The 288,358-nt window shown below is 44.3% G+C and overlaps 4 protein-coding genes across 6 annotated transcripts; 1 reads left to right on the forward strand and 3 right to left on the reverse strand.

Annotated features, from left to right (window-relative positions):
* Window positions 1-680: 680 nt before the first annotated feature.
* On the reverse strand, window positions 681-15,593 carry PARL (presenilin associated rhomboid like). The gene is made up of 10 exons (XM_071566256.1): window positions 15,439-15,593; window positions 15,153-15,357; window positions 13,473-13,613; window positions 10,975-11,023; window positions 8,957-9,052; window positions 7,215-7,364; window positions 6,814-6,884; window positions 5,336-5,437; window positions 3,191-3,288; window positions 681-1,010 (listed from the first exon to the last, which is right to left on the reverse strand). The coding sequence occupies exons 1-10, from the start codon at window positions 15,564-15,566 to the stop codon at window positions 893-895; spliced, it is 1,158 nt and encodes a 385-aa protein (XP_071422357.1). The 5' UTR covers window positions 15,567-15,593; the 3' UTR covers window positions 681-892.
* A 4,540-nt stretch (window positions 15,594-20,133) lies between these two features.
* Window positions 20,134-34,367, forward strand: LOC139677044 (claudin-15-like). Of its 2 annotated transcripts, XM_071566601.1 has the most exons (6): window positions 20,134-20,222; window positions 20,578-20,853; window positions 29,795-29,959; window positions 30,109-30,190; window positions 32,757-32,867; window positions 34,199-34,367. In XM_071566601.1, exons 2-6 carry the CDS (start codon window positions 20,634-20,636, stop codon window positions 34,296-34,298), a joined length of 678 nt encoding a protein of 225 aa, XP_071422702.1. In that variant the 5' UTR covers window positions 20,134-20,222; window positions 20,578-20,633; the 3' UTR covers window positions 34,299-34,367. The 2 variants fall into 2 exon arrangements, with proteins under 2 accessions (XP_071422702.1, XP_071422703.1); XM_071566602.1 differs by lacking the exons at window positions 20,134-20,222; window positions 20,578-20,853 and adding an exon at window positions 25,054-25,374.
* Window positions 34,368-35,234: 867 nt separating this feature from the next.
* On the reverse strand, window positions 35,235-38,019 carry DUSP28 (dual specificity phosphatase 28). The gene is made up of 2 exons (XM_071566603.1): window positions 37,641-38,019; window positions 35,235-36,454 (listed from the first exon to the last, which is right to left on the reverse strand). The coding sequence occupies exons 1-2, from the start codon at window positions 37,986-37,988 to the stop codon at window positions 36,320-36,322; spliced, it is 483 nt and encodes a 160-aa protein (XP_071422704.1). The 5' UTR covers window positions 37,989-38,019; the 3' UTR covers window positions 35,235-36,319.
* A 3,533-nt stretch (window positions 38,020-41,552) lies between these two features.
* Window positions 41,553-242,275, reverse strand: GPC1 (glypican 1). 2 transcript variants are annotated; one of them, XM_071566418.1, is made up of 9 exons: window positions 241,648-242,275; window positions 143,583-143,741; window positions 68,550-68,941; window positions 53,015-53,180; window positions 50,885-51,015; window positions 47,756-47,875; window positions 46,905-47,038; window positions 45,613-45,788; window positions 41,553-45,151 (listed from the first exon to the last, which is right to left on the reverse strand). In XM_071566418.1, exons 1-9 carry the CDS (start codon window positions 241,802-241,804, stop codon window positions 44,931-44,933), a joined length of 1,656 nt encoding a protein of 551 aa, XP_071422519.1. In that variant the 5' UTR covers window positions 241,805-242,275; the 3' UTR covers window positions 41,553-44,930. The 2 variants fall into 2 exon arrangements, with proteins under 2 accessions (XP_071422519.1, XP_071422520.1); XM_071566419.1 differs by lacking the exon at window positions 241,648-242,275 and adding an exon at window positions 205,144-205,177.
* Window positions 242,276-288,358: the final 46,083 nt, after the last annotated feature.

Here is a 288,358-nt window from a genome sequence, read left to right on the forward strand (position 1 = left end):
TTTTGCTGAAGCTGCTTGTTTTCTAGGACTCCCAGATTCTGAGCCAAATGTTACAGTTTTAAAATTTTGAGAAAAACCTTAAAGGAAATTAACAATACAGCACAACTTAAAGAACATGCCCTCACCCCACCCCCAAATTAACTTAGTGAAAGAATACAGAAAGCAGTAAAACTCATGGTAGAATATAAAAACCCCACAGTATATCATTCTTCCCCTGCACATGGTTATGAGAAAGATACTGCTATAGTAAAATCCAGGAAGATGTGAAAGCATCTTGGAAGGGGATAGAAATGAAAACACAAGTTGAATAAGCCACAGCTAACAAATAAAGCTGGACCACTGAGCAGTATGTAAACCTTGGCAGACAACCCAGTATTGCTTTGAGTATTTCAAGTTTAAGATCAAAAGAGACTGTTGGCTCATCTCATCCAATCTTTTCAACACTAAAGTCTACTGAACTTCACCACAATTTGTCTAACACTTGCCTTCTAGGAAAGCACCTTGTGTTGTCTGGCAGACATTAGGGAAGTGTGTGATCCAATAACTTCCTCAGTTTTTAAAACGTTTATTTTCCAAAGTATTAATTGGTTGAATGCCATTTTTTTGTGGACAGAGATGTAGGTCACTTAATTGAAAAACAAGTTTTATTCCACCTTTAAAAATGTAATGCAGACTGTTACTTCAGAAAGCAATAGGATAAAAACCTTTATTGTTCCACCTTTGTCAGAGTTCATTTTCTATGGATATGCATTTTTGTAACATAATTTTGTTACTTTAGAAACTTCAGCTCCTCAGAGGTCTAATGGAGTAGCAAAAAAACCTTCAAAACCTATTCAGTCCCACATCTTCAAGTAATACACCACTTGAGCCCAAGGAATCTCTAGTCTTAGAATCAGTCAGATCTTCCACCTCCTCCCTTTCCTGTGCTCTTTGTCCTCAGTTCATGCCAAGCTTTCACCAGAGGTTCTCTGTTCTTCCATATGAGCTCATGCCCGTATGTCACGTACCACCTGGGAAAGAAAACAATTGTTAAAACTAACTGCAACTTCTCTCTGCATTTGAGGAAGAACAGGTTGATCACTAAAACCAAGTACATACTTGGCATAGAAGACAAGATAAACTGAGGCACAAAGAACAAAATGCTTGGAAAGTGGCAGATAAGCCACTTGTTCTCTTGACTCCAAACAGTTAACTGAGGGAGAGGTTGAGAGAGCTGGGGTTGTTTAGCCTGGAGAAGAGGAGGCTCAGAGGTGACCTCAGCACTGTCTGGAACTCCCTGAAGGGAAGTTACAGCCAGGTGGGGGCTGGTCTCTTCTCCCAGGCACTCAGCAATAGGACAAGGGGGCACAGGCTTAAGCTCTGCCAGGGGAAATTGAAGTTGGAGAGCAGAAAAAAGTTCTTTCCAGAGAGAGTAATCAGGCATTGGAATGAGCTGCCCAGAGAAGTGGTGGATTCACCATCCCTAGAGATTTTTAAACGCAGATTGGCCGTGGCACTGAGTGCCATGATCTGGTAAAGGGACTGGAGTTGGACTAAGGGTTGGACTTGATGATCTTGGAGGTCTTTTCCAACCCAATCCATTCTATGATTCTATGAACTTTGTGTTCTTCCTATTTCAGGCCTGAGAAGGAACACTTTTTCCGTGCCTTTAGTTTTATGCTTTTGTGATTTCTTAAAAAGATACAAAAATCTACCTCCACTTATGAGACTGTTACAGTTCTGTTGCTTGCACTAACCCGTACTGACCACACCAAGTAAAAGTGTTTTTTCTTCTACATAAATACAACTGTCCCATAATGAACAGCCACATTCCACTCAAAGTGAATTTTCTTCTATAAGCATCTAAATGAAGATTTAATCTATCAAAGTGTTCTCACTTAATTTACATTCATAGAGAACTATGTATGCCCATATATAAATACCAATATAAGTGATTAATCAAGGGATATTATGGTGGAGAGGAGAGACACTGGGGAGAAGCAACCACGTGGAAATAGGCTTGTGGGAGAACCTTTAACCTAACTCCACACCTGGGTCCTGAAGCACTTTTCTGTGAGACAAACTGGCCACTTTCCAAAGTGGGCAATAGTCTGGGAGGCCTTGTATAGAAAATATATTACCATTCAACATATGTCCTAAATAAAGGTGTTATTTAAGGATGAAGTGGCCAAAATGGTCACAGAGTAGAACAAACAGGTAGAACACATGCAGGTGAGGAAGGCAAGATACTTGTCAACTCAAGACAGTTTTCACTGCTATCCTTTTCCAGTATGTGAATCTGCATTATAGTGCATATTATTCATTCCTTATAGTGAACAAACTGATACAGATTCATTATGGCAGAAAGGAGTTACATAAAATTGACCAGACAACATCAGATGCATCTGTGATGCCAGAGAAGGGGGGAAAAGGAGACTGCACCACAGAACTTACAGACACCAAAGCCAAGACATAGCAAACATCTTGGTCTACAAACTAGTTTGCATTGAAATCTGGCCCAGTGAAACCTCAGGCAGGTTTTTCAAAAGCCTACATAAAATGTTTAAAAATGCTCTTAGCAATAATGTGCAAATTAAGACAACACTGCAGTTGGGTTGAAGGGAAAAAAACTCATGGAACAATACAGAACTGTTTCCTACAAACTTGTTTCTAGTTGTTCTTACTAATTAGGAAAGCTCCACACAAAAGCAATGCCAACAACACTGAGAAAACAGCAGCAGAGGATGCCCAGAGGAATTTGGCCTGAGCGTATATTAATTCTGTAGCTCTCTCTAAATTGGCAATTAGAGGAAAAACACTGAGACAAATGCATTTTTTTAGCTGTTTAAAGTTCTTTTAATTTGTCCATGCTGTGTTTTGTGAAAATCTTTTCTGCCTTGTGACTCTCTTCAGTATTCTGGGAAGAGCTGGACAATCAGCCAGCTCAGGTTATGGTGACAGGCCAACCTGACATCTAATCTGTAATTCTAGGGCAGTTCAGCTCAATTCCTCCAGTTCTAAGCATCTGTTAACAGCATTTTCCACACAATTTTATAGCACTGCAAGAACAACAGGGAGTTGTATTCAACACTAGTTAAGAAAACTTTCCAAAAACCCCCCTACACTTCAGCAATAATAGGAGGTAAAGAGGAAAAAAATATATGATTGATTTAAATACAAACCAAATAGAAGTTAGTAAATATGGACTTACATTCCAAAGAGAGCTCCCCCAAGGTGTGCAGCATGGTCAAAAAGTCTCCAGCCTAAAGCAAGTCCTGCAGTGTCAAATGCAATTATGGCTTTTAAAGCCTAGAAAGGAAAAGAACATGCAGTGGACAGATCAGTCACAGCATAAAAGGGCCACTGGTCACAGTTTTCTATTCTGGCACACAGCAAAAATTTTGGATCAAAAAACATCCTATAAATTTTATAATAAATTAATCGCTGTAAAAAAATAAATTGTTTTAAAACAACAGACTCAGCTCTCAGCTGCAGTTGCTGTGAAAACAGACCTGAGCAGCCACAGAAGAGTGCAGGGTAGGGATGTGTCTTTTTCAAGCAAAATACATTCCACACTCAGGTCAGGACAATGACAGAAGTTACTTGAAATAGCATATGCTAAGGAAGACATCACAGAATATATAATTGAAATATTCTCATCCTCTAATTCTGATGTAACTTAGATTTATGTGCCTCTGTCCTCCCAAACTCAACCCTCTAGTGGAATGTGTGGGGCAGCATCCCTGTTATTTGATTTAAATTGATCATCACACTCTAGTTCTAAAGGATATGTATGTTGGAAGACAGAAAATCAGGATGACAGTGAACATGAGCAATGGTTTACCATCCTCAGGAGATACAAGCCACCAGAACTGCCAACACACAAAATTTTACTGGAGATTTAATGTTAGGAATAAATGTTACTTTAGGCAGCATTTCTTTCATTTTGAATATGTATTAGAATAGCAGCTCTGTTGCTACATTGGCTTGTTTATTTTTAAAAGCCCATAACAGTAGAGGTAAGATAGGCTAAAGGAATATGTAAAGTTAAATATAATTATATAGTAGGGCTAAAATTATTCCTACCTTTATACTGCAATAGCCAATATTGCTCTTGCTCTGCTGTTGCAATGAGCACTTGATCATGGCAATGCTCTCTGTGGCTCTGTCAGTATTTCTACCCTGGCCATCTTTGCTAAGAAAGATACAGTGAAAGGGTGGAAACAGAAGAAAACAGGTCCACTCAAGCAGAAGTGCAAGGAAAACACAAAGGCTACATCTAAGAACATTTGTTCAAATCTGTAAGCTTCCCTTACGAAAAGTATTAAATCTCATGATCTTGGAATGACCTGGATTAACTGCTTTAAGCAGTAAAACAAACTTTAAGTAGTGGACCAAAGATGATTAACTTATTAAAATGGTTAAGATCTACAGGAGAAGCTTTTCTGAAATGTGGAAGTGGATGTCATAAAAGAACTTAATAAAACAAAAAATGGAGTGCTAGTACTGCACATGAAGGAAAGTCTCAGTGGTCTACTTCAAATCCCAAAAGTATCAAAAGATGATATTCAAAAGAGGAGGCAAATATTCCTCCAGGGCTGGAATGTAATCTTCCATGAGAAGTGAAACTCTGTGTTTCTCATCTTGGTAAGTTTTTCTTTGAAGACGTTGTACTAGCATTAGATTAGCCTGTTAGCAGTGCTGCTATAAAAAACATCCCCTATCAGAAAGAACAGGATGTGTTTGCAGGTTTCCTCAGACAGGCAAACCTGCCTCCCTCCCAGATTCTTTCACGTCTTCAGATCAGATGTGAAACAGACCCAGGGAGAATGGAACTCAGGATAATTCTAAACTCACTACACACCAGTGTAGTGACTTCTGGGCTGCAACAATTCTGATCGGTCTCTGGGACCCAGGGAAGTTCCAGCCAGGTGGGGGTTGGTCTCTTCTCCCAGGCACTCAGCAATAGGACAAGGGGGCACGATGGGCTCAAGCTCTGCCAGGGGAAACTGAAGTTGGAGAGCAGAAAAAAATTCTTTCCAGAGAGAGTGCTCAGGCATTGGAATGGGCTGCCCAGAGAGGGGGTGGATTCCCCATCCCTGGAGGTTTTTAAACTGAGATTGGCCGTGGCACTGAGTGCCATGATCTGGTAAAGGGACTGGAGTTGGACCAAGGGTTGGACTTGATGATCTCGGAGGGCTTTTCCAACCCAATCCATTCTATGATTCTATATCCTCTTTCAAAATAAAACTAACAGCTTAGAAACACAAATGAAGAGGACACACACTCAGATATAGGACAGGCATGGGGAAAATGTTTGAAGAGCAGACTTTCTGTGCAGTTCAAAGGCACTTACACTTCCTGCTGTAAATGTGAACATCGGCAGCAGTATGATGGCGAGTTTTGCTTCTGGGACCTTCGTGCACACGGCTGCGAGGACAGTCATTATGGCTCCTGACTGCAAATACATTAAAAACATCAAAGTAAGCTGTGATGTTACATAAAGGAAAATTTACTTTTCTGCATGTGAACCTCTTTTCCTTTTGGCTTTTATTTTTAAATGCAGCCCTGTGGTAAGCATCGAAGTACAAAGCACCATAGCAAAGTTCAGAATAAAAATAAAACAAGACAGCATTATTTAATTTCAATATCATTATTTAATTTCAATATCTGAAATTATAAGTACTGGGAAAAAATATCCCTCAAATGCTCTTATATAATTAAGAAATATCCACACCCACCCACCCCCGATTTTAAGATAACAATAATTTATGTAAATGTGCTTTTCCCCAAGTAAGCCCCAGAAGTTCTAACATACATTAATCAAGCATAAACATACTCATCAAATGAAGGGAATAATTCTGAAGCTTGTACAAAACCAAGATAAATAACAGATGGACAGGGACAAAAATCTTTTGTTATTGAAACAAGTAATTCTCTGGACTGTACTAACTGACCAGGGGCCTTTGTATCCATGAAATAATCTCAATGGAAGGGCTGTGAATACAGTAAACTAATGCAATGTGTGGCAATTTCAATAAGTTCAAATCAGTAAGACTAAGGGAAAGTAACTTGCTCCAGATATAGTTTATTCCTAAGACAAAGAGATGATACACAGCACTTCCAAAAGTTCTAACTTCAGCACAGTATAAAACAGATTTTTTCATTCCAATAAAAAAATGAGAATCTGACTTTTGGCTTTTATCAAAATTATTTAGTAAAGTAAGTTAAGAAGCCTTTAAAACTTGGCAAATGTCTATGTTAATATCAAACTTGAAGCAAGTTAAGTGTTTTTAAATGTTCTACTACTAAAAACACTTGTTAAGAACAGGCAACCACAGGAGCATCTCAGCCTGACTCACACCTTTCATCTGGTGAGACTTCTGCCAGGAGAGCTGCCCTTCCTGCACAGCACGCCCTACAACTTTCACTGGGATCACATGCTGAGTTGGATTGTCTGATTACATTCTCTCTTTCCAAGTATTCTGTTTTCAATTACAGAAGGCTGATACATAATTATGAAATACCATTTCTGCAATAAGTTACGTAACTGATCTGCTCAGAAACAAGAGGTCCTGCTGTTAAGGACTCATTTACAACCCTTGGCATTAAGTGGCATTAGTTCTGGGTGGCTGCTGCAGCAGAATCAAATATGCTTGAAGAACAGGCAAGTTCTTGCAAAGGAGAACCAGTTCTTGCCTGGTTACTTCATTTTGGTAAACTTTACTGGTTTCCATTATTCCAAACATATTTCAAGCAGGTTAAAGAACAGAGCAGACTTTCAAAATGACTCCAGAGATCACCAAAAAGTCTCTCATATTCCAAGATACTTACAGCTCCAAGGGATGGTTCAAACCTTCCAGTGGCCATTTTAGCAACATAACTGACAAAAGTGGAGATAACCCCTAAAAAAGAGAAATTACCACTGGAAATGATGCCAGCAATGCAGACAAGCATCTGAAAGTACAAAGTAACTGTAATCTTTCCTCAAAAAACTTAGATGAGTCTGCATTTAAAAGCTATTTTATTCTGACAGCAATGCATGAATTAAAACCAGACACACATTTATCATGTTTTGAAGCCCACTAACCTAAATCTATCAAAACTCTGTAGAACAGCAAAGAAGTACTGCCTTTAACAGGGAGCAATGGCCACCTGTCACCAGAGATAAACCACGCACACACTCTACTTGCATGAACACATATTTCTATTTTTAAGTGTTGTAAATACATTACCAGCAGAAAGATAGACTGCAATGAACTGCTCACATCCCAGAAGAGAGACAATGCTGCTGGAAAAACTCCATAAAACATACATATTTGCTGCCATGTGGAATAGAGAGAAGTGACTAAATGTGGAGAGCAGCATGGGAGAACACAGGGCTTCTACAATAGAGAGAAACAGTGAACAGAAAGAAGTCAGTGTTTTAATTTGCTTCAACTTACATGTCTACTTAAATGCAAACTAGAAATTTAGCAAGACATACTAGGCACTAATTATGCTTAGATTCTCAAATAAAGCTACAAAATAAAGCCAGAAATTGAATAAATTTCAAATTCCATGCAATACCTTTGGAAAGGCAGAACACACACCCCAGAGACACACAAGCTGCACAGCCTCAGTTATCTACTGGGGACTGTTTCATAGTAAACATTTATCTTATGACGTGCCCTACGCTTTGGAAAAAAGATATTTTGTTTATATATATATATATATATATACAGTGAAAGATTTTTAATATATGAGCTATATAAAATTAATTTGCTATAGAGATCAACTTATAAATCAAAAATAGTTTTCTTTTTGAAAAGCTATTAGCTCTCCTCACTGAAACAACTGCTTGAAAATGCAAACAAGCCAATTAGCAGGTTTGAAGGTCAACGTTATTTAAAACACAAGTGTTTGGGGTGACATGCTCAGATCTGGATAACAGCTATCTTTAGCTTTGGAGTGTGTAGGAGAACTGGTTCAATTTCCACTTTTTCAGCTGAAATTAAGAGGACAGCAGGAAGTACTTCCAAATATGTTTGTCTCGTTCTTTTAGTTCTTTGCTGTTGAAATGAAAACCAATTGTTCTGCTATTAAATACAAGTAACTTGCTTTCCTAAGTTAGTCTATTCAATATATTTCACACAGAGTGAAGGATAAGTTTGTGCTTAGTTTCTTTGGCTTTTGTGGTGACTCAAAGCACAGCTTTGACACAAGGACCCCATTCTCAACATACAGACTAATGTTTATCTATTGACCAAAGTGTACATGCATGTGACTGATGACTGTTCTCTCTTCATCCCACTGAACATTAAAGGGGGAGGAAATAATCATGTTGAGTCTAGTTTTTGAATGGAATTATGTAGTACAATTTATTTTCCTTCCCAAAGAGTGGCTTGGTTTGCAGTCTGTGCAAAAAAGCAGCTGGGGTTGGTGTCACTGGGAGGGCCTCTTCACCTTCACACAGGTAGGGCTGCATCCCACTGACTGCAGGAAAAGGCCAGGTAGCAGGCAACAGTTTTGATGTTACAATATTTAGAAAAGCAGCAGTGGTTTTTTTGTTTTAAAAAATCAGATCCATTACTTCTAATTTCCCCCCCTTTAACCATTTCCTGCCTAGACAGAATGATGTGTTTGGGCACGGCTGAGATTGCTTGTGGGTGGCAGAGCTATAGGCGAGCCATGTTCCTGAAATTATGTTGGATATCACAAAAAACTCTTTGCAGAGAGAGTGCTCAGGCATTGGCATGGCCTGCCCAGAGAGGGGGTGGATTCCCCATCCCTGGAGGTTTTTAAACTGAGACTGGACCTGGCACTGAGTGCCATGATCTGGTAAAGGGACTGGAGTTGGACCAAAGGTTGGACTTGATGATCTCGGAGGTCTTTTCCAACCCAATCCATTCTATGATTCTATGAAGCTTCTGCACTATGACCAGAGGTTCTCTTATATCCCTATGTAGGAAAGCCACACAAATTACTGTTCACTTACTGGAGGATGGATTTGAGGTGAAATATGTAAACATAATCCGTCGCATGCCAGGCAGCCTCCACAAACAGAATACAAAGGCATTTGCAGCTATAATACCTGTCAAGAGGGGAAAAAAGTATAAAAGGAAATTATGAATGTAACACTATAGTGCTTACTGGAAATAAGTATTTAAAAGGAAGCTTACAAGAAGTATATTTTTCCTCACAATTCCATTAAAAAGCAGTATCCACTTCTTACTTTGCATGGAGTAAGCATAGCAAAAGCAAAGAAAAATACTGAAAGCTACACTTACATACTGGAAGTCTTTCAGAAAATTAAAATTGCAACTGTTTTAACACAGTATAATGAACGCATCAACCCAGAAAAATCTGTGCTGAGAACGTTCAAGCTGTGGTTTCAAAGTGCTATTCCATTGCAGAGTCAATGAAACAGGAGCCAGCTCAGAGGCCCCATTTCCTGCCCATCAAGCTGTTTATTTCCAAATGTCACTAATCTGGTGCCCAGTTGCAGTAACTGCACAAGACTGGGGGAGGCCTGCAACACACTGCACATCCTAGCCATTTTTGTGGGAGCTTTGGCTTTGAGGGAATTGTAAAGATTCTGCTTAGAGATCAAGCATAAAAAGTTGAATTGGCATTGCTAGGACATAGTCACCTTTGGGAGACAGCAAACACGACCTTTTGTTTCACAGATGTTTTGCAATCTTACTTTACTTTAAATAAGAATACAGATTATTAGGAGCATAACAAAAATTTATTATTTCCTATTTAAAGTGCATTCCCTATTTCTATCCAAGCATTTATGTATTTAAAATGTTTTACAAAAGCAAGAAATATTAAAGGAGAAAATAATTGTTCCTTTACATAACAGTAAATGCCAGATAATTCTTCTCATTTGAAGTTTGCAACAAAATGCAAGAAAAGCTATGACACAAATCCTAGAACTAAAATTTCAATAGCTCTCTTCTTTCAATACTCCATCCTGTTCAACCACACTCTTTTATTAGAGGAAATACCTTCCCTGCATGCCAAACCAAACTGTTACAGAACTGTCAGCAGATTCAGTACAGTGAGCCCAGCCTTCCTATGGCAATCAAGGGTAAGTGTGAATGGCTCAGGCTCTACCAGCTACAATTTTACTGCTTGATGTAGAGGGAGGCAGCGACTGTATCAACCCTCACTGCCCCAACGCAGTGTCTGTGTCATGACCTGGCTTTGCACGTGGAGCAATTCAAAGCATTGTACAAAACTTCCTGACAGCACTTGTTAATTGAGTGGCCTGAGCAGATTTTGACCTGAAGCATTCAGCACTTATGGGATCTATTCTTAAACTGAGAGTCAACACTTCAGAGAGTTAGTACGTCGGTTGAATTTTTTTCAAAACTGTTTCTGTAGAAAAGTTAAATGACCCAGAAACAGCATCTTAAGCAACCTTATGCCAACAACCTGCTAATACAGATTCCATAAATACTTAATGTAGAACACATAGATAGGGCTGAGCTACTTTTGGATTTGAATCAAGTTATCACCAATTTCTTCTCACATAGTACGTACATTTCTCTTGGGGATTTCAACTGGCATTAGGCAACCAATCAAAACTAAATTGTAACCAAATGAAAGCTCATGGGATAATATTGTGCTACTTTTTATACATCCTGCTGAAAGCAAGTAACTAACTAGGGAATTTTATTTTCACACGCCTGTGAAATATACACACCTATTTCTTCTAAAAGCATTTGCTGTTTTTCACAGTTACTGAGAAAAATGTTGCTGGGGGAGGATTCTAGTTAATCCTCCACACGCTCTCACACAGATCCATAGGAATTTTTTTTATGCACACAAAAAATAGTCTGTGAGAAGGAAGTGTAGCAGAAATAGTGTATGTGCAAGTGTAAATTTACACATGCTTTGTGCCCAACAACATAAATGTGGTATGAAAGCCATCTGTTTTAACATACTGTACCTGTTTGTCCTATTTCTCTTCCTGTGAATGTCTAATACTTGTAAGCTAACACAAACCTGTCACAGTCCGCTGACCCTCAGTCAGGCTATTCCACCAGCTGTTAACCTGCAACAAAATTGGTCAACATCAATGCCACTGGGAAGTATTTGCAGCTTCAAAAGCAGTCACATAAGGTTATATACCTTTCTTAAGAATGGAAAGCATTTGTTTGAAATCTGTGAAATAAATTGGTTTCAAACTTTTTTACTTCTGATTGGCTTTTCAAGTTGACATTTCCTTATTCAAGAACAGTTATCTACCCTCCTTTTCAAAAAATAGCCCAAATATGGATGAAGAGTTTCTTCCAAAAGAATGGGGTTATATCCATTGACACAACTTCATGGGTTTACCCTGCTTCTACTGAACAAGGCTCTAGCCCATAATGCTTACTTTAGCAGATGAGCCAAAGTTAGCATAAATCCTGCCTTGACTAAGCCTCACCCTAATGCTGTCTAACATCACACCACCCACCTTTGAGAGATTCCACTTTTGTGCCAGGATCACTTTTGCAGAGGTGGCTCACAAGATGTGGAATCCATTCCCCCTTGCGTCCAGCTCACCCAGCCCTCCTCCAAGTTTAAAACCCCTGAAAAAGTTTATTTTGAGTGCAGTCAGCACACAGACAAATTGCACCCCCCTTTCCATTCTCCAGCTTTCAGAATAATTTTTCACAAATATTTTGTCGATAGATCAATGACAATGTCATAAAAATTATCTGCAGGTTGGAGGCAGAAGAAATAATGCTGTATGAAACAAAGATTCACTGTTTGACATCAAAGTAACAACTTCATTGCATTTTTTGTCTAATTCTCTGATACTGGTTAGAGATATCAGTTCTCTAGTATAAGAACACTAAAAAGACATGATTTTTCAAAAATACAAGAATTAGATGCCCTCAGAAGCAACTGGGAGAATCCTGAACTCTTAAAAATAGAACTTACCCATTGAAGATGGGGATTAGCAGTTTAAGCCTATTAACAACAGGGCAGTTTTGTTTTCTTTTTTGGATAGCTAATCATCAGATCTTCCCCTTCAGGTTTTGAAGGAAAATAAAACTATAAAACCAAAGTTATTTAAACTATTAAGTGCTGATCATAATCTCACCTGCAGTTCATATACACTGACCAAGAAAGCATGGTGGGATAGAATTTTCTTTCTAGCAGCTCATACCTGGTGTTGTGGTTTAGATTTTTTACCAAAACAGTACTGGTAACACAATGATGTTCCAGGTTCTGCTGAACGGTGTTTGCACAACATGAATACCTTTTTAATTTCTCACTCTGCGCCTGCAGTGACAGGATACAGGACAGCAATAGGCTGGGAGGGGACACAAGTGAGCAGATGAGCTGAGCTAACAGAACAGATATTCCCTACATAATGTCATCCTCCAAAGAGGGGATTTTAGGAGATTTAACGTATTTTGCTCATGAACTATTGGGCACTGGTCTTTCCACAAGAGCTTGTGAGTGACGGCCTCTGCATCATTTCTTTTCTTCGCTCGTCTCCCAATTACCAAACAATTTTTTGGTAGTTGTTTTAGCTTTACCCTCAAGTTTTCTTGCTTTACATCTTCCTTTCCTCCTTCCTCAGCCCATTGTGGGTTTGTGGGTGACATAAGTGAGCATCTGTGTGGTGCTGGGCTGGCCACCAGGGTTATCCCACATGCCCATTTCCAAAGCAGTCCCAGTGTGCACAATACACACCACAAACAGCTCCTGTGTCCTACCCAGGGCCCTGAGCTTCTCCTGGAGTGCTCAGCCCTACTTCCTTGGACAAGCAGACCTGAAACAGTATCAAGACTGCTCTATGACAAGCCTTGGTAATAACGCTGAAGCAAATGTAAAACATACATGTGTGTTTGCATTAGTTCAAAGTATACTTAATTAAAAACTAAATGACTGATACTTTTGGGATGCCAGCTAAATTCATGACAAATCTTGCAGCACTCATTTTGTTCTTGCTGTCCAAACTCCAAAGCATGCAAATGTCAGCTCTCAAAGTAAAAAAGCTCTCTAAAACCTCATATTTGTGAGATTTTAGAGGCTGAAAATACAAATGCACTTCAGAAGTCACAGCACTGAAAAATATTATGCTTAACATTCAGAATCTAAGGTAGCCCTGTCCTCTTTGGGAAATCATGTTCACTTCTGAGAAGATCAGACACAACAGGAACGTTTGGTTGGTTATTTTATGGTGATAAGACATGTGGTACCTACTTTAGATAGACACTGAATTTCTGGGTAAAGGTGGTATTTTTCTCTGTTTTTCACTGTAACTTTCACAGTGATATTGTGAATTACAGTTTTCTAGAACTAACTATCAGTTTTTCTTGTAAGAAAACGCATCTGCTGTAATTTGCTGAGAACCCAGTATTTCTCCAAGTTACAAATCAGGATAACGAGGATAAATTTGTGTTGTACCAATGAATGGGTCTCGCCCTGGGGGAGGGATGTGGCTGTGCCTGGTGCTCCCGCAGGGATCCACCCACGTGTGAGCAGCCCCAGCCTCCATGTACCTGCTTTCTGAAGTCTCCTCTCTTCTGTGGCCGCATTTTATCCATCCAGTCCGCTCGAGCCTCCTCAAAGTAGGTCTGCACTCGAGACTTAAGCGACTCGTACTGCCAGATGGCGGCGGACCCGAAGGCCGAGCCTGTGAACTGGGAGACACGGGACAAAGGTTCAGTGACGGCTCCATCCCAGGCTAACACCACACGCTGGTCCAGCCACTCAGCATTGTGGCAACGGGAGCTGTGGCACCGCTGACTGTGGGACTCACAGCAACTTCAAGGGTGGTGAGAAGGAGCAAGGGCCGATACCCAACCCCCCTCCCCAAGTTTTAGGCCTGTTTGCTCAGTCTTTATCACTAAGCATGTTCTGTTCTCTTTACCAGGACTTGGTCATCACTGAGTTTGTTGTACCATAAACCAAAGGCAATCAATCAGGTAGTGGCAGACATGAATAGAGCAAAATGGTAGCCAGCCAAGGGGTTTTTTTTACTAGATTTGGCTGGGTCACCTATGAAAAGACACCAGCTGGGTCAAAGCGAGGAAGACCTACTAAGACCCTTGTTTTGGGGATGAAGAACAGAAGGACCCCTCCCTAAAATTGATGTCAGAAGAAAACACTGCCCCAACTCCGTCCAGACTCCGCATGTAATCAATATGTAATGAGATGCTGTAATCATTTGCATAATGAATGAAAGTATTGTAATCACTCATGTTCAAATGTGTAAATTAGCCTGCTTTGACACCTGTCAGGCAATCAAGCTTCTGCGGTGCTTTCACTGCCTTGCTTCCTGCGCAGAAATAAATACCTGCTTCTAATGGAATACAAAACTTTCTCTTAGCAGTTCTTTTGGCGGCGCTTTTCGCTATCAGTGGAAAAGACCTTAAGATGCCAAGTCCAGCCGTCAAACCAGCACCACCATGTTTACCATTAAACCATGACCTCAAGTGCCATATCCACGTGTTTTTGAACACTTCCAGGGACGGTGACTCAACCACTGCGCTGGAGCAGCGTGTTCCAATGCTTTACAACCCTTCCCGTGAAAAATTTTCCTATTATCTAATCTAAACCTCCCCTGGTGCAACTTGAGGCCATTTCCTCAGGTTTACTGAATGCTGAGTGTCACAGGACAATACTTTATCAAAGAAGCTCACAAACAAAATGAATAAGTGAAATTATATAAGTTCACTGAAACAAAATGAAACTGGGATGTCTTTACAATATTCCCATTGATTTAAGCTGAAGTTCCTTCGCATTACCACAGTGTATGTATGTATGGCTGGGCTTCGTGAAGGAAGATTTGGGAAGGGCTCTACCCACCGGGGTGTGTCCTTCGAAACAGGGCAGTGGATTTTTTAGATGAGGCTCAGCGTGCGTGAAACTGGCCACACTGTTTGCTCCTAAGGTTCATCTGCCACGGCCGAACAAGCTTAGACGGTGACAGTGAAGTCCTCAAGACTAGAACCTACAGCACCCGGCATTCCCGGGAGGTCTCTCATTCAAGTACTAACCGGGCCTGAGCCTGCTTAGCTTCCGAGATGTGACGGGATCGGGCGTCAGAGTGGCATTTAACTGGTACACTATATGGTCAATAAACCTGCACTAACTCTAAGGTACCAAGCGAAACCCAAGCAGGCAAAACTCCAGAGAAAGCTGGGATGCGCTCCCTGCCTCCCGCAGGAGCCACTTACCCCCACGGCGAAGAGGAAGGGCCTGACGAGGCGTCCTGGCGAGGCGGTGCCGGCGGCGCTGGCGGGCGGCGCTGGGCAGAGGCTGCGGCCGCGGCGCGGGGGCTGCGGGACGGGACGGGGCTCGGCCGCCTCTGCCGGGGGCTCCTCGGGCCGCGGACGCGCCCGCCGGAACCCCCGCCGGGGCTGCAGCAGCAGCTCCGCGAGCCTTCGGGGAAACATGCGGACCGTCAGCACCGCCCGCCCAGCCGCGCATTGCCCTCCCTGCCCTTCCCCTGCCCGGCCGTACCGGAGCGGCCGCGGGGCCGCGGTGCAGGCCCAGCAGCGCCACGCCATGTTGGCGCCTTCCCGAGCGCTTCCGGGGCGGCCCCGCGACATCTTCCTACGGATGGCGGAGGAGGTGGTCGGGCAGCGCATGGCGGGCCCGGGGCCGGGGCCGGGGCCGCCCCAAGCGGGGCGGGCCTGTGTGTGTGTGTGTGTGTGTGTGTCTGTGTCTGTGTGTCTGTGTCTGTGTCTGTGTCTGTGTCTGTGTGTGTCTGTGTGTCTGTGTGTGTTTGTGGGTCGCTGTGTGTGTTGGGGGGTGTCGGTGTGGGTGTGTGTCTGTGGGTCGCTGTGTGTGTCTGTGGGTTGTGTGTGTGTCTATTGGTCGCTGTGGGTCGCTGTGTGTCTGTCTGTGGGTCGCTGTGTGTGTCTGTGGGTCGCTGTATGGCCGCCGCAGCCCCGGCCCGGCCCCGCCGCCCTGTGGAGCAGATGGTCCCGGTCCCGGCCCCGCTGCCGTGGTGACCGTGGCAACGCCTTCGCCTTCCGCGCCGGGAACCGGGAATTCCGCGTGTCACACACCACAGAACACGCTGAGCTGGAAGGGACCCACAGGAATTATCGAGGCCCCTCCTGGCTCTGCACAGGACTATGCAAAACAGTTACACCCTCTGCCTGAGAGGATCATCCAAACGCTCCTTGAGCTCTGTCAGCCTTGGAGCAGTTCCCACTGCGCTGGGGAGCCTGTTCAGTGCCCAACCACCCTCTGTGCGAAGAATCTTTTTCTGATACTCAACCTAACCCTGCCCTGACACACCTTCAGCCCATTCCCTGGGTGCTGTCCCTGCTCCCCACAGAGCAGAGATCAGTGCCTGCCCCTCCTCTGCCCTTCCCAAGGAAACTGTGCCTGCAGTGAGGTCTCCCCTCAGTCTCCTCCAGCGGAACACACCAAGTGCCCTCAGCTGCTCCTCACACGCTTCCCCTCCAGGCCCTTCACCATCTTTGTCGCCCTCCTTTGGACAATTTCTAGTGGCTTTCTATTTTCCTTATATTGTGATACCCAAACTGCCCCAATATTCCAGGTGAGGTCGCCCAAGTGCAGAACAGAGCGGGACAATCCCCTCCCTTGCCTGGCAGATGATGCCGTGCCTGGTGCCTCCAGGACAGGGCTGGCCCTCCTGTCTCCAGGGCACCGCTGACTTGTGGCCAACTGGCCACCAACCAGGTCCCCCAGGAGTCTTCCCATGGCACTGCTTTCCAGCATCTCATTCCCCAGTATGTCTTTATATCTGGGGTTGCCCCATTGCAGGTGCAGAATCTGACACTTGCTCTTGTTGAGCTGCATATGCTTGGTGATTGCCCAGGCCTCTAATTTATCAAAGTCTCACTGCAGGGCTGATTTAATGTATACTGTTCTCTAGAAGCTTTATCATAGAATCATAGAATGGATTGGGTTGGAAAAGCCCTCCGAGATCATCAAGTCCAACCCTTGGTCCAGCTCCAGTCCCTTTACCAGATCATGGCACTCAGTGCCACGGCCAATCTCAGTTTAAAAACCTCCAGGGATGGGGAATCCACCCCCTCTCTGGGCAGCCCATTCCAATGCCAGATTACTCTCTCTGGAAAGAATTTTTTTCTGCTCTCCAACTTAAATTTCCCCTGACAGAGCTTGGTCCCATCGTGCCCCCTTGTCCTATTGCTGAGTGCCTGGGAGAAGAGACCAACCCCCACCTGGCTAGAACTTCCCTTCAGGTAGTTCTAGACAGTGCTGAGGTCACCTCTAAGCCTCCTCTTCTCCAGGCTAAACACCCCCAGCTCCCTCAGCCTCTCCCCATAGGACTTGTGCTCCAGTCCCTTCTCCAGCCTTGTTGCTCTTCTCTTATGGAATAGGCAGAGCCTGTCTCCTCCTAGCCTGGGACTCTGCAGCAGCCCAGGAGGCGGGAAGGAGGCTGGGGCTGCTGCCTCGGCCCTGCCTTGCTCCGTGTGTGGCTCCACATCACCTTACACACCTCACCACCTTCCCTCACCTGGCTCCCCCATCCTGCCTCACCTTGCCTCACCACTGGGCTGCTCCAGCCAAAGGGTTACATGTGGCTGACCAGGCACAAGTCAGCTGCTCCCACCCCACTTCCAGGCTCTTTCCTGTATCTGTATCAAAAACAGTACAGCCAGCAGGACTGGGGAAGCAAACATCCCCCAGTACTCAGCATTGGTGAGGCTGTGCCTTCAGTACTCTGTTCAGTTTTGGGCCCCTCACTTTAAAATGAGATTGAGGTGCTGGAGTGAGTCCAGTGAAGGGTAACAAGGCTCATGAAAGGGCCAGAAAACTTGTCATGTGAGGAAGGGCTGAGGGAGCTGGGTTGGATTGGTTTCAGGAAGAGGAGGCACAGGGAGACCTCATCACTCTTCACAACCACCTCAGAGGAAGTGGTGGTGAGGTGGGGACCATCTTTTCTGCTGTGCCTGTAGTGAGAGGAGGAGAGGAAATGGCCTTAAGATGAGGCAATTTTTCCCTGTTAGGCTGGTTAGACATTGGAATAGGTTGGTCAGGGAAGTGGTGGAGTCACCATTCCTGGAGGTGTTTAAGAGGAGTCTGGATCTGGCAATGGGCGATGTGGTTTTGGGGTTACTGGGTGGACAGTTGGATTGGATGATCTTAAAGGTCTCTTCCAACCCTGATGACTCTGTGATTCCCCATGCACACCTGAGCAGGTGCCCCAAGTGCCCTCTGGTGTTCTGCTGCATTCTCAGCACCATCTCCATGCCAGTGGAGCTCTGCAGGGCTGGAGAGGTGTGTTGGCAGATAGCAGTCCACTGTACACACTGCCAGTCTCCTGAAGTTAAATGGGAAAAGAAAACAGGTGTTTGCTTTGAAAATAACTTCCAGGTTTCCAGAAGTTGCACGCACCTTCCTGGTTATCTGTGTTGCCATAGAGATACTCATGGGACAGCCAAGCAGGATACACCCTGGGCTGACACGGACCAGAGTGCAGACCTGCCAAAATCAAGCTGTGAATAAACAGTGGTTTATCTCAAGGGCGCATGGGGAGGAGGAGAGGCAGCAGTCACGTATTGCAGGAGGAAAAGTTCCGCTCCATGGGAGAGCAGCTGTGCAGTTCCAGCCCTGGAGGCCACTCCATTGTGACTGGGCGAGGCTTGGGGGACCTGGTCCAGCACTGAAGCCGTGCTCTGGATGAAGATTGGCATGAGCATGAACTCTTTCAGCCCATTATTCTATAGTTCATTGTGTGAAGGGAAAGTTAATAGCAAGATGAGAGTCATCTGCATACCGTAATTGATTAGATAATTAATAAGTTATGACAACTTCAGGAACAAAGTTACAAAATCAAATTCTTTGAAAGTGGAGACGAAATGACTTAACATTGTTCTTTCTTTTTTATGTTTCCCCTAAGTAGTACTGATAGAGTTTGCCTTCTCAACTTAAGGTCAGACTCTGACCAGAGAAAACCTTTGTGAGCTGTGGTGGGAAACTGCTCTAAGTGGTTTAGTACTGTATTTAAACCTGCATTTTATCTGCTTCTGATTGTGCTGGTGGCCATGGGTCAGCCTTGGAATTTGCTTGAACTAAGGAGCAATTAGCAGGTTCAAAGCAATGTATTGTTGATGTTAGAAATGTATATATACATATGTAAATGAAACTGTTCTTTCTCTGTTTTTCAATGTAATAAAATGAAAAAGAAGTAAAAGAGTTTTTAACTTTCCAGTTTAGAAACTTTTACTACCCATTTTTTCTTCCAAAAATTACTACCTTATCAGGAGTAATTTGTTTGTTTAAGTGACTCAAATATTATTCTTTGTTAACCCTTCCTGTCTGGTGTTCATGCATGTTTGCTGTGCTGTTTTTAATGTCAAGATGATCTTTTGCTCCCCCAGGGCTTGTTTTTATCACATCACAGCTGTTAGTCAGATATAGCCCGTGAGTGCATTTTGTGAGGGATGATGCTCTGGACTTTGTGTATTTATTTAGTTTTGGTTTATGCTCATTCTCCTTTGGACAGTTGCAAAGCTTATTTGCTATCAGTTGTGCCATCACCTCAAACCTATAAACATGACAGTGCATGACAGCTGGTACTATCGAGTCCTCAGTGGTCAGGTGTCCATGGTATGGGTTGAAAGAGGATGGATGTGGTATTAGAATAAAGTATTATCTGGATAGTCCTATGGGGTTTGTGTGGTAGCAGCAGGGTCAGGAAGGGGTGAGTGAGAGTGGCTTCTTGGGGCAGAGGAAGGCAAAGAGAGGAGGAAGAACAGCAGCACAGTGGTTGCAGAGCTGCTGGAACCCTGGAGGCCTGTCCTGCCCACGGGCATAGCTGCAACCACAATTTCCTTCGTTAATGTGAGCCACTGGAGAGGTGTCTGTCTGCATATTTCTTCATGGTGTGGGTAGCCTGAAACAAATGCATAAAAAATTTCAAGTGAAACAACCACTGTGAAAGTTGTAGTAACGTATTTCTATAGTGCTTTGCCATCTGATGATGTGTGGGAAGCTCAGTGACACTGACAAAGCAAATTATATGCCAGTGGATACCAGGTTAATCTGAGCATCTTTGGTACTAATTTACATGATTTTATTGTAATTTTCCCTTCTACACTTTGCTGTAGCAAAAAGCCATGCCAGAGCTTTGTGTAAGTTGGGCTGAGCTTTAGCCCTAGGTCCTTGATTTTTAGAATGAGGACAAAGGTCCTAAAGAGTATGAAACTTTCACTTGGTTGTTTAAATTGGTTCTCACAAAGTGCTGACACCAGTACCCTCACAGGAAGGTAGATGAAACGGGTTAGAAGGAGACCATAAACGTGAGTATCAAAATTTATCATGCATTAAATTTCTATTGGTAGGTATTGTAACTGGGAGATCAAAATTGCAGCTGATTGTCTTAATTTTAACAGAATTTTGAGTTAGCAAATAAGTAAAGAGTGAATGAAACATTGCAAATTTAAAATGGGCAATTCCTTGGTCAAATCCTCTGGCTTTGCTCTGTTGGTACTTTTTTGTGATAAACATGCAGAAATAAAAGTTTTCCTAAGAAAATACCTAGTGTCATATAATTCCAATTATTTGATGGGATTTAGATTTCAGCTCTACAGTTCCCTGGTCAGTCTTATGTAAAAGTAACTCCATATACTCTGTGTGTATAAACTGTTTCAACAGGTTTCTAATATCAGGAATTTTAGGAGGCTGCTTTGAAGACAACTTCTGCCAGAAGAATGGCGTCATCTTCCCTGCAGATTTGTTCCTTGCTGCTGGCTTTAGCAGGATTCACCACTTCACTTGTTACTACCATGTCCAACAGATGGAAAATTTTGGACACTGCGACAGAGTTGGTTACTGCAGACTGGGTTTCTGAAGGTCTTTGGATGGACTGTGCAGCAACTGCTCTTGGATCAGTAGAGTGCAAGAAATTTCTGTACATGTTGAGTGCAGACAGTAAGTGTGCATGGCATATGTTTATAAAATCCAGGGATGTAGTTTTATTCCTTCTTTCTAGACATCACGTTAGCACAGCTGGGTGACACAGAGTGCAATTGTCACAGAGGGTCTGGTATGGGCAAATCCTGTAGGGGTTGCAGACAGGTTAAAGGGCCCCTGTGAAACCTGTGTCCTTCACTCTACAGTTCAGCTCAGGGACTGCTGAGGCTTTGTTGCCATCTCTAAGATTTTTTTTTTAATTGTTTTGGAAGAAATAGTGTTCTTTCACCCAGTCTAATTCTTAAATACAAGCAAATCATAGTTCAGTGAGTGCTGGTGATTGTTTGTGCTTTGATGTGAGATAGGACTTCTTAGATGTTCCAGAACTTGTTGGATACTTTGTGCTAAAGCTGTGTATTTTGTATTTGTTCTGGGATTTCTCAGAGGCCAGCTTAGATTAAAATACTCCTGTGTGACTGATGCTGATGTGTTTTCTAGGGTAGACCATGGTAGCAGGGTAGTTTACCTGCAACTAGAAAGAGAAGAAATGTCTCTATAGGGATTGAAAGGTATTCATTTGGATTGTTCTAGATTTTAAAGACATCTTTCTGTAAACACCATTTTTATGGTAAAGGACTGGGAGAGACTAACACTGAAGATCTTTCCTCAAAAAAAATGAGTGTAGAAATAGTAATGGTGCAGCCTTTGAAAACTGGTATTTTGTTAAGCTTTCTATCTTGAACAGAACCTTGTGTTTATTCTTTTATGGCTTTCAGTTTTGTGTAGTCACTTTATGAGTGATGTTAATGGCATAATTCCTTCAAGTCTTCCCTGCTTTATAGGTTCCTGATTACTGACATGGCTGCTTGTGTGGACTCTTTCCAGCTGATTTATTTTTGATGCACGGTGCTCAAAACTTCAAAATGCCATGTCTCACAGACTATGAACCTTGTTTTTCTGGACACCGACAGGGACTCCCCTGGAGTCAGAGCTGCCTGACTGTAAGACAGATCTCTAAAGTGCGAAGAGTTTAGCTTTCAAGAGTGCACTCTCAAGATTCAGCAAGTTCAGTGTTCTTCCACAGCACCTTGGCTTTGGTGGCCTCATCTGCCTTCTTAACAATGGTGACAGTTTAAGTATCAGCACCCTATAATGAGGCCAGCATTTGTAGCCTCAAAAGGAGGCTAATCATATGCTTCTAAGGATTTTAAAAACACTACTCATTGCATCAGAGGCAATGCCAGCTTTTTCATATCATTTTGGTGCCCTCTCTAAGGCTTCCTCTTTGTTCATACTGGGATGCCTAAGTTTCACCTAGAAATTTAAGTACAATTTCTGGAAATTAGAGTGAGGCAACCAACAATCCTTCAGTTTTCATAGCGAGATGGCATGGATGCTTGTGATGGTGTGCCAGCTCTGCCTTGCTTTGTGTAACAGGGAGAAGCAGATGTTACAGCCCTGTTATGGCGACAAGCAGAGGCAATATGGGACAACCTCTGTTTTGTTGGTTTGGTTTGTTTTGGTTTTGGTTTCTTTTGTTTTGGTTTTGGTTTCTTTTGTTTTGGTTTTATGCAGTTTCATTACACTCAACATGGAAAGAAAATATTCCCCAGGAACAGAAATGTTCCTGGTGAACTGAGGTGGAAATCTCCCAGGGGTTCTCTTCCCTCTCTTCCCATGGTCTCCATAATTGGAAGACTGGACCCCTGGTTGGCAGGGCAGAGTGGGTCATCTTCAACTATTTGAAGAACTGCATGTCCCCTAAAATCACCACAGGTTCCTCATGCTGACAGACAGACACATCCTATGGTGCTTGCAGAATTGTCATCTGTGGCAGGGCTGTTTCTTTTCTTGCAGTGCCAGTCAGCATTCCTGGGTCTTGAAAGTGATCAAAAAATGGCAGCACATGCTAAACAAACATTTGAGGTGTTCATATTTTCAATATTTTTTCTGCAACTGTATTGGCTAATCTGATTTTAAAAACTGCTATTTCTGCTTGTAAACCCTCTCTCAACCATATTACATACAAATATGCTCTATTGTGGCAACACCAGAGAGGCGAGGAGCAATTTCTCTCCTCAGTCATATATTATTATGATCATACATGGTCACATCTTGGCATATCTATGTAAGAATTTTACTTACCTTGGGAGTGCACTTTTATAATGGATTCTCCACTCGTTCCCATTTACTGCACGTGGTCTGCATTGTGGTCTTGGAGAAAGCAAATTGGTTTCCTTGTGGATGAGGCAAAACAGGGGAATGTGACCTCGGAGTGTGTTTCCAGAATTCCAGCCACTGACAGCATTCAGTTCACCTGACAGGATTAGAGCGAGTCCGAGCGCAAACACCCAGGCTGTGGGAGGTGTGGATGTGGAGCTGTCAGCTCTTGTACCCTGCTGATGCAGAGCCTCCTGCAGAGCAGCACTGGCTGTTCTGCCCACTGCTCACCAAACCACTGTTCATGAAATTTAGTGAAGAACAGCCCTGTGTTCTTTAGCACATTGAAGAGTGATTTCCTGAATGGAATTATTAAAATGCCTGGTGCTGTATAGGAAAAGCTCAGGCATTCCAGGTCTGCAGTTTAATATTTTCTGTTTATATGTGTGCTTTATGACTGCCTGGTGAAATTAATTTCTTAATTAGGAAGAGATTTTTTTAAAAAATTATGTTCTTCCTTTTTTTTTTTTCAACCTTGGCAACAGTATTACATCTGGGGACACTCGATTCAAGGTCCCATCTAATCTCAGCTTTGAAAGGGTTGTCAGCAGAAGTGATTGCTGAGGTCACCAGCATAGTACCAGTGTATGGATAAATGAATTTGAAACTCTTTGAAGGACTTTTAATGGGATGAAGATACTCTAAGGTACTGGTACAGTATGTTCATTTTACTCTGCCATCGTTTTTCAAATTGCAGTGACTTAACAGGAGAGAATTCTGTCACCTGAGAAGATCAAGTCTTGCCACACACTATCTGGTTTCCTTAAAGGATTGCAAGTTTAGAGCTGCACAGGATCACACTGGCTGTGCTGCCAAATATGCTTTTGTTTAAATCAATGGCAATGATCCTCTAGGCTGCCAAGGGAGCAAAAATGTCATAGTGGCACCATAAAACCATTTTGCAGCTGAACCTACAGCAGCTCGAAGTGACCAGTGGATTCTGAAAAAACCCCAATCGAATACCTCTTATGGGCATGTTGTGACTCTCCCAAAGGCTAATTCTTCTGGTGGTGTTTATGTAAATGCTGTGAATGTGTTGCCATGTTGCATCATAGCAGAATTATTTTATGAAGAAACTCTGACTCCATTTCCTGGAGATAAGAGCAGGTTATCACTGCAAGAGATGGTTAACCCCGTTTGGATACAGAGGTACCTAAACTATTAACTTAAGTGGCAGATGTGAATTGGGTCTGTGATTCTGTCTAGCTAAGAGCAGTAGAAAATAAATCAAGTTTAACATCTTTGTCTAGAATAGCTTTTTTATTTTTTAAAACTAAGATGTTCTACCAAACAAAGGCAGTTGGCTGATATGTATAATTTCTCTTACAGGTGTTTTTCTTCATCATTTTATTCCTTTAGAGATAGGTCTGTCACACCAGCTCCTTTGTTTCCTTATGTTTTGTTTCTGTGACACATCATTACAATGTAATGCATTGTACAATTGTACAGTGTAAATGGGACTATTTTTAAGACTGGAAGTGTTTAAGTGTAGATCAATAGACAGTAAAATATTAATGGAAACCACTCATCCACAAATTAACCTTTCTGAAAGAAGCTGACAGTACAGTTGTTATGGATTAATTATGAACATAACTCCAAAAAATGGGCTAAATTTTCTAGCAACAGAATAAAGCTGCTGTTCTCAACCTTTTCGATGTTTGTATCCTCAAGGAAATAACACACTACAGTTTTTTGATTTTAGATCAACAATAAAATTAGAAACAATTTTAGTCTGGTGTAAAAGCTACTTGACTTCAGAGAATAGACAGAAACAAAATATTTGCCCATATCATCACTCTTACAAGGTATTTTGTTGAAATACTGACTGGACTTTCTAGGCTGAGAAAAAGGCTAGCTCTTTTTTGACTTCCTATTAAAAAAGAATTAATATTGTATTTTTTTACATGCTAATATCTTTATCATGGACTGCTCCCACTTCTTATTGTCATACCCGGTAAGCCTTATCTCTGGGGTTGAGCAAAGAGCAAAGGTAACCTCATTTTGGAGTGAAACCCAGAGATAAAACAGCAAGGAGGCTTCTGAAAGGCTTCACTTGATTGTAATCTATTTATAAGGATACTGAACTGTTACTACTCACAAGCATGACTGCTGCGTTGGAAATCGTTGGTCTTCTTTTGTGCCTGGGTGGGTTGGCAGTTATTGGAGCTACTTTGCCGAATAACTACTGGAAAGTCTCCAGTATACATGGCAGTGTGATCACAACGTCCACGCTGTATGAAAACCTGTGGAAGAGCTGTGCAGAAGACAGCACTGGAGTATCCAACTGCAGGGAATTTGACACTATGCTTAAACTGCCTGGTATGTGACTTTGTGCAGCCTTGTTTATATTGCTTAAAAATTTATTGGCAAAAAGGAGGAAGGTTTTTGTTTTGATAATCTGGTAGTACTTGGAAATAACTGGCCAAGAAGGACTTTGTGGGTTGAAGTAGCAAAAATCTCTTAAGCAGCAGAACATGTCAAGCATGTTAGGAGGGACTATAAAACATGGCAAATGAAGTTGGTCGATCAAGCATTTATTTTAATAGGCATTTTATGTATGGTGTGATCTCTGGCATCTTTTGGGAGGAATTAGTAGGAAACATTTTTAAACTTTATTTATTTAGAATTATTGTACAGGCCTTATTTTACAATACTTCATAGATAATGTACTGTAGTTGGAGTTTTTTCATATAACAGGAAATACTTTTTACAGCTGAGAAATGGTAGTGGAGTTTGTACATTGAGACTGAAAATTGTAGATAATCCAAGAAATACAGTAAGTATGTGTTATACATATTGTAACATTAGAAGTTATACAAGGAGTACATACTATAAATTAATACACCTGTCAGGTCTTGTTAACAAGTGTCTTTTTGGATGTGGTTCTAAATATCAGGAAATTTTGTTCTGCTGAATCTTGTCCTCTGTATCAGCCTTCAGTAGAATTGCGGATTTTCCTCAAATGTCTAAGACAATATTCTGTGGATAGTAAGCATGTTTATAGATAGTAAAGCTATTTTTATCAATCTTGAATAATTCAGTATGTAATTACACAGAATAAAAATGCCTTCCTTCCAGTTGAATCTACCCTGAGAGGTGGCTAAACTGAATAGTTGGGAGGACACTCCTAATCTGAAGAATGTGTACTATAGGATTAGCGGGAATGAAGTATTAAATTCACTTTCTCTTTCTGTCTGAAATACAGGGATGTTGTTGACCAGCTCTGACACTAGTGTAGCAATTCTCTGAAGCTGTCTGTGTCCAGTATTTAGGCAATAATCTGTTCTCTTCATCTTTCTAGTCTTATCTAACAATTGCTTTCAGAGTGTGTGTGTGTATTAAGAGGAACATAACCCTATTTAAACTTCTTAGAGTCAGTAATAGCAGGATCATGTCCATTGGACATTATCCTCTGCGGAGTGTTTATTCCAGTGTGCCCAGTGCTGCTGGGTGAACAGCTGGACTTGAGGATGCCAGAGGTCTTTGCCAACAGAAATGACTCTGTGATTTTATTTGGATCTTGTAAAAAAACATCAAGGGTTGGTTTGTAACTTACTGCCACTGACTCCAGGCAGTGTCTTGTCGTAACTACCTGAAGGAAAGTAGTGTCTTCTATAACTACCTGAAGGGAAGTTCTGGCCAGGTGGGGGTTGGTCTCTTCTCCCAGGTACTCAGCAATAGGACAAGGGGGCACGATGGGCTCAAGCTCTGCCAGGGGAAACTGAAGTTGGAGAGCAGAAAAAAATTCTTTCCAGAGAGAGTGCTCAGGCATTGGAATGGTCTTCCCAGAGAGGGGGTGGATTCCCCATCCCTGGAGGTTTTTAAACTGAGCTTGGATGTGGCACTGAGTGCCATGATCTGGTAAAGGGACTGGAGTTGGACCAAGGGTTGGACTTGATGATCTTGGAGGTCTTTTCCAACCCAATCCATTCTATGATTCTATGGATATATTCACACGAGGTGTTGCCTCTGAGAGTGTGTGCAGATGTGGGTAATGGGCCTGCAGGGCAGCATCGCGGAACTGCCCAAAACAAAAGGATTTTCTAAGAAACTGGTGGGGTTCAGAAGAGAGTGTAGTGAGTAGATGTGCTAAAGCACAAAAGAAGAAAAGACGAGCAACAGGAGGGCTCCTGAAGAACTGCAGATAACAATATGGAGTCAGCAGGAAGGAAATATTGCAGCCAGGAAGGAAATATTGGAGCCATGAATAAAATAGATCACTGGGCCAAGCTTTGAAGTGAATTTGTGAACCTTAAATTTGATCTGTTGAGATCTGTTCTGCAGCTGAGAAGACAGCACTATATGTGAGGGGTGTGGGTAGGGGGAAAGGGAAGGGAAAAATTGTAGAGAAAAAACATTTTTAGAAAGGAGAACGAAAAAGAAAAGTTAGAAGATGCTGAATTGTCGTAAAAGTTGAAAGGACAGAGGGGCAAAGCAGGAAAGGGGAAGAAAATGGGCTTGGTAACAATGAGGGCTGAGCAAACAGTGGGACTTCTAAGAAATGTCTATAGTACGGACAGATGTGAGCCAAGGCAGGCTGAAAGTTATCACCGTCCGTTTAGGCGTGGTTCAAATTGCTGTTTAGAAACTTAGCTGGAACTGGTGTGAAGATGCCAGGGCTTGGTGGGAGGGGAAAAAAGAGGAAAAACAAAAGTGTCTTTGTTACCTCTCATCAGAAGGACCATAAAGATTTTCCATGAAGATTTCCTTATTGGCAGCTGAGCTATATGGAATACTTCTGGTTTTTGGTTTGTGAATGGAAAGTATCAGACTTGGTCCTTCTAAACAGATTTAACACTTTTGAGTTCAGTAAGCCATTACTTTAAATCACCAATGTTTGAAGTGAGGAGCTTTTTAAAATACAATATTACACACGATTGAAACCATGACTGGCTACTTTGTATAGCATTATCTATCCAGCCACAACCAAGTCAAACATTTCATAGAACTAGTTGCCAAATGCTTTTTAAACTACTTTCCCCCCTCCTTTCTTCTTTTTAAAGTTCCTTAGCTGTTTCTTCCAATTACAGTTTTAGGGATAATCTCTTACAATTAGTATTGACTCATAAAATGAACTGAATTTGTATCTCGTTAAACAAGTTAATTTTTAAAATAAACACAACTACAAATTGAGCTTTCTGAACTGTGAAGTAAGGTCCTCAGTTAAGGCTGTTGAGATTATGTTGTGGTACAATTGTATGAAATCTCTATTGTTAAAATAAGATATCCATTGACTTGCAAGCAGTTGGCATGAGGGTACCCTTGTGTGTCACGGAAAGATGGGGAGTCCCACATAACACTGCAGGACCTGAAATCAAAGCTGTTGCACCATGCTACAGGTGATTCTTGATGTTATGCTGTAAGAACCCAAACTAGAAAGCAGCACTGTTGCATGCCTGTCCTAACATTATCTTCTGCAGGCAAAAACCTTGAAGTATTAATTGTACTTTGAGAGGTCTTTTCACTTTTATTACTGTCCATATATTTTGCCATAAAAAATTTAAAATTAGTGCTTAACAAAGCATTAACTTCTTGAGTGATTTTATCCTTTAATACTCCTAAGCCACATTAAGTAATACAGCCCCTTGAGTCAAGAGTGTGAATATCACTTTGTCTCCTGTTTCTCTGTCTCACTTTTGTTGTTTGGAGAGTTTCGGGCTCACTCCACTACAGAACTAGCCAGCAGGTTACCATGGAGGACATGGAGGGGATCAGGGAGCAAGAACTTGAATGTTGGCATCAACAAAGCAAGTGTCCAGTTGCAGTCCTGTTCTGACCCTTCTGATGTGTGGGTAGAATTGTAGAGTCCTAGAATCATTTAGGTTGGAAAAGAACTTTAAGACCATCAAGTCCAGCAAAGTCAGCACTTGTGACCTGCCAGATCAGTGGCACTCTGCATGTTTATCTCACAACAAAGGTGCCGAAATGCCATTTGACCTGGAACCTGCCAAACGCAGGGTGCCATTTTAGAGGGGCCCAGAGTCTTCATTTGATCTTTCTTCTTAGGCTGACTATTAATCTGTCCAGGTTTTGTGCAATTGATACCTAAATGTGAAGAGTGGGAGCTTAAGCAATACAGAATTGTTAGCATAACACATTCCCTAACGTGCCCACAGGACTGTAAGCTCTCCACTGGAATATGTCTTAGGGAGGAAAGGAGTGCTGTGGCTCTTGGACCTGCTCACTTCCTGTTTGTTACACCAACTCAGAGTTTGAAGTGCACTGCCAACTCAAGCACATTCTTTCCTATCTCTCCCTGGAAGCAGCAAAGCTGCCACATTTTCCCAGTTCCTCTGTAATGCCAAGCCCCACACACCTTGGCTGGCACCTGGATTTCAGACGTGTCCTGTGAGCTCAGCTGTGCAGGTGTGAGGAACTCACCAGGACTTGTGAGTCAGAGTCCTGTGAATGACCATATCTACCACTACGTATTTTCACAGGACTCAAAGTTTTAAGGTATGAGGGGCTTGCTATATTTTTCAGGTTTTACTAAAGGCCCAAAAGGATTTACTGAGCATATAAAGTGTAGGTATAGTTCAACTCTGAAATCTGATTGGCTTGAAGGCTGAACGTGCTTGGGTTTGGAGGCTTCTCTGAACCATATGATAAAGTTGGACAATATTCACTCATTACTGTGCCTGTTAATTTTGTCAATCCCTCTAATTACTTTTATTTTTTTCAGAACAAGAGTAATGTAATTTTTGCACAGATCCTGATTTGTTTTCTTTTTCTGTCTTAGCTCACATTCAGGCATGCCGTGCCTTGATGATCACTTCCATCCTGTTGGGATTCCTTGCCACAGTAATTTCACTGCTGGGTTTGAAATGTACAAACATTGGCTTGAGCGATGAAGATGGAAAAATGAAGTTTGCTGTCACGGGAGGATTTCTTTTTATTTTAGGAGGTAATATCAAGGCTGCAATAAGAATACCATCAGTACTTTGTATTGCTTTCACAGCCAGATTAAATGAAATTAACTTGCTTTTTGTTTAAAGTTTTTACAGCCATTAAAGGAATCACTCACCTCTGTGCTTTTTAAACTTTTTCTGGTAGGTCTCTGCTCCATGGTGGCTGTTTCTTGGTATGCTGCAATGGTTACTGCTCAGTTTTTTGACCCACTGTACGCTGGAACCAAGTAAGTTAATGGCTCTGTCATACCAAAATCCGTCATGCGTTGGACACCTGCACTAACCCCAGAGTTTCAGAACCTGGGTGGATTCCCTTATCCAGTCTTACAGGAGGACAAAAAATGTCCTCAGGGAATCTTTTCTCCTCAGAGATTTTGGTGGGAAGGAAGGAGATTTCATTTCTAGAAGAGTTAGTGAATATGTGAGAAATAACAACTCCACATCTGTGCGGGTTTTGTGTTCATATTTTATTGTGAGAATTCAGTGCACGTCTCAATGTTATGAAGAAAAACAGGTAAAAGTCTTAATTTTCTTCAATGTTTAGACCAAAAGAGATACAAAATTCTAGCTATGGCTAGAATAAATTGCCTCAGATATACAAGCAAGAGAAAACCATCCAGACAGCAGCTTGAACTGTGTACCAGTGACCTACAGAGAAATCTGCTGCTTGTCTGTGTGTGAACAGCTCAACATTTGTTTGACGTATGAATTAAAATGAGGCAAAATTTTGGGGCCTATCAGCTCGTACAGTTGCATTCAAACAAGTTTCGAGGTATAAAAGCCCTTACTCTTGTCTGATATAAAAGCACTTGTCAAAACCAAATGGCAGATTATGGCACACCTTATCAAGGTGCTCTATTTAGCAATAAGGAACAAGGGTAGAGGTGACCAGGCCTGTCCTTCAGACAGAGGCAAAAGGAGAGGGAAACATACTGTCCATGGAACACGAGATCTCTATAATTTGTCAGTACCCCTACCTAGTGTGTAATTCATAGACCAATAAAACTCTAGTTGCTAGGATCATATTTGAAGTGTTTTGTAAATTTCCACCTGGGAAGCAGTTCAGAGAAGTCGGAGGTGAAGTGCTTTGTGATGAATCAAAGTACTTCAAGCAATTGCTTTAGTTGTTTGTCAGTTTTCCCTGTGCTTTCCATGAAATTGCACTTACCAAGAAATTGCACTTATGCATTTTCTTTTTGTTGTTTTATATCCCCTTAAGAGAACTATATGAAGGGTAATAAATACATCAGAGAACTGAAAAAACTGTTGATAAGGAAATTCAGTTAGTGGGATAGTTGGTGAATTTTATAGTCATCTGCTGTAGCTTTGGGGCTTCAACATCAATGGCTGTTAATCAGTTACCAGGTTGTTTGCATTCGGTAGCTGAAGAAATCTTTTTTTTTAATATTCAAACTTCATGTTTAAGCTATTGATTCTCTGAGCAGTTCTTGGTGCAGGCCAGTATTGATCTTCACTCTTAAGAGACTGGCAAATCTGGTTTTTCAGTTTGCTTTTTTTGGTATGACTACAGCAAATTAGTAAAGTTAACCTCTGCTAATTCTTAGGGGAGTTTCTCATATGGCTGTGAAGGCAACCTAAGTTCTCCTGCAGATCCCTCTTATATCCTTTCCTTTGGGATGACACCTACAGCATTCCTGTCTGTGTGTGACTGGTGAGCAGAGATGACTGCAAGTACTGGCCAAGGTTCTCTGGCTGTTCCTTAGTATTCCTCCAGCTACTTGCACTCCTCTTTTTTTGAGATAGTGACTATCCCTTCATTCCATGTCTGGAAAACACCTAAACCATGTCTGGAAAACACCTAAACCAGTGGAGACCTTGCGGCTCCAACATGCGATGAGAACACAGGCAGCAGTCTGTGTGAACCTCTGAAACCCTCCTGCCAGCAACGAATCCTGGAGTCAGAAGCTTCAGCACTTTTAAGTGATGATTTTGTGTTCACAAGTGGAAAGCAAGCACAGTTCCAGTGTACCTTCAGTGCAGTCCATAACACTCATTTGGCCCATATATTGGCTATCTCTGACTGCAGAGGTACAGGTGTATTGTGAGTGTAGTCTTTGAACATCAAACTTGTTTTCCTCTTTTTGTCAAACTCCTGCCAGACTTATCCAGACTCAGTTGTGTCTAGTCTTTGGGACAAATTTATTGTCAGCTAATTTCTTGGACTTGGTTGCACAGTGAAATGGGGAACGATTCTTTTTCCACCTGGGGCACTCATGTATGTGTTTCAGCCATACAGCCACAGAGGGTGCTGAATATTCTTTAGGATACCCAAGTCTGAAAACAAGCCTTATACTAACAGCTACTTGTAGGTCACCCAATATCATGTCCATAGAAAACTGATTTCTGTGGCTAGCCTTTTCTCAGGACACAGGCAGTAAGGTCTGACTCATTCAGTTTCACAAAATTGCTTCAGTGGCACAGCCAATAAAAGGGGAAGATAAGTGTTGTGGATGGCACAGAAGGTATGTTATTATTATTTATTATCAACAATTTGTTAAATATACACAATTATTTATTGCTACTTATCTTTATGTTGCTTAGCACTTTCTGTACTATCACTAGTTTGGCAGAGCCCTTAAACATACATGAGTTTTACTGAGCAGACCCAGAACCAGATCTGTTCTCTGTTATCTGCTGACGTAGCTTTCAGTTCGCTGATTCCTTCACAGACTAGAATTTGTTTGCATGATTTGTGAACCTTAGGGCTCAGTCTAAAGTAATGGCTTTGGGATCCTGTTATAAGCTGTTTCCATAAAATCTTTCCTGTTTCAGGTATGAACTAGGAGAAGCTCTGTACTTAGGCTGGACTGGATCTATTCTTTATATACTTGGTGGGATCTTACTGACTTGCTCATGCAAAGGGAAGGAAAAAGAGAATTACAGGTAATCTTGGATTTCTCAGTTGAAACAGTAGTTGTCAATTACATAACACTTTCTACCTGTACACTTTTCTCCCTCTCTCACCCTCTGGTATAAATATGTAGCCATGTAAAGCACAGACAGTGCCATGGCCTGTCACAGACTTGTCATCACAGGGGATGCTACACCAAACACTTGTACAGTGTATGTACTTGTTGCTTCACCATCAGCCATCCCTGTAACTTGTGTTTGGTAATTCTGGGTGCTGTTGATGTTTCTAAGTTTTACAGGGTGAAAATGTGCAATTGAAGAGTAAACTACTGGCAAAAGAAAAGTGTTTCAAAGGATAGAGTGTATTATATTCCAGTTTCTCTGCAATACTCAGAGATTAAAATATTCAAACACTGTTTAATTTGCAGAAAGTCTAATGGCATTTCCTTCCCAAAGCATATCCAACTGATCATTAAAACATGATTCTTTTACTTATTCTTTATGGAAATGTCCTGTTGCACCTCAAACCAGAGGAGCTGAGACTTCTGTCCTCAATATGTAAGCTCTCCTGGACTTTTTTCAATCTTAAATTATTGACACAAACAGAAGCTCCCTTTCTGAAGCAGAGGGATGAAATTGGCAGAAATAGCAGAGGTTCGTGTCTACCCAGAAGAACTCAAATGGCTTGGAGGTTGTACTGGCTAAGCTTGAGAGGTGGATAACAGGGAAGAAAGCATGTTCACTGTTGCTGTGTTTAACCTTAGGAAACTTATGTCAAAACATGTAGTAAGTGAGCATTTCTCTGATACTCTGCTACCTAATCTGAAACCATTATGGTAATATTTCATCAGCCACATTGGACTTTAGATCTTTGTCACCATATTTTGATACAAAGTACTGAATGTCCTGAAATGTCCTGAAAATCAGGTGAAACTGATGTATGAGATAGAAATTCAACATGATGAATGATAGCTGAAGGAATTGGCTGAAGATACTGTTTTTCTTTCTCATCATCTTGATTCCTCTATTTAAACCTGCAGCTTCCACAAGGGCATGGAGCACTAGGCTCTCTTCTGCTTTAGGGCCTTGGCTGAAATGCCTGAGGAAGAGCACATGTGAGTTAGGAATCCACAGTGTGGGTTGGTTATGAGAGAGAGGGCTGTGCTGCCTGTCAGGCAGCCCATCTCTTTCTCCTTACATACCAGACTGATGAGAACAAGAGACCACTAATTTCTGCACTTCTGTGAAGAACATGCTGTTGGTGGGTTTGATACAGATCTAAATGAGTAACTTCATAAGTATCTAAGCTATAAATGTGCGTCTAATACTTATTATTTGTGTTTGTTTTTTTTTTTAATTTACAGACCCAACAAATATGCATATTCAGCAGGCCAGGCAGCTTCTCAGCCACGCATGTACCCCAGGAACTCTGAGACGATCTTAAGCAACAAGGAGTATGTCTAAACTCACATTTTGCATCACCTGTAACGTTAATAGGTTATGAACTCAAATAAAGAAGGAACTACTCCCAGGGTTCCGGTTCCAAGTTGCAATCTTATACCTTAATTCGGAGCAGTACAAGGAGCAGGTATGTTTTCAATGTAAATAGGAATGGTTTTCAGATGTAAATAGCTTTCTACAGAAGATGCTGTGAGGTGAAATCCTGCGGCATGAAGGTTTCCTGCACGCTGAGAAGGCTGGTAAAATTTAACCAGAGCACAGTATCTGCTGACACTCAAGAGCAACAGTTTCCATTTCAGCTGACTCAAACATGTGGAACTGATAGCTGTATCTGACTGCGAGTTCATGTGCTTCACAGTTAAAAATGTATTGTGTTTTCATTAATGTTTAGCTTCCTACTTTTGTTAAGCAGCTTTAGGTTTTGCCAGGAAATAAACTTTATTGCACAGATTGACTGAAACAGGTTTTTTTGATGAGTGGTATCCTGGCAATTAATAAGGAACTGATGTATTACTGCAATTCTTATTATGTATGATGGTCAAGGTTTATAAAAGCTGCAATAAATTCTCTAGCAACAATTCACCTTCAAATCTGCAGATGTGCAACAAATTTTTTGGTTGTAATGCAGATACCAAAGATAAATGATATGGAATGAACCACACACAGCTGGGACTGGAGAAAGCATCTGGTGGGAAAATGCCTTGTGGTAACTAAGAAAACAATAGTCTGATTGTTTTATTTCTATGTTTTCAGCTTTAAAATATTCCTATTTTAACTTGAGCAGTCTTTAACTTTGGGAACTTCTACTGCGTCTGAATTGTCTAATTCATGTAATTCCCCAGTGGCTTTATTCTCTGTCATTGTTCCATCATTAGAATTTCTGCCTTAAACTACTCCACTGCTGGGAGCATATGTTTGCTTTGTGTGAGCACTCAGACGGATGGTGATGAGCTCATTTTATTTTGTATTTACGCTTTAAGCAACATGGAATGGAATTTCACCCTGCAGGTTCATAGGTTTCATAACTTGTCCCTTTTAAATTACAAAAGTATTCACACAGTTTGACAAAATACCCTGGTGTTTCTCTCTATTTTTAATGTCTTATATTAAACACATAGTAGTCTGATTTAGAAGTTTCATGCAGTTTTCTTGATATCCCAGTAGATAATTTCAGAAAGAAACCTGCAAGCAGTCTGAGCAAAAATGATTTGTTGCTTGGATGCAGGTACAGCTGACTTGTAAACTAACACATTTAGGCATATGCTGGGCTCTGATATATCTTGTTAGGCTGAGTAAGTAAAGCTAAAAAAAGTGAGGATTACTTCTAAATTGCCAGTGTCACCTTCTTCCCTCCACTACCAACTGCCTCTTTTTAAATCATTCCTCCGGTGTTTCAAAAGCTGAAAAGGCACTTAACTTGCATGGTGGGAGCTGAACTCCTCACCATCATCTGTATATTCTGTCCTCTGGATTTTTAGGTAATTTTGTGAAGGTACTTTGGTCTAGTTGAATGTAAGGGAAATCACACAGACTGAGCATCAGCCAGTGTCGGTTTCCCACCAAAGGTTGTGTCATCTCATGAACATGAATTATGAGACAGGTGAGAGAGGAATTCAGAACTTCCTTGGTCTGGCATCAGGTCTTCTAGTGGCATCACTGGGAAGTTTAATTAAAAACCAAGAGTAAAATTGCTGTGCGGCAACTCCTTCATTCGTTCAGTGCATCTTTATCATATTCAGTGTCATTCAAGGGAAGAGAACTCTTGAAGATTCCATGCCTTTCTCTGCTTTGTTTACAGTCCTTCCAAACAATTTCTGTTGTTTCTCCCTGCCTATGCTCCCCGTTTCCATGTACCTTCAACAGAAATGCTCTGAGTGAATTTAATGAACCATCAACTCAGCTATGGGGCGTATTATGTAAAGGTGATGTAAGAAGTGATTTTTTCCCCTTTTTTTCTTTTTCTTTCTTTTTTTTTTTTTCCTTTAAAGCTGTAGCAAGCCATGTGACCTCTCTCTAAAGCATCTTCACACATCACTGTTTTTAAGTCCTTTGCTCAGTGGAGCTGGCTGCTTTGGTATCTGCAAATCTTCTTCATATCTCTGCAGCTGTGACCAAAATCCTGCGTTGGGTTCAGCCACGGGTCTGGCCATCTTCACAGCCTAGGGAACAGGAGAGACGTGGGAGAAGCAAAGTGTCCTGCATTTGTGGGTATCCTGCATTTGTGGGTGTTCTGCAAATGGATTTTTTCCTTAGCCCTTTGAGAAGATTTACTTTGGTTTTGACTTGGCTACAGAAAAACAAACAGCTATTTTGGTGAGCTGACCTCACTCTGTGCTTCCTAAGACCTGGCATGTGGTCCCAGTTACAGGAGTGATTCATGGACAAGACATGGTGAGTTTGCTGGAAATGTGAGTTTCTCTCACAAAGTGTGGTGACTGCTTGTGTTTAAGATAGCGTGAAACTTGGTCACTATCTGCACACAGTCTAAACTGAGTAAAATGTTTATCTAAAGATGTCAGTGATACACCTGCCGAATGGATGAAGACTAAAAGCCCATAGAACATGAGTAGTTTGTATTGGATGGGCTCCTAGGCAAGCTGAGATACTTTTGCTCATAGCTATCTAGTCCCTGGCCATTCAGGAGGCCTACCAGGATGTTTCTTTGCTGTGTGGAGCTGCCCCATGGGTGAAGGAGCAAATCCTGCAAAACAATTCCTGCACCCACTCATTGTCTTTATGTCTCTGTCTTAAATGTCACTTATCACGACTATACAAATGACAGAGAAAATATTCACTAAATAATCCGTTTTGCATATTTGCTACCGGTGCTTAAAGCCTCTTTGCATTTGTAATTATTTCGTCCCAGAAACCTCACAATGAAAGCTCATTTGTCCAAGTTGGAGGGGAAAAATCTTATATGTGAATATCTGTGTAACTGGCAGGTGGGAGCTCCAAAATAATTCTATGAGAAATCATCACAGAATCACAGAATCATAGAATTGATTGGGTTAGAAAAGACCTCCGAGATCATCAAGTCCAACCCTTGGTCCAACTCCAGTCCCTTTACCAGATTATGGCACTCAGTGCCAGGTCCAATCTCAGTTTAAAAACCTCCAGGGATGGAGAATCCACCCCCTCTCTGGGCAGCCCATTCCAATGCCTGATTACTCTCTCTGGAAAGAATTTTTTTCTGATATTCAACTTAAATTTCCCCTGGCAGAGCTGAAGCCCGTGCCCCCTTGTCCTATTGCTGAGTGCCTGGGAGAAGAGATCATTACTCCTAACAAGCCTTGCGTTTCTTCCCCCAAAGAAGTCTAAATATAACTCTGGGTATCGGCACGTTACCTCAAACGCGTCCTTGAGCGGGAGCTGCCGGTGTCTCATGAGATAAGCCGTGCAAATGGCAGCTGATCGGCTGCGCCCGTTCTTGCAGTACACCAGGCACTTGCCCCCGGCCTGCAGAGCCTCCTCGATGGCGGCGCCGCACGGCTCGAAGTACCGGTACAGGTCCTCGGCAGGGTCGTCGAACACGGGCACGCGAATGCCGCGGACCCCCGGGAGGCTGGGGAAGGGCTGCTGCCTGGTGACATTGATGCAGAAGGTGATCCCCTCCCGCGACAGCACCTCCTCGTCGCAGGCTGCCCTGGCCGTGCCGAGCAGCAGCGAGGCAGTGACCTTGCAGAGCTGGAGCATCGGCAGCGCGGGGTTCCCGTTCCCGGCCCCGGCCCCGGCCCCGGCCCCGGCCCCGGCCCCGGCCCCGGCCCCGGCCCCGGCCCCGGCCCCGGCCCCGGCTGTGCCGCCCGCACCGCCCGGGCAGCGCTATATTTATGCGCTCGCTACAGCTGCGGCGGGGAGGCTCCAGGCGGGTCCTAGTGCCCGCTGCATCCCGACCTCCGTTTGCGAAGCAAAAAAACACTTTCGGAGCCCACAGCTCGCTTGAGAACTAGTTGGATCTGTACACTCCTGTTCCGCACGGGAAGGCTGCTGCGGTCAGTGCTGTTCGTGCAGTAATTCCACATGGATGTGATCTCTTCCTGAGCATCTCGGTGCCCCTCACATACAACAAAAGCATCTTTTGAGTGCCCAGAAAATGATTTACTGAGCTGGCCAGATGGGGTAGCACTGACTTCACTGGACTTCTGTAAAGTTGCTGGAGAGGTGCCAGGGCAGAGAATGTCTTACACTGGAATGTGCTGATATGGGTTAGAGTTGTGCAGGATGGGTGGGGATGGGGCCAGGGATGTGAAAGCCACATCAGCCAGTGCCACAGGGCTGGTAGCTGGTACCAGACATTTCCTGAAGGACTGAGCATGTGGCTGAGCTGCTTCACCCTTCTGCTTTCTAGCAAAACAGAGCACGTGACAGATACTTGTTGCTGGCACAGAAATTAAACTGGACTGTCACAGCAGCGGAGCACAGACTAGTAGACCAGCGAGAAATGCAGTGCCAGCCAGTAAGGAATTAGCAGTGAGGGACAAGGATGAGCTTTTATTCCATCACAGAGGAAGAAGTCAACCTGGCACAACACCTGCTGTCATTTGTGAGAATAGCAACCTGTTGGTGAGTTGTTGGCTCTGAGGTCAGAGCAGACAGCACAAGAGCACAGCACATGCCTCAGCTGCCTGTGCACTTGTTCATCTGCCTCCTTGCTTCCCTCACCCAGGGCTTAGAGCATGTGGCCAGAGCAAGGCCCTGCTGGCCCCAGAAGGCAAAGTTCAGGCTGGAACCCTGCAGCTGGAAAGAGCTCAGCAGGAGAGCACTGCCCTGACACTGACTGCCCCAGCAATGTGGGGAGGGCTCCTGGAATCCCCTGCAGCCCCTGTTTCCAGGATTTTCAGGCCCTCTCTGGCAGTGGCTCTCAGCTGGCTCACCATTTCCATGGTGCACCCCTTATTCCCTGGCCATTATGCTGGGGTTCAGACAAGAGGTCTTTCTGCAATCACCACTAGGGACTTTCATCCCCTGCACTGTGGAAAGGAGCCAGCTGCTGCCCTACCTTCCTCCTCTCTCTCAGGAGATGGCAGAGGCTTTTCCTTCCTCTGCCTGCCCTCACCAGTTGGTGGGCTTGCTTGGGCCTTTGCAGAGTGTCCTTGGGTGGTGCTTTATGGACATGCTCCAGTTCAAACCAAAACCATGAGCTGTTTTTCATGGCATCACCCTTGCTGTGGCGGAAACCCTCTACCAACCCATACGGGTGGCAGCGTCTAAGCAGGTAGCTCTGGGATTTGCCAGACAAATCTGGTGTGACTTACTGTTTAACCAGTTCCTGCAGCTCATCCTAGCACGGGTCCAGGTGTTCCCTGGGTGCCACCATCCCAGGGCAGCATTCCTGTTGCATCAGGACCAGCAAAAGTCACTGTGGCTGCACCTGTGCTGCCTCACTCTGTGGCTACAGATGTTTACTTGCTACCTGACTGTAGTTGACTTAAGAATGGTCATTCATGCCAGAAAGGTTGTCCCTTCCCACCAGCCCTGTATCACGTCCATATACAGAGGAGGAAATAGGGACAGGGCAGTTGTTACATGCAGAGTAATTTATAAGCTAAGCGCAAATGCCATCTCCTGGCAGCGAAGACAGTTGCCAGCTCTGCAGGATGATGATTGAAGTGCAGGGTAAAAGCCTCATCCCGTGGCTGGAAAAGGTCTGATGCCTCGGTCCAGATTTTGCTGAGGGGTTTCTGGTCTCAATGCCAGTTGGAATACAGTTGCAAACAGCCCAGGTTACACTGGCTGTCTCTCATCCTCTTCCATGCACCTGTAAAGTGTTTGATCCCACCATCCTGGTGAGATCCCTGTAGGTACCAAGGGCCCCTGGAGCCTTCCTGTCCCAGGGAAGCAGGGCTGTGTGGCTTGAGCTTCTATCACACCCCACACCTCCCTCAAGCTCTTAGCAGTGATTTGCAAACATGCAGTGTTCAGTGGCATTACAAACTGCAGGAATGTTTTCAGGCAACTTTAATACACACAGAGCTATAAGTGGATATTATTTAAGATCATCATTAGGCACAGAGGAGGCAAAGGAGGCAACTGGTGTGCAAACAACTTCTCCAAGGAGATGACCTACATTTATGCACTTGTCTGTATTCATATAAGTGTGTGCATGTGGTGCAAATAGCTGTGACTGCAGGACAGGAGCCTAAAGAAATACCTACTCACTCAAGGGTATCACTCAGTTTATTAAATTTAGGTGGTATTTGCTTCCAGGCAGAAAGATACACTTCTAGTAGTTTCCAGTTATCAAGTCTTTCTTAGACACTTCATGAACAGCTTTGGACGCACTACCTTGACAGCTGCATTCATTGGAGTGGACAGAGCTGGAGCACAAACCTTTCTGCTGCACCAGTTCAGCCTCAAGCACATGCTCAAGATCAAACATTTCCAAGGCTGCTCCTCTTGCTGTGAGCCCTGCCAACAGCTGCACCTGCTGCAAGGCCACTTCATAATGATGCATATGAAGGGCATTTCTGATTCCTTATACTGTTACACCATGACTTTCTGTGCATCTACATGAGAAAGAGAACATTTAACATCTTTGCTTTGATGACTCAAGCCAGGCTCACCTTGTTCCCACAAATATACATCCATACAACCCAGCAGCTGCTTCTCTGGAACACACAGAGTTGGATGCAGGCAAACCCCTATTGGCAACACTGGCATCCACCCACTACAAACTTGTGGCTGAAGCACCACTTCATTCCTCAGGACTCCTGATCTGCTCTTTATCTGTGCCTGAACAAGGTAAAGAGAAAGAAAAGGCCAAATTCAGCTTAAATGCAGAAGAAATGACTGCCCTGTAAATACAGATTTGTCTCCAGCCTTTTTATTTATACAAGGATTCAAAGAACATATTTCAACTTTAGATAAACAGTGCAAGAGAGTTACAAGTACCTTGGTAACAGAAAGAAATAGATAATTGTCCAGCTATGCTGATAAGTGAAATAATTCTTACTTCTGCAGGTAGAAATGCATCTGTTTAAAGCAAAGGTGGACTTTAGATACTCTGATATATCTTAGCCCCTACCAAGCCCACCAGAAAACAACAGGCAGCTTGTCATTTGAAAATGAGAAGTAGCTGTGCTCTCAAAGCCTTTTGAGACCCTCGCCCTTGGTTAAAACATACATGTTATGGCACAAAGAGCAGGCTGAAAGACAGAGACACTTGGAAGTCCACTATTTCTGGTTCTCCCCTTCCCAGGGACGTTGGTTTTGTTAATATTTTTTCCTAGAGCACTATCCCCTTCACATCCCTGTCAAGCATGAGGCCTTTTCACACCAGAACACCACAAATCACTATCTCGATAACATCAAAGCAGATGTTTCTCCTCAGACAGACCTGTTCCCCAGGACTCCTCCCATGTAGCCAACCCACAGCAGCCACCAGCCAGGGGCTGGGGAAGGTTTGTCACAGCATTTCTGAACAGGTGGTACACCAGGAAATGTCATTTATAAGCACTGAAAGGCCCCAGGTTCTGTGCCAGCCCGAGCACAGATTCAGGGCTCGTTGGGACCTGGGCTGATTTCAGCTTGTTGAACCACACTGGCAGTTGTTTATTCATGGTAACTATGGTTTACTTTAGGTTTGCTTTAGTTTAGAGTGATACAGAGTTGATATCCTGCGGGGACTTGGCTGTTTCAGCTCCCTGGGGAAGATGCCATGGCCAAGTGCAGCCCCAGGCCACTTAATGGCAGCAGGTTGAGGAAACCACATCAGGCCAACGAAGAGAAAAACTGAATAACCAGGAAGCAACAAAGAGCAGGAGCATTGGTGCACTGTGTGAAAAGGTATAAAAATAAACCCAAGGGGCCCAGGGCTGAGGAGGGAGGAAGCATCACCACCACTGCCATGTCCCTCCTGGCAAGGAGGGGGCTGAGACCCCGGCACTGCCCTCACCTTCCAGCCCAGACCTCAGACTGCTGCTGCTGGTGTCATCCCAGCTTGGCTCCCAGGGGATGGGAGTGGGTCCTGGAGGGATGTGGAAGTGGGAGCTCAACCCAGTCTGGGGGAGAAGGCTTCAGCAAGGGTTTCTTCTGCTTAACAGGTGTTACTGTTTCTTTGAGGTTTTGCCTTATTAATTTGGACTGTCAGGTTTTATTCTTGTAACAGAACCATTAGTTTGGGCTATTAAATTGTTAAAGGATTAAGAGGACAATCAGTAAGTTATTGGCTTTACACTTAAGGTGTGAAGGGGCCCATAAGAAGCTTTTGAGGGTAACAGGTGGACAGCAAACACTAACTGTACACAGAAATGGCAGTGACAGGGACTGTCGTTTCAAGCTATCATTCTGCAAAGCGTAACATTGACCTCAGCACCCACATGTTAAAACTCTAACTGAAGCGTGTTTTGAAGAGGGCACAGTGGTTTGATGTCCCCTCCCTCCTCCTTTTTCTTTTTTTTTTTTTTTTGCTTTGGATGTAAAGTTTCTGCAGGATTGGTTGTGGGGATTTCTGTAACTACAGGTTAAATTTGTATCAGCAATTCTGGTTAAAACAAACCTTCAAAAGAAGGCTAAGAACCCTTCAAAGCAGTAAAAGTCATGTGAACTTGTCATATGTCTAGAAGTAAATAACCCTATACAAATCCGTGACTTGAATTTATCCTCTCCAGGGTTCTGATGGGTAGAGTGGCATTGGCTGTCCAGCATCCTGGTGTTCATTTCTGACACCAGGTAAGCTTTTACCTTACAAGAAGGTGAGGACAAGGCAGAAAGGATGCCCAGTCAGTGACATTAGCCACAGTGACTTGCCTCCACCTGCACTGGCTTTTGGCATTACCTTCCCCATGTTCTCATCTTGCTTTAAATTGCACATAAGTGCTGATGTTAAAAAACTTTTTTTAACCTCTTCTTACAAAATGGCCAAACTCAATCACATAATGTTTCCTCAGCCCAAAGGTATCTCTCTTCTGGCAGGACAGAGGAGAAATGATCAAATGCTGTGCAGGCCACTAAAGCAGGAGGCAGACCCAGCTCTGACCTCCCTCTTGCCCCAGTACAAGCATCTCTGGAACTCAAACCCAACCCCTGGGTGTGCTCTTTACCCAGCCAGTCACAATGACTGTGTTGGATCTAACATTGGCTAACCTTACGCCTCCAGCCGACACTTGCTGTCCCTGCCAGGCACAGAAGCCTCTGGAAGCCCAAAGCACAGCCCTACAAGGACACTCCTACAGCTACGTGGGGACATTTATATTGTTCACCGAGTCTCAAAACTCGGCCTGGAGCCCATCCCACCAAGCATTTTGGGGTTAGGGCAGTCACCCATGTGACCCAGGGGCTGGCATGTGGTGGGACAGGCCAGCAAAGGGTGAGCCTGGACCTCCCCACAGTCAAAACAGAGCTGCTGGCAGGTGTCTGACCCGCTGTCTCAGCCTGTCCCTGCAGTGGTTAGAGAAGGTGCACCGGATGACGGGGAAGCAACAGGGAAATTAATTAAAAATATACAATGCAACTGGAACAAACACCAAAGGAAGACAAAAAAATCTCAACAAAACGTATCCAGTCCTCACATCCCCCCTGCTAGGTGATGCCTTGAGCCAGTCCCCTGGGTAGGCACACTGTCCAGGGCCGATTGCCACCAGCCCCTCTCTGCCCTGAGGCCCTGGGGGCCACAACCAGTCCCAAAGCTCCAGTTAGTAAAAAGTCCCTGGTCTTTCTTATTAACAAGAGAAAAATGGATTCCTGTCCATGGCTGGGGCCAGAGAAGGAGGAGGCAGCGCAACTGTCTGTCACACAGAGAATCCCACTGTGCACATTTTCATCTCTCTGTTACCTACCATGGTACTGTACTGCAGGTAGAAATTGGACCATTGTTACTTGGGTAAAAAATGGCTTTCCAACTAGCATGCAAAGAAAAAGTACCCCAAACCCCAACACCTAACACTCATTCCCAGTCACTTAGATGTAGGAGACCTACATTCCAAATTGTCGCCAGCTACAAGTTCTAGTCAAGAAACCCACTTGTGACCTTTCCAAACAAAAAGGGAGTCCTGCGTTTTGGGTCCAACAGCCACTGCCAAACGGTTTCAGTTCAACCCATCAGACCTGCTCACGCTCCCACGTACGCCGCTGGGAGTGAAGGGCCATCTCTGCCCAGCAAGGAAGCACAGAGGAAGAACCCCAGAGAGCCCCTGAATGCAGCAGGGGAGCAGCGCCGAGGATCCCAGTCTCTCCGCGGCAGGAGCCGGCGTTGCCTGCGGCACCGTCACGCTGTCGGCAGCAGCGCTCCGGCCACTGTCTGGGGAACAAGGTCAGGGCAATTGCATATTCCACTGGAGGCAGCAGGAGAGCTGCCCTCGGAGGGGCCGGCCAAGTTCCCCCAGAGCCCTCTCTGCAAAGGCTTGTTTCAGCCCTGAGAGCCAGTTTGTGGCAATAACAAAAGTAAAACAATGAGGTACAGAAAGAAGAGCCCAGCACTGGGGAAAGACCAAGAAAGAAGAAAACAGCTCGAGCACTGCCAGAAATAGCAAACAACTGAAACCTTTTGAAACCTTTTTCTCCTCCTTCTTTTTGATTTTGTTGTTGGTTTTTTTTCCCAAGGTGAATTAAATATGTCCTTTGGTTGTTGGTTGGTTGGTTGGTTGGTTTTGGCAAAGTGAAGCCCTCAGCCGCAGTCTGTTTCCTGGCTGTGCCAGTGAGTTACCGCCACAAGTGCTGCAGGGCAATGACAGCCACCGAGAGGAGGAGGAGGAGGGAGGCAGAAGGCAAAGATCTGCTGCTGGCCCCATTGACGCCGTGTCCAGACTGCTTAGGAATAGCGTGTGTTTCTGGTTGCCTGGTGCTGGGGCTCTTAGAAAGTCTTTTGCCACAGACATCGTCAGGACAGCTGTCCCCGCTCCCGGAGCCGCTCATGTCGTCACCTGCATAGAGACAAACATGGGGTGAGCACCGACTGCCTTTCTTGTGGTGGGACACCTTGCTGCAACCCTGGGACGCTCTGCCCACCAGCCCTGCTCCAGCCACCACCTCCTCTCTGCGTTCTGCATCTCTCACTGTGGGATATAAGCCTATACCTGAGCACCAGCTGACTTTGGCCACCTGTTGCTGCACCAGCTGGAAACCAGTGGGACAGACTGTTAGCAGGGCTGGGCTGGGACTGGAGAGACCAGCAAGGCACTGGGAGCAGCACAGCCTCCAGTCACCCCACAGCAAGTTGGCTGCACACAAGCAGCCCCTCAGCAGCCAAAACATAGGTCACCACAGCCCCTCTCTGCCCCTTGGGCCCAGCAGCAGGGTCTGCACAGACACCTGTGCAGGCTGCAGGACCAACTGCTCAGCCCCTCTCACCTGCTGGGAACCTCTCCCGCTCTGCTACACTCACTTGTGTCTTGGAAATCCACATCATTCCCGATGTTGGCATTGCCCAGCCGGTTTGTCATGATCTTTAGCTGCATGATTTGCTGGCGAATGGTCATATCTGGCTTGGTGATGTCCACCTCCACCTCTGGGTTGTTAATCTGGTTAGCTAAGCCGTCTCCCATCACTTCAGGCAGGTAACTGGGAAAGAAGGCGACAGGTTTAGATGTTTCCCTCCCAGCCCAGCTCACCTCTCCCTGGTACAGACACCAGTGATAACCCAACCTCAAGGAACCTGAGAGAAGCTGCAGTCAGTGGCTTGCAGAACATTCTCTGTAGGCTGCTGTTTGCTGGGAGGAAGCCAGCCCCAGGGATGGCCAAGCCATGCTGCCATGGCCAGACCCCAGCAGAGCCTTGGGCTCACCCTGAGGCCACCTCAGCTTGCAGGAGGTGGTTGATGGTCCCTGTCCCGGCGTGGGGAGGGATTTCCTGCAGGAAAGGTAGAGGGGTTGCTCTCAGGCTGGTACCAATGGACACACAGTGACACTCCTCTAAGAAAATCTCTGTGCATCTGTGAGGCTGAGGAGCACCTTCATCCTTGTCTGGTTAAACCTGTGGGGACTGACACCCTGGGACCATTGAATGCCCAGTTCAACCAGACAGGCCCTCAGGGAAGCTTCAGTTATCTGGCAGCTGTCAACCAATGCTGCAGTGCTCCCTTCAGCAGTGCCCTGGCCCTCCAGCAGATTGCTCTCAGTAATGTGGAATATGGAAAGCTGAAGGTGCTGTGTTGGCTCTGGGCTGGCAGAGCCCAGCCCAGCAACTCCATGGAGAGAAGTGAAGAAAGGTGCACATCCAGCAGCTGCCCATCTCCCCTCAGCCATCCTTTAACTTCAGCCAGGGAACTGTTTCTGCAGCTGTTTGATGACACCGGGGTGCCTCCTCTCAGTGGGAACAGCATTTCAGAGCAGGTATGAACGGAGAGACACAGCAGCTCCGAGATCTGTGAGCTAAATCGAGCCCTGCTACCTTCTGAGTACATGTGGAATTGCAAAACTGCTTCTTTAGTAGAAAATTACGCAGTTATTTTAGGGCGAATGTATTTTAGTGCTTAACCCTCTGACATACAGCAAAATGACACCAGGCTTGACATTCCTAGGTACCAGTTTTTCAGGAAATACAACAGTTCTGTGGACAGGGACAGACTTCTCACTCTGAACAAGTGGGGCTGGTTGTGATGATTTTTAAGTGACTTTTATCAAACTCTCCCTCTCACCCCAGAATGGTGCTATTCTGGCACCTTGACCCAATCCATACCTGCCCTTGGTCATCCCATTCCAACACTTGTCATCCGACACTGAGCTGGCCATTACTTTTTTGCTGCACAGGTTGCCAGGCAGGGTGATCCAGTATGTCTTGAGAGCTGTCAGATTCCCTTTGGCATCTAAAACCTGCAAGCAAAGGGGATGCTCAGGCCCAGGAGATCTCTGGGGTGCCTCAGGCCTGAGGAAAGGACAAGGATTCTACCTATTTTTTCTTCCTGGTTTTACCATCACAAAGTCTGTTTTTATGCAAACAAGGCTATGTCATCAACCTTTCCCCTGGAGACCAACTGTCAACCCAAGCATGCAAAGCTGAAGGTTACATGCCAAGGACTGTTCTGGTACCATAAGATTAACCAGGAGGGGACCATCTTCTAGGCCATGAGGGAAATGCTTAGAAGGTACTTGGTGGGAGCCAGCAGGGCTCTTCTGGATGGGACAGATGGGTGTCTCAGAGTGAGGAGCCTCTCACATGGGATCCTGGAAAATCTCACATCTCGCCATCCACAGAAGCCAAAATCTCCATGGAGAAGGTCCTCTGGCTCCAGTATCCAGGCTGGCCTGCCTGAGGCTGAATTACACGAATGGATAGGAATCTCTTCAGGCAAGTGTGGCCCCAAATTGCTGAGAAACTGGTGATCAGCAACATAGACCCCAGCCATGTGCAGAAGCAAGAAGATCAGATCTCCTCAGGTCACACCAGAAACTAATGATCTGAGCTTCAGACTCATGATGAGCAGCCCACAGGGTGGTCTGATCCAACCTGCAGGACCACTGCTACACCCAGGGGACACCAGCACTCCTGTCCTGGTCACCTCTGGGAGGGAGCTCCAGAGACAAACTCACCAGCATCTCCAGTGCTTGTGCAGAGGATTTGGCTTCCAATGTAACCTTCCCCCGTCTTTTCTTGTCCTCACTGCTGGAGCCTTTTGTGCTGATTTTGGGATTTCCACAGCCTTGGAATACCTGAAATACAAATCAAACTCTTTATCCCATGTTTTGATGCTATTTCTTTAATTATTTAACACTTCACAGTTGTGGGTGTGTTTTTCCCTGCTTAAGTATATTTATCTTTCCTACCCGCAAGATCTCAGATATTCTGGCTTAGTTTCTGGTGCCAGATGTGTTTTCAGCACATTGTAACTCCTTTTGGTTACCACTATCAAGTAAAATGTTCAGCACTAACACATGTTTTAGGATGAGTCACCGATGTTGACATTACATTATTTATAGCAATTTTATCTGTTCTTCTCACAATTGGAAAATAAAACCCTGGGAAGAACAAGTTGGGAGTTGCTCGCGCCAGTGGTGTGGGCTTCAAGACTGCAGAGCATGGGAGCTGCATTGATTTGGACAACAGAGAGAGGTGGGATTATCCCCATGACTTCTGCAATTGGCACCCATACTTGGGAAATGAATGCCCCTCTGAGCAGGGCAGTGCAAGGACGGCAGCTGTGCCACAATTCATCAGGTTGGGTGTTCCAGGGGCAAATGAGGCAGCGGGACTGATTTAGCCCCTATCTTTGGGTACCTTCTACCATCCTAACTACCTGTACAGGTGGGCTTTGCAGCCAGAGGGCAGCAGAAGCACTTTGAAGGTACAAATCCTTAGACTTGGCCTCTAGGATGAGATGAAAGGTGTCCTGGAAGCACCTGTTTTTCCCAGTCTCTGTATGACCTGTCCAGGCAGTGACACCACGGCTGCAGATCACCAGTGCCTGGGCAGCTGAGCCTCTGTGGTGGCAGGACTGCTCAGCCAACCAGGCTGAACTGAGCATCAGAGGCCAGGAGGGACTTGGAACTGTCAGTTTGAGTCAGAAAACACCAGCCTTCACAAAGAAAGCCATCTGATTTGAAAAGAGGGCTTCACACTTGCTGTGGTTACCGGGGTGCTGTCAGAAGCTATTGATAAATGTGACTTTGTCTGGTGTCCCCTTAAAGCAGAGGAGTCAGGATCACAGACAGGAGCAGTGCTGACATAGCTCATGCCACCCGCTGAATGTGTTGGTGAGTGGATTCTGACAGCCATCAGCAAAGCCCCAACCCATTCAAGAGTCCCTTCAGTGAGATTCGTTGATGTGTCTGAGAGACATTCAGCCTCAAAAGGTCCCTCTTGGGGTGCACTGTCCTGTTGACCAGACACGTCCAATGACTCTGCCAGTTCAGCACCAACCCAATTTGTTCATCTCTCTCCTCTGCTCTGTGCGAGGCTCCACCTTGAAAACTGCATGTGGAATATTTTCAAATCAGTTCTAACAAAACAGAATCCATTTGGTTTCACTGCTGTATCTTGTTGGCCAATATATTACTGCTGTTGGCAGGAGACAACTCTTCTAGGAGATAAAAGCCTGGGGACATCTCCAGGACAGTGGCTCCTGCAGCAGCTCCAGCACAGTGTGGTGTCAAGGTCATCCTCTTGCAGCCCAAGGGCTTCAGGTGAGCAACACAAGCCACTGCCGGACGAAGCACGTCTCCTGCAGACTGAGGTGATCAATAGCTCCTGCATGATGAGAGCAAATAGGCATTTGCTGCCTCTGACAGCTCCTGCTGCCTGAAATCCATGAGAGAGTCACAGGGAACAAGGGGAGTGCGAGGAGGCAGGGAGCAGGCTCTACAGGGCCGTGAACACAGAGCTCAGTACCAAAAGTTTTTCTTTGCAGTTTTAACCCAGATCCCAGGAGAACCTGTGACTGAGGGTGTCAGTGCATTCAAGGGCCACTTCTGGCTCTTCTCACAAATAGATGGTGCCCATGGCCTGGGTCCTGTTTGAAGCCCTCAGCTGCAGCTCCAGCCTGCTGCCCTTGGTCCTGACAGAGGACACTGCCAGGGCTGCTCTGGGACAGTCTCAAACTCATGTGACAACAATATCTTTCACCTGATGGCTTTGCCATGCAGTGCCACGAGGAAAGAGTGCTACATTCACCTGGTCACCAGTTCACACTGAAGAGCTTATCAAACATGTTTGGTTGTTCGAGCTGAACACCATTTAGACTATTTAGCCCTTTCCATTTTACCAGATTTACTGCATTCCCCTTGGAAACTATTTTCTTTTCAGATGATGCCATGTTTTCCCACACCATGGATTTGCTTTTATGAGGACAGCCTCAGCCTCACCTAACAAGGGAAGAAAGAATATGGCCTTTTATGTGAGAAAAGAAACCTAGACCAGTACTTGGATTCAGGCTGCTGTTAGTGCTTTGATGTGTGCCAGTGAATTCCTGCTTGCCAAGCAATACTTATGGCCCTTCCCTTTTCCAAAACCCAGTTAGGACCTGTCCCACTGTTTTCATCTGCATCTCTGTCTCAGCTGTGGGATAGCTGCAGAACCTGGGAGCGTCTGGGCAAAAGGCAGAAGCCCTTGAGGGCTGCTTTTGTTCCCAAACCTTCTCTTACCTGCAGCTACAGAGGTGATTGTGGTTAAGTGGATAAATATACTAAAAACAGAAGACCAATAGAAGAGAGCTTAGTGATATATATTTCTTGGAAGACAGGTGAGCCTCAGGAGAGTCTGTTTTGTACTCTCCAGATGGACTGACAGATTGCAACTCCGTCCCATGATACAATCCAATAGCCCAATATTTCTACTGCAGAACATCCCCCCGAGGCAGGTTAAAGCAGCTGCCTTCTGTCACTGGAGACTGTGCACTTTCTGGCTCGGTCAAAATGTCTCAGGACTTTTCAGACACAGAGGCCCCTGACAGCAAATGGCACTCTGCCTCCCCCAGTCACTGCAGATGTAGTCCCACCTGTCTGTACCCAAAGGAGGCTGGCTGAATGTGTCAGGGAGCAGTATTTTGAAACACTGGAAAAGGTTTTTGCCTAAGACGGGTGGTTTCCTATCATTAGAAGAGTGAACATTTGCTGTCTTTCATGCTTCATGTCCTTCTGTTCAGTTGAATAGTGAGTACAAAAAGCATTTGGTCCTGGCAGTTACACATGGTGTGTCCTCAGCCAGGCCCAGGCACATCCTCTTACCTTGTCTGTGATTGAATCTTTGTTTTCTTGCAAGTTGGAAATAGCTTCAGCAATCCTCATGTGAATGGTGCCTATTACAGTGTCTACGTTGTAGGGTCCGTCAATCCGATCCGCCACCACGATCAAGGAATCTGGTGAAACAAGGCAGAGACGTGTCTCATCAGCAGACTGTAAAACCTCATGCTGGGTGGGAAAAGCTGCTGGCCCCTCAGCAGGCTGGTTGGGAGACATCTCTCCATTTTCACTGCTGCACAGGTGCTCCTTTTCCTTACTTTTACTTAAATAAAGCCAACTTCTGTGGTAGAGGAACAGAGGCCACCCCCTGCAAAGGGTAAATTCAACCTGTATTCACCTGAAGTGATCAGCAATTCCTGGAGTGACACTGAAGGGAAAACCAGACAATTGGTACAGAAATATTAAGAAATGCACAGCAATACTTGACCCTCACTCTCCTAACTCAGTGCATGTCTTCAGCAAAGCCCTGCAGCCAGGAAAAGGTGGGAGAACTGGGGTCAATAAAGTGCCAGAGGTACTGGATGTGGGCAAAAGCTTCTGTAGCAGTGAAGGAGTGAGAAAAGGAGTAATTCTCACTATAACCTCTGGAAGGACCAACCAGGGAAATACCAGTAATGGCAGAGCAGCAGACCATAATGCCCACAACTAATGGGTAAACAGGACTGAGGGAGTGACTGAGGGGTCTTGCTCTCAGCTTCTCTTGGAAAGCTCTAACATCTAAGCACTCCTGACTCATCTAGAAGTTCCTGCCAGGGTGACTGCTTTGGGACTGTGCTTGGCTTACAAAAAATTACCAACCTCTGCCTACCTCCAGAGATGATTCTCAACACTCCAGCTGGGGTTGAAGCAAGGACAATGTACGTGCTTGCTATACAAGGGGGGCCTTTTTTGTATTCTGGGAAGTGACATCTCCTGAAACATTGAAGTTTAACTCTGCTGCCACTCAGGGGTTATGGTGTCATCTTTCAGACTATATTTCAAACAATTTTAGCTTGCAGAGACACTAATGTTGAGATACAGACATTTAAATCAAAGGCTGCACCCCCAAATTAGCCATAAATTATATTTGAACCACTTACTATAAAAATCTCCCTCAATTCAGCCTGCCCTAATTTGTCAAACTGAAAGAGTTTAGTGTAACAAAATCCTCTCTGGCTACACAGAAGGGCCTGCCAAGGGGTGAAGGATGGACAGCACTGGTGAACTGATGCCTTTGACTCCACGGTTTGCTTCTGTGCTTGATCAAGTTGTGACCTCTCACACTGAAACGTACAATTGCAATTTGAAAGAAGCTCCAATTTCCTCCTTGCCATCACCCCCTGACAGTGTCTCTTGGGAAGAGGAAGCCAGAGTAAAGCGCAAAATGCACATGAAGTTGCTTCCCTGTCCATCAGGGAGAACTGTATGATGACCTTTCAGGAGACGTGCAGTCATCCTGCCAGGACAGCGGTGACAGGGAACAGTTGGCTGGCTCGGGTCAGAAAGGCCAAAGCACCACTGAAGTCCTAGTTAAACCCTTGGGGGAGGAAATATTCCTCCTAGTTCTCTGCAATAGCCTCCCTGCTCCTCTCATGGGGAGCACTTCCAATTAGCCACAGTTCATTAGCCCCAGAGTGAGGTGGCAGCTGCACCTCACTGAGCAGTGTACCAGCCTCAGTGTGCTGCAGTTCCAGATCTGTTTTGCAATGTCCCTTGAGAGGCAGGCGACACTCCTTGAACTTTAGTGGGATTTTTATTGTTAATGCCAACCCTGAGCCAGCATGCAGGGCTGCAGCTGGCCAGTGAGCTCTCAGCCTTGCTGGCCAAGCAGTGGGTGCCAAGGCAAGGGAAAAGGCCAAGCCCAAAGCTCATCTCTTCTGGTGCCTGCCTTCTGTGAGCACAGACAAACATCAAGGCTCCCTCAGGTCTCAGATCACTCATAGGTAGGGCCTGAGAGAGAAAAAGGAGCTTGCTGCATGATGGTATGTGGGCACAAGGAGGAGTGAGAGCTTTACCATTGCAAACAATCTCCACTAAGCCTCCAACCCCCCTGTCTTTACTTGCCAAACACTGCCTCAGGGAGTTCAAAGGTGCCATGTGAGGCAGCTGTGCTGCAGCAGAGCAAGGCCATCTTACCCATCAGGTACTTCCACTCGGTGTTCAGGTCTGCCTGGTTGGCCAGGCAGCCCTTCACGACGTTCAGGCAGTAGTTGTTGCAGGGCCTCACGCTGGACATGCCCCGGCAGTGTGGGCAGTACATCAGCTTCATGATGGCACGAGTGCACTCGTGGCTCAGGGATACCTGGGGGAGACACAGCGGGGTCAGGCACACAGGCTGGTCAGGGGGCATGTGGGCGAGCCCCCCGCTTCCCTGGGGTGAAGGAGCTTGGTGTGCTCAGAAGGGCAGCACAGCTCCCCCAGTGCATGGCCCCGGGAAAGCCACTTCCCCTCTCACCGCCTCTCCTTCCCCCCACCCTTCCTCGGGTGTTACTCCTGTTAGAGGGACGAGACCTCCAAGCCAGTTGCCAGTTCCTCAGCGGTGTTTGAACCCAGGCTTCCAGGAAAAACTATAATGTGAGCACCAGCACTCTACTTCCAGCCAGGTGTGGTGACCACAAGGACAGTGCAGGCTGACCACCAGCTGTAACCCTAACCCCTTGAGCCTCTGCAATCAGTGCCACCACCATGTCACTTCTGCGGGAAGGGTTTATTGCCACTGCCCCATAGACACAGGTGTCCCCCCACAAACTGCATCTCCGGCTTCCTGGGGGGATGCACAGCAGGGCCCTGGACACAGAAAGCTCCCAGCTGGCATTTTTGGAAAGCAGAATGGTACTGGGGGAAGACTTGCACAGTTCCAAAAATATGGGCAATTGAGAGCACTTGACACTGGAAGTGGTTGGTCTCTGTGAGCACTTGAGGAGCCGCAGGCAGCCGGTGACACCGGCCAACACACGCTGTGCCAGCAGCTCGCAGGCACTGCACGTGCAGCTGGTGCTGTGCAGAGCCTACTCTGGAGGTGGCTTTGCCACCTTTAATTAGACAGCCCTGGTCCCCTAAGCACAGAGCCAGTGCAGGTGCAGAGCCCAGAAAGCAGGGCCACAGCCTCTGCAGCATGTCAGAGTCCCTGCAGACCATCAGCCATGGGACAGTGTCCCCCTCCAACTGCTGTGGGCAAGGGGCTGTCAGCACTCTCAGGGGTGAATAACAACCTGCCAGACCCTGCAGAGATGCTGGCAGAGCTCCACGCTCCCCTGTCTCATTGCTAAAGTGTCTTCTCCTTTGTGGTATTTTTCTATCTTTGTTCAGATCCATTTGCAATTCTCTTGTCAATCTTTTGAAACCATTTACAAAAATAAAAATGAGTGTCTGCATGCAAGCCTCCCTTGGTTCCAGGCACTTGACACTCACAAGATGCTCAGATGAGAGAAAAGTGATGAAAGGGGCAAACCTTGACATGGAAAAATCCCTGAGGCTTGAGCTGCAGCTGCAATGTTAAAAACTGCCCTGATCTCTTTATTACTTATGAAAAATACTTTGAACACCTTCAGTTCTGAGGTACCTTTGGGAGACAGTAAACATGCTGAGCCCAATATCAGAGGTTCCAAGAGAGAATCCCTAAGCTTACCCCTCCTGAAACTGCCTGCACGGTAGCACCCCTCTTCCAATAAGCCTCAGAAAACTGATCTGGATGGTGCTGAGGCTTCATCGGGCAGAAATGCATTAAAAAAAACCTCATGAGAACCTTCTTCAGGATGAGGATACACATTTTTAGGTCTCTGAGAGAGATCCCCAATAGAGGCTGCTTCCTGACTCAGCAGCCAGAAGCAGCCCTGAGGTGACTGTGGATAAACACTGTGCCCCACTGCGGCCAGAGGGGCTGAGCCTGGCAGGAACCCCTCACACACCAAGGCTTCCCTCGGCTTCCCGGAGCAGCTTTCCGGCTCCTTCTTGGGCAACTCTCGCGGGCAGATGCCGGCGTCCAGCTGCCATGCGGCTCAGTCACCAGGAGGTGGAGGCTCCGTCCCGCCGCACGGCGCGGCTGCCACACGCTCCATCCCCGGGAGAAGCCACTGCACCTCCGCCTCAGCGGTCTGAGAGGGGTGCAACAAAGCAGAGGGACAGGAAAACAAAAGCATAGTTTATTTTTCATCTCAGGGTTTAAATAACAATGGCTGAATAGTGACTGAGAAGCCAGCAGGTAAGAGCACAGACTGTAGCTGCAGACCTTCCGAACCCAGGCACTCACACAAAAAGCAATGGATATACCTGGGAGAGATACTGTGACCTCCCCTTCCTCAGACAGCACTGACCCACATGGATTTTAAGGTGAGACTCCAACACAGTCATGTAGCCTGTGCAGACCATCAGCTCTTGAACACAACTTTGTTTCACTGGCATGGCCCATCACTGCTCATTCCATGTCCAGCTGTGGCTGTGGAGTACTGTAACTTGCCAGCCCACAAACCAGCTGCACAGCCCAGCACCCATGGCACAGGTGAGCTGCTTGGGGGAGCCACCTTCCCCCAGCACTAATGGGAATGGACTGTTTGCTCGCATCCCACAAACCAGCTGCACAGCCCAGCACCCATGGCACAGGTGAGCTGCTTGGGGGAGCCACCTTCCCCCAGCACTAATGGGAATGGACTGTTTGCTCACATCCACATTCATGATCACACTGCAGCCTTTTGGAGCAGTGGGAGCTGAGATGCTCTGGTTGCAAAACGGAGCACAGCGTTGCCTGCAGGAAGGTGCCCTGAGGTAGTGCAGGCCAGTCCCCTGGGCAGAGAGGACAGTCACCAGGGGCAAGGACACAAAGCTACTGACACCTTGTCAGAGCCTGTGGGGTACACCGAGAGGTAAGAGGCAGATTTTGGCTCAGAAAAGCATCTCCAAGATGCTTGAGGTATGGTGTAAACACAGCCCTGCACCAGAGCTACCCAGGTGACCACAGCAAGCCTGTATTTCAGTGATGCATGTGACAGGCCCAGTGGGCATTTCACAAGGACTGCTGCTTGCAGAATTCATTCTGGCCTCTGCATTTACTGCATGTATGTCAGGAAGGACCTTCACACTCTGAAGCCAGCACTCCTTCACCCACTGGAGAGCGACCACGCAGGGCCCTCTGTGCCTGGCCACCATGCAGAGCTGCAGAAGGGCAGCGGCCATGAGCGCCTGCTCTTTGGTGTCCACCTACTCCATCTGCCTTCTGGCATGGCTGGCGAGCACCGGCAGCTGCCAAGGCTCCCGTGGCGCAGACAGCTGCCTTCTGTCCTGCAACCCACCTCCCCCCGACCTCTCCACGGTTGTCAGCCAGCCAAAACTGCCTGTCACCAGCCACATCACCCGCCACCATGCCAGTGACTGTGCAGCTATAGTGGGCTGCTGCCACCTGTCTTGAGGAAGTGGGTGCAGACAACAATGCTGCCCAAGGCTGAGGCTCAGCTCCTGAGGGTCTAGGGGGAAAAAAAGCTGCTTCTGCACCTCAGCAAGGAACATTTCTGGATGTCAGAGGGAGGTGTGTTTGCGTTGTCAGCCTGTCACTCTTGCAAGGTGGCTTTGTCTCCTGAAGGACAGTGGAGTGCCCCACTGCCCCGTGAGCAGGGAGCCTGTCCCCTGCCCCACAGCCTCTCCTCTGAAGACAAGCAGGTGACACATCCATCATCAGCTGCTACTCTGCTGAATCTGGCAGGTGCCAACTGTTCAACTTAACCTTTTGGCAGAAGGGTAAGTATTAATTTTTGCAGGTGCATGACACCAGTCTCCACTCCCTTTCGCCAGAGATTGACTCCAACCTCTCCTGTTGGCAGCAGCACTCCTTTGGCACAGAGAGGCTGCAGAGGTGAACTAAGAACAGAGGGATGAGAGGGCAGGAAGAGGAACTTCACGGAGTATTTTCTCCATGTTTTGCTTGGTCAGAACTCAGTTTTCCATCATTCCACCCATCCCATGGACTACTGCTCCACAGAGGGCACCAGGGAGTGTGGGCCTAGGACTTCCAGAGCCTCTCCCAGCCCTGATCCCGCACCATCCCTTTGAGGGACTTGCAGCATATTAAGGAACAGCCCCTCAAATATTTCTTAGTCCTCATGGATTAGTTTCCTGAAGTTTTTGTGATGAATGCTGCATCCACTCAGGGGCATCCCAGACCCTGTTAGGAGGAGCTGAGCTTTCCTCCCAGGGCATACAGCAACACGACCAGGAGAGTGCTACAGCTCTCCTGCCTGCTCACCTCTCGGGTACAGCCAGCTCCGGCAGCAGCACTGGGGAGAAGAGCTCCTTGTGTTGGAGATGTGGGACTACTCACCATCCTTCCATGGCAGCTTCTTCCAGAGAAATGCCCCCACAGTGGGAGTGTGGCAGTTTCTCCAGGATGGCAAAGTCAAGACTGACCTCCAACTGTACACTAAGACACCTTCACTTCCTAGTGTTTCTGCGTTCACTCTTCAGTCTTCAAAAGAGCCCAAAACGTTATGAGTTCCCCCCTGCCCCAACAGCTAAGGGGTGCCAGATGAGACCTGCTGGAGAGCCCCTCCTGCTTTCCCAGCACAGACCTGCAATAACTGATAAGCAACGTCCCCCATTCACCACAGGGGGACCAAGGGCAGGAGCACGAAAACTCCTGCAGATGGAGTGAAATCTGACATAATTGCTTCATCTTTAACTGATCTGCCACAGCATGAAGACAGTACATGACAATCATTGATTTCTTTAAGTACCATCAACCTGGCTCAGCCAGTGGCTAGTTCTTCTTTAAGGACACTTTAGTGGTACCTATAGTCTTTTCTTAGCTCAGTGACCTAGAAACTGCATTAAGATGTCAAGAGAACGTGCACAATGCATTGGAGAAGCCATTTCCAAAGAATATGAAACAAAATCATTATTGAGAGGTATGGCTTGGAGCCAGGGCACTCATTCAGTTGTCAGAGGTATAAATAAAAATGCAAAACAAAGCTAAGCTCAGCTTAAAAATACATTGATCCCATGTCATTGCTCAGCTAAAATCCACATACTCAATTCTGACCCAGTGACATCCATGGGTACATCCTTTAAAGTGCAAGCCCAGCAATGAAAAGATAAAGAAAAAACACTATCTTCTAAGATATACCCAAAATAGGGGATGAATCATATTGAGCAATAAATCTCTTTAATTAAAACTACTTTCCAGCTGGGGATACAGTAGTAGCAATGAGGTAATGCAAGGGGAACAGGTGGCTGCCCTATAAAAAGCCCTGTTCCACCATAAGCACTGACATTTCAAGGAGGTTGTCATCAGGTATTAGCCCACGACTGTGCTTTTAGCAAGAGCCGAGTGCTGTGCTTTTCCATGGCGACTCTCCAAAGCCTGATGTGTCCATGCTTTGTTGATGGAGCCACCCAACCAGATGTGAATTGCTGGAGGCAAACACTTTGCCAGAGCCAAGGAGCTTTGCAGACTCTCCTGTCTTGTGTCCTGGCTGGCACTGGAGTTTGCTCACAGGATTTTTGAGCTGGGAATTGCCGAGTGACTCCTTGGCACAGCATTCGCTCAGCAGCCAGAGGAGAATGGGCACGTGTGGAGATAGCAGGACAGAAAATTGAGAACACATAATTCTCTAGTCAGAGTGCCATTGGCTTCCTTAATTTTTCCTCCTCCTGAGCAATGTTTAAATCAATTACAGTAAAATTAATGACCTTCATAAGGCATTTGCTGAGAGGATGGGCTGAGGGATTAGTCGCTAGCTGGGTTCCTTGCCACCCCCCAGCCAATTTAGAAAACACTCAGTGTGAAAGGCTCCTAATAAAAAAAAAAGCTTCTGCCATGTACTTTATTAATATGGTTTCCAAGCAGAAAATCACAGAAACACAGGACGCTTGAAGATAACAAGCAGTCACCTACTCTCTCCTTGTGCACTTAAGGAGAGCTGTTATCCTTTATGACACCTAAACATAAGTTTAGAACAGTTACAAACTTTCTGAGGCAAAAACAAAGAGAGGAGAAACTCCTGGTAGAAGGGAAAAACACTTAGCCCAAGTTCATGAGATACCCCTGCACAGACCCTTGATGGACCAGAAACACTTGATTGCAGACAGCTCTTGGGAGGGTAAGGGCTTTACTCTCTAGTACACACAGCAGCAGGGCAGCACTCTGGTCAAAACAGGTTAGATTTTTACAGAACAGAGGAGAAAACCTTCTTTATCCTTCCTCTCTGCCTTTAAAGAGCAAATCAAACTTGTGATTTGCATGTTCAACCCAAGTTACTCATCTTTGCACACCTACACATGCTCACAGGTAACAACAGCACTTCTGAAGTGATGGAACACTTCTTCCTCAGCCCCACCATGATCTGTTCTTTCTCCCACTAAAGCTCCTACCCGGGTTACATGCTGATTTCCCAAACTGCACCCACTGATTTGTAGACTTCTTTACAGTGTAAGAGTTGGTGCCAAAGAGTGGTGCAATTCCTCCTGGCCCTGGACTTTGCTGAATATGGAACAGTGGAGGTTTCTTTACCCTTCTGAACTGGGATCTCATTTGACAGGTCACACAGAAGAACAAAGAGGGGCAAAGAGACACATCTTCTGCCATTACCCTAATGCCTACAGCTTGGAAAATATTCAAAGCCTCTGAAATGCCCTGAGCAATATCAGGGCACAGGCAGACCATGGAAGCGATGATATGAATCTTACATGTTACTGAGTTTTCACAAGGGCTCAGCTAAAAGCTGCTCCACCCTTCTCACTATAAGAAACTTTTCTTTATCCAAGTCAATTATTTCTTGGAACAGTGGCTGGAAAGACCACAGTGTGGGATGCAGAGAGGAAGGCCTCAGGGAACTGCAGCCAAAGCGGCACTAGTGCTGGGACAAGCTCCATATGTCACATCCAGGAGTTACGGGATCTTTTTGATCAAGCAATGCTACTCTTTACCCCTCCCAGCTTCCTGAGCGTTGGAGAAAGCTTGAGCTTTAGGAAGCCACAGGGCAATCATTTTAACAGGGGCCATACCAAGCTCCTACCACAGCAGCACGGTGTGTGGTTGGGCTGTGCCACTGGCTCTTGGGCACTGCCTGGCTCCAGATGACTTTGAAGATGAGACTGTTCCTGTGGCTGGTGACAGGGCTCCTCCTGCTCCCATCAGGAGGTGGCCAGTTCCTCTGGCACCCAGAACCTGCAGCCAAGCTGCAGATGCTGCTTTTGAAGTGCTGGCTTCAAACATGGGGAAGGAAAAAAAATAAAAAAAAAAATCATCTGACCCCAAATCCTTTCTCCTTTTGAAGCCTGGCTTAAAAGCAAATGAGAACCTGCAGCCTTGCTGAAATGTGATGGGACTCCTTGGCCTTCAGGGGCCTTTAAGTACATCTGAAAGGCATTTAACACCAATAAAATAAGATGAGCTCTCGCTGGTATTTTTCCTACCCCCCTTGCACATTCCCCCCAGGCTGCTGGGAGCCATCTGTGCCTTGCTTCCCAGGGGAAGTAGGGTTAGGTAGAGGGGAGAGGTTCAGGCATGGAGAGAGAGAGGCCTGGGTGAAAACCACAGGCTGCTGGAACTGCTGTCAACCCCTTTGGATTGTCATGGGGACATGGGCAAGTCAGCTGATGGAGGGAGAAGGCTGAGTTAGTGCCTAACACTGATGGTGGAAGTGCTGTTCTGTGGGCTCTATTGTCTCCAAAAATTTTGCCCAAGGGAGTATGAGGGTGGCCTGCAGGAAGCTCTCTGTGGGTTGGTATTGGTGTTTGCCACACCAGACCCCTTGTCCTGCTCTCCCAGTCCCTTCCTGGCTGTAGACCCTGAGGAGCAGGGCAGACTCAAAGTGGGCATTGGGTTCTGCAGCACCTGGCTGTGGTTTTGGCATGATATGAGGTTGGTTGGGGTGAACACAAAATACCTTCAGGCACGTCAAATATCTGTCAATATGTGCCTGCACTAACTCTCAGGTATATTTTCCCAGATGGAAGACCTTGCCGTCTGAATGGCCATTCTAACCTCCAGAAGCACCAGTGAAACCCAGGGACACCAGGCAATTCAGATTTCCAAACTAAGGGATGCTTTGAAGCCAGTAGATAGCAGGCAGCTTTCTAGAGGCAGGCATGTGTGCTGGGCAGCTGGAGAAAAAAGCACCTACAGCTGGAGAGTTCCCCAGGTTTGGGGCTGAACACAGCCCTACACGTGGCTGCAGCTGAGGTATTTGTGGTGCCCTCACTTAGCTTCTTACAAGAATTTTAAAGGCAGGTAAGAGAAGTAAAATAAGAGTTTCTGCCAGCTGTGAAAAATCCTTTCTGGGGTAGTGTTTAAGGGCAACAGGTCAGGTCTTCAAGCCACGGATCAGGCCACGTGCGCTGGGAAATGCAGGCAGGTATTCAAAGCCTCCCCAGTTACTTCAAATCCCTCTGTTGGAAAGGTACAGTTGAGATAAAGTTGCCAGTATGAAGAACAGCAGCTACGAAAAAGGCCAAGCAGAGGAGCAGATCCTGCTGGGATGGCGCTGAGGAGCACTGCTGAGTTTCCCACGGGATGAGCCCAGGAATGGGCTTGGAAAGTCAGCCTTGCTCTCTTTTAGAGCAAGAGCAGCACTTGGAGGCCAGGTTTGTGTTCCACGGGGGACCTGTGTGGCTCTGTGATTGGGGCTATCTGCAACGGGGCAATTTCAATGTTGGCAAACATTTCACTTTTACAGCTCCCTCACGGAAGGACCCTCAAATATTACTGTCAAAAACTGGAAAGGCTGTGATGTTCTTTGCATCTCCCATGTGTAAGCTGGAAATCATGGCCACGGCTGCTCCATACACTGGGCAGCCAGTGCCCAGTTTTTCCAGTTAAAGGAGCGGGAATTGCAGGTGTGCCCAGCCCTCGGCAGGGCAGGGGGAGCTGTCATGGGGAACACACCCTGCTCTCTTCACCACATGGTCAGCAGCTGCCTTGTGCATGTTTATGCCAGCCCTGATGTAATTATCACCTTGACGTGTGCTAAATGAACCAAGCTTTCCAATTTTTCAGAGTAAAACTCTAAAAGAAACAGCTGCAGGGCTGACAGAAATATGATTCTTTCAAAGTCTAATGAATTGCATAATCACTTCAGTCATTATTTTGCATCTTCCTTTCATAAATGCACAGCCATAAGTCCTTGGAGCACTGTGAGTTTTAAGCCCCACCAAGACCATCATTCAAGATCCATCAAGCATGTCCCCAAACCTTGGTCAGGGATCCAAAGTGAGTGGGGCACAGGCAGAGTGTGCTGGGGGGTGGCTGTGCTGGTTATGGGCAGAGCAAAGACAACCCCAGCACAGTTCAGAGACCCTCTTGCTTTCACCTCACTGTGTTCAGCTCAGCACAGGGGAGGAACACAGAGGATGGAGGCTGATGCCAAACCTGTGCCCTTCACGCTCCAGCACATCAGAGCTGCTGTTAAGCCTGAGGCCAGACAGACTGCCTGGGTCCAGCCTTGCCAGTCCAGCAGCCACATGGCCATTCTGCAGACTCAGGAAAATGACACAAAAATGTGAAGGCTGAGGTAGTCCAGGCAAACTAGGGCAGCAAAACAGGGAGCAGGGTTGTCCCTGCCTCCCTTCACAGCCAGCAGAGAGGGCACTTTGAGAGGGCAGTGGCAATGGCTCCAGAGGCAGCACCCACAGCTAACTGGGAAGATCTGTGTCTTTGGATTGCTCTTCAGTGCCTAACTGCCTTCAGATACTAAAATGAGGAAGATTCATGTGGATAGGGAAACCACTGTCATGTCCTCTCAATCTGAAGGAAAATACTGCAAGCCAACACCTGCCTATTGCACACACTCCCTGCTCTGTTCATCTGATGCAGTTATTTCCAGCTGGTAAGATTTTCAATCCTTTGAAAACTAGATTCAATTGACTTTTAACCACGAGGTAAATATGGGAGACATATATCTGCCTGCCTGCATTATTTCTATTCTATTCAGAACACCTATGGGTTTTTATCCCTGAAGGGTTGTGATTGAAACATAATAAAGGATAGAAATACTGGAAAGTAATATGTGAAATACATGAGGATGTGTTCAAGACTGCATGCTCCCCATCCAGCTTGATTTGAATCTGTCCAAACAAATTCCAACATTATTGCAAAATTCCCTCCCTAGCTTTACATGCAGCAGTACTGGAAAGGAGCAGTGGTGTGTGTGGAACCACAGGAGCTGCTGCAGCAGGTTGTTTAAAGCAAAAGGCAGCTGATGGCAGGCTGGTGACCCAGGGAGCACAGCCAGCTCAGGGAAAGGGACATAAGCTCCTGGGTTTGCAGAGGCAATTGGGCTGACAGGAACTTAGATCTAAAATGTTTTAAGTCATGCAATCCCACATAACAACTGCCAGAGACAGCTGGGCAAGAAAACATGAGGTACTTCAGTGGAGGTGACACTGGCCTGGGGAAGGAAGGGCAGGTCCCAGCCCACCAGTTGCCCAGTTGTGGGAAGGTCTTGGCAGCTGTGCCAGAGACTGCATTGGCAAAAGGGAGGCAGCACAGGAGTTAGTGCAGGAACCAGTCCCTGAAGGTGAAATAGCTTATTTCAGACTGTAGCCTCAGGTGGTGTTCACAGCCACGCGTGTCTGAAGGGTTCTCAACTCCAGGACTTTGGTCCTCTCTGTCCTCCTCCTGAGTACAGCCAGTCCCACAAACACTGTTTGTGGTGTTTTGCACCCTGACTTGCTGCTGGGTCTGCAGAAGCACAAACTTTTAGCACAGGCACTTATTGGCTCATTTTCAAAAAGCCTCACCAGTGGTTTCCTATGACAGAAAGGTAAAACAAGAAAAAAATCCCAGCTTGCTCCAGCAGTTCTGTTTGTACCTGCTGTGGTGAGCTGCTTCCCAGCTCCATCCCTGTTGGTGACACCAGCACCTTTGGGATCTGCTGGTTGTGTCCCACAGAGAGATCCTGCAGGACAGAGCAAACACCTCTGCCATGCTAAAACTGGACAGCTCCAAAGTGAGAGGTGGGAGAACAGCCAGTGAAAAGGAAACAAATGTAGGGATATTAGAGGATGTTTGCCACTCAACAGTGCCATGGAACAACACTGTCATAACATCTACTTATCTCTATTGCACAAATACTGTCTTCTCAGCATCAAGAGGAGGCCAATTTAGATAAATGCTTATTTTTAATACAAAAGTGAAATCCTTTATATGAAATAAAATGCTATTTATGGTTGTATGTACTGGCTGCTGATGCTCTGAAAACAGATTAGCCACTGAAAGGATGGAGATGTGCCACTGAGCACATGGGACAGGAGTTCACTGCATGTGACACGTTTCATAGCACAGTGGTTTTGTAATTGTGGGAAAAAGATTATATTCTTCATTTTATTCAGTAAGATCAATCTTACTACTTCACTGATAAAGGAACTGGAAGCTGAAAGACAGAAGACAATTATGTCCTTTCAATCTATGGAAAAAAGTGCGTGTGAAAAATGGCTGCAATCTTAAAGGACATGAGGACCAGAAAGGACCATACAGTCTTTGTTATGTTATTGACTTGTTGGAAATGCAAAGCATGTTTAGATAAACATTATTTTCCATATGTGCTCAGCACATTCACTTAACCATTAAAAACATTAATAAAAATTCTATTTTTGGGCCTTTTTAATTGGAATTCAGTTCCCATCCAAAGGCAACTTGACCCACCATGTGTTTAAAAATTATTCATATGGTAAATAGGAAAGCTGCCATTTACCTTATACTAACATAAAAGTTTGAAAAATAAGGCTGAAATGTATAGTGAGATACAGTACTGCTTAAATATAAATATACTGATAGAGGACTTCAACTTTCACTGCTAAAATGAAACACAGGATTCAGTGAAAAGGTTTACAAAGAAACTAATATTAAGTTTCAAACTCAAATAAGACTAAGACTCAAGAACATCTCCTAAGAAAAAGAAATGCAAACAACTATTAACATTAATTATTTGAGTAAGCATTTCTTCCTTGCATAGCTGGTGTTGCTTCACATCAATTCCCACTACCATAAGGAAACTTAAAATTTAGAAACAACAAACACACAGCAAGGGAAAGATTGTCATAATAAATCATTTTCTGACTGAAAAGCAAAATTCATTTAAAATTACTTCCTCCCCCTGCCTTTGGAATTGGAGCATCCTTCTTTACTCTTTCTGTACTCTGCCCCAATATTCACAGGTTGTCAGGGCTCTGAGGGGAATTTTGGGACTCTGGACATTCTTTGATGTGCACAGGGAAGCTCCTCTCCCCCTCCTGGTGCAGCACTGGCACGGCTGCAAGGTCTGTGCACAGTCCCACTGCCCTTTGAGGGTGTCCTGGAGCAGACAGGGTCCCTCTGCTCCCTGTCCCCACAGCGCTCTGCGTAGCAGTCCTGACCCCAGACGGAGCTGCCTCGGCAGTATCGCAATGCCATACAAGAAAATCAGCCAGAACATTCCTGTTTATCATGTTGCATCTCCCTGAGGATCTTCTGGTTTTGTTTTTTTAAGGAGTTATCTCCCAGCCCTTGCCATTTCTACCATCTCAATTTTCCTCCTCCCAGCCCTGCAGTGTTTCAGTTCACATCCAGCACGTGTTTCCCAGGGGCATCTCTCGCTCTTGCTGCTGAGCACGGGAACTGGTCGCACCAGCGTGGGGCTCTGAGCAGCAGCTGGCAGGCAGCAAGTCTCCCAGCACAAGGCCTTCTCCTGTTCACATGATGCTTGGAGTTGGAGCAAATGCTGGTTTTGGGCGTCTGCCAATCTCACAACCAGCGAACAGGATGCTAAGCAGAACTGGGATATTTGTTTTCTCTCGCCCTGGCAAGCAGTACAAGGTGCCATCCCTGGGGAAGCCCCTTCTCCACGTGCCCATCACTAGGGATTTTGTGGCTGCTGCTGTTTCAGTAGCTGCTACTTCATGCAGGTGATGAAAAACGCACTTGGCATTGTGCAACTTAAATGAAAACCTGCACTTTGTGCTGGAAGCACAGCTACAGAAACACAGAACCTGCATGTGAACACAGAGATGCTGCCCCAACACTCACATGGCCATGGTAACCCCCACTCTGTGCCAGGGCAGGTGCCAGCCTGCACATCCACTCCTAGCCTTGCCAGGCCTGTGACAGCCTCACCAGCCACACATCCCACGTCCCATCCCAGATGGCAGCACATCCACTGCTGTCAGCGTGGGGTCAGGTTGGTGGCAGCAACCATGGCATCAAAAGTTTTAGAACTTGGTGTCAGAGCCTGCAGCCTGTCAGGGTGACTTTGCTTTGAAAGCTTGGATGGCAGTAAAGATGAAAAACAGTTTTGCCATTTTCTCCCTGTCTGCCCTCAAACTATTTATGCCCGGCAGGACACAGAGGGCCTGCTCCCACCACATGGCTCCCATTCCTAACCCTGACTGTCCACCAGCCGCTGGCCAAGGGCTGCCTGAAGCAATGGCTTCCTCTAAGATCAGGGCAGCTGAAGGCTGAGCAAGAAACACTATTTGGGTACAGTGGAGACACAGCAGGGAAAAAAGTAATCTCCCAAAATCCACTCCTGTAGCTCAGCCAGGGCAGGGTCTTCCCTTCTTTGAGACAGCCACAAAATCTGGCAAACAGCATCAGTCCTTCTCTAGAGCACCCAGTAATGCTGACTGTGCACAAAGACCTGAAACATCAACAGGATATAGGGGATATGTTGAACTGGAAGTATCTGAAAAGCTGAAACCAGGAGGGTTTTATTAGAGATCTGTGGTTTTTCTGGGATTTGCAAATAAATAAAACCAAAGCAATCTAATTTCTTTCTGAAGTTCAAAGCTAGGTATTTTATTTTTAAGTGTCCAGGCTTTCTCAGACTTCCTGACCAAAACACTCACCAGTGGAAATCTCAGCTCAGAGAATCAGTTTTAAAAAACACTGCTACCAGCTGACAGGGAGGTTGAATCCCAGTTTCTGATCCTAATAAAAGTCTTATACACTTTCTTCTAACATTGTAAGCAGCATGTAAAATGACTAAAACCAAGGCACTGGTTGTGGTTGAGTCCAGCACTTCACATCCAGTTGACACAAGTGTAAATCCATAATTTAGTAAAGAAAATTGGGTAAACCAGGCTTTTTGTTTGAGAGACAGTTGAGGGCTACCAGGGCATCCATAAAATGGATTTCTCTCCTCAGCACTCTCATCTCTTCTTGCCTGAAGTACTAAACCCAGTCCTGAAGGGAGGGAAATGGGACAGTTTTTGTCCTCATTACAAAATTAGCTCTCAGGGAGGCTGTGCTGAGGTTTCCCACTTCAGTTCATGCAGATTGTGCTACAACAGCAACACACCAGGCTAACCACAATCCCAGGGAGGGCTCCTGTGAGAGAGGAACGGTTGGAACCCTACTGGAAGACCCTCCATCCTGAAGGAATGGGTTGGGGAAAGGCTGAGGGAAAGGAAGGATCTGTGACTCGCCATGTTCCCTACGTCCTGTTTGATGTGTAATGCCCAAGAGAAGGATTCAGAAAGGGAGGACCGGAATCAAAATCCAAAGGGTCAGAAGTCTGCAGTTGCCCTGCCAGCCTTTACCCACCAATCTCAGCTACAGGCAGGATCATGCCCATAGAGTTCAAAATCTCTGCCATTCAGAGGATTTACGAAAAGTATTTTACTTTTGTCCCCCTGAAATTACATCATTCTCCTCTTTTATCTATTTTAAGTGTCAGGAGAGTGTGATGTTAATGAGATGTACAAAGGCTTTTGGGTAGCTGAACAGTTTTATAGTCCCACATTGATAAATTAGAGCATTTGTCACTGTTACCACATTAATGTTTCTTCCTGAGATCAAAGTCTGGATTTGCTGAATTAAGTGGTACCGTCCTCTGCTACATATTAGCACACATTACCTTCTGAGAAAATGAATTGTGATTCCGTATTTTTATATGCACAGTTTCATCACGCCCTGATTCTCACACCTGCTGGTTCCCCTCTCCACATGCACCACGCAAACCACTTTTTCAGGATTGATTTTCTCTTCGATACCTGTGTGAAAAGCCTGAATATCTTGTTTCAGGACAATCACTTCCTTCTGGCTCTGAAAGGCTTCTGCAGCGAAGAGTACAGACAATTTCCTTCCTTCTGGAACCCTGGATTCAGTCATGGTAATTTACATTTATATAGCACCTTTCATCCCTGAAGATCCCAATGCACTTTACAAACTCCCTCACTCCGTACACAGAAGCTGACAAATAGACACGGCTCCATAAACAGACACATCAGTCCCATCACCAACCGCTGAAACACATCCCTCTGTGTGTATTCCCAGCACACCCGTGGCAATCCAGCCCTGCACACTCTGCAGCACAACTCCATCAAGGAGGAAAACACGCCAGAGTGATTTAGAGGCACGGCGCTTCCCTGTCGGGGAAGCATGAAGAATACAGGTAAGCAATGGAATGGCTCTGCAGCCTGGGTGACTGCCATCTCCTTGGCACTCTGCTACACAGCTTACAATGAGGTAAAGATTGATTTGTGGTGAGTTACATCTCGCTGCCTCGGTGCTGCTTTCAGTGCCTGTAGAAGTCCAGGTTTGCTGCTCCCTTTCACTGATGGGTGACCCTCAAATAGCTTGTTTTATGAAACTGAAAATACCTGTTTGCCTTGTAATGAAAACATAGGGGGAAATAACCCCCCTCCCAAACACCAGTTGTTGACCAGCTCCTGCCAAACTGAGGATGGAGGAGAAGGGAGGACCCCAACATACCTGAGACACCTTTTTGACCACGTCACTGCCCACAAGAAAGCCCTGTGCGTAGGACCGTGCTGCGATGAAGGCTCGGGTTGCCTTCACCTTCAGGTCCCTGGGAACTTCCCCGAAGGGTTTGTGCTGCTCTGCGTGTTTCACCATGCAGTCCAGGTACTCGTCTGTGATGTGGTACTGGGGATTCATCAGCTTGAAGAGCCGCTCCAGCAAGCGTGTCCAGAACTCACTGAGAGCCTCTTCCAAGTTGATGTTGGAGCTCCGGTAATAGCGGCGTAGCTCGCTGTACAAGTCCTTGAAGACCTTCACATTTTGAGTGTACAACTCTCCATACATGCTTGGAAAAGCATCATAAAGAGCCTTTTCTGACTTGTTCAACAAATCCTGGAAATAACCTGAAAGATATGAAAAAGGAAAGGTGATGTATCAGTTGGACAAGCTGAAATCCAACACGCTGTGTCATTTGTCAGCTTATAATGGAATATCCTGAGAAAACAGAAGGGCCCTAACAGAGTTTTGCCTCCAGCCAACCTTATCCCACTCTCAGACTTGAGCCTTAGCTGAGAAGATTGAAGGAGGAAACCTCCAGCACCAGAGAACCATGGTCTGGGCCTCTGGGTCTGTCAGCCTCACCTAGAACCAAAACTGAGCCTCTTCTCTGGGTGTCTAAGGTGTTACGGTGTTAATAAAAGGTTTTCTTCACAACTGCCACTGCTTACATGTACCATAACTTGCTATGTGTTATTTCCAAAGCCCTGGTGAGATGAACCAGGGCTGCCACCAGCAAGGGTGCCAACCCTTCCCAGGGACATCCCTCTCAGCCCTGGACATGGCAACCAGCCTGGCTCTGGGGCACAGCCTGTAAAGCACATGCCAGTCCCAGGTGCTGCATCAGGAACAGGCACGTCTTTCTGTGGATTTCAAGACAGGGCTGTACCCAAGTGTTTTCAAACAGAGGCCAACATTAGCACATCCGAGGTTCTCAGCCCATTTGCTTTCTTGGATGTGCATCCTGCTTTTGTTTTGGTATAAATAACTAAATGGCTTTACAGCCTAGGTTCAGCAGTCATAGATCTGACAGAAATGTGACTCTTGCTACATCCAGCACGGTAAAGATTTGACTCCTCCCTTACCAACATCTTTAGGTATTTCCATCCTCTCAACTGCCAGCTACCTACAGGCTGGGACTGCACAGTGGGGAACTCATAGCAGGACGGGCCTGATTCAATTTATTGATTTATGTTAGCAACTTTAATCATCATTTAAGTCAGTGAGAGGTAAAATAATTTAAATACTCATTTTCATTTCAATTACATTTGTATTTTTAAGGCCTTTTTGAAGCAAACCTGATTATATTATTCTTTAAATCTAAATTACTATTATTTATTTTGGTGATGCATGATAAGCTCTAGTTGGAGAGAAAGAGCTACTCAATTAAAATCAAACAGCATGTATAAATTAACTCCACTGTGCTAGGCATATAGGAAAAGAAAAAAGGCTTCTGAAAAATGCATTTTGTATGTATGTACAAAGCTTTATTAAACGAAGTATTTTTTGAGGGAATAATGCTTACTACATTTAAAGACCTCTAAAGCTGTAGAACTACTGAAGCTCATTTCCATGGGTCTTGTTTATATTCACAGACTGGAAGGGCTATACAAGATTTCCTACAGTAATAATCTTTTATTGGCTTCTCAGATTTGAGGGAAGCTAAAACTCAACAAGCAGATTGACCAAGTGAAAAGACCCTTTGCAGGTGCACCACAGGCTGCTAATACCAAAACTTCTTGTACTATTTTAATAAAGAGATACCAAGCATTAATAGCCTGGCCTCCTCCAGCCAGAATTGTCTGCTGCTTAATAATTTAAAATTTAAAATTTGATTTAAGTGCTTTTAAAAGATTTTGAGCTAAGTAGGTCTTTGCAGAAGTCTGGTTCAATCACTTGTGCAGAAAATAAAAATATGGTATCTAAAATGTTGAATAAAAACTGGTTTTAAGGGAACTTTTGGAAGAAACTAATTCTTAGTCAACCTGACTGGGGTGGAAGTTTGTATCTCCAAACACTTGAACTGGGATCCTTTCACCTCTGAGATGACTGCTCTGCATATGTTTGTACACTTTCCCTACTAAAACTGGATTTTTCCCTACAGACACCAGGCTATCAGGGCACCTAAGCCACCAATAATTAATAAAAAATAACAACAACAACAATTTCTTAATAGAAAAAATATAAAAAGCTGATCTCATCAACAAGTACTTTGCTAAAGGACTTTGGTTTAATAAGAGATGTTGCAGCACATGCCATCCTAACACAGCTCATCAAAGCCTCTCCTCTGGAATCTGAAGAAAAAGGGTGACTCCAGCCCTGCCCTATTCCCAGGTCCCAACTCCCAGTCCCCTGCTCCAACTGCCAGAGAGGAGCTCTCTTCCAAGGCAGGACAAGTGTTCCTGGCACATACACAGGACTCATCCTGGTAACCCGGACTCACCAGCCTCTGCACAGGCCTTTCTGCTGCTGCACAGTGCTCAGGTGGCCCTGAGAGCCGTGCTCTGTGCCCAGCACAGCAGCTGTGTGCACCCACTCCTGGGAGATTTTGGCTACTCCACCAGCAGGTGAGAGCTCCAGGAGGTTGATTTACTCAGGCACTGCTGTGAGCTGACTCAGGGCTCATTCTGCTGCAGCATCACAGTACCTTGTTGCACGTGCACCTTCCCCTGCAGCATCTCCCCAAGGGGCTCACAAACCAAGCAGAGGACTGCCAGGCTGATGGTTTGTCCTGGCAGGATACTTCTTCAGACCTGTCTGATCTGAGGAAGCTTCATTTTTCTGTTGCCACAGCTTTCCTACCTGTACATAAAACCTCCAACAAACACAAAATACAAAGTTTCTCTGATGCTGATGAGGTCTCTAAAAGCTGCTCTGTATCTTCACGTATCACTCCAAACACTGCTGGATGCCCATTCATAACTTAATTAAACTGAGCTCAAAGTCTCGTTCTTGTATAATCAGTGTTCTTTTCTGTGACAAGAGACACTAACTGAACAAATTGCACAGCAATCCAGGTACAACACGCAGCTTTGCACTCACCATCATGAAAACACCAACAAATACAGTCCAATTTGTCAGTTCAAGGTAAAATGACTTTCTTTATATTGCTACAGGAGAAACAAGATGTATATCTTCCTGTCAAAAAATTGGAGACTGCTTTCAAAAAAGCCCAAGTTAATTAAGGGCTGATGAACTGTTACTTCTCTCTCGAATGGGAGAACACCAATTACAGTCAACTTGTTTGTGGCTGGTTGTCAGAAAGTTCTCCTAGATTTCACACACTGAGGAAAAAAAATCTACACTAGCTAGGGAAAATTAATTAGCAATTAAGTCTAAATGTGTTTGTGATGAATGGCTGACCTGGCAGCAAATTTAAATGCCCATTTTGCAGCAATAGAAGGCACTAAGAAGTCAGGTTTCTCAGGAAGGATGCACAGAAGGTTGTGCCAACTACCCTGGTCCTTGGCACAGTGTCAGCCAAGATCTCCATCTAACACTGCATCTTCTCCTTAACACTTCCTGTCTGCTGGCATCCAAACTTTTAACATGTTTAGACATGTGTCATAGATTAAGGATATGCAGGGTCCTGGGATAAACAACTTGCTGAAGCACAGTTCAGGCATCTGCCCTTGATTTCAGGTTGAAGGAATTACTTATTTGAGGGAAGCATCCCATTATCTGTAGCCATGGTGGGTGGGGGGCCCTCAGGTAACCTGGGTGCTCAGAAGTCTCTATTAATACAGCTGTCCCACTGTTTCTATCAGAAGTTAACAACAACCACTCAGCAGGTCCATTGGGATGTATTTTGGTCCACCACTGCTGGGTCTGCCCTGGCTCCCAGACAAGGATTAGAATGCTTAGCTCATACAGGGCATGAGCACAGGGAGGCAGCTTCACCCAGCTCACATCCTGGACATCCCCAAATACCCTGAGCTCTGCTGGCACCACGTTCTCCACACCACTAGCAGCAGTTTCAACCTATGACTGTATTCGAGCACTGCAGCACATGGCTTTGTCAGTCTTGTGAATGGCAGGCATGGAGGGAAAGGGCTCACAAGCAGACAGTGCTGCAGCTACAAAGCAATCGTGGCTCCAGGAGTCCCCAGTACACTCCCATCCCTGGGAGAAGGTACACAGACAGCAGAGGAGCCTTCCCTCTGGAAGGATGCACTTGTTCCCACTCTGAATCACATGAAAGCAGTTACAGATTTTGTGCACCTGTGCTGAAAAACTACAGATGCTCTTGGCTTCTGCCAGCCTCAGGAATCTGACAGCACTAGCCAGAGATACCTTCCTGTGAGTCACCTGCTCAATCCATGACTGGGCTCCCCTGCTTTCAAAAAGTTTTCTCCAGGAGTCACTGATGAGGTGAATCCTCCCTCACTGCTGCTGGCTGAGGGATTCACAGCACCCAGAAGGTGACCTTGCAACACCAGTACTTCAGACAAATCAAACTCAATTTTCCCTGGGCCAATGCAAGGCACAGCTCCTCAGCCAAGGCTGCTCTTACATGAAACATCACCTTTCACACCCTTGCTGCAAAGTATTCAAAAGAAAAATAAAAAGAAATGGGAGTCTGTTTTTTTATTATTATTATTATTATTGCCTCTCACCACTTCCAGGCTCAGAAACAAGACAACCAGCTTTGCTCAAAGGAAATTTGCCTTTTGGAACAGACTGTGTCTGAAAAAGTCTGCCTCAAATACAAAAATGACAGAAAGTTAAGAGCAAAGAAATGAAAGGTTTTTACAACTGAGACAATTCTGCCACCTCGGCCGATGTTCCTCTTGCTGTTGTAGTGACAAAAACTTTTCAGAGAATTAAGTTTTCAACCAGAATCTATAACCTTTGCATTCAAGAGAGACTGTAAATCCCTACCCATTGCTCCGCTTCACAGCTTCCCAGTGTTCGCAGCTCATATTTTCACAGTTTCCACATTTTCACAACTCTGGATTCAAATTGGGAAGCTGTGAACAGCACGGCAGGGACCGGCAGTTTCTCTCTGAAGATGGAAAGTTTTGAGTTTCTCCTTTATCACCTCCCCTCCTCCCCCTCCCCCCCAAGTACTTTATCCAAGCTCTTTGATACCATTTGATCACTCAACATCTGGAAAACACTGGGGTTTCTTCAACTCATATAATGATGGAACGGGAATGAATGTAGAAGGGAATGAAGAGGTCACTGAGGGAAGAACACCCAAATGCTCTTTAGGCATGCAGCAGAGCAGGCTTTCTTCAAAACACATCAAATTTTAGAGGCATGCTGGAAGAAATATGAGGAATGAAGAAAGGTGACTGAATTACTTTCGATCTGAATATTATTAAAGCCTTAGGCAGAAAACTGCAGCACAGAGTCTTACACATAACTGGAAAGAGGAGATGAGGGAGGAAAACACATTGCTCAGATGATGACATTAACTCCAAAATCAGATATTAAGAATAAAGCTGTTCCTACAGGCAGGTTTAGCATGGGATGACTAGTTTTGATGAAGACTTTGGGCAACCACCTCTACCTACATTTGGAATTCAGTCATAAGAAGAAGGCTGAGGGAAATATGTTCGCTGCTGTCATGTTTTAAGAAGACTGGACTAAGAACGGGAGAGGAAAATTACCTGGTTCTGTGGAGTCCTGAATGCCATTAAAAGAAGGGAAAGAAATAGGATGGGGATGTCTGCTAGAGTAGAGCTCTCTCTCAGTGTCAACCCTGTTGGTCTAAGGCACAGTATTTTCCTGGGCTGAGTTGCCATTTAATATATTGCTGCAGTTCCCACTATCAATTTGCTTCTCTAGTTGGTTCTAATGCTGTTCTTGCAGTCGAACTACTATTAGAAGGGAACAATTCAACAATAGATTTAAGCTATTAAAATCCAAATCTAATGCATTCATGTCTATTTTATTCACTTCAGCAAGTACAATGATATTTTATTTATAAAATTGTTATTACTCATTACTAATTTAAGTACTACCCATGGCTGTGCTGAAGAGCTGATACCAATCCAACAGCAGTGACATACTCTGGTTCCTGCCTTAGCTGGTGCTGCCTCAGGAAATACCCCCAGTGAGACTGACTGAGGCTCCAGGTGCAGATAGAGCCCTGCAGGCAGAAATCCTCATGGCATTTCCCTACAGAGTCACCCCTCTCCTCACAGCTTCCCACTCCTGTGAACTGCTGCTCTGGTGTAGCTGCTTCCCCAGTCCCAGAGCACCCCTGGAGAACACAGTCCCTCCCTGCTGTATTCTGGATTGCTCCCATCTCCAACATCCCTCCCAACACCCTTCTCTGGTGGTTGTGATCTAAGACGCATCATGACTAACCAAGACTCAGATTGCAATGAAAAAGTCCAAACAAATGGAGACAAAAATAGCTTTTACCCCGAAGCCAAAGGATAAGCAGTGTGAATAAGTGTGCCAGGATGCAAGAATTATGATGCCTTTAGGTAATGCAACTTCAAAATGTTTAGGATTTGCTCCAAAGAGCCTCTTGACTGCCATCTTCTCTGCATGCTGTGTCCTGGGAGTGTGTGCTGAGAGCCGTGTGGGAACACAGGACTGAAGAGATGTTGTGGGTCAATGAGACAAGTACCAGCTCTGAAGTACAGACACTGATTTTGTACTCTCCTAAACCTGCTCAGTGCCCAGCATAAGAGCACTTAAGAGATTTTGCCCTCAGTCCTGTTGGAAGGCTGGTCCAGAGCACCTCACCTGATGGGTGGACTCCTTTTCTCAATTTCTGGTCTAAGTTCATTCATTCTTTATCCCCTTGGTCTTTGCCAATATGGTCCTATAGTTTCAGTTGTTGTTTCTGTTTCCTGGTGTTCACTCTCTGAGACATTTAGACACCAAGTCCCACACTTTCTCAGCATCCACTCTGCCTTGCTACACAAACAAAGGTACTTTCCCCTTGTTGCACATGACAGACTCTGCAGTCCCTGCATTGCTCCACTAATCTTCACTTCTTCTGCTTGACATTACCTTTTCTTAACTGTGGGTGGTCAGAACTACAAATAATACCTCTTTGTTCTTCACTGGCAATAACAATGTGAATACTGCAAGGACTGCACTTGTATCACATTAGCATTTCACAGACCTTTTACCACCAACTGGTAAATCCCCAATTCTCCCCTTTGCTATTTCCAACCAATTAATCCCTGGCTGTAGGCCTCACTCTGGAATGCTGAATTTCACCCTATTTCTATTATTTTGGTTGTCATAGTTATCCACCATCATCTTCAATAGTGACAACTTTTCCCAGCACTGTGCCATCAATTAATCTCATGAATGCACTTCCCATCATTTGTGCCAGTTTTTAATGGGGCTGTTAACCAGGATGGGATCTAGACCTGTCTTGAGAACCACAGCTGGGACCTCCCTCCAGCCCAGGAGCTCTTCTTTCAACAAAATGTATTGCTGCTTCCCCCTTAGCTAGTTCACCTAATAATTCCTTTCCTAATGTTCATCTTCTTCAGCTTAATTAACTACTCAAGGCACAGATGCAAATGTCTTTCAAGTCCCCTGAGATGGATTAGTTGATAGAACAGACACACTGTGAACAAGAGCAAAGCAGGCAGCTCTAATATTTTACTTGAATCTCTACAACAGCTGCCATTGGGTAGGAGCAAAAGCTGGCCTACCTTAAGCTGGTTTTAGGCTGTAACATACAACAGACAGCTTGTTTCTTGTGTTAGGGAAAAGAAAGCTTTCTGAGAAAACAGAAACATTTTTCCACAAAAGAAAGATGCTGTTGCATGAAAATCCATTTTGGAACATGACTCTGCTAGTGAGAGGCTCTGGGAGGAAGCACCTCCAGCCACTCCAAAGAAACTGCATTTTTTCTGCCAGGACTTGGATAGTATTTTCATTTGACACTGTTTTGAGTGGCAGAGAGGTGTAATTATTTGTAACTATTTCTTCTTCTGCACATTCCCCCTCTTTTGTTTCTACAGCTTTTAAAAATAATTTGCTTTTATCTATGTAAAGCAGGACTGGATCCAGCTATCAAAGCAAGGGAGTGGAGGATGTTCCCTGGCAGGAAAGTTCCCCAGAGGGAAGAGGTAACCCTCACTCAAAGAACAATGGGAAGCTGGATATTCTGCTAGTCCTCCTGATGAGCACCATGCCCACTGGAGCTCAACTGGGTGTCACCCAAGGTGACAGCAACAAACCTGAGTGTTACGAGCACAGCACCGAGACCCTCCCCAGCCCCAGCTCTCCAAAACACAGCTAGAGAATAAACCACTTTAGGCTTAGATGATACTGATGCCCTCAGAATTACCTTCCGGATAAACTGTTCTGTGCAAACCTGAAGACACTCCTGAACTCAAGTTCATACAAGAACTCTGCAAACACAACACTCATTTGGAACTGGGGAACAAAGAAGACATAATAGTCTGTATGAGTGGCAGGTCATAGAAGCAAAGCCTGTGCACAGGCTGCAGCATTACAGGAGTCAGCATTCCCCCCACCAGGAGTGCCTGAGCCCTCTGTGACATTTCCTTTTGCCTGGCAGCAAAAGAGGGAGCAGGGAGCTGGAGCAAGTGGCCCACACCTGCTGGAAAGGGAATCCAGGCGTCACACAATACCCTCACAGATCCTGGGATATTAAATGCCCCAACTCAACATATACCACAGCTGACAGCCCAGGCAGTTGCTTGGTAGCTCCTCTATTGTTTAGGCTTGGAATTTCCATGTTAGGAACTGCAGTGCAACACCAGGGGCAGGTGCTCGGCGTGAGGGAGGCCCATTTTGTGTGTGCAGCCAAAGGTGGAATGACTGAGCAGGAGTTGGCTATTAAGGTGTGCCAAGGTTTGAGTGGCAACAACAAGGTCAAATAGGCTCCAGTGGTGCAGAGGCACACACATGGCTGGAAATACTCAAAGCTTGTGTGTGACTGTGGCTCTGTGTCCAAGTGTGAGACTGAAAGACAAGCTGCACCTAGGCTAGATTTTTCACATGTGTTTTTCCAAACTTCAGCATCCATCAAATTCCAGCCCTATTCCCTGTACACCTCCAGTCTGCCTGGCAGAGAACGAAAAGCTGTGTAGGGGATTTGCTCTGTTTGCATCCAGGGTGGGATAAACAAATATGAGAGATGTGAACCTTAAGATTAATTTCCCTGTGTGTGTTTTCCTGGGATCTGAGCTGGCAAGGGATTTCAATCACAGCACCTTCTAAATATATCTGTGCTACAACCACAGACTTGCAACAAATGATGAACTGCAAATATTGCTCCAGCAGGCTCTTATCAAACAGATTTCAGCACAACCTCTCTGTGAGATAAGGACTGGGAAGATGTGTGGGTGGGATTCATCAAACAGGAGTCAAGTCTGATCTGGTGGCTCAGTCATCACTTGAGGAAGAGAAGGCACCTCTCTCTAGCATGAGCTGAGCTCTTCTTTAGAGACACTCCATGGACTATAGTAGGAGTTGGGATAACTGAACTAGAGTAGGCTGAATTTTTGGATAGATGAATTTTGCTCTCATTTTTTCCCTCTAAGAAAGGCTGTTTTTAAAAGCAAACCAATAAGCACCACAGCTCTCACTGACAGGAACATGAAAGGCAGTAAATGCAATTGCCTGTTCCTTTCCAGGTTTATTCACTAAGACCTGAAGGGCTCCATTTCTCCAAGAGTAAAATAATCTCAGAAGTATCTTATAATACTGAGGGTTGTTGGCAGTTTTAAAAGGTGCAATATATACCCTGGATAAATGCACAGTACACACCTGGGCACCAGAGGTATTTTTCACTCCAGAAAGAAGTGTTCCTTTCCTCCAGCTGAAATGAACAGCTGGTTATGCAGAAATGTGCTGTGCTCTCCCAGCTGCAGATGAAAGGGAGAGGGCCAAGGTAACCCCTCAAAGCCTTGACTGCATATCCATGTACTGAGCTGGTGACAAACTGCAGAGACATGGCATGAATGATACAAGCAACAGATCCATTCAGGACCTTCCCATGCAGGTTGTCACTTTTCCAGCAGCACCATCCTGATCAGTCTCAGTGAGGTTGAGTTTGACTTTCCACCCCTTTCAGCAAGCACCAGACAGCTGTCAGTTTGTGCATTAACCTGCTGGAGCTCAACATCTCAGGGTCCTTCCCTTGTCTCCAACACACACTGCTGAACATTGACAATCATGAAGCCTTTATATTTTTCAATACAAGTATTACAATTTCTTCATTACTTGTAAAATATACCATGAACCAATTTGGCACTAAGTCAGGCTCTTTCCAGCATTATTTTAATTGAGAAAAACATCAGTGAATTATTATCTCTGCAAAAAAGCAGAGGAAACAACCCCATGGTTTGTTTCTATTTTTGACAGTTGCTGTGCTCAATGAGGGACTTACTCGAACATCCCCACTGCACAGTTTTAAAGACTGAAACTCCTTGCTTGAGTTTGCAAAAGCTGTGACAGTACGACAGAACTGCCTATGGCTTTTTATCTTCTTCATTAGTGCTGCCCTCTGCTCAAAATGGCCTCTAGACAAATTACTTATTGTTGGGTTAATTGGATCATTTGGATCTGTGCTTGCCACTGCATTTTCGCAGTATAGAGTATCTATGACACATGGTCCTTAGATATCTAAGTATTTTGAGTATCTGACACATGGGCTTTCCCAAAGGAACAAGGATAAAAATTACCAGCTGTGGGGATAATATCCAGACAGGCAAAGTTTCCCTGCTATTATTGCAGGAGTTTATCTAAGTCTGTATAAAGCTCTTGATCCCTAGTTTTCTTTCAATGCCATCAGAAAACACTTTGTCTCTTTGTAAAAATATTTTGCTCATGACATTCCTACCCATGGAACCACTATGGAAAGGAGAAATAGGTAAAGATAAGAGAGGACAGAACACCCAGCCTGAGGTATGCAGCATGTATGTGTATCTGACAGCTGGGAGTGGAAAGAAAGTACACATAGACACTAATGCATTTCTGTTATTGGAATAATAGACAAATTAATATCAACTGCTGTTTTAATGTAGATGAAATATGGATATATTATATACAGCTACTCTAAAATAATATTAAGACATTACAACACACTTTTAGGAATTAGGAGCAGTCAGAAAGATGGCGAGTAACACAGCACTCCCTCAGCCTTCAATGCATAGAGATTATCATAGGAGTAACCACATGGTACTTCTTTCCCCAGGTGGCTGCTTCAAAAGAACCAAATTTAGCAATTGTTAAGGAAAATGAATCCATGTTCCCTGGTAGATACTATAATACTAAATCCAGTGTCAAATTTTAGTTCCTGTCTCATCTGACACCAATACCTTTTCACCTTGTCCAAAGACAAAAATTTAGATAAGGCTGGAGTTTCAAAAATCCTGAGCAGCATTTAACTATTTCTGTTTTAAAATACAAAGTCACTTATGAAGCAGTCCTCAAGAGAGATTTAAGCTTAGCTTACCTCCAATTTTTTTCTTTAAAATTTTGTTAATTGTTTTTTTAAAAAACCCCAAACACTGGATTCTCTGAAATTAGGAGCCTGCTTGGCTTGAGCCCACCTGTGATCCTCAGGTAGTGCTGGCTCTAGACAAGGAGAGGTAAATGTTAGACCACAGAAAACCAAACATGTAGAAAGAATTCCTTCTGAATGGATGGATGCAAACATGGCACCAGACTGGGTGGTCCTAACTCAAGTGTCCTGACCTTCGCCTCAGTGTGGAAAGTCTGATGAAAAGGACCAGTTCAAAACTAGAATGAGTCAAAACACTGAGACACCACAACGTACAGACACCTAAGCTATAGCTGCACTACTACTGAATTACCCCTAGCTGAATTTGCTGCATTTCACTGAGTCTGAAAAAGACCTTGCCCAGCACGTAGGCCTTTTCCAATTATGTCTGAATATATTTTCTAATGGGCATAAACATACTAATGTTTGTTTGTGGACTATACATGTTACATATTACTGGCTTGATTTATAACTTGTGTATGTCTTTAAAGTAAAATCACATCATAACTGTGACCAGCATGGAAAATCTGCCACAAAATCTATTTGCTTTGGGGAACTGTGTGATGGAGGAGCTGCTCTTCCATCCTAACTATGGCTTGAAAACCCCTCTCCCTCTGCTGTTCATCAACACTATTTTCAGCTGAGACATGTTGAGTGAATTTTTCCAGTCCAACAATTTGGCTAAATCTCCGTGGACAGCCACACCTGACAGTGGTGCATAATGCAGGAATGGCTAAGGACACTCCTGCACCCTCCACCACCACTTCCATATGGACAGGATAGACAGAGGACATCAGCATTTTTCACTGGCCTGTGTGGCATCCTCACTCTGTGCCAGCACTGCAAACCTGAACTACCCTGAACACAACAAAGCCCTTCATTAGGGACCAAAGTAAAGCAAAACAGAAACTCGTGTCTGCTGGGATCTTCCACCCCTCCCAATCATGTGTGCTTTCCTCAGCCAGGGCTGACTGCCAGTCACCTTCACAGTACCTGTGGACATTTAAACCTCATCTGAACCTCATCTGGAGGGTTGAGAAAGAGTGTGCAAGAAGCTGAGAAATGTCTCTCATCTCCCATCCTCACTAATTCAATTTTAACATGTACGTATAATAAAAGTATTTATAATTTATATGAATCAAACACAAATCACTTTTGAATGTGCCAGCATTATAAAGCCTTAAAAGACAACCTGCCTGGGCACCTTGTGCCTCTCAGAACTCTCAGTTGGATACAGCAGTGACTGAGCACATCTGCATCTTCCCCTGGCTGTCATCAAGCTTATGGAAGGGAGATCAAAAATGCATGTTAAGGAAGATATTAGCTGAGAACTGGAATGTTAAATGCACTTTGAGTACAGCTACACTTAGGAAAAACAGAGAGGAAACTACATGTGCTCCTTCTTTTTAAAAACTCACTTAAAACAACTTAAAAAAGGCTTTGGTTACCCTGAGATGTTGGTACACTCTTCCTGCATGAGTTGGGGTTTCTGCTGCTTTTGAAGCATCTCTGACTTTGGTCCAAGTTTCAAGGATAGGAGAAACAGATACCTGTTAAAAGCGTGAGCTTGATTAACTTACACTACATAAAACTTTCCCCTTTTTGCCTTGAGTTTTATCCCAAGTACATTGGACATGAGTAATAAATGTCCTCCTTAAAATGTCCTCCCATGAATGTAGATTGAAATCCCCATTAAATGGCTTGATAAATTAATGCATTTAGTTTGCACTTACGAGGATGCACAGAGAGGTTGACAAGCAGCTGTCATTCACCTTTTTCTCTTATCACAAACATTTGAGGTAATTTAAAATAATCTCAAATCTGATAGAAGATTTAGAACAAACAAAAGCTAATACTATTTCAGACAGCCAAGCCACTCCTGCTACCAAGTGTCCTGGATGCTGAAAACTAAAGCAAATGCAGAAGATGATCAAATCAGAAAAAAGAAAGTTTATTGGGTGAGCATGAAACAAAATGAACAAGATGTCCAGGGGAACAGAGAAACCACAAAACATTAATGGGCAGAAGGCAAACAAAATAATTTTGGCACTTTCTCCATAAACTGGGGTGACCCTCCCTAGTTGCCATTACCCTAACTGCCCTGGGATACTCCCAAGATTGAAACAAGAATCAGAGTAAATTTTATTCTTTGGAAAAATAAAGTTCCTACTACACTCAGAACACAGACCCACCAAACCCAGCCCAGAGCCACTGCTGGGTCCTGCTCAGCTCACTGGGAAAGGGGCACCAGACAGGCTGCCTACAACCAGGACCTGGGGCTTGGCCAACCTCCTCTTTCTGTCCCCCTTAATCACAACCTCTTCATGATGCAAATGCCCTTCTGCGACCTTGTTGTGCCTCAATGTATCTCCAGAGATCTTCCATAATCCAGAAGCTCAGTGATTAACCTAATCAGGGTAGCAACTGATGTACCTCCTGTTAAGGAAAGCCGTGTGATACAGCACTGGAGGATGTGCGTGCTTGCTGAACAGGACCTCAGACTGGGTGAAGCAGACCATGTTATAACCCAGCTCAGAGACAGCTCATCCAGGTGACACAGATCCAGTTTGTTCTTTACAACCACACTGGTGAGGGACACCTGAACACCTCCTCTGCATGTAAATGAATCCACAGAAACTTACAAGGATGTCTTATACTACCACTGCAACAATAATAATAATAAATGCAGTTTAGTGTCAGCCCTGGGCAGAGGCAATAGATACCATGACAACCTGAGCAGTGCCTTCGTTATGGCTCTCTGTTAAGGAGAGCCCATCCTACATATTGACTTTTCCACGTCTGTTATGGTGGTGGGTAATTTGACAATTTGCCTTTGATTCCTTTAGGATGCTCCATCTGGGTTCAGATCAATGGCCCATTCAGCTGTTTCAGCTGAACTCTGCTTTTAACTTGCTGACTATAAAACAGCCATATAAATTCCTGGTGTGCTCAGGAAAAAATACTAGTGGTGAGGTACATTCCTCAGAGAATGTCCTCTGAGTGATCCAGTTGTGTCTGGAGAAACCAATTTTGTGTTGTGTGAGTAGTCTGTGCAGTTTAAAGAGGGCAAAGCAAACTGAATGACCTTTCCCAACGTTTGGGGGAGCTGAAGAGTTGCTACCAGCCCTAAAACACCATGGATGTGGAAGTGGCCAACTGGAGGGGCCCTGGAGGACTGGGTATGTGCTCACACTACCTTTCCTGAAACCCCCATTTATGCCACTGAACATGATAGGCTGCACACAACTAACAGCTTATGGAGCTGATTTTCTACGCTTTTAATTCTCATTTCAGCCACTTGCTTGGCAACTTTCTGTTTATGCTGTTCTAGCCTCTTTGAAGAGAGAAAAAGTAGCTCAACTCTTCATTAATGATGTGAAGGGCAATGTCACCTCATCCAGAGCTCCCTGTGTCCCTCTGATAAACTCCAGGGCTCAGAGCACTGGCTTCTGCACACAGAGAAGCAAAGTACTGTAAGGAAGAGGTGGCATTTGTGTGCCATTATCAGTCGGTCAAACACAGGAGACACTCCCCCCACACACACTTCACATGATGGATAACCAAACCTTCAGCCTCTGAAGCATCTGACATTCCTGCCTTGATCTTTTGCCATCATCATTCTCTTGCATAACCAATGGAGGAGTTGCTCTGCATGATCCATCTGCCCAAGTACTCCTTCAGCACCTCATGGCAGTTCTGCCAGTCATGCAGAGATGTCTCTTTTCACTGGATCATAGGCAGGTGCATAGATAAGACACAGGGAGGCCTCAGCCTTCAGTCTCCTTTCATTTAATTAACAGGTTGCACTCCTGGGACTGTCTTCCTGCCCTTCATTACAAATGCTTGGGGAAGGAAAGCCCTGGCATTTGGAAGCTTGCTCCTGGTTCAATTCCCTTAATCAGTGTCCTACAGCAATACAAACCACTGCTGTTTTGTGGTGCTGGAAAGAGGGAAGTCATTTAAGGTCTCTGCAGCTGTTCAGTTTGTGACAGAGGTGTTGGTGCTCCCTGGTAAGCTTTTCCTGTGTGCAGTCTCAGATGGTCTCACACAGTGTGATGTGTCTGTAGCACCTCTGAAATGAGACAGTCACAGAAGGCCATACATGCACGTGGAAATCTGTGCAAGTGGAGTGAACAAGTGAAAAGAAGGGGAAAAAAAAGAGCGAAGTTTCCTATCTAGGGTGGTCCATCCTCTAGGATTCAAACCAAGACTATCAAAGACGGTGAACAAGATAGGAAGTAACACAGCTCCTGCCAGTCCTGTGAAATGAGGAAGAACAGGCCAGGGAGAAGTGAGGGACCCTCAGCATGTTGTCAAGGATCATAAAATCACAGAATGGTTTAGATTGGAAAGGACCTTAAAGATTATCTAGTTCCCAGCCCACTCCATGGGCAGGGGTGTCCTACTAGACGAGGTAGCTGAGAGTCCCATCCAACCTGGCCTTGAACACTTCCATGGATGGGGCATCCACAGCTTCTCTGGGCAACCTGTGTCAGGGTTTCATCACCCTCTGAGTGAGTGGAGAACTTCTGTCTACATGGGAAAGGCTCAGCAAGCCTTTGGCTCACTGCCTCCTAGGGAACACATGGAGGGGACAGCCAGTATAAATGTATTGAGTTCAGGAACAGCCTCAGTGGGATCCTACACCTTCTTTGACATAAAAGTCAATTGTGTATGAAATACAAAGCCCTAGAAAACCAGATTCATTAGTTCTAGTGCTCATGGAACCATTTGCACAATATGTTAAAAAATAATAATACAAAAAGCTGGTCATAAAGTATTGGCAAAATGGAGGAGCTGCATGTCCAGAAGGTAAAATGAGTCTGAACAAGAAGCCAAATAGCTGCAACTTATTTATAAGAGATCTATTGAATAAATGGCTCTGGGAACTACTGTACCAATTCATCCTCAACAAATGAGAAAGCAAAAGCTGTTTCCTTAAAGCACTGCCTTGGGTGAACTAATCTGTATCAATATTAGAGCAGAACATATTCATGATGATGATTATTTTTTTTTAAATTACGCAGCACTACTCACTCATGTCTCACAGCCACCCTTGGAGCTGGGCAGGACCTGTTACACTCCTACTGACACATTTCTAATTCAGCAAATTGCACAGGAAAGCACCTGAATGCAAGTGGCTTAGAACAAAAGCTACCCGCATGTGCCTGTGAATGGAATAAAGAGATGTGAGGTTCCTCTGCACCTGAGTATGGGGCAGTTGGTCTCTCAGGGGTCCTTGACCACACCACCACCAAAAATCCCAGTGGTATGGTGTGGACCCTTCCCTGCTAAAGCACTGGAGCCTAGTGCAAGCCTAACTAGTTAGACTTCCTTGCTGACCGGGGAAGGGGAAGGAATATCTGCTGCATTTTCAACTTTGCTCAGTCACAGCAACAGTTTGTGCTTCAACATGAAGTGGGGAGAGAAAAATCCAGGTTCAGTTTTGACCAGAGAAAGCCACGCCTTTCCTCCCTGCTCCTCTGTCTCTGCATACAAGTGCTATATGACAAGACATCAGGGTGTGACCACTTGAAAGAACACATACACTATCAAAAGCAGAGTGTGTGTTTAGGAACTAACTTCAGTTGTGTTACTGAAAGCTTTAAGTAAGTCTAATTAATGTTTTAGCCCTTGGCATTTCTATCACTTGGTCTGATCTAACAGCACTCCTTTTTCTAATCCCCCTACAATAGGCTGTTTTAGGGGTTTGCTCAGGCTGACACTTGGACCAGGATGCTAAAGTATTGTTATTAAAAGCAAAGCCATTTGGCGTTCATTAGCGGGATGACAATTATCTGGAAAACAAGTGTAGCTTGAACCACAGGACTCCTGCCTCTGTACTGATTTTATCTGCAGCTCCTGAGGACACCAGGGCACAGAGGGTGAGGCAGCTCCTCGGGCTCCCTGTGGCAGCCAGGCAGGGAGAGTCCAGCAGAGATCCCAGCCAAGCTCCCTGCCCACCTGGGAATGTCACCTGCTCAACCACTGCCACTGTCATTATTCATTATTAGTTTTTGTGGATCTTTCTCCCCAAAAGCTCTTCTTGCTTTTCCCCTCACCTTTTTCTTTTCCTGCTGATGCTCTGACGTATCTGAAGGGCTTCTGCTGTCTGGTTTTAAACTGAATCAGCTCACTGAGATTTATTTTTGTCTGTCTGTGCCACATGAGGCTTGAATGGGTTTCTGAAATATCACTGTGGCAGACTTTGGGAATAACGATACTGATTTTGGTCTTCAACCAGCTGTCTTCTCAAACATAATCAATGTATTCTTTTCTCTCCCCACAGCAAGCACAGTTAGTTTATATTTGAACTTTTCCATCTTTGAGAACATGTTTACCACTGTTTCCTTGAAGGACACTGGATCTCATTTACTTGGACTTCCTCTGTTCTTCTCTTGCTGTGAAGAAAAGCCCTTTATGTTGATGTGACACTATAAAAATCCATAATCATAAAGTTAAAAATAGCCCCCTTGCTCGAATAAGATCAGCTGAATATACTTAATTGCTTTCTATTTGGTTCTGCCTTGCATTTTCATGTTTGACTTCAATTGAATTAGTTTTCTTCAGCATCTCAGAGGCCTTTAAGAAACCATGTGTCACTGAATATAAAAATCACATATTTATTGCACAGATAAGAGTACACACCATCACAGGTTATCTCATTTCAAAGGTCTTATTCCAACACAAACCTGTTTTTTATTGCTCAGAAACTGCTGCCAAGGACCCATTAAAGCCCAGCCCCTGCTGCTCCTGCCTGCAAGGGCTCTCTGGGCACAGGAGGGAGTGCTGGGAACGTGGGGCACATCTGCTGTCTGTTTGTACAAAACCCACTGATCCTGAGCAAGTGTTTGGCAGATAAGAGGAAGGGATGAAGAACACAGAGTAGAATTCTCCATCCAGAGTATTTATTACAATCTTGAGTCATCTACCACGGTGGAGAGTTTGATTCTCCGATAATTTCACACTACATAAAAATCGAATCTGTGATAATTTAGGTAGGCTATCAAGTACTGCTGATCTCAACCATAAACAAAGCAAAACCAGTAATTGCTTTTACCGAAAAATTATGTGAGTTTTAGGGTTTTAACACTGGGTTATCCCAGGGGAAGGAGAAGAAGATTGGAAAATGGTGGTTTCAACAAACATGAAATTGCACACAAAAGTAGAAAAATCAGATGACACTGAATTTCCACACATAAAAACAAATAAAAATGCTGTAATATTGGCTTCTTCAATTTAATCCAATCAGCCTTTGAGATTTCCATTTGTTTTGATATGAAAAATATCAATTCGTCACAATAGTGAGTTTTGCAATTACTTCATTGTTCTTCCATTAGCAAGACAAAGCTATTGATTTAAACAATGCACACACAACCATGGCTTTTCAAACCACACTTCATATTTGTCTTACAAGTTTTTCTTTTGGTAAGCTATTCATTATTGGAATTCACCAGCACAATAGTAAAAAACAAACTCAAGGGGTTAAATCTCCCAGCCCTTGCTCTGTCCCAAGGGCCGCAGAGGGTGCAGGCAGCATCCATGTGTGAACAGTGTATTTATGTCCAAATTTTCTGTGAGACAGGGAAAAATAATGATTTTATGGCTACAGCAAAAGCTTCTTCCTCCTCCTGTGGCTCACAAGGTGCATGGGGGTTCCTGGCAGCTTGGAGTCAGAAGTGTTGCAATATTTAATATTAAGGCTCATGGACTTCTGCAACTGCAGGAGTTAACCCGATCTCTAGTTGAGGTCAGGAAGGCATGCAGAGGGCTCCAACTAAAACCAATGGATTCAAAGACTTTTAATCTTTTTAGAATTTAAAATATGAAACTTCTCTTCCTATATTGCCAGTTTTACCCTGTCTTTGCTGTTTCACAGTCTCACAAGGCTCCATTGGATGCCATTAATTTCGAAAAGCATTTCAGGGTTATCACACAGGATTTCTACTTCTACATTTAAAATATTTCACAAACTGTAAAAGTCAAGCCTGAGGCTTGGTGATGCAAAAAATGCTCCCACTAAAACTATCAGTGATAGACTTGACAATAGATTGACAGACTGAGCACCCTCAAGGCAAGGAGCAGGGAGGCCATCACTCATCCCATGCCTCTCCAGGGCTGCAGAGCCACATGGGGAGCTCACCTTGAGTCCCACTCCAGTTCAGACAATAAAATACCCATTATCCTCGCTTGGTGCATATATAGCTTTCCTCAAACTGACACAGATGCCATTTCCTATTATAAATAATTTGTTCCGCAAATAGACATTTTCAGGAACAACATCTGTGCCTGTGCTTAATTTGCAGCATGCTGGTTGTCTTACAGGAGTCACTGGGAGAGGTCACACCAGTTAAACTAGTTCTGAGAACTAACTTTGTAGGATTGGGGTTTTCATATGTATTTTGCTTTTCTTTTGCCTTTGCCTGTCATGGGTTTTATGTTTTTTTCAGTGGCACAACTATGGTGGAGTATGTACAGGTTATTTGGGGGGGATATTGGAAATGCCAGACTTTATATTTCAGCTATTGGTTTAACACAAAAGGCAGTTGTAAACATTTTCTAAATAATTTCAGACAAATTCTGAAGGTAGTTTTTCAAAGGGTAATTTTTAGTAGCACTGACTTTAACTGCTCTGTGCTGGTGACAGAGCCCTTGCACCCAATCTCCAAGCTGCTGTAACAAGAAGGGGAAATCAGGGGCCAGGCCCTGCCCTGCCCCGGGTGGCAATCTCTGTGCTCAGGGGCTTTGCAGTTCTGCCTGTGCCTGAAACACAACTCAGAGCACTGCAGAGCAAACATGTCCTGCCACAAAGGGCCTGTGCTGTGGCCGTACCCTCATGTAACAAAGAGCATGTCACAGCTGCTGGCTGGAGACTGCCCAGGGAAGAAGGGCATGTCTGCCTGGGATGCCCTCCTGGCAGCAGTGCCAGCAGCCCCCAGGCTGAGGGGTACAAGCAGGGATCCCCTGGGAGCTCATACTCCCCCCTCATATCCCCCCAGTGTCTCAAAGGGTATATTGCTGCTCGGCTACAGCAAATAATAGACACCAAACTGCCCCCAAGAAAATGTGTACATGTGTAAGATCAGGAGATGTTACAAATCATTCCTTCCTCTTTTTCCAGCTTTCTCCACACTCATAATCTATAATTTCACGTCCAGTATACACCTGATGGATTGCAGCCCTGTTGATATACTGCAATAACAAATAAATGCTTATTATTAATGGGACTATAAATCACATGCTCAACCCCCATGCCAGCTAACTGTAGTCTCTTACATGCTAACTGCAACAGTGCCACTGCAGTGGAGTGTGGCACTCCCTGTGGTGCCCAGCCATTAAACCATGGGGTGTGGGTATTCAGGTCTTTATCTTTGGTTAATTTACTGCTGTGGATATATAGAAAACTGAATGCTAATTGGGGCTGGTATGTCTGGGCTTTTCTTTCTCTTACCACTATGAAGAAATGGGCAGTTGGTTTTCCCACCCCACCAAGGGATGATATTGCATCAGAGCTCCCTCATCGGCCCATTCACAATTTGCAGCTCCTCTGATATAAACCCCAGCAGTCTGGCATGTAGCCACAGGCTGCCAGAGCCCAGTGATGATCAGCTGGGGTGGTTAATCATTTCTTCTTCACTTTGAGAAACCCTTTCAGGCATTCCATCAGCATTACCTTTCATTGTGCTGGGGTTTACCTCAGGCAGCTCCCTGGGGATCTCAAAAAACAGCAGGGTTGTTATTTTTATGTGTTTGACAAACGGGTGAGAGTGAGTCTAAAGGCCTGTCAAATATCCAGGTTTTTTAAAATTAAAAATAAACTCCCAAACCCCAAAATCCCTTGCTGCCAGTTCATGGTTAAATAAAGTTCTTGTGCCACTCTGCTCCCAGGGGTGGTGGGCAAATGGAATGGCTGGTACAGAGACACCAGCTCACTGACATTCTTCAGTGATGTGGGGACAGAGGTGCTGTGCTGAACAAGTGCTTTGTTCCAGGTTTGTCTTGTTTCTGCCAAGAGCAAAGTGGATCACATTTCCTCAGTGGTATCTCTCCCCAGTTCTGCCCTCTGATAATCTGAAGACAGGTGAAAAGAGCAGAGCATCGAATCATTAAGGTAAGAAAAGACCTCCAAGATCACTGAGTCCTAAACAGCTGAAGATAAAGGAGGCCAGGGGACCCCTGCTGATGCACTTGCTGATGCACCCGCTGCAGAAATGCTTGATTTCCTGAAAAAACACACTGCTTGTCTTGGATGTAGACAGAAGGCTGCATGTTGGGCCATACCCCCTGTTAAACCAGCACTGCTCAAAGGCTGGTGTCCTCTGCAATGCTGCAGGATGCAGTAATTCCCATTTTCTGTGTCAGCTGGTGCAAAAAGCCAGTGTGCTCGTGCCTGTCCTTCTGCAGGGTCACACCTGCATGGTGACACACACACTGGGCTGTCCCCACCTAATGGCAGTGCTTCCATGGCGTGAAATACCAGGCAGATTACCTGGCAGGGGGGTGCTGCATGGCGTGTTGCTGGGGAAAGGCCTGCACTGACAATGAGAAACAAAAATGCTCACTTCCAAACTTTCTCTCACCAAAAATCAGGCCATAATAAGCACTTAACAGCAGAAAGGAAAAAGTGTTTCTACACCAGCTTTCAGGAGAGTGGCAAGGGAACAGAGCAGCAGCAGGAGATGCGTCATCTCATTGTTTCTCCCAATCTCTCTGCCCCACAGTTAAAAATTTTTCCAAGTCTCCCTTCCAGGATTAAATTTCTTCCCCAGAGGCTGTTCCTCCTGATCTTTAATGTGTTTTCATTGCTGAAAGAAAAGAATGTATCTACTACCAAATTTGCTGCTGACTTCTGGCAGGGCTCTCTTGGCCTGAAAACATGCTGAATTAATTTGGGCTGAGCAAATATAGACAATAAAACACACTCATAACACAGAGCTTATTCTGTATTATTTGACATAACAGAAAACTCTCTGCCCCTTGAAGACACCTCCCTTCCCCAGGCGAGGTTTTCCAAACAGCCCAAAGCATGGGAAGCATCCAGGTCAAACACTGGCTCTTTAGTCCCATCAGAAATACATAAACACAGACTTGCCCATCGCATAATGCAGGCTCCTCCACCCAGAGGCATAAGGTGAACAGCTTTTACCAATGCCAGATTCATCATCTTTTCTCCAGAGGATACTGGAGAGGCACAAGTCCACCCAGTGCCTCCCACCATGCTGGAGGATGCCCTGCAGACCTGGGTGGAGATGGTTATCAACACCCCAGCTGGTGCCCTCAACGTTGCTCTCACAGCCCCTCTTCCCAAGGCTGCAGCAATCCCACCCAACAGCCCACACAGCTCCTCTTGCTCCCTCCACCCACTGAGGCACAGACAAAAAACTTGCTCATTCCTCTCAGGCAGGAGAATATGGGGCAGTGGATACAGATTTCCTTGGAGGTGGAAAAAGTAGGAGCAGGAGATTGGCATGACACCAGACAGGCAGAAAGGAGGATGAGGAGATGCACTGAAGGAAACAGAGGGAGGGTGAAATGAAAATACTGAAAATGCAAGATGGATACATTTGTGCAGAAAAACATGAGACACAAAAATAGAAACCAAAGGAAAGTTGCCAAGACCACGATGACTTTACTCTTGCACCAGGCAGCTCCCATGGGCTCACCTCTCTGGAACTACCACACCGAGCACACAGAAAGAAACAGAAAAATGCAATTAAAAAGTTTTAAAGAAAGGGTTAACCAGCATCACTCTGCCTGAGCAGCACATTCCACCAGAAGTAATTGCTGCTATTTTTAAGAGATTAAAAACTAAGAAAGTGCAGCAGCATCTGGCCCCCAATTTGCAGAAATAACAAATCAAATGCCCTAAAATTGGTAATTTGGTAGATTAAATTATCAAAGCCTAGTCTGTTGGTGTCCACATTTGATAGTGCTTTGATCTTGTTCATATCTTAAAAATTGTTTCATGGACTAACTTTGTTGATTATCTTCAAACTGCGACAGGTTTTATTCCATCAGCAACTCAGTTGCCTATCGAGCAGCAGCCTGCTCTTTAAAGTGCAAATTAAGAACCAGGGAAGAGAAGAAAGGATGGAGCTATTTGAAGGAGCTGCTGGATGTCAACAGAGGTCAAGGCTTTGGTTTTCTTTCTTAACTATGTATGTACAAATGACCTGATGCAATCCAAAAGGAAAAGCTGTGACCAAGAGCAGAGGAACAGCCCAGTACAGTGTGTCAGCACCCTGAGCAGAGCTTGATGGGTCTGGCCACACCAGCCTCGGCCATGTGGACAAGCTGAGTGGCCCCCACTGCATGCTGTGCACCAGTGCTTCACATTGTAGTACAACACAATTGGTCGTTAAGGCAGGAAAATGGGCAACTACCTTCTTGGGGTTTCAGTGGGGTCCACTCAAGTTCTGTGGAGGAGAGGATACAGGCCATGGGAGATTCCCTCCTGGAAAGCCTGTGCCAGAGGGATTTATCTCCCAGTGAGCTAGAGGAGAAGGCAGCCTATTCTTTTACTAAAAACCTTACTAGCACGTATAACTGGGGGAACACTAGGCAGAGCAGAGCTTTTAAAAGTGCCTTGCCCACTCAGATATCAAATGAGATGGCCACAACCCAAACACAGGGAAATACAGATTATCCCACTTCCAATTCTGGGCACAGAAGAGCTTTGGAGAAGCAGCTGTGAGCCGGCAACTTCTGCAGCTGGCACTGCGTCCTTGGGAGCTGCCACTACACAAACTTAGTTTGGCCAGTCCTGCAGGGGAGATGCCAACCCAGGGCACTCCTCAGGGCTCTCTCCATCCATCTGCACAAGGCTGCAGATGGTCAGCCCTGGTGCCCAGCTCTGCTATACCACAGTGACCATGGAGCTGCCATGGGGAGCTGGTGCCCAGCTCTGCAGGGCAAGGCCATGGGGTGCTGGCACTCACAATGCTCCCCAGAAAGTGAGATGGTCTAAATTAATGTGCTCTAATGAGCTGCCAGTATTAGTGTGACGTCTGATTTAGCCCCACCACCACAGAAAGATTAAATCTTTATTTTAACAAGATTATTATGGTTTCCTAGGCAATCCAAGGCATACAAACAACGGAGCTAACAAAATATTGGCTAAAGACATATCATTTCAATTCCCACATACTGCAAAATATTACTAGCCCTGGGGGAACTCGGTAGGGAAGATGAGAACTTCAAGAAACTTAACCCTGAAGAAATGAGCTGGAAACTTCAAGTCTGACCAGTGTGAACATGTTAGAAACTGTGCAGCTGGCATACAACCTCCAGCATTACCAAGTAAGATCCTTTACCCCTGAGCCAAAGTTTTTCCTAAATCACATGAAAACTCTTTATAGAAGTAAAAAGAGAGAAGTTACATACCTCTATCTTAAAGAACATGATTTTGTATCTGAGGGCCTGCTACACAATCTTTAAAGAGGCTTGACAATAACTTTATTGCTAGTCTTTGTGTTACTGTGCTTCAACTCAGTAATAGCTAGAGTCAAATTCAAGCTATTAATGAAATAAACATATGCAGAGATCCCGAGGGCACGATGCCAAAAGCCAGCAGGCAGTTCAGTAAAGGAGTGTGAATTCATCCAGAGTTGAAATTCAAATGAGGGTTACTCTTTAGCAAAACCCAAACAGTTCCTCCATCCCAGACTTTGCATGAACTGATTGAGTTAAAAATACATGACTTTTATGCCTCTCTGCTTGACACTCCTTGTCCTCTACTGAATCTGCAGCCAGTGGTTCTGGGGAGGACTCACAAACCAGCATCACAGAGAAACAAACACTATAAAGAAACACTTTTTCTGCTCAAAGGGGTTTCCTCCTCTGCAACAGAACCAGCAAAGTGTGTTTTGCATCATTCAACAAACTGCTTCTGTAGAAATACCTAAGTATATTTCAGCACAATCCACTAAGTCAGAAAACTCTCAGTTTTATTATTAATGACCCCCACCTATGAATAACTTTGGTGCAACTCAAGAAGCAGAGAGTCAACTGAGTCACACCATGAGACCCTCTCTTCCATCTGATAAAAATGGCAAAGACACACAGTTGCAAACAAAACCAGGGAGCTCCTCTGCCATGGAAGTGAAATCTGCCAGAATCACAGAGAAAATGATCTCACTTGGTCTAACCTGTGGAATTCAGTTCTACTCTACCAGCTCCACCTGTGCAGCCTGAAAACCAGTGGCAGTCAGAGCAAGCACAGTGTTACCCAATGTGTGCTGAACACCAGTGCTTCCCATTGTAGCACAGCATAACTAGTTGTAAAGGCAGGAATATGAGCAAATACCTTCTTGGGGTTTTGCTGGGGTCCAGTCAATGCACTCATTCTCCTGAGTGCTGCCATATGGTACAGGAGCTCACCACAAGCTGCTGATAAGGAATTTACATCACCTTGGTAGAGCAGATTGTTCATTACTTTAATAGCTCCACTCAATTTTCTTAATAAACCTCAGGAGACACCTTCTGCATTCCCTATATGACCCAAGCCACGGGACACCACTCAGAAAAGTGCTTTTGTTTCTTCAAAAGCTGATGGCAATTTTTTACTGAATTGCATTTCCACAGATGAAATCAATGCACCACAGAAATGCTGCAATGCTGCTCAGAGAAGAAAAGCTTCTAAGAACTCCAGTTCCCATAAACCAAACCCCACAGGGCTCAGTAGCTGTTGGAAAGAAGCAGCACCATTTTCCTGATAAGCAGGCTTGCCTCCATGTATCTCCTTCCTGTAGAAGCTGACATGGTGAAAGTTGGAGGTCCTGCGGCATGTTTCATAAAGAGCAAGGATCTCTTGGATCAGGCTTGCAACCAGTCCTCCCTGCTGTATTGATAACGCAGGTTTGAATGCTCAAGGCTGTGCAGGAAGTGAAACCATTAGAACTGCTACACTCGCCTGTTCCAGAGCATTACATGATGCTCATCCTGCCACACAAGCCTTTTAGACCCAGCCTGTCTCATGGACTCACCCAGGTTCTAGAAGGCACAGCATCTCTGAGAAGAAGCTTTTAACAATGACATGTATGTGCCCACTCGTGTGATGCTGGAGAAATGCTGAGTCCCAAAGGGCCTCTGGGCCATCCAGGCGGACCAGGACTTTTTGTGTCAGACCCAGCTAAATCTCATCAGCTGCATCACAAGAAGCACCATAACTTGCATTTTGGTAATCTCCCAGGATATGAAAAATAGACTCCACTGCTCTTCTCAGAAATATGTTCCAGCAGTTAATCTTCCTGGGTACTGGAACACACACCTCAGTTTACATCAAAGTGATTTTAGCCCCCAGCTTGCCTGCTCGCAAACTGTGAGAGTAACATGAGCAGGAGCCTTGGAGAGCTGAACCCCCCCAACCAAGCTCACTGAAACACATTGCACAGGAGCAGCTCCAGGGGGAAATGTTTGCCCAGGAGTTTAGAGGAAAGCATAGAGTCTCCCTCTTCTCAGGGTACACTGGAATATTTCAGACACCAGTGGCAGAGATGAGGGTCACAACCATACTCTGAAGCAATCCTGTCTGAAGCACTTGGACATTCAGGAGGAACCAAGGGAAGGCGTGTTTTGCACAGGCACCCACACAATTCCTCTCATGCATAGGATGAGCTTTTTAAAACATACCAGTCCTACAAAAGTTATCAGTGATGCTGTGACTGCAGCCTGTCTTTCAGATGAACATTGGCCATTAGGGCCTTCAGGGCCAAGGTCTGTCTCCTCATCCCATAATTACACAGCACCTACTCACTCTGAATTGAAGCTTCAAGAGGTGCTGTATCTGTACCCCTCTGTACAGGCACTTCTTCAGTCCTACTGGTACAGAGTCTCAGCAACTGAGTGAATGTTTACTCAACTGTACATATTTTCTCCGGAACGATATTTAATTTATTAATAATTTTTTAAAAAACATGTGCTTGTCGGGTTGTTTTTTCTTTTTTGGCAAATGGCGCCAAGAAATTAAAAAAAATTCCCCTCAGCAAATGGTGCCAAGAAATGTAGAAATGTGTTTCTTCACCGTACACCTCTTCAACAGCTCTCTGCCCTCCCAGACATGCTGCTGTTCTCTCTCAGGCCCGGGAGCAGTGGTGCCCGTGGTCATTACAGGAGCCTGCCAGGGCTGATGACAGCTCTGTGTTCGCGGTGCAATCCGATACCTTGCCATGCTTAAGTCAGCTGGTTTGTGTTGGAGGTTTCAGCGTGGCATGCCTTCGAACTGATGTCATTCTCCATGTTTTGTCTGAAAAGTGTGGCTTTTTGGCAAGTCCCTCTGGAGCCCAATGAAAGAAACCTATATTTTCCAGGCCCTTCTTAGCCACAGTGATAGCCAGTGGTGGGCTGCCACATGGAATTCCGAATTGGGCTCACCCCTGGGCAGCATGCACAGTGCTTGCCCACAGAAAGACAACCTTCAGCCGAAACCAACCCAAATCAATGCCTGACTTAAAAAAGAGATTTAGCCATTTAGAAGCAACAGAGATCTGCCAACCCAAACTGAGTCCCTCCAAGAAATTAACTCCCATTTGCTTATTACTGAGTATTTACCACCTTTAAGCACCGTGAGTAGCTGAAATACATTCCAACTGGGGAAGCTGCCAAGAGCTGTTCTGCTGAAAAGGCTGACACACTTATTCTGGTCTCACTGATGGTGGCATTCAATCTGTGTCCTTTTCCATCAAACCAAACCCCTCAAACACTATCAGTCTTTCCTGTCTGCAGCTGCTGATGGCACACCAGGCTCGCCCTGCCTGGCGCTGGGGCACCCTCTGACAGCACTGGGTTTTCAGGGTGGTTTTGCTGGCAGGCACAGAGAGCAGTGGATACACTTTGCCTTCTCCCCAGCAAACACAGGCAGCACCCACTACATTAACTTGGATTTAAAGTGGCTGTGCCCAGTACTGTGCTTCCTGGGAGCCCCAGAGAGGCAAGTTCCTAAGTTCTGTTTGCCCTCTCCAAAGGATAAAAAAGTGGTGCTGGGCTAGCTCCAGAAGAGCACCAAGAGCCTGTGAGACAGAGGGATCCATGGCAGTACATGATTATCAGGGTATGGCAAAGCAGTGATTTTTCAGTTTCTGTTTAGGGGCAAAATGAGCTCCTATACAACATTTGTACACTCCAGTACCAGTGGCCATCCTGAACAGAAAATGGAAAATGAAGGGCTGGTCCCTTTTGAAACCTCCTAAATGATAACAAATGAAAGTAAGAGCATCCTTGGCTCCTCTCACTGCAGATAGCTCTCAGCAAAATAGTATGATTCTCTGTAATTAATTGGTACTGTTTCCAAAATAGTACACCAACCATTTTCATATGTTACCTGTGCATGTTTCTGTCAAGGGAAATGTAAATTTAGAGCTGATGAAAATAACTTCCGAGGACTGGGCAAGTGTTAGGAATTATTCATTTCTTTATCTTACTGTTTAAAGGTACCTTTGTTCAATTTTAACACTCAGCTATAGTTTTTTTTTCACAGAACATTGGGTAAGTCATAAAAATTGCCATCTCACTGATATGGCATTACTAGCAATCAGCTCATACATCACACAGGCTTGGCTCTTTCTTACTAGGCCTACTACAGAAAGACAGAAGACAAGTAGTGCCAGTTTCAGAAGGTAAGTAGTGGACTAACCTGTACAAACCCCCTTTTTAGGGTTGACTTTCAAACCCATCAAACAAAAGCAGAGATGGCAGTAGCTAAAGGCCGACAGCAAAGTTCCTGTGTATCTTTTTCACTTCAGGCCAGTTATTAAATATAGAATACACAACACTGTAATGGCTTGGCAAAATCTCGGCTACCAACACTACAAAGGTACTGCCCTTTCATACCTACTTAGGCTGCATCTCACATCCTAGCAAGGTACACAGAGTTAAAACAGAGCAACTGAAAGTGACCTTTGAAAACAGCAAAATGTTAATTTCAGCTATTGGTTTATGTATCTTCAATAATTTATCCATGACCTGACACAGCCTCCCTGGGATCCCCAGCCTGCCTGTCTGTGACCGTGCATGTGTAATGTGTGCTCAGCACATCCCACTGCTGCCACCGCCCCTCCTTGACCTGCTTCCCCATAACACAGCTTGATGCTTTTGACAGCCCTACCTCAACCATCTATGCAAAGCAAAAACTGGTGAGCCAGGAATAAAAGGTGCTTGGTGAAGGGGAAAAGAGATAATGACTGAGAGCCTACCCAGACATCCCTTACATACAGAGCTGCATGTGTAGGTTGGTCAAGGTGAGTCTTTCAGCAGGGACGCAGTGGTGAAATTACAGTCCTGGTGCTGGCCTTGCTGGTAATGTTCAGTGAGGTTTGTGCATATACAGAAAGTTTTAGCCATGTCAATATTTAATTTTGAGTCGTATTTACCAACTTGGTAAATGCTTTTGATGTTGTTTCTTCTTTTTTAAACTTGATATGTATCATACTGCTTGGTTTACTATATACATACACATAGATACAAAGAGATAAGTAAGCAAAGTATTTGGGCTTTAAGAGCCAGGAATTGGGGCTGGTTCCATACATAATGCATGTTACATACAAAGCCATGACTAAAGCATTGTGGTAACCTTCAGAAGAGCCTCCAGGTGATGATGCATAATTAAGGGACTTGCTAAGCCTAAAGCTACTGAGAAAAGCCAATTAGAGTAAAACCAAACCCAAACAAACCCCTATTATACTTAAATCTAGCTTTAGACACCTGTTGTGGGAGATTTATAAAATACCCCTTAAAGCAAATGATTCACGAGCCATAGGCAAGTGACAGGTAAAAACCAGAACTCAACAAGCTGTTGTGGAGCCTGTCAGTGTGCTGGTGAGCCTCACACGAAGCACCCGTCCTGCCACCCCGTCACACCCTCCATGCTTCTTAAAAAGGGCATGACTCAAAAATCAAACCACAAAAAACATGTTTCATAAGAAATAATGTGTGATGGCAAGTTGCCTACAGCAACATTTAGTATTTTTCCTTCTGTCAGCAGGAAATCTGGAATTTTTTCCCTTGCCAGATGAACACTGTCCACACTGAACACCAAGGGCACACAGGGCTGCACAGCAGGGAGTAACACTTCTTGGTTGCTTCTATTAAAATGACTTACTTTTCACAGTATTTAATACAATTCAACTTGTGCCTCAGAGTTCTCTTTGGAACTCATTCCCTGTACCCAGTTGAGAAAACTAATTATATCTAAACATTTAGAAAAGCTTCCTGGGAGTATAACAGATGATCGGTGAGGTCTAAACCTCAGGAACACTTCTGTGCATGCAGATCTTCCCATGTCAACTGAGATATTTTAATTTTTTAGAGATGTTCAGGGATTTGAGACTTTACTTAAGCCAATATTTTCCATTATCAACTGTTCAAAACAGTTCATAGAATCATAGAATCATAGAATCGATTGGGTTGGAAAAGACCTCCAAGATCATCGAGTCCAACCCTTGGTCCAACTCTAGCTCATTTACTAGATCATGGCACCCAGCGCCACGTCCAATCTGCATTTAAAGATCTCTAGGGATGGTGAATCCACCACCTCTCTGGGCAGCCCATTCCAATGCCTGATTACTCTCTCTGTAAAAAATTTTTTTCTGATATCCAACTTAAATTTCCCCTGGCAGAGCTTAAGCCCATGCCCCCTTGTTCTATTGCTGAGTGCCTGGGAGAAGAGACCAGCCCCCACCTGGCTATAACTTCCCTTCAGGTAGTTCTAGACAGTGATGAGGTCACCTCTGAGCCTCCTCTTCTCCAGGCTAAACAACCCCAGCTCCCTCAGCCTCTCCCCATAGGACTTGTGCTCCAGTCCCTTCACCAGCCTTGTTGCTCTTCTCTGGACCCGCTCCAGCATCTCAATATCCTTTCTGAACTGAGGGGCCCAGAACTGAACACAGTACTCAAGGTGTGGCCTCACCAATGCAGAGTACAGGGGAAGGATCACTTCCCTGGTCCTGCTGGCCACGCTATTTTTGATACAGGACAGGATCCCATTGGCCTTCTTGGCCACCTGGGCACACTGTTGACTCATGTTGAGCTTCCTGTCAATTAGTACTCCAAGGTCCTTTTCTGCCTGGCTGCTCTCCAGCCACTCTGTGCCCAGCCTGTAGCGCTGCAGGGGGTTGTTGTGGCCAAAGTGCAGGACCCGGCACTTGGCCTTGTTGAACTTCATCCCATTGGAATCAGCCCATCTCTCAAGTCTATCCAGATCCCTCTGCAGAGCCCTCCTGCCTTCCAGCAGGTCGACACTCCCTCCCAACTTGGTGTCATCAGCAAATTTGCTGATGATGGACTCAATCCCCTCATCTAAATCATCAATAAAGATGTTAAACAGGACTGGACCCAACACAGACCCCTGGGGAACACCACTGGTGACTGGCCGCCAGCTGGATGCAGCTCCGTTCACCAGCACTCTCTGGGCCCGACCCTCCAGCCAGCTCTTAATCCAGGAGAGGCTACACTTGTCTAAGCCATGGGCTACCAGCTTTTTCAGGAGTATATTATGGGAGACAGTATCAAAGGCCTTGCTGAAGTCCAGATAGACCACATCCACAGCCTTCCCCTCATCCACCAGGTGGGTCACCTGATCGTAGAAAGAGATCAGGTTGGTCAGACAGGACCTGCCCCTCCTAAACCCATGCTGGCTGGGTCTAATCCCTTGTCCACCCTGAAGGTGCTGTGTGATTGCACTCAGGATGAACTGCTCCATAACCCTGCCAGGCACAGAGGTCAGGCTGACAGGCCTGTAGTTGCCAGGGTCCTGCTTGCAGCCCTTTTTGTGGATTGGGGTGACATTCGCCAACCTCCAATCATCTGGGACCTCCCCAGAGAGCCAGGACTGTTGGAAGATGATGGAGAGCGGTTTGGCAAGCTCTTCTGCCAGCTCCTTCATCACCCTGGGATGGATCCCATCTGGTCCCATAGACTTGTTAGGATCCAGCTGGCTCAGTAAGTCGGTCACTATTTCCTCCTGGAATACAGGAGGGGTATTCAGCTCCCTCTCCCTGTCTACCAGCTCCAGAGGCCAGTTGTCTTGAGGGCCACCTGTCTTACTGGTGAAAACTGAGGCAAAGTAGGTGTTAAGTACCTCAGCCTTCTCCTCATCTTCCTTAACTATATTTCCCTCCAAGTCCAAGTTTTTTATAATTAAACCCAAGTGACGCCACAGTGGGAACCACTTGGATGATGAGCTGCTATACAAGTCAGCCTGTCAAGACAAATCAGTTTAGTATGTATCAACTTTAAATAAATTCTGTATTCATGGCAGAATCCATTTAAGTTAACAGCAGATTATAGATTCCCTCAACATGACACAAACTCTCAAGGTAAGGTTACTTTTTTCAGCAAAATCTGATTTGTAAATGCAGCACAGAAAACAAAAAGCTGAAGAAAAATGTTCAACCTGCCTTGAGAAATGAACAAACTCCACATTTGAAGCTGCTTCATATGTCTACTCTGCTGCACACACTCCAATTGTGTTTGCACTGACCCATAGGCAGCAGAGGGAAATATTAACTAAATCACAGTGTAGGTCCTCTGTGCATGTCAAGAAAGGAAAGAAATGCACCAGCTATAAAAGAAAGTATAACATGCTGAATGAAATGAGTCACAGTCAGCTCCTCAGCACTTGCTGTGAGAAGGCAGAGCACACTCACATCTCAGGGTCTAATGGAAAGCCCTTTAAAAGAAATGCTCCTACAACTTCAGGAGGATTTTGGATCATGTCCAGCAGATCCTGAATGCTGTCCATTATCATATGATGAATGTGAATATACACCATAATTAATACTCAAAATGTCGCCTTCTACAAACTTTATAAACGGAAAAATATAGGGGAGAGAGTACAAAAGGAGGGGATAAACAAGCAGAACTGCTGAAGGAAAAATCAAGGTTAAAAATATCAAACAAATAAATCATTAATGCTCCTGAGACTGCTGATATAATTTGGTGATGGGGAACATACCCCAGAGGCAGATGGAAGCCTGAGGCTTCCACTAAAATTCCACCACCGGCTTCCTGGTTTGCACAAAAACCTTATTCAAAAGTTTGGGTTCGGAGAAACAGGCAGAAAAATCTCTGCTTGTTGCCCATTTATCCAAGCACATCCACGTTGCTTTCCTTATGTTGTTTATATTTGTGTTCCTACTCGCTCTTTTGAGATCTGTTTCTGCATCCCGATGAAGGCAAACTGACACAAGAGCCAGATGGGTGGCAGCCCACTCCTCACTCTCAAAACTTGTCTTGTGCTAAGTTCGATTAGGAACTGGGGATGGGCTCCTGTATTGTTCAAATTGTTTTTCCTTCCTTTTACTTCAAGTTTTCCCTTGACACTGTAAACAGTGTTTTAGGCAGGCAGGTAATTAAACCCTCATTAAAATAACTAATTTGTGTAGTACAAAAATAAGAGATCTTTATCCAGTGCCTTAAGGGCTGGGGTCTTCAGAGGGAAAAGAGTTGATTTGAACCAGAGAAGTGACAGAGACCCAGGGCCTCTAACAGAGCCTTAAATGAAGCCTAAGCTGCAATTGATGTACCAGAATTATAATATCTTCTGTGGTCACCAGCAGATGTTATTGAACAACTTCAAAGCTAAATACTAAGTACAGAAGAAAATAAATATTCCTCTGTACTAAGAAATGGATTAGCACATCATAGAAAATCCTGCAAAATAAATATCTAACTTCTAATTGTAGCTCTCAACATTCTAATTACTTATTTGCCCACGACACACACAGGCGTCCCCCTTTGCTGGGATGTCTCAGACGGGTCTGTGCTCACTGAGCTGCTGCACATTAAGTTGTACAATCTGATTACATGTGCAGTGATTACAGTCACAGCACGAGAGACACTGCTTACAGAGCCTGCTTGGCTCACATCACAGGCAGGCAGAGAGGGCAGGCTCACAAGCTCTTGATACTTCCAAATTTAAAAAGAATGCAGAGCCCTGCCCTTCGTTTAGAAAACGAGACTTACTCCGTGTCAAACAGTTTCCAACATCATTTGCAAACAAATGCTTATATAAAACTGCAGAGACTGCATTTATGACCTGATATAAAAATCAACAGATGCCTGTTATTATAACAAAGAACTTGTTCGACAGGATTACATTCATTATTGTAAGTGATTTGCATCCTGTAAATCACTTCTTTGGGGATTTACTTTAATTTTCCTTTGGCTGGCAGTGCGACTCATTCCGTTCCTGCAATTTTGGAGATGAAAGTTTAGAACATCTTACATATGGACAATGCATAAATATTAGAAGACAGGCTGAGAAAAGCTGTCCTGTTTGTCAAGTGCCTTTGGCTAAAGGAAGTTTTGAGCTCCTTGTACCATCTGCGTCCATATCCACATGTACTCGCCACATTCCACCCCGTTCATGCAATTCCAGCCTCAGAGCCAAGTCCCCTGGCTGGGTGCAGCTTAGCAGATCTCCATGGATCTCAACTGATTACCAGCAAGCAAGAAACCTGTGTCTTACCCCAGGAATGATTTCTATAACTTTATTCAGATGGTGCAATGCTGGAAGATGAATCACAATGACCTGAAAAGAATCTACTACTATGCCAATGGAGGAGACGAAACACACTGAAAATGTGGCAGCCTGAAACAGAGCAAGAACAGGTTTCATGTGTCCTGAACCTCCTGCCTGCAGTGCCAGAGAGGGGAAATCCAAGCTAGGCTGGGCCTAAAGTCATAGGAAAGCATTTCAAGCAGAAACCACAGACATGTTTGATTTGCAATCAAGCTAAATCAAAGGGGAAAGATACCTGTAAAGTCTGGATAAGCCCAATTTGATGTGGTGCAGAACAAGGAATCAAAATCAAAGGGAAAATAATGCCAGGGAAAGAGACCTGAAGAGTAATTCCATCACAGTCCTAAAGGTTTCAGGTGCCTCTCTGTAATTAAGTTTGTCTCCAGCTGAAGCCCATCTTTAGTCCACAGAATATTATGGGGAGACACAAATGAATAAAAAGTGTTTAGTGTGTGAAAGGTTGCAAGACTGATCCTAACATCCAAACTCTTCCCCTAGTAACTCCCAGATAACCCTGCTGCTCAGCAGCTCTGTGTACTCCGGCCTCCTTATCAAGAATGCAGAAGGAAAGCCTGTTGACTTTGAAGATTGGATGATCACTACAAGCTTTGTCTTGCCCTCATCCCTTCCTCTGTGTCTTGGATTTCAGTACAAATTTCAAGTACCCAGATGCAAAGGCAGAATTTTGAGTGGAATCTTCTGCCTCTGAAAGCCTCTCAGGAATGGAGGTCCTGTTCCCTGAAGGTGCTGAGAATGATAACAGAGTATGAGCCAGCTTGGATACATAGAGCATGATATAACTGTGTATCAACGTTCTATGGCAGAAAGGTTATTATCATCCTTTGAAATGCAAGTCTTTACCAGGGAAGATTAGATGGGTAAAAATTGATAGAAAACTCTGAGGAAGTTTCACCTTGAAATTAGCCCTTTGGGAACCATAAGAATGAAACAGGATCAAGTTGAAGGGGAACTGCACTATCTTGGCAAACTGACCATGACCAAATGGCTTTGGATGAGCAAGGGAGGCTTGCAAATGCCTGCTGGACCCTGTGTGCAATCATGGGTTCCTGATGGGAAGTTAATACAGCAGGAAACATCCTAGATAAAACACTTACCTACTCCCCACACAGACTGAAACCTACTGACCTCCCCAAATCAGAAATCATGCTATGGAAAACATGAGCAGCATCTGGGAAAGTTCTCTAGAACTCCATTGTTTCCTTAGTTTTTCATTTTCCTTTCTAAGAGCAGCTGGAATACAGAATAACCCAGGAGAGCCAGCAAAAACAGTATGCCTCCAGAAATACCAGCCTTCCAGCTGGGGCTCAGCAAACAGGCTTTCCAAGGGGCCACAAGCCAGGTGTCTGGCTCCTGAGTGACCAGCCTTGCCATCCAGTGGGGCCTCAGAGCGTGGGAGCTGGGGCTGAGCAGCCCAGCAGCTCTGGGGAGCTCAAGCCTCTCATGTCTGCAGCTGAACAGCTGTGCTTTGGTGGCTCCTGCATAATCATTCTCATCCCTCTCCTGGTCCCACAGGGGGTTGGCCACTGCTCCCTCGCCTCCATCTGGAGAAGCAGCTGGACGTGACATGTTGAAAGAAAAAATTCCAACAGGGCAAAAATAAAAATATCTCAACAAGACAATTTTTATGCTAGGAAATGTTACCAACCAAAGTCCCATAGGGTCTCACTAACTAGTAATTTAATCATTCAAATCCCTTTCCAAAGGCACAGCATTTCCCCCTGCAGAACGGGCTGGTGACTGGCAGCCCTGTAGGGAAAGGAATGTCTGTGTGGTTTTTTCTCCCTTCCCCTCCCAGTTGAAACAATTTTCCTCTGCTCCATGAGCACTTATTTGGCCCCTCAGACCACCTTTCATATGACCTGTTCTCTCTATTTTAACCACACACATCCCACATGTGGTGGGGGCAGTGGGAATCCACGTGGCTGTGCCTGTCCAGGGCAAAGCGCCTGGATGCCAGCCTGGCTTCTCTCCCACCACTCATCTGCAGCCCCAGAGAGGGTGGGGAGACCCCAGCCTCAGAAGACCCCAGCTCTGGCTGGCTGTGAGCCCAGGCAGTGCACCTCAACCTGCTTTTCCTGAGACACAGGAAAGACTGGATCCATTCACCCTGTGCCACCTACAGCAAACTACAGCAATTTCTGAAAACACCCCCCACTATGGAAAGGAACAGTCAGTCACCAAAAATAACCAGGTCTTCAGCTATGAGGCTGACAAGACCCCTTCTTGTTTCAGGCAGCTGCACTGCTCTTTTCTTTAAAACCTGGAGTTTTGAAGTTTGGGCTCCTATGGGGAGGTTATTCAGGCTTTTAAATGTGTGGCTTTACTCTTCAAGAAAATGAACAAACACATCAGACCTGTATTTCTCCTGGAAATGTGCACTGTTATCTTTAGCCAAAAGATATTATTTTTATTTTCAGAATAAAAGCTCCAGGGAACAGTGCTTCTAACCAAAAAACTGTGTTATTTCTCAAATAGCCCAGAATAGTTTCCCTTCATTTGGGCTGGTCTTGAAACTGGGATTTCCCCTCAAATGACCCAGTAGAGAGGGATGGATAGAAGTGCCAAGAAAAGCCCTCTAAGGAATGGAAGTGAAGAAGGCAACACTTGGCTAAATACACAGAATGCAGCAAGTGTGCAGGCTGTCCACACTCCCTCATGGGAGCTGCTCGTGGTGTCCCCTGTGCCCTGCTGCCAGATTCCATGTGGTGAGTCAGCTCCCTGCTCCAACAGCCCTGCCCTGGGGAGCCATAAGAAGCCCTTGGAAAGACTCCTCTGTTGCTGAGACAGCACAGTGCTATGCCTGGTTCCCAGTGCAGCACAGGGTTCAGTCACTGCAGAGATGGGAAAGTGTGTGGCCAGGTCGAACTTACAAGATGTTCTGTGTGAACAGCAGCTTTCCTCTGCTCCTCTCTCTGACTCAACAGGACACTCACTTAGAAAATTGGTTTTAAGTTGGAATCTAATGTAGAAATGTGATGATTAAAAACATCGAACAGTTAAAAAATAAAACTACCAGCAGAGGCATAACATGTTAAACTGCTGTCCCCCTCTCTGGAGAGAAACAGCAAAATAAAAGCTCTCGGCAGCTCTTCCCATGATGGACTCATCCTTCCAGATGCAGGATGCACAGTGGGCAGCATTTCCCTGGTCTCTGACACATCTGTGCTCTTATCCCCACAGAACGAGCTTTCAATGAAAACAAGGTTAGTGAAACACTCTGACTTGTGTCAAAACTCTCAGTATTCAACCTATGTAGATGCTACTCAACAAGCAGATTCAGTAGCACTTGGGACTGCACTTCTCATTTGTCATGCTCAGCCTTCAGTCTTCATACACTGGGCCTGTTTTCAGACAGGCCTTTCTCTTCTCCAAGTTGACCACTTCCTCCCTCAGCAATCAAGCACAGTCATCTGGTGATGTCACCTCAACCATGAAACCTCAAACACGGTGCAGTGTGAATGCGGAACCCACCAGGGGACTGCAGGAATCCCCTTCTCCTTTCCAATGGGAAAATTGCCTCTGCAGTGTAATTGTCCTTCCATCAAAGTGAGACTCACCAGAACACAGAGCGAGCTCTTGCAAATTGCTGTTTTCTGGACATGCTGCTTTTATTTGTACAAACATCCCTGCTCCATCTGCTCAGCTTCAGGCACATTATTAATGCTGTGGCAACCTGAAAAGCTCCCTGCACAAAGAGCAATGTGACTTCAATGACGGGGTTTTTGAAAGGAGCTTGTGCCAGTAGCAGAAATGACGAGTTCACCATCAGCTACAGTGTGAGCTGAAGAGTAGCCTTGGGGGTGAGAAGATGCCAAGGACTCACAAAGACTGAGTGGAAATGGGAGGCTTGGCATGCAAGGCTTGGCAGAAGCAGCTGTTAATGCTGGGAGTGGTTTGCAAACTTAAGTCCTGAAAGTGTAAATGAAAACAGGGTTATGAGTAGAAAAGGTTACAGAGACAAATGTGTTGATAAATTTGAAATTCTGGAACTATAGTTAAGGGTGTGGTATGTTTCCCAAACCAGAAGCTTATATTCCAATTGTTCATAACATGCCCATAAAAATTTAGGAGCAGAGAGAGTGAAGACCTCAGCTAGTACAGATAAGCATGCACGAGCCCATTTTGGGCTCATCAAACTGCCTGACAGTTGCCATGGTTGGCAAGCCCCAGTTTGCCAAGACCATGCCAACATCAGAGGATGTAACAGGAATGGCCCCAATTTCCCCCTGATTCTCTGAGAGACCAGACACTGAGGATGGGCCCGTGGGAGAGTGCAGAGAGACACTGACCCTCTCTCCCTGTTGAGAAAATGATATCTCTGTGAAAGGAGACCTCAGTGGACTTCTGGGTGCCATTTTCCCACCTCTCTGTGCTTTCCCAGCAGCACAAGCAGCATGGCTGCCCACTTTGGGCGGCGTGACAAGGGCAGAAGGCACACAGAGCTTTTCTGCCAAGGGCAGCACAGGTTAATTCCCCTCTCTGAACATCCATGCAACAGCACAGGCTCTTCAGAGACCATGGGAGAGACACAACCCAGACTATGCCTGAGGTATTTCTGGTTGACCAGGCCTTCCTGCCTTGCTTGATTTCTGCTTCATCATTCAGCCTTCTCTGCTTTTGCAGAGTTGGAGCAAAATCAAGGCAGCTGGTATTCAGCTGGACAAGACTAAAAATATGCCTTCTCCCCATATGTGTGGAGCAGGAATTTTTATAGCTGTATGGAACTGCTTAATCAGAGGGCCAATCTTCAGATTAGCTTTGCTGATGTCCACTACCTTTGCCAACCTAAGCCAGCTAAAGAGTTGGTAGAAAATATGTCAGACTGTTGAAAAAGAGCAAAAGTGTTCAATATGGAATCTGAGGCAAATACACAAAAGCAAATAAACAACTCTTATAAAATATTATCTGTTCGTTGTTTTTCATTCCATGTGCATTAAAAGTAAACCAATAATTCCTCAAGAAGACTCTTGCAGTGTGGTTTTTAAAGAGGATGCAATCAAGGACAATTGATTAAAAAGCCTGAATGCTGAATGTGCCCAAACATTTCTACAATCCTGCATGATGTGGTTTGGAAAGAGAACTAATCTCCTTTGTTACGCCAGCCTGATGATAAGATCAAAACCTTCCATTTTGTCAAAGTTCAAGCCTCTATAGGGTCATGCTATTAAAATCCCTATCAAATTCCAGTATCAAAATAGGCACATCTGAAACAAATTGCAGCCTCTTATAACTGAAAGAGATAAGCACAAAAATAAAGCATTTAGAAAACAGTGCATTCTAAAGTTTTATGTATTTTTCTGCTTTCACTTTTATAGTTAAATACTCATGTTTGGCCTTTTCTTATTTATTACTTTGTCTCCTGGATTCCAGATGGCAACTCTGCAAGTAAGCCCATAATAAAGGGGGATATGCATTTTCAAAAAGAGTAGATAAGGAAAGAGCTCAAAATCCAAGTGACTAGACAGAATATAAACTTAGAAATATAAAACTGAAGCCTGGCTGGTGTATCCAACAGTTTGAACACTGTGATAGAAGGGGATTACTGACAGTTGCCTCAGCCTGACATCACCACAGAGAAATCAGGTAAAGCAGAATTATATCATGTTCTTGGGTTGAAAGGACGTGGGGGAAAAAAAGAGTGACAAGCACTTAGAAAGCTTAGGAGAGGAGAAGAGATAAAGATGAGTAGACCAGAAAGAAAACAAACTGGAGGGCAAGGAAAGCAGAAGCGCTGACAGTACTAATACAGAAGCAGACGACAGGGAAGACAAGGAAGATGGTGGTGAAAGGTGCATCACATTTTTGGCACTGTTCTTGAACATTCTGAGGGCAAAACCTCCAAAAAAGAACTAAATTTAATGTAAAGTATATTCAAAAATGCTTGTGCCCCTCTAGCTGCTGACTCCAAGGTCTCCTCTTCCCCAGCTCAGCTCTCCTGTTCCTTTGGTTTCCTTTGACCCCAGCTGGGCTCTCATCACAAATTAACTTGCTCATTACAACACGAGGTAATGAACACATTGAATGGCTCCAACCAGTGCAGAAGCTCTCATCTACTTGGAGAAAACTGTTCACTTTTTTATGGGAGTCGTTTAGTGCTAAATGCCAACCTTTCTGTTCCCACAGCTCCTCTGACACTGAAATGCATGGCAAATCTCTTCATAGCTTTCAGAATGGTTTGTGCAATAAATCTTAACAGCCTGCTAAAATATAGCCAGTTACTGAGGTCCCAGTGGATTCATGTGAAATTTGCTCCCTGCCTTGTAACCTCCACTGAAGGGAAAAAAATTAACACTTCCCCCAAACTATGAAGAGTACAGAGAGAGAAACCCTGAACAACAGCAGCCTGAGCATCAGAGCAGCATTATTATGGTCTTCTAGGCTATTATGATAGAACAGGGCTTCTTTGTTAAGGCAAATGTCAGCAGCAGACACTGAACACTTCCCCCAGACCTGAGCTTTTCACTGTACAAGTCTCCAGTGATCAGCCTTGTCCACTCCATGTCATTGAAATGTGAGCCTCAGGGTGCTTCAAATGCCAGGAGCAGCTGCCAGCCAGGCTTCAAGCACAAAACAAATGTTAGTTAAAAAAAAAGAAAATCATTTTGTTATCTACAGGTACCATTGAAGCCACCACTTCTGAAACCCTTCCCAGAAGCTCTGAGAATCCAATGCCTGAAACGGTCTGTGGGGAAGAGCTTCACAAGCTGGGGCACTGTCACTCGTTCAGCACAGCTTTGGCTTCCACCATCCCAACTGTTTTCCTGCAAATATTGAACCAGTTGCTAAGGGATTTCACTGGACAACATGATATCACTCTGTTATTGCACCAGTGACTATATATCATCCCTTGAAAACAGAACAGCATTGTTAAACCCAAACTTAATTTCTTGTCAATACAGCTGTGGTGGCAAAGGCTCAAGAATCCATTTGGTGAGCCAATTCCCCTCAGCTGCTGAGCCTGCTGGGGGTGTTTTCCCCAACATGAAATGCAATATCTTCCCATCACAATGGGAAATCCTAGAGCAGTTAGAACAGAGATTAGGATAAACTGTGTCTTCAACAGCAAACACAATCTCTTTGATCTAAGCAAATATACTGAAGTTGAACACAAAAGGCATGTGTAATAACACATCACCCCCCCAAAAACAAAAGTATATTGTTAAGAAAAGCTAAACAATGGATTTTATTCCCTTAGAAAATCTGGTTTAAGTTAATAATTTGTGATATGAGATGGCTATGCTTGTTAAAGGCAAGGAGACTAATGATTCTTCTTAGGTACTGATCTTTTATTGGGAAGGAACCTAATGATTTTCACAGGCTCTCTCCATTTTATGACCTTTATCACAACCTGCCTGCAGATAATAACTGTTGCTTTGTATCATAAGCATCAAGGAGTGCCAGTCTCTGCAGCACCAGGAGCGAGTTTCAGTTCCCTGAGTTGGATGAGATGGTCTGAGAAAGTTTTGGGGCTTTCCCATAGTTCAGTGAAAGGTGGAGGAGCAGCAACACTAGACAACTGCTCCTTTCAGGACAAGCTACACTGGCACAGGAACCTTTCCAAGGGAAAGGGGATGACAGGTAAGAGCTACTGCTTGAGACCCTGAGATTAGCTCAGTTGGTTAAAACTTGGTAGTAATAATGCCAAGGTCATGGGTTCAATCTTCTGTGTGGGTCATTGAGACTTAAGAGTTGGACTTGATGATCCTTGTGGGTCCCTTCCAACTCAGAATAGTCCGTGAAACAAAGTCTGTGATTTAGAACTCTGTATTCCAGGCCTCTGCATGAAGCCCAAAGCTGTGAGAAGGTGGGAACACCTGTCCCATGCTGGTGTGAAGCAGTGTCTGTCCCTTCCCATGCAAACAAGCAGTGCTGCCCTGTGTCCCTGTCACAATGGACCATGGGTGGTCCTGCCTGCACAGGTTGGGTGCTTCTCTCAACCCTTAACTGCCCAGGGCCAGGACTCCTCAGCAGGTGTTGTCAAACTATCTCTCAATGAACAAGCAAATGTTAATGCTCAAGTGAACACATGTAAAATTCTCTTCTGCGTCACCCTATTGCAAATCAACCCCTCTTTTTCCATCCTGCAAAGGACTCACAGAGCGAAAATGACTGAAGAGTAATGATTTCAAAACTCAGCCACTCTGGAGGATCATTTGGTGGTATTCACAGTGGCTGAAGCAAATTTGTGCACATTTTCCAGGGGTTTCACAGAGACAAAGTATGTGAAAGTTTGCAAAAGGGTTTCTTGTTCAGATTGGAGCTTTCCTCAGCTCTCCCAGCAGAGCCAGATTCCTCTGGCAAAGGATTCTGCTCCCACCCAAGGGCTGGGCTGTCTCAGCCACAGACAGTGCCCTCATCCTCCTCCTCAGCAGGGCCTGGCTGCTTTGCAGGACAGGCAACCCACATACCTGCAGGTAGGACTGTTTTAGAACGTCAGCTTGGACGAGAGTATTTATGGCAAGTCATAGATGAAGGGTACGTAATTAGTGATAAATAACTTCCTAACACGACCAGCACATTTGTTCTTAATTAGCCTCTATTCACATTAAATGAATTTATGTTACTGCTGCTATTAAAAATCTTTGCAGAGGACAATCAATATAAAGTTATGACAGCAGAATGGTAACAGACGACGCGTTATGCATGGATGCATCTGAAAATCTCCATGCAGTGTGAAAATGACCTTCAAACCATAGGAAAACAATATCTGCATTTCTAACAGTTGTTCTTTCTAGCCAAATGGATTTCACTGTACTTTTGGACACAGTCTCTATCCCTCTAAATAATTTTATGTGATGAAGATGATTAGGATCACTGATCTGCTCAAGTAACTATGAATTTTTCTGACATCATCCTCCAGGGGGAAAAAACCCAAACTGCCACCCTCAAAAAACACCACCCCCCAAAAAACTCCACCTAAACTAAAAAATGAGCCCTGTTCAGAGGGTGTGGGCTCACACTGTGTGACACATACAGCTAGGGCAGATGTGCAGCTGTTTGACTTCTGCAAAATGCAAGGTGTGACCCTATTATGGTTAAAGCCTTTTTGTTTGGCTCCGTACTGGAGCAAAGCAGGGAGTCTTGCTGGGTGGGGATGAAAAAAACAATCAGGAAAGTCTCGCTACTGAGTCATGACACAATGGATAAAAATAATTTAGCTATTTCACATGTTTGTGAAGAAAACCATTTCAGCCGTGCAGACAAATAGGGATTATCTAAATCAAACACAGAGAAACATCTGAATCCTTCTGGCATTTCTTGTGTTTAAGTACACAGTACTGTGATTGGTCACTCCTTCAAAATCTTCTATACTTGATCCAGCTTCTGCGGGTCTGGATTTCAGCACCTCGGCAACAGAATATAACAGTCATTTTTTTCCCCTCCCAAAAGCTTGGACATTGTTTGCTTTAATAGTTATCTACAAAAAATGGGAATTCTTTCTACTGAGATGAACACTGGCCAGTGTTTCAAATCCTTTCCTAGCACAGGCCAAACCTGATGGGAGGACATGTACCCACAGCCCTATGGTGCCCCATGGCCAGAGACAGCCCCATCTCTTCTCCTGGTGCAGCAACACCACAGAGGCAACAGCACTAGCACAAATGAAAGCAAACACCCACTCCTGGCTGCACCTTAGAAAGTGGACAAGGAAAGAATGGGCTACAACATCTTTCCTGCAGATTAGCAGCACTGCTGTACAACACACCATCTATTTTGGAGCCCAAATTAGCATACCTTCAAGGATATTAAACAACGATTAATAACTGCTTGAGAAAAAAGTAAATTAAATACATACCATCCTTTTTGACATGTCAAGGGCAGTGCAGCAGAATGTAGGTGGGCAGTGAGGAGTAACATACATAAACTGACCGACTTAAAAAAAATCAATAAAAACTTAATCATAGAAGAATATAACCAACATATATCTAATCCACGGAGACGTTCACAGGGGAATTTCAGTTTCAGCAATAAACCAAATTCATTTCAGGTTAAACTAATATGGACATCTTGAATTTATTAGTGAAAATGAAAGCAACATGAACTTTTAAGTTTTCAGAAGCAAAAAGACATTTAATAAAATTTCTCTCTTTTTGCCATGGGACTAAGGGAAAAATTGAATAATGTATTACCTGTGCAATTCTGGTTAGTTATGGATTCTTATTTACAACATGGTTTAGCTTGATTTTATCTTAATATACTGTAATGATTTGCTGTTATAATTGAAATTTGTCATATTGTTAATCATTATCATAACAAAGAAAAATTATTTCATTTATAACTAAGAGAACACAACTAAATATTGCTACTAAAGACAGTCTGTGGCTATGTTGCCTGAGGCTGATGTGACTATTTCCCTCTATTAAATAACAAGTATTGCCTTAAAGGAGGAAAGGATGCTAAACATTATTTACAGAAACTTGTATTGCTGGGAAAATGTTTTCGAGAGAAGCATTTTGCCAAAAGTGCCATTTTTTTCAAGGAGGGACTGAACCTGAGATATTTCCATTTGGACAGACTGTGAGAGGGACAGTTCAGTTCCCTCATGTTCCCCATCCTGTGTGTGGGGTTTGGGTCAGAGCATGTCCCTGAGGATGCTCCTGTTCCTGCCTTGCAGCCCAGTCAGCAAAGGATGGAAACAGCCCACAGCTCCTGGCTCCAGTTCCCAATAACAACACTCTGGGTTTTGACCCAAATGTTTAATTTGCAATTAAATTTGTAATGTTCAATTTGCAGCTGAAAAGACAAACATGTTTACAGAAAGCTGATGCAGGTCTTTCCCTGTGTTCACCGTAATATTCCATAAATTCATGTCTGTCAAAGGGCCACCAAAAAGCAGTTGTTTACAGGATTGATGCTGCTTACTTGCCAAGTGGGCAGCAAATGGCAACAGTTCTGACAAACAAGCCCTGTGCTGTGCCTGCTGGGCACCCATGGAACACTGAGGGGCTCCAGGATGCTTGCACCAGGCTTGGCCCATCCATAGAATCATAGAACGGATTGGGTTGGAAAAGACCTCTGAGATCATCAAGTTCAACCCTTGATCCAACTCCAGTCCCTTTACCAGATCATGGCACTCAGTGCCACGGCCAAGCTCAGTTTAAAAGCCTCCGGGGATGGGGAATCCACCCCATCTCTGGGCAGCCCATTCCAATGCCTGATTACTCTCTCTGTAAAGAATTTTTTTCTGATATCCAACTTAAATTTCTCTTGGCAGAGCTTGAGCCCATGCCCCCTTGTCCAGTCACATGCCATGAAAGGTTCCTCAGACCTAGTTGCCTGATCTCTCACAGGACTAAAACTGGAATCAGCATCACATTTCCAGCTATCAGTGATTTCTTTCAACTCCAAAAAGAAATATAATATTGGGATTTCTTCTTCAAAAGACAGCATGATGAAGGGCATGAATAGGGAACATGATCCAAACAGTGAACAAAGACTGGAAACCCATCTGACAATGAAAGTCTGCTATAGAACACTAATACTCAGTGATAGCAGCGGCTCCTCAGCCCATGGAGTACTGAAACAAAACTGACACAGCCAAAGGGAACCCTGCTTACATCTGAACTTTCTTCATCAATTCTTTTTAGTAAGTAGCTCTAAATTTTAGGGTGTATTTATAGCACATGCCTTCAGGAGAAGTCATACCCACTGCACTGGAGCACTCACCCAGGATCACTCAGAAAATACAGGCTGTGTGCCTGGCACACAGTGAGCCCCTACAAACACACCATCACAGCAGGGGTTGAGTCCACATTCTGAAATACAACAATAAGAAATTATCTCACTTCTAAAGTCCACCAGTTGTATTGTAACACCACTCCTGTTTGCCTCGAGACACAGCACATCCCCAGGATGGTGCACACAGGAATCCAGTGATGCTGGAAATGCCCCACTGCAGAGCCCAGTGCTGTCCCCCACAATGGCTCACTGCACAGGCAGGGTGCTGCTTGCTCTCCCAGCCTCTCCACACAGGCACGAGGTTGCCTGCAGCACCCACAGCTCCTGCCTGCTTCAGGTGTGGCCTGCACTGGTCTCAGAAACCCTGTGCTGCTGTAGGAGCCACCTGCCATCCTAAAGACCCAGCCTTCCCAGGCCCATGCTCCCAAGTCACTTGCTCAGCCCTGCTTAGATTGCATCTTTATCCTTTCTGTGAAAATAACAAGAAGCCTCAAAAAGAAGCCATGAAGAAAAGCCTTTTCCTTGGCTGCAAGAAGAGCCCTGTGTGAACTGATCCACCAGACGTGTAAACAGCAGGTTGTGCACCCAATGTTTGTTTTTCATCTCCAACAAGGAGAATGTGCTTACTGATGAAGGAGGCTGAGTACAGACTTTTATCCAGCCACTTCTGATCTCCCGATTTCTCTTGCACATCCTGAACTGCCTGAAGGCAATGTAGGAAACCCTGCAAGAGGCATAAAGCACATCATCCTCAAAGTGATGTTTGTTCCTCTCGCAGTTGTCTCGTGCTTTCTTTCCCCACTGCTCCCTTCCACAGCCCTCTTCTCCTCCCTTTCCCATTGCTCTGCAAGTCATTTTATTTCTTCAAAAACATACTCCCTACTGTGCACATGTCTGTGCAGAGCTCAAGTGAGCTACCATGTTATCTGACAGATACTCATTGTATTGTCTTGCATCCGGCCTGTTTTCCCATACTGTTGATGCACGTTCTTCCAGGGAGGCAGTAAGGCATTACCTCCATGTTGTGAAACGTCTGGCATATGTCTGGGTAAGAAATATGGATTTTTAAACACTACATAGCTGCAAGACAAACCTACACTCCACAGCTTTGCAGACACAAGTACTTCTCATCTTTTTATTCAAAAAAGTCCCAATGCTTCAAGACAAACACTTGCAAAGGACCATGGGGCCACCTGTGCTTGCCAGCACCTTCCCCACCCAACTTCTCACATGGAGCTTCACCACAGAGCTGGTATTTATAGCCATTCCTCTCTCAAGTTCTGCGGTCATGCAGCCCTGGAGGCTTTGGTTAGGGCTTGTCTTAACTTCTGACACTGCAAGAACAGTAAAACCTTGTTTAATATTTCATGCATGCCTTAAAAGTGAACAGGCACCTCCCTTCTTCCTGCTCAAGTACCAGAGGCTTTCTGCAGGGCACAGGCAGCCTTTCTCTCCTGGAGTCAGGAGGGCTGGCTTGGGGACGTCACCTTTTGGAGGTGTATTCAAGGAGTGTCACGCACAGCAAGTGATGAGTCTGTCAGTGTCACATCTCTGCGCTCCACAACCAAAAACCTCTTACAGAACAGACTACAAAGTTGGAGTCAAAATGCAACACTACCTTGGGGTAGGACAGACCTTAGAAAACCATCTTTACCAGTCCTCCTCAAAGCTCATAGTGAGACATTTCCTTTCTTGTCTGTTCTTTGTGGTTCCTTATTAAAAATAACAATTACCATGGATTTCCTGTAGAAGAAGAACATAACCTTTCTACAGACACTTTGAAGAACACTCCATAGCCCAGACAGACCCAGGCTCCAGAACAGAGGAAAACAAGGAGGGGAATCTAGAGGCAGAAGCAGAAAGGACAAGGGCAAGCATAATAAGAAAAAACTCAAGAGGATACTGTGAAAAGCCTTTACAATTACATGAAGTTATTTCTCCACAGAATTAGCAGACTTGCCAAGAATAATACAAGGGTGAGAATAATTATATTTGCTCACTATTTAGAAAAAATTCAGATGAATGGAGTGTTATCACAGGGTGATGACCAAATTTCTCATTCCAGCAGTAAAACAGTAACAACCGAAATAGCACATTTAAAAAACCCAAAACCTTCAGCTACACAGTATCTGCGAGTGCTAAAACTGCTGTAGCTTTTATAGTTACTTTTAGTAACCTATAAAACACTGGAAAAATTTCAGATTAAAAAATCCCCGTGAATGTTGTACAGTTCTCAAGAAGGTAAATGAGCAGCTGCAGCTCTGCCAGCCTGATGCCAGTGCCCTGCCTGACCCGGGGTAAAGAAGTAAAGGACAAGTGTAACTTGTGTGCAGTCTGTCAAACCAACTCAACACAGCTGTCTGCAAACAGCTCTTTTAACAGAAAAAAAAAGAGTGGTGACAACAACCAGTGACTAGAAGGTAAAGAAGATTAAGCCATAATTAATAACTGTGAGGGTAAAACCAGCCTGAGTTGCTCCACAAGCTATAACTGAAATCACCACCACAAGGAGGGTGAGCCCAGCCCAGCCATGCAAAAAAATCTCCCCCTTGCTCTTACTCTAGTCACTGGTTGTGCCTGAGCAATGGGGTCTGGATCACATCTTAGAAACTCCAACATGCCCTGCTGCAGGAAAGAGTCAACAGCACAGGAACACCTGTGGGCTGGGAGGGTGCTGCAGGGAGGATCCTTTGGCCTCTTCATACCCTCTTTAGTCTACTAAAGAGTTTTCTTCTGCAATTCCATTTCTTTGTCCCAATACTCTTATCTATTTACATGCTCTTTCTTATTCTTCAAAGTTTAAATTTTCCACCCTGTTTTGTTTTCTATGTGGATGTGTTTAGCAACTGGCTGAGATATTCTCACAATACTGCACACTTCTGAGCTAAATCCTACCCTACGCTCTGCAGCCCTTACTGCACCTCAGTTTGATCCCCAAAAATCACTTCTATCCTTCTGCAAACCACAGTTGGGCAGGTTCTCACTGTTCCCAGAGGTGTATGCCATTGGTAACATGTATGTATAACACACAAGCAGAAATGAATGCTGTATGCTGCACATCTGGATCAATATCACAGAAATAAAAATGGATTCTTGTCATATGAATAAAAAATATATATGACAAAAAAGAAACTAGCAAATCTTTAAAGAAACCCATAAAATGAAAGGCAGGAAAAGGCAGCAATTGCACCACATAAAGGCCTAAATTTATTTGCAGTGTGACTATTTTTAGATACCCCATTTTAGTAACTAACCTGCATTTATTCTTACGTGGGGTTTGGTGGTTTTTCTTTTAACTGTCTGTGCAAGCTTTTTGGTCAGATATAGCAATGAGCACTCACCACAGTAATTTTAATTAACAACCTCTAATAAATTTGCACATGTTGCAATATACAGTTCTAAAAATACACGTGTGTATCCCCAAGACCACGCAGTTTGTTCCACACTGAGGTTCCCCAGGAGGTCTTTGAACACCAAACCCAATCCCAATGCTGGCACTGCTGTCTGTGGCCCTCCTGGTTGATGCCCTCCCACCCAAGAGCTGCCCCAGCTGCTGCCCAGCCCTGGCACTCACACCCTGGTTCACTCCCCACATCCAGAGTTTCCTGCAGACCTGATGCTGCAGCCAACTCTGCACAGATGAGAATCACTGCTCCTTTTTTGGGGTCAGTCTTAGACATTTTGGCTAGAGCCAATCTGTCAGTCAGAGGCCATATTTGGCACTTGACAGAACCAGAGTTAGGCAGCTGTGCCAAAGAGGGGAACAAATAAATCACACTTCTGTCAAAACCTTCCAATTATCACTGAAACCATTCAGTGCACTGATGTTTGCCTCCATTTTTTAAACCTGGGAAAGGTCATTCATTCTCAGTGTGGGACAATGAGCAAAGAACAGAGGGAACAGCTATGTCTTTTCCCCACTCTCTTTCCTATGGAAACATTGCACATTTCAATCAAGGGTATCAAACCCAGTGTGGACACAGCTCCCTCTATTTCACCCATCCCATGTCCTGTTCCAAAACCTGGTCCTGATCTCCTGGGGCTGAAGTGGTCCCAATAACCAGAGACTGGTGTCAGGAACAGGAACTTAATAGGTTTAGTGTTGTATTGCCAAGGAAACCACACCACAGAGAAACAAAGCTACAGGGAGAGCAGCTTTCCTGGGGACAGCCTTTCCGGGCTGGGCTTTCTGCAGCTGCCTGGTGGGTGCCCAGACCCTGCCAACACAGCCACTTTTTGCTGCTTCCCAATTCCCACAGCAAGTGTAGGGGTTTGAACCATCCACACAAAGCAGCACTTCCAAGGAATGCAGCACTCCCAAGGAATTCCTCAGTGCCAGAGCTGGGATGGGATGGTGACAGGGGAGCAAAACACAGCAGGACTGGAGCCCACAGCTGAGTGTGCAGCCTCCCACAGTGCAGTGTGTGTGCAGCCTGGGAGCAGATGTTGCCGAGATAGACCAACACTCTTTCATAGCACCTGCACCCAATAAAATTGCCTGTGATCCACAGATGGTCAGTTGGGACTGGGCATGGGTAGCAAGGGCCATCTCTGCTGCATGTGCTGTGCACCATCCCCACCAGGACTCCCAAAGGAGAGAAAAACCAGTTTCAGGTGGATATTATTTCTTATACATATATCCTTCCCAACACAGGCCTTCTAGAGGTGCTATTTGTCACTGATCTTTTCTCCTATAACAAATCCTTTCTCATTTCAAGGGAAACATGCAGAAAGGGGTGTAACATACTTAACACATACCAGAAATAACCAGCCATATCATCATGTTTAAGTGATGATAGAACTAAACTATAATCGAGGGAGTATCAACATGTGCTGAACAGAAACAGGAGAGTTTCCACTAGGTTTTGTGAACCTTTCCAGAGTCTGGAGAACTTCAGAGAATTATACCCTGCAGAGACAGCAACAAGTTCATGAAAGCTTTTTCTGGACTGTACATTGTGCCGGCATATGGGAATGTCATACTGATGCTATTACCCAGGGCTCTTTGACATGATGTAAAGCATCTAATAATTATACAGCAAATATGACGAGATGAAATTGAACCTGATCTCAATTAGCAACCAGAAGTATCCTTCCAACTGAGATTAATATTGATTAAACCATAACAAGACTAGTACTTGCCAATAAGAGCTCTATAAAATCAAGGAAAGGTGAGGCCAACCTCTAAGTTGGGAGCACTTTGTCATGAGCTGTAAAGACAAGTGATTCTCCTATGGCCCAATTTGTCCTTTTCAAAAATGGAAGTTTGGCTCTGTATAATTCAGGAAATTACAGTCATTTCAGCGGACAGCTAGTCTGGCCAGGAGCCCAGAGCAGAGATCAACAGCCTTCGGGAGACAGCTCTGTCTTCCTTTCAACTTTCCCCATCCCTGGTACAGTATTAATCACATCAAATCCCACTCCTCTGGCTTTCCCACTCTCAGAAATACAAGACATGGTTCCCACTACTGTTGTACTGTACTTCAAAATATAGGCTTGTGCTTTTTAATTTCCCCCCTTGCACCAAATTAAGGTGGATATTTTGGAGTTGAACAAATATATTGGATTTATTGGCTCTTCCCCTGAGTGAGATGTAATAGTTCCACCAGTCCAATCCTACATTTCCTTTACATGGAAATGATTGGATTTATTGCCAGCCATTTTTAGATTATACTAAATCAAACCACAACAACTAAGCATCCTTCAGGGCTTAGCGCAGATTATAAAATGCTGTTTGAAAAACAGACATGCAAGGCTATGAGAGGCAACAATACAAAGCTTACAACAAATCTCATTTTCAAGATTCTTGATCCTATTTAAGTAATGTTTTAAAATGTTTAAGCCAACTTTAGAGAGATGCTGTACAACTCAAGAAACACTGAATGTTAATATTCTTTAAATGTAAAAATACATACACATAGAACATTAATTGCCAAGCATCTGATAAAGTAAACTTCTTTTAGTAAGTTTCTGTTAATACTTTTCGGATAAAGAGCTACTCACAAAAAATCCCAATGTGACAGTTAATTTCCTTGCAACATGGTAGGAGGCAAATGAAGCCAGGAAACCTCTACAGCCTAACAAATCTTGGGTTGGGAAACAATTAATGCCCATATGCCCAGGCTGCCCAAAAGAGAAATGTTGCCCTAAAGAGTGGCTCGTGTGCTTTCTGACACAGTAGCCACATGGTCCTGGCCAGGCAGCACAGCCACAGCATTTCACTAACATGAGCTGCTCCAAGGTATGTCCTACAAGACAGACCTTGCCTGTCTTGATGAGATATCTGTAGCTCAGCAGCGGAATAGAAAGAGGCACTAAGAACCCAGGAGAAAGAGGCCACAACCTTTCCAGATTATTACTCTAAATGCAATGCAATAAATACTGCTGCAAAGATACAGCAGCCCTGTAAGCTACAGGCACAGCCAAGGAGTATCACCTTGTCAAGGGACTTTTCTGGCCTTTGAAATTTCACCCGCGCACAAAATTGCAATCCTGCACATTCAACAGCAGGTGAAACTCAGCCTGACATGGTGAGGATAATGAAATGTATGCCAGAAGGTTATAAGGAAATAAACAACCCTGGTTCCAGCAGCACATGATGAGAGAGCATCAGGAAGCCAGGGACACCAAGATGCTTTTTTCATTGGGTGCCGCCACTGTGACTTCTGCAGGTTACTTGGGACAATGCCATAATACCAGCCCAGTGGCATCCAAGTGCAACACAGCAGTAAGAGTGCAGTAGCTGCCCAAGGATGTGCTCATGCTTGCTAAGCTTCTAATCCCAGCTTTGATCCCTTCTCCCTCTATAATCAGTTCAAATACAGCTAGAATTAATCACTGTTTGCAAATTTAAAAGTTGCTTTTCTTCTCCCTGCTTAGGATCTGCCTTAGGTCACATGTAGAGCCAGCACTGGTGGAGACATGGGCCAGACCCCCTCCAGAGTCTGACACTCCCCTAATGCCCAGCAACACAACACTGAGTTACTGCACAGCAATGCTCATAGCAATAAATAACATTAATAAGAACAATAAATAATCACCAGAACAACAAATAACAACAAACAGCAAGAATATTAACAACAATAGTAATAACAGTAATCTGCAATAAAGCTTGTGCTACTTACTTACTTGGCAGTGGCTCTGACTCGAGTTACGCTTGCCTGTTTCCTGGATCTGTCTCTGAACAGATCCTTACACCCCCATCTACAGCATCTCTGCCCACCCTGGTTCTGGTCTAGCCAAGCTCCAGAGTCTGTTCTCACTTCCTCCCTCTTTGATAAACTGTTCCTCCACCCAGTCTGTTCTTCCTTTGGTATTAGATAGGTTGAGGAGAAGCCCTGACCAGACAGTTGGGGTTGGACAGGACAGTACCTTCTCTTCAACTCTGGTCAAGCTGATCCTCTTCCACACTGGCACTCCTTGCTCTGGAGCTCAAATGAGCATTTTGGTTAGCACAACTGATTTCCAGCTCAGGTCACCTTCACATCACAATGTCCATCAGGCTTTAGTCATCAGGTCCCCCACCTTTAATGATCCCTTTGTAACACCTCTAGATGTTATTACATTGCACACTGCTATGTTTGGATTATCTCAAAGCATCCAATGTCTTGTTATTATAGGAAGTCAAGAAACATAACATGAGCAGTGCCCCTAAAAATCAGATTTATGCCCAGTTGCACTATGCAAGCAAAGTTACGGTGCAGAGAAAATTACAGGCAATAAATAAATGTGCGTATAGATAGAGGCTGTCTTTTAATAGGTATCTGAAAAACATTATTTGGAATGCTTAATGAGAAACCTATTTCTAGTCCTCTAAAACCATTTTCTTAAGACTTAGTGAGCTCTGTACTTAGCAAAGGCTAGTGGGCCAGCAACTGCAGGGGTTTTCATTTCCATTTCAAAGGATTCCAGCAGAGGCATATATTTTCAAACATTGTATTTGCAACATACTGATGCTATTAAACCTGTAAGACAAACTAATTGTGTCATCCACTATAGAAAATCTCAGTGCCATTTGGTATGCCACTGCAAGTGCAGAGGGACAGCAGGCATCCCTCCAAAGTACAGGTTACACCCATAAATCCTCCTTCGCTCACCCCCACAAGCTTCTTTGTCTGATTCTCTGGGATCATGTTACACTTCTGGAGCTGACTTTCAAAAAGATGGACATAGCCAAGAGGCTACAATACAGTTTTTTCATCCTTGCCTGTCATGGTCTTACAAATCAGGTTTATTTGGATAGATTGGGCTAATTTGATAGAACTGTCTTCTAAAATAACAGTTGATACCTAAAAGACGATTTGAAAAATATTATCCGGCAAGGTTCATTCCCCACTGCTGCCCTCCCTTGCCCAGGGTAAGTGATCATCTCTTCCTCTCACCACTCTGCTGAGGTACAACCCCAATCCCACTCACACACCTCCTGGCTCCTGAACAGGTTGTTATTCCTCTGGCAGGACATTCTTGCACCCAAGATGGGCAAAGGCCAGAATAGAACAGCAAGAAAAGCACTTCCACCTCTTCAGTGACATATCTATCACACAGGAACATCACAGCATGTTTCTCAGTTGGCAGAAGTCTAAATGTACTTGCTGAAGTCGATACACAGGTCAGAAGTGCACCCTGTAGTCAATGAACACGGTGAAGATGCCAACAGATGACGGCAGTAAGCACAAGAAAGAGCAAAAGACAAGGATGAAACATCACTCTAATTTCACAACAAAGAAGAGGTGGGGTTTGTGAGCTAAACCAGGGAACTAATAAAACCTGACATATTTAAGTTGAAGATACTATCATGAAAAACCTAAAGACTCCCATGCATCAAGAAAATGAGCTTGAAAAAGCAATGACCGGTTCTGCCAGTAATTTATAATCTCTCAGCTGCTGAGATTGTGAACAGTGGCACTTTGTAATCTTATAGGGAAAGCAGCTCTAATGCCATCTGGTCATATATTTCCAGCCAACATCATTTAGTGGAGCCTGTAATGAAAAAAGTTGCACATCCTCCTAAAAATCTGAATTATGCCAGCTGTGCCACAGTGTCACTTGTGCTTTCAAGGAGAAGGACAGCTGTCATTCCTCTTCTCTGAAGATAGGAAGAACACTGCTTTGCTTAAGAGACCTAATTTTCTTGGATAACCCTAAATTATCTCACCTGCCGCTGGGAAGAGAGGGTCAAGTCCCTGTTAACATTTTTTCTTTGATTTTTGCTGACATATACACAGCACCTGGTTTCTATACCTACTTTGCTGAGCTACTGTGAAGGTGATATTTGGACCTTGACTCTAATCTGAACTGAAGCCAGCACTACAGCCTTGGCATAAAACCAGTTTGAGAGAGGGAGCAGTTAAGCTCGTCATCTTCACCTCTCCTAACGAATGAGACATTTCATATTTCAGATATTACCTCAGCAACTTACTGCCAGCTTTAAATTGCTCTGTCATCTCAGATTAGCACTCATCATTCATGCTAATGTAAACTAAATGGTACCTCTCCTGAAATATGTGAAAGAATAAATGGGATTACAATGAGGGTTGCAGAGCATGAAATTTCTAATCCATGGGCAACTAATTGCTGCAGGTACTTCTTGGTACTTCCTTCCACCGAGCCATCAATTTGAACCCGTGTATTTGCTATTATGTTATTTTAAGGTCAAATCTTGTTTGCCTCAAGCACACAACTACTCCCACAGGCTCCAAGGGCCTATTTGCAGAAGCAAAGATATATAACCTCAAATGAGCAGTAAAAGAGATACCACCACCAAACTGCCTACAGCAAACCTACACACTTCCAGAACTCAAGGGCTAAGAGTGTGCCTTCAAAACCACGTCCCGTCTAGACTCCTCCACCCGCTCACAAAGAAAAGCAGCAGTGGGGAGAATTATAGCCCAATACTCAGTGTGACAGGAAGGAAATAGCATTGGGAAATGCTTATTTTAATGACAGAAAAATATTTGCCAGGCTTGGGCTTAGCAGCGGTAGAAATGTTATTACTTTCCAAGCTGGAAGAGGAAATATTTCAAGTGCTATTTTCTGACACCTTCACTGTGGCTTGATTTCTGCATCTATTAAGAAAAAGTCTATACAGTCTGTGCTGTGGAAGCATTGCAAATCTTTGCATAAAACTCCATTTTATAAGGCTATAGTGCAATAGCATTGTATACAATTTACATCAGGCTGAAGAGCCACCAAAAGTGAATGTACATGAAGATATTAAAGAGCCACTGTTTTGTTTCCAGAATTAACTGGAAATTCAATGTCTTCTTCACTTTATTATTACTCAGAGTACATGAAAGCAAGACAGAAAAGTATCCCATGAAGCACTCCTATATGAAGAGGCCTGATTGTGTACAGTTTCCTTCCTAATGTGTAAATTTGTCAGCCTTTGAACCCAATATATCCTTTAAAGTTTAGAATTTCCTAGCAATTTGCAGTTTCATCTTCCCAGCTTGCTTATGCTGAGTGAAATCCATGTAGAAATACCATCACTGCCTGCACTTCAAAGCCTAGGAAATGTCTTTTAATTGTCACTGCTGTGACTGTCTCAGGCCACCCCGAGCCTCCCTCAAGTGTCCATTGATTTTGGAGGGAATGCAGAGCACTGAGCAATGACACCAGCGAGTACCTCAGCTCTGTTACACTGCCCCGAAATTAAGCAGAGTATAACCAATATTTCTGTGCTGTAAAGTTCCAGTAACCCAGACAATCCTGGGAAGTGCAGTAAGTGAATGGCTTTGATGGATGAACTTTACCAATGTGGGACCATGTAGCTCTGGAAATTACCTCTCAGACTTATGATGATGTACTTTAGTCTCTCCCTCATTATGTGCAGGCTAGTTTTTAGTCTAATTTCTGGGTTCATGGCTTTCTGAAGAAAAAGTCACTTATTTCATTTTGGAATAAAGAAAAATGAGAGAAAAGAAACATGAGGCAAAGACGTCTACAAAAATGCTTCTTAACATGGTTTTCCCCTGGCTATTTCTTAATTCTCAACTGCTCCTCTTTAATAGAGCCAATCTCTGTTTTTAACATGTAATGGTATCTTTCCTACTCCTTCCATGCATAATAAAGTGCATTCAAGGTACTTACACGGCTGTTGTTACTCAAGGATGTGAGCACCTCCTTAGTCTATCTATCTTTGTAATACCTGTGGGAGCTGGGAAAGTCCTATTACTGTCTTAGGCTCAGATCAGCGATATTTAAGGGCCTGCCACTAAGATAAATGGGATTAACTGTCCCATGGCTTTTCTGGCTCAGAGCCTCCACTATGTCCCTAAAATCACAAAGGACATCTGAAATGAATCAGGGAACCACTTTTAAGAGAGTCTCAGTACCTAGGCTGGGGGCTCATTTCTGGACCAGCTTTACTGTTTTGATTTAGTCTTATGTTGCTAAAGGATGCAGGTATTAGAGAAGGTAAAAATCATGTCTTTATTCTCCTCTGTCTATGCATAACTGAAAAGCTTTAAATACTGTGGGCATATGCTGGCTGCAAGCCCTTTGGTGTACTCTGCTTTACCCCAGCTCGGTTTTCTCTCAAAAGGCTCAATGTAAAACTGCCAGAGTACCTACCAAATCTCTTATTTAGCTCCACACTCCTGACTTCTTTCCCTAAATAGCCACAAATAGACTGTTATTGCCTTTTGCACCTGACTCTGTTGTGCAGAAGTCCTTGTTCTTCTGCAGTTGTTTCTGTGAAGCAGAGCACGCTGAGGTGAGGGCTGGGCAGACGTGCAGGGCCTGCACACACACCCCTTACCGGCACAGACACTTGGAAAGGAAATTTCCATCATTCCTGGGGGACACCACCAGTGCCCTGCCCAATACCGAGCAAAAGACACACAAAACACACCAGCCACTTGCCCACATGGCACAACAGGAGCAGTGTAGCTCCCATTCTCCACGCTGGGGAATTTGTCTAAACATATTCTGTTTATGAACACACGTATCTATTTCCAATGGCAAACTTCCCCAAAGCAAACAGCAAACCAGTCTAATATAAGGTAACAGTACACAATTTTCATAATGAAACAAAAACTCACTGTGTCTCAGCTGGGCTTTACACAGGCACCTTTGGGTGGTCACACATTGGGTGGATTACCATGAACACCCTGGCCTGGTGCAATGGCATTGTGACCTTTAGTGGCCAAATACTCATCAGGAGAGCACAAACAAGTGGTTTTTTCTCATTGCAACACAGGAAGATGTGATTTTTTCCCTCTCTGGTCACTCAGCAGTCCACAGTAAGTCCAAAATACTGTTCCCTCCTAATTGCCACAGGCACACTCCTCTGAATAAAGAAGAGACGGTATTTTGCACTTTCTCAAAGCAATTACCTCTTGAGATATGCATTAGTTCAATCTTTCCAGGATTTAAATTAAGCCAAGTATTAAATCATCCAAAGCTAACTACCTGAACATTTTCAATGTCTTTCAGCATCTTAAAAACACTCTTTGATGCTCGTTACTTTAAAGGCACAGAATTTTGTCTGGAAATTGACCACTTAAATTCCCTAAAGTGGAAGCTGAGAAAAAACCATACTATCTATTTCCAGACTCAAATGAGTATTTTATTATTTAGTCCATATGTGAAAAGTGTCTTCTGACTGTTAGCTGGACTTTTATATTAATTTGAAGTACTCTAAGATGTCAAAAACAGGGAATCTGTATTGGGCTAAGAAACACAACAACCACATTTCCATGTATTTTGAGAGTGGGAGAGATGAAGTTGAGAACTCCTTTAGGGATGAAGATGAGAACTCCCTCCATAAAGGATTACATCATGTTTTGGAGCTTGCACTGTTCACTTTGACTCAGATGTTAACATGCTAGCATGGCCCTGATGCTTCCCCTCAGAGCATGAACACAGGTCTCATTCATCAGATCAACAATTCCTGTACATAACAAACTGCAAATTGTTCCTTGGATGCTAGTTTTGCTAATCTGACAGTGCTGGAAACTAATTTTATTCCTAATAGGAGTTCAAAGTACAACTGCTTCCTTGCCCAAATTGCCTGTTTGCAGCAATCTGAAATAGAAGTATTTTATCAGCTTAGCTTGACACAGTGAATTTCTATTATCAGAAGAAAAAGAACTCTCAGTATCCGATCTCAGGTTCCAAATTGTTTCAGTTCATTGCAACTCTCTGGAATTATGGAGAATATGTACTCTATTTTCAGTTTAACACTGCTACAAAATACCCTAAATCTGCAGCTCTACAGATAAATGTCTGGGTTTACATACAAAGAGGACAAAACTCTAGTGAAATAATTAGTGAGATTTACTGCGGCGCTGTGACTGCAGAAGAGACCTGAGGAGATTTAATGGTGCTGTTGGTGGCTGCTTTCCTGTTTTGCTTGGGAAGCTCCTGGGGCAGAACACACCAAATATCAAACAGTCCTGTTACTGGGGTGGGAGTGCTCACTCAAGGAGCTGTGACCCATCACTTGGGTGTGACTGGGAAGTATTTTACCCATACTGTGGTCTGTGGTTTGCACAGGAATCGTATCACCCGCTATCTCAAGTGCCTGCCTTTCAAAATATATCACACTACAGAGACCTGCAAGTTTTACAACACCACAGACTCCAGTCTTTATAGTCTTTTAAACGAAAATTAACCATCATACCTTTTTTTTTTTAAATGGAAAAAGACCAAACCTAAACTCTGCTCACTGACAGAGTTCTATATATCACTTCTAGTTCCTTTAAAAGTGTTTTTCATGTTGCAAGAAACATCCCTTTTCCCCCTTTGCTTCTATACCCCAGTCTATCCCCTAGATGCCCAAATGGGACTGCTACTGCTCAGGCTGTTTTCTCCCACCCACACCTCCCTCCTGTGTGCTCAGGAATATGCCTCTGAATGGAGGGTCTGCAAGTGTTACTGCTTACCCATTATTTATATATTCTTCTGGTGTTGAGCTACTCCCATCTTCAAAGCAGAGCCACCTTCCACAGAGATTCCTTCTGATCTGCAAATGTGGAGCGTGCACAGCAGCAAAATTCTTAGCCCTGATGCTCAGGAGGGATAGCCTGTTAAAAACTCAGCCTTTCCAGCTCCTTTGCATGTACATCTCAAGGTAGTTTGGCACTTTATCCACCTTGTCCACTTCAGTATCCATGGAACTGTCCCTCCAGCAATTTCAACAGCCTCTGTATCAGATCCTTGCCCTGTGTTGTGTTTATTTAAACTGAAGGGAAGTTTTACACTCCATAAGAAGAGCCATGGGACTAGGAGCAGGTCTATTGACTTAGGAATGAAGAGCAGAGATAGCAGGGAAAAAGCTGCTGTGAGGACAAGCCAGTTTGTCTCAACAGCCATTTTTTGGTGGTGCTGATCTCTGCCTGTTGCAGGGAGCAGTCAGAGATCCCCCACCCCAGGGATGCCTGGTCATGCTCTTCAGTGCAGGATGAGGCATGTGCCTCTTCCTCATCCCTGTGGCCCACGAGCTCCCATGAGGAACCCAGAGCAGCAGCAACTGGGATCTGACACCACAGTCACTTAATTGCCTTACACATACCCCTTCTTTAGTAAGCCTTGCTCAACGCCTACCTCTGGTCTAATAAAGACCTCTACTCCCACAGCTGTATTTCTGCTGTTGCTGTTCACTCAGCAGTTGGGTTTGATGAACTAATTTCTTGGGATGATTCATATTCCACCCTTGGCTCACCCAGGCACACTCCCTGAGGCAGCTGTTACCTGGGTGGTGAGTGCAGGTTCACAGCAAGCTTTTCATGCTTCATGCTGGCTACATCCTCCTTTCCCTTTGAAGATGCCTGAGGCATGTGCCTACTGACAGTTTACTGTGAACACCTCCAGTAAAAGTGCCCAAACTGCTGCTGCAGACATTGCCAGCTGCTCCAAGAACATTACTGATCTTGACATCGCTGACCAAAGGGTTCTCAGCTCTGAGCCTGCCCAGGTGTCCCACCAGCACTCAGAACACACCAAGAGCCTGGTTCCAAAGAACTCAGAGAAGACTGTACTGGCATATCTTGAATGACAAGGGCTGAGACCAACAGGCTCACTCCAAGTTCAGTGGCTACAGCCTCAAATAACAGATAATTGTATCCTGCAACTCATTTCTGTAAGCTCTGCTTGCCAATGGCTTCTTTCCCTGTCTTACACATAGCAGACAAGAGCATTTTCTATTTTCCTTAGCCCCAAGAGATAAAATTTATATTTGTTACTGTGTATTTAATTTTCTGAGTTTCTTTCAGAATGATTGTCTGTCACAACTATATTCCCCAGTGCAAACCTGAAAATCATTGGACCATGTCCTAACCCAGTTACATCAAGTTATTCAGTGTCAAAACTTGGCTCAGTTTTACAGAAAAAGCTCTTCAGTGAGTCAGCTTCCCAGTAAATCTTCAGGGATGTTAATCCACAGGCAGATCCTACTCCTGTATGATACATATATGATACTTCCCTTGGCTAGGAATAAAACAGAGCTGCTTTAGACACACTGTGACTCAGCTGTATAAAATGACTCGATTAGCATTTCTTGTTTTGTTTTCAGAAAGAAAAAGAAATAACAATAGACTCCCAATCTCTTTATAATTCATAGCCAAAGCTGGCCTGCATAATTAAATGTAACTGTTAGCCTCCTCATAGCTTGGCATTTTGCACTGCACCTTCTAGAGAAGAGAAGAATCGAGACAGAACAACTATAGAATTGTGAATGTTCATTAAGCATTCTCAGTAGGCATTTGATACTTGTATTTAAGCCAAAACAGTAAGTAATGCAGGCAGGAAGCATGGAGAGCAATTGCTTACTGGTGACCAAAGGTAGGAAAGGTCAAACGTTTATTTCCTATGTTGCTCCTATGCATGCAGTGCCCAGAATCTTTTAATTATATTTCATGGTCCTTTGAACTTGTACAAGGGCATAAAGTATATTTATAGCTCACTTAAACTCTTAGTAATGAAACAGCCATCCTACGCAGGACCTCTGCTAATCAGCAGAAGACTTTCTGTGCATTAACTTTAAAAATGCAAAAAAGCCCTTGTTCCTTCTCCAACAGAAATGGTTATCACAGTTTAAAGTGAACAACAAAGAAAAGCTATCTTTTTCTTAGGTAACAGCTTGAGTCTGTATCAGTTCACCTGTGATGTTTGAAGTACAATTTCCCTGGCAATGCACATTCATTATAATTGTTATTATAGTGCTGGAAGCTCTGTGCCAAACACCGAAGAACCTATAATAAAGAGATCACCTCTCTCTCTAAAGTTTTTCTGTCTAAATATGTCATTTTCTCTTCTAGACAACAAGAAAAAAGGGGTAATCAAATAAAGAGGTCTTCAAAGATTTCACTTAACTAATCATACTTGATGCAAATTTCTGAAGAGCAGACTGAAAAGCTCCCAGTGTAATTATACACCTCACAGCAAACTTACCTGACACATCTTACACCAATCCTCCATGCTGGGGATCTGCTTTAAGATGAATCTGGGGGAAGAAGACCAGCCAAACACATTACCCATTTCTAAGGCTGAGAATGAGGAGAGGAGTTGGTGCATTACAACGGGACCACCTATCTGCCTTTGCTTTGCTTCCCCCCAGGAGCTGCCGGTTCCTGGCACGCTGGAACAGGCAGTGATGGTGGGAGGGAGTCAGGCTGGCACCTCCTGGTGCAAGAGGGGGCCTTATGTTAGACTTTAAAGACTGCAGTCAAGGCTATCTTATAACTACAAAGCCAAACATCCCCATACTTAGGAAATGGAGAAAATTCAAGTTGCTGGTGAAACCTTAATTCAGCTCCCTGATGCTTGTGCTTTATGATACAATCTTTAATTAGCTGATGAGGAAATTAATAATTATGAACTGAGTGCAGGATTTGGCTGGTGTACAGTAAATAATGCACAACACTACCCAACAAATGGTGATGATTCAGCACACATCATTTATCATGTGCCCTGCAAGAGGCAAGGGCTTGTGAGAAAAAAAATATAGTGCAGGATCACATCACTGGAGAATGAATATCAATGGTTTATTTGTGCCAAAGAGGGAGGCACAAATTAAAACTACACAAGAAATCTCAGTTCTAGTCTTTCACCTTCTTGCTTTTTCAATATGGACTGTGCAAACATGAAAATATTTAGTGTTTCTTGTCTGATTCATACATGGTGAAAACAGAAGCTGAACTGTACACTACTTCAGCGACCTGATGGTGTTAGGTCAGGCACTACCACACAGGCAAATTCTCTCCTGGGATGGCCTTCAGTGTGACCTGCAGTGAGCCTGACACAGCAAGGGGATGAGGAAAGGTGGGCTGGCTTAGCCCAGCCATGTCATCTCCAGCCTGACTGAAAACTGTGTGGCAGATGCAAAGAGCAGAGGATGCCAAATCCTGAAGAAACAAGAACAATTATATTCCTCTCAGAGAGCTCCTCAAGATGGACAGAACTGAGGTCTGAAATAGTCATGATTATTCTGAGCTGCAGCAAATGCATAATGACATGTAAAATACTGGCTGTATTTGTCATGGGTACAGCCAACTGCACAGCCTTCCTGTTCACTTCCACGTGGGAAGGAGGAGGATCAGTCCCTGCTTCTGCCTCTTGATGCTGCCCAAAGCAGTCAGTGTGGGAGGAGGAGGGACCCTACCTTACCTGTCAGCCAAAATTGGAGATCAACAACACAGATAAGTCCTTATTTCGAGTAAACCAAGGCAAACAGGATGTTCCACTTTGGCCTCAGGTGCCACAAACAAAGCACAAAGCCAATAAACTATTTTTGGCTATTTCCACCTAAGCCCTTGGCCTTCCTAATGCCCACAGGGCAGGAGCAGAGCTGAAGGCATGATGGGTGCGGCAGAAGTGAGCTGAAATCCTGCTCTTGGAAAAGTAAATTCCAGCCATTTCCTCCACGACAAGTTTACCACATGCTGCCACACAACACTTTTATTGGCATTCATTACTCCTTGAGGACTAATTTATTCATTTTTAGCAGCATTAAAAGGGAGATTGCATTTTACAAGGGGAATTGCTCTACTGCTGGGGCTGTAGGAAGCTGCGCAATTATCTCCAATGCACTAAATGCTGAATCCAGACTCGATACTTATGTTAACTTGTAACAAACATTATTTCCGAAGCCTTGATTAACCCATAGGCTCACAGCTGCCTCTGGTTTTGGGGGAAGGAGGTTGAAGGTGTTGGGTTTGTTTATTTATTTTATCATTGCCACGCAGTTGGGAACCGACAAGGCAAAACCAGTCACCACTGGGTACATTTCTTGCAAAACACTACTGGAAATGAAAAATCAGAAGATCAAATCAAATCCCCCAGTACTCAGAGTAAGGCTGGATCTGATTTCTCCTCCATTTGGAGCTCCCTTTCTCTTTAAGAAGAACTGGAGACCCACAATTTAGCATTTATGTTTAACTAGGTATTTGTGGCATTCCCAAGTCAATTTAACAAGCTTGTCACCTCCTGACATGGAAATATACTGTAATACTCAATCCCAGCAACATCCATAAAGAACACAGCAATTCCTGAAACTGGGGCTTGCCCCATTTCTGCAACCAAATTACTCACACCTATTCTGAACTGAAATACTCACACCTATCTACGTACACACATACATATATATATATGTTACTTTATATATTTGACCCTCTCCCTTAATCAGCATCTCCAAGCCACTGAGTTTCACTGAATTCATGCTCTTGGACTGTACTGCTTTGCGAAATATGTAGCAGGTATAGCAACAATGTGGAAATGTATGTAACCCTCTTGGATACGCAACTATGACAAATGGAAACAAGAGTTCCAGCATTACATGCAAAAATAAAGCTGGGTAATCAATAAAAAGGTGCTTTGGAGGGAAAAAAAATGAATCCTTATTTATCTTATCTATTAATGAACAGCCTCACTGTTTTTCTGCTGGGGCTCTTGTACAGGGTGCTGTAGTGCTGGCCTTGGGGTGAAACGTGTGCAGATGGCACCCCTTGGTCAGCAGGAATGTGGAACAACTTCCTGCAAAGGGTAGATCCTGTTAGGATACCAGATTAGGAGTATTACCAAAGAGAAATCTTTAAAAGCCCTCAATGACACCATCTTTTTTACATGTCCTCTTCTAAAGATCCCAGTAATTTTATTATCCTCCTAATCAAGATCTCAGTAGTTTCACTTTGAGCTGAAGTAAAATTCATTGTGTATCCTAACCCTGGGTTTGACATCTCAAAGCATGTGACGTTGCACTCACGTTTTGCAAAATCAGGCCCTATGGCAGCTGGATTTCCTGATTTCTATTTCTCTTTACAGTGAAACAAACTCAGCTCATTAGTGTCTTGGCCAAATCTGTAGGTTTAATGAGAATGATTTAATAGTACCCAGTTTCTTTAGAAGTAGCTATGAACTGCTGGGTAAAATGAGGTGGGGCTGTTTCCCTCTAACCTGGTTTATTTTAGAAAATACAAGAAATAAAATCAAAATACCCCAATATTGTCTGGACATGTAGTGAGGCACTGAACAAAGCTCTGCACACATCACACCATATTAACAGTGCTTTTAAATACAAGAAGCTGTGTGATCTGAAAGGAGGAACTTAAATGAGAATAGGAAAGGGGGAGCAGAGAAGTGAAACATCCTTAAGCAGATACAGTAAATACACAGGTAAAATGTTCATCAGCAAAGGTATTCAGCTTCTCTCTACCATAAAAAGGGATTATCTTTGCATGTCCCTGTAGACAGACCAATTCTCAGCCTATTTTCTATGGGCACAGGGCACCTTCAAGCTCCCACTGTACTCATACTACACTCTAAAAGTCAGACCAACTCCTCTAATCACACAAGTTACACAATACCAAAAATCTCTTACACCCTTGATCCCATTTGCACAAGTTGTTCGCAGACCTTCCTTGTGATTTTGATCATTAATTCCACTTTGGAAGGGGCCTTATACAAAAACCCACATGTACCAATGACCCAAGGAGCATTTAGAGCCAGTGTCTATTCCCTCTTAGGCTGGGGATGCTGAGAACAGATGTATGGAAATACCTTGGCTGGTAAACACCTGTAAAAGACATGGAACGACATGATGTCCTTTGTGACTTACCAGAAGAGGACCACTGTGTTTTATGAACTAGAGGGACTTGTGGTACTCCTGCACTTTATCCGAAGCCAAGAGACCTAAGCTCTGCTCCCACCTCTAGCACAAACCTACTGTATGACCTTCCACTCATCTCTTTCCTCCACAGTCCACTCCCGCAAAGTAGGTTTTTGGTTTTTGTTCATTTTTGTTGTTAAAGTCCTTGGATTACAGGCCCAGCTCAGACAGGCAGGACGCCCTGCAGTGCATTACAGTAAGAAGCAGCTTCTTGGCTCCATAGATGTGCTACTTCAATGCCAATAACTAATAAAACAGAATCAACAGTTTGCTGCGAGCATTTCTGGTGAGAAAGAAAAAAGTACTTCTATCAGCTAAATGAGAACAAAAACGTTGAAGGACTCAAAATAACCCGAGCTCTTATGTCAGGACATGCCACATATTTCAGTAATTTGAGCGGTCCCGTGGTGTAATGGTGAGCACTCCTGACTCTGATCACAAGGTCATGAGTTCGAGTCTCAGTGGAGACCGTAGCGGGCAGCTAAATGCCTCCCTGCCAGCAGGGTCAGCCCCAGTTAGTACCGGGTGCTGTGACAGTCCTGAGGACTTCACTGTCACTGTCCAAGCTCGCTCGGCCGTGGCAGATGGACCTCAGGACTGAAACGGTGGGGCCAGTTCTGAGCACGCTGTGCCTCACCTAAACAATTCACTGCGCAGGCTCGAAGGGCACACCCCCACCTGGGGAGAGCCCTGCCCAAATCTTTGTTCGCAAAGTTTGGCCATACACATATACACTTTCCATCTCACTGTGTATGCTGATCTGGAAGCAGGGACAGTACCTTGCTGCTGAAGCCCTTCATGCTCCCAAATTACCACAGCACCTGGCTTGGAACAGAGACAGGATTCCTGGCAAACACCAAGATGAGGGGAAATTACCACCTCAAGAGCTGATTGAGAGTGCCTACAATTCTTTGCAATAAGAACAGCCCAGGAAATCCCAGCATTTTCCTCTTAGGTGAAACGTTGATCATCAGAGAGCTTTAGGGTGAAAACTACTTCATGTGGAAACCAGTAAATCAGCTGGAAGATGGCTGAGCATAAAGTGGTTCAAGACACAGGCTCTTCTGCAGAGCCATGCAGAAAAAACTCAGCTGTTCCTCTCCCACTCCCTGCTCTGACCTCCATCCAGCCATCTGGGGATAAGGCTCTGCAGCCACTGAAGGCAGCAGCCAGTGCATGTGATAAAAGTTGGGCAGCTCAGCTGCTTACTCCATGAAATGAGAGATTCATGCAGTATCCTGAATGTTAAAATAAACTCTCCCAACGCTTTCTTCTGAAATGACTATCTGGACATCACTAATTTCTTACAAAATATGCCTGTGTCATCCCGTATCTCAGAAGAGCAGGTGCTTTCTTTTATGTCCCCAAGCAGATGCACATTTCACTGTTCTCTGAGCACTCAGAGGCAGCTTTTTTGAGTGTGTGACAAAACATGGTGACAGCTGCTGAAACTGAGATGCCTAAAGTACCTTTTTTACCTATTCTGACTTCTGCAGGGATGCAGCAGATCATCTCTTGGGGTGTGCAGGGCCTTGCAGGAGGCACCCCAGTGCAGTGCTCTCATTGCAGTCACTGCAATGTTGTGTTCTCCTTTCTTAGAAAAAAGAGAGACTATTGTGCCTATGCCATCTGTTAAGCAAAGTGCTGCACGTACGTTGCAATATACCCCGCAGCACACAACAGAGCCTTGCAGATTAAATGTGAAGAGAAGTGGCTGTAAGAGGAGAGAAAATTCCAGGTGCTGGAGCTGTTACAGGTGAGCCTAAGCATTTGCTTCCCTGGGGCAGCTACCTGTCAGAATTAATCTTGCTGAGCACAGGAATGCGTCTCTGTAGACACCGCACCCCATTCCAGGAACCCATAAATACCAAACCAGATGCTCAGCACCACACATGAAAGCATCTTCTTTCTTCAGACCACGACTGTGGGGGGGGTGACAGCCCAAGTAGCATCAATCCTGCCTCATGGGGTTTTTGTTAAGGTGGTTCCTTGTGAGAAACAAGAAATGAAGTAAGCATGGGGGCCTGCTGCCTTCCTCCTATGAAGGTCTCCAAGGGAACTTGCCTTATTTGTTTCTCTGTCCTGGATCCACCTGGGACCCTGTTGTTTTATTTCAGGCTTAAGGAGGCTCTCTCTCTGTCTATACTACCCCCAAACCAACCCTAAGAGAAGGAAGTCCACTGGAGCCAAAGGAATCATCTTTTATAGCCTCTCTTTTGATAATGCATCCTAGAGGTAAAGCTGTGGGATAAATGGGCTTCTTCTGAATGGTGCTGCCCAAGTTCTGTGCAGGAGGGGGCACAAAACAATTAATGGTGCTTCAAATAGTGAGGTTTTGCCAGAAAGGTCATCCTTGGCCTGTCAGACAAATGCCATGCAGCTGAGGAACACTCCATTAGCTAAAGCAATTGACTCCCAGGTTTCTTGTCCTCCTGTTCCTTTGTCATGCCACTGGGAAAAAAAGATCATAAAGGTTCCTGCTTTTCTCAAACATCTTCCTGCCCTTAATTCCCTCCTCTACCCCAGTCTCCCTGACTTTACTCGCTTTTTGTCTGGGGACTGAAGTGTTCTAGGACCATTTAGCCATTTGGAAAAAACCGCCTGTGAACAGGCACTGTTTCATAGTAGATGTTCAGTTAGGAGACTGCAGGAGGCCAATGCAAGACTGATGTTTGGAAAGGCAAACATCAGGTGAGCCATGGAAGTCATCCTAAAGTCCCCACCATGTACCCAGAGGGACAGCTGAGCCTGCTGCCCCATGGGGTGCTGGAACTCTTGTCCCAGGTTGCCCTGGAGGTCAGTGCCCTCCCACAGTGCTGAGCCCATGGCCAAGGCCACCAACTGAGGCCACACAGCACAATTTCAGGGGCAGAACTCCAGCATAGGGAGTTACCACAAAAAAAAAAAGCACTCCCGGCTAATTAGGGGTTTCTGGATCCAAAGGAATACATTTGAAGCCTGAACTCAAATGCTTGGCCCTGGGGAGTAGTCAGTGCCAGTGCCAGGGGCAGCAGGAGGCAGCCAGCTCACGGAGCACAGGCTGGGACTGCTGGAGTGACACTGCTGACTCCAGAAGTGCTCCCTTCTACAACCTCTGAAACAAAGGAATTAATTTCTAAACACAGCAGCATTTCCATACTGTGAGGCATATCCAGTCTCTTCTTTCTGTTTCTACATGAACAGCATCTTTTATACAGCACCTCACCAGATCCAAACCATGCCTCCAAGAACACCCACAGCCAACAGCAGGGACAGCAGGACACTGAAGTGTGGACCAGAGGCAACACATCTGGGGACACAGGCACTGCAGCTCCTGTGGCCCAGATAACCAGTGCTTTGGTCTTGTGTCAATCATTTGCTGCACGGTGAAGTCCACATCTCTCAGAACACATCTCCTGTTGCATGGGCCACCCACCACATTTGGATACCTTAGAATTTCAGGTCAGCAGGGTTTCATTCATGTTATCATGGAAATACCTGCAAAATTCAGATTCAGATCTGGATTTTGTAGTTCGGGTTTAAAGTCATCAGAGTTCTGCCTGCTGGCCTTACTCCACAACCCCTGATCAGCTTCCTTAAACATCCACAGTATATGCGGATGTAAACAAGTATATATGTCTCTCTCTCTCCAACAGTCCTTCTAGGGGTTGCAACTCTAGGCACTGGCCATTAAATAAGTTGGTTCCTCTGACAAAGACACATTTGGTTGAACTTTAAACAAGGGACCTTTAGAAATCTCTAAAATTTTAACCATCAGTGTGTAACAGCTTCTAGGATGTTCCCCACCTTGTAACATTTAAAACAATGACTCATCTTCATAAGAAATATGTAACTGTCTCAAACTAACTCTCCAATACTGTTAATTATCTCCAGGGTCTGTGTGTCAGCATATGCAGTTTCCAGCTACCAACACTGGACATTATGAAAGCTTTTACATGACATCAGCTTTCAAATGAGCAGCCAGCTATAAAACACATAATTTTTAATCTGCATTTGATTGCCACAGCTTAAAAATTACTGAATTTATGAGAGTTACAAATCATTTTTAGACTGTGCAGTGTGGACTAAAAGCCAAGGTTTTGGGTTCAGCTTGTTGATATTTCCTGAAAACATGAAACAATTCTGAAAGGACAGATTTCCTGGCTCTCAGCTAAAGGTCAGCAGTCACACAGGGACCGCTTGCTAAGTACACCAAAAGGAAAGATTGGCACAACACTGCAGTATTATTAAAAAGTGATTTAAGTGAGGAAAAAGGGAGAAAAGAGAGAGACAGACAAGGATTAGACACTCAATAAGTGAGCTTTCACCAGATTAGAAAAACAGCCTTGTTCCTTGTTGCTTGCAGCCCCTCACTGCCACCCCAAGCATCATTCCTCTCTGCCAGCCGTGCAGCCCCAGCCCGTGCTGCCATCCCACGATGCAATGGCTCAGAACGTCACTGCTCTGACCAGGCATCACAAATCACCTCTCCAGCCTTTCCCACATGATCCAGAGGGTTCTTTTCCAGAGTATGGAGGTACAACTTTCATGGGGAAGGACTGGAGTCTTCTGACTTTGTGCAACACTGACATACAGCTCTGTGATAAGTAAAAAAAAGCTCATTTTCCCAAGATCTCCCTCAAACCTGAGCAACGTTTATAACCTGCTTTCAGCACAATTCAAAAGCAGAAGACCTGCTCTGGCTGGAGCTGCAGCTGGCAGAGGGGGCACAGGCAGCTCACGTCTGTGTCCTGAACAATTCCTTGGACAAAGCTCCTTGTCAAAGTGTTTAACTTTATAATAACAGATACCAAAAATTTCCTATCCACTGCATAACAGCAGTTTGAAAAGAAACACATCCTGCAATTAATGTTGGGAGCATTTTTTAAACAATATTTAGCACCAGTCTGAACAGAGATTGTCTCCCAGCTTTCTCCTCAACTCCCAATCTTGTTTTCATTTTATTACTCACATTTTTCTTTTAAAGTATGGCATATGTACCATTTTCCAGGCAAATAAATGCTGAACAAAACCACCCTAGCAGCCTCCAGCAGGTCCCTGCTACAGGCTGTGCTCCCAGGTAACTACACCCAAGCGCCCTGGGACATCAGAATTAACAGAGTTTGTGCCTATAATTCTGCTAATGAAATACCACTACTCTGACCTCAACATCCTCCCTAGCACTGATTTATCAAAAGCATATGGTCCCATCACTCATGGTATCTGCTTTTGGTTCTTTTTTTTTTATTTTTAAATTAAAACCAATCAGTTGTGGAGTAAAACGTTACCTTTACAGTTGAAAGGTTAAGAGCAAGCTGATCACCACAAGTGTAGCTTGAAATGGATGTCCCCAAATCCTGCTAACTCCAGTAATATAAAGCAAAACAACAAATGCACTAGTAAGCAGCTAAGCAATACTGTAGCCTGTTAAATTTAGCTCTGGTAGATCCTGGAGGAAGGGCATCCCAGAAGACATGTGTCCTCTGCTATGCAGGGAGAGCACTCAGACTGTAGGATCCTATTCCACAGATCTAATTTTTGAATATATAGCTACACTTATCACATGGCACCAGTATGTCACACATGTATTTTTGTTAAAAATACTTTGTATGAGATAAAGGACACTCCTCTCTTGGCAAGAAAGTGTTTGCCCCCAAAACAGCCAGTGAGACTGAAAAAACAGACTGTAATTCCTTCCAATGGGACAAGGCTGTAGCTCAGAGCAAAGGCACTGACAGTTTAGGGCTTTACAGACCACAACCTACAAGGATGAATTATCCTCTAAAGCCAAATGCTGAACACTAGCATGGAGAGCATTACTTCAGAGGCAGATTGCTGTAGCCTTGCTATTTTCTATCTGGAGCTTCAGGGCAATTTACAAGCAGAGACTATTGCCATGATCAGCAGTGAGATTACAGAAGCAAGATTTGCTGTGATGAATCCAAAAATAAGACAGCTCCAGGCCTAAAGTTCAATGTGCCACACCTGCTAGCAGAGAATATATCTGATCTCCAGGCTGCAAATACTATGAGAAAGGGCTGGACATTCCCATCCAGTGGAGCCTCTCCCCACTCTCCTAAGACCAAAACCCTTAATGTGAAGATAAGCTATGCATCGATACCTCTGCAACTCCAAAACCTGTACTCTAAGCTGCTGCTAAGGAAATCCAGCAAACCCAGGCATCCAGTGCCAGCAACACCAGAAATCATCAGTCTGACCTTAAAAAAAATCCTTTCAACACCACTCCCTGCAAAAAGTCTTGTTAACTGTGAGATTAGTAACAGTTACTGGAAGCTAAGGCAGTTTCTATGGCATTGTTTCAGGAGCTGAGGTGATTCCATTGCCCCATCACCAGAACTCCCTCAATTTTATACCATTTATGCAGTAACTGAAGAAAAATAATAATACTTATAGGTAAAGTCATGTTTGAAACTGAGACACAATATAATGATTTTTTAAATCATGTCTTGCATAAATTATAAACTCTATACTGATTACAAGGATAGTTAGGCAAACTAAAATGGTATAATGGGAGTAAGAGACATTTTCCTGGCCTTGTGGGCTCAAATGAGGTTACTCCCACTGCAAAACATCAGTGATCTGTGCATTATGGTCTGTTAAAGTAATACTTTGCTTATTGAACACTTATCTTGTTTGATACTTAAAAGGAACTTGGGTATGCGCCACGGAAATAAAGCGCTATTTCTGTAAAATGCTGGGGAATAAAAACAAAAGAATGGCCTTACAGTTCTAATTGGCAACTCAACAAAACATTCCTCTTTCATATGCTTGGGTTTGCTTAGCATTATTCTTACTGCTGTTGTTATTATTAACCCACCAAAACATCACGCTCACACCACACCAGTTCTTCACTAGAAAATTTCTGCTCATCAATATAATCCTTCAATCTTCCATCAAATTTTGCACTCTCTTACACGATAGATGTAAAACTATGTTCTTTTGAGTGTCTGTGGCAAAAGTAAAGAGCAGGTATATCAGCCAGTGCTGCAATAGGCAGTGGAGGGAGAGGGTGCCAACTCCTGCAAAGGGCTCAATTCCAGATTTCAGTGAGTGCGCTCAGCAGCAGCTACGTCTGGTCCATTCAGACATCAGTCTGAGCAACAAGCATTGTAAGGCTCTTTTGAAAATCCTGATTATCACCTTTTAAGGCGGGTGAAAATCAATTAATTTTGAGCTTATAAAGGAATGCCTTTGCTCTGGTCAACCTTGGCCACAGAGTCACAATGCCTTTTGCAGAGATGCACTGCTTTTTCTTTCTATTCAGTGTAAAAGCACTTCATCTTGGTTATCAGCTCCCTGAAGGTCAGGCTTATTTCTTTAGATCTATTATTTACTGCTTGAATTTCCAGTTCCACCTTTCTGGCTATTACAGCCTCTTTCCCCAATTCCTATTCTTTTCACAATAACTCCATATGATGACTGTTGATAAAGTTAGGAGGACCGTGATCCTAAATGTCTGACCTTCTTCAAAATCTGATAATGGACACAATTTCTGAATTATAGGTCATCTCAATTTTGCCAGCAAACCATTTATTTCCAGTGGCCTTCAGACCTCGAGGCTTACTGTGCACTGCAAAATGCATTCTTGAGGGGAGAATAAAAGTAAAAGAGCCATCCTTAGGCTTTGCTTAGCATGTTAGGAGGGATATTAGACTTTGAAGAGTATGTTTGTCCCCAGCATCTCATGCACCAGTCTCCAAAACCTTCCCTGCTCTACATTTTCTGATGTTTGTGTGAAGCTGACAGCTATAAGCACTTAATGTGAACTAACCTCCTTTCCATTTGCAATCTACATGGAAATGACAGGAGAAATCCATGTCTCCTTAAAATCTCCCCACCTACTGAGGACTACCCAGACACTTTTACCTTATTGTCCAACTTACAGCTCAGGGCACAGTGCCAGGTTTTACATCACTGCCTCAAATGTTACACTGCTGTGGTCAGACCTGATTACACTGTGCTTGTAAAAGCAGTGCTGGTGCCAAGGTACACCTTTGCCTGTCAGCCTCCTTCAGTGGCTGCTCTGAAATGGAGTTCTCAGAATGGCTTGGTCTTACAAAAACACTGCCGAGAGTACAATTCCTATTGGAGGCCAACATTTCATGCAAACTGTTGAGCAAAATGCAGAGAAAAGCGTGTCAAACAGGAACTCCTGGCTCCAACCATAACTGGACCCTGAGCAGGGGGAACCAAGCAGGTTTCACTTACTGTCAAAGCTCCTGTGCTGTGCTGTGAGTGTCGCCTGCACAGAGCGACCAGCCTCTTTCACCATGGCTTCAAATTCACTTCGGCTTTTGTTGGCAAAGTTCTCCTCCATCTCGCTGGTGCAGCAGGTATAGCCTTGTGGGCAGATTCGCAGGTGCTCCCCTAAAATAAGAGAAAATGTAGTTTAATGGGTAGGTCTGAAAAAGGAAGGATTTCACCCCAGACAATCTCAGCTTAAAAGTATTCCAGCTGTGTGGTAACTTGGATCTGCATAAGGATTTTGTGTCAGATTTACTCCCTTATTTGAGTTATCCTGCTTTAACATAATGGTTGGTGTCAATGCAGGCACAAATTTTCTCACTGCTGACTCTGAGGGAAGGAAAAGGGGAGGAGAGAAAATTCATGTGTGAAGAAAGGAGAAGAGAAATACAAGTGTCTCCTGCTCAAAGTCTGCCTTAGAATCCAGCTCTTCCTAGAATCCCAGAAGACATGGAAGTCTGATTAAATGATGTACTGGCTGTCCCCATTAGACCTAACGTGTATTACAACAGCTGTTTTGCAACTGCTTTGTCAAGGAAAACCCCCACAAATCCAGAGTACTTTCTGCCCTCCCAAATCTATCCTGGTTATTTCCATAACCAGAGAGATGAGACAAACGAGAAGTTTTCAAAAGAGAGAGATGTGCTGAATGCCGGGAATTTGGGTGACCAATTCCCCTCCACACAAATTGAAATTTTCAACGAAAAATTTATCTCCCAGAAAGAGATGAGACCACCCCAAAAAAGGTTGTTATGACAATCAGTGATTGAATATACCCTTTGCTATAGGGAAGGACAGAAAAGGCAAGAGGACTCGGCAGTCAAATTGAAAAATTCCCAGTCCAGAGCTCCTCATGCCCTCTGCAATTTCTTTACTGTGAAGCAAGAGTTGGCATAGGCATAGTCAGCAACATTGTAAAAATAATTGCTAAAGTTCTTACAAATCCTTACAAAGACACATCCACCTGCAAACACATCCTACGTTTCTCCTTATCCAGCAACAATAATTCAGTTGAATGAAATCTAACATTTATTTTGTTAAAATAATAAAAATCCCCTTGTTCCAAGAATGCACTCAGATAAACAAATTACCAAGTAGTTACCATGCTTAATATAATTTGATTGGGATTGTCAATGATTTTGTTGGCACTTTTACAGGACTGCTGTCTTAATGTCATAGCTGAGCCTAAATATCTTTAAAACCATATTTTATCTTATGTCTCAGCAGCTTCAAATGCTGAACTTGCACAGTCTCCAGAGTTTCCCATTAAAGTCTTTAGCTATTTCCAGTGTAAAGTCCTTAGCAAATGGATAGTAAAGGGTCTCTGAAACTCGGCATGTGTCCTACCCTTGTGAAAGCCATGCCATCAAGCAGCCTAGGAGTAATTCTGACAGGAGTGCTCTGTAGTTTACATATTTTAGGCAGAAACCACTCAGGATGAGTTTGCATTTTTCTGGCCCTTGGATCCCTGCTCGCAGACTGCCCATATAGCAACCTCTGCAGGGCCTAGGCTGAGTCTGCCCTTAGAAAACAGGTTAGTGTGGGCATCTGCACCAGCAGAACAATCTTCCTGTCTACATGATGGGAATTGCTGCTCACCAGCTTTTGTAGGAGAATAACTCCCATCACCAGCCTTGTGTGGTGCTCCCAGCTGAGAGGGGTGTCACGGAGGGTGGTGTGTTCCATGGGCTGCTGTCCACCATGGGACCCATTTTGTCCCCACAGGTCCCCAGGTACCACAGCACCACATTGCCAGAGCAACAGCAAAAGCAGCAACTTGCTTCAATATGAAAACCCGGAGTCAAATATAAACATCATTGACCCTGAGATCAGCTCAGTCAGTTAAAACTTGGTTGTAATGATGCCAAAGTCATGGGTTCAATCCCCTGTGTGGGCCATTGACTTAAGAGTTGGACTCGATGATCCCTGAGGGTCCCTTGCAACTCAGAATAGTCTGGGATTCTGTGTGTGACCATGTGGCTCCATGGCTGCCATACCAAAAGCAAGTTCAGTTCCAGTGCTTGCCTGAGCCACTCCTCCCCTCACAAACCATATTGTTCCCAATCATTCCCTGGGCTCCTTTCTGTAAAGCTGCATTTATCTCTACAGCGTGAGGGCTGCTGACGTGTGACAGACAGGCAGGAAAAGGGAGCTGTAATTTTTTGACAAGACAAGCCTTTTATTCCTGTCACGGCAAATTAAAAACTTTCTTCTTGTCCAGCCTTTCTTTTCCATCCAATTTCTGTTGCCACAGGATTTCTGGCAAGGACGGAAATCTTGTGGACAGCAGTTTTACTGTGAGATGTCCCTCCTTCCATGAGGCCCTCGGTGCCCTCAGCACACAGCAAGGCCTTTTCACAGTGCCTCTCTGAGAAGACAATCAGCAAGGAAATGGATCCCAAAAGTGCCTTTACCACCTCAGTCACTGGTGAATTTTGCTGGTGAGGTCCTGGTCCTGCACAGAGCCCTGGCAATGGACACAACCCAAGGGCATGAGCACTCCCACCACTCCTCTGGGCACCATCACCAGGCCAGCAGGCCCAGCCGAAGCCTCAGACAGCCCTTTACAAACACCCTGGTTTGAGAAACTGAGACAAAGCAGAGAGAACCTGGGGGAGCTCTCATTTTCTGGCTTGCTGCCAGTGGGATTTGGGCAGGAGACCTGCCTGAACCTGGGAGAGCAAACATGGACATCCCTGCACAGGAGACACCAACATATCCATCAAAGCTGCCCGTCAGGCGGGTTCCCTGCACAGACTTTACAAACCAAGGAAGGGGGCAAGTGTGGGGATTGCCCCCAGGAGGAGAGAACAGGAAGAGCCCTGTGCTGTGTCTGAGCTCCCTGCAGGGCACTGAGGAGCAGCAGCGGCGTGAGGTGTTAATTAAAACGTGATGTGCCCAGAGAAATTCCCCATGCTCCGACCCCAGGCGAGGCAGAGCATCTGAGCAGGATGGCACCAGTCCAACCCCTTGTGCGAGCAGAGCCTCAAGTCAGCTGGCACAGCGAGACTGAGGGGAAAGGGATAGGGCAAAAAAGGGCAGAAAGCAAAGGAAAAGTCACACCTGTAGCTAAAATTGCTTAATTTTACACAACTTTGAGAATTGCATATAGAATGCTTTCATTGTTTGAATGCAGAGCAGTTTCAATCCCTTTTGAAGTGGCATTTATCTTTGCTTTCTGCAGGTGTTTGTAAGGTACCCAGCAGGTGTTTGTGTGGTACTCAGCACCACCACACTCTATCTCAGTGGGAAGCAAACTTTTTATTATTTGTCTCTGTAATTCAAACTCAGTGTACACAGAACAGTCCTACAGCACTGTGAACATGCTTTGCTTTCCTTGCTTTTTTACCTGACCCACCTGGAAACTTCACTATTATTATTTAACCTTCTTCTATTGACTCCAAAATAAACTCACTTCAGACCATATTTTTGTTCTCCTTATATTTCAAAGTCCCTTTGTTTGCCAACAATTGTACCATTGCTGAAGCTGTACTATAAATATCTCTGAGTTCCCTTGGCAGGAGACTATCTGTAGATACTGATGGAGAATCAGAGATGTTTTACGAGGAGTAAATCTCCACGATGTTCTCTCTCTGCTACTGTGTCACAGAAATTCTCCCTGTATGCAGCTGGCCTGTTGCTCACTACTTGCTGGAGAGCTCATGCTCCTAGACCCTGGAAGAGCTTTACAGAAAGCAAGTGGACATGGCAGAAGCCAAATTGGCAGCAAGGAGAGGGCTGATCAAATCTCATTGAAGATACACTCCCAGCAACTCAGGCCACCTCCATGTCAGGCCCAAAGAGATTTACACCATCCCATGGGTCTGCAATTGAAAACCAACCATCTCTCCCCTAGCCCTTGACTTGCAGCTGGGCAGACCTGGCAGTGGAACACAGAGGTGCACAAGGTGCACTTGATGGCTCAGTTAACACCAGCTTCCACACTGCCCTAAGCACTCCAGATTTAAGATACACTTTTAAGTAAAAGAAGATGCACTTTGAGATGCTCAATTTCCCTTCCAAAACCTTTCAGCTTGCCCAAGCCTTTAACAGTCACAATGTGTGGTTCAGTCTGTGTCTCCCCAGAAAAGCCAGCTCAGCAAAGGCTGCTAAAGCTGGTGTGGGATGTAACCCACCAACCTCATGGTCCCTTGGAAATGGAAACAGGGTAGAGGACACAGGAAAATAGCGTCAAACAAATATCTCATTTATGATTAACTGCCCTGGAGTGGAAAGGAATAGGCAGGAGACTGATGACAAGAAAATATCACACTGCCTGGCTATAGGCTTGGACTGTCCTTCAAATATCCTCTCGGCTGGCTGGGTTAGCAGATCATTTTGGCTATCAAATTCATTACTGCACTCAAGAATGCTGAATATTAAATCACTTGACCACTTCCCGCTCGGGGATGGAGCCAGGCCACTTTGTGGCAGAGTATTTGAAGGGGGAATAGCCTTGCCCGCAGCCACCACTAACAGGAGCTGATGGGACAGGGCTCAGCTCCCTGCTCCTTCCCCTGTGTGCTCCCAGACTCACTGCCCTGTGGGCTCCCCTCAGCCCTGCGCCTGCCTGCCATGGGCTGTGTGGTGAAACACACTGAAGCAGCAGGATCTCACCTCACTGTGTTCAGGAAATCTCTCCAGCTATTCACTGCTCCTGCATTCCACCCCACCATGAGGCTCCGTAAGCTACAAAAATGAGACGGAAGGACAGTCCCAGAGGTGTAAAATGCCGTACTGAGAGAAGAGTGCTTGGCTCCTTTAACCATGTAAATAGTGCTATTTCTATCCCTCTCACAGGATGTTGGAGATTGAATTAATTACAATGTTTGCAGAAGGTTTGGGGTTATTTGGATGTGTCAGAGTATCTAAATGCAAATTATTACAAAATCATTCCTTCCAGAGGTTAATTTATTTCAGGCTGTGATAAATCCATCATAATTCTTCCCTCATATTTGTAACCCTCCTCCCTCTTCCTCTCCAGGCTGTTCCAACAACTCATCTCATGCTCCTAGCCTCAGCCCAGCTCCCATGCCAGGACAACTCCTGCCCAAACTCCCTTTTCAAGTGTTTCTGGGTGGATATGTCTCAGGCAATCAGGCTTGCTGAAGTGCCACACTGCTGAGACATCCCTGCCAGGCATGGCAGGGACAGCAGGACACAGATCCTGGCCACTTGCAGCCAGTGAGCCTCCAGCCTCTCCTACTGCCCCTGGCAGGTCTGTTGGCCTCTTTCTCTTCACACCTAAATCCCATCACAGGCAGAAACTCAGGACAAACCAGCATGATTTAGACCATGGGTTTTCTTTTTTCTTCTATTCTTTTTTTAACCATGTCAGAGTGTCTGCAGCTGATACAAAATGAGCCTGGAGGTGGTACAGATGTCAAAAATACCTTGCCAAGAGGTAGTGCAATGAAAATAAATCCCCTTCCTTATGCCTCCCAGCTTTTCCTGCTTCAGGTGTTCCTGTCCCCATCCCTCTTGAATTATATGTCTTTAAAGAAAACATAATTTAGCATGTGCTGATAAGTAACTGACAGCACAGCCAGCACTAGTACCATGGTGCTACCTTGAATCCCAGTCACACAACTCCCAAGAGAAAACAGGTATACCCAAAAAATATTTAGTCTAGGGGACAGTCCAGACTGACCATCCCAGGAACAGCTCTTCATGGCCTTTTCATTCTAGATGCACCAAGAAACATCAGCTGGCAAGCTGCTTCCACGCACCTACACCCCACAACAGCCACATAAGGTGTCCGGGCACGCAGCTGGTGTCCCGCAGTAGCTGCTAACATCAAACTGAACCAGAGACCAGACTGCTCTAGTAAAGACAGAGCAAATCAGTTATTTTCCCATATTGCAAAGGCAGATGTTAGCTGTGCAGACTGTTTCTTTGATTTGCAGTCAGCTGTTGGCAAAATACGCTATCTTCTATTTTCTGATTATGTATTAAGAGTATCATCATTTTTGGCTTTGGTTTGTATACAATGTCAGGGGAGTCATAGCAGGCCTGAATATCAAGTATTGTACAGCAAAGCTTTACACTGTGATCCAAATGCACTGAACTGTGTTCTCCCTGGTCTTTGTGACACCACAGGGTGAGGATCTGCATAGTGGGGCAGGGCTTTAGGCTGGCCCAGAAACCAGGGGCAGAATATGGCCATGAGGGAAAACTGTGCTAATGTGACATCCTGGTTTTCCTGCCCTTCCATACAAAGAAGGACTCTCAGGATGAAAAGCAGAGGTGGCAGGGTGTAGCTGGGAATCAGCCCTGCCGTGGACTCAGGGGGCATCTCAGATGAGCCAGATTGGGAGCTAGTGCAGCAAGAGGGAGGGGAGAGCCAGAGAGAAGCTGTCTGCTTCGCCAAGACCCTGAAGGAACCACTCACGGACCTCAGTGATATGTGGCAAGACCCAGGTTAACCTCAGTCTGCCCAAGGTCAGCACAGCAGTGTCACAGCTCGCACATGTTAAGGACTGTGGGCAAGAGGCAGGCACTGTCTCACCTGCTGCATCCACAGCCACGACCCCACGCACATCCCTGCTGCCTCCTGGCCTCAGTAGGGTGAGAGGGATTTGGCTCTAGCACAGTCAACTCCTATCTCTCTTTGCCACTGCTGAGGGAGTAGCTGGATATCTTGGGGGACTGATAACAAGGGCATGAAGGCTTTTCAAGCTGCACACCACAGGTTTGAATTTGTCCAATGTCAGCAGCTTTTATAATGCCTTACCATCTGAAGGCTGATCAAATAGCTTGTGTTATCTGAGATGAACTAATGTTTTTGTTCCAGATAAAGGAAACAAGGTCTTTGTTCCACATCAGTGATAAAAACAGCAAACTGGAAAAAATTGCTAGAGAATATGCTTATTCTGTTAAAGCAATGCATGTGTTTAAGATTAAACAATAGTACAACATTAAATGCTTGTTCCCACAGTTCATCATTCAGACCAGGATTATACCAACAGAAGTGAACAACCAAGAGCAGATAATCCATAAGATTTGTTCTTTCCATTCCTTATCTTTCTACTCCTACCAGGATTTAATAAACTATCAAAATACTGTTAACCAAATAAGACAACTTAATCTGGCTACTGCATGGAGTTGGCTCCCTACCAGGTTAGTGCTGTTCTGTAATTGCATTACACTGAAAACCTGACACAGTGAATAAATACAGGTACTTCTGAGAAATGCCACAACTGGCATTCTCAGAGCAGAAACCCCTGATGGGTGGGAGGGCTTTGGGACTGCCCTGTTTCCCACCAACACAGGCTACTCAAGCCAGGAGCTTGGCTCTCAGGCAGCTGGGCGGGAGGGTGAGAAGGAGGCTGAACAGCAATTTCCTCTGTGTTTGCTCTGTTCGTGTGTCAAAATACTTCAGGCTCCGAGGCTGTCAGCTCAGTGTCAAGCTCACACACTGGAAGTGTGATATCAATTTGTTTAATCCGAGACCCTGATGTCAGAGGAATTTATAAGGCAGGCAAACATGAGCAAAAAAAGTTAATTAACAGAGGAGAAGGAGCCACCTCCGTGTCCTGGAAAAATACTAAGTACAGAGTAGATAAGAGTGCCTTCAGAAATGACAGTCTGAAAATCCTAATGTCATCTGTGTATGTTACAGTGGCAAACTGCCCAGAGGAAAGGAACAGAGAAAATGTCACAAGTGCTGACAACAGACTTGATTCTTACTGAAAAGCTCTGCACAAAAGCACTTCACCCACGCACTGCTCCTTTGGATTTTAGGAGCGTCTTTCTGAATGAAACAGAACAGCCTTTCCCATCACTCCACTCCCCCAGTTTCTCTCAGGACCTGGTTCTGTCCTTAGCTACATGGGCCTGACTAAGCCTCTGACTCCAAGCTGTGCACACACAGCAGGAATCAGCACAGGGTGCAGTGATCCAAACCTGTGTTTAAGGACAAAGTAGGAAATGCTTTATAATTTGCAGTAGAAAATATCTTTTTCAGTGGTTGAGAGAGGAATGAAAGAACAAGGGCCAAATCCACATGTACCACAAGAAATGAGGGACCTTTAGCTGAAAGAATTGATGGAACACACCAAATGCAATGATCCTCAGATCCCCTTCTGGGCACCAAACCCACCACGAGGGAGCTCCTGAGCAGGTTTGCTCCAGGAAAGGAGGTGATCTGTTCTGAAAGGCTTCAACTGGGAGCCAGGACATGGTCTACAGTTAACACTCTTCAAATAAATCAATCCTAAAGGAAGCCTTCAGTTCAGATTAGACTAGTTGCAAGGATCATACAGCAACACACAGGGAGTTCACTGTTACAGTCTTTCCTCACCCCTTCTCTGAAAAAACAGAAAACTCTTAAAATGAATCTTAGACAAGGGAGGAATTATCTTGTCTCTTCACATAACGCTTGTGGGGATGTATTGAAGTTGTGTGTCGTAATCCATCACTATCAACCTCTTTCAGTGTTGTCCTGAGCACATCAGCTTCTCACCAGATGTTTGGTTCTGTTTTTTCTTCTTGGAACAAAGAGTCTTTTTATCCTCAGTTTGCTGCAATCTAAAATAAGATCAAACTGGAAACCTATCACTCTTATCAGATGCAGCTTCATTGCAGCCTTCATAACAACATAAATATGTTGCTACATAAGAGGCAAAGCAATTCATTAAGCAGAATCCTTTTTTCCCCAGCTTCTCAGAAAAATATCTACTGGAGAAACTGTCAGCTCTTCCTCATGCCCTGGCAGCTTGCTGCCAGAAGGATCAGACTGGAAAAGGAATCTGGGTAGTACACTGAGGATTAAAGATGCAGTTTGCACTAAGAAGTTTAAAGAGGTGAAGGCTTTCGGTTTTTTCTCCATTTAAAGAAAGTTTTAAGGCAATAATTCATATAATCTATGTCAGGAACTTGAGAAAGGGTTTGGACAGAACAAAGGCTTTTCCAGTTCCTCTGCTGAAGATCTGCAAGGAAAATGGTGGTACTGCACTTAAAGGTAATTGGGATAAAGAGACTAAACAACTTCGGCAAGCTTGTAAAACTGTTAGTCAAGAATGGGGAGTGCTTGTGGCTGGTCCCAAACATTTCAGTGCAAAGAACAAAACCTCTAATGGAGAAGTCAGCAGTTAGAGAACCTTTCCTTTCAAGCCCATCAAAGCTGCTCAGGCAGTAGACACTGGTGTGGAAACCATGCAAATCATCTTTCTGGATTTCAGCCACATGCTCAACCCAGGGCTCCTGCAAAGCCCTCCCTATTTCTTATCTCTCTGCCACCCTGGCAGTACGAGCAGGATGTACCACACCAGAGGAGGAGGCTGGGCATGGTGCCAAGGGGGCTGCCACGGCTGCCCACCAGGATGGGCTGCACTCCTGGTTTCCAGCTTGCCCAGGTGAGGACTGTGGGCTGATTCCTCCTGCTGAGCACAGCTACAGACATTGCTGGGAGCACTGGCGAGTGCGGGGGAGGCTCATTCCCTTCCTGCAGGAGGATGTTTACGTCCAAGAAGGGTCTTGCTCTCTAGCAAAAAGGGAAAATAAACAAACTAAAAAATCCTCAACCACTCTGTCTGCTGGTAAAAATGAAAATGACTCCTGACCTTGCAAAAAACCTTGTCTTTAAATAGTTACTAAACAAAGTTTTTGGATCTGATTTTGATTCTGAGAGTTTGCAAAAACAAAATGTCTATGCCTAAATATCTAAAACTTAGGTTTAATGACACTCAAACTCAAATTCCATAAATCTGTTTACACTTATCAAAATTAAAAATATGCATGTAACAAATTGTCTGAACTCTACAAATTCAAGATCATCCCTTTTTAGATTTTTGTAAAAATTTAAAAGACTTTACCTATGCAGAGTTGTTGACTTGTGCCATAAACTGGGAGTACTTATACCTCCTCAGAAACTCTTTACTGTATGTGTTGGCAGGGATGTGGGAAGGTGCAGGATTAGAGGGGCAAGTTCTGGTTGATGTGGGCTTTTACACTTTGAAACTTGAAGCTTTTTTCAGCCCCAGAAATTCTGTGTTCTTCTTCAGCTATTGCTCTGCTTTGTTTATCTCCTGAGTTTTGGGCAGCAGCAGCAGTGCTAAACTGTGGAGCCCTTTCCTACAATTTGAGGCACCATGAAAACAAATGGCAAGTATGGGGTGATCTTGTGGGAACCCGAAATCGCAGACTTTCAGTTTGACAAAACAAATGCAGCTGATGCAGAACTTGGATGAACAAGTCTCAGCATCCAGGCTGGAGTCTGGTGAAGCCTTTGGCTGCTGTGTGTGAGATCTGCAGCAGAAGGAATTCAATATGCTGCCTTTCCCTTCTGGTTGAAGAAGCACATAGGTGAAACCTGCACCATGGCTCCTCTTTTTATGCCTCCATCTGATCTTCCAAAAGCAGAATACAGAAATTGGTCTGAAAACCTGAAAATATCCACAGAGACCTTCTCTTCTGTCCTTAAAATTAATCCAGGGATATGAGGAGATGAGGACACCAGCCTGGTCCTGCCACAACTGTTTTCATGAAAAGACCTTAGCTTCCACAAACATCAAACCATTCACGCCCACAGAGTGGTGATCCAGAGGACCAGGTTTAAACTGGGATGAACATTTAAAACTCCAATGCCCTGCTAGATCTCAGCATGGTTCATAGTGCATATGCCCAAAATTTTACCAGAGGAATTTATTTTAGGCAACTTCTGTTTGAAAACTTAATGGAAGTGTAGCTGTTCTCCCCTGAGCGTCAGGAACAGATGACTAAGAAATGTTGCCAGTATCTGTCTTTCAGCGAGATTAGTGTTGGGTTTGTGTGGTATCCTATTTATAACTTTGACAAACAGCTCAACCAATCATTTCATACTTAATCATAGCTGTCTGCCCAGCTCCCTTCAGAGAAAAGGTTTTTAAAAACTATGTGCCAACATAATATGAACAAAGAGAAGCAAACCACAGTCAAGAAAAAAAGACCTTGGTCCCCAAACCAGCAAAAGCTCATGAGCTACAGAGAAAGCAGGTCCTGGTAAGGCGTAATTAGAGCGTCATTATTCATGGGACTGTGCAGCTATAGTTAGTCAGTGTTTCCACTGTAAACCCCTATTTTCATAGAGGTTTGCAGTTCAGCTGCAAGGAATTAGTCTGTGATGAAATTTGGCAGTAGAAATTTTAGAGCAAGGCTTATTTTTTCAAAACCATTTAAAGATCTTCTTTTCTCTCCCCCTACTTTCAATTCCCCTCTTACTTTTGAGGCTGTAGCAGTACTTAAAGAAGAAACAAAAACACTTCTGCATGCTCTTTGATGTTTGGTTTCTGTGCATGTCTCTGTGTGGTTAATGGGACCATAACTATCAATTTAACAGAAGTCTTAAAAGATTGAAGTTGTGATTCCCACAACAATTACTACTCAACTTTCCTTTGGATGTATTCAGGAGCATTAATATCTATGGTGTTAACTGCAGTGCATTAAGGAGCCTTCACATTCTGAGCAAACCCTGCATATCCATCTAATGCTGAAGATGGGTTTACATTTCATGGGATAGAGCTGTTGGATTTCCTTACATCTTTTTGCTTTGAAATAACATTTTCCAGGGATTATGAGAGATTACTTTCTGCTGGACTCACCCCTAAGCCCGACGTTTGGTTGCCTCTTTCCTCTCTGTCTACCTGACACTTCCATTAGGGCTCACATTTCAGCACACACAAAAGCATGGTGGGGATCACTAAGAGGAATCATGAGGAAGAGAATGGGACAGGAAAAACATCTCGACAAGATATTTTATCCCAGACAATATTAAAGAGAGCCTTTCACAACATTTTCAGCTACTCAAGAGAAACAGGCTGCTGTCTGCATTTGTTAGAACATCAGAGGAATCCATCTGCTCCTTTTCGACCTGAAGCATCCCAGAGGTTCAGCATCCCCAGGTATGAATGAGATTTGCTTTCACACAGAGGGACCACACTCCAGCAAGGTGCAGCAGCCTATGGGCACTGTGCCTGGTTGTCACTGGATGCCCCAAGCAGCACATGTCAGAAGGAAGTGCAGTCCCAGCTCAGAGTGGGGCAACAGTTACCCAGCTTAAAAAAAAACAACAGTGTAAAACTGTGAGTTTGAAGACCTGCAAGCATCAGTCTGGAACCAGATCACTGTGAATGGTCTGATTGTCCATACTAGTATGTTTGGTGCACAGTTTCTAAAGAACAGACTAGTTTATTCAGGCAATTTGATTTTTCTAGTGAAACAGATGCCACCATTTAACATCACCATGGTTCAAATCCCATTTTCCTGGACCTTGATCTTGGCATATGGGAAACTGGGCCACCTCTGGCTTCTAACACCTTGTAAGGTACATGCCCTCCTTGGAGCTCCCCACCCAGCACTAATGAGCTTCCCCTCAGACAGCTTGGCAGAGTGACAAGGACAGCAGTGCTTACAAGGTACCACACAGAATTCCTGAGGGCAGCTGCCTCCAAGCTCCCTGCAACCCAAATACTCTCTTCAGAGGACTAGAACAGAACACCAGCTCTTCTGAAGGGGAGGAAAGCAGATCACCCACCATGTTGACCGCTACGATTTGTGAAAACCATAAAAGAGAAATTCTTCTTTTAGAGTGAAGGTACTTAGCTACAAATTGTGGCAAGCACAGTATTTCTGTTGCAGGGAGGATGATCTGAATTCCTGCCATGTCTTAAAAACAGCACAAAGCAGAACTTCTACTTATACTGCTTGAATCTGCTTTTCAAGGTGGTAATTAGAAATTAAGAGGCAAATGAACTCAGTAAGATTACTCATGTGCCTTCAATCATTTACAGGACTGTTAGCAAGATCTGGGCTTCAGAGGCTGGATCACACTTTCCCACTGCAACCATTATTAACCTGACATAACATGCTCATAAGACTAAGAGATGATAATGATGCTGTAACTGGTCCTCACAGAATATGGTTATGATTAGGGAATACCTTAGAGAAACTTTCATTCATTAAGCACTCAGCTACATGCATAAAGATGGGTGAAGGAAAAGCTCTGCAATTTCAGGAATGTATAACTTGAAAAAGGTTTGTTGTTAACATTTTGGTTATTGGGTCTTTTTTGCTTGAGTGTTGCTAAGAGGTGGCAGATTCACATTAAATGCAAACTGCATAGTTTTTTCCTTTACCACTTTTCCCCTGAATGTAAGCATTCATCTGCACCCATCTTAAAAAAGGCATCATGGGCCAGTCAGTAAAAGATGCAACTTTTAAAATATGAATTTAGTTCTCCTGATACTGTGTAGCTAAGTATGTTATTCCCATCTGGAAAAAGCCATAGGGCCTCAAAGTGCATCTCATACATCAGGTCCCAGGTACTTGGGTTGATCTAAACCCCGGGCCCCAGTCAAAGCAGCAAGTTCTTCTTTTGATCCCTCTCTTCTCTGAGCTCACTGAGATGCTTTTGCTCTTGAATAATCACATTCTTTGTGCACCAACAGTACTGTCACCAAATTTTTCTTTCTTGTCTTAGGAAGAAGGAAGGGACCATCCACAGAAGTTTCACCAAGTCTGCAAGTCAACTCCACTTCCGGATTCAATTAAGCCAGTGGAAAATGTTCTTGGCACTCTGAAAGATGTGATATACTACCTCCACACAATCAGCAGTCTGGTCACTATTCACCTAAGTCATGAATGTAATTCAAAAGCACTTTTTCTTTTTGCAGGCTGTTAAGAAAAATTTAATACCAGTATGTTTTTCAGCAATGCCTTGCAGCATGTTTCCCCTGGTCCTGCCCATGTTTTGGCTTGTTTCTGAGCTACTGACATAAACCCAAGTACCCACAGAGAAGCAGCCTTCAGAGTGGAAGACTCTGTTCAGCAGAGCTATCACACTTTTATGCAGGTCTCTCACCAGCCAACGATGTGGCCTTTACTGACCAGTTCAGTAGGGAAGTGAAGAGGATTTGCTCCCCTGAGCAAATAGAAGTAAACTGTGCAATTCTCTTGGTTTTGGTGTTTATAATCAAGTCATGTTCCAGCCTCCAGGCTTACCCAGGGTACTGCTGAGGGACTGCTGCTCTCTTACCATATGTGCTCACACAGCTTGAATGCCAGTCACAGTGAGCCTCTTTGCACCTGCACTGGAGAAAATCCAAGTGGAAATCGCATGGGAGCAGGTGTTGTCACTGGGGAGGCTTAGAAACAGGCTGGGAAAATCGACTTCACTGAGCAATTCTTACTTGCTGTATCTGCTGAGACCACATGGTCTCCCATCATTTTTTCATCCTCCATTTCCCAGGATGTTATGACCTGTCCATCTCCCTGGATGAGGTGCTAGGCAATGGTATAGATCATAGAAGAGGTTCTTGTACCTCATCTGAGAATCAGGACAACACATCCATCAGTGTGCGAGAGTGACAGGCACCTGTACTTACCCAGCATTAGAAATAAGAAGGTGCAGCAAGATCTGCACCTTTAATTGCATCCTTATTCCCTGTCACAGCTGAAACCCCCTTAATTAATACACTTCACACACTGTCTATTTTTGATCTCCTTCAAATCCCAACCATCAGCAGAGGGTGTTTGTCCTGTTCCTGCAGAGAGCCTCCCGGGATTTGAGATGCCCATCACTCAGCCTCACTTGAGCAGGAAGACCGCTGTGGATACCTCCCCACTTCATGAAATACTCTCCTCCTCTCCCTTCTGAGTATGGCTGGCTTGCTCAGTCTCTTCAGCCCTCCTTCACTAGGCATATAGAACTTAACCCTTTAATAAAACAAACTCACTCTCTTCCATGTGTCTTTCAGGCCCCATGTCTGAACTTCAACCACAAGATTGTTACGTTTATGAAAGGTACGAGACCCATCTTCTGTAACAACAGATGATGAGCATGTAATTTGACATATCTTTACACACACAGGACTCATCAGCTATGGACCACACTGCACTGCTGCAGGAAGGAGATGACCATGTGGCAGACCAGCAGCTCAACTGTCATCTCATCTTGCTCCTTCCCAGGCTGTTCTCACTGACAGATTACCCACTCACTCCTTCTTCTTCCTCTTCTTTGACCCCTTTCACTCTGATCCTGTGGTTCATTTGTGCTGAGTAAGTGAGCAGTGCTGGAGCAATAGTGTAGCAGCCATGCTGCAAACTCCACAGCTCCTGTGAGCCAAAATCTTGTGTTTCCTCAAAGCCACCATTTCAATCACTTGGCTTATTGAGGATATGAAGGAAGCATCACTGATTCTATCCCAGCATGACCTTTCACTGCCAACTGGCTCCTCCCTCTTCTTACAGAGTTCAGCATCTGCCTTAAGATGTTTATTAGGGCACACAAATAACAAAACCTGCGCTTTGATCAGCAGTTGCCTTAAGCCATGAGAGAGTGGACAGTGAACTACTGATTTCTGAAGCAGCATCTGACAGGGGGAACAAATGGGAATAGATCAGATCTTGCAGAGGAGACACTATTAGAAATCCAGCTCCTTTATAATACCATGCAAAGCACTTGCTGTAACTTCAGGCTGTTGCCCAGCTGAGGACAAAACAGCTCCTGCTGAAGCTGATGTCAAAACTCCTGCTGGCTTCAAAGGCAAAGGGACTGAACTCCCAGTGCTTTCAACTCTTGTAACCTACCTGTGTACTTACCATCAGCTTAGTCAAACTAGGAAGAGCTTTCATATCCATCAACGCTCTTCTGAGCAGCAGAAAAGGTTTTTCCAAACACAGGGCCCACTACTTTAAACATAACCACTATACAGTGACAACCCTGGTGTCAGGAGCTTGAACAAAGTGCTTCTTTTCAGAAGTGAAGTGTCCTGCAAGTCAGATGCTTTACAGACACTACCAGCCTGAACCAACAGTTCCACCAAGGCAGACTTTGTATTCGCTGTGCCAAACAGCCAACTACTTCCTAGCTATGACCTTTAGACTCTGTAACTGAAGATACTGTCAGAGACAAGCTTCCTTCACAAGTTCTGAAAGTATCCCAGTTTCATGCTTTTGCCTGCCAGGAGATGTGGATTTCTAGATGGATTTTAGCATTTGGTTTTTTCCAGCTTGACATGCGATATTTCAATAAAGGGGTCCAAGGGTCACAAGAACAGTCAGAATATACTTCCTGAGGCAGTTCAAAGCTACCAAGATTTCACATGAAAACAAGAACCGTAAAACAGATTCAGGACAGGAAAATTACCTCAAAGTCTTATCACACTCTGATATGGACAACTTTCAGTGTGTCCCTTATTCGTATTATCTACTTTAATTCCTAGTAAATTCCACTTTCGTTGCTGTTTGTAGTCAGAGATGCCAAATGAAGCAGTCAGCAATGCAGCAGAAACACTGTACTTTTCAGGACAGTTGTCATTTTGGAATATCCTACTCCTTCCCTCTTCCCTGGATGCTTCATTAAAAAAACTCCACAAAACACCAAGAAAACCAGAACACTACTGCAGTTCTGATGGATCTCTGCTGTCTTTGGAAAACTCTCTACTATGCTCTGATACGCTCTATTATTAATCAGACCCTTCCTCAACTTCATCCATTCACACTTGTTTGCCATCAGCTGTCCTTTTTCCCATTTCATAGATAAGCAGTCTGACAAAGGCTCAGCAGGAATTTTGACTACCTGAATGCAATACTGAGGTTACTTGTTTAGTAGGAAGAAATAAACTCCACCAGCTGCAGTGCCATGGATTCATTGCCTCTGCAAGGCAAAATGGGTGTTTTTTTTTAAAAAACTCTCCTCATAAGAAAGCTCTCAGGATCTCAGAAGAAGAAACATTTAACAGAGCAGCCTTACTAAAATTGTGTGCAGCACTAAGGCTTAAAATCAAGTGGTAATAATAATAATTTGGGCTTATCTCCACAGAACCACCAAAGCAGAGGCACTTTTTCTCCAAAGCTGAGCTGGAGGCTCAGCAATGGTGTATGTCCTCAGGCATGGGTTGGCTCAGGGATGCCCTGGGGCAGTTGGTCACCATCTTCTCAGGTGAGATGAAGGATGCCAGAAAAGGACTTGGTCAGTGTCCATCTTGGACTTGCACAGCAAAATGGCTGGCAAAGATGGTCAAGGACAAGGATGAGAAAAGACCCCACCATGTCCCCCGAAACAGCTCATCCATAGAAACCTACCACTGCCTTGGGCTGGATGTCAGCACCCTCCATCGACACGCACCACACTTCCACACAGACACACCACACTGTCACAGCCTTGGGCAGTGACTTCCACTCCACAGGAGCAGCTCTGGAGAACTCAGCAGAAACAATGCCAGGAATTCAGATGCAAATGTCAAATCTGCCTGTGCCGAGAAAGCACAGGGGGAATGTGGAGCAGGCACAACCGCCAGCGCTCCAGCGTAACAAGCAACAAGTCCTTCCACAACCGAAATGAAAATATCACTTCCCTGAGGAGTGGAATATTAATTATAAGCCTACGCAGTTTTAGCAATGCCTGCGATGTTTATTTTGATCCTCACTACCACACACATTGCAGCGGCAATACCATCTTTCCTTGGAAGTATTAGACATTTACAAACCTCATTTAAGAAAACAGATTTTGCCAGCAGGCCATCAGAAAGATAAGAAATAACCTGACTGCACTCTAGGCCATAATTGTTTCGGGATTTAGCCACCTTTTGTAGTCTGCTAGGGTCGGGAGATAGCATCTTCTTTAATCACCTCTGCTCAAGCCCTTCAGATGCTGCTTAACAGCTCTATTCAGCCCTGGAAAGCACATTTCTGGTCTGTCTGTCATTCCCACTTGCAATCGCTATTTGTTTCCCTGAGCAGTGAAGAGTTGCTGTCAACTAGGCTGTATATTTTCTTTATCCTAACTGATGAAAGTAAAATTGTGGGAGGCTCTTACAAGAACTTATAACCTTTGTCTTTCCTAACAGCACAGCCACAGTTCTGCTTTTGGTTCAACTCCCAGTCTGTGAACTTCTGTGCCAGTAAATTAAGCAGTATCTGGTGCTTATATCTCCCACTGGTCACTGATATTTTCTCCCCAGGGCCTGACTAACACTCAGCCTTTTTAGCTCATGTGCTTATCCCTTGTGCTTTTCCGTCATTGCAAATGTGGTTCAGTGTTGGCTGCAGAGGGATCGATAGGGGAGGGCCAGTCCCAGCCAACCTTTGCTCACATTCACACAACGAGGCCAGGACTGCACACAGCCCCAGGTGGGGACCACACTGCAAGGAGGCCCATCGGGTCTTTGCCTAAAACTTCTTGGCTCTCCTGTGGGAGGGATGTGTCCCACTGGGAGGCAGTGGCTGCTGTCCGCCTGCATCCAGAGCATGTTCAACATTCTGAAGCTGGATCTGTGAAAACTGGTACTGTTTGGATTCAGGACACTATGTAGTTACTGCTACAAACCAGCAGACGAGTGGCCCTGAAATGTGGCAGCCCTTAAACATGGGCTTTTGAGGTCAGGGCAGGTGACTCATAAGGCAAGCCCTAAGTCTGGAAATCTTCCTGTCTGCTCTAGCCATTATTGCCAAGGGTGTTGAACTACTAAAATAATCTGTTTAATACTTTCAAGAAATTGTGTTATTCTTAGGGACTAACTCCAGGCATCTTAAGGAGGTCTAGTTCTCAAAAAAAGCACTGAAACTTACCTTCCAAAATTCAGAGTCTCTTTTGTTGCAGCAAAATGAACAAAATTAAAGCAATGGAAGTAACTATTAAACTCTGGTAGCAAATTGAGAACACAAGCTACTCAGGAGCAGTCATCTTTCTGCACCATTTTTTCCATGGTTCCAATGTTTCGAATCCAGATGGATTTCTTTCAAAATTCTGTTTCTGTTGAGCATAATGAGGTAGCCACAGGGGAAGAAAATGTTGAATATCTAAGCCACTCCTCATGCCAGCTGCAGGCCCTGCAGCAGAGCGAGGCTCAGGCTCCCACCGTGCCACCTCTTGGGTTCCTGGCATGGTGCAGGAGCCAGCAAATCCCTTCTGCCTACGGAGCCTGGGCAGCTGCCTCCTCTCTTGGTGGCAGAGCAGATGCAGGAGGTTGACAGCAGTGCACAATGGCGCTGAAACAAGAGGGGAATTCCCTGGGGAAGGGGCTCAGCAGACCATCATGGGGCTTCTGACAGGTCTGCTTGCAACACTCTGGGTGGCTGACAGGAGGCTATGACACCAGGAGCCGCCTGCAGCAGAACCAAGCACTGCCACAGTGCAGCTCACCTGGGGCTCCAGCTCCCAGCTCTCCACTGTGCCTCTCCAAAACTCCAGAGCTCCCTGAAGAGGAAGTTCCCTGGCTCCCTCATGTCAGAGCACAGCAGCAAGCAGCTATGTTGAGAGACCAGAAACTGGATCCTTCTGATGAGGTAAAAATGTACTTTCCTTGAGCGTGAAGTGGGATGCAAAGCACTTCATACTGTGAGTGCAGGCCAGGACACACCAGGGCAGTTGGCACCAGAGAGGGACAGAGCCAGCGCTGGGAGCTGCACACCTCTGCCTTCCAAGGGTGCCACAGCTCCTGGGGTGAGCAAAGGCTTTGGTTTTATATTTATTCTGAATGGCAGATGTTCCTCTGAGATGGGAGTGAAATATCACATAAAGCCTTTTTGAAAACACCAGGGAGCAAAGTGATATCTTCAAGGACAGCAGTAGGTTTATAAGGATGCTGCTGTGCCCAAATCCCATGGCAGTGAGCTGAGCAGCCAGAGTTGCTCAGGGGGAGAACACCAAGCTGCAGGATCAAAGGAAGCCATCACCCACCACACAGAGACAAATCCAGCCAGCCAAAGCATGCTTCCCTCCCCACCCTCCCTCACACTCCCCATTCCACCCTTGGCGGATTCTGCAAGCCCCCAGTAGCTTTTCTGCGTCATTTGGACAAGACTGAAACTTTGCTCAAACAACTGTCAGGTCTCTGCAGTCCATCTTCCTGTCCTCTTATCTGCTCGGCTGCTGCTGGCAGCATGTGGGACACGAGCAAGCGGCACTCTGTGAGTGGTGGCACCTCTCAGTAACAGGGCTGGGTTTGATCTCCCCCTGACAAGGAGTAGCTGACACTCCTGCCTTTGCCTGCCATGCTATCAGTGGTGTGTGAGGCACAAAGGAAGAGGAGACAGAATGGAGAAGAGCCTCTCCAGTGGAGCCAGTGGGCCATGTTTGAGAGATGTGTGGCAGTGCTAGGCTGTGCAAGGAGAGCCCAGCTGCAGAGGGAACAGCACTGCAGGTTCCCCCAGCCTGCTGCCCTCCACAGAAATCAGGCCAGCCCCTGCCCTGCAGTGAAGCCACAGAGCTCAGTAAGTGTCCTCTGGTGCAAACTTGGCTGCTGCTCCCCAGCATTTCCATTTTATACATCAGGTCACCTCTGAACGAGATACTTCCTATTCCTTGGCTTATAAAAAATCCTCACCACTTTGGGCCCTACAGTCTGGGTCAAAATCCATCTGGTCACAGACATCAGCTGCATGCAGACCTGGGAAGCACCTGTGGACACCCCAGTGACCCAAGGGCAGCTCTCATGGCAGGACAAGTGGCCTAAAGGAGCAAACAGTTGTACCCAGAGCATCAGGGGCAACACCTATCCCTGACTTTGACATCTTTCACCTAACTCCCTTAATGGGTTTTCTGATTTAAGGAGCATTTCTCATACATACTGCTCTAGGATTTTTTATAAGGTCTTAATTGAGTGTGAATAGCATGGGAGGGAAGGATGAAGAGTCCAGATATGGTGGATATTAATTTTACACTATTGTTTAGTATTTTACTATACAACAGACAATCACAAGCTACAGTAGGTATTACAAGACATTGCAAAGATAATGCAGATGCAGTACAATGGCACATAGCTAGAACAGCCTTGGTTTAAGTAGTCATAAACCCAGTATTCTTGACAATACAGCAGCAGGCTGTCTCCTGATTCCAGGTTGTTTCTAAGATTTCTACCACTGGTAGTAAAAGATATTCATGGTTGCTTCTAAATTACCTTTAGAGAAACATGTGATAGGAGGCAGCAGGGATATTTTGCTATTTGCTGTTTAGGTTTTCCTTGCAGAGACGCTCTGAGAACAGATATCCACTGGAAAGGGGTTCTTTGCTTTGTCTTTATATAGTAAGGATTTTACATGTAAAGAGAGTCAGTAATTGGACTTTTAGTATAGTTGCACCTTCAACAACAAGGGCAAGGGCACAGAAGTGCCTGAAAAGCCCTGTCTAAACCCACTAAGGCACTTCAGACTGCAGTATATGCTGCCTTTCCTACCACACATCTGCAGAAGCCACAGCACCTAAAATGCAATCTTTTGACTCAATTTCTGTGGTCTAGTTCTTCCCCTAAGATTCCTCGGTATGTGCCAACAATATCTGGAATTTCTTTTCCACCTCCCATCCAAGGTCTGGACAGGGCTTGCAGGATCAGATGCAATCCTGTGCATTCAGCCCAGGACAGACACTGCAGATCAAACACACCCTTTGCTTCCAAAGACATTGCCTCCTCCACCACCTCTTTTCACTGGGTTAGTGAGGAGAATAAATTCTGCTCAGATGATCTGCCTGGCAGTTCCTGTCCAGCAACACATGCAGCCATGCCTGAGAGGACCTGCTAGAAACCTTTACAAAACATCTTTTTGATTCACTGCAATGGCAACTAAGGAAGTTCAAGAACCAACACTTCCTTCCTGCTTTAAGTCTCTCCTTGTCTCACCTGCTGACCATGGGGAGAGTCATTTCACAGCCCCTAGCAGGTGAAATGGCTGTGGAGCTAAGCCTGTGTCTTCATGTTTCATCCAAACCACTCAAGTGGCAAGCAGTGAGACAGCCTGCCTGCTGAATTCTCAGCCCCCAGTTGCTCCCCTGGGTCTGTGAAAGCTGTCATTTGCATTCCCCAATTTCCAAGTGCTGAACAGGGTTCATTTGTGCTGAGTACACCTCTGACATTGCCTTCCTTACCAGCTGTTTTACTGCCATTTGCAGCCTTATGCTTACTTTGTCCCATTGATTCCTGCATCATGTGCACAACAGCTGTAAAGCAATTGGGGCAGAGCTCCTTCACAGCAATTCCAGGCACTGTAGCCTCATTACTGCAGTGGCTCAGGGGAGGACACGTGTATGTACGTGTACGCACATATGTGTGCGTGCAGGCAGCTGACAGGCACATTGTTTCCCTAACTGGTACCTTGCAAATTCATCCCAGATCTGGAGAATCCAGGAACAGTTTGGGGAAGCTTCTTCTCCCTGGTACCTCAAATAAATAGTAATTGCTAAATGAAAGATTAAGCAGGCAGGGTGCAGTTGCACCATTCCCCAGGTGAACCTTTTGCTGAAGATGTAAGAAAGAGCAAGGAAACCAGATCACACTCACAGTTGCAGAGAGGTCAACACACATCCTGGGTTAACACTTGCTTATTTTGTGTGTAACTTCAGCAAAACAGACTCTCAGTGCAGCCCACCTGCACATCTACTGTGTACACACATTTTTCAGTGCAGAAGTGTTCTTCAGGATCAACTGTTTCAATGCACCACAACTTACAAATTATTTTTCTTTAAAATAAATAACAGAAGAGTTTCCTGCAAAGGCTGCAGCACCAAAGTTACTTACGAGCTGTTACTCATTCGCTGTTTCAACTCCACCAGGGCCCCAGTACTGGTGTTGCTAAATGATCTCTATGAATGTGCAAGGAAGTTGAGTTCTTCCAAGTTTTCCAGAGGGAAAAATCCTTGTCAAACTCCATTACAACTCAACAGCAGAGACAACACAGCAGGCAGTCGAGTAGCACAGGCTTGGACATAGAAGGCTAAATGTTTCCAACCTGAATCCAGCTGTATGAGTGCCACATCCTGCTGCTTTTTGCAACCAGCAAGTCTCACGGCCCAGCTTGAAATCAGCTACTATCCCATAGTCCACAAACACTGATGGCAAAGCTGAACCCTTGTTACACTTCTTTTCCTTGGGAATTTAGCGTTTCTTTTTCCAATATAGCCAATTCCATTCTGAGGGACTACAGGCTACCAGTGACGGATGACCCTGCTAAACTACAGGTCTTGTGTCCCAAAGAAGACAACAGCTAATAGATGATTGTGATTACTCCTGGCCATTAAATACTTCACTGAAGCCACCCTGTGCTTCACCATTTGGAAAACAACATCCGAGAAGTGGATTTTTTACTTCCCAAAACTACTGGTTAACATCAATTGAAACATAACACGCTGTCAACCCAAAGGAAAGATTTTGATGTCTTCCTGCCTTTGGCAACTTCTGCACCCTGCTCCTCCTGCATGAAGGATACACAGTTCTTCAAGTAAGACTCAGTTCCTCATCAGGCACACCTTCCTTTGTAGCTTCCACCCAGAAGCAGTAGATTGGCAACTGGCACACCACTTACATTAGGGCAAAACTCCCTAACTTCCTCCCAAGAAACCTGAGCTCTGTGATGGACTACCACCCTGTGGCCTTCTATTCATTACAGTGTGCAGACTCCCAGGCCCTGGTTTCCATCATGCCTTTCCTGTCCTATGCCTGTCTGCTCCACTCTTGCGAGCTGACAGATTACTGAAGGCTACAAGAGCACAATTCTTGTACATATCAATATCTGCCGGTTCCAGAGAATAAGCAGGCTGACCTAGTGGACATCGTATGTGTGTCTCGACTGAGAAGGAAGGTCAGCAGAGAGTCTGAGAGTGAGAAGTCTGGCCCCATCAGCTGTGTTTGTTGTTGCTTTAAAAATTCATTCATGGATTTGCTACAAGGAACACCTGGATTGATAAGACTTTTATAACTTTTTAAAATAACAGTGATAGTCAAAGATAGTCAGATGAGTTGGATTGGATGTGAGGCCTGAATCCAACCTTCAATTACAGGAACAAAAGCAACAGCCTATGATTAATGGATGTAGTTCTGATCCAGTGAATTGGCTGCTGTAAGCCAGAGCAGTTGAGCTGGCCCTCATTTGCTAATAGCTGGCATCCATTAATTACCCTTATTGCAGAGCACTATGTGTAAGGGCTGCAGGGACTGCACTGCTTCATGTTCCACTGTCACAGGCTTCCACTCAAGGGCTCATCCTGAGCAAGCCTCCTCATTACTACTGCCAGGGAAGAGCTTTTGATCTCCTTGCATGTATTGGAGAGACAAGGGATAAGTGTGAGATGGTTTGGAAGAAGCTGGGCTACTGCCTGGCCCTTGCAAGACTTGCTCCAAGGTGCTTGTTAGGTGCAGGTCCCGGGAGGGAAGGCAGATGGGGAAGTGCTCACTTGCAATTACTGCCAGCAGCCATCAATCTAAAATGAGTTCTGTATAGATGCATGCTTGTATAGATGTACAGAGCTGCCTTCTTAGCTCTGGAAAAGGTCTTTGCACACACCAAAGAATTTACAGCCTCACTGGAAATTAGAGGAAAGGGGCAGGCAAAGGAAGCTTCATGCAGAAGCAGCACTGATGTGCTCGAGTTTATGCAGCAAGTCTGCTACAGAGCCAGAAACCAACTACAGCTCCTGCATCTCTTATTTGCCCTTTAACCATCAGGCTGTTCTTTGTCTGTCCATGTGCTATGACTGACAGGCATGTACAGGAAGGGCCATCTGCACAGGCCAGGAAAATGCAGTATATCCAGCTCCAGAATCTCAAAACTCCATCTTTATACAGAAGTTTTGTGATAGAAAAAGGTTCTGTGAATGTCAGCATTTCCATATTATCACCATCTGTACACAGATTGCCATGGCAGTAAGAATTTAAAAGATTAAAAAAAAAAGCAATTTAAAGATAAAAAATGGTTTAAAGTTGACAGTCTCAAGTAGTTTCAGTGCCTTGCATCCCTCATCAATTTTCATTCATTTAATGTTTTCTTTTAAATACACTCGACAAACTCAGATGCTCGTAAGGGAAGTGCTGTACCCAAGGATGCACTTTGTGTCCCCACAGCATGGCAGCCCAGGGACACAGGGCACTCACAGCCCAGGAGAGGGCTGTCTCCTGTATCCTGTGTTGCTGCACTGTGCTACAAACCACTGTCTATATTTAACCTCCCACATACATCACACCCACCCAGCCACAGCAGCTCCAACAGAGCCCACAATACCCAAGTGTCAAAGGGTATCACTGCGTTCCACTGGCAGGGTGAGGATACCCTGGGCAGGTACAACCCTCAGGGCAAGCACAGATGTGTTCTCAAATGCAGAGTATTCTGGCTTCAGTAAAGAAGAGATAAACATGGTATCATGAAAAAAGGGATGGTGCCTCAGAACTCTGCCAGTGTACCCACTGCATTGTCATTTTGTAGATTCAACCACAAGCAGCTTTTTTAGTATTTCCTCAGCCAGCTCCAAGAAGAGAAAAGGCCAGGAATACAGCCAAGCAAGCAACATGATCATAGTAGTTACAGCAATAGCCACCTTCTTAAAACCATCTTGCACTCCTTCATGATAAGATAAAGAATCCGAAATTTGAAGCAGTGACTGACTGACATTGTCCTTTGTCCAAGGAAAACACTGATTCCTGCTATTTAGAAACACAAGTCAGGCAAGCTATCCTGTAAACTCAGCATGGCTCTCCTGGCACAGGCCAGTTACTTCATCTCACTTCCACAGATAAACACTTCACCAGAAAGCAAACACGATGGAAGCAGAGGGGAGCCAGCACTAATGTGCCCCCTGAAATGGCCCCTGCTGCTGCTAAACAACACTGCTGGGCCCAACATGGGATGGGGAGAAACACTTAGTTTAGTCCAGTTGAGGCCAAACAAGCATCTGTGCTCACACATGCAAACCTGTCAGCAGATACAGCCCCTACCAACACCCTGGGGAGCTGTGCTGGCTCAAGAACTGCAGGATTAGAAATAAAATTAAACCCCCTTATTGATAGGATCAGTCCCACAGTTCAGGACTCTCTCCTTTTCCCCTGATTGCCAGAGAAGAGGGGAGGACTGTGCTGTACCTTTAGCTGGAAAAGCAGTACTCTCCTGCTTTACAGGAGGCCTCACGTTTGCCAGCAGCACTGGCAGGTTTTGTTCTAAGATATTTTGGGACTTGTTCATACCTGAGACAAACTGTTTCTTACATGCTTTCTGCTGTGTTTTTAGGTGACCTAGAACATTTGAGAGGTGTTTGAGAAAATACTTGGATATATTTTGAGATTTTGTCAGTGCCTCTGACTGAGTCCACGTCTTGAATTCTCCCTTGATTTCAGGGAATGAAATGAATGCTTCCTTGTCTGCCTACTGTGTACCTTTGGCCTTTTGATGAGAAGCCAAGAGACAAACAGCTCCATTTCTCCAGCCAGCACAAGAGAAGTGACCAGGGAAATCTGTCATCTCTGCTGCAGTATCACAGAATATTCTGTGTTGGAAGGGACCTACATCCACAAGGCTGACATGCAAACCCAGCCTCATGCCCCACCAAACACACATGCCCTGCAAGCTGTGAAGTTCAGAGGTAGGAAAAGAAAGGATTTTTTATGGCTGACTCCAGGTCTGAGACTTCACAGAAAGAGTAATCTCTCTCATACAACCACCCTTTACATTGGGGAAAACCTCAAAGAAATCCAGATGTTGCAACAAAATGAGGAAACTACTGCACGTGTCTTGACCTAATCCTGTTAGTGCTGTTCAGTTTTGGGAGGGGGAGGGCAGGTTACATTAGTGCTGAACATATTTCAGAACAAGGCAGTACAAATACTGTACAAGGCTATAGTAAGTGTCATGCCACATTTCTGGCATCTCTCTCATGCATTACTGAGAGACAGAGGAAAGCTCACAATGCCCAGTGCAAGGGATACCATGAGCCACACCTTCATGTGCTGTAAATCAGCTCAGAGACCCACTGCTATGCCAGTTTAAACTATTCAAAGAGCCCGTGTTCCTGACTCAAAGTGATAGAATGAATAACAAGTACCATACTCCTAATGATCAGAAATGAAATGGTACAGGTAAGGAGAAACTGTAAAACAACAACATAAGTAGTGGAATAAAACATGGAAAAATTGCTCATCATTTGCACTCCATCTGCCCTGAGAGGCAATGGTGTTTTATTTCCTTTGGTGCAGGAGGGTTTGCATAAAATATAAGCAAGGTTGTACAAACCCTTGGGGTTTAATTTGATTCTAGTTTATCTTTTGATCAGCACATCAAACAATTGTGCAGCACTTTCTCCTGTCTCCCCTCCCAGTTTCTAAAAGCTGCCTGAAATACCTCTGTGCTGTCTCACATCAGGGCAGCACAGAGCCTCCAAGGTAATGCCATTACATTTAAAGTGGAGTCTTTGCCAACACACTCCAACATGGGGACAAACCTAATGCCTGCAAAGGGTTTTTAACAGTAGATTAAACACCCCTTTCAGTTTTTTGAGGGGAGAGATTATTAGGGGAGGAGAAGGCAAAATTATTACCCACCACAGCAATTACAAGAGGCCAACCTTCTGCCATCTGCACCACCAGGGACCCATCACAGCTCGACAGCAATCCAGATGTAAACAGCTGTGACCTGTCCCCACTGTCTGCAGGCCAAACCACCAGTGAGAACTCATTCGGCTCACACCTTGGACTGCAGTCAGTGCTGTTTCAGTGGCTACTTCAAACTAGCAAAGTCTTTGACCTCTCAGCACCAGCAGAAATACCTGCTGTGCCCTTTGTGATAGGCAGGAAGTCCAGAAGGAAACCACTCCATGCCATCGAGAACTAAAGCCTCTCCAGCGGCACTCAATGCTCCCATCACAGTGCCCGGTTCCCTACATACATGTCTGGACATATCGCATAACTTCCAATAAAATAATGACACAAAAAGAAAAGAAGATACATTTTCTTACCCAGTCAGTGTCATCAGATGCACAGAACAGAAAACAAGCTTTCCAAAGGATTCATGGGGGACAAAAAGCCAGGAAATCTGAGTGAATGACCAGAGACAGTGCTGCCTCTGTTCAGAGGAATGGAATATGTATCAGCTCAGTCCTTACTATAGCTGGGAGCTAACAACAATCTGGTGTATGCAGTTTCATATATTTTTGTTGTTGTTTCTGTTGCTAAATCACATTTGGCATAAATTACTTCAGTGACTTCTTTTTCTGTCACTGATGGTCACTGTTAAGGCTCACAGAGCTGCAGTCTCCCCATGCACACCTTTACCAAGTATCTCCTCAAAACCACAATTGATCTTTGAACCTAATGTGACTCTATGCCCTGTGAAAGGCTTTGTGATGCCACCTCCGTGTCTTTCTTAATGAGGGTCAGTGGACCCAGTGAGCAGAATGACCCCCAAGACTTCTAATCTCCCTGTGGCACAGCAACCAACCCTTCCTGACTGCTACTATCTCTGCACTTACTTGTATCAAATAAAAGTTCAAGGGAGTCCTTCAGCTCCAGGTACTTTTGACAAAGTCCTCAACTCTCAAAGCCTTTGCTGCAGTCCCCAGCAGCAGAACATCCTCATGATGGCAATTTCTGAGATGGGGTGCCCGTGGCACAGGTGGCCCTGGGGACTACAGGAATCCCTGTGAGCTGCAGAGCAGGTCCTGCTCTCCTGGGCACATAACGCAATGTACAGAGAGTGTTCTGCTGGTGACACCATGCAGCTGTCAAACAGCTGAGGTAACCGGCCATCGCAACAGCAGAAGAGGTTTTCTGACCTCCTGGGTTTACCAGGTTCTGATGGCACCTTGTACAGACCCTTCCTGTGGGTGTCACACAGAACATCAGAGTAGTACAGCAAGCAGAAGGCCCTGCAATACATAAAGCAGTTTGCTATGCTTTGTATTGTATTCTGACACTATATCACACTGATTTAGCTCTTCTAGGCTGGACACTGGTTTATTTTAGATATGCTTTGTTTCCTGTTTTCATTCTCTTTGTACTTCTCATAATCTGGTATAAAACTCTGGGTTTGCTTTCAGCACTTTCTTTAGCTTGATTTAAAGGCTAACAAAGAGCTCAGTGAGTTTTTCACATTTGAGGATAATGGGAAAAAGTCCTACATTTTTATGACCAGAAGGGGGCCACTGGATCATTTAATGTGACCACCTGTAAAGTACTATTTCCCCTGCTGAGCCCAGTAACTGCCTTCGACTCAATTAGAGCTTGAAGCATTGACAGTTCTGGTGTTCCATATAAAGACCAAGCACAACATAAAGTAACTTTGGAATAATAAAAAAAGTTCTGAGAGCCTCTCAGGTGTTCCTCACATATCATAAGAACTTAAAAATCCCTTAACAGTCCCTGTAATGTTTTTTTATGCCCCAGTCACAGTTTCTCTGAATAAAAGCAGACATTCTTCATTGACCCAAATAAGCTGCAGTAATCATAAAAAACTGATCTTCCTTGTGGGGTTTGCTGCTCCTGATATTTAAGGGATTTTCTTGGGAAAGTAATTTTTAAAACCTTTCTGTGCTTGGCTACATAAACATTCACATCCTCCTGAGTTCTTAAACACAAGCTCAGACAATCCACAAGGATGGCAAATTAAACTGAAGAATTATGAAGAGAGAAGCAGCACTCTTATCACTGCACTTAAATTCTAATGATAAATCCTCTGCAAAGGCCATCTCCAACTCCCTTCTACCAGTTTCCTTATCCCTGGTCGAAAGAAAATTATAACAAATCAGCTCAGCAAAACAAGTGTGTTGATGCACACACCAAGCCACATCACATTTCTTTCTTTGCTTATGGACAAGAATTGCTCAAATTCGTCCAACTTTAGAGTGCCACAAAAAAACCTGAATAAGCCAATAGGTAAGAGCAGATGAGGAATGAGAGCAGAACGAGATGACAGAGGAACCAGAAAGCCAAAGTACAGGGAAAGGCAGAAGGATGGGACTGAAATACGCTCAGAATATTCTAGTGAGAGCACTGTGTGGAGATTATTGCTTGGCCTTGCAGAGGCACTGAAGGGTGTCCAGCTGACGGGCACCGAGAGGCACATCACTCACTCCTTTAACTGCTTTGGAAATCCCAGCTCAGGGCAGCACAAAGACTCTGCACTCAGTACCTTTGCAGTGTGGGGATTTTTCCAGTAGGCATTAGGGTAAATTCACATCCTGTCTCCTCATTCTGGCAAGGACCTCCTGCTACATCAAGAAATTTTTTTGGAAGCTCCCTACCTAGAGAGCTGCCTGTAAGTGTTAGAAAGTGCAAACGTTTTCCTTGAGTGTGATTGTGACCCAAATAGGCTTCAGAAGTGTAACAAAGCCTGCTCTGCCACACCACCCCAACTCCCACCCCAAAACAACAGGAAAAAGAAAAGTTGCAGAAAAAGAAGGAAAATCCACAGGAGTTTTCACTCAGTCTCCTGGCTTGCATAAATACATCAGAAGACATACGGATCCCATAACCAGAGACCCACCTGTAAATGCCTCGTCCCACGCACTTCAGACCCACAGAAACAACCTGTGTTTTTCTGTGGTAGAAGTTCAGTGCAGAGAACCCCCTCTTATGACCTCCTGGAACTGTGCACCAGAGGGCTGAGAATGAGCTATACTCCATTTACTTATGAAAGTTTATCCCTGGAATAACACCAGGTTGCCTTGAAAAAAGAAGAGGCTATTCTTCTCCTTATTGCAGTTCCCCTTGGACCTGTTGAGACTGCCTCTTAAAGAGGAAATGAAGTGGCCATCCTGCATGGACAACTCTCCATAGCATGCACCATCACTCCAAATGTCATGTATTTTAAAGGCCTTATCGGGGTACCAAAGATTCAAGCCAGCCACGTACATGGTTCTCAACAAAGCCCTTTTTCTTGTGTAGAGCCACTAGGATGCACAAAATTATTTTCTTCCTAAAAACTGTGCTACCACAGGAAGCTCATACCATAAACTCTCCTACCAGGACTAAAGCATCACAACGTTCTGTGCTTGAGACCACACCATAAAGCATCAGTCACCTCTGACCCCACAATCATTTGGAAGAGCTAAACTCTGTTATAAATCCTAATTTATATGCCAAGTGAGTACAGTCATGAAGCATGGGATCAGATCTAGCACTCCCAAGTAAAAGCCCATAAAAGAAGGGGAAATGTGTCATTAACATTTACTCCACAAACAGGCACACTGGAAAAAACCAAAACACATTTCTCATTTCTACAGCATGGCTTGTGAAATTGGAGAATAGTATCAAAGCTCACACATCATTCTGGAAATCAAAATCTCTGTTTAGATGCATGATGCTAATTCAGCTCTGCCTTGCTGAGGTACATTAAAGGTCAAATACAGATTTGAAATCTTGTTTAGGATTCTTACTGCTTTAATAACAAGTACTGAATTACTAGAGGTTTTTCTTAACAGTGAACCTGTTCTGAACATATTTCAGCCAAAGTTATCACTTCCACTATCTTGTTACATTAGTTCCTAACTGAGAGGTAAATTCACCTGGCATGACCAGAAGTGCAAAATTAAAATATATTCTATAGAGAAGGTTCCCAGTGCCCCCTTGGTAACCGGTCAGAGTTAATGAAATGCAGGAAATTAATTTATTGGGGAAAACTTTTCAGACCGTAAACAACCACCTTTTTTATTTGCTTACTGTTACCAGAAAAGTGACTGTGCATTGTTCACTGCAGCAGTCAGAAATGGCACTGCAGATCAACACTGACACATATTTTAACTGATATCTTAATTCAATTGTTTAATTAAGCAACAAGAACTACAAGCAGGCATCACCCATTCACCCACCCACAGGTGCCAGGTTTGTCATGAGGACAAGCATCTCCCAGGCCTAGGACATAAGAGGTTCACATAAAACATCAGTGGCTGCTGCCACATCTGCTATCCCTTGTTGACTCTTCACAAAGGGAGCAAGGACGAAGAGCTCAGGGCAGTGCCCAGGCTCAGCACACTCCAGGCACCAGCCTCACTCCCTAATAATTCACTGTGCTGTCTGATGGGAATGGCAAACCAGGTTCACAGAGAAAGGGCTTTACAAGGAATTGTTCTGCTCACTGCAGGCCAAGTGGGTTGTGACTCACAAGCAGCCTGTGGCAAACGCCACTTCTACCAAACTGCAGAAACAGTCTGAGGCAAAGCCAGATGTTGATCTGAGCAGCTGTTTGAGACAGAAGGTGTTGTACAAGAGTACCCAGGGTGTCTGTGTGATCCACCCAGCAACAACAACATCACCTGCTGATGGCTTTCCAATGCTGAGACAAAAGCACAGAGAGCAATTGAAGAACTAGATTTATTTTCCTCTCAACTGGTCTCCCTGCCACAGAGAGGATGCCTCGATATTCCAGTTGTGATCAAACTGGATGGGACATTCACATAGCTCTGGGTCCTTACAATCTCAAAGGGTTAAAAGGGACACCTAATACTTTGCTCTCCTTATGTCAATGGATTGTAGTGACTTTTGGCAGAGAAATTGGTGGGCATGACCTGACTCACAGGAATTTTATCTATTGAATCCTAAGTCCAGGAAAACACCCATTCTTACCTTTGGCTAGACTTATACCTAGAAGGTGATTCTGCAGGAAAGTAATTGGATATAAACAACAACAAAAGAACAATTCCAGAAAATTATGAGCGATATAAATGGTCACGGACATAAGCACTGGATGTGAGCATAGATTCAATACTGCGCATCTACGACGCCAAACCCCAAACATCAGCAGCCTCAAGCAGGAGCCTCTCCTGCCAGAGATAAAGCCCCAAACACCAGCTCTAGGCAGGCTGCAGGTGGGTTCATGACCCTGCACCATTGCCCAAGCACCAACCCAAAGCAAGAGCCAGTGCAAGGGCTACTGGCATGGTTCCCCTCTGCCATGCACAGGCTGCTGTGAACTATCCAAGCTCCTCCTTCCATCAAAAGAAGTGAGGCATGACTTGACACCTACCAGAGATCTCTAAGAAGATATGAATGTGTGTTTGTTTGTTTGTTTTTTTAACTTTATTTGGCCAGTCAGCTCTACCTTTTAATTATATGTGTCCTTGATTACACTGACGAATAGCTGGGTGCTCAGACATATTTATTGTTCCATAATAAAAATAAACCCTGCTTGATACCAACAAAATATAAACAGAGTTTATTAGAGTCAGGAGGAATTGTCCACTGTATTAATTACTTTCATTTCTCATTTAAAGCTGCATTTAATAGTGGATAAAATTAAGTAAATTTTCTCAATTATATGAAGTTCATATGGTGAGCTGAATTGTGTATCATACAATTACACATAGCTTTGGGATTCAGAGAATAGCTCTGTACCACAAAATTCTCAGCAGTGAGAAGCCTGGGGCTAGTATTAGTGAAATTACTTACATAACTCCCACTTTTATTAATGTAAAACCAGACTATGATTAAAAGGTGGAAGCTGGAGAAAGGAACTATCTGGACCAGTCCACCAGACTAATGCTATTTAATAAATTCCAGAAAATACTCTAGGACATAGGGGCTAAAAAAGAACATTTAGATGCATCACGTCTCTACAGCAGTTGGCTGGGCTGCACCACCCAGCCTGCACTTGGCATGCACTCTACATACTGCATGTCCATTTGAGTTCAAATAATAGTTGGTTTTATTGCTGTATTCTCAGAAAATTAAGGAATGAAAGAACAAGTACAACCATTAAAAGGCTGAATGAGGACTGCTGATTCAACTGTGTGGCTAAACTGCAAGCAGAGGCCACACATCAGCATAAACCAGTGATGCACAGGGCTGAGCTCTGGCTGAGCAACCCCAAACCCTTTCCAGAGCCTCTCCACCAACACTCACACACCTGCACAACTGAGCACCTTGGCTTCACCTGGAGTATGGGTGAGGGCAGGTGTCTGTCTCAATAAATTAGACACTGCTCATCTTCTGGAAGAGATATTTGCTTAATAGACTTGTTTTCTGTCCATTCATATCTGTGGCAGCTGGAATTTTCCAGCTCACTGTAGCAAAAATGAGATGACATGTTCCTGAGAACCTCAACTCCTTTCCTCCTTAGTCTGCAACTAATTTCCTTTAGTTATTCTGAAAGGTCTGCTTGCTTTTTTTTCCCCTCAGTCTTTCCCCATGGAATGGAAAGAGAATTTAACAGGGCTTTTGCAACAGATGTTTGGGGAATCTGGTATTTAGTCTACGACAACTGCTTTGTAAAACTGTTTCTTACTTTTGCATAAGCCACTTTATAAACCCAAATAAATGAAACCATTCCAAAGTAGCCCGTGCTGACCCTGTTAGCACTATTGCTGCTGCACTACACACTGCAATCTGAGTTTGTAGTAAGCCAGCAACTGAGCTTTACACCATGGTACCAACTGGCATCAAATAATTAGATTAAAATTATACCCACTGTGATAGTTGTGATCTACTTAGATGGACACTGAAGACTAGGACTGTCTGTCCACAGAGAAAGGTGGTAACAGGTCAACACCTACTGCTCACTCAGTACCTTACCAAGTACCCCATCTGCAAAATTCCACAGAACTTCGGGGGAAATCTGTCCATCTGGGAAACACTCAAGTCCTTCAAAACTGGTTCCAGCACTGTCCGTCTGAATGAGATTTACTTCCACTTCAGCATGAATTAAGCATTAAAGTAATTCACATTGCTGAATTTTTCAGGGGACTGTACTCAAGGGCCACAGGAAAAGCTGTTCCCACGGCAGCTCTGCACCGACAGAAAGCTCTCTGTGTCTCAGGAGATTCTGGAAATCCAGGCACCAGCATTACCATGGAAAGAGCAAACAAAAGATTGCAAGTAGTTAACACAAAGTTAACTCCCCAAATGCAGTCCTCTGCAGAGTCCACAGAGCTTTAGAAATGAGCAATGAAGATTTTTGTGTGACAAAGGCTAAAATAAGAGTCATATCGAGGGTCACACAGGTTTCTGGAAGCTGTTGAGTAGCCTGCCCTTCAAAAATTGAGAAAAAATAACTAAATTTGGTAGAATGAACCATTTTAGGCTCATCTGTTTGAAGATCTCTACGTACACACTCATTATGTCAAGGCTACTGCAAGCTCTTCCAATGTAGTGTTAAGAAACGATTCAAGTCATGTAGGAACAGGATTTTGAACTTTTGACTTTGCCCATCTCCCAGACTCAAACCCTGGCCTCGCTGTGCTAGTGGCAGCAGCAGTGGTGACACTTACTCACTCCCCTGGGAAAACAGATTCTGGAGATATCAGAAAACCAGAATAATCATGATCTTCGAGCCTTCACACATATGTTTTAGGTATTTTTCAATAATACCAGCACTATGAGAAGGGGATTCTGATATTTTGAATAATACAAATATCCATCAGTCCTTTTGGAGAGTGTTCATCAGATTCAGCACTGCATCACTTCCATCTTCAGCACCTCAATCCCCCACAAACTAGGCCATTTTCAGCCTAGGATGGTCCGACAAAACCAGGAAGAGGAAAGAAAATAAGTTAACAATGCTATGGCTGTGCCTGTAGAGGAGTTACCTGGCAAGAAGAAGTGGAAACTACTGCTCATTAAAACCAGGCTCCAAATCCAGCTTTGGACTTTTTGAAACTTCACTGAAAAATGATTTAACGAGCCCTAAGGATGAGCAATACTTCAGGCATGAACTTAATATTCTCATATCTCACTGACAAACAGGCAGCTTCCCCATGCACCTGATTTCTCCCACCTCCCATATGACAGGCCACATTATCCACCCAGCACCACTAACCTCACAGCACACAGCTGGGCATGGCCCGTAGTGAAAGTTTTACCTCCTGGAGACTGCCAGGAGGGCAACCAAAGCAGCCGGCAAGGCACTCAAAGCAGAGACCCCAGCCATGTATGCAGTGCTTTGTGGCTGTCAGCTCCCAGTAGCCAGAAAAGGTGGAGAGACAGCAGCTTTATATTCTTATCTTCTGTTGTGCTTTTCAATTAACACCTCTAAATGTCACAGCTCTTCTTACCTTATAGAGACAAGCTCAGACTGTAACATCACACCTATGACCACTGAGACCATGCTCTTCCTCTAACAGGAACATTGTGCTATTTGAGAGATTTTTCCCCAGCATGGCAGGATGTATTTATTTTCCACTTAAAAGCAACGTAAATCACATGTGGCAAAACAAGGAAATTTGTTAAAACATATTCTGATCTTGCTTAATGTTTTAATCAAGTCTCCTATACCCCACTTCATCTTTTAATATCACATGGGCAGGTTTAAGAAATTGCTAAGAATCACTGAAGAAAGACATTAAACAATAACTGAACAGGTTCTAGTGAACAGGGACACCCCTCTGAAGACACAGGGTCATAGCATAAGGCAGAGGTGATGGTTTTGTAACCACTGAGGAGCTCTGTCAAACCTAACAGCTATTCCCAAACTGCTTCATGTGACATATCCTGCAGTAGGAAAGCACATGGAATCTGCACAAAAACTGAGATAAAGGCAGTAACACAAACAATGGCTGACTGTTTCCTCTGCTGGAAAAAAGAGAACAAAGAGTTCACTTAGTCTCACACTACTGTCAGAGATGGAAGGACCTCTAATCTGCTGAGGAGCAGAGCCAGAGCTGTGCTGGGGCCATCTGAACGCTCCAGAAGCAAAGCTTTGCAGAAAATTGCAAACACTGTTTCCATATGAAACATGGTGATAAAAATATGCAGAGCTACAGGGAAGAAAACTGCCCCTTCTTCCAACACCAGCACAGCCCTCCAGCTGTGACTGCTGCTCTTCAGCTACTGGCTTTTCTCCAAGAAATGTATGTTGTACTTGCCCAAGGCTTAGGATCTATGTCCACCTGAGTCACTGCTCCCTCCAAATCACGGCACAGCAGTAGCCAACACATGTCTCTTCCTCTGGCCTTAGATCATAACAGCAGAGTCTTCTGCAAACCTGAGGCCTGAGCACAATGAGGGCAACAAAGGGCTATGCACAGCATGTCTCCTGCCCACTAGAGACATCTGCCCCCTAGAGAAAACATGTTTTGCCTTGGAAGTAAGAGGCACCACCAAGGCGTGCTGAGGAGAAGGCAAAAGGAACAATGTGGTTTCTCCTGAACTCACAGCCATGTGCCCTGAGTGCTCCTGCAGCACATGGCATCTCTTGTTGCCCTTGTGAGAGCCCCACTAGTGTTACCCTGCACACTTTGGACACATCCAGTTCACTCCTCTGCCAGCTGGGATGTGGTGGCTCCAGACTGGAGTTACAAGTGCAAGCAGAAAGGACCTAAAGAAGCAGAGAGGTTCCTTAGAGCTTGGCAAGGAGCCCACTGCTTCCTCCAGAAAAACACCACGAGCCTTCCAGCTGGATTTGTTTCACAGCAAAGGCCCCTGTTACAAAGCTGTGTGGGAGAAGGAAGGAATAAATGCCCCCAAGGCTGCTGTGAAGAGCACACTTCAGAGCAGCTGCTCCCTCTGTTATCTAATCTTAGTTTTAATTGAGGTTTTTCCTTGTGTTGCCCGGGGTACTGAGATCCCTGTGCACGTGCTGCTCCCGGGGCAGACACCACAACCTGCCCGCACACGCCGCTAGCCCCTGCTCTGCGCTCCGGCTGCTCCCGCGGCGGGACGGAGACCTGCACTACACACACACACACTGCACGCTGCTCTCCCAGACATTCCCTTTAATGCCACCTCTTCATCTGCTAAATGTCTCCCAATTGCCAAATCCCTCAGGGATTCTAAATATTAAATGAAAAAGGTTATTACAACATGCCCAGCAACAGAAACCGGGGTGAGGCTGGCGGTCATGGATAGTCTGAGCCAGAGTTAATTAATACATGCTCACTCCAGTTTTTTTTTCCCTGTTTTGATAAAGGGCAATTTATAGTTGGCATGACTGTCACAATGCCCCATGACCCTCAGTCTAATTATAAAATATAATGTGGAACTGCAAATGCAAGATCTGAAGGAAGAAATCCCAGGCTTCTGCAGCTTTTACTTTTTCCCATTCCAGCTTTCTTTTCCCAGGGTGTAGCTGTGGCTCTGAGTGCATGATAAGCCCAGAACATTAATGTGTGTTTATTTAGAGACACCTCTAATGTGTTTGTGTTGTGTTTCTAGAGCTACAGACCAAAACAGGCAAGGTAACCAATGCAGAGCGAATTCCCAGAGGGGAAGACAAGAAGGGTTAGTTGCTGAATGCATCTTTGTCAGGAGAGAAGCTGGAGCTGTTTTAATTGTTCATCAATCAATTAACGGCACTCTCAAATGTCTAATTAAGCAGACAACGGGAATTAAGCAAAGGGCATCTCTGAAATGCCAGCCCTCTTAATGAAGGGACTTCTTATGTTCAAGTGGGTACTTGATTAAGGTGTGCTTGTGTGGAGAGAGGTGCAGGAAAAGCCCCAGCTGAACGATTAGCATGTCTCCCTGGTAAGCCTATGAAAAATCAATCCTTTGGTAATACAGTTTAACCTTCATATCCAAGCAAGCACCCAAGCTGGGTGGCAAAACACAAAACAAATTAGCCTCATTTAGCATGGAGCGCTGTGGCTCAAATGTTGAGATACCCTCCATGGGCATGCTCTGCTCAGCTGGGAAAGAGGGAATGAGGACAAGGGTCATGCCCACTGCAATGGAGACCTTGAGGATGCCAGTGGCAGCACAGCAGGCCCGAGGTTTCATGCAGGCACTCCAGCAGCAAGCTCCTGAGCACTTGCTGTCCTTCCAGGGACAAAGCCAAGGCAGGCAGTGACCTCTGCAAACAGGGCAGCACCTCCTGAGCCCTCCTTCCATCAGGTGCATCAGCCCAGCACAAGCTGGGGGAGATGTACATCCCATGGCAGCTGAAAATCGATGCCATCACATCGGCAAAGAATCATCCTGGGAGGGGGAATGAAACCATTATCTCAGTGGAAGAAGGATGACACTGAAATGCTTGTGATCACTGGACACGGGTGGCTGCTCATCTCTCTGGGATTCATTGCAAAGACAAGCAAGGCAATAAGAAGATGCTGCCACCATCAGCTCCCTACACATCAGCCACAGCACAGACACTGAGTGAAACAACACAATAAAAGCAAGCAGTAGCAGGAGATGTGGCATATAGCAGAGGGAGCCCAAACTGATTCTGTTTTTCTTTAGCACTCACAGGGATCGAGAAGTTTCCACAAAAGCTCCACAGCTGGTTGCATACACAGCATTACACAGCATATGCTGTGGGTTTGTGCCCCAGCTGTTTAACATCATCATTTCCACAGGTGTGTCCAAATACTTTAAAACAAAAAAAACCCCAAAAACAAAATTAAAAAATCACAGGACAAGAAAAAAATTTCCAGGATTTCTCTGGAAATCTTCTGCCAAGGGGTGAGGCTGTTCCTGTACAGTAAAGTTACCTACAAAGCAGCCTGACAAAGAAAAAATTCCCAGTTGTCCTTTGAGAAAACAATGAAAAGTGAGAGCCCAGTTGGCCTTGCCTGGCACATTTACTTACAGAAGGAACTCCTGAGCCTCTCTGCATCAGGATAGACAGTTCCTAAAAATAACCCAGTGAAAGCTGATAGAGCTATCCTAAAAATCTCTCTTGTGGACCTAGTCCTGAAGTGTGATACTTTGATACCAACTTTGGCCTTAAGCCGAGCATACTAGTACATACCAGCCTAGGGAGATCAGCTTTCTTTTATCTTTATCAGCTTTTTTCTGCCCTGGCAGATACTCTGTCTCCTTGTCTGCTTCTCCAGTTGCTCCAACATCACAAATTACCATCAAAACTTTGTGTACTCACTTTCCAAATGTGTAAGCTGATAAAATAACAACTGCTAGGATGACTTGACTTTGCAGCAAGGGAGCTGTGATATTACAATTTATATTTCTGAACAGATTCTGTTTCTTAAAAAAAACCAAACTCAAATAAACCAAACCATGAGAAAGAATAAAAAATAATTCCAGAAGTCACCTCCCTTCCCACCTTGCAATGGGCATCTAAGCAAAGAACAAATGATGCAGTAGAAACTATTTTAATACAATTGTTTTCTTACATATATAATCATGGTAGAAAAGCCTGAAGTGTGACACACTTCTCATTTCCCTTAAATATTTTCTGGAAATCCCAGTAACGATTTATGCTGTTGCTTCTGAACATAAATACTCTAATAGTCTAAAAAAAGAAACAGAAAAAAACCAGTCATGATATCAGCTCTTTCTTGGAGTTCAGCTTCAGCAAACTCATGTTGGCACATAACAATACTGATAAAGTCTTTTACTATATTTTTAAAAAACTCTACAATTGAAACTCTTGGTATAAAGGTGCCTATATGGTACAAAATTGTACCTGAATAAGAAGAAATCAAGGAAGCTTTTCCACAAAGGAAATTACTATCAAAATTGATGCTTCGTGCCATGTTAAAATTCCAATAATCATTTATCTCAGCAAATCCTTGGCAGCCTCTGACATTTCTATTATTGGGGCTGACTGGGTTCATCCTGCCCTTATGAGAATAAATAGTGGAACATCCCAGGGGAAGGGAGCTGCTGCAATAATACACACATCACTCACCAATTTAAAGCCTCTGTTCAGCAAGTGAGAAAGTTGGCTCTTCCCAGGTGTGATGCTGAAGGGAAGCGGGAGGAGAGAATGGAGTCAGCAGCTGGATCTCCTCTGGTATCCAGGGAGGTTAAGGTGGTGGTGCCTCACTGTCCCCAAGCCAGACAGTGCAGCAGGACTTGGTTTCAGGCCTCTGGGACCATGGTTAAGGAGGGTACCCAAGGACAAGACCCCGCTCCTGTCAAGGCTTCCTGCCCATCAGCCAGCCCATCTCCAGGTGATCCATCAGACAAGGATGTCTAGCCTGGCCAGGAATGGCCCCAGTGAACACAGGATGGGTCTTACCTACACTAGATGTAGTCCAGAGCCACCTCTGCCTGGGACTGATTGGGATTGCTCCAGGTTTTAGGGGAGGCTGAGTGAAATTGGACAAGAACACAAGGGGGCTACAAGGGAAGGTAAAAACCACAAGTACAAAATAAAGCAACCCAGCATGGGTATGCCAGGAGAAAGAAGGCCCCTAAGGGAAGCTCACAGTAGGCAAACTGCTCTAGAAGAGCAATTCAGGGACATGCATTTATCTGGGGGTTGTCCTTGTCATTATAAGAAAGCATTGTCCAGCCATGCTGAGTCCAGTGCCACCACAAAGGCAAATTCCCCACTGACAAAGGAACCACTTGCCCAGAGGGATGTGAGGGACTCCCTTGCTCCTCGCTTCTGGCAGCTCCAGCTCATGTATGGGCTGGTCTCCTGCCACTGCCAAGAGCCATGGTGCAACACAGAGCCTGTCACCTTGTGAGGAGCACCAGAGACAAACCCTCTGTGCCCTTCCTGGCTGAGAACCAAATTCCTCAGTTAAATGTTATTTCTGTGAGTCCTTCCTTCCAGATCTTAATTCTTTTGGGAAACCAAGAGAAACTGTCCTGCAGCCCTTCATCATACATTTGCTCTTTCAGAAACAGATATCCTAATTCTTTTACCCTTCCCTCTTTTTTTTTGTGTGTGTGTTGTGTTTTGTTGGTTTATTTGTTTGGGTTTTTTTTAATTAAAACTCTTTCAGTTCCTAAAATTAGTACTCAATTTGTATGCAGCGGGCACAGCAGTAGTGCCAGTCAATTCAGAGGCAGAGAGCTTGAGGCTTGCACAAGTGTTCAGATTTAGAAAGCCAAGAGAAAAAAAACCCCAAGCAGTACTGTAACTTCTTGGATATTTGGAAATTACTTTTTAAAAATAACTTCAAATGAAGCCACTCTCCAAATAAGCAGCTCTGCATTACTAAAGTACTATACACCCTGATACCACACCCACTGCCTGCTTACCCATTCTCATCCCCTTCATATAGATAGTCCCAGAAACCCCTAATGTAAAAGCACGCTAGGGAGTGCAGAGATCAGACTCTATGGTTTATGCATGGAAGAGAGGAGATGAAATACCTCTTCTCCTTATGTCTGATTGGGGAACAACATTTCCTTCTCAAAGGTACCCCAGGGCCAGGGAACAGAGCGGCTCTGCTTTGCCAGCATGTCTGTACTGCAATGCCCAGCATGGCTGAGCAGGGACAGCACAGCCTGTCACCCTTTGTATACACAACAGCCTGACAGCACTTCAGAGAAACACAACCCCATCAGGATAATGCACATGCGATACACGTGCCATGAGATAAACCAGCAGAGACTGTGATAAGTCAGGGTGTGGAGGGTCAGCGTGTCCCTTTGGTGCCCGCTTGGACACACACATGTGTGCACGTGCCAGGCACACGCCTGCATTCACTGTGAGCCTAAACAGCCACGGGTAGATGGACAGGTGTTGCCATGAGGGCAAGTGATCAGCAGACAACGAGCTTCTGTGAACCTAAAACACAGCTAAGTTAGAAGGAAGAGCACAACTCCAAATCCCTTCAGCTGACTACAAGGACTCAAAAGCCTCTGGTGTAGCATGAATGTGCTCAAGGCTCTTCTCAGGCCTTTCAACTCCAGGCTTTCTTGACCAGACCTGAATGCATCCTAAAAACAAAGGAGGACTTTTTCTTCCCTTTCTCTGGCCCTTCTCTCCTGCGACAGAACTGCATTGCTTAATATTAGGTTTTGGTCCAGTTTGTTGAGATTTTAGTAAGTGCAGTCAGTCTCATGGCATTGCTGCTGGAGGAGGGGGGGGTTGGGAGTGTGTACAAACACCTGAGGAGAGGGTGCAAAGAAAACAGAGCCAGGCTCTTCTCAGTGGTGCCCAGGGGCAGGACAAGGTGCAATGAGCACAAGCCCAAACACAGGAGGTGCTGTCTGAACACTCCGGGTGTTCCTGCTTGAAGTGGGGCTGACAGCACACCTCCAGAGCTTCCTTCCAATCTTAGCCATTCTAGGATTCTATGGAATAATTAACATATATCACAGGCAACCTGGCAAAGCTGATGCACTTCAGATGAGCACTGACAGCCCATTTACACAGAAAGGAAATCCAACTCTCAAGGCAGAGCTACAACAGGAAAAGTAGGGAAATCAATCTACAGTCCAAAGCTAGCTTTGGTCTCAAGAAAACCAACAACTACTTCATTTTTTTCTAAACTGTAAAGCTAAGAGTATTTTTTCATTATTCTGAGTAATAGGAAGGCAGAAAAGTTAAAGGGGTTAGTTTTTAGGTATTTGTAGACTTCTTAAACTAAGGGTATAGTTAGGAAACAGCCCCAAAAAGCTTAGAGAGCTGCTCACTCTGGAAGGCCACATTTGGTGGCAGAACATGAGCTCCAGCTGTACCAGCAGCTGGGCAAGCATCCAGCTCTGAGGATCAGCATCCAGGAGTGATGAGTAGAGCTGTCACCAGGGAGAGCACCTTAATCTGCTGTCTCTCCACTTTGCTTCTTTGCTTCCAGTTTTGTAAGCCAGGTACAAAACTTTTACTCTGTTGGAGTGCTTTTTGACAAGGTTTATTTTTAATTTCTTCTGGCAGTAGGAGTAAACTTGGGATAATCTGGCAGGCAATGCACTCTGTTCCTCAAAAAGCAGCAGTTCTGCCTGTAGTAGGATGAAGGTTTCTTCTCTTGCTACCCCTGCTCTGAGAGCAGGAATGGTTCATCTTCCCCACCAAGACACAGCAGGAAGGAATTTCTGAAAACTTACATAGTACACCTTTAATCTTCAGTGTTGAGGGCACATGTTCAAACATCTACTCTGCAACATTTTGTGAAAAAGTAGTATTTTTCTCCTATCACAAGAGCTTAACAAAGTGAAAAATATGTTCTTATAACACTTTGGCTTAACTTTCACATATCCTGTAACAACCAAAACCTCCAGGCTCCCCATATCTGTTTGAAGATGGTTGCAGAACTCAACAAGTCTGTACCCTTCTATTTTCACACTCATTTTTTCCCCCTACTGATACCACAAAGCAATCTCTAATTCATAATCACAGCCGTGTCAGGTTCCCAATCTTAAGAGAAGCACTTGGCACTTTAATCTTCAAGCAGATTACACATTTCCTGTTAGGACTTGAAATCTAACTCTGTGCATGTGTGTGGGTGCCTGAATGTTTCTTAAGATTTGCTTAAAAAAATAATAAAAGGGAAGGATGAACAAAGAGCTGAGACTTCTCTATCGGGGGTCTGGAATTAGTTTTGCTGATGATGAAAAGATGAAATGGAAAGGGCTGGGCTGTTTTTCCTCCACTCTGTGTGGCACCAGGGACACTTTCTGTAGTAAGACTCACTGCACTAAAAGACTGTCCCTGTGTCCCCAAGTCTCTACTTCAGGGGGTCCTGGGAGCACCAAGCCCTGGCTCCTCAGGAGATGCCTCAGCACTGTAATTACACAAAGCAGGGCCATTTGTTATATGCATATTTGGAAATTAAGGCTGGCTACCCAACATGAAAAAGCTAACCATAGAGGGATTTACAGAAGGAGGGAGGGAAAGTCCAAAAAACTCATTTTTGACTGTGAAATACTCCACCACTGAGAGACTGATAAAGTAAACTTAGCTTCAGTGGCCCCTCTCCTGGAATGTGCTGGCACTCATGAGCTGCTACAGAGCCTCCAGTGTCCTTCCACTGGGGGAACACAAAACATGATCTCCCCTGCCCAGGGCTGGGTGTAGGAAGGACCTCCAGATGGAAGCCTGACTCAGGTTACCAAAGGCTGGCATAGGCCCTGCTTGAGAAAACTACAGGAGAGAAGAATGATAATAGGAATACAATAAAGGTTTTGAATAGTGAAATTTGACATTTTAGTCACTGCTTTTAGAAATATCTTCCCCTTAAATCGGTACTGGCAGCATGTTAGCATGTTACTGATACCTAGGACACAAACCATAGGCAGTGTCAAATCAGAAGTCTCCGCACTGCTCTGCTTTAACTTGATCCAAAGGGACTGCTTGTGATGCCCAGAAGCCTCTGAGTCTCCCAGTCCATCCATTCCCACACTTCCCATCTGAGGCTCCCAGTAACACCTCCAGCTGGGCACTTCTGTGATGTGGGAGGCTGTCTGCTAGGAACTGGAGCGGGGTCAATAAATCAGAGCACATACTGGGCCCAGATGAAGAGCTATTATACTGCTAAACTTGTGGTCACCAGCACTCTGGTTCTAATTCAAACCAGAGACTGGAGTGCCTAAACATAAGCTGCACTTTTATATTCAAGTGATGCAATGCACAACTTCTTCAATGTCAGACCAGAATGGGGTGGAGTTTAGCTAGGGAAGAGTCCCTCATATTGGTATTTTGAGTATATATATATATATTTTTAGATACCCATAGAAAAGAGCAGAATAAATGTCTCCCTCCGTTTTGATGCGTTTTGCCAGGAACCAAGCACAGTTCCTGGAGTTTCAGCTGTGTTGTGGGCTTGCTGCTCCTCAGCATGACAGCAGAATTGTGCTGATGGCTGAAGAATATTCCCTCTCCAAGGGATAGAGCAGAGAGCTGTCAAGGCAAGAAGGCTTTGACTAAAGCTGTGTCTGCCAGTGAGTCTGATGGGGAAAAAGATGGTGGTGCCTAAATGCCAGCAGTTACAGGACGTAGCACTCCTTCACACACTCATCATAATAATCAAAGAACGCTCTTAGCAGTTTGCTTTGCCCTACATAAATAGGGGACAGAGGCCAGCAGAGTGGTTTGCAGTCAGTCACACAGTACAACATGAAACAGCTGTCAGTGAACGGCCCCTCTACTATTTATTAAAGGCAGAAATGCAGCAAGGGTGGTAGTGCATCTTCACTGCTCATCCTTGCTCAGTGTGGCACCTTGTGCTGTAATGCCCCCTAATCAAAGCAGCCTCCTGACAGGTTTCCAGCTCCAATGTCACAATTCACCAAACCAGTGCTGAAAGAGGGGTGGATAAAACACAGGCAAGACCTCATGAGCTGTTTTCTGAGAGCACATCCCAGATGGAAACGGGGCTGGCTCACAGGAGTGGCAAGAACAGCTCAGAAGGATAGCAGTTCTTATAAGGAAGCAAAATACGATGAAAACAACAAGCAGTAGTAAATTTAGACTGAGCATCAGAGCAGTGCAGTGCTGAGATGTTAGAAACACAATGGTGTTCCCAAAGCAATGTTAACAGACAGCTAGTTACAGCTGGGGTGGGGCAGAGCTAAAAAGACAGCACCGTCATGCTCCAAATCAATACGGCCTGCAGGTCTCAGGATGTCAATCCTGCCTCTGAAGCCTGTGAAATATGTAATCACCTTGTCCATTTGCTCCCTGACCCCTCCATAAAGTCAGCCACTGTGAAGGCCAATTAGTGCAAGGTGAGGTGGGTCTATGCTTTATATCTCCTCGCCTGGAGATGACCCCAATTCACCCTCCACACCATTCCACAAACGGAGGAGAGTGCTGGGAAGAGCAGAGCGGGGCTCACAGAAGTGCCAGTCAATAGTCTGGAGGTGCTTTTCCTACATACACAGCCAGATGCTCTGCACTTGGGATAAACAGCCAAATCTCATCCAAACCACTGGCTAAGCAAACACCTCACACCCAGCAGAAGCTCATAAACCTGGGAGGACACTTTGGCAGGAAATGGGACATGAAGCTTGAGAGGGCAGTTTTAAAAGCCGCCTCTTACCAAGACCACACTGGGAACCCAGGAAGCAAATATCCAACATTCACTGGAGAGCTGCTGTCCCGCATGATTACCGAGCTAGTCAGGCAGAGGTGATGAGCGAGCTGGGTGCAGTCATTATACCTCTCAGTCTGGGAGAGATTTATTCCAGCCCATCAGAAAGGAACGAGACAGGACTGTGTGACCTGACTTGCAATAAGCTTCAAAAAAAGAGAAAGTCATGACCAGGACAGGAAATGAGTTTGGCAGAGGCCTGGACAAACCCAACACATGATATTGGCCCTCAGCTTCTTGCTTATATAATGCAAAAAAACCCCATGAAAAAATAACAGCAGTGACCTTCAAGAACTAGAAATCAAATTGAAATGGAGAAATTCTCAAAATGAATAATCCTAAATATCAGGGAATATTATTGCCTCTGATCCCTAGCTCCACACCCACAGAAATAAAAACAAACCTTCGTTCCAGAGAAATTTTTACATAACAGTGTTATCTGTTTGTTTTCAAACATTTATTTCCTAAGATAAGCCTGTATCAGACTGATGAATGGGGGACCGGGCAATGCATCTGGAGATGTTTGGGGGTAGCTGTACACAAATCCATTCCCAAAGTACTGCTTCAGGAGCTCTAGAATTATGTAGCCCCAACATATTTCACTTTGGGGAAAAAAATAAACCTTATAAAGCATATGTGGCTAGGACCTTTACAAGCTGCCACATTACAAATATTGAGAACGTAATTTTCCAAAGACCTGTCCATTAGTTTTTAGACCAGCTTCCCTCACCTGACTCAGCTGGTATTAGTCAAAGCCTGAATTCTTTCTTTACTTTTGGTTTTGTTGGGTTTGAGTGACAGAGAGTGACCTTTGGAGAGAAGCAAACTCATGGAGCCTGCAACAGTGCATGCACATGAACAGCTGCTAAATGTCCACCAGCATGAAGAGAGCTGATTTTGGACTTGGTATTTCAGATCTAATGTGAGAGACTCTAATCCACACTGGAACCTTCTGAGCCCATATGTACATGCTCAATCAGCAGGCTGTGGGCAAGTACATTTACTCTACACATTACTCATTCACATGTGGTGCTCAGTGTTCAGCACTGTCCCCTAACTTGCTTCTTCCTAGAGCAGGTCCTTGATCCTGCAAAGGAAAAACCCCACCTCTCCCACACTAATGCAGTGGTGTGAGCACCAAACACTATGGCAGCTCAGCACACTCAGGGTTCTAAAGTCTGTCCCACATTCACAGAATGCCGGATGGTGTGCCAAGATGGAGCACGTGGCTGCTGCCTCTACAAGGACTTTACTACTTGGGCTTAGCCCTTCTCTGCACAATTACTCCTCTTTGCAGTGTGCTCTCAAAAGAACCCACACAATGACACTTGTGTTTAGGCAAAGGACTGAGGTTTCCTACCACAGCTGGGTGGGGAACAGGGTGGAGTGTCTTTAAGTCAAGCAGATTTTGTGGCTGAAGACCAGCCAGAAACCTGTGGATACTGAGGTTAAACCTCTCTTTCAACCTTTAATGCTAAGCACATTACATAGGCATAATAGTCCAGTATTTGCACAGGCACCCAATGGCACTGGACTTGGAGGACGGAGAAGCAAATTCCTGCTGTCCCCCGAGAAAACAGGTGTTTGCTCTCCATATTTATTTTAATTCCTTCCACTTTGCTGCAGTTCATAAGAGACTAAAGTTATTACCAGAGCAAGGGGAGGGGGGTGAGGGGTGGAGCAGAGAGAGGAATCAAGCAAACCCTGAAAACTAACATTGTGGGAAAGCTTAGCAAGCATTGTGACTAGAAGATTTATAAAAGTGGGTTAGAGTACACTGACCAACACTATTGCTGTAGACTCACCAGAGACATTCTGAGAGCAATTGATGTCTCCTTAAAGGAAACCAGGTATTAAAAAGAATCTTATTCCCCTGTATTTCTTATTATTTTTCAATCACCATATAACACTTCTGTGGTAAAATAGTAACATGAACTCACATTGACCTTTGATATTTGAACTCAGATCAAAAGAGAATAGGAAATACTGAGCCCACGAGCAGCAGAAGTGAATGGGGTTATTCACAACTCTGTGCTGTGGGAAGGCTCACTAGAGGTGGTAGCTCCCAAAGCCATGCACTTACTCTACATTCAATGTCCTGCTCCTCCTCATCGAAGGACAGAGTGGCCAGTGCTTACTGGACTACAAAACAGACCGTCATTGTCACCTTCTTCAGTCCAGACATCCACAGAGTCTGCAGAGCATGCTGTGCTTGTGTTCCCCCAAGAGCCAGGTTGCAGGTTTGCATTAGGCAGCCACAGTCCACATACCTTGGGTTCCATGGATCCCAGTTTGGACAGAGTGCTAACACTGCCTTTGGGTGGAGAGCACATGTGTGCCAGTATCACCACCAGTTAGGTCATTAAAAGGGCACTTATGATGGCAGCCAAAAAAAAGCATTAATTTCAAAGTTAAAGCACATGAGGTAATTCTGATCCTGCATTCCACCCTCATTTTATAAAAAAAGAATAAATCTCAGTGACATATGATATGTCTGCTAACCTTAGGCATCCAACCACCAAACTAATTCTTCCTCCTGCAGGTACTTCATCTGAACACGCAAGAGAAATTCTTCAAAGGATTCTTCGGAGGACAACCTGTCTCATTGAAACTGAAGGTAAGAAGATCTCAAGAGAAGTCAGTCAAACTCAGTTTCACATCTGATCACACTCATATGTCCCAACGAGAGCCTTTGCTCCAAATGCATTTGAAGTTTTAAGGATGCTGCCAACTTTCTAGGTGCTTAACACAAAGAGTCAGCCAAGAGAGATGCCCCAAGAGAAACTTAACTGTGGAGGGAAATTAAAAAATATCTTCTGAATAAAGACCACAGAACATGAACTGCCAAAACATGCTTAGAAGTTTCCTTCATAACCTTGTAAAACACCAAAGAAAGTCACGAGTGACACAATATCTCCTTTTAAGAGGAAAATTTATGCCATTGTAATTCAAAATGCAAGGCTTGTTAAATTTATAGACTTCACATTTTATTCAGTTGTAAAATTCTTGCCCTTATTTTTCAGATCGTGGCAGAGGCCTTAGCCCAAGTCTGCAGTCAGGCTGGCATTGCACTGCTGCCGACAGATGGACACTGCAGAGGATCAGCACCAGGACCTGCCTCCATCTTACCCACCACACAAGAAAATAATCAATAAAACCTATTTTTCGGCTTTCCCTCTGACAACTTACCTGACAAAAAAAGGGTTTTTTCCAGTAAATCATTTCTCACTCATTCCTACTAGTTGTGGTCCTGGCAGAGGGGATGAGGAACGTGCAGTGTGGGCTTAAAAGGTTGGTGGTCCCCCTCCTGTTTCTGTCTGAGAAAAGTCAGGGCAGACTATGGCTCTGCAGCTGACTCAAGCTCATTTCAAACAGAAATTGGATTACTTGTGGGCAAAGCTTCCCTAGGGAGTGTGGTTTGCAGGATGGACTGCTCTGGACATTTAGTTCAGTTACCTCATACTCCATTCCTTTCCACAGAGCCCATGGGAATTCAGCACTACAGTTTGGTGCTGAGAGGCATCTCCCCACTTTCCAGAACACTTGCATTACAGGTACACCTTTCTGAGCTGCTGAGCAACATCATAAGCCTTTAATGACAGTGCCAGAGCCAGGGTTGCTCAGACCCTGCACATTTGTCTACCAGCATTATCACACTCTGCACAAAAACTGTGAGAGTGTTTAATCAAATATAAAGGTGAGATGAAAAAAAATACACATATTAAAAGGAAACAGAGATGATCATCAAAACTGCTGTTCTTACAAGTCTAGAAAGTGGGGTTTCTGATGCTTAATTAAGTTCAAAGAACAATGTTCAATCAAATCTATTCATCCCCACAGTAAGTGCTCCGACTTCAGTAGGTGAACACTATTCTTTGAATCATGCTGCCACTCAAGTACTCTTGTCAAAGCCATTCATTTAAGATTGTCATGCTGAAGAAGCCACAATATTCTGTCCTTCTCCAGGCTAATACTGCTGTGTCTTTATACCCAACTTCCTAAGACACATTCTTTTATTTTATTAAATGCTGGAATTATTTTGCTGCTTGTTGAAGGTGACACACGCTTAGGGTGGACAAATAAAGCTCATGCACCTCATTTGTGATCTGAGCAGTTCTTTGCACATAATTCAGTTTTCCAGTCAATCTAATTATAGTCTGAAGTTACTGCAGCAAAGACTTTCAAGTACAAAGCAAAGAAAACCGAGTGGGAGCAAAAGCCGTTCATTAATCCCGGCTGGTATTGGTAGGAGTGGCTTGTGCCCCGGGCTATTCTCCCCACCTTAACATTCAATCTTTATCTTACCTATTATGTGAATCAGATGGTAAATATTTTACTTTCTCTAAACTACAGTAACCTTTATGGTGATCGCAGAGACAGTTTGTTTTGTGATATGAATTTCTTTCTTCCAATCTAAAACATTCCTGAGCAAGATCCCCAAACAGTATTAACTGACAACGTGGCAATGATTTATTGAGAGGATGAGAATAAGCAAAGAAAGCCTGTTCATGAGAAGAATTTATTCCTCCATAATACCTTTAATAAAAACAATAATCTATTCATCCTTCTTTACATTTCATCATCTCTTATTTGAAGAAAGTACATCTGCCACATCAATTGCTGCTAGAATTTAATTTTTAAAACTTCAAGTCATTAAGATCACAGGTAATTTTAATCCAGCAGATGCAGAACTTCACCACTTCGGGGCATGATTTGTTATAAGAGTGGGGGGAAACCCAACATCACCCCCAAACCCTGCAGGTACGAATTCTGCCTCTTCCTTTTGATTTTGCAGGGCAGACAGTTTGTCTTCTAAGATGCAGCCGGCCCCTTGAGAGGGAAGGGGCAAACCTGCCTGGGCCAGAGAGGTCCCCACACAAGCAGCCCACTGGGGAGTGATGCCTGTCTGCCACATGCTGAACCCTGTCTCTTTGAACTAGCACACAGCACTTTGAGGGTTTTCCACTCAACACTGGAGCCAAAGGCAATTCCAGAAAACACTTCACCATTCCTGGTGTAGTTATAATATGTGGCCATCTGCAATTTTGCACCACAAATCAGCTTATAAATCATAGCAGGGCTGGTGGAGTATTAATAAGGGTCCCCGAGTGTTGGGAGGGTTTTTCTGAGGGCTGACTGCAGGCAGTGGGATGTGGCTCCTTTCATCAGGCTGCATTAGCCCATCAACAAAAGAGTATAAATCCCCTTTTCTCCCTTTTCCCTCGCACAGAGGAGGGGACCTTTTCCTGACAGACTCACACAATGAAGGCACAGTGCCGTCTGGCTTTGGGGGAAGCATGAGGGCAGCGAATTGAACCTGACACAATAGGTGAGGCAGAAGCAGGAATGCCTCAGCTCAGCTCTGCTCCATGCATCTCACTAGTGCCAGACCCAGGCCATGAACAGGGCCAGGGGCATCCCAGCTCTCCAGCAGGGCTGGCTGGGGACCAGTGAGGAGACCCCAGTGCCCCTGCCACCCACAATCACCACAGCAGCAGTGAGCATGAGCATGCTGTATTTCAGACACAGCCTGTGGCAGCTCTTTATGAAAGGTCAAAAGCAAAATCAAGCTTGTGGGATTGTAGCATGATGTTCTGGGCAAAGTCACAACAGCAACAGCTAATGCACAAGCTTCTGTTCTCTTAAAATGCTGGAGGCCAGCACCCACCACAAGTTCACTGCCTGGTGCGAGCTCTGAGTTGCACATGCCAGTGGGGTCACCACAACTATCAATGTCTGCTCTCCTTTCCAAAGACAGCCATCTCTGGGGTGTAGCTGAGATGACCAAACAAGCCAGTGGCTCCCAGACTGCCAAGAGACCCATCAGGGACTACCACCCGATACAGTTCACAGCCATGTGACAGCCCACCTGGCACTCACAGTTAATGGCAGCACACGAGGGCTGTTGCAGCTTGGCACACCAGGCCCAGGGAATCCCCTGTGCCCAGAGACAGCTGGGCAAAGGTCCTGCCACAGCCAGTGCTGAGACACATTTCTGTTACTGTGCATCACAGGACTCCTCCACCCGTGTCCTGGTGGTCCCTGCTGCCTTCCCAGGCTGCACATCTGCTCCCACCCACTGCCAGCACCCCAGCCCTTCCTGCAGGACCCCATGGAGGGCGATCTCTGGGACAGACTCAGTGTTGGAAACACGGCTTGCCCTGGACTGCTGGCTCCAGAGGTGGTGTCAGGAGGTACCTGCTGTTCCTGTGGCAAGAGGGAGGTCCTGGCTCAGGACTGGGGTCAGCCAGAGCCAGGCTGCAGGGGAAGATGACAGGGGAGGCAGGTGGCCACCACTCAAACAGTTATCCTGGCCTGCAGCCTGCTCTCTCTCCTCATTTACAGAGGCTGTCCTTCTCAAAGTATGACCCACTTCACAGGAGAGCACATGTACCTCAGCAATCAGCAGCAGTTTAAAACCCACTGCTATCCCAGCAGTGTCCTGTGGGTGCCAGGTAACCAGGGCGGGAGCTAATTTGAAGCAAAGCACTTGAAAAAGGCCACCACTACATTTCTGTTCAGTACCAATAATCCTTGATCCTCCTCTCAGATTCCAGGCCCTTACACAGCCCCAAAACACTGTACTGCCAACTGTCCAAACTTGTTCCCCCACTCCTTAGCTCTGTATCAGTAAGGACAGTGGGCTCAGTCGTCTGTGCCCTGCACACACTCTGCCAAATGCTGCCCAGAGCCACAGGAGCTCTTCAGCTGAAGACAGGAGCGTGGGCTGCTCTTGACCAAAGCACTCATTTCAAAGGTGGTGTAACAGTGTGAAACATGAGAGGAGACAGGGAAACCTGATCTGGCATTTGTTACCCGGTGAGCAAAGATCTGGCTAATGCTGTTCAGGAGAGTTTAACATCTTACATTTATTTATCATCCTATGCTTGCAGGGGAGATCCTTTCCTTCGTGTTGTACTCCAACACAAGTCAGGCAGAGTTCACTTCTGGGAGCTGCAGGAGAGTAGGAGACTGACATCTGCTATCCAAAAGGGAAGGGATTCCCCCACCCTCTAACCAAATACAGATATGAAAGTGGATGGATGCTGATACTGCCTTCGGCATTGAAGCTGCAATATGCTGTGTGGGCAGATCCCACTTCAGCAGCGTTCACGGTAAGATCACACAGAAATTAAAGGAAGTCTGGATGAATGAAGGAAGAATATCTTGTCTAGGCACACAGTCTGAAAGTCCAATTCAATTTCTGTATGGGCTTTTACATGAAATTCTTGCTTACTTCATATGCCAGATGAAGACTTATTTAAAGCTGTGTCAGAGTTCTGAAAGATAGCTTTCATTAAATCTACTTAAATCCTGAATCCAGTTTTTTTCGAAAATTTCTCTCTTCTACCACCCATTATTCCCATCTAGTAGTCTTTCATTATTTGCTCACTAGTGCATAATACTGCTCTTTCTTTTTAAAATTATCCTCATTTGATTGCAATGATCAAAACCAAAGGAATATAATGAGAATTTCTCTATTCAGTAAATAGAGACAATCAACAAGAGATGCCATAGGGGAATGTTTTTAGACAATTCTTCAAAAGGACACGAAACTGCTCTGTTTCAGATTACATCTTGCAGAGAAATCAGGCAGGACTGACAGAAATGAGTATAAAAGCATGGACCAGCTGGCTGCCACACCACTGGATGGGTTCCTCTAAGGCAAGACAATGGCCATATGCCTGCAAGGTTCAATGGCCATGGTGACACATTTCTGCTTGAAGGGACAGTGTCCCCATCACACTGACTTGTCACCTCTCAGACATTACAGCATCAGCATCTGACACAGAATCATAGAATTGTTGAAGTTGGAAAAGACCTCTAAGGTCATCAGCTCCAACTGTTAACCCAGCACCACCGTGTTCACCACTAAACCTCATCCCTGAGTAGGGCAGGAGGCAAAGGACACCTGAACCAAAGCCTGAATCCAACAGGTTGGACCTTGTCCTCCTGCTTAGCTCTGTTCATTCCTCAGCTGTTTCCTGGAATGAGAGAATGAGTCCAGCAGAGAGCACCAAGAGGTGCTTTTATACAGTCAGTGCCTTTTTGAAAGGCTGGTCCCAAGAAAAAACCCAAAATTTGAAAAACAAAGCCCCCCATTCAAGACCCCAAAACAACTAGAGGACTCAACGACAAGATTTAAAAAATTACTGAAAACCAACCTAAACACTGTATGGTTTATACATACCTTTTGTATGTGCCTTCCAGAGTTCACTGCTTTGCGTTGTATCTTTTATCTCTTCCTTCTTATTATGAGGAGGTTGTTTTCTATTGTGTGAGGTTGTGCTTTTTAATTGGAGTCAAACTTCTCACAAAGCCCCACTCTTGGCAACCAAATACTCGTTATCATCAGTCTTGTGATGAAACCTCATGGCTTATCAGGGCTGGGATCTGTGTACAGCAGCAGAGTGGAAGAATTTGCTGCTCAGATCCCAGTCCAAGGGACCTGATGGCTGTGACAAGGTTATCAGCTGCACAAAGAAGCACATGGATAAACTGGGACTGCTCTGTGTGCCTTGTGCTCTGCCAGTCTCCAGAAATGTGGATATTGCTGCTTTATGTAAAACCCAATGACTTTTGTTGACTGCTCTTTACTCCGACAAAAAGGACTTCCTTAACAAGGCACCTGCATCAGAAATTTTGCCTAGTAACAGTATTGCCACATAGGAAACAGCACTTCCTGAGCTCTTCAAACCAAAATGAAATGTTCTAATTAAATCTGAGGCGATATCTTTCTATACCACCTAAATCAGAAACCCAAACCAAAAAGGAGGAGAAAAAACCCCATCAAACTGGTTGAAGTCCATGTTCTTGAGCACATCCTTTTAAAAGATGCAGACACAGCCTCCTTCAGCATATCTGTAGCCAACAATGCTAAACTAAACTGACTGCCCACACACACATGGCAAAGCCAAGGGTATCTCAAACAGATGTCCAGGCTCAAGACATCAAAACACACTGATTGAAAAGAAAGCAATCCAGGGCAGTCTGACTGAATGACTTGATGTGAAAAGCACAGCTTCTGTAGCACTCCAGCACGTGCACAGCTAACAGCACTGGTGGGAAACTGGCACCAACTGTCCCTGAGGAGATGCTGCAAGTTCCTCTCACATCTGGGACAGTTTCATGTCAGTGCTGGTCTCCCAAGCATGTAGATGATTAATTAGTCACTCTTCTCCCTCCTGCACTTCCATTCTGACAGCAAGCATTGCTGAATGCATTTCTAGGCTGTGCAGAGAGTAATTTTTGCTTTAAACATGAAGCCACTACAGTTCCTATGCTAGTGAGCTCTCCCAGACTCACAGAGAGAACAAAAGGCAGAGCTCTGTGTGGCTGGACAGTCCCACAGGTAGTGTCTGTTTAGCTGATGTACTGATGCACTTAAAGAGACACCTTAAGGACAGAATGGTACAAGTCCAAGCTCCAGGGAGGGGATTTCTATCTAATAGCTGCAAGTCATTTGAGATTTTCAAAACATACGCTAATCTGTGTAAAGACAGCAGGAGCTAAGTCTTAGCTATTTAATTATAAAACCTCCCCCTACAGAGTCTTGTCTGCTTCATTTCTGTAAAGTGAGTGAAGAGCATTTCTCCACCCCACAGCTCAGTTCTCAATTATATTCTGCCAGTAAGTGATGGGCTCAGAGAAGTACTCTAGTAGATATGGATCTAGTGGCCATCCAGACCCCTCCAAACATCAGCTGTCATCTTCAGGATCTTTATATCATAACACTGATCTAGTTCACAAACCAGAAGGAAAGTCACTGTGGTTGATTAAAATTCAGCATCTTCTTGACACGCTCTGTGACTAAGCACCAAACACACACTGGAACTAAGGTGCCTCTAGAAAAGACCTGCAGTGTGTTTACACAGCTACACAGCCCAGAGAAAACACTCATGGCTTTGCATCAAAACCAAGACATAAACTGTCTTCCCATCACCGCATTGCATATGGCCATCATTGTTAGTGTTGTCCTACTCTCCTTGTTTCTCATCAAATCCCCTTCTCCTTTCCTCAGCAACACCAAGCAAGTCCTTGACTAAGAGCCTTGCCTGAAGAGCCCCCAGCTTTCATCCCAGTATCCTGCAAGCCCGCGCTGCTCCCCCTGGCATCTCTCCATCCCCACAGCCCCACTCCTGGCTGCCCACTCTGCCTGCAGCAGGCAGGACTCAGCTGAATCCCAGCAGCTGACTGGGGGCAAGATGGGGGAAGCCACCACATAATGTCTCAGTAAGTAACAGATGTACAAGTGACTCCAGGGGTGCTTTGAGAGAAGATGTGGCAGTGACGCTGACTCTGTAACAAGCATTATACTCAGCTGGTGCAAGAACAACCACAGAGAGCCAATAGCTCAGTGATCTTATTTAAATTAGGAAGTTGCAAGCTACCATACTGCAATAGACAACAAGAGGTGGAGCGACCTGCACCCACTCAGCATCTCTCCCTCAACACAGACATCTGATTACAAGCATGTTCAAACACAAAGTAGAGACCTGCACAGTTCCTTGTAATCATCCATTTCAAGCTGAGTATTAATGAAGAAGCACATTTTATCAGGAAGAGTTTATTTTCTCCTGATATCATCTATCCTGAGACTATAACGTAAGCAGTTGAAACATAATTTCGCACTCTGCAATCTCTACTACAAAAGGCTGAGGGAAAACATCATTCACTGGGCTGGGCAGAGTTTATGCCTGTTTCTGTTTGCAAAAGCTCTTGAACTTTGAAAGCTGTTGGGCTGTTGTAAATAAGACAACATAAGCATACAGGTGAACTGAGACACACAGAGGACCACAACAGAGCTCCTCTTCTCAAGCATTTTCAAGCTGCAGTCCTTGTTACAGCACTATTTATGAAACAAGGAAAGTACAACACTCCTAGAATAGAGTAATAGAATAGGCATCTTCATGAGTCCTTCAAAGGTACAAATTCACAGCTGGTTTCATGCCCGTGAACTGTAACGAACCCTCAGAAAAACATGAGTTTTACATATCACCCTTGTTGCATAATGAAAGCATCTCATTAAATTGGCTGTCGTGTGGTGTAAAGTTTGGGAACTGAATTTGAGAGTTGTCAAGCACCCACTGCTTGCTCTTGAAGTCAAGGAGTTGTGGACATTCAGCCTGCCTTGGGATTAACCCTTAGGAACAGCAATTCTCCAAATGCACAGCAGATCGACATTGCCGAGGCACCTGGTCAAATTTTACTGCCTTAAATGGCAACACCTGTAGCTCATTAAAAATGAGAAATTAAAAAAAAATATATCCAAACCTGTTTCATCCCAAAGGACCAGAGAAGACATTAAATGACACATATGCTAAGTCATGTTGCTTAACACGTGGTTGGAAGGTACTCAGAAACCACAGTGACAGCAATATCCAAACCTGAGTAGCACAAAACAGACAGCTGAACATCTCCAGGGAGCATTAGAGCATAGCCTGTGCCCAAAGTCAAAATAAATAAATAACATCTCAACTGACTGCATGTATCACAAATTGAATAAAAGATCAATTCTGCTTTCAAACAATAAAACTAGGAAATCCCTTAATTCTGCACCCTGTGCCTTAGGTACAGACATATTTATATAAGACACTGATCTCACACACTCTGCCCTCTTAAATGCCAGGGTTTGACCTCTTGATCACTTGAGCTACTTCAGGATTGCTGAAAGCCATAACCAATGGTTACAGTCAGGGTAGTGGCTGACACAGGGGATCTCAGCACTAATATCAGCTCCCAGGGTTTCACTCTATGAATTTTCTGTCCTCAGAAAGCAGGAGTTACATTGGCAGCTCCTGCTCTAGGACCTACAGGCACCAGCAAGAAGCACACAGGCAGCTGGGTCCAAAGGAGTCGGCCAAACAGCAGTGGCTGCTCAGGCTGGATGGTCGAGAAGACTCCTGAGACAATTGGCAAAGGAAAACCAACCGGATTTGCTAATTTGGCTTTATGGGAACCTTGAACCAAATCTCACTCCCTAAGACCTCACTTGCTGGGACTTGCAGCTCTTTGATGTTCATAAAGACAAAAGATGGAAGGTAATGACTGTTCTTACTGAGGTGAAATCTTCACAAGAGGTGATGTCAGTCTGGTCTGACTACACAAGTCCAAGGGCAAGGAAGTGGAGGGATGACACTACTGACAGGGGACACTGCTGGGCTACAAAAGGAAGCGTAAAATACTTCGGCAAACACATCATAGAAGCTTGCAGGAAAGCCATGGAGAAGTGAATAAAGAAAACACATTGCATTGCACATAGGAGTTTAATTACTAAGTGACTGCTTAGCTATCCATGCAAAACAATGCAAAAGGCCATTATTTTTAAGGCATCTGGGGCCACATCACTGTGCACAATGCACAGTCAAGTGTGTCAGCCAGATGGCAAATCAAAGTCCAGCCTGATGAACAGCCCTGAGGTTGGTTAACCAGTGTCCAAGAGAACTGACGTTCTTGCACAGGGACAGACGCAGGGGCGGGGGGAGTGAACAAAAATACCAGGACACATCAATCATCTCCAATTTGTTAAAGAAGACTTGCAAAACATATTAAAGAATTCTGATTGCTTAAAAGGGAAAAAATATAGCATATAAAAATTCATAACATTGGCCCTAAGTGTAACATGACTAATGTAGGAATACACCGTAGGGAGAGGTATCATTATCAGACTGATGGAAAATGACAGACTTCACGGTCACAGGTCTTCCTTATAGTCTAAACCTGAAGTAATAAATTAAGCTAAGTACAGATTAGGAATGCTACTTACTCGTATCTAGCTTAAGAGAAAAGTGCTTGTGGAACAGGAGAAGGAGGAACACAATTACCACCTGTGTATCCAGGACAAAGGAGGAAACCTGGCAGAATGGGGGCAAAATCCTGTTGTGATATGAACTCCCATCAGCTTTACTGCAACCAAAACTCATAGACTTAGTGGAGTTGTAAATTTTCCTTTACAGATTGGTTTCATTGATCTCCCATGAGGTTTATTACAGGGAGTAAGATGGTGTGGATGTTTGGTGATGTGTTCCCCCAGGAGATTTCTATGCTCTACAAATGACTTCAGAGTTCTTCAGCTGTTTGCTCAAATCCACACCAGTCTCTTAAAAGCATCTGGTACAACCACTAAAACAAACTGCAGTACAGGACATGTCTGAATTCAGTGACTTTGGTGGTTCTGTGAGCTCAGGAGGTTTTGGCAGCGATTGCCATATGCTTCACTAATTCTCAATTTGGTGATTTGCCATGGTCTGCTCACACTCAAGCCTGTGTTGGTCTGCAGGAAAACTGCTTACTGTAGTAACTGTAGAAACATGGAGGGTATTGGAGGAGTTCCTGCCTTCTAGCCAAGGAAAGGGCTAGGACTTAGATTGTCTAAACTTACCAGCTGGTTTAAACAGGAGGCATTACCTCCCCTGCCAGCCTAGTCCTGCTTCTGGTCTTTGGCTGGCACACTCAGTGAGAGCACAGAAGACTGCAAAGATCATAAAGCTGGGGGAAGAAATACCATAACTCTAAGTCCAAAATATGTGTTTCTGTATCATAACAGAACAATGCAAGTAGAAACACTGCTACAGATAAATGAGACAGAGAGAGGTTTGTCCCCACAGGAAAGTGCCAGACTCAAAGGCTGCTGCTTCCACAGAGCCATCTCCCTGCCTCCTGCAGGCACTCATGTAGACCCTTAAGGTCATTGGCAGAGGACACACAAATTTGTCTTCCATAGGGAGTGAATAGGAATAGCAAACTGGAGGCAGAAGCTAAAGAAAGCATTTGTTAACAGCCCTTTGTACAAATGGGAACGTTGCCTGTCTTGACACGCTGCATGTGAGCTGAAATACAGCTCACTGGGTGGGAGCTGCTGGGGGCGGCAGGAGTTGTTCATCAGCTCCTTAGGAAACATCATGAGCCCCATGAAAACAGATCCAAGCACCAGGGCAGGTGCCTGCAGGGCTCTCTGCCCTCTGCAGCACAGCACAGCCCCACTCTGCCCCACAACATTTACACCCTGCGGGCAAAGAGCAAGGCAGCAGCTATTTCTTCTTGAGATGAAAACACCTACTAACACTTCCCAAACTCCTCCATGCACACCAGTGGACTCCTACTCCACAGTGACTGACCACAGGTCAGCTCACACATGTTATATGGGAGAAAATGTTCCACTCTGCAGTATCAGACTCTTACTATTGATTTGTACTATAGAAACGTATAGACATGCCTTGTTGTACTGTGCATTTTCCATCTACATTGTAAGAGTCAATCTTTGGAGGCAGAAGCTGTTTTCAGGGCATTCCCCAAGAACAGGGAGAGAAAATGAGCAATCACCATGTCTGTTTTGCAGTTGGAGGCACAGGCATTCCCCTGCCGGCTCCTGAACAAGCAGCTGTTTTGTCACAGCACTGTGACAAGGCCACACAGTCCCTTACGGCAGCGCGCTCGCACAGCTCCAGAGCTGCCAGCATCCAGTGAACACTTCCACTCTACTCCAAGCAGGGACAGGAACAAATCCCACATTGCTGGGCACTGGCTACACAACCAGTATCATGGCACTGCACTCATCAGCAGCTATCTGGTCCAGAGAATGTTTTCAAGGTGAAAAAATTGCTCTCTAAGTTTAAAAATCCTACCTCTGGAAGTGTTAGGTGTCCACGAGAAATGAAAAAGAATACGAGGAGAGGGTATGGAAAGAGCCAGGAGTGTTCCTTGCAGCTTCCTGCTACTAAATTAGGCTAAGCAGAACGTGAGACCACCCTGAGGAGTCCTGTGGCTGTGGAAGCACACACTGACAAGTAAAAGGAGAGCAGGAGCGACAGCTCGAAACCAAAATGGAGAGTGATAAGAGAAGCTCACAGCAGCTCTAGCAACCGCCTGAGGACACGCTGGGAAATTTAATGTATTAAAATAACACTTTTAAATAATGTTCTAGTTAATTGATGCTAAATTACAGCTGAAGGCCTGTAGAAGTACTTTTGACATCTGAACTAATACCAATTTAGTTTATCAGGATTAATATTATTCTAATACATGCCAAAGGAATTAATAAGTATTGGTACTTTAAAGCCTTAAAAGTCATGTTTTGAGATACTTTAGCATTCTTACCCCCCTTCTCCTTCCTCTCAGCTCTCATGAAAGCTTGCTTGCAAAACCTATTAAAAATAGAGGTGTTTTCACAAATCTCATCCACTTGAATGATGATGTCATTCTTACCATGCTCCTTGCTATCCCTGAAGGCTGGAGGAACACTTCAGTTCTTCAAAACACCAGAAAGGGAGGGGGGCCTGGTGCAAAAACAGTATCCCCTGAAGAAAACATGCTCAAAAAATAAAAGGAGGTATGATCACACCTCTGCTTCCCATAAACAAGACAAAACCCCGAAATATTACCTATTGGCCAAGCTGTGATTTACAGTAGTAAAAACACCCCAAAGTTTCACTTTCTGTTGATACCCAAATAAGGTTCCATACCTCCTTCCCACTTTGCTCCAAAGCATCTGGGAAACAGAGGGCTGGAAGACAGAGGTGGGTGGGGAAGGACAGCAACTCTGCCAGTCCTCCCCTTGTTGTGGTGACAGCCTCACATACCCTGTAAATCCAGAGGCAGCAAAAGCAACTGCACAGTGGTTTAGATGGCTCAGCCAAAGGAATTGCTTCCCATCACCCCTGACCAAAGTGCCTTCCAGAGCAGCGATACTTCAGCTCAGAAAGCCACATGCTGGGCTGCAGGTGTTAACTCACAGCCTCTCTGCTGTTATCAGTCTCAAGTGTTGTTTTTCAAGCAGTGACACACAAGGAATTGTATCTAAAATCTCATTAAAATTTAACAGCATTTGGCACCCTTAGCTTTCCGCTTCAGAAGTGAAGTCTCCAGCTCAGATAGTCAATGTTTTTATTTTCATATATCACATTGCTTCTCTCACAGCACTACATGCTAGCAAAGTAATTCAGCAGCTAAACCCAGCCTTTCATACCTTCCACCATTCAGCACCTTGACCTTCTTTCCTTTGTTAATTGCTAGAGGGTTTCTTTCTACCATGTGTGTTTGTTTTTGTGTCAGGGGTAGCCTGTCCTCAGGGCCCACTTTCTGCTACAATGAGCTTTCCAATATCAAAGCAATACTGGGGGAAACTCAGGAGGAAGGGGACAAATCCTTAATGAATGGAAAGCCTAAGAGAGAATATTTAGGGTCAATTTGGTATTTCTTAAAATTATCCTGGTTAGGTGAGCTGTGCTGGCAGGAACATTAAAGTTCAGACAGTATCAAACTAATTACAGCCATGACCAAGAGTCCTGCTGAACCTGTCCTGGGGTTAGATACTGAAGGAATCATCTTCTCAGGGGTTCTGGGTTTGAGTAGGCAAAAGCTAATGGGAGCATAAATATGTAAAAAAATATTTGCTGGATATAAAACCCCCAACAAAACAGAAAAAATTCCTACACCAACTATAGAAAACAACATCCCCATGTCCAAACAAACTCACTCTCAACTTGGATCTATTATAGTGAGGTGTCCCCCATGCCAGCCACTGTGATATGGCAAGTCCAGATACAACTGTTAGAAAAGTGGAAACTGCTGGGATATGTTCTGTGATGTCAGGACTGACATTTCATAGCCTAATACAAGACAGAGATGATAATCTTTAAAACTAAGCCAGAAAAGAGGTAAACCAACAGTGAATACTGCAGTCCCAGTAATGCCTGCAATTCTCAGGGAACGTGGACCATCAGCAGGATCTTGCTTTATAACTGAGGGACAGCAGTACAAATTTCAGCTGGGCCACCAGCTACAAAAGTAATCTGGAAAAGATTCCCAACCATCTATAACTCTCCTTCCACTGATGTGTTATGCTGCAACAAAATTCTACCAGGGAGACCCCTCAGAGCTGTGCTAACATTTAAGGCACTGCTGCAGATCCACGGCTTGGGACAGGGCTGAGCTGAATCACCTCAAAAGCAGCACTGTGACCTCCCATGCACAGAACTACCTGTTCATGCTCATGGCCAGTGCACCCTTCCAAGCAGGGCAAGACACCCTCCCTTCAGGGACAGCATGCAGAAGCCAGGGAGGAGGATTTGGCCATCAATCCCACTGTCCCACTGGGCAACCCTAAGGGTTCAAGAGAAAAAATTAGCTATACTTAAAAAATAATTTTAAAAAATGTCATCCAATTGAGAAGCTTTGAGCTTCAGTTCTTTCTTTTTGTAATGCTGTTCCAGTGAGATTTACACCCCAAAACATTATGACAAAATACATTTAACTAAGAAGCAGAAGCACCAAAGCTTTCAACATTTTTCCTCTCTCAGACCCTTTTGTTTCCGCCTTCCTGTGGAGGTTATTATTTAGCTGTTGAAAAGCACTTCTGTGACATGCACAACCGAGTCCCATTTCAATCAGTGTCAGTGAGCAAAGAGTATCAGCTAAGCAATGCACTTAAAGCAGGATCCTAAAGGCCAGCTATCAGTAGGATGAGACATTGCACCCTAAAAACCTGTAGGTGTTCTGCTGGTGGCAGATGTGCAGCCAGCAGGATCACACAGAGAGACCCAGGCTCGTGCTCCGCAGGCTCCACCACATCACTGCCTTGTAAACTGCAATGGATGCATCTGTATGCCAGGAAAAGCTGGGGCAGCATCAAATGTGAAGCTGATGGAAAAAGCACCACGCCATGTTCATTCACACATATTCATGACATTTGCCAGCCCTGTTGTGTAACTCCTGTCAGCCAGTCTATTCTGTGAGCTAAACACAGATCAAAGGAAAGGAAAACAAATACTCTTTCTAGCAAAAGTCCAAGTTAAGAACTTTAAGAAGACAAAGTATTAGAAAGGCGTCCTTTCTTCCAAGATAAAGATACAAACCTAGCAGGGCCTGAGAGATGAACTTGCCTCAAATATATATAATTTTTGTTGCTGTGAAGTGGCAGCAGTGCCAGGGTGCTGGTGGGCTGCAGGTCCCCAAAGCCCTGCACAGGATACACCCTTCTGAAGTCTGAAGCATTTGGATGAAAAGTTTAAAAACCTCAAAGACAGAGTGGAATTGATTTGTGATTAAAGGAAGGATTAAATGCTGAATCTGGCGCAATCAATAGCCCTGCTAATGCTTAGTGCAAGATTTCCTGCTCCAGTCAACCCCCCCTTTTCTTTGCTTTGAGACCATTGTCCTTATCAGTGGAAAGATGATCCTTTGAAGAAAACGTCTGTCTTTGTTTCCCCCCACACACACCATTCCTCAGCACTGCTGCACTCCAGCCTAGTACCTGCAATGCCACTGGCAGCACAGGGACAAACCCTGTAGGATGCTGATTTCCCATCAGTATCCTTACGCTTATCACTCAGCTCCTCTCCCCCCAAAAAACCCAAACCCATTCCAGACCCAAATGCCACTCCTAAAACCTCCATACACTCTTAAAAACACCAAAGACCTAAATTTTCTCTTAAAACCAGGGGGGATCCTCTGGCCTGTGTTCAGCTTTCTTCTCTCCCACAGACTGGGCTGAATCTATGCAGCATGTTTACAGACAGTGATGTGGGATGTGGCTACCCCCAGTATTAATTTTAACTTATCAGAATCCATAATAACGGCAATTAGTCCCCATTAAGCAAAGGATCTGCATGCTTACACTTCACAGCAACAGATTTTATTTCTTCTCTTGCAATTAAGTATTTTTATTAGCCAGATGGATCGTGAAATTACTATAAAAACTAGGATGTAAACTCTCTAAAAGCACCTTAAGTAATTAATACTGATTTATAAACATTCAGGATTAGAGAACAAATACTTAATTCTCCCCTAATCCCTCAGCCAGCACTGCTTTGTGTTCAACATACAGGAATATAGATTAACCAGCCTGAAGTTAATAGCATTTGAAGGCCAGAGCTGATCCGTCATGCATGGCACCGTGATGGGCAATATGCTTCCACCACCCAATTACTGCAACCTGCGGGATTAGGACAAAGTCAAGAGACTGTCACTTGCCTGTTCTGTTTCCAGCTTTCCCCACAAACTCACAGACACCAAGATTAAAGATATCGAACCTTTAAAGAGGATCAAACTGGTCAGTCACCTTATAAACCTATAAACCAGTGCACTACACTGGGATTAAGTGCTAAAAGTGCTCCTTATTGTTTCTGTTGAGTTTTATGAGAAGTGATTTCTATTCCCAGTCCTGGCAATGAATTGGGGCAAGTCACACGTTGACATTTGTGTGTCCCTTGTCATCCTTCCCCCCTCCTCTGCTCAGCAGGCGAGGCCAGGGCTGCCTCCTTTCATACAGCACAGCCACATGCAGCACCACTCACTGGGAACCAGGCCACCAAGTGCTGTTGTAATACAAACAATTAATAAGAATACAAGCCAACATCAGGTACTATTCACCTCCCTTTCAAGCTGTGTGTCAGCATGAAGTGCACTGGTTTGGGTGTTAATAGGAAATTAGGGCAATATTCCCAAAAAGCTCTCAGGTACAACTGACTGAGCCAAAAAATGTTTGTCTTTTCCTCTCCTAACTGGTGGTGCCCTTCTGTTCCTGCCAGTGACACACCTTTAAAGGCAAAATATTCTGTGTGTAAAGAAAGGCCTAATCAAAAAAACCCAGTGCTGAAGTGAATAAAAGGTGCCACTGAGGAGAAAAAGAAGTCTGTCTAAAGCCTGATTTCAGGCAAAGCACAAGAGCTGCTCCCCTGTTGCATCATCACACAAGCATGAACATGGCTAAACCAGCTTGGCAAACCTGGCAGAAGGCAGGGTGACCCAGTCTGCTGAGGCAGGATTTCACTCACATGTTACATCCACCTGGAACCAACTAGGAAGGGAGGAGAGGAAAAGATACACAAAAATAACACACGCTCTGCACGTTTACCTGTTGGTCATTCCAATTCATCTAAGTATTGGATGGAGGGGAAAGTTTCAGAAAGGAAAAAAAACTAAATGAAGTACTGTTGTCTTCTGCAGGCAGCAACTTGTTTCCCAGGAGCAGCTGTGCACCTGCATCAGCCAGAGCTAGCACTTCATTTAGCACAATCATCAGTTCAAGCCTTTCAGGTGTTTTATGGCATGACCTTTGCCCACAGCAGCAACTCCAAGGTCTCCTGCATACACTCTTTTCCCTTAAGTCCAGTTTGCCCTCAGGTGAGCTAATACACACCAGGACCACTTGTCACAGCATCTTTCCCAGAATAATCGGATCTTGCACTTATGTAGCACTTCAGCTCTCAAAAAACACCTCAGTGTTTTATGAATTTAACAAGATAAAATACACATTCTTTTTCCAGGTCACTTCACCCAACATTGCTGTGTGGGCAGCTCAGGGATGAAATGCTGCTGCAGTTTAATAGTTCACTACAAGTTTTACAGCAGCAAGAAAATACCATCCTGTGCACCAGAAACTGCATTTTGACACCTGAAATTGGGAGTTAGCCATGCTTAAGGGAAGGAAAAAAAGAAACAACCCACAACTCTCTTGGTTTGTGTCTGACACCTGAGTTTTTTAATTCATTGCTGCCCAACTCATGCATTGGAAGAGAAAGAGCAGTTGTTTGCTTTATCCTCCCTGCCAGATTTGAACTTGATCTCTGACATTATTGTGTGTGTGTGTTACTATCACAGCTACATAGTCAACTAATGACCAGCAGTGAGACTACTCTGAAACAGAGGTGCCCTTGGAAAGGCCACCAGCCCTTCTCCATCCATGCCGTTTTAACAGTGAAGAAAAACAAGTATCAGAGCAAAATCCTGTGCTTTGCAATGTTTTCTCCCCCACTGATTTGCCATCAGTGGTAGCTGACAAATCAGCTTCTGGACACGTGCAGGAAGCTCCTGTTTGCTCAGTGGTAGTTGGGTCATTATTTCCAATGCAAAGCATGTTTCTGACTCTCCCAGTTCAACTCTCACAACACCTTTTGCTGTCCCTTCAGATTATTTTAACATTATTCATAACACTCCATCCCCCATTGCCTACTTCTGCTACCAGGAACAGCTCTCTTATCTGTCAGCCACATCAATCCTCTGACTGCTTTCAAACTTTCTTCAAAAACCTCTTTTGTGTCACTTCTTAGCTCTCTTGGTTTTTTGCCTCCTCTATGATTCTGATGTGGTCATTCATCTTAATGGAAATTTCCCCCAGAAAGCTGAGTATGTGTCACCAGTTACCTTTTTCACATGTTTTTTAGACATTTGATCCAATGAATAGAGTTCCATATAAAATAAAACTATTTTATTTACGAGCTGCAAGGACTAATTCCCAACATTTGTTCCAAGAATTCAAAGTAAAATACCTCTCTACTGGTTTGTGTAGCTGCCATGAATGCTAGTGGATAAAACATACAACCAGTGAGGAGAGATTCCTCTTGGTTGAAAAGAAAGAGTTCACTTGGACAGATATTTTAAAGCAAGACAGTGAGTCTGTTTAACTTCAAGTCAGTCCAGTGGCTCAAGCCACTCCAGAGTACTCAACAAAAGGAGTCTCCTGTGGAGCCTCAGCAATCTGGGACTGGATGTCAAAGCTGTGCTTCTTTATCACAACGAATAAGTTGCTTTCTGGAAGATGGAATAAGGGTCTTTAGAGGTCAGACTGGAAGTAAATAACAAGAAAACTTTTCATATGCTGCTACATGGAGCCTTTGGATAAATACCTCAAAGAGCCTTCTCCAAACCAAGGGGGCTTAGATTACTCTGTGTGGGTAGAGATGCAACAATTTCAGGATTTCAAAAGCCAATATGCCTGTGAGTTCAGATTTAAATTACTGTGCAAGCCACATTATACACAACACACGTAGGAACTTAATGAGAATAGATTTCCATGTTAGTCCTCATTCTCACAGGTAAGAAAATAAGTCCAAGTGAAAGCATTACACATTAAGTGCAGGGTGAAGATACAATACCATTACTTGCATAAATATTTACCCTGACAATTTTTAAGGCTCTTATAGGAGTCTAATCTCCTTACATAAGTGATGGAGACAGATCAGAAACTGCAGAGCAAGACCATTCCAACACAGGCTGGCCTGTGTAAAATACCTGAAGTTGGCCTTGGGAATAGCTCTTTGTGCAGTGTATGACGTTTTGCAGGACCTGCATGAAGTCCCATGAGCTCCAGATCAGCTTTCCAAAGTCACACTCTGACTGCCAAGACCATCCTGCAGTTTCACCTTCACTGAGAAGGCAGAAATTCCACATGCAAAAGCATATTTTGGCCACCCACCTCCAGCATCATTGCAAAAGGAAATGAGTTAATACTTTCTCAGTATTTCAAGCATTCCCCATACAGGGTGTACCATCATTAGGTCAAATTCTACAAATCTCCAAAGCTCAACAGATATATCACTTACTAGTCCTCTTCAACTCCCAAGTCCCCTGGAGAAGCCTGGAAATGCAACTCATCACTGAGCCATTTGCTTTCACATTCATGCTGGATATTTGACATGAAGGCCTTACAGCCCTGGAATTTACCATGTAAGCAGCAGCCCATAGAGCTTAAACGGTGAGGGGAACCCCCATGCCAAGGCAGGGCCTGCCATCCTCATGTGGGTCACTTTGTTCTAGATGGCCACGAGGATGGTGGCAATAAGAGAAGGCAAAGGAGGATGTCTGTGCAGTGCATCACCACATATCCTTATCAGCATCCTGGTGCAGTTGCCACCAATCTCTGGAGCCAAAGTCATGTATTTGCTGCACACTTTCATACTGCTCATGAACTTGAGTGATATTTGCTGCAAAGCACCTTGTTATGTTCTAATGAGGGATGCCAAGAAAAATAAATTACAGAGAAGTAATACTGCCTTCTAAAATGAAAATCTGGAAAGAGTCCAGAGAGTTCTATGCAAATTGTATACTTTAACCACAGGATTTCTCCAACAGTTTTCTATTAACCATCAATCACTAGTTTTAAATCTAGTCTGCCTTCATCAGAAACCAGAAACAGAAACGACTGTAGTTGTCTTCCACACTAAATACGTTATACCCTTATGCTGCAATTTACCTTTCTTTAAATTATGCTATTTCTCCCTCTGCTTAATATAAAGAATACTGCAAAGACAGCAATACAGTTATTTATTTGCAAGGGAATGGAAAGGTTAAAAGCAAACACTATATAAACTATTATTTATAGACCACAATGGTGTGCCTTCTACAGTGGAAATGCAGAAGACACAGCCTCTTCCCTTGAGAGATTTCATTGTAACTGAAGCAGAAACAATACTGAACAGTCACAAACAGTAGATACAGAGGAGGAACACATTTTAAGCTGCCCTTATTTCTACGAGGTTAGGCACAGTGAATATGTCTAGACTTATAACCTCTCATACTTTGTGTCTGTGTACAGTGTTTCAAAGTTCAGTGCCTTGTGGAAGAAGTGCATTTTAAAAGAAGACTTTATGCAACTCAGTACTGGCAACTTGAATTTAATTTGGTGGTGTTTTTCAGGTGAAAGAGGCATTAGCAAAGTCTAACACCCAATTTAAGACCTCTTTCCAAAACCCTACTTATAAAAACAAGAAACGTATGCAGAAAGGTCCAAGAGCATTATGAGGCTTCAGGATTAATGTCTTAAAAATCTGTCCATCCAGGCCAGATTCTGACAGCTACACACCAGCCAGGGCCAGGAGCATTTGTAAACACACACTTCAGCTACTTCAGTCCTGAACGTGCATATACAGAGAAGAACAGCTAATTGAATAACTAATGCTTTAAGAGCAGAGTTTTCTTAAGTGCATTTGGAATTTAGATGCCGAAATCCCACTCAGGGTTATGTGGTTGAAACTAGAAGGACACCACTGTGGAACCATGTGTGTCTGTGGAGCTATTCCTCCAGGTTCACAGGAGGGTCTTCAAGCACAACAGTGAACAGCTGTACCAAACAGTTGTAAGAGAAGTACCTTTACAGCACAAACTTCTCATCTGTTTGTTTGGGGTTTTTTCCATAGTACTGTTGAGATACAGGAGTTTTACCAAGTTTTTTTTAATATATATTTTTCTGTGATTTAGGATGTGCTCAAGCCTAAGATTAAAACCCACTGTAGTTAGTGTTAATGTAGCTCCATTAGCAATGGAAGGCACTAAAAGAGACAAACCTCATGAGTAATCACTCAAAAATGGTCCAGGACATAGGACATAGTTACAAAAAGTACAGTTTGGATCTGAGGTCCTTACTTACAATGACTTAGCTACTTTCTCCTACAGCCAAGGCAATTCTGCAAATGCAAAAAGGTAAAAATAACAACCTCAGAGTATCATTGCTGAAGTACTGGACTACTGCCATTCATTTCAGTAGCTGAAAGAGAAAGGCAGGTTCACTGTCCTTTTCTCTTTTGTTGGTACAGAACATTCACATCCAAAATTACAAGAACACCTCTGGAAAATCTCCAAACTTGAGAAGCTTAAAGAAAAAATAATGGGCAAATCTTGCAAAACATCCCCAAATGCTGGGATTCTAAAGGGAGTATAGGATTGCCAGGCTCTGCTGTCCAAAAGATAAATGGGAATAGCATGAGGAATGAAGCAGCACTGGCCTGGCAAAGCTTCCTATGCATCACTGTGTATGGCACATTTGAAGGATGGCCCAATGCTCACCCATTGCACTTAAAAGTCACAAGAACTCTTGCAGTTTGTCTAAGCCACAGCACAAGGCACACAGTTCTTGGTGGCCTGGTGGGACATATTCTTCTTCCTCACAGCCATCCCAGCTCACTGTCCACACAGCCCTCAGCCACGAGCACGTGAGTAGCCCCTTCCCCCAGACTGGGAGTGGATGGAGTGCTACCAAGAAAGATTTGGTTTATTATTACTGGCCTAAGATGTAGGAGCTCCAGTGTAAAGCCCAATCCCACTGCACCTCTGCCAGAGGCTCCCAGGACAGCCGTGGCTCGCTGCCCCAAGGACGCCGCTCGTGAGCCGCAGCGATGCTGTTACAGCCAAGCTCTGCTGTATTACGTGATTCTGAGACCTGGGCACAGCTTCAAAAGCTGCAGCAGCAATGAGTCATGACATCAGTTACTCATGGCTTGCTGTAATGTTTGGGGAAGTGATCAGAAGTATTTATACATCCAATATACAGAAACTGCCACCTCCTCCACACTGGGCTAAAGCTACAGCTGCTACTTACCACAAGTAGACAAAATATAACAAGACTGGAAGGCTGAACAAAAGTGGAGGGAGCAACCAAAGAACCTGACCTGGCTCCTGTGCATTCCAGGACCATCCACAGGTACAGTGAAGGTGCAGGGATTTACAACAATTAGAAGAAGAAAATCCAACACTGAATTCTCTACTCAAATCTCCAGCTCTGGGTTGACTTCTGCAGTCAGAAGACTTCGATAGGAATTCTGACAAATCAGTTTGTACATTGCCAAATACATCTAAACCCAGTTTTTTATAAACAAAGAGACTGAAAATAAACACAGTGTGGGCTTCATGACCTCCCTACGTGCTAGTGAATTTGAGATGAGCACAACCCCACCAAAGCAAATGGGATTCCCAAAGGTAAGAGAGCTCGCAATGACACGATACAAGACAGTGCAAAGACTAACTGGGTAAAGCAAGTCTCCCAAGGCCTGACCCCTCAATTCATCTCTAACAAGTACTTTTTGTTCCTGTGCTCGGTACCCGTATCATGCCATTCACTTGCCTTTGTTTAACTGAACACGTTTGAAGTTTGACTCTCCCCAGCTATCACATGTTCATCTTTTCCCAATGTAAATCAGCACCAAACAAAAACAAGCAAAAAACCAACCAAACAAACAAGTGAAAGTTGTTGTGCAAACAGAAATGTTGAAGTTGTTGAAAGCTATGCAGAACCAGCCCTTTATTGCCCTTCTCCTTCCTGTCACTCACGATCCCAACTATTAGTTAAGCTCCACAAATGCCTCCCCTCCAAACCGTGCCATTCCCTCATCTGCATGGATTTCAGCTGGAGAGTAGACAGACAAAAATGCCACACCAAACAAATTCACCAGCAGCAGCAATGTTCTGGTGCTGCCTCTTGCAGAGAGCTTTCAGCTATCCAAAGTTTAAATTAACTTTCTGAGAGGGCACAAAAGCCAGACCTCAGGTAATTACATACTCATCTCTCCCTTGGGCTCAATATTTATTTATTTTAGGACATCTAACAGCTCTCTTGGGCTTGTTCTGCAGCTCTGGAAAAAATGATTACTTAGTCCTTGAACCTAAAACTGTATTCTGAGTAAATTTTACACCCGGAGCTATACAGGGTGATTAAAAAAGGCAGAGTTTATCAAACTTTCTGAAAGCTTGATTTGCTTCATGGCTCACCTGTCTTCATAAAACCCGCTGAAGGCTGAAACAACGGGTAAAATTTCACAATCAGCACTCGAGGAAGAAAGAGAAAGTGTATACAAACACTTAACTTTATTGATTTTTATTTTTATCTTGTTTTCTCTGATAATAATTGGTAAGCATTATTTGTTTTGTTTTTTTAAACAAACCACCTTGTGAGGTTATTAATAAAAATTCACTACCCACTATACTTTGAATCTTTTTTCAGCTCACAAAGGGGACACAATCCAGTTTGAAATGAAGACAATCTTTCTGGCCTTAAAATCTATGAGCTCTTACATCACTGCTTCAATCTCCACACATAAGTTGTTCCCCTGCAACACCCAACAGTCTGTCTCTGCTGGGCTTCAGAGTTTTGCCCATTACCAGAAGGGCCATCTCGCCATGTATTTTACACAGTTATCACCATGAGAGGTCCATGTGTAAAAGCAGATGTTTTCCCACCAGGGTGCTGCCCTGGAGGTCCAGTTGAAAAACATTATAGTGAATATATGAATGCATGGAATTATGGAGTTCTGTTAGTTTGTTTTAAAAACGTGGTTTTTCATAACATGTTGGTTCAACAGCTGGAACCAGCTCAGTGGCTGGGATACTCCAAAGGGGATATCCCATTAACATACATGACAAATTGAGTATTTGTGTTGATATAAGATCTGCTTTTCTCACGCTCTAGGAAAATGTGGTGTATTATCTCTCTGTCTGGAGTTTGAGGGTGACTGCAATGAGGATTATGTGAGGCTGACAAGGACCTTTGTCCCCCCTTCTTTCTCTACAGGCTGCACATGCAGTTTGTACCACCTTTCCCAACACTTCACTGCAGACAGAGAGCAGCAAGCCCTGTACAAAGCCACCTTTCCTAAAGGAGCAGAGACATCATTTGTCTTTTTCTTGGGAGGCTGGCAGCCAGGCTTCAGACTACAGTTTTAACGTGTGCCCTACACTATATGGCATCAGTGGGAAATACAAACCTTCACCTGCAGCCTTCCCTTCCAGCCCATTGTCCTGACTGCCCTCCTGCCCTCACACCAACCATGCAAAGAGACCAGAGACACAACACAGATTCAGATGTAAATAAATCATTCTATCTATTCATGCTCTGCACTAAGGACTAAAAAAATAAATTTAATGCTAAACCATGAAGGACCTGGTTATCACAAAACATGAATTAGAACTGCCATAACTGTCCGTTATTTGTATTGTGGCATGTTAGTTTGCAGCTCAGGTTTTATCCACTCATGCTTTTTACAGCACTCCTGAACATTTTGGTCTGCTGGACCAGTCAGCCTTTCCTGGCTCTTCAGTTTGGGAACAGCTGGATTCAGTCAGCAAACCTTTCCTCTCTGGTGTAGGGTGACATGGCCAGCAAGAACCATGCTGCTGGCCTCGGAAAAACAAGACTTTTAAAAGCAAGCCTAAAGCTGCACTGCAGGGGGAAAGGAAGAGGAGAGAGGAATCACATTTTTGTCTATATAACAAATATAGGCTTATTTTATTCTTAGCCTGCACTGTCTCTGACCATCCTGTGTCACTTGTTCTTGAGAGTACAGTAAAGAGTGAAACCATTATTAATGAAAATAAAAGAGAAAAGGAAATGTAATTCTGAATACAGAGTTCTCAAAGCAACCTCGAGCAAATCATTCTACTTCACAGCAACTTGATTTCCCCAACCACTAAACAGGATAGTAAATGCTCTGCTGTTACTTTATTTGAGCGGCCGTTCTGAATTCTCTTAGGATATGCTTTGCAGATGGAAAAGTTGATGAGGAGATATATATAAATGCATATATAAAACATTCATATGCCCCAATGTGCTGAGCTTCCAATATGGCAAAGAAGCAATGGCAATGATAGAGTGGAAAATGTCATTTAACTCATGATGGTAGCTTTGAAAGTATAAACAGCATGAGTTCCTTCCTTCCACAGGTGCAACTGCATCCCATGTCATGCCTAGGTAAGTGAGGTGGGATCTTATTTCCCCAGCTATGAATGGTTCATGATCCCTGCTGGTCACTAGCAACACACTTTTGTCTGTTACAGGACCTGGAGGAATAGGAGGAAATAAATACCTTATCAAGGCAGAAGACAGCAGATATTTTTTATGACCTCTGGGAACAGAGGTCCTATTAAGTCTGCAAACACTGCATAAATGTCTCCAGATAAAATTGTTAGCTCTGGATGGAGCCCATCTTCTAAATGCTTAATTGTGAAATTACTTCCCAGAAGACTTTCTTCATGTCTTGCTAAACTACTAAAGACAGGCAGCCCAGATCCATGCAAAACCTCCAGCAAGGAAATACTTAGCCAACTCAACTGCATAACGATGACAGATTTTGAAAGTGATGCTTGTGGTGACTGCTGAGGGCCAGAAAGTGAAAATAGCATCAGTGAGGGGCAAGTCTTTACCACGTTTCCCAGGGCTGTCTGAAGGGCCAGGCCACCAGCCTGTCACCACAGCTGTGCCAGTCAGCAGAGCAAGGGATGCTTCTCACTCAGATCCACACAGACATGTCCATGTGGCCAAAGGCACACAGGGCACAACCACCTCTGCTCTTGGAGCCCAGTACATCCCTATGGGAATATTTTAGTCAGGCTAGAAAATTGGAACTTCTAATAGAAATCAACAAGTTTAGATTTAAAAATGAAAAAAAGCAATAGTCCAGGATTGCTTTATAATGTAGACATAAAACAGATGATAACTATTTAAAATACTTCATAAAAGCACTGAAACTAAGCATCTCCTAGAGCAGAGCCCTGACAAATAGCCCAGCCACCTACATGCATTTATGGTTGTGGCTGTCCAGGGATCACTTAGAACTAAATTAGCAATGGAAGTCATTAGACAAGAACAATTCCACAAAACCAGTCTCAGTAGCAGAAAATGAATGAAAAAATCACAATTGCAGGCAATGGGGCAGAATGACAGCAAACCAGACAATTTCCTCAATGAAAGAAATGTGAATTGCAAAAATTCAGGCAGTCAGCACGTGGCAGAAGTGCCCTGAGGAGACTATCCTTACTTCCCCCTCTAGGCTGCAGAAGGTCATTTAACACTTTCCATTTAAGTGAGAAGACACATGATGATGTCCCTTAAAATGCATGCAAGCCTGAGGATTCCTTCTGCCAGGTGTAATTGCAGTGCCCTGGCCCTGTCAGGCTGTGGGGAGCCAGCACCCACCCTGCAGCATCTGCCAAACAGAAATAGCTGAGCTTTTCTGCAACAAATTTATCTCTTAGAAGGAATGAAATTCAGGAGACTTGAAATTGAAGATGAGTGCACAAACCACATTGCTATTTCCTGCACCTTGTTTGACAAAATGGGATCTGATACTTGAGATGGGCAGATCCCTTCATCTCATTACTCTGTGACAGGATGAGAGAAGTTGTGCAGGAAATCATGTGCAATATTTCTCCATCCTGATGTAGTCTAGAAAAGGTCCTTGAAACTCAATTAATACCCTACATGTTCTTCATTTCACAGCCCTAAAGAGAAAGTCCAAAAAGGCTGTTAAACCCATAGATACAGACCTTTTAAGGCAGTAAGAGCATCCTAGGGCAAATGATCACAATATTCTCACTCGTCATTCTCTCTTCCTCAAATATCTGCATTTGGTGTCTGTCAGAGACAGGCACTGCTGCTGAGCCAAGCAGATGTTTGCTCTGATGGGTTACCACTTCTCTTCAGCTCTCCTTCCTTCACAAAGTCTGGTTCCATAAGTGCACCATGAAAGCTCAGCTCCAATCCAGCTTTCAGCCCGCTGCCCCTGCAGCAGGGCAGGTGTGTGCCACAGAGCCATGCACTGCAGGAAGGAAATGACCATCAGCACTAGTGTGAGCCTTCCAGACAAGAGAAATTCCTTTTGATGGCTCCATCCCTTCCAGGAGAGGAGCAGCTGTGCAGATGCCAAGTGCTGCAAACCACAAAGGCCTGGACAAATGGTGGCCTGGACAGGGAGACATATGTACCAAAACAGGACATTTTTTTTTCCCTCTGTAATTGAACAGGGCAGAGGAAACACACTCCATATACACACACACCCAAATGACAGTTTGCTCTGGTGAGATCTCAGTCCTAATAACAACCAGGTCTGTGCTGCCAGAAACCTCTGGTCCATGTTCCTCAGCCTCCCACAGCACAGACCCAAACTCACAGGGTGCCTCTTCTCCATGAAACAAGGCACCATCCCTGGCAGGGGGAGTTGCAAAGAGCAGTTTTCATCTGGTCAAGATTTCACTACTTCCTTTTCCATGGCCTTCTACGTGGAGGAGGCTGGGAAAAGAAAGGATTAAGAGAAGTCCTAAGGAGAGGGTCTTGGGGGTGTCAGTGGATGAGAAAGCAAAATCACTACTGCGCTGCAAGTTAGGTCCAAGTGAATGGACACTGGTATCTGTTGGACTGGCGTTGCAGAAGCACTTGTTTCCAGCCCAGTGACTTAGCTTTAAGAGAAGCTTAAAGAAAGCCTCAAAATCCAACCTCTAAAATCCTCTGTGTGCCTGCACCAGCTGCTGCTTCGCCAACTGAGAAGCCCTGAGGCTTCAGCCCAGTTTCTCTTCCCCATTTCTTCTGGGCACTGAAGTTCCTGCCTGGCCTGAGCCTTGCTGGCTGACAGAGGATGCACCAGCAACATCAAGACTGAGGTCATGCTCAGCTCAGGGAAGTTGTAAACCCCTGGCTGCAGGTCTCTGTTGTAGAGATTTCTGTGTCCAGAGCTACTAGAGCATATCCTTTCCTCAGGACTAAGTTCAATAAACCTCAGCACCCTGACCCTCTGTGTGGTGTGACAAGTCAGATTTTCACCTTGTCAGTCCGGATGAAAGGTCTTTACAGACTCTCCTTGCACACCATGAGCAGATCTCATGGGGCCTTATCAAATGCTGCTGAAAGGAGAGGAACCCAGGCTGGCTTGGGAAGCACTCTAACCTGTGATCTGGACATGCAGGAAGCAGCTCCAATTTGTCTTGACTTCTTGTTTCTTTGCACAAGGCTGATGTTTACATAAACAAAGTGAAAGCAGAGGCTACAGTGGTGACAGACAAGCCCTGAGAGCTTCAGCAGAGGTTAGGACCTAGGACAGGTTGCATCTCAGCAGCACTTTTTAAAAGGTATTGTTGTTAACTCCCAGGCTGGACAAGGTAGAAAGCTCTTCTTTATGAATTATAGATAAGGCTCTGATGCAGCAAATGCCAGACATCCTGATGCTCAGCTAAATGCAAGGGAGGAGGGAGAAAAACCACACACCTCATTCCCCAATCTGGTGTGAGTTTATAATCAAAAATTTTTCGAGGTCAAGTGCCACACTTTCAAAAGTACTCCCATAAGGCTCTGAACAAGCGGTTAGATCTTCAAAGACCACACTCTAACTCAGGCACATAATGAAGTGGAGAGATTAAAACAAAACAAAGCAAAACCCACGCCGAGACAACAGCAGCTGCCTGTGTCCACCAGCAGCCGAGCAAAACACAGGCCACTGGGCAAAGCTTCAGCAACAGCCCTTCAGAGTCACCCAGCCCTGTCACTCCCAGGTCTGTAGCCTCATCCAGCAACGCTGTTGGAGGGCCCCGTTCCTCCTGAGAGCTGCTGGTGCCATGAACTTTGCAAAATCCTGCCACAGGAGCCAAGGGGGAAGAAGGGAGCACAGGCAAACCATCAGAAAACGTTATCTGCCATCAAGGGATGACAGGCTCAGAGGTGGAGAAGTGGCCTTCCAAAGCATCCCCCTCTTCCAGTATTAAACATAAAAGGTTCTGTGGGATTTGGGAACTCAAATGCTTATGTTACTGCAAACAAACACTCCAGCTTTTGCAGATGTCTGAAGGACTGTCAGGCAGCTGTGGAAAAGGAATACGATGAAACTGCCCATAAGAAAACCGTTAATTCAGACCAAAAAGGCAGGAGCAAAAGAGCTTGGCAGATCTTCTGAGGGCAAAGTTACAAACCCCAGTTACTGAAAGTCTGAATCCGGGAAACTCGATCTGATAGAGTTAAAAGACACTATTTTGGCCTGTCAGAGCCCTGAACCAGCCAAGTTCAGCCCAGCTGCTGCTGTTCACAGCTACAGTGGCACCTCTGAGCAGCGAATTAGAGAAAAGTAGCTTTCCCAACACAACAGGGACCTCTGTGCAATGCCAGAAAATTGTACACCACTAGCTAAAAATACAAGTCATATTTACTTGAAAATTATTACATATTGGAATAAATATTAATTTTTAATTTAAATTATGACAGTGTTGAAAAAGGTGAAGGTAAGGCATTTTTTATGTCAGCTACTTAAAAGAAAGTGACGGTGGGTTCTGTTTTTCTTATCTCCCACCAGCGCCTTGCACAACCATGTCAGAGTTGGCTGCAGAAGTGAGAAAAATTATTAAGGAGATATCCAGGTTTTCTCCTTCCAGTTTTAATAGCTGGTTTCCTTTTGCCAATGCTATGCTTGGCCCTCTTGTCCTCCACTCCAAGATATTTCTACCAGTTCTCATTACTAGTTCAACACCTTCAGGACCTGGCAGACATGGCTGCTTCTGACAGACAAAAGTCTGGAAACAGATGACTTATTTTACTAAGCTTCATAGATGCCAAGAATTTTTTAATTCTCCTACTCTCACCTGACTCCCATGGCACTGAGGATCCACTGCAGTTGGCTTGTCCTGACAGGGTGACAGGCATTATTTGAACTAAAACCAGTAGTAGCACCATTATTGCCCAGGATAAGTTATAAAACCTCTCTTAGCTCATACCAACATACACCTCTGCCCCGTGGGGTGGAAGAGATGGGCTGTTCAGAGAACCCTGAAGTTGCTGTCTCATAGAGGACAACAAAAACCTTGGGGAGTTCTACATAGTTGTGACATGTACTGGGACCCCAGTGGTGATTTTGGTCTGCCTGACATCTCACTATTGGCCCTTGTAGCACTTCAAGGCCAGTGGTACCTGGGGACACATGGAGGTGATTCATCAGACCTTAATGCTTTAGGCTGCATTAGGTATTTAGAGGACTAGTCTTCATGACCCAGCTGACCTTTCCAACTCCATATTAACCTGTCAGACCAATATTCTTGAAGAAGAAGGAATGAACTCAGATAATTCAATTATCAACAAAGGATCAACTACATTTGTGTAGAAAACAAGATGAGGATAGGCCTGACTGCATGGATAGTTAATTTCTTGCTATATTCAACTCTGTAGAACATCCCACACCTCTGCCTTTTTTCCAGATGAATTTTACAAAGCAGTTTTTTTAGCTGCTACAATCGTGTTTCTTTACCAAGTAGCATCCTTTCTTGTTCCCTCAAAACCAAAGTCTGCTCTATACAGATGCCTGAAAAGAAGAGATAGGTCCTGAGTATCTGTCAGTTGAGAGGTTAGCTTAGATTGTTTTTAATAGTTTGTGGTACTCATAACTGGTTTTAAACTGACAGGGGAAAGTGATAAAAGAATAATATCTGTGCTTCTGAGCTCACATCAAAGAAGAGCTTTAAAGAATAAGTAAAAAGACTGTCAGAAAAGGAAGACTTTATCCAGCAGGCTAACAAAACAAGCTTCAAAAAAACAAGAAATAGTGTCCCAAAACAAATGAACCAGACAGTGAAAATGTTAGTTGAAAAGTAAATATTTAACAGGGACCATATCTGCTAAGAGAAAGACAAAAAAGCCTGAAAAAACTGATCACAAGAGAGGTGCTTTTGCTGTAGAAAGAAAGGATGGCCATAGGATTTGGAAGCACTTATAGTTCTTTTCTGCACTACTGACTACGTTAGAGTCATCAGCCTGAGCTTGGCTCTCCATTACACTGCACAGAGCCTTCAGATTATTCACTCCCTGACATGAATTTCTCTTACAAGGCTTCTTAAAACTTCCCTTTGTATCCCCAGCTTTTTAACTGCCATCATGAGTCCTCAAGGTTTAAGGCTGGGAGACAAAGCAGCGGTCTCCTGTTGCAAAGATTAATGCCACTGCACAAAGAAGGGCAGGCACATGAATTAGCCACAGGTCTTTCAGTCCCACAGAGCCTGCTGCCCAGAGCAGTGTGCAAGGCAGGTACCCACAGCCACCCACAGCTGGAGCAGAGCTGCCCCTGGGGCAAAGAGCAGCAGCTGGCAGTTCTCCCCCGGGGGTGCTTCCCTCTGGATCTGCAGTGCACAGAGCGGCAGCAGCTTCCAGAACCTTTTCTGCTGAGCAATCCCAGAGCAGATGGTGCTCGCTGCTTATACCTGGAGCAGTGCTTAGCAATCTCAGAAATGCTTTCTGACGCACACTTCCCCTAAATTGTCTTTGCCATTTCCTAAACTAGAACTCATGGATAAGCAGCTCCTCAGTCACTCGGCTCCAAGGGAGCCCATCATCCAATTCCAGGAAGCGCTACTCAGCGTGAATGTAAAAAAAGGCTTTGACAGCACCCACTGCAGGATCCCCTGGGTCCTCAAGTCACTCCAAGCAGCTCAATTTCCCTTCTAAACCTGCACTACTAACAACTATCTGATATTGTCCCATTATTCCAGACATCCCTCGTGGAAAAGAAGGTGCAATCACTTCTCCAAATCTTGAATTGTCTTTTGTATACAACTCCTCCTTAGTATTAGGCTTATTAATAAAAGCCCTTATATGGATTTATCTGGCCTGATGATCAGAGTGAAGAACAGCCATGCAAGTTGAAGGGCTTTGCCAGTTTAAAACAGGCAAAAGTGCTTCCTTACATAGTGGGAGATGAACTGACGGAGCTTGGTGCCATGGGAGTTTGGGGGCAGACCTTATCCAGCAGGTTTGGAAAGAGATTAGATAATTAGTGGACAAAAAGTCCGTAAAAGACTGTGAAGGGATGTACCCTGATATACCCTCCTGAAAAGGTATGAGTGTTTGAGAGTACAAAGTGAGAGACTTCAGAAAGGTGGCACAGTCGCACATTTTGTTCCTAAATGTAATCTTCTGCTAGAGCTGTCAGAGACAGCCCATGGGGTGACCCCATCAGATGCTTCTTTCAGGCAGCTGAAGGGCACCAAGCCCCTGACACACCACTCCTAGGCCTGGCTATCAGAGTGAGAACCAACTGCTGCTATGGAGGCCAAGTGGACACCAGATATGGGAATGTGAAGTCCTCAGCACAGCCCTAGAGCTCTGCTTCTGCTCCATCATCAAGGCAAAATATGTGGTCCAAAGCACTGAGTGTAGGATATTGCAGAGAAAACCTACATTAGAGTTGTCTTCCCCTTGCTTTAGGTCTTTGTGCACACTTTAAAGCCTTGTCTCAGCACGGTGGGTCAGCCCAGCAGCAAGCCCAGGGATTCTGGGTGTACAGAGAACAGCCACACCAGCACATTCACACACAATGGGGGTGGGAAACATCACCCAATACATGTCAATTTTTATATCAACTTGATGTGTTGCATGTGTGATTACTGCAGAAACCAACATGGGTAATTACAGCCATCTGCACCCATTACTACCATTTGTATGTGTATTCATAGTAACTGCACATTAGTTAGGCATGCCACTGCACAAACGTATTAACCAGCTAATTAATTAAAAGAACAGACCTTCATTGCTTAGGAGGAGCCCATCATCCACTAATCACAAGAATATATTTTCTCCATCTGTTAGATCCTTTGCCCCCTCCACAAGGTCACCAGGGAAGATGCAGCTGGCCTGCAGTCTCCAGAAGGCTCTGCTGGGGTGGTGAGCTTTCTGTCTAACTGATTTCCTTTGTGCAGCAAGGCTTAAAGACCATGGCTGCTTCTGGAAAAATGTCCATGGCACTTCCACAGAACTGCACAGTGCTTTTGGATTAATTACCTCAGGTGACCTTTGGATTAGACACCAAGCATCTTTCCACCACTCCCAATGCTCATTCTCCAAGCACAGAGGAGGCCCATTGCATGCCCCCTAACAGGGCAGCCCTCTGGCAGCCCAAGTGCACATCCCATACAATGCGCCTCTTGCCATGCTGGGTCCTCTTCCAGCTCCTGTTCCTACAGCAAATTACTAATGAAACAATAGATTATAAATATACAGAAGATGGCTGTGCCCCAGTGCTTCACTGGCATATGGTTCTGTCTTCAGTCAGAAGCCATGGATTTAAATTTAGGGATGGAGCAGGAGGTTAGGTTTTGAAACTCCAAGACAAATCCTCCTGGAGGAAGCAATGAGACCAGATTTTTGTCCCTCCAGTACAGCCTTAAAGCAGATGGGAGCAGGGAGTCTGTTGCTGGGCAAACCACACTGCTTGGGCAGCCCTGAAAGGCTGAACCCTCTGTACCAGCTGCTGGCCCACCAGCATCAACTGAGTGGTCAGGACTCCCACTGGACACCCAGATTTAGGTAGAATAATACTGCTCCAGCTGTTAGCTTACATTAACTCCCTATGTTACAGCAAAGGGCAGTGATTTCTGCCTCAGGTTGGATCACCTCTTCCATTAGCTCCCCATCCCGTGTTGGTGTGAAGGGGTAATAAGCTACAGGCTCAACAGCTTTGGCCATTTTTCATTTATGATAAAAAAAATAACAAATAAGTTTGAAATCATTGTGAAATATTTGTGAAACAAGCCAACCCTCTCCTTCCTGAACATATGAAATGCACTTCTGAAAAAGTTACTACAATCCAATAAAGCGTAAAATGCTTTCATCATTTGGCACTGTAAATGCTTACTCTAGTTACGGATGAGTTCAGGACAACTCTACAGTAGATTTTACTTTGGTTTTTCTAAAGCTGGAGAAAATTCTCTATCTTTATATGCTTAAAAAAAATAAAAAAATAAAATTAATATTTTTTATTGGCAGATGCTGTCAGACTGCCTGCAGTTGATGGTTGCTCTCTCAAATGGGACCTGTGAAAATACTGTATTTGGATCACCATGGTTGCTGACCAGGCAGTCTTATCACTTTATACTTGCTGAGAAGTCTTCCAACATCTCCTGCCCAACCCGTCCTTTCTATAGCCCCTGAGATGCCCTCACCTCTGCACAGCAAATACCCTGGAGTAGCTCCTACCTACAGCTGGTCTGAACTGCTGCAACAGATTCAGGGCAGGATCAAGGGCTGAAGCAACTGAACTCAACACATGGGAACCTGGATTATTTCTAGATGATTCTGCTACAGGACCACATCAGCATCACTGTACATATGCATGTCTGACAGACACTTTCCTCACACTCTTCTCCAAGCACAGACTTTTTACTGCTGTGCAAACCATCAAGCTTTGATAACTGAATCCATGATTTGCTCCAGTAACTTCTGAACTAAGGAAAAATGCCTTCAAAGAAACTGCATTCAAATGTGGTCTGAGCAATGCAGTCTTCCTCCCATCTTCTGTCTCCCTGCCCTGTGCCCACAGGAGGCACAGATCCAGAAAAAGCCTCCTTGGGAGAGCCTGGAGCCTTTGGTGTTCCCTGCCTGCCTGCCCACCCTGCCAGCAGGAACTGCTCCACAGGCAGAGCCCTCCTCTGGGCATTATCCCTCCTCGTGCTGCTTGAACACCTCGGCCTTGCTGCATCCAAAAGACTCGTCTAAACAAAACCTGCCATCCTCCATCTCTCAATCATCTGAGAAGCAGCAAACATGCTGAGTTAAGTGCAAAGTAAGCAGTATTTTTATTTGGTTAATTAGAATTGCTCATCAAATGAAAACAAAGAAGTGATTTACTGCAGAACTGGTACAGGTAGGTGTTGCATAAGTACATTCCTGCATATTTGGCTACATTAGGAATATTTTTTAATTAACAGTTTCTCCTTGGCTAAAGCAAACCATAGAAAATAAGGAAAGAAGTTTCACACAAGGACACTGCCGAACCCCTCAACTGCCAGCTTTTTTTTTTTTTTTTCTGCAGGGAAGATTTTAAATTAAAAGCAGATTGCCTTCATTAGCTTCACCAGAAGCCATGTAACTGCCAAAGCTGACAGAAACACAACTGTGATTTGCAGATTTGGCAAGTGCCGTTTTCTCTTTCTGCAAATGTGGGTAATCTCATTTGTGTTAAGGGGTTTGTGGGGGACACTGTGCAAATAACAACTCCTTCCCAGAAGAGGAAAAGTATCTCCAGAGCAGCAGTTTAGTATTCTAGGGCACTCAAGTTTTCTCATTGTTTATTTTGTAAGAAAGTGCATTGCATGAAATTTGGGCTGAAAATGGTCAGAGTGCTATGAACTGTCTTCTCCTGATGACTGAGCAGAATAGAGCAGCAAGCCCCAAATAAACATTTCAGCAATGATCTTTGACATATAGCCATACTCAAGCTTTCTGTGACATGTTGCCAAACCCTCAGAAGCCATTCAAGCACGGTTTCTCACCAAAATCCCTACTCTTTTTACTTCATTCTAGCTGAAAAAGCTGATGATAACAGGAAAGTTACATTTCTACCAAGGGCAGCTGTGTTTGCAGGCTTCATGCTCTGCTCCAGAGTCACAGGTTTGGTGGTAAGAGGAAAGTCTTGGTATTATTTTTACTCTCTGTCTGATTCCTGTGTGAATAGCTGTGAATAGCTGCAGAGCAGAGGGAGGCATGAGTGAAGCCAGCCTGCTGGGGTGCAGGAGGATGCAGGAATGGATGAACAAGCTGCTGTTCATTTTTAGAGTCGCTCCACATGCCCTGCTCCCCTCCCTGCTGCATTAGTCTCCCCTAACTCCTGGTGTCTGGTTTCCTCAGCCTGAATAAGAAAATTTAAGATATATAACCAAAGTGTTAAAAAATGCATGGGTGTATTTCAGTTTGTGTTAGATGGGACTTGGTGGGTGTTGGCTGAACCGAGCTGCTGATGCAGAATGAAGTGATGGGGGTGACCCCAACCCATGTGAGCTCTCTGAGGTCAGGAACAGCCTCGTCGGCCCCACCACAGAAGCTGCTGCTGGCACAACGTGGAGGGTTGGCCAATGCCTGCCATGTAGAGTTCACGGAGCTTTCCGTGACAAAAAGATGACAAAAACTATAGGATCAAGAAATGAGAGAAATGGGCTATGTTCAAACAGAACCCATATGCTCAGCAGCATGGCACTAGAGACCACAGCATCCCTGAGGGAATTAAGGGTTTATTCCCCCAGCTGTAGCCAAAATGGGAAAGTCTGAACACCCTACTAAAGTCTGCAGGAAGCAGTCCAACACAGTATTACCACAGTCACAAATGTATAGTCTGTCTGCAGTAATTAGGATTGTACTACATCTGATTTATTAGACACTGTCTTATAATCAAGACAGACATAGATGTCTACATAGTAGTTACCCGTTTCTTAACTGCCTAAAAATAAAGCAACAAATGTAATGCAGTGACAGACACAGAACCATCCCAAATGTTAACCTACATTCAAGGTAACCGTGGCAGGTCTGCTGGTAACCTTCAATCTAACCTGGAGTTAAACACTCTGTGACTCTGCAATTTGGGTTTGTACCTTCAAAAGAACCAGAGAAGCCAGTTCTGTCTCTGTAGGCCAACTCTGTTCTACCACACAGTGAACAGAGTTCATTATCCATTGAACTAAACACTAAGTAATGAGTTAACAATAATTAAACTGAAAGAGACATAGATTAAAGGAATTTATTATTCCCTGATCTGTCAAGCAAATTGCTTAGATACTTGCAATCAATGAATAACGATGAAACAAAATAAAACCCCAACAAACCAGAAGGGCCAACAACAGGCTTGTAAAAATCTGTTCAGTAAGGCCCATGTATCTTCGTTAGGCTGAACAGCACAGCATTTTAATCAACAAAAAACCCCCTGTCTTTATGCATCATGAAATCTGAGGCAGAATGTGGCCCTAAATTATGCTGTAACTGTTTATTCTTCATGTATCACAGACTGATGAAGATTTACGGTCCCATTGTGCTAAGTACTGTATACTGAAATTCAGAGAAATGGCAAGACTCAGTACTCCAAGACTTTATAATTCAAAGACAAATTATAAAAACAAGATATTATAATTTAAAGACAGTAATGCACAGATGGGAATTGGAGATACAGACAAATTATGCAACTTGCTCAAGGTCATGCCAGGCACATGTGCCAGAGCACAAAATTGAACTTGGATCTCTGGAGTACCAACATAGGTTTTCACTCATGTAGGAGAACTTTGCTGCTCCTCTTTGATTTCACTGGATGTCATATTTCATAAAGTAATAAATAAGTTCAAACCATACAAACATTACATTGGCAGTATGGGAAGGATTTCCTTTTACCCCTCCCTCTGCAGAGGATTTTCATTATTGAAATCTCTTTACCTAGACAAACACCTGATTTGTCTGTGTGTGGTAGAATTACGGCCTTGCATAGAATAATTTAAGCCAAAAGGCCTTTTGCAGCCATCTAGTCCAGCTCTCAACAAAGCAGGACAAACTGGAGTGGATGCCCCAGGCCCTCATCTGCTCAAACTCTGAGTACCTTCAAGGATGGAGATGAAAATCACAGCATCTCTCTGGGCTCCTGTGCCAGTGTTCAATCACTCAGGTTGAAAGTCCTTCCATGTACAAAACGAGAATTTCCCCAGTTCCAACTCATGTCTGCCACCTCCCATCCTACCCCGATGCACCCAAGTCTTATTTGTTTTCTCTGTTCCCACAGAGTAAGCTGCTGCAGATAGCAGTGGGATCTCATCAAGCTCTCTTTCTTCCACACTTTACTCACTGGACAAGCCCAGTTTTCACATCTTTCCCTTGGGCACCACACACTCCAGCACACTGGCCTGTGTCAGACTCACTCCAGTATAGCTGTGCCATCCCTTTACAGGCAGCCTGAAACTGGACATCATGCTCCAGATGCAGCCTCGCAGCATAGAAATAATTAATTTTCTTTAACTGGTTATTGTACTTTTATGTATTTTAACTACCCAAACCCTGCAGCCTTCAGTTTACAAAACAACACAGGAACATTGTTTTGGCACACCACTTGCTGTTGCAGGGGTCTCAGCACATGCAGGCACACCGGGCCCCGAAGGCAGCCACTGTTCCCATAAAGAATATTGGAAAGGGACATTTCAGATGTCTTTCTAGCTGACAAAAAGGATAGCCAGATCAGCCTGAGTGATGTAAAGTCCGCAAAATATATCAGTGATAGCAGGGTGACACAAGACACCCTGTTGCTGGACACACAGACATCAGCAGATACATTTAGGAATTTCAGTCCTAAAACCTGGCACACAGTGTATTGTTAACAGTGAAAAATATTTAGCTGATGACTGTGACAGATCATCTCTTCAGTGCAACACAAACAGTAGCAGCAGTATCACTAAATAAACCAAAACTCAAGCCCTCAGACAGCTGATCCAGGATAATGGGAGAAGTGATACCACATTTATACACAGTGGCTTTCTCTCCTGGATTACAACCGAAATGTGCCCCCTGTCAGGTGTTTGCTCTCTTTATTTTAATAAGAACAAAGTCACAACTTAAGCTGTGCTTATGTATATTTGCTGGCATCTGTGAAGATTTACCAATAAAAATTTCCATTTAATTAGTCCTGCAGAAGTGTCATCAACATTTGGTTTGGTTTTCCCTGAATGTCCTGCCTTGTGGAGCAGCAGGATCACTCCACCCAGCACCAGGCAGCCATCCGGATACAGGAGGCATCTGCTTGTCATGGAGACATTTGGGGCTTTACTGAACAACTAAACAGAGCAGGACACATGGATATGGCAAAGCAAGCTGTCCTCCACACTGTTGTCCAGATGGGACAAACCAGTCAGGTGTGAGAAGCAAGCATGGCTCCATATGCAACTGCTCACCTTCATCCTGAGAGGTTGCTGTGTATCCGAACTCAAGCAGGGAACTCTCATCCCACAGGACCAGCAGCACAAACAAGCTGCTGGGGAAGCAGCCCCTCCAGAGCTGGCAATGAGCCATCAGCACCAGGAAGAAGCAGGTCCAAGATAGGCTACATTCCCTCTTCCAGTTGAAGCCAATAATGGCCAGTCTACACCTCCCAGAGCTTGGTAAAATTTCCATTCCAGAGCTGCCACCCCCTGTACAGGCGCGCGCACACACACACACACACACATATAAAAATATATAAAGCCCATGAGTTGCTTCCAGTTTTCTTGGCCATAAACCACACAACAGCAGCAGACAGCTTTTCAAAAAGACGTTGCTCTGTGCTCCTTCCCATTCAAACACAAAGTTGCTCTGGATGCCAATGGCACTGGAGCCCCAGCTCCATTTATGGTTACATTTAAAGGCAATACCATTCCTCACACAGGGCAAGAGATACATCAAACTACAGGTATCACATCATACCCAAGAGATGACTCGACCAGTTGCATGACAGGTGTGTTTGTGAGCACAGGGCACATGGCCAGGTAAGAGTCTCACTCTCTACAGGCCCAGCACACAGCCAGCATGCACCTGCACAAGTTTGTATTTTGGGCACTGAACTGACCGGCCACAAGTCATAGAATCACTGAGTTTGGAAAGGACCTCTAAGATCATCCAGTCCAACCATTAACCCAGCACTGCCAAGCCTACTGCTTGCAAAAGGCAACCTGGAACACTTCTCTGACCTCCCCAGGCACTTCCCAGTCTCTCCTCCACACCAGTCCCTCAACACACAAGCAGCTGGGGCATTACTACATCCCATCACCACCAGACAGGATGGGCCACAGGCCCTGGGGAGTCTGGGGTTTAAGTCAATGGGACTTCTACCCGCAGGTTCCCACTATTGTGCAGCCCTCCCTCAAATTCGCAGCAGATGAGTCCCTCAGCTATGCTTTGGCCTCAGAGAGACTCTCTAATAAAAATACCAGCCTCCTCCTCCTCTCTCAACATGGAAGCCTCTCTGAGACCTCCCACAAATGAAAGGGGGGCAAGAGGGGTTTCTTTGCAGGGCTTGTTTGGCATTCTGTCACAAAGCCAAACAGATGTTTGTAAAAATCCAAACTGGTTATACAACTGTTTTAAGCTCAAGCAGCTGTGCACAGCGAGCAACTGCATCGGGGGACAAGAGCACTGCTCTCATACAGGCAGGGACTAGAGTTTAATAAACCAAACTTCCCATGAGTTATTCAAGCTCTCTCATTTCAATTTAGTGTTTATGGCAGAGGAAACTGCTGAAAAAAGAAAAGTGAAGTGGCTTTTCCAGCTTCATGGTGGAAATTTGCACCCAGATGGGGACTAGGACCAGACCTCCCTCCTGCCAGACCCACACAGTAATTCCAACACCCAATTTCAACCGTGCAGCTTATCTGGGAAGACGTAGGAATAGATAAGATGATAATACAGCAGACCTCGTACAAAAATCACTTTATGCTTTGCTTGGCCCTCACTCTAGTATCAATTATACAACCAAATCACTGCAAATTTTAATGCAGCAACATGAACTGAGAGCAGAATAGACTGAAGTAGCCTCTTTTTATCTGTATCTTTAAAATGTAAAATGAATTCTAATTTTGGTCAGTGCTTTTATTATATTTTTATTTATGAACAAAAATTACAACTAAAAGAATTTCTAAAATACTCATATTTTGCAAATATGCCTGTCTGCTCCAGCTATAAAGCAAGAGACTTTGGTAAAACTAGTGGAAATACTCCAACTAAATTATACAGTATAGTTTTACAATCCTATAAAATACCAATTTTTTGTAAGCCAAAACTATTTGTCGCAGAGTATTTGTATTTTAGTCATATAAAAGATTGACTGTCTGCATAAGTACTATCATGTTGCTCCCTGAAGCCACAGCAAAACTTCTTTTGTTGTTTCTTTTTCTTTTTTAATACTTCAGAAGAATGCATGGCAATTGAAAAACTGGTTTTACTCATGTTGCCAGCACAGGAGTCTGTAACAGCTGGGTAATTCTGTCCTGATTCATGCTGCACTACACGAAAAGGCACCAAACATGAAATTAGCTTTATAATCTCTCTACAGTCAACACAATTGCGATTAATGTATTATCTAAAACTCGGAGCATGAGCTTTGTGAAAAACTGTCACAGCACTCTGTTTATTCAAACTTTAAGAAAGAAAAGTTTTACATATCTAAAGAATTCCAAGTAAAGTGGGAACACATTACTGAGCAGAACCGACTGACCAGGCTCAGAGCTCTGTCACGTTCAGGCAAGCATTTAAAGTGTCTGCAGTCTAAAGCTTCATTATTTTTTGCAGAACAATCTGGCAACAGAGGTAACCTGATTCCCTGGGAATCAAATGTTACTTAAAGACAGGTTTCACCTGTCATGGATAAAACATGTTCTGAGCAACAAAGTGTCAGGGTATGCAGACATCAGAGGAGAGGGTGATCTGTCCTTCATGGTAATGGGGAATAAAGGAAATTTTCTGCTTTCATCGAGTTTTGAATTTTATTTATTTTTTTCTAACTCTGAGAGGACATATTCTAATGCAATGGCAGCTACAGCAACCTTGTGCAAACAAACTACAAAGCATGATGGAATAACCTTCGAGCAACTGTTACAAGGGTTCCTGTGAGCTTTAGAACCTTTCTTCCCTGGGTCTCTCTCCATCATGGTGGGGCAAAGTTACCCTCACAGCCATCAGTGAGACACAGTCAATCCTCCTTTCACAGACAGCAAGGCACAAATGTGACTTTTCCCCAAGGAAATTTAAAGATGAAGAGACTCTTATGGACTTGGTCCAGGCTAACACCCAAGCAGATGGTGTGTCTATGCCACAAGCTGCTCACTGGACCTCTCCTTCCTCCTCACAGCTGTGCCTGGGAGTCAGTATTTGGAGATGCATTGAAAAAGATGGCCCAACTCAGGCTGAACTTGTACAGGTGGAAAGCAGGAGTGACTCAGGATCTTCAGAAAGGTTCAACTTATGTGGCAAGTTCAGAAGCGGCAGATTAAAGCCAAGGAATGCACTTGAAAGTGACTTTCCTGTCACGCAACCGGAAGTAGCACGTCCAGCTCCTTTCTGAATTAACATTCAACTAAGCAGATGTTCTTGTGGAGGAAAAGCCAAAAAGGTGACTCTGTGTCAGCAGGGCAGAACATTCCAGGGGAGCTGGGAGGCCTCTGCCTGTACCCAGGGCAGTCAGAGCTGAGCCGTGATGTTGCCCCAGCACACAGAGCTGGCTGTGCTCCCATCAGGAGACACCACCACAGGACAGGACGCCTCGCTGAAGGCAGCTCCCCGCAGGGGATTTTCCTACTGCTTCTCCAAGTGCACATACCATCCTAGAAGCTACTTGTGGGAAAGCAAGCAATCCTGTTTGGAGGTAACACATGCCCTGTTCCAGAAGTTCAGCAGAGCCACCTGTGTGCCAGAGCAGCCTGCTGTCTGACATTACCCCCTCTGTGAGGCTACCTGCCTGCTACACATGCACAGAAGCACCCTACAGGGTAAAGAAAGAAACCCAATATATAGAAACATGTTTTCAGCTGGGCCTCACACAGCAAGCTGAAATTAAAGCTGTTTTCCCCAAGGAAGCCTGGGGATTGCCAAAGAATGGAGATGTCTATTTCCCTGGTCTTCCCCTGAAATTCCCAGTCAGTATTTCCAGCTGGAGGCTGGAAGCAGACACACAATTTCCCCTTATGCCAGTGACATCTGTCAATCATCCTCCCACCTATCCTGCTCCTCAATTCCACAGTCCCACAAGACAAGTGACAGGAACATGCAAGCTGCTGCCAGAAAACCAAAACTGCAGCACTGGCCCCAGTCACACAGGGCTGAAACTACTGCAGACCTCAGGATCAGGATATTGCTCAGATCAACAGCTCTCTGAGGCTGAGGCCATTCTTTTATCTTGCCTTCTCTTGCCATACTGTGCTTAATGCAATTTGATGCTGTAATAAAAACAGATGATACTCAAGCCCCAGCCCCAACCCAATGGGCAGGGGTGGGCAGGGCACAGAGCCTGTTCTCAGCTGCTGCTCATGGGTAGGTGCTCCAGTGCCTCTGTTTTCAGTTATCATTGTTGTGACCTATGAGGTAAATAAAGCTTTGGCTTTAAATACACATTTTTGATAACCAAGTTAGCTGCTCACACCATGCCTTTGGCTAAGTCAAAGCACACTTAATTATTGAAATTACCCAGAGGAATATATCTATGCAGTCCCCTCAATGTGAGACAATTGTACTGAAAGCTACAGAACACTAAACCAACTGTTTCACAGTCGCTGCCAAAACCCACACATCTCCTATCAAACCCATCCGGCGAATCCAGAGATTGACTGACATGTGTTCTTAAACAAAACAGGGCACTTGCAGGGCAAGAACAGGAAAAGAAGAGATGAGGTGAGCTCTGCAGCTTTGCACAGTGGTGCTGGTGGGTGTCTCCAGCTATACATCCGTGCAAATTTTTATGAAAAAGAAATATCAGGCTTTTGCTTCACCAACAAAAGGAGCTGTTGAAATAGTTTTGTCAGACACAGCTGATAAGGATAATTACGTGGTGAGAGCTTAGTCATCCATATCAGAGTGACAGAAAGGCAGATTCCCTTAAAAATAACATCAACACCATAAAACTCTCCAGAACTCAGCACAAAGCCTCCCAGATCCCTGCCATGCTCCGGTGGGCGTGAGAATGAGAGGGCGCCCGAACGAACCGCTAGAGGGAGCCCATTTTTCTCCATAAACCCAATTTCCATAATTGTTCTGTACGCACACATTGTGCAGTCACAAATCAACACAGCATCACAAAGTGTAAAGTATGCAAATTTCTGTGTATATTTTAAGTCAAATAGAAACAGAGATCCATGGTTCAGGCATGGCCTCCTCTGACATTCACACCAAAACACTTGCCAGATGGAGGAAAAGGCACAATTCCCTGTGTTTTGCCTCATCAGAAATAGCACTCTAAACCCAGCAGGATACAAAGGCCGTTCCGATTTGTCCCTAACAAAGTCATTTGCATAAACGGGTTGATATTTCATCTGGGAGCTCACCATGGAGCAGCTACACCTCGAGAAATCCCTCTGCCCTGAGTAACTACAAACCAAATGTAACAATAATCACCTCAAAAAGCACTGGATTAATAGTGTGTGCCTTTTCAAAGAAGGGTAAAGGGAGGAGCCCCAGATTTTATGTTTCATACCACAGATGTAGGTTTGCCCCACTTTTTAACTTCCAGCAGCTGAAATGCCCTCCAAGATGGGGTTCCATCACCCCCTTTAGACTCCAAGAGCCTTGCCAAGTTCCACCCTGTCACCAAACCTGTTCTCTACTTAGATAACACTTCTCCAAATGGCTCCAACACATACACTTGACAATGTTTTCATTACAAAAGCAAATTATACAGCCTAAAAGGACTACAGGACTAAAAAAATTGTTATGATTTCTTTCAGCTAAGGAGCCAGGGAAAGATCCATTTGAGATGTGTGACTAGATGGGCACCAACATGGCCTGGCAAAATCCAGCTGGCTTTTTTCTGTACCCTCCTCTTCTTTCACTGCACTGCACCCATTGCCCATGTCAACAACCTCAATTTAGCAGCAAGCCAAGTCTAGGAAGGATTAATCTCAGAAATGAACAAACCAAAGCAGAAATCCTGCCCAAACAGTGAGCAAGGGCCAAGCACATCCACATTAAATCACAACACTCAGGTCTTCTCCCGTCCGCAGGAGAACTACCTCTACTCCAGACACTGGGCAGCAGTCACCCATCCAACATCAGCAATCCCAGGACAACCTCCATCAAGGCAGAGAAAGGTGGATACCCTCCCCAAAGTGCAATATTTCCTCATGTAGGGTCACTGTCTTCTGTCACAAACCACACTGGGAGCCCAAGACAACCAGCCCTTATCACAGGCACTAAAAAGCACACCTAGAGCAGGCACTTCTCTCCCTCAGTCACCAGAGGAAGGGATGTGCAATGGGGTGATGGTGTCTGGATGGCAAGAACATCAGACGGTACGAACCAAGGCTTGCTACCTCCAGAAGGCTTGAGAGGAAACAGAACAACTGGAAGTTGTCAAACTGGTTTCCCACATTTTGCAGCAATCACAGAAAGGGAGTGTGGGTCATCCAGCCCAAGAGCAGGAACATTCTCCAACACACAGGAAAACTTTGCTGAAGTTAGTACATCTTATGGAAGTAAGTGTTGTAACTTTCCCAAACTCAAGGAGTAAGGGACTTTCTCCCCAGCATTGGAAACTTTCTTCTAGGCAGATCTTCATCCAAGACTCTGGGGGCATGGCTATCTGTCAGTGTTGCTAACATGAGCACATGCTGCTTTCATGTTTGGGAGTTTTGCCATTGACTTCAAAGTACTGAGATGTAACACCTTGTGTATTCCCCAAACACACTTAATAACAGCACCTGACACGTTTAAAGTCTTGGACTCCTTAAAGGGATTGTACAACACTAGCAAAAAAACAGGAAACCCTGTCCATGCGGTCCATGAGAAATCTGGTAAACCAAGAGTCTATTCCTGAATCAGATGATTATCTATTAGCCAGATAATAACTGTGTGACTGCTTCTCCAGCTGATCTGTACAGCCACAAGCAGGGACTACCTCCTGGTGAACTGTGGAGGCTTTAGATTATTCATAATCCTCTTAAATCATAACAAAGAATACAGATTAGAAGATGTAAAGTGTGCAGTAAGTGTTTTAAAACCAATACAAACACAGTCATCTCAGCCTGAGTCAGAGTCTGCATCATGGGAGCTCACTGAACTCCTTTTGCAGCCATGCTCTGGGGTGCAGGCAGTGTGTGGTTTGGCTCCTGGTGCCAGGCTGGTGTGACAGCAACACACACCAAGCAGTGCCTGGAGCCAGTTCAAAGCAGACAGGAGTAAGGTCAGCTGAGCTTGGCAGCACCGTTTCAGGGGCAAGGCCGTGGGGCTAAAACATGAGTGTTCCCCTTTGTTTCAGGGCAAGCAATGGAAAGAAGGAACAGCAAAGTGCCTTTGGAGAGGGAGAAAGTGAAGGGCTTTTGCTTCCATAGAGCTCAGAAATAGGATAAAAACATGGTTCATGGGGTAGCTCTCAAACCTCTCCAATGACATGGAGAGGGCCAGCATCAGAAAATCTTTGCACAGATCCAACTGGTGACAATGCTGAACCGACTTCATCAGCATCTCTTAACTTAGCCAAAAGTTGTTCTGTCACAGGATCATCAAGGTTGGAAGAGACCTTCAACATTATCAGACCATCAATCATCAACCCAGCACCACCATAACCCCCTCTTATCCATATGCCCAAGTACCACATCCAGACACCTCTTGAACACTTCCAGAGAGGGTGATTCCACCACCTCCCTGGACAACTTATTCCAAAGCCTGACTACTCTTTCAGTGAATTTTTTTTCTAGTATCTAATATGAACCTCTTCTGGTGTAACCTAAGACCATTTCCTTTCGTCCTTTCACTTGAGACACATCAGAAGAGACTTGCCCCCACCTCACCTGTGTCCATGTGTTTGCATTCACAGGTGTCAGTCAGCCGTACCCTGACAAGGCTCCATGCAGATGACAACCTCCATGGTCAGCAAGCTGAACTAGTACCAATGAAACCAGCCTGAAGCAAAGGCTATCTGGACAAAATGTGGAATTATAACCTGTATGATCCTGTAGTTAGTACATGTGGAGATACCGCAGGATGGTCTTGAGACTTGTTTCTGGAGACAACAAAACTGGCACCAACCTTTGGGCTAACCTGCGCAAGTGATAAAAAGCACAGACAATACACAACACTACTTTATCAGGACATTTCTGAGGTTAGTAGCAACATACACTGATGTTTTAACTGCACAGGGTAAGTACTACAGCAACAGGAAAGCGCATCCCTGACTACATATCAATCAGGAGGAAAGCACGGTAATTACCAATGAAAATCATTCAGTCCGTTAGCTGTTTTAAATACCCAGCTAATATCAGCAGCAGATTTATGTGTAGAACCTTCTTCCCCCCAAGAAATACGTCTTCATAGTACTTTGCATGGGGTATTCCTCAAGTTTTTATGGCATTTATCTATAGAGTTTTGCTGTTTACAGTAACAGCCAGAGATGCGCAGTTTGATACCTACAATTTTAACTACTATTGCTTGAGACTGCCAGCATATACACTTGTAGCAACAAACAGCAGGAAACAAAACTCCTGGCTCCTAAAAATCCATGTCCTGTCGCTTTTTGAACCTCACCAATGTGCAGACACAAGATGTTTTACTCTCTGCTAACCTGCGATATGCGATACTTGTAACGATATGTGGTATTTGTAAGCACAGCTCCTGCCAGCCTCAGTGACTGCCCCTGTAGTACTATCCCTGTGTACAGCGCTACAGCCACCTCCCCGAGTGTTTGTAAACATCTCCTCTTCCAAGAACCTTCCACTTGAAACACAACTGCTAATGGATTCAGATTTGTAATAATTAGATGCAAATTTATAAAAAGCCACTTTCTTGCTCAACAGAATTACTATGCTATTAATAGTGATGTTCAAATGATTTTGAAACTCCCCACTGTTTAAACTTCAAGGACTGCTCATTGCACTTTAGAAATTTACTCTCAGTTGTAACTTGACAAAGAAAGTATTAATTTGTTCACATTTATGAGACATGTGTATGGTTCAGCCTCTTCCATTCATAGGTCAGATAACAAATTGGTTTATCTGAAAAACTACCCAATGAAATATTCAACATAAGGCATTCTGTAGCTTAGATGTGCACTACAAACTGCTGTTTTACTGGGGTGTCCCTGTAGGTTGGCTCTGGCACGTACGCCTGCATGTTTTATGCTTTGTCTGAAGGAGGAAGCTCCCACAAGTGAGAAAAAAGCTCTCGAATATGGGTCACAAGTTAGTGTATCAAAACTTAGATGAGCATTTATAAAAAACCACCTTACAATACATCAGCATATTTTCCCCGTGCTTTCAGGAAAAGAAAAAAAAAAGAAAAAACCCCAAACCCAACATAAACCAGACCTTGAATATTCTTTGCTATTTCAATGGTTTCTGAAAAAAGGAGGAAATCAAGATTTGTTCACAGCCAGAACGAAGGCAAGAAGACACATGGCTGCATGTTGCACGGGTTTCCTCTGCACTTCACATGTTTGACACAGTCATTTTATTCCTGCTTCGTTTCCATCAAGTACCAAATACCGTTTATACGTTTGTCTTCTATCCAGAAGAAGACTAAAAGAAATCAGTTCCTCTCTCATAACCTTGTGGCATTTTCCAGCTCCGACACCAAAACCCATTATAGTCTCATTATCCCGATTTCTAAACCAAAACGTGAAACCGTTTCAATTGTACTCAAAACAGAAACAACGAGACAATGAGAAAAAAAGAGAGAACCACCACTGAACACTTGGTGCGACCACCCCCTCTCACAGCTCCGTTCGCACCGCCACCGCCGGGGAGAGACCCCTTCCAGACCGGGGGTGCTGCAAAGGGCGAGGGGAGACCGGCCCTCGGGGGAACCTCTCGGGTCCGACTTCTCGCCGCCCACGACCCAACACAAACTCCAGCGGCGGGCGGGAGCGCACACGCGCCCCGCGGCACCCCGAGCCGTGCGGGGATGCCCCGGGAGACAGCACCGCGCCTTCGGGCGCCCCCCGCACACCGCTCCGCGGGACTCACCGGAGATCTCAGCCTGGGGCACGCCGCTGAGGCTGAAGCCCTTGGCCCCATACAGCTGCCGGACCTCGGCGCAGCTCCTCGCCTTGCTGCCGCTGTCACCGCGAGCCGGGGCGGAGGCGACACATAGCAGCCAAAATCCCCACGGAAAGACACGCATCCTTGTCCGCTGGCCCCGCCACCTGCCGTGCGAAGGGCAAAGCCAAGGTCCCGCGGCTGGGAGGCGGCCGGGGGGGCGCGGGGTGCGGCCCCCTCCGTGGGCAGCCCCGGCGGGACGGCGAGCGAGGGCGGCGGGCGCGGGAGCCCCGGGTGCGGGGAAGGCGCCGGCGAGTTCAGCCCGGACGCCGCCGCGGCTCGGGCGGAGGGGGCAGAGATCCAAGTTCGGCCGCGTCGCTTCAAAGCCCCGGAGCGTGAGCGCGCAGAGGGCTTTTGTTCTTAGCGCGGCTGCATCCCCGGGCAGTCCCGCCGCGATGCTGCCGGCTGCGGCGCCGCCGGGCCGGGCGGAGCGCGGCGGGGCGGGGCGCGGGGCGGGCTGCGGGGCTGCTCCCACGGCGGGGCCGGGCCGGGCTGTGCCGGGCTGGGCTGGGCAGTGCCGGCACCGCTCCACCTGCGCGCGGAGCGGGCGGCGGGGCGGCTCCAAGGCAGGCAGGGCTTCCCCCGCCGGACGTGGCATCACACGGCCCCGCGCCAATCCCGCGCGGGGCGCAGCCCCCGCCCCGCCCCGCGCCCCCGCCGTGGGCGCTGCGCAGCGCCCGGAGCCGCCGGGACGCGGCCGGGAGCGCCTCGAAGCCCCGGACCCCGACAAGGCGCATCAAACCCAGCTGTGTCTGCGGGGTGGTCCGGGTGCGCAGCCTGAGGACCTCGAGTTCCCCCAACGCGGTGGGAAAACAGCCGTATAGAAGATTTAAATTATACCACGCTTAGCCAGATCGGCGAGTAGAAGGCATCTCAACTGACAACCTGAGAGTCCCAGCAAGGTCCTGGGGGAGCTAAAAGTGCCCCTTTAAGAGCAGATGCGGGAAGAGAGGCGACTTTCAAAGACAGATTCTCAGCTTTGGATTTAGTTCCTACAGCAGCCTGCCGGCTCCTGAAGCTGGTGCTTTACAGCTGTACCAGCCGTGTTTTAAACTGGTTCCCACAGAACTCAGGCATCCGTGAGGCACCTGTGTGCGTCAAGGCAATGCCCGTGTGCTTTCCCCAAATAAACGTGCAGGCTTTTGGCCAGCATCTAACACGTTTCACAACAGGCTACACTAAGATCACTCCTGAATCTTCTTGAGAGCAGTTGTTTTCTGTAGAAAAAGGAGAGGGAAATCTGCTCGTGCCTCAGTTGAGTTTACACCTTACTTGATAGCAGAAACCCCCCACAAAAACACCACCACTGCACCCACCAAAACCACAGCACTATTTATCAGAGATTGTACTTTTTGGACTAGTTACTCAGACATGTAAAAATATGTGGGAAATGGGCATTGTTCATCTCACTGCTTAGAACTGCTTGTTCTCCTGAGGAATGAGTAAGTGACAGCAAAGTAGGAGCTCCAGGGAGCAGAAGGATGGCAGTAGGGGAGAAAAAAGTTGCTGCTTTCCTATGAAATTGCCTAATGATTTCCTATTAAATCTTCCTAATTAGATTCATCTATGAGATACGACAAAGCAGATTAAGAGGATCTAACCGCAAAGACAGGCAGAATTTTGTAATGAAGATCATGACTAAGGTGACACATCATTACCACCAAAAGTTAAAAGCTATGAGTCAGATACACCCCAATACACTCCAAATCTCAGTTCTTTCAGAGATGATGAGCCTTTTGGCCTCTTGCTGCATCCCTCGGTGCACAGTTTAGAAACACAAGTCTTACAGAGTTCAAAAAACTTGATACACCTCAGCTTGGAGCTTGCTTTGTGAGCTTTATGGAATGTGAAAACAGGTCTTGTGCCTGGAAATATGTGGGAAAAATTCTGCCATGGATGATGTAAAGTTTGACCTACCCTGTTTTTAAGTGGGAACTCTTTTCTAAATGCAAAACTTACCAAGTACGTTATGTGGCATGAAGTTATTTCAGCCCTTACTTCTGAGGATTTATTCTAATTTTATAGCCATAATCCCTACTTCACCCCTGGCTTCTGTCACTTGAAGACCTATGTCAGAGATCTCATCTATTTAATGTAACTACAATAACAGCAGAAAACAACCAGCGGAGGAATCTGTACATATATTACCATGACTAGAGGAACACTGGGATCTTGGCTCCTCCTCTTGGAAAATTAAAGAGGGAAAATCAAATACTTACAAACACATGACTAACAACTGTCTCACTTGGGTCTGTTGAGGGGAATGAACTCCAGGAATGCAAACTCCAAAGACACAAAGTACTTGATAGAGAAGAAAAGCAGAGCCATAAACCTTTTATCTGGTCTGGCTGCTACAGAATGACTCGGAGTGGGGGACACAGGGGACCAAAGCACCACCTGATTTTCTTTTTTTCTTCTTGAAGCCTGGGGTTGGATACTTGCTGCTGTTGGATATCGAGGGCTTGCTTTCAGCTCTGCCTGCAGTGACCTTGGGGAAGCTCTCTGTGAGCTATGGCTGCACCCCAAGGTTGCAGCATAAAGCCCTCTGCGCTCATACAGCTATTGAAGTGCACTCTGCTGGCCGGGAAAGAATTGGGACTGAAACCCTTGAGATTTGGCCTTGGAACCATCCCCTGAGCTACAGATCATTTCACAGACCAAAGTATTTCCCTTCTTCATATACATCTCACTTCCCAAAGCTGGGTGACAACAGTGCCTGCGGCAGGGACTAAAGTCATGTCATTCCTGATAAAATCCTGAGAGACCGCAGCGTGCGCTCTGCCTGTTCACAGACACTCACTCGGCTGTTCCCCCAGTGAGACACGAGGCTCCAACTGCCAGCACAGATCACACTGCCTGCTCCCAAGCACTTTTCAGGAGCTACAACTGAAGTATAAGCTCTGCTACAAACCCCCCTGATTAGGTGACCATCAGCAGATCACTTACCTCCTAAACAGGGGTAAGAGTGCATCTTACCTGACCACCTGCCTGGGAGATGCTCACATACTATCATAATGAGAAGCTCATAAGCAGTCAAATTAAAAATAATCCTGAAGTGATATAAGCCCTTCAACAGAGAAGCTTTCTGCAAGTCTATACAGGATCCAGTCCTGAGCAAACAAATCTTAAATGATGAGGTACATCTATTTTGCTGTTAAGTTTGTATGCGCATGCAGGATTTGACTCAGGTCCATTTAAATCAAATTGAAACAAACATCCTCAAAGTGTTATGATGAAAATGTATTTTTGGCATCCCTTATAAATTTGATTGTGCATATCTGAGGATCAGATCCAGTTTCTGAACATTCTCCGCTAAGAGAGTGTGAACAAAACACTCCAAAAACAGGCAGAAAGAGCTAGAACTGGGGAAGATAAGAAAAGCACAGTAAAACACAAAGATGAGTAGACAAAATGCAGAGGAGGAGAAAAGCACACAGCCAGCCAAGCAAGATAGCCAGAGGAAGACAGAAAATCCATCCTGCTCTGGAGATCACCTCCTGACAGTCCCGACAAAAAGCACTGCCCACTGAAAAGCTGATCCAAGCATTATGAAGCAAGAATAATGAAGAGCCAAATCATCTGGCACAAGTGGAAAAAGATATAATTTAAAAACAAGAGGTGAACACAGGCGTTCTACAACTTTCACAGGGATGTATTCTTTTTCTAGAACTTTCCAAAAGTTTTGTAATGCAGTGGACATATCTCTCTTTTTCATCTTGATGCAAGTCAAGAATTGTACAGGCAGCAAGGCAATTACGCCCACCAGACCTCCAGCTGATTCCAAAATGGACCTATGCTGAGTTACAGCAACCTGGAATCTCACAGCAAAGCCAGAACAGGAAAAACCTCAGCTAACCTTATCAAATGGCATTGTATCTTTGATGCCACATAAAAGAATAGAACATTCTCACTTGAATTCAGTGGTGTTTCTACTTTCTTCCATATGCATCAAGTACAGAGTTTGCTCAGAATGGGGAGTGGGGAGGGAAAGGAGATGGGTAAAGCCTAAGTGGGCTTTGCTTCCTTGCTCTCACCAGTGTTATGTAATGAGACCCTTGGCCCCTTCCCCTTATCCAGTTTTATGATAATTCTGATTCTATGGCAACATCAACAAATCAGGTACCTTTAGATTAAAAGTCTTCATTAAAAGGAGGAGTATCCCAATACCTTTTCTCCCCATTTCCTTTAGTCTCTGCAATAGCTGTCTCCTACAGGATTCAAGAAAACCCTTCCCCTGCTCCCCCAACACTGGCTGGTGTTCAGCAGAAGCTGGACATGCGTTTTGCTGAATCAAATCTAATTAAGTTATTCAGAGGATTTACTAGATTATACCTCACTATCTACAGCTATTTACTTCTTCACTGGCTCTTCCTTCATTGGAAATTGTGCATCTCTTCCTCCCCTCTGCCCTCATTCCCCCCTGAAGCTTTTCTGACATGCACAAGCAGCACGTGCCTGGTTGTTTTGATCACCAAAAATATCAGAGCAGTTCCTGTGAATTCCTGGAACCTCTGTGTGCAACTGGACAAATCCAGCTTGATCTCAGTTGACTTTGTAAGGCGCCATTTACCTTCCCGAAATACTGACTTGTGGAGATTTGTCTGTCCAGACTAATTAATCAGGAATATCATTTAATAGATGTACAGAGTTGGGGAACCTTCTGAGGTCTTGAGTGAGCCAGATTCAGCCCCCAGGGCAAGGACAATCACAATCCTAGCTGCTAGGAACAGATGAAGAAGGGCTAGACTGAGGACACGTGTACAGTGTATGCTGGGGCTGGGCCAGCCTGCTATTCAGCCCTTGGGTGGGACAGACCAATTCCCTCTAAATGCAATGGTTCATTTTCCCATGTGTGGATAGTACTCTGCAGAGGAAGATTAGGCACAACTAAGTAATTTCAGACAGAGAATCTGGCTAATGCAGGTAATTGCCACTCTGTGCTGTATTTTGAATTGAATAACCCAATTTTACAGCACCAACTTAAAGAAATTTATTGCTTTAATGACCTCCTACAAATGACTTCACCCTGCAGGTCTGTACTTGTATTATATCTGAGTCAGAGCTTTCCCAGTAGAAAGAAGTCTTAAAGGCCAAAAAATAAATAAATGCTATAAACTCGTTAGAGAAACTGCTGCTAATTGGGTCTGCCCCAGGAAGTACATTTCATCCTTTCTGGAGACTTTCAATTAAGCTTTTCACACTTCCAGCTCTCCAAAACATTTCCAGCAATGAACAAATAATATGGACATGGCACTTGAATCTGGCTTATGTTTGATAAGCAGAGCTTAGATTGATAGTATGAAATGGCTCAAATTGGCCCAAAAATTACTAAATTAGAAATATGTCCTTTCAGCATGCCCCTGCAGTGATGCATAAAACATTTCTCCCACTTCCTGTAAAAGTTGCAATTGGACAACTTCTTGTAATTGAAGAGGTTATATCTTGAAGCTGTCTGTTTTTGAAAGGGGTTTTTCAAGTTAAATTCTCCCCTCATTCCCACTGTCCTCACTCTTGGTCACTGACCTAAGAAAGACACACACAGGAACACTCTCTGTTCCCACGAATGCCAACAGTGTGTTCTGAGCTTTGGTCTGAGGCAAACAGAACTGGGACAGACATCCCAGACTTCTGCAGGAAGAAGAAGTTATAACCATGAAGAAAGAAACATGTGGAGTCGCAATACAGGCATCTGGCATTCCTAATGGAACTTCTCAGCTGGCACTTTATCTTCAGCTGTTGCTACATTAAACTCTACAGACTAAAGCACTTAGATGAATTAATACAATTATCTTGCATTCTGCTCAAGTGTTTATATTTTTTTTTCAGTTAGGGACAACATAACCTGTTTTTCCAGAGAAACTGACTGTGAGGAAACACTAAGAGCACTGTACATAAAAGCACCCAACACCTCACCTGGGAGCAGAGGCTCTCCCACTCCAGGCTCTGTCTGTGCTAAGGAAAATCCCCAGCCCTGAGGAGGTGCCAGCCAGGGCAGGTGAGCCAGGGCTATCACCAGGGAGCTGGCAGGGCAGCAAACAGCAAATGGTGGACAGCCTTCCACACACTGGGGGGAAAAGCTGACTTGGAGTTTGGAAATGTGTCCTTCCAATTCCTTTTTTTCTGCACTGTTAGTTAAGATAATTACCAGGTGACACACATTTTTTGATGTGTGCCAGCTACACTTCTGATGTAACTGTACATGAGCAGAGTTATAGCTGGAATGGGTTTGGGCCAGCATTTTCACTTTAAAATCATGCATTTTGCAACACCAAGACAGTGCATACATATGCTATGCCTACATAACTTCAAGGGTGCTCCAACACCAAGCCCTCAGAATCCAGTGCAATGCCAGTGTAGGTACAGCAGTTTATCCTGGCTGAAGATTAAGCACCCTTAAAATCCAACATTCTCATGTATTGTTACTGCCCTTCCACATACCCTTTCTTTGGTCAGCATCACATAAGCATCCAGTGTTGGGTTTTTCAAGATACCAGACAACACAAACCCATCTCCTTAAGATTAAAAATAGAGCTCTTAATCTGATTTCATTTCTTCAACCTGCTAGAAACCAGAGAGCATGAACTCAGTGAGATGCAGAGACACCGAGTGTTAGAAATGATAGAACTCACCAGGACACTTAGTTCTCTCTTACATGGTTTTTAGTTTGTTGGTTGGTTTGTTTTTACAGTACTACTTTTGAGCATAGCCTTCAAAAGAAATTGTTTGCAATAACTATGTATTTTTATACCACATATATAATTTTGCCTTAGGGAGGACTTTTCTTCTGTGGTTAAAGGAGCAAAGCTTCATTCCTTTGCCTCTATTGTAGCAGATGCCAGGGCCATTGCTTTTTTAAAGCATGTTAGATAGAAGCTGGTGGACTGGGGGACCCTGGAGCACACTTTCAAACCTTCCTTGCTGCCTTACAAAAGCTAAGCAGTTAGGTGCAATGACTCACTTACACTGACATTTTGGGGAGAGAATGATGCCTTTTATAATAACATTGATATTCCTCCATTGATGTCTCAACACTGGCTAATTTAGAAAAGAAACATGTAGTGCAAGGTTGAAAGGTCACAGGCCAGCCAAAGAACTCATGAGATCATGGGACCATGAAAGAGGCTTCGGCTTTAAAATAAAATAGCCTTTTTTCTTTTTGTTTCCTTTTTGTTCAAGGAACAGACAAACTTTTCTGAAAGGCCAGGAATTTAATCTGAACTCTTCTTTCACATACTGTACAAATAAAAACTACACTGCAGAACTACTTGGGGGGCTTCAGTAGAGTTTATCTCCAGAGGTCACTTTAATCTATATTGAGGAGAGAAAGAGGGGGAGAAGGAAGGACACACACTTACTTTTAGAAAGCTGCCAGCCCTCTTTAAGCTTTGACTTTACCACTGTCAAGCCAACACCCTTCTTAGATTATTCCCCCCACAGTCTAGTGGGGACTCTGCAGTCTAGTGAGTGTGAAATTAAATTATGAAATATTGGATTATTTGTAGCTGTTGTGTTCTGCTCTATCCATGCCATTCTTTTCCTTTTTCCAGTCTCCCAATTTTTCCCCGTCAGAGCTAAAAGAAAAGATAAACCAAAAAAAGCTTACAATATAATAAACTTGAATCCATAGTATTCTCTACATTGATGTTTGCACTCCGAATGGATTTTAACACAGATGCAGGTTTGAGACTAACATCAAGGCCAGATTTTCTGGTTTTGAGTGCTTTCAATGACTGCTAGCTCATAAAGTATTCATTTTCCCCCCCCCAAAAAGAGAACTCTGTTAGTTTCTTCCCAGTATTGGGTGTATATAAACTAATTACAGTCCAATGGATACTCTTTCAGTTTCCAAATGAAACAGAGAATCCTTTCCTTTATAAAAGAGCCTGAAAATATCAATGTTGGCTCTCAAAATGAGTGTGCAAAAACAGAAGAGGCCTCATGTGCTGTGTTCCCTCCTCCCTCCAGGAGCAACTAACAAATATTATTTGTTGATGCAATATATATAATCCACATATCTTTAGTATGAGAATTTGTTATTAAACTAATTAGGCACAGAGTGCTTTCATAACTATAGCTGCTCCAAATGAAAAAGACAAAGTGGTTTCCTAATGAAACATGCACTTGATAAAAGAAGAAATTACTCTTTCATGTCTTCAGAATTTAAGAAAATAAAGACTAGCTCCTACAATGATGCACTATATTTTATCCTTGCTGTCCTCCAAAATTTTCATCATAAAATGCTTAATCTCTGTGCTTTTTTTTCCCCTTGTTTTTCTAACACTAGCAAGGTTCACAAACTCTAAGGTAACCAAGTATAAAGGCACCTGCAAAACTTACTGAGCTGCGAGGAAAAATTTATTTTTGGGACATATTCAAAAACACTACTAGAAACTGTATGCATTTGCTTAACCAAGTGAGGACTTGTCTGGATACCAGCATATCCATAGGGCTCTCTGCTGAGAAGACTAACCCAGTGGCAGAGGAGAGAGCTATTTGTAGTCTCTGTCTGCCTGTCCTTCCTAACTCAAGCCTGGTGGAAACAGGAGACTCTCTCCTGACTCTCCTGACATGAGAAGCTCATGTAATACTGGCTGTATAAAAATCTGCATTCCACTGTGACATCCTGTTCTCACACATGCTACAGGCTCTCTTAGTGACTCTGTGTCAGCAACATCTGTTACCAGCATCAGCCTGATAGCTCAAGTTCAATTATCAATGCTGGTATCAGAATTTAGAGTTGTTCACTTAATAGCGGCTGTTGCTCCCATGTCCTCAAGGCAGACAAAAGCTGACCCATCAATGGCTGCCATTGATTTGAGGGGTCACAAGGCAAAAAACACCGTGCAGTGCGTCCACAATGGCCTTCTTGGGTATCAAAGCACAGCAATGTCTGTAAATCCTTATCAATTATAGCACTGTGCTGTCTAACCTTCTTACGTAGGTTTGGACAATTTCTTCACTCTTCCCATTGCTCATTTTCCACAACTCACAAATGTCTGTTTCACACAAACAAGAAAAATGAGCTGGCAAACACCCTGCCCATAACTCAATTTTAAGGCAGAGAAATACAATTTTCCCCAAATCTTTCGTTCCTAATGTTTTGTGAAATGAACTGTTCAAAACTATCTATTGAGGAGATGAAAATCCTTCTCTTCAGAAAGTAGCATAATGAATATACTCTACACTCTTCAAGAGATGCAGCATAGCCTGCAAGAGAAAGTCCTCTTTTTCTCCATTTGTGGGATTTGATTAAGCATTCTGTTCATGTGGATTTGAAAGTTTTAATGCCATACTTTTAACTGCTGCTTTTGTATATGAAAAGCAAAATTGGAGATAGCCAAATGCAGAAGCAAACCCACAAAATTATCTTTGTTAGTTCAGCAGGGACGGCTGCAATCTCTTTTCTCAAACTCCACTTAACATCAGCGGGAACTTCACATAGCTATTAATCACTGATATCACTCTTGGCTGGACAGATTCTGACACACAGAGTGCTGGAAGCTCAGAAGGTCATTGTGAAAGCACTGTTTATGCTCCTCCCTGTAGTTCCACAGTGGCCACTGCCAGAGACAACCCTGTGGTCTGACCTGTTCTCATGCACACTTTACAGACCCTGAGTTAACTGATGTGGATATCTGAACCCACTGAAAGTTACAGTTACATAAACAACGGCATTGAGAACTCAGGTGAGGCTCTTTGTTCTCTTGGATGCCTCAGCAGCAGCACATCAGTGTCCCAGGATCCAGCAGCTCAGCTCCAGGGCTCCTGCATGCCTGGAGGGTGATGCTGAGGACAGACTCCTACCTCTTTGTCCTGTTCCACAGTGTGCCAGGAGACTCCCATGGACGACTGGGCAGTCTTCACTCCCAGGACAGTCCAGAGAAGTATCCTCGTGTAATGTGATACTCAGGAATACACGTGGGGTCATAATGGATACAAACAAAACTTTGAGGTATCTTAATGACTTTGATGTGGTGCCCCTTCCCAATTTGGTATTTGTTTGTAGGACATACATATAATGATGGCAACAAAGAACTTGAGTTACAGATATCCAGGGAAGGTCGTAAGAATGCTTAATTCATCCATCAGGCTGAAACCAGTACCACTGTAGGTTATCTTCCTCTTCTTCCATGCTCCATGAATCTCCCTGCTTTCTCTGCCTGCTGGGTTTGTCCCACATTCAGCTAGAGGGGCTGCTGTTAGGATGCTTTTTCTCCTGTTCAGGCAGACTGCTTTGCCTTTCTAATTCTCCTCCTGATTCTGCCAGTCCAGGGCACATGAGGCTCAGAAGGGGAATTGAACTCACGTCTTCCTAAGAGCAATCACAAAAACTGAGGTGGATGAGCTTTCAATTCCCTCATTTTGGATTCCTTTAGCAGTGACCCACAGCCATGAAGAGGTTCTGTCTTTGTGCAATAATCAAGGAAGTCAGGACCTCACCTCAGAACTTGTAATGCAGGACTGCTTGTAGCCATAGCTCTGACTCAATGATTCATCAATTTATTTGATTGACAGGGTTGATAGAAGGTCTTAAGGGCTCTCATGAGAATCAAAATCAAATGAATCCATATGTGGGGGTGCCCTATATCTTTCTAAAGCTTCTCTTAGTTGGGAACTAAGCTCATCTACTTTTAATTTCATATAATGAGAAAGTATGGACTTACCTTAGTAAGAACATGGCAAATATTAATTAAGTACTGGCATGTAAAAAGAGTGGCAATAGCTACCAGGGAGGATAAGGCTGAGAGATGGGGGCTTGGACTGTATGAGGCTGAAAAAATAATAATAACCAGAAAGAATGGAAATTAAAAGTACTGCTTGTTAATTAGAGAATATTGGAAGCAGTTGGATAATGAGAAATGTCCGCTTTTCACTTGTGGCAATGGAGACAACTCCTTCCCAGAATTAAATCTCTGGTCTTTCTGTACATGATGCTGTTAGAATGGGGTACCAACATGATCACTATTAGGTCACTTAGAATCACAGAATGGATTGGGTTGGAAAAGACCTCTGAGATCATCAACTCAGTGCCACAGCCAATCTCACTTTAAAAACCTCCAGGGATGGTGAATCCACCCCCTCTCTGGGCAGCCCATTCCAATGCCAGATTACTCTCTCTGGAAAGAATTTTTTTCTGATCTCCAACTTCAATTTCCCCTGGCAGAGCTTGAGCCCATCATGCCCCCTTGTCCTATTGCTGAGTGCCTGGGAGAAGAGACCAACCCCCAGCTGGCCAGAACTTCCCTTCAGGGAGTTCCAGACAGTGCTGAGGTCACCTCTGAGCCTCCTCTTCTCCAGGCTAAACACCCCCAGCTCCCTCAGCCTCTCCCCACAGCACTTGTGCTCCAGTCCCTTCACCAGCCTTGTTGCTCTTCTCTGTTCCTCAGTTAACTGGGTTGTGCCATAATGTACTAAGGGTTCTCCCCTTAACTATGTGGTGGCTTTAGTATGACCTCATGAAGCTGAAATGCCCGTTTGTAAGAAACTCTCTCATGGAAAAAAGTTGAAGTTGCATCATTATTGCTCCTCCACTGGCAGAATTTCAGTGGGGACACCTGACTGACTTGCTGTGTCCGTGCCTTCCTTTCCAGCTGAGCTAAGGCAGTTAACAGCAACTGAGGATCTGCATCACACTTCTGCTTTCAGGCAGAAACCTATTTTATTAGGAGGACAGAGAAAAACTATAAATAAAACTGCATAAGGGCTTTACAAATCAGTGTTTTAAAAACTTAACTTTTCATCAATCTAACTGCTGCTCTGCTCTCTGTGATGCCACTTTATCTCAGCAGAGACACAGGCAGCCTGTATTCTTTTAACCTCAGCAGGCTGTCACTGGTCTTTGATATAGCAGCTGTCTCATAGCTACCACTAGATTTCAATTAAACCAGGCTATATTTAGGGTGAAAACAGGGCTATTTTAAACTGCCATACCTGCCAACTTTTATTCACTCTCAGCAGTAGTTATTTTATTTGATGTACCTGGTTTTAAACTGTGCCATCCATAAAATTAAAAAGATACCAGAAACTGTGATGTATTTTACATTCGTATCACCAAAAACGTATCATTAAAAGCAGCACTTCTCCAGAGAAGAACACACTTTAAGATGATAAATAACAAAATGCTGTCTACTCATAGGCAGGGCTGCTAGCACAGCCTTGCCATGGTGGGCCAATACAAATGATTCTCTGGTGCCAAGGAGAATTAAATCCAATACATTTTTCACTGACTGCAGGGACCTGTTGCTAACATGGTTAGCGCTTCCATGGAAAGACACAGCCTGTGGGACATCAGTGTAACACTTTGTGTGGTGGTCCTACACAACATGCTTGTCTTAGGCACAGATTATGTGATTTGGGGTAAAATAGTCGTATCTCCTTGTGTTTCACTTCGCAGGGTCATTCCTTTCCTCCTCACTATCAGTATTGCATAATTTATTTTTCATCAACAGAAAACAACCCAAAGTCCCATTAATGGACAGACCTCAACTCTTGTTCCCCTCTGTTATGGTGGGGCACAGTTTTCAAAACACTGTCATGTTCAACCTGTGGTCAATATGATCACTAACTCTTAAAATCCTGTTCCATGCACACACACAGGTAAATACACCCACAGACCCCTGCTGGGACACTGTCCTGGCACTGAGAGCACCTCTCTTACAAAACCTGTGAAGAACCCAAGTGCTTGGATAATGCAATTACCTGCATGAAGAGACGGTGCACATTTTTACATGAATAAGAATGAAAATCTTATTTGAGTCATCTAAAATTTAATAGGCTACAAACATGGCTAAAGCAAAAGATAACTCTCTCATGCAAAAGCCTTCTCACAAACAGTCTGTAATTACACTTGCTGCTGTTTGGTTGAAGGTACGGGCTTTATTAAGTGCAAGAGCTGTTTTTTCTGCAAGAAGGCTTACTGGAGAGTGGATTAAAACAAGCATGATCACATCCTGACATGCATAAAATGCTGATTGTCTCGCCCTATATGCCAAGTGCTTACTCTTGCAAGGTATTTGGAGCTGTCAACGCCAGCTGAACTCAGCCAGACAGAAAGGTGCTCAGCACATCTTAAAAACCCCTTGGCATCAGGAGCAGGCCTCAGACACACTTGATGTTTGCCAATAAAACCTACCACGGGAATGATGACAATTACAGAGCAACTGTCTGTGCGAGCATTACTGGAAGTCCAGACCATCCTTCAGAGAAAGGACACTGGCAAGATGAGGGAGCTGCAGAAGACCTACAGCTGTGGCTCAGAGGCTGAAGACCTGCCTGACACTGAGACTAAATAAAGTGAACCTGTGGCTCCTTCCATGCAAAATACAACATGAAAACAACACCGTTTAAAGGGTCAAATGGAGACACTCAAAAATAAGGGAGCCAGAATGGTTACACCTCTAAGCTCTGCAATATGTTCTGCCATGGCCTTCAGCTATGTGTGTTTGGGTGCATTCACCATCTGCTTCAGCTGGGGCGTAAAATGGACAGGGCTTACACACTGGGGTGTTATTCAACATTCTGGTTTAACCCTGTTCTTTCCAGCAAGGCCCCAAACACTGCCTTGTTCTCTGTACTTTCACCAAGCCCAGCTATGAAGGCAGAGCAATTAATTTGTTGTTTGGTTTTTTTTGTTAACTGGCACTTCAAAGCATCACAGAATTTATTTCCTCAACAAAGCTGCACCCTTCCAAATGCTCATCCATGTTGCCTTTTTTTTTTACCATTAAAAACAAACAAACCCCTGAAAAGATGTGCTTCCCTTTCCTTATTCTTGCACATATTGAATAACTTTGGCTGAAACTTGCCAAAACATAAAAAAAAAGGGTTGTAAGCAGTAAGACTTACCTTGGAAGGAAAATAACCCTGACTGGAAAATCAACCTAGTGGTTCCAGTTTGGCAAAATGATAAGAAATTGTCAAGAAAAAAGTCCTGCATTAGAAGCATGAGGCAAGCATTATATGTCCCCAAGGCTGTTAAAGAGTGAGTTCAGTGCTAAGTATGTGTGGAGAGGGAATTCCTCAAAGCAAAGAAAGATCTTCATTACCTGAGAGATACTGGCATAACAAAAACCTCTGAATGGCAGCAATTCAGATGAGATGAGATACTTCTTTTTTTAACCACCAGGGAAGTAGATAGGAGAGCAGCCCATTCAGGGATGTGCTATAATTTCCATTTCTCGAAGCCTTAGAATCCCCAGCAGACACAGATCCAAAAATAAATAGGTTCTGACAGCTGCTGGGAGAGCAGTGCCAGACTCTCCCAGTGCAGTGGCCAGAGCTGTGTAGGATGTTGGGCTACAGAATTCCTTCTGTCCCACAGTGAACATACTGAATAACCACAACTGTCTTGTCAAGTGCACAAGATTTTTTTTGTTCTGAAAACCATGGCTACTGGTTTTTTTGAGTAGGCAGACATCTTTTAACTTCCCCCCTATCCTCCTCTTTTAGTATGAACACCAATCCTCTCCTTTTACTGGGATTGATGCCATAACAGTGGCTGATCCACCCAGGACAGGAGTGCAGCAGAGATTGCCTACTGAGCCTTCAGAACACCTATAGCGAGTATCAGCTTAGTTCATGCTTAAAGTGTGTACTCAAAACTCACTGGCTCCCCATAATTTAGTCCATGTCTCCAGAATCACAGATAGACACACAGCAGTTATTCTGCAAAACCTCATGGCATCCAACAGTCCCCGCTCTAGTACTAACCTAAGCAGAAGACCAAAAACTTGCAATCTGTTTTTCAGTTTGATTACCATCATTTATGCCTCTTTTACCTTCCTTTTCCTGGAGTTTAGCACTATCTCTGATCTTTTACTTTTGTTTGACAATATTTGTAGATTGTTCACCTTTTTCTGTAATTCAGAACCATTCTTGATGTCTCAGAGCTCGTGCAGTTTTTAACTGCATATCTAAAATATGTCTTTAAATCCTTGTTGGGTTTTCTCTTGAGCTCCAAAGGCCTTCATGCTTCTCCAACCACTTCTTCTCAATTTATTCCACCTCTGATTCCCTTGTGCCAGTTGCCAATTTCCCCCTTTGTTCCTTCTTGGGAAGCTGACAAGGAGCACAGCAAAACTGACACAGCGAGGCACAGAGATGCTGCAGAACAGCTAAAAATTGACAAGTGACAGTGGAACAAGGGGCAGTGACCAGGTTTTCACCCCGAGATCTGATTTTACATTCAGTGTTCTTTGAGATGAAGTGAGACAGGTACTTTGGTTTTACTCCTTTTTGTGATCTGTTATAGAAATAGGACTAGTTTACACCCATTGCTTAGTACTGCTGGGATCATTTGATAGATCTGAGACTCGCTGTTATGTCCTATAGCCAGAGCAACAGATAGGAGAGGGATAGGCTTTGAGGAAGGTCAGTGAGTCTAAGAAAATCTGACTTAATCTGATGGTAATGAGGAACCAGGCAGAGACAGCAGAAGATCAGCTTTGCTGGCCCATTGGAGACTCATTAGTGTGCTGGAAGTGGTCTGGGGCTTTGGCCACACGCTCCCAGTGCCTGTGCTATGGGACACTGGGCTGTCAGAGGGACAGGGCTGGGGGGCTCATTGGGGCAGCTCCCTCCATGCAGAGGAATCTGACCATAGAGGCAGTGCAGGGCCTGGGCTCTTTGTGCTCTACCTGCCTGGGAACACCTGGACAAATGCAGAGGTTTTTGTCCCTGCATATAAATAGTAGGCACCCATTGCAAGCACTGTCTTTGTTATTCCCTACTCCAGCCCAATATGTAAGGCTTCCACAGCAGCCTGACCTTAACTCTCAATTCACTCACAAATCCCAAGGGTGAGAGGGCTCTGTGAGGACTCCAGGAGATGGGTCATGAAATTAACATTTTTGTCTCATTAGCTTTTGAAAGCAGAAGTCAGAGCACAAGGGACTTGGCCTGGTGATGTACCTACACATGCACAGCATGCTTCTACTAAACCCATTAGACCACATCTGCCCAGAGTACATTTTTCTGGCCAGAACCCATAATATTAATCTCTACTGTGTCCTACATCCAAAATCTAATTTTACACTTACTGTACTGGAAGATGCTGCATGAATAACAGGATATGTCATTCTCACTCCTTTTGCAGATGGAACCATTCTGAGTTCCACTCCTGTGCTGCAGGACCCACAGGAGAGTTTAGGGATGACATGGGGACCAAGGGGACACCAGAAGCCCAAGAGTACTGGTGGGGGCAAGGATGGATAGGTCTCTGAGTAACTTTGCCCATGGCATAGGGGTTAGAACTCGGTGATCTTTAATGTCCTTTCCAACTCAAACTGTGATTCTGAGAAACTGTGTAGAAAGTATGTGCAGAATACACTGTTCTGAATAAATCTGGTGAAAAAAAAGACCAAGCTACCTTGTTCTGCTCCTGTTGAAGTTTCTATACAGTTACAAAATTTGATTAACACATCTAATAGGACAGACAGTACCTAGCAGCTGTCAGTAATTATTTAGCCTCTGGCTGGCTTGCTTATCCTGAAAAGATTAAAGAAGCTGTAAATGTACTTCACAGTGGAGACAAGGAACTAAACAAGATTATTAGCCTTTATGAGGATGAACACCAGTAAAATGACATGGGAGAGCTCAACGCTATTTCTTGAACAAAAAGAAGTCACTATTCCCTATAAACGTAATATTTCACAAATGCCAAGGTTATTTGTCTTGGGAAGAACCGTGGGAACTACTCAGCATCACAGAAACTGTATTCCCCAGTCACAGATACTGTCTGTGATGCAATCTCAGAGTCGGGCATGAGTGTGCACGCTCTGCTGGGAGATGGAGAAATGCCGTTCACAGTTACTGCCTGTGCTTAACAGTTTCTTAAATTATGGGACTGACAACAGGAGTTATTCTCAGGAACCAATTTGCATTGGGTTGCATAGTGCATATCTGTCATTAGTCTGATGGTGACATTTGGGGCTGTGTCACTTTACTACTGCTCTGATTGCTCAGAGTAAGATTGCCATTAGCACAAGTTTGCTTCTAAAGGTTGGAATATGCTGAGCCCCAAACTCTGAGGAGCATTTTTGCCAAGATTTTGTGCCAGGCAGTGAGAAATACTGTATTCCCCCTACAAGCAGGAGTAGCCAGAACAGAGAGATGGAAATGGATGGAAAACAATCAGCAGGTAACCTAAGTGACTAACATATAGATAGCTCTGCCAGGCAGTACTGTACCGAAGGTTAAGCCTGGTTTTAAGCGAGACACTACACAGTTAAAACACCTCCCTCTACTTAAAGTTTATCACAGAGATCTACAAAGTCAGTCGATAGCCTTTTGATTACATCTAGGAGACTGCAAACATCACAGAGACAGAGTCTTTCCTCCTCTAAGTATTTGCACACCATGCAGGATCAGAACTATCTTTTTCAGGCCCTTGGGACTGTAATGAAACACAAACAACAGTTACCAGGAGGCTCAGTGCCATTGTTACCTTAGGCAAGTATAATGTTTTGTATCAACTGAAAAGTGACACTGGAAACAGCCGAATTAACCCACTATCAGAGATGTGTATTCCATACTGTGCTGTGCTTCAAGGAATTTGTGAGCTAAACACATTTCTTCCTTACCTACTCATGAAATGTTGACGTCAGAGTATAACAGCATTAAATATTAACTGATTCCCCAGAGGGCTTGAGATTATTTCTTTCTAAATAGGCTAAACCCCCTACAGTTAAAAATTATAGCTGAAATTTTAAAACTCAGCAAGTAATTTCAAGTTACAATGAATAATTGGAAGACCAGAGCTGATTACAGAATTGTCTTTCTGTATCTTCTGGTCATCCTCTCTTTTCTTGTTCCCTCTAACTGATACAGTGAATGGTGGGTGACTGCTGGTATTCAGGTGGGTATAACATGTAGCCCCTTAGGAAATGTAATTTAGCATTAATTAGCATCCACTTTGGATAAAGTTAATGGCCAAGATAGTTGTCCATTAACCAAATGAAACTTGAAATTAGAGTCTAATTACCAACGCAAGAGTTTAAAAACTATCTGAAAGGTTTCCTGTTGTTTCTTTTTTCCCTTTAATTCAGATTAAAACTTAAATCAATAACCAGATATAACACAAGTTTTGTGTTTTGGGTTTTGGTTTTCTTTAGGCTTTTACATAGAGCAAAGTTAAATGCATTGATTTTCTTCTAAGTTCAAATCTGACAAGGAAATAAGTGCTTGCTGGGCTTAGCAGAAGGATGCCATATTTGTGGAATACTAATTAAGAAGCTCCAGCCCAAAACAATTCTCTCCCCTCTATTTAAATAGAAGGCTGGTGCATATCGAACTCTGTCATCAGCTATTATTCAAATTGAAATAGGTCAGGTCCCTGAACACCTGTAAATTAGCCTGGAAATTCCCTCAATTAATGAAACCCTGTCTGCCTGAATTTATCCTGCCTTCCCCATAACACTTGGACAATCATAGCTGTAGCATATAAAATTAATCTCATTCTGTTACTTTCTGTGGAAGAGCATTTTGTTTGGGCTCTGACCCCTGAGAGAAAGGTTAATACTTGTTCATTCTCCTCCACAGTTTGCTTAGCAGACATCCAACTCTTGCACTCCAACAGGCTCACTGGAGTTGAAAGTCACGGGGCCTGAAGAACTGGACTGAATCTGCAGTTCCCCAGAATGCATGTCCTTAAAGGAAGATACTTCCCTTGGCTTAAAGAGAAACCAGTATCTTATTTTTTTTACTGCTTCTATATTGACACAGTAAGTTTCATATTTAATTTACTTAATTAGATTTAATTATTCTTTTTCAAAATCTCCTTCTGTTACTTAAAACTATCAGCTGTTCTGTCCCCTTTTTCCCCTCTCCAGTGTCTGTGCACAGGGTTTGTTCTGCAGCCCCACACTGTACTGCAGGGTGCCACTGCTCCTGGGATTCATAGGCAGTTCCACCCCGTCAGATGTTTCCCTTTCCTGGAGTTTGCTCCAAGTTTTTTGTAAGATTTGACTTTACTGCTCTGGGTATGAGGAGCTGGGCCACTTACTATCACTGATGTCATTTGTAACTAATTTTTACCCCGTTGGACACATGTGCTGTAGAAACTGAGAGTGAATTAAGCAAATGCTCTTGATTAAATAAAATATTGTCAGCTTAAAAAACTAATGTAAGAGACACAGCGATTAAAAAGAAGTAAAGGAGGTGCAGTGCAAGTAGCTGAAGGTCAGTGGTGAATTCAGTTAAATTTGTGTGTAACACCAAGTTCTGTGGCCCTGTTTTTAATTGGGTGGTCTTCAACTGCATGGAAAAAAATGCTCATTTGCACTTACTGCCAATGGTCTAATCCCATAGATGGGGTGAAATAAAGTCATATTTAAAATAACATACAGGGACAGGAAAGGATTTTGCGGAAATACTGGGCTAGGATCAGAAAAATCCATCATACCCTCAGCTTGTGCAGAGTTTCCCACCAGGGGAATGAAGTGCACACCACTGCCTGCAGCCTCCCTCCCCAGTACCAAGGTGCCCTGGCCCAGTCTGGCACTGCCACAGGCTTCAAAGGAGACTTTGACCGAGGCTTTCTGTCTGCTGCTCCCTCTCCAGTCAGGAACACTATGATGCCTCACCTTCTCCCGACCTTATGCCTTCTGTTCCCAAGTTTTCACACTGCAGATACTGTCTCTGTCTTTATGCTGGCAGATTCCTTCTTCCAACACACTCCTGAAATGGAATTTGTACCCTCAGGCCCTTATTCAATCATGTTCTGCCAAAATCTGGTGTTGAAGATAACTGCTGCAGAAAATTATCAAAGTGCTCAGTCTTCAAGGAAGACTCAGTTCTCCTCACAAGAAAGAAAGTTGTCCTTTCCTTTCTCCTCTAAATATTTGAAATGCTTTATTTTATCTAAGTGAGCCTAGATTAAAAATGAGTTTATATATAGATATGGATATGAATATATACACATATATATAAATATAATGGCCCTAAGGGAGCCATCAGACATGAGCTCAGAACAAACCTGGAATGGTTTAAGATGTTTCTGCTGGTCAGGACTCAGTTGAAACAGACAAAGTATACTCACATTATGTGAAAGAAGTTGGTTTTAAGTCACCTTCACTGACCAGAGATGCCTTTAAATCTCTTTAATGAGATAGTCAAATATGTGATGAAGTTAAAAAGCATGTCTAATTGACATGCATAATTATGTCAACCATATATGCAAATTAAGACCTGAAGGCCTGCCCCTAAAAAGGCAGAAGCAAGATGAGGATGATGAAGGATTCGAGAATAACAGGCAGTTTCAAACTCAGGTGAGCACAGAGCTCAGCCTTGTGGCCAGAGCCCCTTATTTTGAAAATAAAGCCTGGGCATGGCACATGTAAACTTGGGCTCTGATCTTGCAGGTTCCAGGGCTCCCTGGGCTTGCACACAACATTCCTGAACTCAGACCACAGCAATGAGCTGACTCTGGACAGAGCCCCGGACAGCTGGGCTGCTGCAGAGTGCTCACACTGCCCTTCACTGCAGGAGGGCTCCTCTGCCACTGCTGCAAGAAGAGCTGATCCCAGGCACTGCTATTTCTAGACAAGCTCTGCCAAAATAGCAAAAATCCAAGAGTTTAAGAAATGTAGAGCTTTTGCTTAGGAACTGTCACTCACTCGAGGCTCACCCTGCCCCGTTCAGCTGCTGTTCCCATCTGCACCCTCTGTTTAGTTTTCTGTTCCTGTTCTGAAACTGAATTAGTAAGCAGAAAGTTTTAGTTACTGAATAAACCACTGCCAAAGATCTCTGAAGGATACACTGAAAAGCAATGAGATTTCTGTGAGAAAGGCAAAGAGCAACTTCCAGTCCAGAAAACCTCTGCGCAGTTTCCCACTGATGTGGTCAGAGGAAAAGTCCTCCACAGCTTCCCATGGAAGATTTAACCCCCTCTCTCATGGGGTCACACCCCACACACACTTTCCATGTCCATTCTAAGGGTGCAGAGGATGTACTGGAAGAAAACCAGAGATGACTGCAAAGAGATGAGAGCAACCCTGGTGTATAATGTGCAGTTCTGTAGGACTTAGGACATCATTTCTGCATTAGAAGAAGTGCAAAACAGAGCTCCTGACTTAGTGAAAGCTCAAGGCAGGAAAGAAATATATGGTGAAGTTCTCTGGTGGTTCCAGAGCCTTGGTTTAGCTGCACTGCCCTTGGGCTGTATGGGCATGACCAGGCTCATTCTGCCTGCACATCTCATTAACTCTCCCACAGTGCCTGAGCAGCCGCCATGCCCAGGCGTGAGCTCTCACACCCAGCACTGGCTGCCCTGTCCTTGGCAGCACAGCAAGCTTAGGCATGGCCTCACTGTGGGCAGGACAGACCCCCAGCATCACAGCCCCTTAGGCAGGGCTTTTGTCCCCCAGGCAGCAGGTGCTGCCTCTATGCAGAAATTAAACTGAGCGGTGCCATTTTTAAGAACAACCTCTCAGTGACTGATGGGATTGGCTCCCACTCCTACCGTACCTGGCTCTGAGGGACCTGCAGCAGGTGCCAGCTGTGGGTACCTCCAGGGCTGACATCATCACCGTTAAACAAGGTCTAAAGACACACTTTGTGTAGAAACTGTCCTGAAAGGGCAGGATTTCTTATGGCTGAGACTCTTGCTTCAGATTGTGTTTCCATTTATTTCACTGTGATGCCTGAAATTGGCTTATTAGGAGCATTCAGCTTATCAGTTAAATGGATTTTTGAGTAGCTCTTCATCGTCTCCCTTCAATATTGTCAGGTTTCGAGGGAAGATGTTTATAAGCCATTATATAGAGATGTCTTTTATGTGTGCTAAAGAGCTCTTTTTCCTAGATCTTAACACTCACACTCCAACATATAATCAGCTTTTACAGCTATATTAAAGTCTTCAGAATAGGTGGTTGGTTCCTACAGTGGAAATTCCTGGTATATCCCTTAATTACACGATTGCTCAATACAAGAGTATAGGAATAAATTTAATATAATACATTTTATCATGAAAACTGCAATTACTTTCAATAGAACAACAGTTTCCAACCAGAAAAGCTGACCTGACTGTTCTTCTCCCAGCAAATGCTGAAACCAGCACTTGCACAATGCAATATAGAAGAGGATCTCTCCTCTGACAGGACAAATTATAAAAACTAATGCTTATACTGTAAATAGCTTTAAATGCCACGGAACCCGGGTGTAAATTAGGGTACCATTAGACCACACTCATTTACGCCAGGCCTCTAACTAGCCTACAACCCTGTATAAGTGCAGGATTAATTACTGGTGCTTTTTTAGTGAATGGTCTATTGTTAGTGCTCTCAGCAGGCGCTCCTGTTTCTGGGTGGATTGCCTCACATGAACCTGATACACCGAGAGCTATGGCATATCCTGGGCCTTCCCTGCCCGGGAAAACAGAAGTTTTAATTGTCTCTTCTTATTATATCTCAAAATATACTTCTTTCGTGTTTATGGAAAATGGAGGCAGAATGAGAGCAGTTTAATAATACCGAGGCTTTCACTTATCTTTGCAATCAGATCTGTGGGACTTTGCTGCCATCACACAGTACAATCACTTCACACAAGTGAGAAACCAGCGTGGCTTCAGTGTCCTGATAAAGTCGAGTACAGGAACCAGCTGAGCCTGGACACGCTACATCCGTCTTTCTGCTTGGTGCTTTATTTTGCTAACTACTGTGTTTGTGTCCTTTCAGATAATATTTGTCTAACACTAACATAATCAATCTAATTTGAGAGTCAAATTTAACACGTCTAAATCTATACCTAAACTCCATATGTTGTGCACATTCTGGCATGTACTAACACAGCTGAGTGCCGTGAGGCATATTAACGAATCTCATCTGCAATTTGCTACTTGTTTGAAAAGAACTTTGTTGTAGAACTTCTGCAGCCAATTCACTACACGCGTGAAGTCAGCAGAACAACTCATTTCCTACTCTAATAAGACTCCAGTCTCTGGCTGGGATGGTTGGTTGCCAGAAGAAATGGCTTTCTTAAGAATGGAAGCACACAATTGCCTTTCTTAGCTGCTCTATTATTCATTGTCAGTCTAACGACCTTGCCATTTGTTTTTTTCAGCACTGATTCAGAGTTTTCTTTTGCATTGAAAAGGCCACATTGCCTTCTCTTCTCCCCTCTCTCAGATAATTGTTTCTTTAAATTATGTAACTACTCATTTTCACAATTTCTTAACTCACACTTGCACCTTTCCCTTTCTGCCCATAGATATCTGTGTATTGGCCAACTCCTCAAACAGCACATGCTGATCTAATTCCAGCAACTCTGACAAACCCAATCCAATTGTCTGAAAGTTCACCACATATTCCCCAAAATTATCAGGTACCCACCTTCTGGAAGTCACATCCATTAAAGGTCCTGCATCTTGGAATATGAACAAATAAATTATCCAAAGCTGCTGTGCATACATTAATGGTAGTTTGGAAGGTTTATGTGATAAGCAACATGGGCTTGTGAGGAAGACATGCATTTTCCAACATCCAAATCATATATTTTTAATGAACTTGCAGATGATCTTATTTACTCCAGATATTTCCCTTTTCCCTACAGCCATATTACTTGGTCTAATAAAAAGATTCATGTCTCCCTGCCAAGATTTTTTGTAATTAGTAACTGTGAGTGAGCTGGCTGATGTTATCCTTGGACATTCTGGTGAGACCTGGGACATAAAGCCATAAATTAGGTCACCTGTCCTCAGCAGACTCTCCATTTCCTTTCTGTATTTTTACTTCACTTTTACAAAGACCCTCAGTACAGAGAAAGAAGAAAAATATTCTCATACAGAGCACTTTTTAAATTTAGGTTAAAAAAGGGGGGAGGGGTTAAAGGAATATTTGAGCATTTTATGAATCTGTGCTTTCTGGGTACCCATCAATGAGAGGATTCCCTGATCTGTGTCTGTTTTTCTAGGACATCAATTTAATTTCTCTGTTTGACTTCACTGCGTTTTCACCAATTGTTCTTGGTCTTCTTTTGGGGTCAACTGAAGTGGCGTTTTTCTACAGCTTACAAGTGTTTAAGATTTCTCAAATATCTACCTCTAAATGAAAGTAGAAATTAAAGCAGTCAGTTTGCTACAGTAGACAATTTATTTTCTTTTATAGCTTTCCTGGCTGCTCAAGGGTAATTCAATCAGTATAGGAGAAGTGCTGTAGTCTTGATATCCGCTGATAATTTTTCTCTTAATTTTCTGACAGTGTTCTGTTACTGCCTTTATCTGTCCCTGCAAACAGTGGAAAAAAAACCCCAAAGCAACCATGAAGTTTTCAATTTAATCCTGGCACAAACAGCACAATTCCCTTGGACACAAGAGCGTAGCACACCCGGTAATATCATGATATGACCAAGACGACATTTTCTCCTTGAACACCTCTAAGAACATGTTAAGGCACTAGATCTTGTAATTAACTCATTCCTACTGAGCCTTCATTTCTGTCATGCTTCAATCTCATTGGGACAATAAAGGATTGTTTCTTCTGCCTAACTCAAAGTATCAGCTCTTTTTATAGCTTTTAATTTTAACTTAAGTAGGATGCCTCTTGCTAAATACATCTGCCTTTGACTTGCTGTCTGTGTGGAGGAAATGAAGTTTGCTGGAATGGATCAACTAAATATCACAAATATGCTGTCACCTCTACCCCCTCACACATGGAACAGTAGCAGCACTTGCTACTGAGACAAATATGGAAAGTGGTATTTCACAAATAACCTGTTTCCTGACCCACGTGAACTTGTTCTGCACACCTTAAGTGTGCTGAACTTTCTCAGACTTCCCATCAGTGTCTCTAATGCCACATTGGTGCTATACTAAGTTTGAGAGATAATAAAAAGATAAGTGACAACTAACTCTGATCAAAAATCTGCATTACAAAAGCAAACATTTCCCTAGGATTGCTAAACAACATCTCTGAGCCATCACAGAATTACATGTCAGAAATACACAGGTTTTCCTCAGTAATATTGACAACAACCTTTACTTTGACACTATCTGAAAGACTAAATGAATATTCCTGAGACCAAGAAATTATTCATAGATGGACATGGTCAAAGTCCTTTAAAACAATGCAGATTACAGAACTTTTTTCTTACTGACACATTCTGTTCTGACACCAGTTGTGATCCTGATGCTCTGAACGCATCACTGCAAAAGTCACCCAGAAGGATAGAGAAATGTAAGAAAAAAATCCCTCTCTATAAGAAGTTTGACTCCAGTGCTTCAGTGTATCTCACAAGTACTGACACAAGAGACTCTGGCTTACTATCATTAAGAATGAATTAGAATAAACTGTGAATCTCAAAGCTGCAGTTAATAGAAGCATAAAGAGAAAATTGGCAGGTAGCAGTGAGACAGTGGGCTGAACAGCTGCCATCGACAAGGCCTATAAATAGAGTTTGCAAAGACAAACACATTTTATTACATACAAACTTAACGCATTTTTCCACTTTTGACTAGTAAGAGTTTCTCATTTTTAAGAAACACGGAGAACAGCCACTTCACAAGTTTGTCCCTAGAGCAGATTCAGGCACTGCATTTTTATTCAACTTCCCATCTGCTTCTCATGTGTGTTTGTCTCTGCTGCAGGACAACTGATGCTGATGTGAGATTCTGACTTTGCCTTAGACATGCCTACCACAAAACTATGTTTATAAGAGCCCTTAAATAAAAATCTTAAATATCTTGTGTTAAGTAGAATCTGAGCATGAACAGGGGTAGGTCATGTAGAGTGGCTCCTGTGCTCAGTGTCCCCATCGCCACAGGAGGGGGCTGAGAGGGGCCAGCACTCAACATTCATTCGGGCTCCAGAATAGCAGGACAACTGTGGAACACTTCACTGGGCTTTTCAAAACCACTGGGCATTTGTCAAACTTCTTTCCAGCGAGGTCAACAGCAGTTCTACCATTGCTCCTAGTAACGCCATAATTAGACCAGTGCTAAAGTGCTTTCAAATGCCTAAGGATGTCCACACACAACCAGTAATACAAATGCAAAATGAAAACTGCTTGTCCAGACACCAACAAGGACAACTGCAGATTACATGACCTCAGATTTGGGAACCTCAGTCATTGAAGCATCACAGAGATGGACACGATATGGGGTGAAAAGTTTGTGTTAAAGGACAGAACAACCAACCTGTTGGAGTGGATTTACATCATTTCCTCAATAAATCAGCCTGAGATTCAACTACTCTTCATGTGATGCCTTGCACTGGAATTATTCCTGTCAGGCTAAGTGGGTTAGCACAAAAGTAAAACACCAGTAGAAAAAGAATACAGTTTCTGATCAATCCTGCTCACTGTGTCTGATTCCCACCATTACAGGACTTCTAAGAACCTGGTCTGCTGGTATTTTACTGGAAGATATTCTCTCAAAAAATGCTATCTTCAGGATGGAAGGTGTCTTGGGAAGAAAAGTAGAAGGAGGTACAGGAGGCAGATGGAAAATGCAGTAGAAGGTGGGAGAGAAGAAACAAAGACCATTAAAAAAGAAATTAAAAGGGGGAAAGCAGGACAGGCACAAAGCAAGGATATGAAGCAGAAAGAAGCATGTCTCTTCATCAACCTTCCTGTTGGAGCTGATTTGCAAGCAAATATGTTGATTTAGGGAGCTTTGGAGGAGTTTTTGTTGTTCATTTTAACTTTCAGAAATCCACAGCTTTCAACCTTACAGTCTGAACTAAATTCAAAGGCTTCAAAACACAGGCAATAAAAAATGACATAAAGCAAAGAAAGGAATATTGCATTGTAAGGCTAAATACACCATGCAGGCAGATATAATTACTCAAGTTTCAATATACCACCAATCTCAGAGCAGCAATATTATAAGAAAGACAAAAATGAGTGAATGTCACTGTAGTTACACTTCTGTGCCAAGCAAAGCCAGAAACCAAAGGGTCAGATGCTTTTGTTTGGAAGTGGTGTTGTAAGCAGGGTTTAAGGGCAGCTACTCCTGCCTTGTCCTTGGCTGCACTGAGGCAAATGGCTGTTAAGAAATCTACCCCATACATCAACTCACAGCAAAACCACAATTCAGGCAATAACCCTGCAGGTTTCCATTACAAAATGGACTATTAGGATTAATGTTTTTGGAGATCATTTTGTTTAAATGCAATTTTGCTTCAGCATGAGCTCATGTTGTTCCAGTGGTGGGAAGGATTACTATTCTGAATGCCCTTGGAATCAAGATCTCCATATATTAGCCAGTTTTGGATCAGACTCTAGGGTTTTCTCCCCTTCTTTAGCAAGTCACAACATGGCTGCATAGAGAGACTCCACTTTGTCTGGATGCTTAATAGAGAATCTACATTCAGGTACACAAAAAAGCTATGAGCAGCTCTACCCTGAGTCTCTGGGGAAATCACTTTTCATTTTGGGTATGCTGATGGATCATAGGGCAACAGCCATGGCACACACGATGAGCTATTAGTGAGTTTGTCCCATAAGTTATCTACACTTGAGATAGAGAGAAAAAAAGTTTCATTTGCCTTAAAGGCAGAAATGTTCCGCTAGAGCGGAATGATTGACTGACCTTGGAGCACTAAGGCTGATCATTTGGCACTAGTGTAAATGAAAAATTCATCATTACCAATGATTTTCGACTGCCCTAGAAAAACCAAATATTAATATGGTTTAATACAGCACAATTGAAAATCCAGAATGCAATAAAACTTTCATATCATGCTAGCACAGGGATTTCTTTGTGCTATTCATTCAAAGAGCAGGAAATTCTCACTCTCTATTTCAAGTCATTCCTTCTAGAGCTGAAACAATATGGTATTACATTGAGTACCTTTCACCACCCTTTCAATATATGGACTCCTGGGTATTTTCAGTCTTACACAGATGATAAAACTTTTGCCCATGTCTTCCTACAAGTTCTGAGCACAGAGTCCTTGTGTTCTTTCCCCAAGAAATACTTGGATACCTGCTGTACAAGTACAACAGTCTGTGATGTACTTCAGCAGTAGGAAACTCTACTCCTGAGGTAAAGCCGAGACAGAAAAAGGGATTCTTTCCTGAGACAGGTGATGGTGACCTTTACAGGCTTAGGCCTGATGACCAGCCCAAGCCTGGGATATACAGAGAGACCCTCAAAGGTCACAAGCCAAATACAAGAGTTCATATTTTTCCTAACCTGAAATAGGGATGCCACTTGTAGAAAAGAAGTAATAGTCTACCTTAGATTAGTGTAAAATATGACCTAGCCACAAGGGATCCACATTTTCTAATTAAATGCCGATTAAAATCAATTAAGAAGCTATAGCAGTCCTGCACTAATGAGGGAAGTCATATTATTTCCTCTGTATTAAGTACTGTATCATCCACTAATTCCATTTAATCACAGTGAATTTTTTTTGTAATACAAGGACCTTGACTAATATTGAAGCAGATTTGAACAAAGAATTATGCAGGTGCAGTGTTTCCCAGCCAAATAACATATTTTCCTGTATACTACAATCTAAATGCAATGTTGTTACAATTATAAGAGGTGTCATCTCTATTTTTAAATTCTTTCATGTCTGAATAGTGCTTTTCAACTCTACAGAATGCCAGTAGTAAATTTTACCTGTCTTGTTAAAACACAGGTACAATTATAAAGTGTTGTGATACAAATTTTTAAAATATTGCTACTCTGTCTTAAGGCTCCAGTAATGAACAAGAAAAAGCACAAATATGAAGGCAATAGATAACCTAGAAAAAGAACAGAACTGGCATAGTGAGCAAAATGTTAGGATGTTAGGCAAGGAGACAAAAGGACCCAAGCATCTTCATGATCATATGATAACTTTCCAAACACAGGAGTTATGAATGGGTAAGAAAACAAAGCTGGATCTTTCAATTTAGTTTAAAGAAAAGAGCAAATAATCTTGGGACCTGGGTAGCACAGACCCAACTTCAAACAAGAGTAGGGAAGACATTCCTTCTAGAATTCTCCATGACACAGGAACCCTGGACTAGGCTCAAAGAGCTAACTAGCAAGGGAAGCTGCAGAAGTTCATCTGTTATTCAGTACTAACTTTGAAACTGTGTAGTTTCTTCTCTTTGTAACTTAGTCCCTTTACCCTAAATGTATGTTCCTGTACCATGTATGGTTACCCACAGCCTGTCTCAGGGGAGCCTCTACCACAGCCTTTTTATTTCTTGTCCTCCTTTCCTAGCCACTGGGTTTGCATCAAAACATATGTTTAGGAACATACATTTATGTCCTGTAGCAAATAAAGTTTTATCAAAAGCAAACCAGCTTTTGATAAAGCTGATTCTCTCCTAACCTACAGATAGTGTAACACCACCCTGCTCTTTCAGGGAAATGCAAATTTGTTACTCAAGGGGGCACTGCCAAATTCCTGGAGGTGTGCCACCCCACTGGATAGGGGGCTGGGAAGTTTCAGAACATCTGGAGAAGCCTGTCCAGGAACTGCACAATTTTGCTTGTAGGAGTTGAACACACTCTGCCCATTTGTGAGGAATCACAGAATAGACTGGGTTGGAAGAGGGAGAGGGGCTTGAGTCTCTTCGCCACCAGGAAGAGTAAGGCAAAGACCTGACTCTTGGAGCTCAGGCTTCCTGCTTCCTTTGTTGGCTGAATTCTGGTTGTAACCGGCTCACATTTGGCTCATTTGTACAAAACCTACCTGGCTTGGTGAAGCAGCCATACACTGTGCATGCAAGTGCTTTCTCTGGCAACGGGGTCTGCAAGTAATGCAGAGCTTTGTGTACCAGGGCACTTAGGAAAGAGGCACTTACTAGTGTGTCTGTCAGAATTAAATTACAAGCTGCTCACTCTTACTGGCCACTAAAGAGAAATGTCTTAAAATGATTTATAGTGATTATAATGTTAGGCTGAACAGTGCTGACAATTTATTCATAGTTACTGATAACGATCATTTTAAATGTGATTTCCATACCTCCCCAAGGTTTTTTTGTGCAGTCCCTCTGTGAGATGCCTTTGCTCTGTCATTACACAGAGAACTGGAACAGAAGAATATCCACAACTTCAGAAACATTATTGAAACTAGAGAGGGAACAAATGTTGCTTTGAGACTGGCCCTGCTCATGACACTGACACTTTACAGAGAACAGGTACAATCGCTGTGCTGCCACAAAGTGTTCAAGAAGTTGGGACCTGCCAGACTGGATCCAACCCAGATGGTCTTGCAGCTCATCTCTCAAGGGTGCCCAGCAAAAGCCATACATGCAGACACACCAGAAACTGCACAGGAAGGTTGGAGAAACTAAGTGCTTATATTGATCACTATTTTAGAACATAAAGTCATCAGTGCAAAGCCCGTGTTCCTGGCAGGTGAAGAAATACTACACTTTATCCTCAATTTAAATGGACCTTGGTGACACAGAGAGCAACTCATCCAGTGATTTGTGATGACTCAGGGAGCTGAACATGGGATAAATCCACTTTACTGGAAATGAGTACTGTATGACTGTAGATGCATTACTTTCAGAACACTCAGCCCCTACTGAACATGTCTGAAGTCTTTCCTGGAGGGACCCACCAGAAGGGCAGGCCCTGATGGGGACCCCAAGCCAGCCCATAAGGGCTGCAGTCCCACATACCCTGAAAGCCAAGTAATTCACAGGGTTTAGGGCATGAGAAAAATCAGAGAATGAAAGGAAGGACCATTAATAAGCAAGGTAACAATCTTCAAAATGTCTTTAAAATGAAACATAGTGTTTATCCAAATCTCATTCTTGGGAAACTTACAGCCTCTCCAAAAATCTTGACCAGAGTCACCAAGTTCACAGCCTGGACAATTCAAATACTTCCCATTCAATGAGAGCAAATAGTTCTCCTCATTTTGGGATGAGCTTTTATGCCCAGATGAAGACAAAAATCCAAAGAGGGACCAGTAGTACAACATGGTACTGACAGAAACAACGCTTTGAACAGTGTGCCTTGTCAAAAAAATTTCCATGTTGGCTTTTTATTAAAAAGCTTGCTAAGCCTTTCTAGGACTGACAGAGAGAAGGAAATGTCTTGCAGCAGTCAAGGCTCACAGGGCAATTGTTGCAGTTTAGAGCTCATCATTTTCTCCTCCTTTCATTACTCCTCAGCCTGCTGTGGCTGACATTATGCATAACCAGCTCACAATCACTTCCTTATCACATTTGATTTCCCATGTTTCACCCTGCGGATTTTATCTTGCTAATGAAACCCAGGGTATTTGTCCTCAGGTATTCACATGGTCCCCATTGCCAGAGAGCCTGAAGACCTGAACATCTTAATGGAGCCTTACAAATTCCAGTGGCTGCTTCTGAACCACCCGAGATGAAAATAGACTTTAAGTCATTCAGGCTGGGTCACTGGTGTTGTGTATCAATTATGCAGATTCCCTCAAATGTATTCTGAAAGCATCTGTCACACATGAAAGAAAAGCTCTGTGAGCCTTTCCTAACAGAAATGTCTTTTGTTCTCTGACGACTTTGTACATAAAGGTGTGAATCAAGACGGTTCAAACAGGCTTTCCTACAACATGGAGCAAGGAGAGCCTATTGGAGGGATGTGGGGAAGAGTGCCTTTCATGGATCCTGGGAGAGGATGGGGCTACCCCCGGCCCACAACTCCCCCTGAGGCACTTCTCACTGAGGGAACAGCATAAAGGGAATTCTGTTCCCTCTCTGAGCACACAGGAACTTTGCGAGAGGAAATGTGCACAAGCACAAGGCCATGAAAGTTTCAAAGACTGCATAATGAGAGTGATATGCTGATAATCAGCTTAATTCCCATTTCAAACACCAAAGTCCCTTTGTGAATCTGGCCCTATAGACTTAATCCTGCATATAGCTTAATTGGCTTAATTGTTGTCCATGTCTGGTGAAGGGAGGGTGGGCAGGACACTGTGCTTTGGGGAAACTGTCCACACCCAGCAGGTCAAAGAAAAGCTTATGGTGGATGGGGCTTGGAGGGTTCTAAATGGAAATGACTTTGTTTCAGGAACAAGAAGCCTGGGAAGAGGCTGCAGTAGTTTGTGTTCAGATAGGCAGAAGTAACTGGGACTGAATGAAGAGGAACTTCTTAAAGCTTTTCATGACCAGAATGGTCCCATGCCCATGGCACCAAGAATTGCTTTTACTTCCCTGTCTCCAGACAAATGTTTAATTTCACTATTTATGACTAGGGAAGTAAGTGTGCAAGGATCTCGTGACTTATTCCTGATAACTCTCGAAGAGCACAGCTCAAACTCAGCTGTATTTCCTCCACATGCTGCTTTTCTTTGTGCTTTCCCTGGGACAGGGTCCATGTGCTTGTTCATCTCTTGTAGCTTAGGACCAAGATGACACTGCTCTGCAAACTGTGCCCTGACACACAGAAAGAATGTGAGGCTGTGGCTGAGGAACTGCTGTGGAGGGGACTCTCAGGGCACAATAAGGGCTCTGGGACCAGGGCCACTGCTGGTGCCTTTTGCAGGGACACAGGCTGCCACATGCCTCTCCCTCCCGCACCGTGGCTGACCTTCAGTCACCCTGCAGTTCAGGTGCCTGAACTCACATTTTCCACTATCACTAATAACCTGCAAAAGAAGCACTAGAATATCATCCTTTCTGTAAGAACAGCAAAATAGAAATTGGTCTTGTGTAGGGAAAGTATTTTCTGTTGCGTACAGGTGGAATGCAGTTTTACTCTATACAGCAAAAGTCAGGTATGTAATTAAACACATCTACCTAAAGATCCCTATAAACCTTTAAATAGGCAATTGAAAATGCCAGAACTGAAGTTGATTTTTGGAATTTTTTTGTTTATCCTGGTATACATGGTTAAATGAGGAAAAGGTTGGGTCTACCAAGCTGTCTCAGTTTGTAGAACACCCATTAAAAACAAAATAAGCTATCCTCATACAGTGAAGAAACCATTAAATATAACTTCTATAAATATTTACTCATGTGAAATAAATTCTTAATCCAAAGAGTTTGAGAAACATAGTCTTGTTTTACTTGTCCTGCTATAAAAAGAATCCAAGCCTGCTCAACCTGAACAAGCTGCCTTTCTAATATTGTAAACATGCGTATGGAATTGGTTTTTACATTTTCCCACGATGTCCCGGGGGACAGCATCATATTACATTATACACCAAAGCCACAAGCATTAAAACAGACAAAGTTCATCCTGGCTATTAGCTAGTTCCTCAGTCAGTCAGGCAAGGCAGTTCAACTGGAGTCACAGTAAAGAGCAAGTACCTGGAATTTCAGAGAAAAGAACCTTTCAAGAATGTACAATCCAAAATTTCATTGTACAGCAGAAATCACCAGACTCACCGGTACATCTAAACAACCAGAAAAGGAGAAACAATATCCCTAAAATCTTCTCCCTGTGCTCAAGCAGTGCTGTCAGTGTGGGTTGTGCAGCAGAGGATCGATGCTACTTCAGCAGTGGAGACCTGGCTGGAGCTTGCCCTTCCTCCTGCCTGGCACAGCTCACATTGGAGGAAGGTCTCCACACAAGCTCAGCTACCAGTCATGTGCTCTGTACTTCTGAGAACATGGACTGAAAGGTAATTCTCCTGCTTTGGATCTATACTTCTAAATGTGATGTGAACATAGACCAGCTTGAGAGACTCACCACACCCCTGAGCCCTTCCAAACACCCAGAACCTGAACCAAAGCCTGAAGACAGAACACAAAACACACTATTTTGTAGGATGCCGATTTCACAGCAGGGTCAGCATTCTTGAGTGATCAAATTCACACAGTGGCTGATGCCCCTTTGCAGCTTGGCCCACTGCTGAGCTGTGGCACAGCAGCACTGTCCCTGTGCAAAGCTCTCCTTTCACCCTCTGCCTCTGCCAAGCTGAATAAAATTGCTGCCAAACACTCCACCTTCCCTCCCCTAGTTACTTGACTGCCCTGTGATTTTTGGCTCCTCACACTGCACTCTTTATTTAAAGTACTAAGAATTAGCATGCCTTTCCCCTCCACCAGTGCTTTACAATCTGTTCTGCCACTTCAGACAGGTGGTGTGTCTTGGTAGACCAGGCATCTCATCTTCTTCTCTGTCCTGACAGTCTTTGACCCCCTGTACACCCTTTTCACACTTCTAGTCAAATGGGCATCTGTTTTCCCCTCCTTCCTCCTTATGGGGAGGTTTCAGGTTCTGCTCTCTAGCAGTCATTCGGTAACTCGCCAAACAAGAATTTTTTAGAGGAATTTTGTTTGACAGTTCATACAAAAGCCTCCTTTCTTCTTGAATACACTCGTTCAGACTTATTTTGCACTTAGTTATTCCTGTAAAAGTAAACTTACGCAAATATGTCTTTTCATTTAAGGCATAACTATATTAGTCTATTAAAAAATATCCTCATGTACTTTTCCATTACAAGGCTGGGGTCCTGATTAGCAATAGGCACTAGTTACAGCAAGCTGAACTGATGCTTTAACACAGGATCCTATTATCATTCAGTGTTAGCTAATATAGTCAGTGGCTGGGGTTTATATTTCCTGCAAAAGTAGCATTTAATTTTTTCCCAGGGTTACCTACCATTAGTGGATTTAGCTTATCAGAAAATGCAGCAATAAACATGCACAACTCCCAGCCTCTGACTGGAGCAAGTCAATATTTTTCAATTGGAATAAAAAGTAGAAGCACAGACCACTTTTTGAAAAGCCAAAAACCTTACTTTTTTGGATTTTTTTAAATAAACATGAATGAAAATATATTTGGCACAAATGATCTCTAGGACATGGCAGCAGAAGCATTAGTGAACTGAGCTCCTCTCAGTCACACAAAGCCCCTTGCCATGCCCTCAGGTTGCAGTTGCTGTTTTGCTGCACCTTTCTGTTTCTGGTTGCATGAAAGATTCATGGGGCTGGGGTTACTTGGCTTGAGAGGTTTCATGGGATTGTATGGGAGCCAAGGTCAGTTCACATGAGCATGATGCAAACACTGTTTGCTCTTTTGCCCTGTCCCTCATACAAGAAGGGATATCAGTTTGCTGTCTGAAGCCCTCTCAGGCCTGAGAAAAAATATAATTAATTTCATTTGACATAGACAAAGTCATTTAGACCCTCTCAGTATTCAGAAGAAAACTAAAACTGAAGATGGAGAAGCTCCATGCAGCCACAGCTGAGTTTTCAGAATGAAGTTTGGAGGAGTGTATGCATGGAAAGCATGTGGGATTGTACCCAGATTAACTTACAGCATATGGAGACTACACCTCATGCTGCTGCTTTCTGGATCACTGGTGTTGCTGTGAGGTCACCACTTCATTTTGCTTTTCTGCAAATATCATGGAATATTTAAATGTTTAAAAGACCATCCTTTCTAGACATCCTATGAGGTAGTTTTGGCTTAGAAGGTACCAGTATTACGTAAACAACATATACACAAAATATATTCTAATTTATTTTTTCAAATATCATACAGGCAAACACGCCCACAGTGCAGATATCCACAAACTTCATACAAGACACATATGATTTTATGGACATATGCCTATGTAAACTACATGGAAAACACATATTTGGGTACAGGTAGGAACTGACATATAAGTATGCAGATATATTAAATTGGCCTGTACTCTACTTGGTAGTTTTATTTCATAAAAATTACATGGGATTAAGTTGGAGTATTTAATAAAGAGATACAACAAAGTCTGCTGTATTCCCCACCAGAGGAGGACATAGATGTTCAGAAGGCTGTAAAACCTGTCAGTGTTAAAGCAGAACAACAGATATTTAGACTGCTATGCCTGATCTACAGAGTTCCTACAGCAGGGACAGCGAGAACAATTCTGTGACACAGGATTGCAAGGCTTAGGTCAATCCCAGTGTGCAAGCACAACATTGATAAGGACCAGGAGGGTGAGGATGTATCAGTGCTGCACAGCAGTGTAAATACACCTGAGACATTTTAAATAACCTAAAAGGGAACCAGTGCCAGCTGAGAGGCCGAGGGGATCCCTTGGTACTGAGGGAGCTGCTGTGTCTGGTGTCTTGCACTGCACAACAGGGGCCTACAGACGAGCTGTATTTCAGCACCAAAACACACAAGACACAGGATGGGGTTTACTGTTGGGCTCCTCAAACAGAAACCCAACACTCCACATTTTTCCTCCTCATGGGAAAGCCAAGACAGCCCCACAAGCTGCATACAGCACATCACTGTTGATATCCAATTTCCTACTCATGGGTTCTGTTCCTTCATCCCAATCTGTGATTCTTTGTGAATGTATTTTTTTAGTGGCTTTAGTTATCTAGACTTTAGCTACTTGTCTTTTCTTTTCCTCCTGCAGAGAAATACAGATGCAGCATGAAACTCATTCTGAAATTCTGTGTGGGGAATCCAGAGAGAGTCCCAATCCTTTTTGAAGAGGATTATCCATGTCCTCATTCCCCTCTGCAGGGACAACAACAGAAGCTACTGCCATCAGGCTGTGTCCATTGCTCTGCCAAATTCAACAAGCAAGTTCCCTGCTGACACAACTCCATTAAAACCCATGGATTTTCATCTTTGAAGATTATAACCCTAAAACTCTTTTCAGGGATTTCCCAAGAGAAAGAGCACACACTGACCTTGAAAAAAATGAAAGGTTCTGTCACTGATTGCCAATATTTGAAATTCAACAACTGTAAGCTCAGGGACTAGAAACACCTGGAAAAAATCCCACATATCCTATGGATAAAAATCATGCTTAAGCAAAACAAGCACATTTTTCTATGTTTAGTCCACAGGGACAGTAACACCATGTATAATGTATATATAAACATTGCATTTTAAGGTTTTAGAACCTGTGGCAGACAACGATATGGGGGCTCCACTGAGTAGCTAAAGTACATTAAACACATTGTCTAAACACTTCTTAAAAAAAAAACAAACAAAAATTGTCACAACGCATTATAAAGCTTCATTTCCAAAGTTTAAGTTCCTGCATTTGAAGTAATTCACATCAGAAATTAATATGAATTAACTGTCCTTGGGATCTCTCCATACTCATGCCCTAAGCCTACAGCAAGAGGAATTCAAAACCAGACCTCCTTTTTCCATCCCAGCTTCCTCCTCCTGCTGTAGTTTCCAGTGAAGTCACCGCCCTCTGTAGCTCCGCACAGTTGTCACTAAGTTCAATGAAGCTGTCACAGTTGCATCAGGGATTTATTTGGAACCTTATGTTGACTTTAACACGGGAACACATGGAACCAGACATGTATGAGAGGAAAGGGCTATTTAAAATAAACATCTGGGGGAAAACGAAAGAGACAGGAGAGCTCAGTGCTTTGCACACATCTCAAGCTGCCAACAGCTAGATTTGCAGTTACAGTGGGCAGGCTGCACCAGGGTTAGCTGGAACCTGTCCCTGGGAATTTTCCCTTAGTCCTGTCAACAGTATGCCTGGAGTGGATCTTATTTTTGCCATCCATCTTAACCATCATCTGTCTAAAGCCAGAAACGATGCACACTGCTCTCCTTCCATTGTGGTCCCCCTTGAGATCAAGAGACAGAAAACCATTCCCGTGTCTGTCACTGACCACAGGACAATCCCATCCCTGGGCAAGGGGAAGGATAAACAACACATGGGGATCTCTGTGCAGTGACCAGGAAATTCACTGCACAGCAGAGTAACACCAAGCTCACGTGCTAAGGTTACACAAGCGCCTTGTCTTCCCTGTGTGCCACCAAACAGCCTGGCTGGCTGTCACCTCCCATTTCCCAGTGCCTGCTGATGTTAGTCTGTTTGTTTGCTGTTCATGCAAGACACTGAGGGTTTGGCATCATTTACTAAATGGATGCACTTCCCTGGCAAGACAAATAACAGAACTACTTCCCTCCAAGAAAAAACAATGTTTCTGAGACACTGCAAACAATGTTCAGTCCCCTCAGTCTTCTCCAGCCATTGCTTCCATATCCATGCATGGGAAGGAGAAGGAAGAGACCTTCCTGCTGGCTGAAAACCATGTAGCTCCAGAGAGCTTGTTCATACAGGCAGATCAGACTTCACTGAAAGATGGGGAAAGAAATTTAGGGGTGTTCTGGCTGATTGTTTGAAGCCTCAGCAGACTGGTTAGTTACCAATTATGCAGAAACAAAACTTGCACTTGTCTAAAAAAATAAGAAGCTTTGGCAAAAGAAGAGCTAAAATATTTTATCTTGGTCCATGCCATGATGTATATTTGAGAGTTTAAAAAAACCCTCAAACAAAAACCCCAAACAAAAACAAACAAACAACAAAAAACCCCCAAAAAACTCAAAAAGAGATTGAAGAATAAATTTTTAGGCAAGGATGTGAAATAGGCTTTGCAATTACTTAAAAAATTAATTTTGACACTCCCCAAATGAGAAACATTTGCTTTCATAATGTTCCCTTCCTTTTCAGTCAGAGAAGAGAGTGAATGAAAAAAATAAAATCCACCTCATTTTTCCCAAGACTTTGGATCACTTGGAGTAGAGAGCAATAGTAAAATTGGGCTGCTTATTTTGAGGAAGGGTGAGCATTTGCAGAGCCCATGACAGCAGCCTCAGGAGCCTCTGTGTGCAGTGGGTCTGAAACACACAGTGCTGCAGGAAGAGATGGGGTCAGCGGCAGGCCTGCATCTCTGCCCACAGCAAGGGCATCTACAGAAGTCATTTACAGCAGAAAATACATCTGGACTGTGCTCCTCAGGATTGTCACCAGCTTTTTATGCTTTTTTGTTACGTATTCAGGCACTGGCTGGGATGAGAACCTCAGCCTGTGTCTGGGTTCTTAGTGGTATTTTCACTCTGAACTGGAAATGCATTTTCTGCAGGCCAGCTCAGACATGTTTGCTAAAACTGCAAGCTGAGTGTTTAACACTTGTTAAAAAGTCTTTAAAATGGCTTTCTGTTTCTCTCTGGCTTTTACACAAACAGGTATCTCATGCAATTTGGTTCTTTCATAGATCCCACTGACCACCCATGAAAACCCTGTCAACAAATTCTGCCTCGCTTTCAACTTTGTAAATTTAAGAAAAAATTCCACAGTGTTTCTGCAGTGAAAAAACCCTGCAAACACAACTGTTCTCTCTTGAATACTTGACTTTCACAGAACAGTGCCTTAATCAATAATCAAGAGAACAGCTTTGAACGCATACAAATCATGCAGGTCTGCTTCACACAAATAGATGCTGGAGTTTACTTTTGATATTTTCCAACAGATTGTATGTTAATGACAGTGCTGCTGGCAAAACAAACTACCTTCACCCTGGGCTGCTTCCAGACGCTCAACAAAGCCTTAATAAACCCAGACTGTCCTTTAAAGGTAACTGTCTCTAAACCTGTATGAATGATGTAACATATAGTGCTGTACATTCAGCATCACTCCATAAGATATTAGCTCTGAACTTGCAATGGAAGCTTTTGATTAAAGCATAAACAGAACGAGAGATTAACAGCTTCCACAAGGTCCTGCAGCTGCGTTTACTCAGCAGTTGCAGTGACCGTGCAGGAGTTTTCACTTTTTCCAAGATAACCATCTCAGAATGTTTTCTCTCACTCTGTAAGGTTTCTTTCATATTATTTCATATTATTTATTTGTTTCACACCTATGCACCTGCCACAAAACAGAATGAAAATAAATTCTGGGAAAGTCTTGCTATTGGAAGAATATGGAAATCTCAAAAGAGTAACGTCTAGCTCTTGTCATTTTGCCATATAATTGTTATAGCTGTAATTTCTTTGATGCAGGCCAAGAAAGATACCAAGTCAGTTCACACTCTTGCAAACTTCATTTGCAAACAAACAAATGATCATTATTATTATTAAAATGAACCACTGTGTTCTCTTCCAAAGGCAGACATATCTATTAGTAGAAATAAAGCATCTCATAAGATAATGCTTTAGCAAATACACAAGAACTACCTACATGTTAATAACTCAGGACTCTATGCCTGGAACCACTCTGTAGTTAAAAAAACTAAATGAAAAAAAACTACATTCAGGGCAGCACAGAAAAGTATTGCTACAACAGCAAAACAAATCAAACACTGATCAATATCCTTATGGTCACCCATTAACAAAGACTCATGATGTGTTTTGAATGCCCTTTGTATTGGGGCCATAATTTCCCATTTCCCTGGTGGTTTATGGTAATGAAGCACATATGAAATTGCTTTGGGAGGAAGGCTAGCCCTCCTCCTCCTCCTATTTTGTTTGCATACATCCTCTGTGGTGGTGCCTAATTCACAGATGAGGGTTGTAAAATAGTACTTACAGCTAGATCTGACTGAAGATGGTAGAAAGCCATGCCAATGGCAGATCTGAAGGACTTCAAACAGGATTCCAACCGAGTCACTTCTGTCACATTTTGGTGCCATTAGTGTCTGTTTCCAGCAGTTTCTGTCCTTCCCTCTCCATTCACACAGAGCTTGGAAGGCAGAGAGCAGGGTGGAGACCAGTTTGAGTTACTTGACTATAGAACAATATAGTGAAAGAATACAAGGACCTGAATTTTAAGCTCTCCAGCAGGCTGTTCCATTTGCAAGAACTATTGACAATGTGGTAAAACCCTGTGTTTGTTCATCCCATTGCCAGATGGGATTTCTCAGGGTGGCAAAGTTGCCAAGCACTGATGCTGCTACTTAACTGTTATCCTTTTAGAGGCAACCACTCAAAGCAGAGCTTTGGGGAGTTGGCACCACCACACACCAGGGCACTTCTCAGTTGTGCTCCTGCACAACCTGGCAGCACCTATAAATTTATAGACCAGTGGACCCAAGCAGGGCTGTGCTGATATGGTGACTCTGCTTCCAGGAGCTGACACCCCCAGCAAGCCTGCACAGCAGGGACATCTCTGACACCCTGACTCCTACAAACACCAGCCATGGAGGAGGTCCCTCTTTCCTTGATTCTGTAACTACCAAAAAAAGCCAGAACTGCTTTTGACATTCCTCAGGAAAAGGTGACAGAGGTTGGGCCACAAGAAGAATCAAGTAGATGATGGAAAACAAATCAAAACACCACCCACACACACTGAGTCCCTCTGATTGCCCACTGCTGCAATAGGAGTAAAAGCCACTATCCCACAGCAGTCCCATGGCATGACTAACAAGAGATTTCCCTGAAGGTTGAACCCCTGTTCCCTTAGCTCAGGCAAAGCCTGGAAAAGCATATTTTGGCCAGCCTGTACCTGCAAGACACCAACTGAGAACACCTTCACGTTGGTACAGCTGCATGTGAGACCCTTCTCAATGCATCTTTACACAGAACAGCAAGATGCTCCAGTGTGAATTCAAGATATACCATTTCCTGCAGCACAGGTTAATGGATGAAAATTTAATGCAGACTCTATTTGAAAGAAAATCAAATCTTTTGTTATCCTTGAAGCCTTTGAGCAGCAGCAGTCTCTCTCCCCCTCACCTTCAGTGAGGGACTCTGCAGCAGAAGCAACCCCACATGCACAGCTGGGCTCCATCCCTTGATGGCTTGATAGGGGTGGGTATGTGTTTTCATTTAAGGCATGCACTTGACTCCCTAGGCCAGATAAATACTTGGAAGAGAAGGAAATTCTGTCCTGTAACCACACCCCATTTCCATGAAAAGCAAAGCTGCCAAGCAAAGTTCTCTTAGGAGAAACTTTGCATAAAAAATTATAAAAGAGAGAAAAGCAGTAGGTTTTCCTGATTGCAATGATTTGATACCACATTATATATTGTCATGCTTAGTTCAATATCTTTAAAGAAAGAAAATAAAATTCGTGTTTTCTTTTGGAAGCCATCCATACTTTCTTCAGATGTGGCTTACAGTCTAGAGTTTGCTACTGGAAATATTTTGTCCAAGATCTGATTTTTCAGGATAGCTTTTTGTTCTTTTTATAGAGTCTCTACAAGATGTTTTAAATGGAGTTTTCAGAGATGTCCATGGGGCAGAGAGTTGTCATTAGTAAAGGTTTGAACAACAAGGGAAAGATTAGGAGCCACACCTGTGTAATTGTGACTGTGCTGACAACACACAGAGAGAACAGAGGAGGAAGGAGCCCCATGCCATGCCCTATGCCAGGGTACAGTCCACCTCACACCTCTGACTATTCTCATGCTCAAAAATCTCTCTCAAAGACCTCTCTCCACACAGTTTTTCTATGCTTTACTGGAGGTATTTAATTTTCTACCTCAAGGGTGCAATTTCTAGTTTTGGCCATGGTTGGTCTACATGTCAGAACAGTGGCAGAGAGGAACGTCAGCACAAGCATGATGTGATATCTCTGTTGGGGACAACTGGAAGCAACCTCACCACCCGCCAAGCTTCGATGTTAAAACCCAAACACAAAAACCATATCCTCTTCTTCACAAGCACCACAGAAAATTCACACAAGCCTTTACACCATCTAATACAACTGGTGCCCTTCCAGCTCCTGTGATTCCAGCTGCTAGGAGCTGCAAGAACAACCCATGGCATCATCTAACAACAAGCTAATTTTCCCTTTGGCCAACTTGCAAATAGTATAAAATAACTGTTCATAGCCACCATGTTATTTTTGGGAAGATCTTCATGAGGCAAATTTAGTGGGAAAAAGTTGATAGGAAAAAATTAAAACAAGTCTTCAAGCACATAAGGTTTTTTTCACATCTGAACTAGATAAAAATAGGTAAGTTTAGGATAAACCTGAGTCCAAGTTAGCCGTGGAAGGAAGGGATATGCATACATGACCATTTAGGTTGTTTTCTTTCTGAGCTCACATAAAATCTGCCCTCGGTGCAAAGTTTTCATAGGGACAAGTGAAAATCATAACAAGCTCTTTGGAAGCAAAATTCCATGAACTCCAGGGTTATTGTAAGTCTCTCCTACTTTTTTGTGATTAGAGTACATTATATCACCTGCCAAACCTTCTGTTGTTCACAGTAGAAGGTCAAAGTGCTTTCATAAGAAAAGATACAGCAGATGTGATTTGGATAAAACTGCATTTTTGTTCTGGCCACAGGCTTTATGAATGCCATTCTAATTACTTCACAAAATCTAAGTTTTAATCCTACTTTTACTTCTAGAAATTTACTTTTAGCCACGTTTTAGAGATGTAAAAAACTAAACCACTTTCAAAAGGCCCTTTTCAGACAACAAAACATCTTCAGAATACAGTGCACACTTTACCACAAAAATCCCCGTGATTCTGTTCTTATAAATCACATCTCTCTAAGACAGACAAGGAGAGATTGTGGTACAGACTCACCTTGAATTCCCGGGAACCAAGAACCACAGCCCCGCACTATTCCTTCCCCTTGGTCTGTTACACAGCTCTGCCATCCCAGCTATAAATTTAAGCTGGAGTTTTCAGGTGTAACCCATTACCAGACAAAACCTTTCCCTGCTCCAGGTGCATTCCATCATGCAGTAATGAAAACAAACCATCAGAAGGCAAATCCTCCTGCCAATCCCACCCAGCTGATTCCAATTGCATTAGCAAGCCCAACCAACTGACTCTTGGTCAGGTGAATTCCTGATTTCCAGTGAGTAACCACATCCATATTCTGGTTCACATAGTTTCAGGGACTCAGCTATCAGGTGTCATTTCTGATTTATCACCCTGCAGTGTCTGAAATTCTTTTCCATAATGACAGCAGCAGCTACCTTGACTCTCCAGAGCTTTGACACATAGCAAATTAAAACCATGGGATAATGGCTGTTTCCCTGGCCCCAACCACATGTTACCTAGAAAACATACTACTATGCTTATGCCTAGAGGAGGGTTCAGATAGTCCCTTCTCACACATTTGTGTTTGTAGGCAGGGATTTTCAGGAAAAGTAAAGAAACTCCATTGGCAAAACATTATTTTAACTGTAAAGATGCAGCTGTCAATTCACAGAGGTTCAGTTTTCAGAAGCAACAAGGAGAGGAAGGTTCTCAGTCCCCTGGATTTACAGTGGGTACTTGGGCATCGGTAAACCATTCTCAAGGTAAATGAGTGGAACATTCAGACCCAGAAATTTTCAAAAGTTCATACCATGGAAACTTGGCTGCATATGCCATTCTATTTGAAACCTGCTCTCTCAAGTTCTCCTTTTTTTTTCTTTCCAGCAAGTCCTGACATGCAGTGGTGCAAATTAGAGAGAGCACTGGTAAATAACTGAATATAAGACACTGAATTAAAAGGGAACAGGGTTTTTGCAGGGAATTTTTTTTCCAGCAATATACTGAAGTTCTGATCCATAGCACATTGGTGGCCTCATCTGACACCTATTCAGATGTTTCCCATCCAAGCCCTCCTCTTCCACTTGTGTTAGGCTACTGAACATGAAACGTATGTTTGGTGTGCCAGGATAACTGTGCTAGAAGCCCTGCTCCTTTCCATTCCCATACACTGCAGCACGGAGGGAAGAGCATCTGTTCCTTGGTTTGCAGCAGAAAGCTCCTTTCCCTTCAGAGCTGCCTGTCTGGCAGCCAGTCTCTCATTTCACATGCACTTTTTCCAGAGTAGATAATCTCCAGTTACCCCAAAAGTACCCAATGGCACAGTGTAGTACTGAATGTTCAGGTCATTCTCATTCAAGCAGTGACTCTCCTTAACTTAAGTGGATGGGATTTCATGATGTTCTGCATTCTTTTTCTAGGAAGCTTTGCCTGACATAAGGAAGAGTGGTTTGCTTGCTGCCACCACTAAATAAATAGTAACCTGAGGGAGCTCTGAAGGGAAACATCCCAAAAAGTTCAGAAGCTTCTCAATAATTGCAGGGTAAATGTTGTACAAATATCTATATCATGTCAAATAATGGTCTGTGTATCTTGGACACTTTTTACAAAGCAGCCTGGAGTCAGTAACTCATACTGACACGTTACCGATTTTGGTCCTAATTGATGATCTGCCTGAAAAGAACAAAGCTGCTACTTTGGGTTTAGTTTTGAGACTGACCACAAATGTTCACATCCCAAGCCTGCTGGATTTTATTTGACTGCCCTTAGTAACAGTAATACCTCTGTTACAGCAGTGCCAAGAAGCCAGACTGAAACCATATTGTGTTCAGGACACTGCACAGAGACAAAAGTACAAATAGCCAGGAAAAGAGGGAGAGGTGAAGAGGATTAGCAATAGGTAAAAAACCAAGTAAAAGGGCACGTGCCCGGTCAGCAGAGGCACTTAAAGCACTGACAGCTTTTCCCTAATGGGCTTGTCCTCTGCCAGAGACATTTGCGTAGTGACATTCCTCTGAGCCTTACCTTGCTTAACAAGCTGCTTTTCCTATTTTCCTGCCTCCTTGGGAAAAACAGACAATTGAAGTTTCTACAGGACACGGAGCAGCTTTTAACTAGGAGTGGGGAGAAGACAAAGGGACAACGTCCATTTCCTTAAGAGGGGTGGAAAGAGGTTGGAAAGCTGCATATGCCCTCCTTCTCTGTGTCTCCATATGTCCCACATCCTCCCTTTTGCAGAGGAGATGTCATTCCAGTGGCATTCTTAGACTAGAGCAGGGCAGATCCCTGAAACAGCATGAGACAGGGAGATGCTAATTGTTATGGAGAATGTGAGCAGACATGGGTATTCTGGATTTGGGGAAATGGAAAGGACCCCCACCACTAGGCAACCTTTTAGATAAATCTGTGTGAGATAAATTCCTCTGAGTTCACTTGAGGAAATTCTGGCTGCATAGCCCAAATCATTGGCCTTTCCATTTTAGAGAGCTGACAACAGGAGCAGCCATGCAATGTATGTGTGGCAATTTCCAAAGTCAAGCAGCCAGCGGGAACCAGAGCTCATGGCTCTTGGACCCATCATCCTCTCAGTGTGGCAGGGCTGAGAGAGGACTCTGCAGTGCTGGATGTGGCACCAGCTCCCCTCTTGGAGCACCAGTTGTATGGTCACTTTCTGAGCCCATACACTACACCCAGACTGCAATAAAGAGCCAAATCTGCCTGGGCACTGGGAGCAGCACAGCTGCATTGGCAGAGCTTCCTGCCCAAACAGCATTTTCCAGGGAGGAAGCTTGGGTACCTCTACTTGGCATAATACTGGATACATACAGATCTGTAATTTCAGAGTTAGAGCATTAGAATAGACACAATATGCTCTCATTCTTTATGTAAGACTTAAAAAAATCAATTTAAGCAACAGAGCAGATTTGACAAAAGTTTGATGAAAGCATTTTCCCTGGGCCTGTACAACCCTCCACAACATTCAGTATGGGAACTACTGCGTGGACTTGCTGTGTTGGACAATGTTTGGACTACCCTGGGTAGGTAGTTTTTCCAGCAGTTTCCCACACAGCAGCCCTGCACCCACAGGGGACACGGATCAGGGGCAGCCAACAAGATCTGAAGGAGATCAGCAGGACACTGCAAGATGATTTTACTATGCCAGCCCAGTCACTCAGCTGAATACATGTGAAATTCAGCAGCTGGCTTGTGGCCAACCTTCTATTTCTCCTCCAGCCTGAATAGCCACTAGTGGGTTTGCAAGAACTGCCCCTGCCCAGGCAGGCTGGGGGGCACTGCCTGTGCAGGCTGCCAGGCTTTCTCTGCATTGCACACAACCTTTGCCTGAATTATGGTATCTGTAAAAGCACAGACCTTGCAGTTCCCAGGGAGCTTCTCCAGCTCTCCCACACCAGAACCAAAGACTGGCCTCCAACTCTACCAGAGGGAGGATCGGGCCCCCTTGCAGAACAAGTGCCTACCAATTAGTGACACTTACTGATTCTATCTGTAGAGTATCGTTATGAAAAATGCAAAGCATTCTGCAGCCACTATTAATCTTCTGCTTTTGTTGC

Source organism: Pithys albifrons, chromosome 11 (assembly GCF_047495875.1).
Source record: "Pithys albifrons albifrons isolate INPA30051 chromosome 11, PitAlb_v1, whole genome shotgun sequence".
In the NCBI taxonomy this organism is placed as follows: Eukaryota; Metazoa; Chordata; class Aves; order Passeriformes; family Thamnophilidae; genus Pithys; species Pithys albifrons.

Bases quoted from the DNA above. Each gene is read 5' to 3' on its own strand.
- PARL (XM_071566256.1), bottom strand. From the start codon at position 15,566: ATGCGCTGCCCGACCACCTCCTCCGCCATCCGTAGGAAGATGTCGCGG. The intron at 13,614-15,152 runs GTAAGTGGCTCC...CGTGTCTCCCAG, and splicing joins CCTTCCTCTTCGCCGTGGGG to TTCACAGGCTCGGCCTTCGG. The intron at 9,053-10,974 runs GTTTGTGTTAGC...CCCTCTTGACAG, and splicing joins GGGTCAGCGGACTGTGACAG to GTATTATAGCTGCAAATGCC.
- LOC139677044 (XM_071566601.1), top strand. From the start codon at position 20,634: ATGGCGTCATCTTCCCTGCAGATTTGTTCCTTGCTGCTGGCTTTAGCA. The intron at 29,960-30,108 runs GTAATATCAAGG...TTTTTCTGGTAG, and splicing joins ATTTCTTTTTATTTTAGGAG to GTCTCTGCTCCATGGTGGCT. The intron at 30,191-32,756 runs GTAAGTTAATGG...TTCCTGTTTCAG, and splicing joins CCACTGTACGCTGGAACCAA to GTATGAACTAGGAGAAGCTC.
- DUSP28 (XM_071566603.1), bottom strand. From the start codon at position 37,988: ATGCTCCAGCTCTGCAAGGTCACTGCCTCGCTGCTGCTCGGCACGGCC. The intron at 36,455-37,640 runs GTAACGTGCCGA...CCTGTTCCCTAG, and splicing joins CGCTCAAGGACGCGTTTGAG to GCTGTGAAGATGGCCAGACC.
- GPC1 (XM_071566418.1), bottom strand. From the start codon at position 241,804: ATGCGTGTCTTTCCGTGGGGATTTTGGCTGCTATGTGTCGCCTCCGCC. The intron at 143,742-241,647 runs GTGAGTCCCGCG...CTCTTATTTTAG, and splicing joins GCCCCAGGCTGAGATCTCCG to GGGAGCACCTGCGAATCTGC. The intron at 47,876-50,884 runs GTAAGAGGATGT...TTTGTATTTCAG, and splicing joins AAGATTCAATCACAGACAAG to GTATTCCAAGGCTGTGGAAA.